The sequence below is a fragment of the Notechis scutatus genome, chromosome 1 (genome assembly GCF_049901735.1).
Source record: "Notechis scutatus isolate UNSWTSFEM ecotype Mainland chromosome 1, rNotScu1.2, whole genome shotgun sequence".
Classification (NCBI taxonomy): Eukaryota; Metazoa; Chordata; class Lepidosauria; order Squamata; family Elapidae; genus Notechis; species Notechis scutatus.
Genome location: NC_142009.1, coordinates 168,424,207 through 168,712,564, shown reverse-complemented (window position 1 = coordinate 168,712,564; position 288,358 = coordinate 168,424,207). Strand labels below are relative to the sequence as shown.

General features: G+C 38.0%; 4 protein-coding genes across 19 annotated transcripts in view; 3 read left to right on the top strand and 1 right to left on the bottom strand.

The window, feature by feature from the left end:
• Nucleotides 1-44,323, top strand: part of ZDBF2 (zinc finger DBF-type containing 2) — a 62,551-nt gene extending 18,228 nt beyond the window's left edge. For 2 of the 3 annotated variants that reach the window (XM_026673194.2, XM_026673195.2), the window contains exons 2-6: nucleotides 3,228-3,279; nucleotides 3,410-3,461; nucleotides 16,170-16,275; nucleotides 17,005-17,132; nucleotides 37,654-44,323. In XM_026673194.2, the coding sequence (XP_026528979.2) occupies nucleotides 3,228-3,279; nucleotides 3,410-3,461; nucleotides 16,170-16,275; nucleotides 17,005-17,132; nucleotides 37,654-40,330 (3,015 nt within the window). In that variant the 3' untranslated portion in view covers nucleotides 40,331-44,323. The remainder of the gene's footprint in view (nucleotides 1-3,227; nucleotides 3,280-3,409; nucleotides 3,462-16,169; nucleotides 16,276-17,004; nucleotides 17,133-37,653) is intronic. The other variant, XM_087949479.1, reaches the window with a different exon arrangement.
• Nucleotides 44,324-73,116: 28,793 nt separating this feature from the next.
• On the top strand, nucleotides 73,117-173,269 carry ADAM23 (ADAM metallopeptidase domain 23). Of its 10 annotated transcripts, none has more exons than XR_015746442.1 (26): nucleotides 73,117-73,799; nucleotides 75,118-75,344; nucleotides 93,968-94,044; nucleotides 97,580-97,643; nucleotides 100,681-100,763; nucleotides 103,487-103,550; nucleotides 107,452-107,524; nucleotides 108,583-108,650; nucleotides 113,649-113,714; nucleotides 117,343-117,414; nucleotides 118,889-119,055; nucleotides 119,917-120,001; nucleotides 122,270-122,360; nucleotides 122,847-122,898; nucleotides 124,024-124,123; nucleotides 127,703-127,774; nucleotides 129,556-129,642; nucleotides 129,956-130,036; nucleotides 130,623-130,673; nucleotides 132,661-132,724; nucleotides 133,742-133,847; nucleotides 134,463-134,582; nucleotides 135,045-135,224; nucleotides 138,381-138,492; nucleotides 149,236-149,326; nucleotides 159,377-163,216. XR_015746442.1 is itself a non-coding variant. In XM_087949470.1 (26 exons), exons 1-26 carry the CDS (start codon nucleotides 73,607-73,609, stop codon nucleotides 159,420-159,422), a joined length of 2,481 nt encoding a protein of 826 aa, XP_087805596.1. In that variant the 5' UTR covers nucleotides 73,117-73,606; the 3' UTR covers nucleotides 159,423-163,216. The 10 variants fall into 10 exon arrangements, 8 of the variants coding, with proteins under 8 accessions (XP_087805596.1, XP_087805599.1, XP_087805600.1 ...); XM_087949470.1 differs by having other exon boundaries at nucleotides 135,045-135,213; XR_015746443.1 differs by lacking the exon at nucleotides 132,661-132,724 and having other exon boundaries at nucleotides 135,045-135,213.
• An 8,946-nt stretch (nucleotides 173,270-182,215) lies between these two features.
• Nucleotides 182,216-214,230, bottom strand: MDH1B (malate dehydrogenase 1B). Of its 3 annotated transcripts, none has more exons than XM_087949468.1 (12): nucleotides 214,080-214,230; nucleotides 212,480-212,592; nucleotides 211,784-211,918; nucleotides 210,561-210,703; nucleotides 208,970-209,469; nucleotides 207,866-208,007; nucleotides 206,428-206,591; nucleotides 204,923-205,062; nucleotides 204,187-204,238; nucleotides 197,181-197,240; nucleotides 193,366-193,431; nucleotides 182,216-184,251 (listed from the first exon to the last, which is right to left on the bottom strand). In XM_087949468.1, the coding sequence occupies exons 1-12, from the start codon at nucleotides 214,099-214,101 to the stop codon at nucleotides 184,172-184,174; spliced, it is 1,617 nt and encodes a 538-aa protein (XP_087805594.1). In that variant the 5' UTR covers nucleotides 214,102-214,230; the 3' UTR covers nucleotides 182,216-184,171. The 3 variants fall into 3 exon arrangements, with proteins under 3 accessions (XP_087805594.1, XP_026528978.2, XP_087805595.1); XM_026673193.2 differs by having other exon boundaries at nucleotides 182,216-184,245; nucleotides 214,080-214,229; XM_087949469.1 differs by having other exon boundaries at nucleotides 213,658-214,145.
• Nucleotides 214,198-245,513, top strand: FASTKD2 (FASTK mitochondrial RNA regulator 2). Of its 3 annotated transcripts, none has more exons than XM_087949466.1 (12): nucleotides 214,198-214,329; nucleotides 215,683-216,403; nucleotides 218,592-218,695; nucleotides 228,846-228,954; nucleotides 229,950-230,073; nucleotides 230,813-230,952; nucleotides 232,663-232,835; nucleotides 236,969-237,132; nucleotides 240,338-240,553; nucleotides 241,914-242,001; nucleotides 242,590-242,704; nucleotides 243,726-245,513. In XM_087949466.1, the coding sequence occupies exons 2-12, from the start codon at nucleotides 215,729-215,731 to the stop codon at nucleotides 243,810-243,812; spliced, it is 1,995 nt and encodes a 664-aa protein (XP_087805592.1). In that variant the 5' UTR covers nucleotides 214,198-214,329; nucleotides 215,683-215,728; the 3' UTR covers nucleotides 243,813-245,513. The 3 variants fall into 3 exon arrangements, with proteins under 3 accessions (XP_087805592.1, XP_026528976.1, XP_026528975.1); XM_026673191.2 differs by having other exon boundaries at nucleotides 214,258-214,503; XM_026673190.2 differs by having other exon boundaries at nucleotides 214,310-214,558.
• Nucleotides 245,514-288,358: the final 42,845 nt, after the last annotated feature.

Genomic DNA, 288,358 nt, shown 5'->3' with positions numbered 1-288,358 from the left:
GGTGGAGTGCTCCTGAGCAACAGGTGTTCCAGGCCTTGAAGCAGGCCTTCATGAAAATGCCTATCCTGAAACACGCCAATCCACACTGTCCATTCGTGGTGGAAGTGGATGCATCCGATGTGGTTGGAGCGATGCTACTCCAGGCTCACGCATCCGGCGGTACCCTCTTCCCTTACGCGTATTATTCAAAGAAGCTCAATTCTTCTGAGAGCAATTATACCATCTGGGAGAAGGAGCTACTAGCCATTAAGGTGGTGTTAGAGGCCTGGAGGCATCATTTAGAGGGGGCACGATATCAAGTTAAAGTCCGGACGGATCACAAAAACTTGGAATTTTTGAAGACCGCCCAGAAACTGAATCAATGCTAGATTCGGTGGTCCCTCTTCTTTGCCCAGTTTAATTTCTGTGTCACTTATATCCCGAGTGGTCGCAACCAAAGGGCAGATGCCCAAGTACTTGTTTCCTGAGGCCCAACTCCCACTCCGGACAGTTCTGCCCATAGAGTCTTTCTCTGCAGTTCAGGACCCAGTGGACCTATGGGCTCAGATACAAGAGGCGCAGTGGCACAATGCTTGGATGGATCAATGGAAGCAAGAGGTGGGACCCAATTTTCCATGGTCGTTCACTGAAGAACTCTTGCAGTATCACAACAGAGTCTATGTACCGGTGGGGCCACTCCCGGGACTTATCTTGTCGCAGTGTCACAATAATCCTGCAGCGGGGCACTTTGGCCTTTTCAAGACGTTGCATCTCATGTCTTGGACTTTCTGGCAGCCCCGACTACGACATGACGTGCAGTCCTATCTCATGTCATGTGTGCAATGCCAGCAGGCCAAGTTGGCAACAGGGGCTCCCCCAGGACTGCTCCAGCCCTTGCTGACATCGGAGAGACCTTGGGGTGCCCTTTCAATAGACTTTTTGACAGATTTGCCTCCATCTTCGGGATTTGCCACAGTGTTCGTGGTGGTTGACATGCTGATGAAGATGGAACATTTCTTTTCGTGTCATGGCTTACCCACAGTTTGCACCACTGCCCGCATGTTTATTCAGCACATCTTCCAGCTGCATGGACTACCTGATCGGGTTGTTTCGGACCGAGGGGCTCAATTTACAGCCCAATTCTGGAAAGGGCTGATGACGGCTTTGGAATTGAAAATCTGCCTGTCATCAGCACATCATCCGGAAACTGACAGTGGGACTGAGAAAGTCACCAGGATCCTGGAGCAATACCTGCACTGCTTTGTGAACCAGCAACAAGACAACTGGTCAGACTACTCGGCTGTATCAGAATTTGCATTTAACAACTCGCAGCATACCTCCATGCAAACCACCCCTTTCCTAGCCAATGTGAGCTATCATCCTCGGTTCTTTCCCCTGATACAACTTGACTCACCGGTTCCGGATGCGAACAACTATCTGTTTGAGTTGCAGGCTGTTCACCAATTGGTGTGACGGTATCTGGAGGAAGCCAAAGAGGATTACAAACAAGTTGCGGACTGCTTTAGGCAGGCAACACTGCCATTGGCTGTGGGGCATTGGGTGTGGTTGTCCACTAGGCACCTTCCGTCAGACTGGCCGGTTAAGAAGTTCAACCACTGGTACTTTGGCCCATTCCCTGTGGAGGCGGTTGTCAATCCGGTCGCCTACCGCCTGACTTTGCCTCACTCGCTATGTGTGCATCCCATCTTTCATAGATTCCTCTTGGTTCCCAAATGGCCAGCCTGTCCACTCCACCAACCTGACCCTCTCCTTCCAGCACCACGCGATGGAGAGGGACCGCCTGAGTACGAGGTCGCCAGTATTTGGGACTCTTGGTGGCTGAAAGGGCGGTTCCAGCACCTCATCGAGTGGAAGGGTTATGGTCCAGAGGATTTCACATGGGAGAATGCAACTTCCATGTCCCTGTTTTGGTGGATGCCTTTCACACACAATTCCCATCACGGCCGCATCTGGACTGTCAGACTCGGGGGAAGGGCCCTGCGGTGAGAGATAGTTTTGTGGTTTGCCAGCAGCCGGTGCGGACAGCAGAGGAATCGGACAGTGAGGATGAAAGTCAGTCAGGGACTCTGGCGAGGACTTGGACGAGGGTCTTGCACTTGATGCAGGGATGAAGCTTTCAGAGTCTTGCAGCAGCAAAGCAGAGGACCCCGGGAAACCTGTTCCCAGTGCGCATGTGTGCAGAGCTGCTAGAAGGTGAGAGCAGCTGAAGCAGAAGGGGTGAACTGGGAGTAAGGCTGGGAGGTGATTGCCCCTCCCATAAGGGATAAAAGTCAGTCCTCAATGATGAAAAGCTTTGCAGGAAGCAAGGCAGTTCAGTAATTTCTGAGTCCATCTTGAAGCTCTGTACTCTGGTTGTTTTTTTCTGGGTTTTTGGGTTGGTTTATGTTAAGCCTTAATTGGACATCTGTTTGTTGGCAAGCATTCTACAGCACTGAGAAGCGTGCTCTTAGCTGAGGAACTGTATAATGAGTTTTGGCTGGGAATGCAAGTAATTCCCATCGACGCATTAAAATAGGTTTTACTTTTAAATTCAGTTTGTGTTTTACTAAGTTTGACAAAGCCTGAGTCAGAACAAGTTGTTATCTGCATTGCATGATGACATCTCCCTTTTAAAAAAAATCTGACATTTTGTTGCTTTCATTCCCAAACTCTTATTTAAGAATGAGATTATTCCTTTTTTTAAAATAAGTTTTTTATTTTGTTTAAAATAGATGTAATTTATCTTTCATTTAACAGTGTGTCGTCTGAGTACAAATATCTTGTGCAGTAACAGTTAAATTTTACAACCATATCCATTGCTTTGATATTAATTCTCTATTCTTACCTTATCTTATTGATATATATAATATTCCTATTAATATAACACTCCTTTTCTTAACATGTTTAATTCTATTAACATATTTTCTATATTTCACTAGTCTATTAGCTATTTCTAGATTTCATATTTTTTCTCTAGCCAATCTATTAAATAATTCCTGTATCTGGTAATATTCAGTTTGCGCCTTCTCTTTAATTGCAAGTGTTAATCTATTCATTTCTGCACATTCTAACATTTTTCTGAGTGAGATTATTCCTGAAATGGAAGCATTCTACTGAGAATGGAAACATACTGAGGCTCTTTTAATTAAATTCAGAATATTGTTCTTAGTTATATATATTTTTCTGAGCAAATATTTATTGGAGGAACTTTTGTGTCTGTTCAGTGTTTGCACTGTTTTGTTTTACAGATGTTTGATCATAATAAGCAAGGTGATGAAGCCAATGCTAGCTCAGCACAAGGTAAACCTCTTCTTCAGCAAGAAGAAACATGCAATATGAACTTCACCATCTGTTGAAATGAATTTTAGTGTTCTGAAAGATAAATGAAACTTGGGAAGTTAAGAATGTATTTCATTTTTTTTCCATTCAGGTATGGAAAGGAAAGTTAATGAAGATTCCTTATGGCAGGACAGTAATAGTAGGTAAGTTTAGTTTCATATAGAATCAACAATCCTCAGAAGACTTGATGAAAAAAAATTATGAGTAAAAAGTATAGAAAAATAAGTTTCATTTATCAGAACCAGGAATGTTAAATCATTTTAGGTTAATCTGACAAGATGTTTATCATGTTTATGGTGATTTTAAAATCATTTCATAGCAAATAGATGAATTGATTTTATTAATTAATTTGGTTATATCCTTATTTTCTGATGGAGGGCAGTGTGGCTAGCAGATCAAAAGACTAAATATTTTGTTGCATTTTCTGTTTTGTTTTCTCAGTTAAAAGTTGTTGATTTAATCTGTTTCTGGTGAGCTAAGTAGCATAAAGGAGAATGGTTGCTCTTATTGATATAATTATTTTTGTTTGTAAGCATAACGGAAGGGGAATTATGAAGGATGAATTGTTCTGGAAATTTGCCTTTAGTAAAGTTTGTTTTCTCTAGAATACTCATCCTTACACTGGTATGAAATTTTGTTGGGTTGCATGTTAGAACTACTGTCTTGGTGATTGTGTCCTAGGAGATGTTGAATTATGGCTTAGATAATTCTTTTTGTCTTGGTCCCCCACTTCAAAGATATTTGGAAATTAGTGAATGGTTTAAAAAACATGGTAAAATGGTGACCTCTCTTACACACTTGTTTTATATGTGTATCCTGCCTGTGGATTCTTCTGTAATCATGTATGTCAAACAGGAGCTGTAACAGCAAGTGTAATCTGCTTGTTTTCCAGGCTTCTGGTTGTGTCAGTAAGTTCTTATCCTAACAATGCTTTTATACATTTTCTACTTTATTATATTATTCCAAATGCTTGCCTCATTCACCTATATTTCACATATCTTCATAGTTATTATACTTTAATACTTTTAACTGTCATATTTACATATTTCATCACATATGTTTATTACATCCATTCATAAAATCCAATTTAATACAATCATTCTATATAATTAGTTTCCACCTTAAATTACCAATTTTAAGTGCCACCTCTAAAGTTTATATATTCACTAATTATCTCCCCTTTTAATCCCAATGAAATTTAACCTTTATTACCTAAAAATTGAAATTAATAATCCTTCTAAAACTACATAGCAAATATAAATCAGATTCTGTATGGATTTTCCTTCTTAAATTCATAAAAATTATTTACAATTTCAGACTAAAGAAAACATATTAATCTATTCACTTAATCCTAAACTCTGATATTAATTCCATTCCAGCTCTCCTCCTATATCATTTGAATTATTTTTAATGCACATATTCCATTAATTATTCCATTCATCTTTATATCTTTAAAAAGGCCTGCTTTCCAGAACTAAAAAATGTCTACTCCTTTACAATCCCCCTCATATTTCATTTCAATTATTTCAATATATTTAGTAAACATCTTCCATTAATTATTACATTCACCTCTATAGATATAAGAAAAGAGCTTACCTTCCAGTTCAGTTCAGAGTATCAGTTCTATTTTCCATCTTAATAACCTATATATCCCTATTTCCTACAATATTCATAACTTTAAGTATATTTAAACTACCCCTTCTCAACTTGCAGAATCCCCTTTTAAGATATTAATTAGCCATTGTCTTTATGCCTTCTAATTAAACAATTCCCTTTCATTTTTTTTACAATTCCCATATTTCTTTGTTTCCAAATCCTGCTTCTTATCCTTTCTTTTCCCTTTCATTTTATTCTGCCTCTCCAGTTTTTATCCCCCTCCCTATTTATACCCTGTTTCTCCAACAATATGGCCTCCCCCAATAAGAAGTCCCAGCATGTTTTATAGGCATGAAGTGAAATTAAGCCCCTCCCCCCAAATTAAGGCCTATATTAAAACATGCGAAATGGGGGGAATGGTGGGGGGGCTTGCCATTAGGAAGTACTTTTGTTGCACACCCGGATATGGTGCTGCCTGCGTTGACCCCAATACGAAGTGCCCCACCAATGCCGAGGTCAACATCCAAGCCATCGCTGCCCGCCCGCCCGCTTGAAGATGCAAGGGGGGGGGAAATTAAGTCACCCCAAAAAAGATGGCCTAGCCATTTTTTCGGGGCTCAAAAAAAAAAAGACCCGGCCTTATTATATGAGAAACACGGTAGCTTCCTTCCACCCTTCAATTTTCTGCTGTTTCTGTTGACCATTTTTAATTTTGCAAATATTCCCTTTTTTATTTAACTTCTTATGTCTCATATTTTTATTTCCCGCTCTTCTCCTCCCTCTTTTCAGAGTTCTTTGTTCCCAATGATAGTTAAAAATGGCCTCTTCTGTAGTCAGCTCCACCTCATCTTCCATCTTTTGTCTTTGTTGTCTGTGTTGTTAATATTCTGAGATCACGTTTTCCAATAATTTTAAAGTATAACCCAATGATTCACCTCGTTCTTGTAATATTTCTTTCATGGTTCTGAGATCCATTTTTAATTCCAGAAGAGATATCGCCATTTTACATGTTTTTGTCTAATAATTTAATCCAAATAGTGTCTATGAGGTTAGTTTCCAACAGTCAGCTTTTGTTTTATTCCTCTCAAATTTTTAGTTCATAACTAGTCCAAAACCAAGTCCAACCAAAATCAACAATTAATTCCAGGACAGAATCTTCCTGCTTCTTTCTTTGTTTCAAAGTTTCAATTTTTCAAAGATCTTGTTACATTGTATCAATGTTCCTTAAGATTTTTTAGAAACAGAATCTTTTAGTAAAAAAACAAACAAATTAACCTTAACCATTAGATGGCACTCTTTATCATAACAAATATTCACCCCTTTTTAAACCACAGTCTTCCAAAAAAAAAATCAAACCCAATTGATATTGAGTTTTCTCTTTAACAATCACAAATTCAGCCTTATTAGTGCTTATATGGTAACAGAATATATTTATCCAAATTAGTTAAATGGTTTCTTCTTCCAGCTTCTACCTTTTCCGGTTCAAAGCCCCACCGCTGTCAAAAAACAATTCACACCTTTTTTTTCTCCTTTCTCTTCGCCGCTTTAAATCCTTTTTTAAAAAAATTCTTAAAAATTAATCCTGGTGTACCTTTCATTTAGTTATAGCATCCCGTTTCTCATATTGTCTGCTTCTTTCTCTCTCCTGCACAATCTTATTCCATCTTACTCTTCCCCTTCAGAGTGGCCATTTTAGACCACCGCTTCAGACATCTTCAGGAGGGAGCTTTGCCAAGCCAGGGAGGTGATTTGCGACCCCCCTCTACCCGGCTGACAGTCTCCCCTTCTTCCACCGCCCCTATGAGGCGGCTTCTGCCCCAGATCTAGCCGATCAGGGCTCTCAGATGAAAAAGCACGGACCAAAGCCGTGGACAATCATGGTCAGCGGTCCGTCTTTGCGGAAGTCCCATCTGTTGCAATTTTAATGCAGGCAGCATTATCTTCATAGATGATTACAGCTTGATTTACCTTTATATTTAAATCCTGTAACAGCTGTACATACCTAGTTCAGACAAAGCAATAAATTCTGCCTCCGCATAGAAATGGTTACAGTTGTTTGCTTTCTGGACTTCCAACCAATTAAAGCCCTCTAAACAATATCACAATCCCAGAATTGGACTTTCTGGTTTTTACATCATTTGCATAATCACTATCAACATAGCATTTCAATTTTAATTCTCAGAGACCTGTATTTGAGGACCCAAATTCACAGTTCCCTTCAAATACCTGAGAATCCTTTTTACACCCATCCAATGCAATTGCGTTGATGCAGTAGTAAAGCGACTCAAAATGCTTACTGTGCAAGTTATGTATGATCTGGACCATTGTGACAGATATAAGAGGCTTCCTATTGCTGACCGATATCTCTTGATCACAGGCTTCATTATCGTCCTCACCCAAACTGTTATGAAAATCTGTACTCATAAGGTGTTGGAGCAGTATTACAATTTTTCATGTTATATCTCTCCAACAACTGTTCAATTTTTTTTTGACTCAGAATATAACTGCCTTTCTCAGTTTTTTGTATCTCTACACTGAGATAATTTTTTATTTCTCCCAAATTCTTTAATTCAAATTTCTTCTCCAACTTATTAGCAAATTCATTTACCTTTGATACATCCTTTGTATCCACAAATCTACAAATGCTAATAGTTGACAATCCCCACCTTTTAACTTTCCAGTGTATATGCAACCATCAGCCTTGCAACTCTTGAACCCAAGACCTTTCGATGCCTTATCTAAACAAATATTCAAATTCCCTCAGCCCATAAATGGCCTTGTTCAATTTATACACCATGTTAGGCTTTTTACTTTCATGCCCTGGTGCTTGAACCATGTAAATTTCTTCCTCTAAGTCTGCATTGAGGAATGCAGTGATTAAGTCAAAATGCCAAATGTTATGGCCATGTGCCGCTGCCAACGCTTGTGCCAGCCTGATGCTTTCACTCTTTACAGTTGACACAAATATCTCATTATAGTGCACATTTTTCATTTGTGAAAACCCTTGTGCCATTAACCTTGCTTTATATTGTACCTCGTTATTGGACAGTTCTTTCTTCTTGTATACCCACTTGCATCCTACAGCTTTGCTATCCTGTGGCAAAGTCATAGAGGTGAACACTTCATGTTCTCCCATGGATTTCATTTTTTTGCCCATGGCTTCTTTCCTCTTTATTTGTTCAATTTTAGGTAATGCCAATACTTCCTTATAGTTCTTTGTCTCATACCATACATTACACACATTAAGTTTACTAGCAGAATACCTGTCAGGTGGAATCCCTTTGTTCCATCACTCTGACCTGTGTGGCATTGACTGCTCCTGTGCTTCAACCCTCTCTTGCTTCATATCTTTTTCATCTTCTCCCTGAACACTGACACCATCACTAAGTGAGTTGCTGTCACTAAGTGGATCACCATTACTAAGTGGATCACCATCACTAAGAGAATCATTCCAAAAATTTGAATCAATTCTGTTCCAATTTTGCTCTGCAAAGTTTGCAGACCTGAAAATTACTATTGTCTTGCTCCCATCGCTAAAGCGATAGCTCTGAGCCTGGCTCATAGCCCATAAACCTGAGCTTTCTAGCCTTTGGTTGTCCCTTTCTTCTAATTGCTTTTTGGAATATGCACCCACGCATTGCTTCCAAACACCCTTAAATATGCCAGAGATGGTTTTCTCCCATATAGCACTGGATATGGAGTATCATTAATGGAGGAACTACACAGTCGATTAACTAAATAATTAGCAGTCAACATGGCTTCACCCCAATATGGTCTGTTCAGACCAGAATCCTTTAGCAGTGAGTCCTTCATGGTTTGTAAGACTCCATTCCGCCTCTCAGCAGCACCATTCTCAGCTGCTGTGTATGGATTTGTGTGTCTGTGTTTTATTCCTAACTGTCCCAACCACTGTTGAAAACTTGTTGACATAAATTCTGAACCTCTGTCAAGTTTGCAGCTGACATACCTGTTGTTTATACCTTCTTTCTACAAAGCTTACCCATTGCTTAAATTTCTGTAGCAGCTGTATTTTACTTCTCAGTCAATAGCAGAACCCAAACCTGCTATAGTCATCTACAATGACCAGCGCATACTTTGCTCCTCCCAAACTGGCTTGCATTGGCCCAACCAAATCTGCATGTACCAGATCTAGAACTCTTGCCTACCTTGTGCTACTTTTGCTTACTGGGAATCACAGGTGGTATTCTACCAGTTTGAACCTATTCGGGCAAACCAGTAGCGGTTATTTGGCGTGGGTCACTGAACCGGTGGTGACCCCTGGCTGGCCATGCCCCCAACCCAGTCACCCGGTCGCTCACTTGCCCCGATCGCTCTCCTAGCTTTCCGTTCCCCATGTCCTCTTTTTCCCCAGGGGGAAAGGAAGAAAGGCATGGACGCTGCAAGTATCACTTTCCCCCGTGTGAGTTAAAGTGCCTGAAATGAGAGGGACTGCGGGCTGACAGAGGAGGTGGGGGTGAATCGAGCCTTGGAGCACTTTTCCAATGTAAAAGAAATGCATTTTGAAGCAGGTCCTTTAAAAACTTCTCCAAGGATTCCCCATGGACGCTGCAAGTATCGCTTTCCCCTTGTGAGTTAAAGTGCCTGGAGTGAGAAGGAGTGTGGTCTGACAGAGTGGATAGGGGAATCCACTCCAGCCTTGGAGAAATTTAAAGGAGCTGCTTTAAAATGCATGTCTGTTAAGCTACAAAAGTGCTCTCTGTGTGTGTGTGAGTGTGTGTGTGTGTGTGTGAGAGAGAGAGAGAGAGAGAGAGAAAGGGAAAGAAAGAAAGAAATAGGAAGAGAGAGAGAGAGAGATAAAACTCTGTGCTATTATTTTTAATTGTTCCATTATTTATCATGTGTTAGTATTTTACACTGTCCCTATACCTAGAGTGATTTTTCTGCCTTTCTTTTGTCCAGGGCTACCACATATTTTTCACGGTTTACATGCATTCAATGTCAATAGTCCAGAGCATAAAATACACGTGTTTAACAAGAATTGAAAGGGACTTTGGAGGTCTTCTAGTCCAACCCCCAGCTCAGGCAAGAAAACTGAGGATGCCAAACTCTGAGCAGAGATCCCTGGGAAAGGTGTCAGAATAACAGAATAACACTTAAAAGGGACCCTGCGGTGAACCCTATACCATTTCAGAGAAATTTTATAAAATTCCGCCGGAAGTCCATCTGGGCCTGGTGCCTTTCCATTGTTTTGCTACTTAAGTGCTTCAGTTAACTCCATCATCATTGTATTACTTTCTAACATTTCAATCTCTTTAGGTATCTGGGGTAGGTTAGCATTCTGTAAGTACTGTTTAACTGTTTCATCATCAATATTCTCTTGTGTATATAGTTTCCTGTAATAGTCTCATATAATTTCCTTCTTCTCTTTGCTTCCATAGCAAACTTGGCCTTGATCATCTATTAATTGCAATATTTTCCTTGATTCTTTCTCCTTTCTCAGTTTATATGCTAACCATCTACCTGGTTTATTTGCATCTTCAAAGTAGTTCTGTTTCGTGCCTCTGATTTTCTGTGCTAATTCTTCTTTTTCCATTAATCTCATTTTATGTTTAATTATATCCATTTTTAACTTAATGTCCTTTTCCTGTGGCATTTTCTGTAACTCTTTTTCAAGTTCTTTATACTAATGTCTAATGTCTTAGAGGCTAGTCTTTTTGTGATATTTCTTTTCCTTGTATAGTCTATTATCAAGCCTCTGGCATATGCCTTCATTGTATCCCATACATTCTGCACTGATGTGTCTTCTTTTTTATTTTCTTTAAAGAAAAAAGGCAGTTCTTTCATCCTCTGTATGAAGTCATTTTCTTTTAATATAGTATTGTTTAACGTCCATCTAGATCTTCTTATTTGCCCTTTCCATTTAATTGTCATTGGATTATGATCTGACCAAATACTTGTTTCAATATTTATTTCTTGCATATTGGCTAACAATTCTGTTGACATCCATATCATATCTATTCTGGACCATGATGAATGTCTGTTTGAATAGAAAGCGTATTGTTTAGACTTAGCATTTCTTTGTCTCCATGCATCTTTTAGGTTTATTTCATCTGTCATTTTAAAAAAGGATTTAGGGAGAGTCTTTCTGTTTTGCTTTGTTGTTTTCTGTGTTGTATAGTCCAATTTATTGTCTACAATTCCATTGAAATCTCCCATCATAACGATATTAGTATAGTCCAGTTCAATTATTTTCATATGTAGTTTTCTATAAAATTCTTGTTGATTGTCATTCGGGTCATAGATTGCAATCAGGAGTGTTCTCATATTATTGTCCATTATTTCCACCATTAATACTCTTCCATCATCATCTGTATCAATCAATTTTGCTGGGATAATATCTTTAATGTATAAAACCACTCCTCTTTTCTTGAATTGTGTCAAAGAAGTAAATATTTTCCCTAACTTTGGCTGTATCAACATATTAAAAATGTTGCTTTTTAATATGTACTTCTTGTAGGCAGATTATATCAAATTTTAATTTCTCTGATTTATGGAAAGTTTTCCTTCTTTTAGCAGAGGAATTAAGTCCGTTTATGTTAATTGTAATCAGCCTTTTCTCTTCCATGTTTATAATTAGGTTTAGCAGCTCTTGTAGATCTTGGTTCACGTTGTTCTTTAACTTCCACCTTTCCGCCTACTGCACCTTCTTCTTTTTCAATTGCTATTTGGCAATCCTCTTGGAATTCAATTAGTGACATTTCTTTTTCTGTCTCCTCCTCTCTCCCTCCAAAGTATTCAGTATAAAACAATTTAGCTTTCTCATTTGAGTCAATTCTGTGTCTCTGTTCTTGCCATGTGAACCTTCTGGAATCAGCCATCTATAATTTACCCCATTTTTAAGTAGGATTTTAGTCAGGAATTGGTATTCTCTTCTCATTTCTCTCACTCTTCTAGGCACTTGTTTCAGGACCACAATCTCCTTATCTTTATGTTTCAATGTTTTCTCTCTTGCCACCTGTGATATTTGTGTTTTAATGGCTTTCTTTGTAAATCTGATGTGAACTTCTCTTGGTAAGCTATTTCTCATTGCATATCTTGTGAAGACTCGAAAAACCTCATCTATTCCATCCATCATCTTCTCTTTGGTTATTTCCAGAGCTTCAGCCAAGATTTCTATCATTATCTCAGCTAAGTTTTGTCCCTTTTCTTCGTCTATGTTTTGAAATCTGAGATAAAATTCTGATCTATCCATCTCCCATCTCAGCATCCCACTTTTATCTTGTTCAACCACTGTTAATCTGTCATTGATATCTTCAATCTTCTTATCTCTTTGTTTATCTTCTTCAATTTTTTTGAATTTCTCATATTTCATCATCATTTGTTGAATATTCTCCACCTTTTCATCAGTTTTTTCTATTCTCCTTTCAATATTCTCTGTTCTTGCTTCTATGCTTTGAATTCCTTGCATTATCATCTGCAATGTCACCTTTTCCTGTTCTTTTTCTTGCTGTAACATCGTCTGTATTGAGTGTTGTCCTCCAGATGGTGAAGAGGAAGAAGTAGGAATTGAAGAACCAGCCGCTGTTAATTTCCTGCTCATTTCAGACGATTCAAAATCTTCAGGTTCTTCAAGTTCTTCTAAACCTTAATCCACTCGTGAAATAGCCAATTGTAAATCCACTTAAAGATAGTGGAAAAAAAGAAGCAAGATAGAGAGAGAGAAAAGATTTCTTCAGGTTCTTATATACCTTAATCCAGTTGCTTAATTAAATAGCAGTAAAAGCTCAAAAAAGGAAGGAAAAAAAACCATAAACAGAGAAAGGAAAAAAATGTTAAATCTTGTAAAAGGCAGAAAAATAAAAAGTAAAAAACTAAAAAGAAAAGGGAATTTCTTCAGGTTCTTCAACACCTTAATCCAATTAGAAAGTCTCAGGTATGAAAAAGTATACCAAAAAAAAGGAAACCACAAAAAAAACCACAACCCAATATTGAAGGTAGGTAAAAAATGCAGGAGAGGGAGAGAGAGAGAAAGAAAAAGCCTACTCCCTTAAAAAAAAAAGAACATTAATACTAAGGCTTTTCCTTTAAGATAGAATGCAAAAGTAAAAATTAGGTTCCAAAAGCAAAAAGAAAGACAAAAGCAGGTTCCAAGAGTCCAGAGATCCAAATAACTATTACAAATAATAAGCTGATAAGGAGGGGGTGTGAGGAATAGGCATACACAAAACATCATTGAACCTTGTTTCCAGATATGGAATTTGCACACTGCCTCTTCCAATGACTTTAGTCTTTTTGCCATTTGCCAAGGCTACAGCATCTCCTGCAGCTGCATCCATCCTGTAAAACAATTTAGAATTGTTAACAATTGTTTGACTAGCTCCACTGTCAATTAACCATTGATCTCTACTGTTACAATGGCTGGTTTGTGCCACAGCAACTTGTCCATCTGCTGATTTTGTTCCTTGTAAACTGCTTTTGTCTTGCAAATAACTTCTTCCTTGCAAAAAAGTTTTTCCTTTGCAAACAGTCCTTCTTTAGGTGTGTCTGTTCTCCACAGATAAGCACCGCCTCTGTTGTTAGGCTGTAATCTGATCTCTTCTGCTGCTTTTCTCTTCTCTGCTGACAGACAGCCTATGGAATTTTCCATTCTGCTTCTCTTTCTGCTCCTTGGGCCCCCTCCTCAGGAAGTTTTCCTCTTGGCTATTTTCTTCCGCAATCAGACATGCTTTCAGTGCCTCCAAACACAATTCCTGCTCTGGTTTGCATTCAAATACTGCAGAAACAATGTCCCACAAGTCATCTAGACCAGGGATCCCCAACCTTTGACACCGCGGACCGGTACCGCATCAGCTGGAACAAGCCTTACCGGGCAGCTGGTTGCTGGGCTCTGCCATCTTTTTGATAAAAAGCGCTTCCGGTGACCTTTCGGTAGAAGCTCACGCTTTTCATCAAAAAGATGCGTTAGCGCTTCGTGAGCTTTTCCGGGTAGAAATGGCTTTCTACCGGAAAAGCTCATCGAAGCGCTACGCCCGCCATCTTTTTGATGAAACGCGCCCGTGAGCTTACCGAAAAGCTCACCGGAAGCACTTTTTCATCAAAAAGATGGCGGCGCCCAGCAAGCCAGCGGCCCGGTAGGAGTTGGCGCTGGAGCTGATCGAACCGGTCTGTGGACCGGTGGTTGGGGATCCCTGATCTAGACTGTTTAAAACCAGCAGCACTTTCTGAGATTCAGGAATCTGCATTCCACACTGTTCTAACTCCACAAACGAAGTTTGCATATTTACAAGATGCTGCTCCAGAGATTCTCCTGGTTGCAGACTGGCTCTATATAACTTTCTTGATAATTGCACAGTATTGCATGCAGACACACTCACATGAACACTTCTTAACTTCAACCAGATTTCCTTTGCAGTCTTTAAATCAGCTACATTGATAAACTGTTCATCTTCTAAACTTAAGTTTATATAAGCCATTGCTTTATCATGCTGCCTCTGATCTGCAGCAGTTAATGGCACTTGGGGTGGGTTTTCAACAATATCCCACAGTTCCTTAGCTTTCAGGAAACATTCCATCTTTGCAGTCAAAATTATATAATTCTTCTGACCCAAATGAGGCAGAGAGTTCTCCTTAATTTTCTCAGCCATCCTGCAAAGCTTTCCTCTGCTTTGTAAACACAGGCAGTCTCACTCAGTTTAATTTACAATGCAGTCCTTTCGTGTGTTCTGTGGGCTGGCTGGGCTCATAACCTGTTAGATTTTGCAGCCAAAATTCAAATCCAGAAAACACACACAGATGACTGATTCAGCAGGGTTCATTAATTTCTTTATATACATAATAACACTAGAAGTAAAGTTTACAATACCAGTAGTTTCTTCCAGCATGGTAAAGGTTACAAGCAAAAAGACAAGCAGCAGCTCAGAGCAGAGACCAGTTTCAGTTTAGAGCTGAGAGCACAGAGCTAAGCCACACCCATTTTCCTTCCACTCCCAGCCCATTCTGACCTTGTTAACCATGTCTCTGCCAGTTCATGAATATTCTGACAGATCTGGTCAAAAGAGTACAAAGAATGCCCAATGCTTCACCGAGGAAAGGAATTGTACTATCCAATTTAAAATAATGATGGGCACAACTTAAAATTGGTGATTATTCTTAAAGCTATAAAAAGACGAGATTCAGGATAATTTATGGACTGCCTCATCCCAGACCAACTTTACTAAATTCTGAAGTGTAGAGGCCTTTCTCTAGGCTGTGGCAACAGCATGATTTGGAAGGAGGGAGGTTCTCAGTGGCCTCATTTAAACTGTGAAACTCCCAGTTTATTTTGGGGGAGGCAGGTTGGTATTTCATATGGTAGGTTTCACAAACTTATTAACATGTTTTTTGTTTAAGAGAGGGGTTCCTTCAGTGGTGGGATTCAAAATTTTTACTACCAGTTCTATGGGCATGGCTTGGTGGGTATGGTATGGTTTGGTGGGTGTGGCTTGGTTGGCATGGCAGGGGAATGATACTGCAAAATCCCCATTCCCTCCCCATCCCACAAACCTGCTTTCCAGCTCCATTCTCCTGTGCAGGGCAACAAAAGAAGACTCCGCTGATCAGCTGGGACTTGGGAGGCAGAAAACAGATGGGCACGGGGCCAGTCAGAAGTGGTATTTGCCGGTTCTCTGAACTACTCAAAATTTCCTCTACCAGTTCTCCAGAACTGGTCAGAATTTGCTGAATTCCTCTGGGTGCCTTCTCTTAACTAGTGTAACATTTATTTGAATATGTTATCTATCTTTTTGTGTTTTGTCTTGTTTCCATTTTCTTTTAATTCATTTTACTGTTTTGCTGATTTTAATTTTTGCATTAGGTATAAATAATATAAGCAGACTTTAAAATAAACTTTTAATTTGAGAAGAATGTAAATACATCTGCAACTTCTTGAGATCTAATTAATTTTGTTGGGCTATTGAAAAATGTAACAAAAATACTGTTGTAACAGTACACTAACACTTTTAGTACCTGAGCATGCAACACCTCATTTCATTAAACCTTTATGTGATGGAATGTGCATGCAGTGTCATTTGAACAATGGCATCATCACACATACGTTTCAAACTGACAGAAATTATGTAATTGGCCTCATTTGCCTGGTGATGTCATCACACAACTAATGTAAATTCCCACCTTACTCTTACTCTTTAATACAGTAGATATTTCTGAATAATGGAAACTCCTTTGCTGTTAGTTTCATTTACAATGCTTTATAATTCTCTCTGAAAATAAATTATATCAAAATTTATATTTTTCAGTTTAAATAAACAAGGATTAGAGCTGTCAAAGACTGGACTACCTGTTATGCAGAACAGACAAGGTTATTGCAACTGTTGCCATGCACCCTACAGCAATCTGGAACAGGTATTTAAATAAAAATTTGACTCTGGCATATAGAAACCTTGTTCAGAGTATTGCAGCATAAATTCAGTGCCAGAAAAGTAAACACAGATGACTGAGGCTTCATTTAACTTCTTTATAAACATATTAAATAAATTTTACAATACCAGTTGTAGATTTCTCCAACATGGAACAAACTCAAACAGAAGCAGACATGTTACAGGTGCAGAGCAGAGCTCCATAAGCTCCATAGGATCCATAAGTAAGGGGGGGCTTGGATTCTTGTTGGAAGATGGCTTACAGGAAAGGCTGTTGTTAGGAGATTTTGCAACTTTACTTGCTTGTGACGTAGTTTAGTGTCGAAGAGAAAAATCTATGAAATGTGACAAAAAATGCTTATAGAATTGGGATTAGAATTACCAGTGTTACAAAAATGATTCTTTTACCATATCCTCTTTTTACTCTAACTACAAAATTTTACACCATGGTACACTGCTATTTTTTCCCCAATTATAGAGTAGGGTTGTTTTCATTTTTGTTTTTTTGGGGGGGTGTCTTGTCCTTAGTTGCTGCTGCAGTTGGTTTTTCGCCAATGTTTCTTAGTTCCATGACATCAAGTAATATCACTCTTAAAGTATTATTTTTCTTATAATCTTTTGCAATTCCAATTACTGGAATTTATTTTTGTCTCTTATAAAGGAAAAAACCAAAAGTGGATGAAAATACAAAATACCCTTTTCTCTTTATCTTCAGCATGTATATAGTTCCCAGCACAAACATTTTGTCAGTTACTGTAGGAATCGCATGGGTACAAGTAGCTTGATGGAGCGTTTCCTGCAAGATGTTCTACAACATCATCCCTACAGATACCATGATAACAGGTAAAACCATTCAATGCATTAAACTATCTGAATGTTTAATGATACAAATCCAGTATATTAAAGTAGAAATGTATCAAACTGGCAACCTGTTGGGCCAGCTAAAATACATTTGTACCTGGAAGCAACTTGAAAAAAAAGTTGTAAAAGAAGTGAGAAAACTGTAGATTGAATCTGTTGTGGCCAGGGGTGGGATTCAAATTTCTTAACAACTGGTTCTATTGGTGCAGGCAGGCAGACTGAGTTGCTCACAGAATCACAGATTCACTTAGAGATCTATCTATCTGCAATCGGCTATCTGAGTCTGTCACATAAAATTTGCTGGCAAGCAAACTCATAAAATTAACTCACAACACATCATGTATGTAAATATTGAATTTTTTATTTAAAAAAGATAAACTTTTACCCCAAAGCAGGCAGGCAGATTGAGTTGCTCACAGAATCACAAATTAATTTAGAGATCTACCGTATATACTCGAGTATAAGTCGACCCGAATATAAGCCGAGGCCCCTAATTTTACCACAAAAAACTGGGAAAACTTATTGACTCGAGTATAAGCCTAGGGTGGGAAATGCAGCAGCTACTGGTAAATTTCAAAAATAAAAATAATTAATTTGATCTCACTATCATGAAAGGTTTAATTGATTCACTAACCCAAAAGAAGATGATGATGATGACAGCGGGAGGCAGGAATCACTCTCTTCCCCTGTCCTCGGAGGCCCCCTGAGTCAGGAGTCGCTACCTCCGGCGCGGCCCCAGTCCCACGTCGCCTCGGGAAGGGAAAGGCAAAAAGGAAGAGCCGCGGCGGCGCTTTGCAACGGCAGCAGCGGTGGCGGCGGCAGCACCGGAGGCTCAGGCTCAGCGGCTCCTGGTTTTGCCCCACCCTTCCCAAGGCAACGCGGGACCGGAGCCGCACCGGCGGCAGCAACTACTGACAGCCCCAGCCGGACACCCGAACGGAGCCTGGGCAGAACTGCCTGTTGCCGCCGCGGGCGCCGCTGCGGGCGCCCGGCTGCCCAAGTAAAGAACAGGGTGGCGCCGGACAATCGGAGAAGCGGAGCAAAGCCGGAGACCAGCAGCCGCCTCCCTCGGCGCAGAAAGCCTCCCCCAACCAGCCGGCCGGTCTCCTCCTCCTTGGCCACACAGAACAAACAGGCAGAGAAGGAGGAGAGCAGCCGGCCAGCCGGGGGAGGCCTCCCGCGCTGCGAAAGAGGCGGCCAACGATCTCCAGCACTGCCCTGCTCCACCCGCTGGCTGCTCGGACTTGCCGGGCCCGGCACATAGAACAGGGCGGCGCCGGATGTTGGAGAAGCCGAGCGGAGCCGGGGATCATTAGCCGCCTCTTTCGCAGCACAAGAAGCCTCCCCAACTGGCCAGCTGCTCTCCTCCTTCTCTGCCTGCTTGTTATGTATGGCCGAGGAGGAGACGACCAGCCGGCTGGTTGGGGGAAGCTTTCTTCGCCGAAAGGCAGCTACTAATCTCCGGCTTTGCTCCGCTTCTCCAATGTTCCAGCACCACCCTGTTCTTCTTGTGCTGCGAAAGAGGCGGCTAATGATCTCCGGCGCCGCCCTGTTCTATGTGCTGGCTGCTCGGACTTGCCGGGCCCGGCACATAGAACAGGGCAGCGCCGGATGTTGGAGAAGCCGAGCGGAGCCGAAGCCACCTCGCCTCGCGTTGTTTTCTGAGCCCGCGAGCCTAGAGCCAGGGCGCTTTCATTGCACGGCGGAGCTTCTTGTCTCGGGAAACGCCGGGCGTCGTTGCTGCCCCCTGAGGGGAGGGCGATTCTGGGCTGCGCGATTGGGGGACTTCGTCGCTTTGGGTGGGTGGGTGGGTGGGAGCGAGGACGGACGGAGTCCGCGAAGTGGGGCTTGCCTGCCCTTGCTGGCTGCCTCTGCTTCCTTAGGGGCGGGGAAGGGGGCTCATCTGGACCAAGGGTGAGTCTCTCCCTCAGTTTCCCCTGAAGGATCTTCCGTCGCTTTTGGCTTCTCCCTACGTCTTCCCTCTGTTAAAATCCCCCCCACACACACACACTTATTTTCGGGCGGATAGATTTCGTGTCTGAGCATTCTCACATGACGGTGGGTCTTTCCCCCCCCCTAAAAACAGTTAAAAAAAGAAAAAACAATATATCCTCATGTTATATTGCATAAAATAATTTGGCCGTGAGAGAAAATAATTTGGCCGTATTTTGATTTGAGTTTGGCCGCAGAGCCAAGCTGCGATCTGGCAACCCTGAGCGCTGCTTATTGAGTCGGAGGTGGGGGGGGAGAGGGGACGCCTTGGAAACCATGCAAGAACTTTTCTGCTTCCGATTACCCCCATGCTTACAAGTTGCAAAGGAAACACGGAAGCAGGGAAGCGGCTGCCCAGCTCCGGAGCTCCACACCATTTTTTTTTCAGAGGGGAATCTGTCACTCGAGTATAAGCCGAGGGGGGTTTTTTCAGCACAAAAAAAAGGGCTGAAAAACTCAGCTTATACTCGAGTATATACGGTATCTATCTGCAATCGGCTACTTGAGTCTGCACTGAAAAGTTTCAGTCCTAAGAAAGGTTCAGCTCTGCTTTTAGATTAGCTAGAAAGCAAGAAATCCAAGGATTTCCTGCTTTCTAGCTAATCTTAATTTCCTGGCCTAGCAGAACAGCTAATGGTCGTGGGGGGGGAAGGAAAAATAGCAATTTACCAAACCAGGCAAGTTGGATGGCTCGCATGCCAGCTAAGGAGTGAGTGGGCGGGGAGGCCAGCCAGTGGAGCGATTTGCCAGTTCTCCGAACTGGGGACAATCGTGTGTGCAGCATTTGCAAGAAGTCATCAGCTGTGCTGCCTGGACAGTTGACAAGCGCAGCACAGTGTTTGAAAATTCTCTTGCTTCTTGCTTTTTCAACCTCAGCTGTGCCGCGCAAATCAGCTGACGAGGGAAAAGCAGGGAATAAAGGACAGCCTAGAACCCAGGCAGGCGGGTGGGCCAAACACCAAACCGGTTCGGTGTCAGCTGCTCTTCACAGCTACAGGTTCTATAGAACCGGGCCGGACTGGTAGCATCCGACCCCTGGTTGCGGCTTTGTGCTCATTAATTTTGCTTTCACTTTCAGCAAATGTATTACTCTTTTTTTTCTGTTTTGACGAAGAGGGAGAAACTATAACATCTGTTTTTAGTGTCTCTAGCCTTATGCTGAATCATTTAAATTCCTAATCGGAGAAAAGATAAGGTCTGATGTCATTATAATAAAGCTATTGCTGATGATAATGTAGCAATTTCCTGGAAAAAATCATGTACACATCATGTTAGATAAATACCATTAAACTGTGCTCAGCTCCTGGTGATTGCACAGACTAGTGCCTGCCATCTTTGTATTGGGAGTCTACAATTATAATCTTATAAACATTAATTACTGTGAATTAATAGTAATTCATATTCTGGAATGAAATGCTTCTTCAGCCTGTTCAAATGACAGTTTGTCTTATTTAACTACTGACTAAATTCCCTTGTGTAAAGACATCATCTAGATAACATTGTTTTTGTTTTTTCCTTATGCAGTTGAGCTGGGCCAAGCAAGGGAGGGGAACCAGCTAATTCAGACAATATAAGGAAGGACGTTTGAAGGGAGGATAAATGCAGTCTGTTCATTTGTTGGAAAGAGAAGATTTGTTCGGAAAGACAGAGCTTCTGGTATTTTTGCCCACCATGTCTTCTGCCCATATGTTGCTCTAGTCTAAGTAGTAGCTTCTCAACACAAAGGGTGTGCCATTTAGAAACAATTAGGTATGACAAGGTAATTGGAGAGGAATGGATAGAGTTATTGAATAAAGATATTACATGGTCTGAATTGAAGTCAGCAACGGAGAATTAAAGTAATAACAAATCTCCAGGACCAGATGGGATTCCGGCAGAACTATATAAAGCAATAATGGAACTAGTAGGACCACTGATGCTGGAAGTGTTTAATGAGGTACTTCTGGCAGCCAAGATGCCGGACTCGTGGAGGCGGGCGCTGATTTCGCTAATCCCGAAGGAGGATGCAGATCATAGATACATCAACAACTATAGACCGATTTCACTTTTAAATGCCGATTATAAATTATTTACTTCTATCATAGCTAATAGAGTAAAACAAGCTTTAAATCCACATATCCACGAAGATCAAAATGGATTTCTTCCGTCCCGACAAATAAAGAACAATTTAAGAACTGTTATTGATGTCCTAGAATATTATGAAGCCCACCCGGAGAAACAATCCGCACTCATGTTTTTAGATGCTGAGAAAGCATTTGACAACTTAAATTGGCACTTTTTAATTCAAAAAATTTACAATATGAGTCTTGGCACCAAATTTGAAAACATTATAACAACAATTTACAATAAACAACAGGCTAATATACTAATCAATGGCGAACAAACAGGTCCAATAAATATAGAAAAAGGTGTCAGACAGGGCTGCCCTCTCTCACCTCTTCTTTTCATTTTTGCCCTAGAATCACTCTTAACACGGGTTAGACAAAATTCTGAAATTAGAGGAGTGAGGGTCAAATCAGAAGAATATAAACTACAAGCGTTTGCTGACGATATGGTTTTCTTTTTGGAGGAACCCATGGAAAAAGGATATAATCTAATAAAAGAATTAGAACGATTTGGCGCAGTGGCAGGATTAAAAATTAATAGAAAAAAGACGAAATTAATGACCAAAAACTTAACAGAAAACCAGAAGGAAGAATTAGAAGCAATGATGGGGATACAGGTAACAAAAAGGGTCAAATATTTAGGAATATGGTTAACACCACAAGGTAAAACACTCAAAGAGAACAATTATGATAAACTACTTCAACAAACAAAGAAAGATTTAGAATCCTGGAATAAGCTGCAGCTCTCCTTATTGGGCAGGATTGCCTCGATTAAAATGAACATATTACCAAAATTTCTTTATTTATTCCAGACAATTCCAATTAAGTTGCCAAAATTTTTTTTTGAAGAATTAAATAAGATCACACTTAAATTTATTTGGCAGGGGAAAAACCCCAGGATCAATGTAAAGGCCTTACAAGATGCGAAAAGTAGAGGGGGTCTAGCTCTTCCAAATTGGGAATTATATTATTCGGCAGCTAGCCTATTATGGTTAAAAGACTGGGTGAACTTACTTAATAAAAGAATTTTAGCATTAGAAAGGCATGACCTCCAGAGAGGGTGGCATGCCTTCTTATGGGAAATGGGGAAACCCAAGCAGTCTTACTTTCATAGACACCTCATTAGGGACTCATTATTAATTAATTGGAAAAAAATATGCAAAAAACACTATCTAAAAATTCCGATCTGGCTATCAACAATGGAGGCAATGGTACACCCCAATAATTTGGACATAACAAAAATGATTAAATATAAAGATTTATTAGATCCGCAAGGAAAATTAAAAACTCGACAAGAATTACAGGAACAGGGATTTAAAATTGATCAGTGGTTATATATACAAATCCATAGCAGATACAAACAAGATATAAAAGACTTTGGAATTTATAACAAACTGCAGTATTTAGATAAAATTTTACTAGGATCAAACAAAAAGAACATATCCAAATTCTATAAATACTTACTGGAAGTAGAATTAGAACAAGAGATAGTCAAAGGGAACATGATAGCCTGGAGCAGGAATGTCAGAAGAAGTATTACATTATCAGAATGGGAAAAGATTTGGAACAGAAATATTAAGATTACAAAATCGGCAGCATATAAAGAAAATACATACAAATGTTTTATAGATGGCACTTGCCCCCTTCGAGGTTGGCGAAAATGAACCCAAACACGAGTCCAAAATGCTGGAAATGTAAAAGCATAGAAGGAACCTACTTTCATATGTGGTGGTCTTGCAAAGAAACCCAGAAATATTGGCAAAAAATCAGAAAATGGTTGGAGGAGATAACCAAAGAACAAATCGAATATAAACCAGAGTTCTTTCTACTAGGGATCTCTGATAAACATTTACCCAAAAAGATGAAATATGTAACAATTCATATCCTAACTGCGGCCAGATTAGCGTTCGCCCAGTGTTGGAAATCAACCTATACACCTACAGAACAAATGGTCATCCAGAAAATATGTGATTGTGCAGAAATGGATAAATTAACTATAGCACTTAAAAACAAAGAGCCTTCAACATTTTACGATAATTGGAACTCTTGGTATAATTGGTTAGTCCAGAGATATACTGCTTAATGGACAATGGGTAATTTAAGCATAGATATCAATAAGATGTGTGTATTCAAATTAAGGTAGAAGAATTAGATCTTGCAGACTGTCAAAAAGGATATTGTCTGTTTTTAAATGTATCCCTTTTTCTTTTTTCTCTTTCTCTTTCTTTGTTTCTTTCTTTCTTTTACATCTCTTCTTCTCTTCTCTTTCCGGTTCGCAAGACCGAGTGTTCTTTTTTTGTTTTTTTTTTCCCTTTTGTGTATGTAATGTCGATATGTTTTTAATTGTAAATTTAATAAAATTTATTTATTAAAAAAAGATAGAAACAATTAGGAAGAAATTTTAGGCAAAGGAAAACATATAAAGAATAATCAGGGCATGGAGAGATTGTCATAGAAATCTACCTATTGAAAGAAGACAGTATAAATGAAGCTATAGATCAATCTGAGGACCAAAGTACCTGAAAAACAGTATGAATGAGCTCGTAAATAAATTAGATATCTGCAACATTCTGCAACACAATCTGGGTCCTTTAATACTAATGTGATTAACATATGACCTCCAAAGCAATTTCCTAAAGCAGTTTAAAGGATACTGCTTTAAAAAGATTTAGTTTAGTTTTCTTTATAACTCCTTTAAATATTTGACAGGTTTTAAAATTTATTTACTAAGTGAGGGTTCTTTTAAGGGTTGACAATTGCCAGTTGTATTTTTTTGATAGTATATAATTCATGTTCCTAATTTTGGATCTTCATAACAGATCATACTTAACTTTACCAAGTGGATTTCTCCAGTGAGTTAAGAGGGAAATACTTCACAATTCTCAACTAATATGAGAGATGCAGGTAGTCCTTAGTTTACAATTGCTTGTTCAATAACTATTTGAAGTTGTAGTGACATAGAAGAAGTGTGGTACTTACAACCAGTTCTTGAAATTCATCAGCACCCTGATGGTCATGATCACAATTCACTTGGCAATTGGTTCACTCCTACAATGGCTACAGCATCCCATGGTCAGGTGATTGTGACCTTCCCTGCCATCTTTCCACAAACAAAGTTAATGGGAAGCTAGCAGGGAACGTCTCAAATCACTCCCATAAGTTACTACAGTTGCTTTTTCCCCCAAGGAGCCTGCTGTGGAGTATGAGATCTCAAAGATCTTGAACTCTGTAGCATGTACCTGCAGCACCCTTCTGTTGCCCGGTCACCTCCCTAGCACCCAAGGCTTGTAACTTCCTGCCAGGCACAAATAGCTATTTCTAATGGCCATTTTGCTTCGATTTTGCATTAGAAAGCAGATGGTTATAAATTAGATCTTCCCTATGAGAAGAGGGTTGTGTTTGAACCATTTAAACAACTGGGCAATTAATAAAAAGTCTTATCCAAAGTACTTCAAATTAGGTTGGTTGCATGAAATATATTATCAATATATCAGAGCCTACATTCATATTCTTAAAAACCAATCCAGAAAGGGTATTGTTGGTGATGCTGTGGAAACATGGATGGCATTTCAAATACTCCAAAGGAATATATGACCGAGGGGAAAAAAGTCTACTATGACCTGGACATCTCAAAAATTACTTTTTGAGTATTCCTATTGAAATAAATTTGAAGCTTGTCAGGAAACCATTTGAATACACATGATGCTGATGTTTAGAGCAAAGCCATTCCTCTAATTTGGACAAAGCACTACTCAGACACTTTCAATCAGAGATGCTTTAGTTGCTAAGCCAACACTTTACTGTGATGCATTCTTTCCAGGCTCAGAGGGAATATTTTCAATATTTGCTATCCACTCCAAGTGAACAAACCAACTGGGATTTGAAAAACCTAGGAGTATTTACATATCTGTTTCTGTCATGAATATATGAAAACTAAAATAAAAAGTGAAAAACATGAGAAAGAGAAGGGAATAAAATTTGATCTACAAAAAGAAGGTTATAAACTAAGACATTTGCAGTTGCAAATATGAAATACTGATGTGATAGTTAAGACTTAGTTCAATTAATACAGTAGTATTTTTGTAATTTAGTGTCTTTGTTCTGAATGTACTGTCATTGAGTTTGAAGTTTGTTATATATAATAAATATTATGAACTATTTTCTAAATTAATAGTAATATAAATATTAGTCAGAGATATATGGTGTGAAGTTATGTATTGAGTCCCATGTGTCAATAATTGATTTCACTTAAGAGATGTGCTAACAATTACATTAGGTATAAATAATGTAAGTAGAATTTAAAATAAACTTCTAATTTGAGAAGAATGTAAATACATCTGCAAGTGATCTAGGACAAATGTTTAATTTAACATTTGTCCTAGTATCACTTGCAGATGTATTTACATTCTTCTCAAATTAAAAGTTTATTAAATACATTATTACAATTCCTTCCATATAATTTTTCCCTTGGTCATGTTAAAAATTAAAATTTCATAGCAACTTTTAGAAGAATTGTAAACAACAGGTTGACATCCCTATTTTAAATTAGTAGAGATGTAGTCAACCAAGTTTTGGTGCAATATGAATAAGCATAACTTATTGGCCTTGCACAATTTTCCTTCCTTCATTTCCTTCCATTTTTATTTAAGTGGAATGAAACTGTAGTTTAAAATAAAGCTAATTTCAAGCTGTTTTATTTCTAAAGCTGGCTTGTTTAATGTGGCCATGTATAATAATAATTCCTAATTCCATTAACAAAAGTGGAAATGAAAGCACTAAACTCTGTTCTGATAAATGGATGGCTTTCTTTATATGGCAGAGTGCCCTAACCCTGACTTCATTTGATAAGTTATTCTAATCATAGTAAGAAATAGGCCTGATATAAATTTCATGGGTTTCCTTCAAGAGAAATTGTAAAGTTCTATTTTGCAGCAACTCGTAAATTGAACATATTGTTTAACAATATTATGGTCATTGAAGCAAATTGATTCCAAGCCTGCTTAGGTCTACACACTCTATTGCAAAATTACAAAAAATGGGGAAGAATGCTACATGGAGGGAAAGATAGGAGAGGCACTTGCTGAATGACCAAGCTAAGCTCTGGAGTCTTCTATTAGAGGTTGGTATGACAGATGAGTGGGGAAGAAGATATTGTGTTCTCTTCTGTGATGTGAGTGAGATTCCCAGGTTAATCTTTATTCTCCCCCCCCCCTCATCTCTGTCATGTTTCCATCAAACCATTATGTATCTGGCAAGTTGCAACCCTCACCTGGATTAGAGTCACTTTGTATTGAGCCTCAATCATTTTGTGGACTCTTAATTGGGAAGTGAAGATTCAGTGCTTGAAGTTGCTTTTCAAAATCTATTCATAAAATTCTGTTTGAGCATTGATTATGAGGATACTATTGGTATTTCTCACTATTTAATTCTTTAGTTTACATGAACATTGGGCTATTACTGACATGCAGCAACCAGCTACGGAATGGGTTATTTAATGACCGAAATAGTATTTTGCTCTGGTACTTGATATATTATTTATAAAAGAAGACTACAGGAAGATTTTTTTCAATCTTCGAGCTTTTATGTGGTGCACTATATTGATGGTACGGAAGATATTTCTGATGGCAGCAGTTTTATATAGCAGGTTTTTAAATTCAGTATATCGATCAGATTTCAAGAGGCAACAAAAATATGTGTGTGTTTGTGTATACATATAGTAGCCTTCTTCATAGTATCTTTAATATTTTATGTTTACTGATTTGTTTCCTGTAGAATTTTTTAAAATTTAACTGTAATAATTTATTCACCTATATAGGTTGTCCTCAGCTTGAACTACAATTTCCATTATTAAGCAATTGAAGTCACTTAGCAATGGCAATTCCCCAGTCCCAGTTGCCGTTGTTAACTAAATTCCACATTCACTAAGTGAGGCAACTTCCTGCTATGAGAGGCACTAGGAGGCTCAAGGAAAGTGCAGAAGAGGCACCATGTGGGTCAGGAGGGTCATCAAAAGTGTTGCAAGAGGTGCTGTGGCTGGCATGGAGGATGCTTAGAGGGTACATGAGAAGGGCCATGCAGCTCAGAGAGGGTGCATGGGGTTGTGCAAGTGACACTGTGCAACTCAGGAAGGGTATGTGGGATTGCACAAGAGGCTCTGTGGGTCTGGGAGAGTGCAAGAGAGTGGGGTGCATAGAGATTGGGGAGGATGTGAGGGGATGCATGAGGGTTCAAGGGAAATGTGGCAAGGGTCAGTGACCAGCACATTGCAAGCATAAGGTAGGGAGAGCTTTGACTTTCTAGGGAAGCCGGCAGGAAAGGTTGCAGATAACGATCATGTGATTGCACGATCATTGGCAGTCAGTCATGAGTACATATGGATTGCCAAGTGTCCTGGTACCAATCATCACATGGGGTGGGGGTGGGGGTGGGACTGCTGGAACAGCCAGACCCCCGAGGGCCTGTTGTAAATCTATTTTTTCATCACTGTCATAACTTTGGTCACTAAACAAATGATCGTAGGACTATCAGTGTTCCAACCAAACTCTCCATCCCAAATTCAGCAGTCAGAGACAAAGTCCATCCAAGTAAGAATTTATAAGAGAAGTCATATTGGCACACCTGGGAAAAACCCGAATCTGAATTCCTGCATTTCCCCCCTGCTACACTAAAACTCACACCCAGCCCCTATTGATGATTTTTAAGTCACATTCTCCAATCCACCTCAGTTCTGAACTCCCGCCAAATCACTCCCCTCCAAATTCCAGTTACTCGAAATTGAGCTCTGGCAAAAAAATGTTGTTGTGGCTATCCTCCCTCCTCACTACTCTCTCTCTCTTTTTTGTAAAGTGTTTTTTTTTTAAAAAAAATCCATCAGTATCCATTTCGTGGACAGTGTAGGGTCTGACTTTCATTCATTTTGATACGAAACTAATACTAATACAAGTGAAAGTTACCACGTTAATCAGATTTACATGATCTAGTGTTATTATACATATTAATATCAGCATATAATCCTTCATTTTTCAATTATTCAATATTTGCCACATCCTTCTAATAGTAATAGTATTATTTTTGAGCATATCTGATAACATCTTTTTTCAAAATCTGGTTGTATTCTTTAACATTCACTTTAAATACATTGTGTAAAAATATGTATAACAATATTCCCCCTATTTCTAATTTTTAAATCTATTCTAATGTTTAGTATAGCCAATCTTATTTTTTAATAAGAATCCTTCGTATCCATCATCTCTCATCCTCTTGGAAGTTTCACTTCTCATTTTGACTTGCCTCCCATACTCCTTCCTTGAGTCCTTATCTATATCAACTCATAAAACATTTCTATGCCTGTTTTAGAGTTACCATGAATGAGGGAGGTGGATTTGAAGGAGCAGTGCAGGAGTTTAAAACCAAAAGTGCATTCCATTCTTATCTTGCAAAACAAAGCTACCGGAATTTCTGCCACAAAAATCCCTAATTGGAGAACATGATTGATGACTCTCAGCTATGAATGTGTTTCGTTGGAGAATATGAATTATGATACACCCAGAGGGGTTGGGGGAAAGCAGGGTCATAGGTAGTGAATTACATGTCTCAGAATCGGCTTCATACAGGTCATGCCAACACGTTCACTCCTAATAAATCCTTTGAAGTTTTTGAAACTTGGCTCAAGGCTCATGATTTAATTAGGGTGACTGCCGGAATCCTGACAATCTACTTGTTTCATATTCAGCCCAACCATCATTTCTATTCCCCTTATTTTTTGCTGCCAGTCCACCCATAGGTATGCCAACTCCTCTGCCTTTTTTCCAAAAATATTTTTTAATTTATTCATTTCCATTTTTCTAACTCCTAATATATATTCTCCCGACTTTATTTCACCTAACTTTATAGTCTCCTCTTTCTTTTCTCCTTGTTCTATTTGTTGTGTCTTCTGTTCTATCTCATCTTCTAAGTTTACAGTTATCTCCCTTGTTTCCTGTATTTTATTGTCTTGCTTCATTATTCTTTGTTGCACATTTTCAGTCTTTCCAGTTATATCATGCAATAAATCCTTTATCTCTCTGAAATCCCCCATCATCATGTCATGAATGGTTTGGAGTAGCATGATAATTTCTTTTTATGTCTCCAATTCTTCCTGATGAGCCATCTTATCTTATTTTGAAGAGTCCAACTAGTATTCAATGTTCTGTCAGTAATCTGTCACTGCTCCAAAGTCTATTCTTTTTTACTTCCCAAAGCCAGCAGATTACTTAATCTTAATGTTATTCATCAGGAGATACAATAGTTATAGTTCTTTATATCCCACAATTAGTCAATAGGTTCCATTTATATAATCCAGGGAATTTTCCAAATGATTATTTAAATCCACTTTTTAATTTGCTAGTTAGTATAAGTATAGAACAGTAAATAATACAGAAGAGCTCCAGGTGTTATTCTTCCTATCAAAGTTTTCCCAGGTTGCTATCCTGCTTGAAGTATGACATAGTATATATCCATTCACTAGTAGATGGCGCCTTCAGCTTAGAAGTTAACGTTAAAAATCCACTTTCAAAGATCAGCATTAAAAATCCAGTTTAAAACTATTCTGCCAATTATTTCTTTCAAGAAGTCCAACAAAATATCCAATAAATAGTCAGATGTCCAGCACTTTAAAACATCTTTTCAGGTCTTCTGGTTTGTCGGCTTCGCTAGCGGCAGGGATTGTGTATACTGTGCGATCCCTGTGGCGCTAGCCGCTTTGGTGCCTCCGATCCGGACGGGTTTGGAGGCTAAGACCGACTGCAGGGGCGGCTGAAGATAGGGGGATCCGGAGAGGGGTTTGGGGGTGTTGCAGACCCCTCCCGGCCGGCAAAACCCCTTTCTCAAGACAGTGCAGCGGCGGTCTGTAATGGCCGCCACAAAGAAGCCGGCAGCTGGGTAAGAATGTGCAGGAGGAAGAGGAGAAAGTTTTTGAAGTGAAAGTTTTTCTTGGCTGACCCAGGACTTTAAGACACATTTAACATCCTGAAAACTATGGCTTTTTGAATGATACTTTCCAGAAGAGAATTATAAGCGGCAATTTTGAGGTGCTGAAAAGGAAAGTTTACACTCCTTCCCTATGGAATCAACAAATGGATATTGAGAAAATACAGATTGGGTTTTTCTTTTCTTTTTAATTGATATTACCCCAGGAAGAGAAAGTGAGAACTTTGTTTTGGCTTGGACTGATTGATGACTTTGGGACTGTTCTAACTCTTGAAACATCTTGGTTGTTTTAAGAAGAAAGAGGAAAAAAAGAAAAGAAAAGATTTATAATGGCTTTATCTGTTGATGAACTGAGAAAAGAATATGGAAAAAAAAAAAGAAGGCAAGGACGCTGTGAAAGAAGCTTTTCTTTTTAGAAATGGTGCTTGCTATCTATCAACAAACACAACAACAGATGGAGGCAGCAGCAGAAGAAGAAGAAGAAGAAGAAGATGCCATCTTTAATTAATCTCAAAATTTAATTAAGAAAGAAAGGAGAAAGAGAGGAAGGAAAATGAAGGACTTAAGACTTAAAAAACACCCAAGAAAGCGAAAAATAAGATGCAAAATCAATATAATGTTAGAAAACAAAATAAAAAGGAATACAACAGAGAAGGGAAGCTAACAAGGCAGAGGCTAGGAGCGGGGGTAAGAAGGCCTGGTGGGAGAAGAAAGGAAGGAAAAGGCGGAAAAAGCCACAAAGCTGTGAAACAAGATGGGAAAAGAGGAATTTTTTTAGGGACAAAGGGTAATGTATAATTTCTTTAAAAAGATTCTGCAAGGTACATAAGATGGTACTGTAGCATTTGTATTAGAAATAGAAAATTAGAATGTTATAAGAATTAATAAGAGATTAAAATATTGAAATGTTTAGTAATGATTGATTTTAAAACCTAATAAAATATTAAAGGGAATGTTTAGAATACTGAGTTTAATTAAAGAGTCTAATTGACTATGGTGTTGATGCTATTATAAACTTATTATTGTAGCATTTGTTTTTGGAAAAGATAATTGGAATGTTATAAGATTCAATATTTAGATTTATTATTTAACTATGTATTTAATCATTTTGGATTTATTATTTTTCTTTTTAAAAGTTAGTAGATAGAATGTACCAAGCAGAATCAGATTGGGTATTAGGTGTTATTTTAAATGTTAATTTAGGGGGATGATAGAAAGGCATCACACTCTGATTAGTGATTTCAGGGGAAATTCTTTTTCCTTTTACTATAGGGAATGAGACAAATGGATAATAAAGAATGGACAAAAGATACAAATATAATGACTTAAATTAAAATGAATTAAATAAGATAGAATCAAGAAGAGTGAAATGTGTGGAGAAGCTAATATAGAAGATATAGAATGGTAAATAAAATAGGTAATGGCATGTAAGATGAGCATGAACTTAATTGAAGTCCATATAGAGAGAGGTATCTGGGGCCAAGTTACTTTCCGAAAAGATGTCTTATATTTTTGTGTTTTGTGTGTTTATGTATGTGGGAGAATTAATAAAACCTTGCAGGAATGTAGGATGAGAATAATGGTAATCAAGTCAGAGAGAAATAGATGATAATTATAAATTGGATAAATATAGAGAAAAATAATAATAATAATAATAATGAAATTGAATAAGAGTAAAGAGAAATAAGGAGAAATTTGATAAGAGATATTTGTATGTTCATATGGAAATGGTCTAAAATAGAATTATGTTGTATTAAATAATGTTTTATTTGACTTGTAAAATTTATAATGGAAAGAGGTTTATGTATTTAATGGTTAATGATGGTTTGTTTGTCTTTAAAATTAATAAAATTTGTTTTAAAAAAAAAACATCTTTTCAGAGTCCTGTCAGTAGAGTTTATACATCCAGTTTTCTATACTCTATAACTTTTAGGGTGCAATTTATTTCTGTCACTCTTTGATCACCACTTAAAGGTACTCCAAAGAGTCTCTTTTCCTGGATTAATTTTATCTTAGGGAAATCCTTAGCAAAAGTTGAAAATCACCTTACCCAGCTCCAATCACCGTTCCAGCACAGTCTTGGTTTCTTCATCTGCCCCAGCTTTACGGTGGCCATTTTGGCTGCCTCGTCTTTGCTTTGGCAAAGAGAAAAACAACCCTAGGTCCAGCAGGAGAGCTGCCACTCTCCACAACCAGTAGGGTGCCCCTCCTTATATGTTACCCTTACAGGGTGACTTTAGCCCCTTGGGGGGGCCCTCTCATGAAGAGGATTTGATGGGATGCAGAGCCCCGCTCCCCTGCACCGATCATGCAGTGACATCGGACCAGAGGTCTCCTCATTACTCTCTCATTCCCACAGCTGCCTATCCCCCCGTGGCAGCCCTAAATCTGCATCTGCATCAAGATGGATCCGGGGCTGACAAGGACAAGGATTATATACCATTGAACAGTAGAAGTGCAACAACAGAATTGACTTACTAAGGATTTTAAAAATTAAAATCCCATGGTATCCCATAGTGGAATGACTATTGATGGAAATGACAAGATTTAGTTAACAGAAAGGGCAGGTCATGAGTTGAAAAAATATTTTTGTATACAAATATAAGTGAGAAAGGATTATTTTCTTTTGTTTTTTATACAGCTATAATAGATTTATCTATAACATGTTTCCCCGAAAATAAGATGCAGACTTATTTTCTTCTGGGCCCCAAAATAAGCCCATTTTCCGGGGAAACATGATTTCAAGGGGATCAGCCTGGCTGGGCGCCCTGTCCCCAGAGCACACACAAGAGCCAGCAAGTGCATGGGGACCAAGGGTGTCAGGCAGCAGTTGCAGTTCGCCGGTTCCCTTGGTTGGCACACTCTAGGGCTGTGCAAAGCGGAAGCCATGCAGTGGAAAGCAGGCGATTCTGACGCATGGAATGGAAGGCAACCTGAGACACGTGAAGATGAGCCTCCCATGGCCGCTTGCCACTCCAGTCCACGGTCGCTCAGCTTTCCCGCTGCCCGGATGCCACATCTGGATTGCCTGCCTCTGCCTCTTCTGTTACCAGTATCGCCATGAGAAGATGAGCCTCCTGAGGCTGGGGGCCGCTCTGGCCCACTGACACTTGGCTTTCCTGTGCCCGCATGGCACATCTGGATCACCTGCCTCCCACTGCCTCTGCTTCTGCCTGCTGCTTGCACAGAAACTCAACTCACCTGTGCTGCACGGGTTGTGGCTGCTGCCAGACACCGTCGGCTCACATGTTTGTGCCTCCTATATTGGCCATGCCCAACTCCTTCACTAGGTGTAGGGCTTATATTTTTGGTGTAGGGCTTATATTTAGGTGCACATGTAAAAACAGACGGGCTTATTTTGGGAGTAGGTCGTATTTTCGGGGAAACACAATAAGTAGTTCTTGACCTATTAGCATTTGGTCAGTGACTATTCCAAGTCACAGTAGCACTGAACGAATGATGGTTATGACTAGCACAGAATGAAATGTCAATGAGGAGGTCACAAGTCACACCCTCCCCCTAATCCCTCTGTGCTCATGCTGTTCCACCCACTCAAGCATCCTCCACAAACCCTCCTGCACCCTCACACACCCTGACCAACTTGTGCACATTCCCTTACACCCTTCCCTTGCCTGTACTGTGTCTCTTGCACACACTCCCCAACCCATATGGTATCCCTTGTACACCCTCCTGAACTTCCCTTGCATTCATGCACCCTCTCCATGCTGTACCTGTCTTGCATCCTCCTCAAATTTCCTCTTTCATCTGCACAACCTCCTTCCTCTCAACCCAACCCCCAGCAGTATCCAGTTCCCTTCCTGGAGGCCTGGAAATTGAAACTTCCTGGTGGCTGCCCCACTGACTTTGATTGTGGGAAGTCAGCAGGAAGATGCCTCATCTAATAACTGTGGTATTTAGTTAATGACAGTAACTGGGATTGTAGGGATTGCTGTTGCTAAGCAATGTGCTTGCGTTCTTTGACTATTACTTAATGAGAGAAATTCCAATTCCTCTTGTTAAGTTGAGGGCTACATATAACTTTTTGCTGATCAATTTTTTAAATTACTGTTTATGAGAGGGATAAAAAAGAGATTAGTGGCATTAAAATAATCCCACAATCCAAAATAATCCTGTTTAACTCATATTAATTAAAATAAACTATAATATTGTTATTACTTAGATATTTATAGATTCATCTGAGCAGATAGATAGATTCATCTGAGTAGATAGAAAGAAAGAAAGAGAAAGAAAGAAAGAAAGAAAGAAAGAAAGAAAGAAAGAAAGAAAGAAAGAAAGAAAGAAAGAAAGAATTCTTTATTGGCCAAGTGTGATTGGACACACAAGGAATTTGGTGCATATACAGTGTACATAAAAAGAAAAGATACATTCGTCAAGAATCATAAGGTACAACACTTAATGATAGTCATAGGGTACAAGTAAGTAATCAAATCATACTAGGAAACTATCAATTATAAACCATAAGGATACAAACAACAAAGTTAAGTCATACAGTCATAAGTGGGAGGAGATGGGTGATAGGAATGATGAGAAGATTAATAGTAATAGTAATGCAGACTTAGTAAATAGTTTGACAATGTTGAGGGAATTATTTGTTTAACAGAGCGATGGCGTTCAGGAAAAAACTGTCCTTGTGTGTAGTTGTTCTGGTGTGCAGTACTCTATAGTGTCGTTGTGAGGGTAGGAGTTGAAACAATTTATGTCCAGGATGTGAGGGGTCTGTAAATATTTTCACAACCCTTTTTTTTTTTACTCGTGCAGTATACAGGCCCTCAGTGGAAGGCAGTTGGTAGTAATTGTTTTTTCTGCAGTGGAAGTCCATGTTTTTGTTTTTGTGTATACAGTAATATTGAGTATAAATTATTTTCTTCATGCATTTTGCTTATTCTGGTTTTCTTTAAAAATCAATGGTACTGTATCCTACAAGTTCCAAATGTAAGATTTCTCATTTTATAATTTAGACATGGACCTTTGCTACTTTTGAACAACAGTATATTCAGCTGCATGAATATGATTACATTAAAGTTTAAGTTTAAAATTACATGATTACTATAAAGATTTTTTCTTGGTCATTTTAAAGCCCTAAAAAGGAGAAGAGTGGAGGCAAAAGGGTGGGACTTGGAATAATGGAAAAATGGAGTGCCACCTGGAAAAATAAAGAGGATTAACAGTGAAACTTTGAAAAGACTCCCAAGGATACATTGTAACTGAAATCTTATTAAAAGATACAGTAACCCACAGAAAGGAAAAGTAAAGGAAAGAAACAAGAAGGAACAGTCTGGGATCATTTGGTGATTTAAAAAAAAAGTTTTGGCATTGGCTTTTTCTTTCTTTTTCTGTTTTTACTTAAAGTCAATCGGGTGGTTGTTCAAAAGTGTTTAAAATGCCATCACTCCTGGAGGAATTGAAGATGAATCTTAAAAAACAGAAAGAAGATGCAGAAAGGGGAGGAAGATCCTTTGGCTTCGTATTTGAATTTTTTTGAAATGGAGATCCTGAACTATGAAAAGCAAAAGGAAAAGCTTCAAGAGCAAGAAGAAGGGCGGGACAAAGAAGAAGCCATTTTCAATGATCAAATAATGCAAAGTGTGGTAATAAGGGGGAAAAGGGGGAAAGGAGTTAAAAGTTTGAGATCAAAGGGAACAGCCAAAAAGAAAAATAGTCTGAAAAAGAAGTATAACAGCAAGGAGAAGCAGAAAAGAAAACTACAGAAGGGAAAATTAGAGAGAGAAGGGTATAAAAAAAGGGATGAGAAAAAAAGGGGGGGAGATAGGGAAAGAACTTATGAGGGACAAAAACAGGAAATAAAGAAAAAGGGGAAACGTACTAGGATTAAAGGTATTTGCTCAGCTAGAAAACACAGAGACAATGATTAAATTAAGTTAAAAGTGAGGATTCTGCAAAGGTACAAAAGATAGTGTTGTGACAGTAGAATACTGTAATGAATTAGAAATGAAATAAGTAAATAATCTATGAGATAAAACTTTATTGTTATGTAATGGTATGTTTATTTATAATTAATGCAATAACGAAGAGAGGGAAACATTGCAATTGTTTCTAAAGATTGTTAAAATATTGAAAATAAAGGTGAAAGATTTATAAGGAAATTTATACCAGTTATTAGAATGAATTTGAATAATTATTTTGCTTATTAATAGTAAATAATTTATAAGATAAAACTGTATGACTATCCAATGGTATGCTTATTAACAGTTAAGTAATAATGAAGAAGGGAGGAAAACATTTCAATTGTTCTCAAAGATTGATAGATATTGAAAAGAAACGTGAAAGATTTACAAGGTTCATACCAGTACTAGAACTATTTGGTTTACTAATGTTTATATATATATATATATATATAGTTTTTGCTATGTTTTTAGAATTTTTCTTTTACATTTTCAAGGGGAAGTACCAAGCAGAATCTGAATGATGAGATTTACATGATATAAAATAGATATTAGAAATTTGAATGTTATAATTTTAGAATGCACAAATTCAATGTTTAATGAGATTTCATATGATAATAACAATAAGAATTTAAAGGTGTTGCACTTCGATTGGCAATCATAGGGGGAATTTTGCTTCTTAAGAATGTTGGAAGAGAACATATGAAATTGTAAACAAGACAGACAAAAGTATAAGTACAATGAATAAAAAGATATAGAAATTTAGGTTAAAAAAATACAATTGAATAAGAAGAAAATAAGATAACCATAAAAGAAAATTAAGAGAAGTAAAGGGAGAAATAGTGAGAAGTTGGAAAAAGAGTAATAAGATATGAAGTTGAATACATAAGATGAATATGCATATGAAATTGTGTCTGTATGGAAATGTGATAACCCAGAACCATGCTGTATTCAAACAAGATGTTTTATTTGTTTTGTTAAAACTCAATAAAACTTTATTTAAAAAAATATACACGATTACATTAAAGTTTCCTGCAATTAACATAGCTAAGGCTAGCTTTTCAAACTATGGCTTGAAAATATCATTAATTAATTTGTGTTATGCCATTTCAACTAATCTGGTTTAGTTTATGGTTTGGTGTCTTATGTGAACCCAGACATGAACCATGATTCTTGTATCTCAGAACATATTAATTATTGTGACTGAAAAATCTGACACAAAAAATGATTATGGAGATCATGGTGCCATCTGCCCAATGATGCAGAATGTTGAAAGTTCCCATCATTATATAGCAGTGGGATTTAAACAACATATGAATCCATGAAATCCAGAGCTCAAACTTGTAAGTTCATGAGTGCTTTATAAGCTAGTTTGGTTTGCAGCTGTATTGCTAGTCATACTACTGTAATAAGACCATAACCGTTTTATTAAATCTCCTGGCTTTTCATCCCTTAGTTGCGCATTCTGCTTTCATGTTCAATGATTTATAATATTGATGTGTATTTTTTCCCTAGACCAACTTATGATGACATGCCATTCAACTCCCAGCTTCTTGCAAAAGACGGGGCTGCTGTTTCAATGGGAGTCAAAGAGAAGGAGAGACAGATGAGCAGGGTGGAGAAGCCAGACATTGGCAGTGGATTCACTGCTGAATCAGGCTGCCTTATTTCCCAGAACCATGAAAAGCGGAAGAAGGCTTCTGTAGAACTGCTTCCTATCCAGACTCTGGGAAGGGGGCAACAACCCAAACCAGGAGCTTCACAACGAAATCTGTGTATTTCCAGTAATATAAATAATCTTGGTCCAACAAACCTTTTGACCAAAAATAGTAATCAGAAAGTCTCATTTACAGCTAGGGATGTTTTACCCCATCCATTACCTGCTAGCCAGGTACCATCCCCACCTCATAGACGTGCAAAAAATATTAGCTATCCAGGAAAAGCAGATGGCATATGTGAACAGGCTATGCGAGATATATGCAACCAAGATGGATTTTTGAATTCAAACAAAAATCTTGCTTTACAGCCAGTCCTGTCAAAAACTGTTTCACATTTTCACAAGAGTCCTGTCTATAATACAGGCAACTCTTTAATCTCAGGTCAACTCTTTTTAAAACAAGATGACTTAGAACCTCAGGATGAAACTCAGATTAACCTTTGTCTCAGGAATTCTAGAAAACCTGTGGGCACCAGCAATTCCCTGAATTTTCAAGCAGCTCCCCAATTACCAAGACAAAAAGAACAGTTGTGCAGAAGTGCTGAAAGTTCTATAAATGAAATAATTGAACAGGTCATTTTGAAATACTGTTATGAATCTCCTCCCAAAGAGTTGCCTTGCAGAGAAGAAGATACAAATTCCTGTGTAAATATTCTGTCACTTTTGGATCACAGTAGTCTGGATGGTTCAGATATGAGTTTTGATTGTGATGCAGCTATTGATTCACAAGCAAACCTGTCCAAGTTAGCTGCTAAAAATCTAGAACTTCTCAAAGAAGTTAAAATAAATCTACAAGATGAAAACTATGGCACCCAACTCAGCTCCATTTTTAAAAATGTTTCAGTGCAACAAATAGCAGAAGCAGAAAATAATATTTCAATTCAAAACGAAGAACCAGTTCTTCCAGCTCTGCCTCATGTGCCTCCTTCCTTTGTAGGAAAAACCTGGTCTCAGATCATGTACGAAGATGATATGAAAATTGAAGCACTTGTGCAGGATTTTAGAGAAGGCCGCTTCCGCTGCCATTTTGATACTGAGCCCTTGGCTCATCGTACACCGAGAAAAAAACCTCAAAAGACTGATGACGTGATCAATGTAGTTGTACCTAGAAAAACAGGGGCTGGGCCTGCTAAAGGGCTTCCAGAATTTACTGATGTCCTAAGTGATGGTCCTGACTTCAGCAACTTATCTGTAACTTCAGTAATACATGTTCCAAAGCCCCTGAAGAATCCCCCCAAAAGAATTTTCCGCCTTGCCTCAAGATGCCAAGTAGTCAAGGTGAGCCATGGCACACAAACAAGTTTAGTACAGTATCCTGTAGTAAAGCAAAAAATAATTAGGAAGGACTATCAGCTACAAGATCAGATGGACAATCTCCTTTGGTCAGAGAATGAGAAAACACCTACCATGAAAACTAGGTTATGTGCTCTTAAGCTTCCTAAATCTTATACTAAAATCATGAGCCCTTTACAGCCACAAACACTAGTCTATGTTCTTTCATGTCCAGAGATGAAACAATTTAGGAACAAGGCTGAAGAGATTCCCAAAATTAGAAGTCACAATTTCACACATAGTAAAGATTCCGTAAGGTACAAGTACAAACAAACCTCTATTAAGTATTACGATCCTCTGACTAATCGAATTTTAAAAACACCTCCTAAATGCATAGCTGGGGGGAAAACAAAGAAGCCAGCACATGTTCGACAGCTATTCAGGAACCTCAATTTTGATGGAAACAGTAAGAAACAAGCTGATATCCAGTATATATCAAAGCCCTTCAATTCCCCAGACAACCATGCGGTATCTCTTTTGCTTGACCCTGTTAAGGAGAATGATATGAATTCAAATCATCATAAGTCAGAAAACCCTTCTATTTCATCTGAAAGATCAGAATGCTTGGTGTATAACTGTTCAGAGAAATGCTGTAAACACTTATTTATTTCACGGTTGAAGTCACATCAATCACAGCAGGAAGGTGACTTTCAATTCAATCCATTTAGGAGGAAAGGAGTCAAATGTCCCTTGAAGCCCCATACTGCTGATTGTTTAGAAAGAGACAATCCAAAGAAAATATGGCAGAGGAAAAAAATCAATAGTAGGGAATCAGGGTTTCCGAAAAAAACTTCAGAGCTAATTTTTATCAAACATGACCTTGTTAAGAAAGGCAGTACAAAACAACCACCCAGAAGTACAACTCAGCAAATAGAAGGAAAAGTTAAAAACAAATCTTGTACTCTTAAATCATCTATTCTCAGGCACCACTCAAAGAGCACTACCATAAAAAAATATCTTCAGAAAAAAAAAGCTGATATTAAAAAGTTGACAGTGTCAAGAAAGTCAAAAAGGACATTTTTGAACACTGCATCTGTAATGAGTGTTCCAGAAAAAAGGCAGAGAATCTCTGTAAGGACTTCTTCCAAAGTAAAAACATGGGAAGTGACTATAGACAAGAATCTTTTTTGCACTGTGAAATAATATTGCCCAGATCATATACACTTGCTTTGGGATTGTCTTTAAGAGGGCTGGAAAGGGAGAAAAATGTTCTGATGTATTGGCTTTTCAAGATAATACATCAGAATTAGAAACGGAACAATTTCAAAGTCAAACAGTAAGCTAATAGTTCAAGAAGTAATTCATATTGTGAGTGAGGGTTCTGTACATTACATGTTGAGTTAAAACTTTTTTTATGCAGTAAAAGCCCAATTATGCAGCTTGCTATATATTTTTCTCAAGCAGAGCATTGTTTTCCCTTGTAAAACCAGTGTCAATCATTGAAAAAAGTTTATCTTGTACATGAAGTTCGGCTTTGATATCTTGTTGGTAAACTAAGCAATGTCAAAACTCATCCCAAAGCAGTGTGGAACCAAATGGGCACTCCTGCCGTTTGTTAAGATTTTCAATTTCCCCTTAACTTCTCTGAAGAATCTTTGTGTAGAACCATTTTTTGGAAACTGCACATGGAGTTTTAGGATGCATTGTGTTTGAAGAAGTAACTTTACCTTATCTGGAATCTAAATTTGGATATCGCATAGTGATTGTATTTTAAATTCAGATCACAAATACAAAATCATCCTGCCTATATTTGTTATTTTCTCAAAAGTATTGGATGTCCTTCTAGAATGAAGCTGCTGTTGAAAATTTTTCTTTTGATTTTTTTAAACTTTCTGGAAGAACAATTGATTTTTAAGATCATACATAATGGTTAATCAAGACTGCTGTGTATAAGCAATATTTCTACACGTAAGCTGCCCTTAGAATGCATTACTATCTAGTTTCATCTTACAATATAGTTGTGAAAGCATTTTAAAGTAATTTCAATATGTAAGCAAGCTTCTGAAAAATGCTACTTGATGCTTAAAATAGATTTCCAACTTGAATTTTTAAAAAGGTAAATATTTTATTTTATTTTGGCTTGCATTAACATGTTTGTTAAAGCATTTTTCTTACAGCATATATACTAAGATATATATTACTCTTAAATACAGGTAATTCTCGACTTAGAACAGTTTGTTTAGTGACCGTTCAAAGTTACAATAGGACTGAAAATTTCTTATGACCATTTTTCACAGTTACCACCTTTGCAGCATCCCCATGGTCATGTGATCAAAATTCAGCTGCTTGGTTCATATTTATCACCATTGCTATGTCCTGAGGTCATGTGATCACCTTTTGTGACCTGATAAGCAAAGTCAATGGGGAGGCTAGATTTACTTAACAGCCAGGTTACTAACTTATCAACCGCTGGGATTCACTTAACAATGAGGCAAGAAAGGTTGTAAAATGGAGCAAAATTCACTTAACAAATCTCTCCCTTAACAACTGAAATTCTGGACTCTATTATGGCCATAAGTTGAGGACTACCTGTATAAAATAATATTATAAAAATTCTCCCTCTGGATTGGTTTAATTTCTGTTTTCTAAGAATTCCAATAGGTATTTATCTGAAAATGACTATTTTGTTCAAACATTCCAAGTGTTTGGGATGTTATACTGGATATTATTTCCAGTATACTATCACCACCAACTATTGTATCCTAGTAATTATGGGTGCCCCAATCATATACTATGCTAATACAAATATATTTAAACAAAAATTCTTTAGCTGATAATTTTATAACCAAATTACCTGATAAAAGATGTATTGCAAAAAAAAATTTCAACAGCTTTTGTTTTTATAAGCAAAATTTCACTAATGCATTGATTGATAGCAATGTCATGTTAACTAACATGCTGGTTTTTTACATTCTGTTCTGTAAGTTTTTGTGAATATTCTGACAAGAGTACATTGTCTTGTCTTCACCAATTCTAAAATTGTACATATTTCTATATATCCTGCTTTCTTAATGCTCCCATTTTTCCCAACCTCAGGATGCACAAGGCACAGGCTGTCTAATGTTAAAACATTTTTTTTATATTTGTTTGTGTTTAGTTATAAATTGGTTGCTCAATCAGAGTGCCATTTTTAAAACAGAATATTAAAAAATGGCTATATTTAAAAAAATTAGATAATTATCTTGATATATTTATATATTTTCTTTAAAATAGGAAGAAGTCTCACATCTTATTTTTTTGTATTGTAAAGAGCTTGGAATATACTTTTGGAGAAAATTGTGCAGAATTGAAAATTCTATAACTATTACTTTTGAGTATGCCTCACTTCTGGTTTTAAGATTATAGTGTATGCTTGGTAAAGTAAATGTTGGAGAGACAATATATTTTGGTTAAAACTGTATTTTATCAGTTCATTGGTTTTATGGATAGGTTTTTAACATTGCCTATACAATTACAATTTGTGGAATGCTCAACATTTTAATAAATAAATCGGGATCCAAAACGTACTGTGTAAACATTTAAATTATTTCCTGTGCCTGTGCCATGGGCATACCTGTCGTGTGTTCTAACTAAGGACTAACTCAGTTTCATATTTTTATTGGCTTTCAGATTTTGAAATGTTAGGAGGCTGGCTCCTATATCCGTCTTAAAATGTTTGTTTTGTTTTTTTGCTATTCATTCCCCACACTGTGCCTGCCCTATCCCCTCATATACTGGACAACTACTTTTCAGCATCCGGATTTGCACCTCAAAAACTTCTAAGCAGACTTAGATTACATCTCCTTATGTTGCAACAATTCTAGGATAAGCATACCTGGGGGATTTTACGACTCTTGAAGATGTAAGAAAGATACAGTTGTCATTGTGTGCACAGAAGTCCTGTTTCCTTTTCTGACAATGAATATTATATGAATGGTTCGCTTCAAAGAAGAGGAGAGAAGCCATAGAAATGTTTTAATGAATATTTCATCAATGCTGCATGAGTATGTGTTGAATTTAGGCATGGAAGAGAAATTTATTTGATTCAAATTTTATAGACTGATACTACTAACGGTATTTATTTTTCAGGGTATTGCAATGCAATTTGAAAATTAAAATGTATACAATATAGTGCATATAAAAGACAAGAGCTTTTAAATTATGCTAAGGAAAAAGTAAACATGTAACACTAAAAAAATATCAACACTAGGCATGTACAAAATTTAAAATCAATTTTGTGTTCTTTTGTTATATTTAACCAACGGTGGTAGAAAGGTGAAAGATAATTTATAATTTGGAAAATAGAAACAGAACAGACGAAAATAATAGATTCATCCATTTCTATTTAAATGTCAGAACTGAGATTTTAAACAGATATATATCTTTAGAATCCTAGCATAAAAGATACTATTTAAAAGCTCACTGAAAAACTGCCATCGGTTTTAAGACTCGTCCCCCCACTGGAAGGACTCACTTTTGACGCTACAGAGTACCCAAGGGAACCATTTCCCCAATTACATTTTTGCAGATAAATGTCATCTTACAATGCATGTAAATTCAGATTGGGAAAAGTAGGATCAAAGCTTTGAAGGTTTCACTTCACATGTCTTCTAGAGGAAAGTGGGAGTAAAATAAAACTTCTCTGTGTTATTTCCAAAATAATACAGCAAATAATAGATTTAACAAAGTTGAAATGCCATCTTTTTAATAATAACATTTTCACAAATTGTTACCATCAATATAGGTCAAAACAATTTTTCATATTTTTCACCCTTTGTGCAATTTATAAACATAGAAATCTGGATATAACTTTATTAAACCTGTGCAAATGCTGGTTTTACCAGTCTTAACTTCTTGTTCTATTATTAAAAATGAGGGGTCCAGTAGTGCGATTCAATTTTTTTTACTACCGGTTCTGTGAGCGTGGCTTGGTGGGCGTGGCAGGGGAAGGATATTGTAAAATCTCCAGTCAGAGGTGATATTTGCCGGTTCTCTGAACTATTCAAAATTTCCACTACCGGTTCTCCAGAACTGGTCAGAACCTGCTGAATACCACATCTGGAGGGGTCCCTTTTTGCAACGATTTTCCCTTCTAATTTTTCTTGATTTTTATTGTTTCTCTTTATTTACTAACTAAATAAAACATGTTTAATTTCATTTGTATTCATTAATAAAATTGTTGGTACATTTAATACTGCAGCTAATTTACAGGTACTCCTCGACTTACGATGACAATTGAACCCAAAATTTATGTTGTTAAGTGAGACATTTGTTAAATGAGTTTTGCCGCATTTTACGACATTTCTTGCCACAGTTCTTAAGTGAATTACTACAGTTGCTAAGTTAGTAATCCAGTTGTTAAGTGAATCTGGCTTCCCCATTGACTTTGCTTGTCAGAAGATGGCAAAAGATGATCACATGACTTTGCAACACAGCGATGGTACTAAGTATGAACTTGTTGCCAAGTATCCAAATTTTGATCATATGATCATGGGGATTCTGCAAAGGTACCTATGAAAAATGTTCATAAGACACTTTTTTTCATTGTCATTGTAACTTTGATCATTAAATGAACTGTTGTAAGTTTAGGACTACCTATATATTCTCCATACCAAAATACACTAAAGGCAGATTGTCAGTTACATTAAAAAAAAAAACTTCAAAAAGATACATCAGTAGTACTGTTAATAGACAATGTTTATATACTTAGGATTCTAGATTTTATTTTATATATTTATTACAAGGGAACCTAACTACTTAGCTGCAAATACACTATTTTTAGTTGTTAGCATCCTAGAGCCAGTAAAATTGAAGCATTTTTGTCCTGAGGAAAATATGCTTGAAGTTAAATTCAATTAATTTCAATTTCACTAAAATCAAAATGAAATCATCTCTGGACAAGATGGGCGGCACATAAATTTAATGAATAAAATTAAATGGATGAGAAGGATGTTTGTGAGTGTTCCATCAAGGTATATCCCAATTACTCATATTACATAACTGCTTTACACACTGAATGAAATGACACTTAATTTTGCCAGATAGTGTTAAATTCAGTTATATACTGAAGTTATCTTTAATATTTAAAGTACAGATACATTATTTCTTAGGATCAGTATCTGACTTAAACCACTCTTAACATTTGCCTTAGGTAACTTAGAATCCTATTTAGAAGAATGGGTTCAATAACAGTAGGTAGTCTAAAAGAGTAATACAGTTAAAATTAAAAATTACTTGGCTACAACATTACTGTTGTAATAACACAAGCAGCCCTCAACTTACAATAGTTCATTTAAAGTTCAAAGTTACAATGGCACTGAAAAAGTGACTTATGACCATTTTACGACAGTTACAGTATCCCCAGAGTGATGGAATTGGAATTCCAAAGTTATCTTTTTATTATGAGGCTTTCCAGTTACAAAAAAATCAAATGATTATTAGCAGAAGTGAAAATCAAAATCTGACTTGAAATCTAAGTCACTGAAGAATACCAGCAGATACTCAAAATTGCTGAATCCTACCAGATACTCTTAAAGATTTAGAGCCTTTTATGATTTATAATCAACCTTGCTGTAAAGCAAAATCAAGAATTTAATAGTGAGTGCCATACCATGTGCACTAATCAAACAGGTGGCAAGAACATAGGGGCGGTCAGGCACAACACAGGTTATGTAGACAGTAAACACACATCAGACAAAGATCTCAAATGCCTATATACAAATGCACAAAGTCTGGGGAACAAACAGAGTGAACTCAAACTATGAATACATGAAGAAAGATACGATATAGTTATAGGAATAACAGAAACTTGGTGGGATGAAACCCATGATTGGAACATACTGGTAGAAGGATACAAACTGTTCAAAAAACCAGACCCCATAAAAGAGGAGGTGGAGTTGCACTGTATGTAAAGGACCACTATATTGGTACAGAAATTCATGAAACCAAAGATGAAAACCACCTAGAATGCATATGGGTAAATATAAAAGAAAAAAAGAATGACATGGCCATAGGTGTATATTATAGGCCACCCAATCAAGCAGAAAAAATATATTTCATTTTTGCCAACCAACTAACATATGCAGGAAACACACTACAATAGTAATGCGGGACTTCAATTATCCTGATATCAATTGAAAAAGTAATTCTGCACCAAGTGAGAAATCAAATAGGTTCCCAACCAACCTAGCTGACAACTTTGTTGTCCAAAAGGTAGAGGATGGAACTAGAGGGACAGCAATACTGGACTTAATTTTTACAAACAGAGAAGAAGTGATAGAGGGAGTTGAAACTGCAGGAACCTTGGGTAAGAGTGACTATGTCATACTAGAATTCAACATAACACAAACACAAGCAATAGAACATAACACCAGAGCCTTAGATTTTAAAAGAGCTGATTTTAATAAACTCAGAACTTGGGAAAGATTCCATGGATGAAAATCGTAAAGGGGAAAAAAAACTCAAGAATTTTGGGAAACTCTGAAAAGTACAATCATAGAAGCCCAGACCAGCACAATACCACTGAGGAAAAAAAATCAAGAAATCCAAGAAGAAACCAGCATGGCTGCACAAAAATCTCTGGCAAATTGAAAGAAAAAAAGGACAAGTACAAAAAATTGAAAGAAGGACATACAACTAAGGCAGAATATCAGCAAATAGCCAGAATCTGCAAAGACAAAGTCAGGAAAGCAAAGGCTCAGACAAAAGACTTTTGCAGACTCAGACTTTTGCAACAAAAGTCAAAGATACGTGTCGGCGTATAACACGCACTTTTTTCCCCCTGAAAATAGGGGCAAATGATGTTGCGTGTTATACGCCGATAATGTTAAGAAGCCTCGGTGAATGCTGCTGGGATCGGGATCAAGGACACAAATGAAAGAAGGGGAGGAGGAAGCAACCGAAGCCTGTCCTTCTCTCTGGGTCACTTCTCAGTCGCCTCTCTCGCTCCTCCACCAGCACAGGAAGAACTGCTTCAAGAAGCGGGGGCTTCCTGTCGCCGCAGCTTCCCTGAAGCGCCCGTTTCTCCCCACCCCCCACCCCGTCCGCCCGCCTCGCCCGCGCAGTGCTCCGTTGCCTGCCTGCCTGCCTTCGTTAATGGTTGAATCGGAACAGCTTCGCTGAGTAAAGAGGCGAATAGTTATTATTCTCAGCCGAAGCTGCTCCCAAACAACCAGAAACTAAGGCAGGCAGGCAGGCAGGCAGAATGGGACACTGTGGATTGAAGCGCGCGCGTGGGAGTGGGGTGAACGGGCGCTGAATAGCTGCGGCGACAGAAAAGCCCCCGTCTTTGAAGCAGTTTCTTCCTTGGATGGTGGAGCAGCGAGAGCGAAGCCTCCTTCTCTTCTCTCCCCCCTGGTCCTTGCAAAAATTTTCTGCTTGAAACCGGTCCCCTGGTACAAAAAGGTTGGGGACCACTGATTTACCTTATAAGTGGTAATAATATTAATAAAAAAAAGTTCTGAGCTACCCTTATTTTGCTTCAAAGTTTTTATTTAGAAATTTAATTTTTTTCCTGAAATTTCCTCTTAAAATGAAGATGCGTGTTATACGCCTGTGCGTGTTATACTGATAAATACGGTAATAAAAAAGTTTCTTCCAACATATAGATAACAAGAAAAAAATCAAGGAAACAGTCGGTCCACTAAAGAGAAGAGATGGCAAGGAAGTAACAGGCAATAGAGAGAAAGCAGAGCTGCTTAACTCATTCTTTGCATCTGTCTTCACGCAAAAAGAAACTATAGCTCAACCTACCAAAAACATAACTGTAAAAGACAGAGCAGAAATAAAAGTTAAAATAAGCAAAAAAAATAGTAAGAGAACACCTGTCTGATCTTGATTAATACAAGTTACTGGAGCCTGATGGATTACACCCCAAGAGTTTTAAAAGAGCTGGCAGAGGTCATCTCAGAACCACTGCACCATATCTTTCAAAAATCCTGGAGCACTGGGGAACAACCAGAGGGCTGGAAAAGAGCTGATGTGGTTCCCATCTTCAAAAAAAAAAAGGGAAAAAAACAGACCCAGGAAACTGCAGACCAATCAGCCTAACATCAATACCCGGGAAGATACTGGAAAAGATAATTTTTAAAAAAAACAGATCTACCAACATCTAGAAACAAGTAAAGTAATAACTAGCAAACAGCATGGGTTTGTTAAAAACAGATCTTATTTCATTCTTCAATACAGTGATTAAATTAGTAGACCAGCGAAATACTGTGTACATAATATACTTAGATTTAAGCAAGGCATTTGACAAAGTTGACCACAACCTACTTCTTGGTAAGCCAGGAAAAAGTGGGATAGATAGCACCACCACCAGATGGATCCTCAGCGGCAGACAAGCCATACTCAATGAGTAGTCCTTAATGGGTCTAAATTTACATGGAGGGAAGTAAGCAGCTGGGTGCCACAAGGTTTCATCTGAGGCACAGTACTCTTCAATATCTTCATTAATGACTTAGATGAGGGAATAGAAGGGGAACTTACCAAATGTGCAGATGATACTAAGCTGGCAGGAATAGCTAATACCCAAGAAGATAGGCTCAAGATCCAGATGGATCTTGACAGACTAGAACACTGGGCCATATCTAACAAGATGAAATTCAATGTAGAGAAAAGTAAAGTCTTACACTTAGGCAAGAAAAACTAAAAGTACACATATAGACTGGGTTAAACCAGGCTCCATACTGTGAGAAGGATCTTGGAGTCTTAGTGGACAATCAATTAAATGTCAGCCAGCAGTGTGCAGCAGCAGCCAAAAAAGCTAATGCAATCCCAAGTTGCATTAACAGAGGGATACAATCAAGATCAAGTGATGTACTGATACCACTCTATAAAGCCTTAGTAAGACTACACCTAGAATACTGCATCCAGTTTTGGTCACCACACCATAAAAAAGATGTTGAGACTCTAGAAAAAGTACAGAGAAGAGCAACCAAGATGATTAGGGACTGGACACTAAAACATATGAAAAACGATTACAGGAACTGGGCATGGCTAGTCTAGTGAAGAGAAGGACCAGAGGAGACATGATAGCGGGCTTCCAATATTTAAGGGGCTGCCACAGGGAGGAAGGGGTCAAGCTATTTTCTAAAGTGCCTGTAGGCCAGACAAGGAATAATGGATGGAAACTGAATAGGGAGAGATTTAACCTGGAAATAAAGAGAAACTTTTTGACAGTGAGAACAATCAACCAATGGAATAGCTTGCCCTCGGAAGTTGTGGGAGCGCCATCACTTGAGACTTTCAAGAAGAGATTGGACTGCCATTTGTCAGAAATGGTGTAGGGTCTCCCACTTGGGCCTACAAGATGACCTACAAGGTCCCTTCCAACTGTTTTTTTAAATATTTTTTTTATTTTTTATCTTTTATAAAACATCTCATTAGGTGAACAATGTGTTTCCGGGTTTTACATTTCCATTCAAACGTGACCATAATTACATATCAACTTTTATATCCAAATTAAAATCATAATATTACCTTTTTCTTTAAATAATCTCATACATTATTTGACGATATTTTCCATATTCTTACTCAATTTCTATATTCATAGCTCTTATTTTATACAATCTCATTTCATATTGTAGCTTATTTCACTTTTCTTTAAATATTCTCCTGTCATGTTAAACAATATTATCTATATTCTTATTCAATTTTTACAATAATTATACATGTATTCTTACATCTGTCACATTTGCAATGTTTTCCACATACAATTATTCCATTCAAAGGTTTTTCCCCTTTTATTACCAATTCGAGCTTGCCACCCCTTTACTTATACATTTTCCCCATTTACTCCTTTTAACGCATTATAAAAATTTATAACAATATAACCATAATAATCTCTTAACTACTATTGGGTAAATATACATACATACATACATACATACATACATACATACATACATGTTGTCACCCCGATTCCCGAGTCTATGCTGTCAGAGAAAGAAGACCTGGAAGATGAGGAGGAGGAACTGGGAATGCCTTCCTCCCCAGGACCTTCCTCTCTGGCAATGCCTTCCTCCCTGATAATGCCTCAGGTTTCATCAGACAACCGAGAGGAACAGCCTGAGATTAATCAGGAGGAAGGCATATCAGAGCAGCCCCTGACAGGGAGTAAAGAGGAAGAGTGTTGGCTTGATCCTAAGCAGCGTCGTAGGGAGAAACGTGAGCAGCAACGTAGGAGGCGTGGGAGGGTCAGAGAGTGAGCTGAGTCATTGAGCCACACCCCACAGGGGATAAAAGTGGGTGTGTTTTCGGCTGGAACTTTGTACAGGACAAAGTTTAATCTTACTTCAGATTTTCTTCGTGAATGATTTTTGTGGACTGCCTTGTAATTTTCTGTGAGTATATTTGTATTTGTTATCAGTTCGGACTTGGCAGGCAGAGGGTGTTGGAATGCCAAGGATATTATCAGGTCCAAAGAATTAACTCTGTGAAGTCCGAGCCAGCTTGCCTGCCTGTGTTTGTGTGAGTTTGTATTTTTTCATCTTTTGGGAAAGAAGAAAAGTGAGACAGAACACATACATATATATATGTTTTCTTAAGTTTTCGCAGGTACTTACATGTATGGTATTCAGCTTTCTTTGGGTATTTTCCCACATCATTATAGTTGTGCTTTTAAAGTTGTAGCAACGTTTCGGCAGAATCTCATCTGCCATCATCAGGCTTCTGTATTGTGTTCGTCTGTGAGTCAGACTTTCACAGCCATTTCCGTTTTAAATTTGGGGCTAGCCTACTGCTGTGCCAGAATGGTTTTTTCTTCATTCTGATTGGTTGGGAGTCTTGGTCTGTGTTTATTGGTCTTGGAGTTTGCTGTGTTCTGCTTGATTGGTGTTTCTAATATCGTCTGTCTGTTTTGTAGCAGTTTTTTTGTCTTGATTGGCTGGAAACATTGTGTTTCCTGTATTGGAGGCTTTTAGTGCCGCTTGGCTCTGAGTAAATGGACGGCTATCATTTATTAGGAAGCTAGGTTTCATCTGGGTGCCTGGTTGGGGTGTGTTTGAGCTGGAGGTATCAGGGGGGATCTGTTTGTGCCCAGGTGTTTGCCTGGCCTGTGGTGTAGAGATTTTTTTGTTTGTGAGTGCAGGCTTCCAAATAATTGACAGTCTGGTGGAATCATCTCTTCTATTCATGCTTTCTGGTCTTTTTTCAATCTCTATGGCTTCTCTGATAATTCTGTAGCTGGAGTTTTCTATAGTGGCTAGGGTTTTGGTGCCATTGAAGTCGATGCTATGACCTGTTGCTTTCATGTGTTGGACTAGTGAGGAAGTGTGTTCCAGCTTTTTTACTGCATTTTTGTGTTCATCCAGGCGGGTACTTATTCTTCTATTGGTCTCTCCAATGTATGTGGCAGGGCATGATGCACAGGGGACTTCATATATGCCTTGGTTTTCCAGGTCAGTTTTATCTTTGGGGTTTCTTAGGATGGCTGCTATTTTTCTGTCTGTTTTGAAGGCAGTCTTGATGTGATGCCTGTGTAGTATCTTACTGATTTTTTCTGTAGTACCTCTTATGTAGGGCAGGACAGCTGTTCCATAGGTCTGTCCATCTTCTAGGTCTCCATTATGTCTCAATGTGTTTTTGTGGATCAAGCCAGTGATTTTGCTTTTGTGGAAGCAATTAGCTATCAGTACTTTAGTCAGGGTGCATAGTTCAGTCTTTATGTGTGTCTTGTCTGCCAGGCATTTGGTTCTGGCGATTAGTGTTTTGGCCACGGAGTTTATCTGTGCTGGGTGGGGGTGGGATTGGGCATTGAGGTAGCGGTTGGTGTGTGTTTTCTTCTGGTATAGTAGATAGTATACAGACACCACATCAAAACTGCCTTCAAAACAGACAGAAAAATAGCAGCCATCCTCAGAAACCCCAAAGACAAAATTGACCTGGAAAACCAAGGCATATACGAAGTCCCCTGTGCATCATGCCCGGCCACATACATTGGACAGACCAATAGAAGAATAAGCACCCGCCTGGATGAACACAAAAATGCAGTCAAAAAGCTGGAACACACTTCCTCACTAGTCCAACACATGGAAGCCACAGGTCATAGAATCAACTTCAATGGCACCAAAACCCTAGCCACTATAGAAAATCCCAGCCACAGAATCATCAGAGAAGCCATAGAGATTGAAAAAAGACCAGAAAGCAGGAACAGAAGAGATGATTCCACCAGGCTGTCAATCATTTGGAAGCCTGCACTCACAAACAAAAAAATCTCCACACCACAAGCCAGGCAAACACCTGGGCACAAACAGATCCCCCTGATACCTCCAGCTCAAACACACCCCAACCAGGCACCCAGATGAAACCCAGCTTCCTAACTAATGATAGCCGATTTACCCGAAGCCAAGCTGCACTAAAGGCCTCCAATAAAGTAACACAATGTTGCCAGCCAATCAAGATACAAAAAGAGCCAAAAAAACAGACAGAAGATATTAGAAGCAGAACACAGCAAACTCCAAGACCAATAAACACAGACCAAGACTCTCAACCAATCAGGATGAAGAAAAAACCATTCTGGCACAGCAATAGGCTGCCCCAAATTTAAATCTGAAACCACTGTAAAAGTCAAACTCACAGACGAACACTATACAAAAGCCTGATGATGGCAGATGAGATTCTGCTGAAACGTTGCTACAACTTTAAAAGCACCACTACTATGACGTGGGAAAATTCGTAGATTTTCACAGGAACAGGTATGTAACAAAGATTAGGAGTATCTTGGCAATGTTTCGGCGAGGTTCCCCTCGCCATCCTCAGGCTGGTGCTTTCGGCTTCGTGCCATGCAAGCAGTGTGTGATCGGAGCTGCCGTCTCTCTATAAATACTTGTGGTGGGGGCTGGTGTGCTGGGCTGGTTGGCTGCGCTCCTGCCTCTTGATTGTTTGATGGAGTTGATGTTGGTATAATGGGCTGTGTGATGGCCTTGTGAGTTTTGTTGTGGAGATATCCTGGATCTTGTGCTGTTAATCTCCTGGGCTGTTTGTTTTGTAGTGATCTTTTTTCCATTAGCCTCTCCTGTTTTAACGGCTTGGGTAATGGGTTGTGTGATGGGCTTGCGAGTTCTTTTGTTGTGGTATCCTGGGTCCTGCGTTGTAATCTCCTGGGTCGTTTGTGTTTTGATCTCTTTTCCATTAGCCTCCTGTGTAGTAACGGCTTGGGTAATGGGTTGTGTGATGACCTTGTGAGATTTATTGCTGTGGTATCCTTGGTCTTGTGCTGTGATATCCTGGGTCATTTGCTGTGTTGGAACATCTTGAGTTCTTGTGGTGTAATTTCCTGGGTTTTCTGATGTGATATCCTGAGCGGGTGGCTGTGATGTAGCATTCTGGGTTTTGGTCTGGGGAGGAAACATTCCGGCTAACCAGGACCTACAAGAAACTCGAAGTCCGAAGAGCCCCCATCTTGTGTGATCTCACATTCCTATGCAATTGCCGAGACAAAAATGTGATCCCTACATGCTTCCAACTCAAATTCCATTCCAAAACTTCAGCCACTGAAAGGATCCTGAAAAGAACGGAATTAGCCCTAATCAGAAATGAACTCCACAAGAAAAGATTCCTACTAGACCAAACCAACAGAGACCTACTCACACTCCATTTCAAACTCAGCAACAAAATCCACCCAGCACTCTGGGACAAATCCAAACAACTAGCCTTCTGGAGAGCCGAAACAGAAACCTCCCACAAGACAGACACACACACCAGGAAACTCCACAGACTAGAGGAACATCAGAAACCCAACCCTTCCCGACAACAACACATGAAACAAACAGTACACAACATATCAGACAGAACCCTCACCATAGCAGAAACCAATGTCCTTTCCAAAGGATTCAACTTTGCAGTCGCCCCCAAATGCATCCCCATTGAAAACATTATATGCAGAGTTGAAGCTAGCCTAACCAAAATCAACCCAGATGCAGCCAACAAAATCAGACTTGGTCACCAACGTTCTCTGCTCCAGCAACCCACCCAGAAGCAACCTACACAGAGAAGAACAAAAAGCACTCACCAACCTGAGGAAAGACAGCAACATAGCCATTCTCCCAGCAGACAAAGGCAACACCACAGTCGTAATGAACACATCGGACTACCACTCCAAAGTATCCCGCCTACTCCAAGACCCCGCTTACAAAACTCTGAATACTGACCCTACCACCTACCTAGAAAAAAACCACCAGATCCAAAATAAAAGTGTCTCCCATCAGTGAAGAGATCCAGCAGAGAATCATCCCCAAAGAAAAATCATCCAGATGCCCCAAGCTCTATGGCTTCCCCAAGATACACAAAGAAGGAATACCACTCAGGCCCATAGTCAGCTCCATAGGCTCACCTCTACAGAATCTTGCCAAATTTCTTGCCAAACAACTCCAGCCCTACACAGAATCCATCACTTCACACGTACAAAACTCCTTCCACTTCATAGAAACAATAAAGAAACAAAACCTACAACCCAGTGACCTACTCGTGAGCTTCGATGTTATATCCGTCTTCACCCAAGTACCCATCAAAGAAGCCTTGACAGCCATCCAAAACAAATACAACCCTCCCAAACACATCCTACATCTGACCAACCACTGCCTAACCAACACATACTTCATCCACAATGGACAAAGATACAAACAGATAGAAGGAGCACCCATGGGATCACCCCTCTCACCCGTCATTGCTAACCTATACATGGAACACTTTGAAACCAACGCTCTAGACAAATCCAAACACAAACCCAAACTCTGGCTCAGATATGTAGATGACACTTTCGTAATTTGGCCACATGGGACAGAAAAACTGGACAACTTCCTCACACATCTTAACAACCTACACCCCAAAATACAATTCACCATGGAAACAGAAACCAACAACCAGCTTCCCTTCTTGGACGTCCTAATTTACAAAAAACCCAATGGCTCCCTAGGACACACCATCTACCGGAAAAACACACACACCAACTGCTACCTAAATGCACAATCCCATCGCCACCCTGCACAGATCAACTCTGTAGCCAAGACCCTCATCTCCAGAACCAAATGCCTAGCTGACAAAGACCACCTGAGAACAGAACTACACACTTTCACTAACGTATTAATTTCTAACGGATTCCAAAGAAACACTATCACCAATCTAATCCGAAAAGAGATATCCCCCCAAAACCAAGACACAGAACAAGACAACAGTATCGCACTCCTCCCCTACATCAAAGGCACCACAGACAAAATCAGCAAAATTCTCCACAAACACAATATCAGGACAGCCTTCGGCACTGACCAAAAAATAGCCAGCATCCTAAGAAACCCCAAAGACAAGATCCAGCTAGAAAACCAAGGAGTTTATGAAATACAATGCAACAATTGCCCAGCCACATACATTGGACAAACCAACAGGAGAATAAATGCACGCATCGCAGAACACAAAAATGCAGTCAGAAGAGAAGAAAATACTTCCTCCCTCTTCCAGCACCTTAAAGCCACAGAACATGAAATTAATTTCGAAGGAACCAAATTAATATCCAACACTGAACACTCCAGCAAGAGAATAATCAGGGAAGCCATCGAGATAGAGAAACACCCCCATAACATGAATAGACAGGACGATACCTCCCGCCTACCAGACATCTGGAAGCTAGCCCTCACCAACAAACGAGTCCCAGCCACAAAAACCAACACCAGACCCAAAACAACACGGGACACCACCGCCAATCCCCCTCATCAGACCCAGGCCCAAGCCCATCCTATAAATGAAGGACAACCACCATCCAGAAAACAGACCACGGCTGCTTCGTCAGCTGTCACACCCCCTGACCCCAAAACCAAACAAGCTGACACACGCCAAGAACACAGACCCAGACCAAACTCGAAGCCAGACTAAAATCCAGAATGCTACATCACAGCCACCCGCTCAGGATATCACATCAGAAAACCCAGGAAATTACACCACAAGAACTCAAGAAGTTGCAACACAGCAAATGACCCAGGATATCACAGCACAAGACCAAGGATACCACAGCAATAAATCTCACAAGGTCATCACACAACCCATTACCCAAGCCGTTAATACACAGGAGGCTAATGGAAAAGAGATCAAAACACAAACGACCCAGGAGATTACAACGCAGGACCCAGGATACCACAACAAAAGAACTCGCAAGCCCATCACACAACCCATTACCCAAGCCGTTAAAACAGGAGAGGCTAATGGAAAAAAGATCACTACAAAACAAACAACCCAGCAGATTACAGCACAAGATCCAGGATATCTCCACAACAAAACTCACAAGGCCATCATACAGCCCATTATACCAACATCAACTCCATCAACCAATCAAGAGGCAGGAGCGCAGCCAACCAGCCCAGCACACCAGCCCCCACCACCAGTATTTATAGAGAGACGGCAGCTCCGATCACACACTGCTTGCATGGCACCAAGCCAAAAGCACCAGCCTGAGGATGGCGAGTGGGACCTTGTCAAACGCCAAGATACTCTTAATCTTACATGGGAAAAGACCCGAATACACCTAGACCTACGTGTGTGTGTGTGTGTGTGTGTGGATAGATAGATGATAGATAGATAGATAGATAGATAGATAGATAGATAGATAGATAGATAGATAGATGATAGATAGATAGATAGATAGATAGATAGATAGATAGATAGATCGATCTTTGGTTATTTGGGTTTTCTCCCACATAAGATTGGAAGTATCTAGGCAATGTTTCGATGAAGTCTCATTCATCATCTTCAGGCTTGTGTCTTCGGCTCTGTGCTTCTCAGAGTGATGTGAGCTTGCAGCTGCTTCTTCCTTTTAACTGCTAGTGGGGGTGTGACTTGATTGGGTGGGGGCTTGGCTGTGTTCTGATTGGGTGGGGGTGTGTTCTCATTGGTTGGGGGTTTGGCTGTGTCCTTATTGGTTGGGGGGTTGGTCATGTTCTGATTGGCTGGAGGTGTGTTCTGTTCAGGTGGGGGCTTGGTTGTGCTCAGGTTAGTCTTAGTTGCTGGGGGATTTGAGCTGATGAGCTGTGATCCTGCTGTTTGGCTTTGAGTTCGTGGGTCGTGCCGCATCTTCATGGTGGGTGTCAGTTCGCTTCATGTATGGCTCGGAGGGGTTTGAAGTGGGTAGTGATGCAGCTGCAGTGCGGCTTCTGGTCTGTGGTCGTGTCTCATCTTCTGTGTGGGTGTGAGTCTGCTTTCTACGTGGAAGTGTGGTGGTGGCATCTTGTGTGGCCCTCGTGGGTGTGGGTCTGGTGTCATTCTTCATGTTAGGTACTCGTCTGTTCATGAGGGTGGAAACCCCTCATTATTAATAATTTATCCATTTCTAATCTTATACTCCCTTTTACTTTTTCCATCACATTATTAAAATATTAATTAATATTTTAGTATATTCTCCTTTCCACATATATTTCAAATTAAATTTCTATCTAGTTTATCAATAATTCTTTATGTAACATCAATTCTAATATATTAATCTATATTCTTAATAACCACATTATACTTCCATGCGGAATTTTTTTTGCTAATCATCTGCTACCCACCATCTCTAATCCTCTGAGCTATATAATTTCTTCTCATTTTAGTTTGTTTTCTCTTTCCTGTCATTTTTTGGTCCGTTTCCTTCATTTCCCTTCTTTTCCCTATTATTTCCCTTAAATTACTTCTCCAACTATTTACTTTGTCACCCTCCCTTTTCTGATCCTTCCTCTGCAATTTCCTCTTCTGTTGTTTTTTTCCTTTACTTAACTTTCAAAATAGTTTCCCCTTTGTTTGTCACATCAAACCTTAATTTTTAAATTTTAACTTCTTTTTGTCCTGTCTTATCCTGCCTCGCTTCACTTGTTCTTTAAGGCTGGTTTCTTCTTTATTAAGACTCTCCCCTTCTGGTTCTCTTTGTTCTTCTTTGATTTGCGTCACCATTTCCAGTTTTTGTAACATTGTACTCCATAATTCCGAACTTTCTTTCATCATGTCCTTCGCGCTTTGCAATTCAAACCTTATTTCTGTGTATGTTCCACTAATCTTGTCAATCCAAATGTCCAATAATTTATTTCAACCAGTGTCTTTTCTTTTTTATATTTTATCAGAGCAGTATATAAATCTTATATCTCAGTTCTATTCAATTACTTCTTTTCAAATTCCTTCTCAAAACCAGTAGTCAAATCTGAGATAAAATCTTCCTTTATCTCTTTACAATAATATTTCCATGTATTTTTTTTTCTGTTATTTTCTTGTGTTACACTTTTTGGGGGTTTTGTTTATTATAATATAATTCCTCTTATTTCATTTCACATTCCAATTTTAAATAGACCAAGCACTTTTTAAAAAGTCACTGAAAATTTTCCTTTACCATTAGGTGGCACTCTCAATTCTGTTTCCAGGATCCACCCTTTATTTTCACTTTTCCCTTTTTAAAAACTTTAATTAATTTCGCTAATTCCAATTATTAGCTATTATTTCTTTTTAACATGTTCAATTCCAGCATTTAATTAATGCCTATTTAGTGCCAAAATACAAATAATTATCCAGTTCAATTTCCAAGTCTTTTATAGTCAAATATTTTCCTCTAGATTTTCCACCTCTAAATTAATTATTTTCAAAGTCCAAATCCAATTTCACAAATTTCCAATTTTCTTCTCTCTTTCTCTGGTCGCCACTTCTACAATTTTTCATAAAAAGTTCTTTAATTTTGGGGTACCTTTTACTATCCATGTATTTCATCTGGTTCCCACACTGTTCACAGCTCCACCACTCCAGCACAGTCTTACTTTCCCAGACTGCTTCCCATCTTCATGGTGGCCATTTTAGACCACTGCTGCTACTCATCTTTGGATGGGGTTTTCCATGTCAGGGAGGGGAGATGCGGCTCCCCTCAACCCTCCAGTGGATCCCCCTTTCTTCACCATCCCTCCAGGGTGGTACAGGTCCCAATTGGGACCCTCCAACAAGCGAGCGCAGAGCAAAAACATGCATGATCGCGGATTCTGGTCCAACTCGACAGGAGTACAACCGGAAGTCCAAGACCCCTTCCAACTCTGATTATCTGTTGTTTTCTGTTAATCTTTTTTTGGAATTCTAATTTTAAACTGAGTGAAATGGGTAAAAACAGTAATAACCTTTTGTTACTTCTACTTCTATTTTTAGATGTCCTAAATTCTCTGTATATTACTACAAGTTATAAACCAAGTTCAATCAGAAATTATACAGACTGAAGACTTTGATCTATTAAATTAGAAGTGATTAGTTAACTTCTTCAGAATGTGCTCAGCTATTTTAGTTATTTTAGATCCTTTCTTCTTCAGAAATAAATGCTCAAACAACAGATTATAGACAAACTTTGAAGCAGAGTTATTGACTCAGATTAAACTAAGAGTTATCTCTAAATTATATAATGTCACAGAAAAAATACTTCAGCTCTAATTCATTGGAAAATGACTTGGAGAAAACATTTCAAGAGTAGAATAAAATATGGAAATGGCTGTCATCATCCTCAGCCCAAATTAAAGAAAATTATCTTAAACTATTCAATGGATGATATATGATTACTTTTAAAATAACATGCATGGACAGGAAAAGCTCTTTGGAATGGTTGTGAAGAAAATGGAACTTATATTTCACTTGTAGTGACCATGTCTGAATTTTTCTTCTAATCTGAGGTATTTTGGGTTATTGATAGAACTAGAAATCAAAGAATTAATGATTGTCTACAATTTGATAAATATATTTTCAGGGTCTAACACTAATACTTTTTTTAAGTAGTGGTATTTTTGTTGAGTGCAACCAGAATGTCCATAGCTAAACATTAGGAAGATAAATCTGTGATGTTGGTCCTTTGATACCAAAATGTTTGGCATATCACAACAGCTGAGAAACTGACCTACATTTTTCAGCTATGCTCAGTTCAAGTTAGAGTTAAAGCTTTCTCAAATATGTGGTTTGATTTCATATCTTATGCTGTCCAAAAGAATCATAATTGTTTTATCTCAGATATATTAATGTGAGGGAAGAATATTAAGGTATAATTAATATGTGGTTCTATGAATTGTTTCCACATCTTTTAACCCTTACATGTACGGGTTGAATTTTATTGCACCGTTTATCATTTTTTTTATTTTAGAACTAAATCTAAGAAATAAGATGGAGTTCTAATTTCTCCTAAATGATTGGCTGAAGACAGCATATTCAACAGCCATTCACAATAAGTCTTAAATTATTAAACTCATCATTTTAAATCCCGGGGACCACTAATATGAATTTAGGTGGTTTGCTGACGTTGGAGAGAGGGAGAGGGAGGGAGAGGGAGGGAGAGGGAGGGAGGGAGGGAGGGAGGGAGGGAGAGAGAGAGAGAGAGAGAGAGAGAGAGAGAGAGATCTGATCTAGCCTCTCTCCCTCCCCCACTCTTTCTCACACACACAGACACACAAACACACAGAGGCAGGGGTGGGATTCAAATTTCTTAACTGGTTCTTGGGTGGGGCCTAATTTGTGGGTGTGGCTTGGTAGTCATGTGACTGGCTGGACATGGCTTGTATGTAAATATTATAAATATGTATGTAGACATTGATTTTTTTTATTTAAAAAAGAGCAGACAAAGCAGGCAGGCAGATTGAGTTGCTCACAGAATCACAGATTCAGAGATCTATCTTTCTGCCATTGGCTATCTGTGTCTGTCACATAAAATTTGCTTGCAAGCAAACTCATTTGCTAGCAAACAAACTCACAAAATTAACTCACAACACACCATGTGTGTAAATATTGATTTTTTTATAAAAAAGAGAACAACTTTTACCCAAAATCAGACAAAACAGGCAGGCAGATTGAGTTGCTCACAAAATTCAGAGATCTATCTATCTGCCATCAGCTAGCTGAGTCTGTCACATAAAATTTCCTTGCAGTGAGTCTGCACTGAATAATAGAAGCTTAAACCCTAAGGAAGGTTCTAAAGATCTAAAGACTAGCTAGAAAGCAAGAAATGCAACGATTTCCTGCTTTCTAGCTAATCTAAATCTCCCAGCACAGCAGAACAGCTGATGGTTGGGGAGAAAAAAGGGAAAAATAGCAGCTTAGCAGGCAAATTTGCCAGGTAAGGAGTGAATGGGCGGGGAGGGTTCCCGCTGGCCATGCAGGCTGTGCAGCCTTGTGTTCCCGCGCAGCCTGGATTAGTTGTTTTGGGGGTTGCTCTGGGGGTGACATTTCTCTGCGGACCACCACTGGTCTATCAGACAACATTAGAGCCCAGCAGAATTTTTTAAAATCCCAAGAGCTTTGATTTTGTTTTATTTGTTTGTTTATTTATTTATTATGCCTACAAACTATGCTATAGCCAGAAATCTCACCATAGCCTTCCTTAAATTGTTAATGCCGGCAGCAAGGTCTATCTGAAAAAGCAATGGACATAACTTGGATCAGGAGAACATGGGCAAACACAAGTAATTGGAATAATTCTGTGCTTGTCATTTTCCAAAATAATTGCAGTTCTTTCTCCTACAATATTTCTTGTGAACCATAATACATACTTACCTCAAATTACAGAGGGGCTTTTTGATGTAATAAATTGCAACCATCTCATAGAGATTTTAGATATATGCTGTTTTGACTGAAGTTTTGACACAAAGATAGGATGAGTTTGAAGCAGTTTTCTTTTGCTGTATCTTAACTCTAACGATTGATCTAGATATACTGCAGGAAACTCCAGTAAAAAAGAGCAGCACTGCAGGAAACTCCAGTAAAAAATATTTCCATTATTCATTTATACAAAACACCATGATGGAAAAGAACGTGGGGGACCATTTATTCTCATCCAAGCAATCAGACCACCTCCTGTACCAAAATGTTTTTTTAATCTATTGTTTGGCAATGGATAGAAAAGTCTGTTCCCTCACAGTATTTGAAAGCAGTATCTTTTACCGAGACCAAACCTTCTGCATGCTGTTTTCCTGTTTTCCTTACTCAGATGTTCCAACCTAGAGAACCAGAAAAATGATGACAGTATGCAGTTCTCAAACTAAGCATTTTTCTTTAATCCTCTAGCGAGAAAAATTGACAAAACAGCTGTGCTAGATCTGTTGAACCAAAATAGATTAGATACCTAGAGAACAAGATTAGATACCTAGAGAACAAGTAATATTTCACAAATAAGAATAAATACCATCTTTCTGATACTATCTGGTATTTCCAGACCTCCAGGTTGCTGAAATAGGATGAATGGTTTTTGCACACCACTAATTGCTGACAAGTCTAAAATGTCAACAGAGATCTTTGGTAGGAGAAATACCGTTCAGGAGAGGCAAGGTTTCATATGTCGCTAATAAGACATGTAGGAGACAAATGGTACATAGGAATTAATAGTGAAAATGAATGAGGTTCACTTTGATCTTTTTAAAATCTCTACCCTTTATCCATATAAAGTCACACCAAATTAGATAAAAATGATAGGCAGAATCCGAAAGGGGAGTCTTCTTTCCAATTTAGAAACTCTTCAAAAGTCTTCTTTCCAATTTAGAAACTCTTCAAAAGTTAACTTGAATGACAACACTGTGGAAAACCTGTAAGTATAAGGTGGTTGACCTTGCTATGCAAAACTTACTTAAGCAAAAGGGCTTGAAACATTTTTGAAGTCCTGAGTATCAAGATAATATCTGAAAGTGGCTCAGGCTGATACTTCTTTAATTCACTAGAATAGAAGAAAAAAGAGAGGTATGGCACAATCAGATTTACAAGATTCTGTTTTATAACCAATCTTCATAATAAGAGTACTTTCAGGCCTTTCTGTGGAGTTGATTTCCTCATCTGGGCTATCTGTTGGAATAAAGTAGCATATTTTTAATCATTTCACGATTAGACTAATGGATTCCATGTTTAGAATGATGTGAAGACAATGGTTAGAGTACAGTGTATTTTTTGCATGAAGAAATATAATTGTGAGAGTTAGTGTATTTACTTCTTTTTAAAAAATGTTAGTAACTTTTTAATGTTTGTGTCTAATTACCATTCATGTAATATTTATTTCAGATTGTGGCTGGTTTTGAAGTTTCCTTCCACAACTTCGTGGTTTCTGCAGTTAAGACAACATTAGGACAAAGCAATCACAACTCTCTTCCATTTAATTAATGAATTATTGAAAACATAAAAGGTTTCTAACAGTAAGAAATACTAGGCTTTGAAACCACATTGACAGTTTTACTTGACAAGCTCTCAATTTAAACATAACATTATATGTATATAATGATGGCACAAACATTAAATTTTGATATCCTCCTAGACTATATGATAAATTGTGTTTTTTTAAAGGTTACCCATCTTTTTTTCTAGTTTATGTTTAGTGGCTTATTTTAACTGCTAACATTCTTCCCCTTTTAAAGATAATTTGTGCAACTCTATGGGGAAGTATCCCTTGCTCCTACACTCAGACATACTTGTTCAACTGTAGGACTAAACTACTATCAACTGTATTTCCAGATAATACGTCTTAAATTGTTAGTACAATAATTACTGAGTTTTTTCTTGTTTTCTAAAGTTATTATTGTTAATAATGTTTATTTTATTTTTCTGCCCAGCACTGATATTCATAGCCAAGATTAATAAATTACTATATAAGAACATGGCAAATAGACATACTGTGGATCTTTAAATCCCCACTTTGTTGCCAGAATAGGTACATTACTTCTTAATGCTTATTGACCAGCAGCCTGTGTATAGAAAAAAAAAACATTACTAGTAACCAGGTACAAAAAGTGAGAAACAAGTGGCTTTATCACTAATGATGTTTATGTTAGATGAGCATAATGACAGTCCTTATTACTATACAGAGGAACTTCTGCAAGAGTGGTTCTGAGGATAGAAAGAATAAATATACAAAATATATGGATATTAAGCACAAGTATAAATTTCTGAATAAAGTATATGCACATAATGCATAGAATATCTGCATGTATAAATAGATAAACCATTTTTTCATGAAGTTAATTTGCTATTCTCTGTTCAAAATATTAAAAATGTCATGAAACTGTTTATATCACCTATTAAAAGTGAGTTCTTCAGCTGATGCAGGACAACAAATCAACAAAACATAAGCTACAGGGATCATATTTCACAAATGCAACCTCCTGAATGTCTTGAGATTTTCAATTAAATTATAACATCCACTGCATAGTTCATAAGCAGGGTCCCGACATAGTCCATTGTTTGTTTATAAGCAGAAGTACCTCACCTTGATCATGAACATCTATATTATTCCTTAATCAGCATAAATTCATATATTTTGGAATCTTTGGTTGTAGTTTAATCTGATAGCAATCCATTTCCCCATACAGGTACACTTTGCCTACTCAATCAATAAAATTTATTCATAAGTAATGGCCATTAGGGGATGGCTATCTTTGCAAGAGGCAATTTGCATTAGCAGTCCCTGAATAAGTAATAACAGAAAGATTAAGCCTTAATCAATGTACAACCTTAGCATCCCCCATTTTTGTGCTGAAAAGATGAAATGTATAGGAATAGAATAGAATAGAACTTTATTACAGTCTTAGACCAGCAATAGACATCACTATTTACAATATATATTTAAAAAAATACTGACACATTATAATACATTAATAGTGGATAAAAACTTCTGTTAAGAAAATACAAATTCTCAAACAGTTACGGGCACTCCCTGGTTTATATGAGCGGAGAGCCAATAAGTATGTGTGTAAATATCATTTTCCAAAGATTGTTCTATCTCCAAAATTGTCACAAATTGACAGCTATAATTCTGTAACCAATTTTTTTTCTAGTAGACATTGCAGCAACACAGAATTTTGCCACTGCACTGGGTTTGAATAGCTGGGTTTGAATCCTGGAGGAGAAAGTTTACATAAAAATTGTCTGCCCTCCCTGGCAATCTCTCTAGTAAGGGGAGAATATAGAATGACCTATAAACTCTGTATAACTCACAGTACAATAAAACATGTGAGGTATCTTCAACTTCTCCTTCACCACATATACATACCCGTTCTGCTACTGGTGTTTTCTTATACCTGCCCTGAAGGAGTGCTGATGGGAGAATATTAAATCTGGCTCTAAAGAATGCTATTCTTTGTTTTGGGAAGATCTGATCATTTAGATATCTTGCCGATTCCCACACTCCCTGTTTGATTCTGTCCCTGCTGTGGCGAACCAACCTATTTAGTTCTTCTTGGAACTCCATGTCCTTCATTGTATTGATTACTACTTGCTTGGCTTGGTCAAAGCCTAGGGACATTAAGAATACTGGTGAGAGCCCATAGGAGCCCAGCTTGTGGTCTATTGCCTGTTTCCAGGGGGAGGGGTAGTTATCAGTCAGTAGTAGCAGGGTCAGCATTTTTAGCCAATGAATGATCATTATCTTCCAGGCTATTACCTGAATTTGAGGCATGCCCGTCTCGATTCTTACCTGGGCATTTGGAGTTCCTTTGGGTGCAGCTAAGATGGCTCACAGGAATTTGGTTTGTATAGGTTCTAGCAAGTCTTTTTTGCAAGGATTCCTGTTTGTGCCCCATATAGAATTTGTGCCAATGCCTTGGCCTCAAAAAGTTTTAAGGCCGCAGGTACTAATTACCCTCCACCGGTGTAAAAAAAATGTTTAATTGCATTTGAAGAACTATAAGCTGCTTGAAATATGTGATCCAGGTGTGCCTTCCATGTCCCTTGCAAGTGGAAAACCACCCCAAGGTATCTGAATGTCCTAACCTGTTCTAAACTATGTCCTTCTATTTTCCAGGAATATTGTCTAGGTCTTTTAGCAAAAACTAAAACTTTTGATTTATCAAAGTTAAGGACCATCTTATTCTGTCTACAATATTCAAGTGTTGCCGTAATTGCTCTCTTCAGTTCTATGGGAGTTTGTGAAATTATAGCAGCATCGTCGGCATATAGGAGAATTGGAATTTTATGTTGTGGTATGTTAGGAGGATGTAAATTAAGGTTCTGTAAGAGGTTGATCAGAGGGTTCATGTAGAGAAGTTAAAAAGGGAGAGGGATAGGATGCAACCCTGCTGTACCCCTTTTTGTACCCTTACTGGGCCGGTTAAAGTGACTTTCAAGGTGGAATTAGCATACAATTTTTGTATGAGGAAAAGGAGGCGTTTATCGATGGTAGTGCATTTTCATTTCTCCCAGAGGGTGCTCCTGGATATTGAATCGAAGGCCTGCTTAAAATCAAGGAAGGCCATGAAAAGAGAGGATTTTTTTTTATTTGTGTATTTTTGAACCAGATGGTGAAGTACCAAGATATGATCCATCGTAGATCTTCCTTCTCTAAAACCAGCTTGCTCATCTTTGATTATCCCCCCAGAAATTAGCCAATCCTGAAGGTTATAGTTTAGGTGTTTGGCATACAATTTACTAATAATACTAATAATAGGCTAATAGGTCTATAACTACCTGGGTCATTTCTATTACCTTTTTTATAAATTGGTATGATAATTGCTAATACCCAATCTCTTGGCATACAGCCCGTTTTATCTATAAATGTAAACAGAGATGCTAAAAGTGGAGCCCACCAACTGGCATTCTTTTTGATTATTTCTGGCAGGACATTATTGTTGAGGTAATTCCCCGTTAGGAGAATGAGCGCATACAGGGAGACGTAGTGAGAGTAATGGTGAATAATACACAGCACACAGATACACTGTACAGTAAATGTAGGTTTTTACCTCCAATAAACATTTAAGCAAAGTTCAAACACAGTCCATGTCATTCACGGTTACATCAGTCAGTTTTCAGTCCAGGGATAATCCAATAACAAAGTCCAATATCAAAAACAGTTCAGTAACAGACTTACATCAAATCCAAGAATAACAGTCAATTAGGAGGAATGGCAATACTCTCCAACAGAAGGAAACAGAGACTCAACAACCCAGGTTTCTGGCTCCATCTTATAGCCGTTTGAGAAACCACACCCGATTACATTTTTAGCATTCCCTTAAAGATACAGTATTAAAAGGTCTATCCTGGTTTATATATTTCCAACCCAAATAACTCTTAGGTGACTTACATTCCTAACAATTATCAGCACCTGGTGCCTTATTAGCCTTGAGGGTTCCGATCAACCGGTACAACCCCCTGGTGTAACTGGGGGCCAGTAAGGAGTTTGGTCCAAAGTAATTTGGCTCTCCTTAGTTACATAGTCAGGGTCTGTATATAGCTCTCTAAAATATTCTTCCCAGGCATGAATGATATGTATAGGAATTGCTATAGGGAAGTTAAACTTGACAAGAAAGGAGTAAGAGAAGGACCATTGGCCTCACTTTTTGGTGGCATCTTTAATCTGTGCATACAAAAATGTAGATATCCCTTACCTCATTGACCATTGAAGAACTTGCAAGAAATAGAGTTTAGAGCAACTGTGGTTCAAACTTGCCATAGTCTATATACTATAGGCCAGGGGTCACCAACCTTTTGGATCTCAGGGACCACCAAACTCATAATTTTAAATCCTGCAGACAAGAGACCCTGGGAAAATCCCAAAAAAAGTCTGCAGGAAAATTCCCCACCCCGTTTTCCTACCAATCGATCATTCTTTATTTGGAATCGCAGGATACCATGTCTAGCTCCATTCTCAGGGGGAGAGAGACTTTTGGCTTCATGCAAGAAAAGCAGTAGAAGCAGCAAAAGTCTTTCTTTCTCTCCCACAAACTCTGCCAGAAATGAGTCTTTGCCAATGCAGCCTCTTGGAGCAGGAGGCCTTGCAGGGCCCCAAAGACTCATTTTAGCTGAGTTTGGGAAAGAGAAAGAAAGACTTTGGCTGCTTTCCTTGCGTGCAGCCAAAAGCAGAAGAAGAAAGAAGTGGAAAGAAGCAGCCCGGTAGCCAGATGAGGTGTGTGGGGTGCGTGGGGCAAGTTTCCCCCTCCACCCTTTCCCCCTCCCCTCACTACCTCGTGTTGTTTGCAATGCAAGTGACGCAAGCAGCCTGGATTAGTCAGTAGTTTACTTTATTGTCACTGCATCTCATACAATGAAATCAAACATCATCTTCAGTGTACATCATGACCATGAAAATAAACACAAACACACATCCTTCACACTCCACATTAATTGCTTGGGGGGGGTGCTTTGAGGGTGACATTTCTCTGCGGACCACCAAATTTTCTCACAGACCAATAGTGGTCCCCGGCCCACTGGTTGGCGACCACTGCTATAGGCCACCTAACCAAACAGAGGAAATAGATGAACTTTTTGCTAGTTAACTAACTAAGGTATGTAGGAAGCATATCACAATAGTAATGGGGGATTTCAACTACCCTGACATCAACTGGTAGACAAACTCTGCACCAAGTGAAAGATTCAACAGGTCCCTAACAAACTAGCAGACAACCTTGTTTCCCAAAAAGTAGAAAAAAGAACAAGAGGATCAGCCATATTGAGATGAAATGATAGAAGATGTTGAAGCTACAGGAACCTTGGGGGGAAGTGATCATGCAATATTGGAATTCAACATTATGCAAGCACAAATAATAGAACAAAGTCAAACTAGAGTCTTGAACTTTAAGAGAGCTAATTTCAATAAACTTAGAGAGAGCTTGGGAAGGATTCCATGGATGAGAATCCTCAAGGGGAAAACAACTCAAGATCCTTGGGAAATTTTGAAAAGTGAGATTATAAAAGCCCAGTCTAGCATAATACCAATGAAGACGAAAAATAACAGCTCTCAAAAGAAACCAGCATGGCTACATAAAGAACTCTCTGACAAATTGAAGACAAAAAGGACAAGTATAAAAAGTGGGAAAAGGGGCAAATAACTAAGGTAGAATATCAGCAAATAGCCCAAGCCTGTAAAGATGAAGTGAGGAAAGCAAAGGCTCACAATGAACAAAGGCTTGCAACAAAAGTAAAAAATAACAAAAAAAAAATCTTCCAACATGTTAAAAACAAGAAAAAAGTCAAGGAAACAATTGGTCCATTGCTGGGAGAAAGTGGCAAGGTAACAAGCAACAGGGAGGGAGCAGAACTACTTAACTCATTTTTTGCAACTGACTTTTCCCAAAGGGAAAAAAAACAGTCCAACCTATCAAAAACAGCACCACAAAAAAAAAAAAAAAAAAACCAGAATAGGAACACAAGTTAAAATAGGGAAGAAAATGGTAAGTGAACACCTGTCTACTCTAGATGAGTTCAAATTACCAGGGCCGGATGGATTACACCCCAAGGTTCTGAAGGAACTGGCAGACGAGATCTCAGAACCACTGAACTATATTTTTCAAAGATCCTGGAGCACTGTGGAACTGCCAGAGGACTGGATGCAGTTCCCATCTTCAAAAAAGGAAAAAAAATAGATCCAGGAAACTACAGACCTATCAGCCTGACCTCAATACCAGGGAAGATTCTGGAAAAGATAATCAAGCAACGAATCAGAAAATATCTAGAAGCAAACAAGGTAATAACCAAAAGCCAACATGAGATTGTTAAAAACAGATGCCAGACTATGACAAAGTGACAAAATTAGTTGACCAGAGGAATGCTGTCAATATAATTTACTTAGACTTTAGTTAAGGCATTTAATAAAGTAGACCATAACCTACTTGTCAGATCCATGCATCTGCCATTCTTCAGTGGAAGAAGGGGGGAAGGTTGATACAAGTAATCCTTTTTGATGTAACCTGAATATCTTAATTCTTGTTTTGAATCTGTATAAGTGTCAGGATTCCAGCAATTGCTCTAATTAAATCATGATTCTCTGGGCCAAATTTCAAAAAACTTCAAAGGATTCATTAGAGGTGACATACTGGCACTGCCCTGTGTGAAGCCAACTCTGGCTTATGTAATTTACAGTCACCTGTGACCCTGTTTCCCCCCTCTCCCCTGGGTGTCTCATAACCAGATTCTCCAATTGAGCACATTCACAGGCTGGATGTCATCATTCATGTTCTCCAATTAAATATATTCGTGGGCAAAAACTCTGGTATTTTAGTTACAATCTTTTAAATATAAGAGTTCGAATGTACTTTTGCTTTCAACTGCTCTTCCAGATTTCCTTCCTCCCACCCTTTTTATGGCAACTACTAAAACAGGCATAGGAATATTTTATGAGTTGACATTAACTTGCACATGATATACAACTGGGGACTGAAGCTCAGATGCCTGGAAACTTGTCACCTCTTGGAGAAGGAGCCATAAAAATTCCAGCTCCAAAAGAAACTTCATGGGAAGCTCTTCTCAACTACAGTCCCAGGAAATGGGGAAGAGGGATTAACATGTTGCTTCTTTTTATTGATGAAATCCACACCGGACTAAGGGGAGGGGTTCTAACTCCCTTTATCTAAGCTGCATGCCTGGAGGCATATTAGACCCTGCTTTGAACATCACCTGGATCTTTTCCTTTTCAATGAAGAATTCCTTTTGAAATACTCTGTTTTCAAAAGTTCATTCTTATCGTCTGGAGGGGAGAGATCTGGGCCTTACATAAAGCAGGGTCTGCAACAGTGGTCAACCTGGAGAAGATTTTTTTTCCTTTCAAAATTTTACTCTACCGAGAGGACCCTGCAAAAAATGTCTGAACACAGCAACGAGCAAGGGGAAATTGCAGACGACACCAAGCTGGCAGGAATAGCCAACACTCCAGAAGATAGGCTTAAGATACAGAAGGATCTTGAGAGACTTGAACATTGGGCGCTATCTAACAAAATGAAATTCAATGGTGAAAAATGTAAGGTTCTACAGTTAGGCAAGAAAAAGCAAATGCACAGGTACAGTATATATGGTACCTTGCTCAATAGTAGTAACTATGAGAGGGATCTCGGAGTCCTAGAGGACAACCATTTAAATATAAGCCAGAAGTGTGCACCAGCGGCCAAAAAAAGCCAACACAGTTCTAGGCTAGAGGTATAGAATCAAGATCACATGAAGTATTAATACCACTTTATAATGCCTTGGTAAGGCCACACTTGGAATACTGCATTCAGTTTTGGTCGTCATGATGTAAAAAAGATGTTGAGACTCTAGAAAGAGTGTAGAGAAGAGCAACAAAGATGATTAGGGCCCTGGAGGCTAAAACATATGAAGACGGTTGCAGGAACTGGGTATGTCTAGTCTAATGAAAAGAAGGACTAGGGGAGACATGATAGCAATGTTCCAATATCTCAGAGGCTGCCACAAAGAAGAGGGGGTCAACCTATTCTCCAAAGCACCTGAGGGCAGGACAAGAATCAGTGGGTGGAAACTAATCAAGGAGAGAAGCAATTTAGAACTAAGGAGAAATTTCCTGACAGAACAATTAATCAGTGGAACAACTTGCCTCTAGAAGTTGTGAATGCTCCAACACTGGAAGTTTTTAAAAAGATGTTGGATAACCATTTGTCTGAAGTGGTGTAGGGTTTCTTGCCTAGGCAGGGGGTTGGACTAAAAGATCTCCAAGGTCCCTTCCAACTCTGTTATTCTATTCTATTCTAAACTGGGAAAGGACAGTGTGAAGATTGTATTGTGTCACATTTATTGGCAAAATATACTGGGAGAAATAGAAACTGGAATTAAAATTGCAAGGAGAATGATCAAAAACTTTAGCTATCCTGAGGGAATCTAAGTGAGGAAGACTTGAGTTTCTTGCTGAAGATTAATTAGAGCTTAGAAACTAAATTCCTGCTCAATAAAAGTATGAAGATGTTAGCTGGGCAATGCTAACTAGCAGTGTCTGCATAAAGGACCAATACAGTAAGATGGTGGTTGAAACCCCACCTCTTTTTAAAATTTGTTTAAGGTCAAACACACAAAAAGGCCAGGGCTCTGATTACAGCTTCCATCATGCCTGTTTTGATCCCTTCTCTCCACTGAGGCTGATGATGCGAATGGAGTATCATCAATGGAGAAATTGCAGGAGTAACAAACTTTATCTTCCTAGGCTACAAGAATAGAGAGAGAGCGTGTCTGTTGCCATGAAATAGCTAGCTTGGGAGACAAGAAACTAGACAAAACATTTAAGTGCAGAAATGTCTTATGGACCAACAGGTTCTGTTGCTGTGAAATCTGGATCATCCAAAAAAAAAAAAAGCCAAATCAGGGAAGAATGGTTTTGAGTTGTGCTGGATAAATTTAATAGACTGCAAAAAGAACAAACCATTCAAAACTAGATGAAATAAAACCACTGGAAGCACTAATACTGAAGCTAAAACTTAAATAGGTGACAGGTAAATACAAAGTCATGAGAGAGAGAAAAACCCTGACACTTGGAAAAAATCAAAAACTGTCAAAAGGGCTGTCAGAAAACAAGGTAACTAGATATATCCTTTCAATGAAGACGACAGCATAAGTTTGTAAAAACTGAGAGAAGCAGTTGCTGGCAGACAATCCTCGTGAAATGATGTTCATTGGGTCTCAAGAATGCCTGAATGACCAAAGAGGAACGACAAAGTTATCAGGGAGCAAGGGAACTCGCATAAATACGTTTATACCAGAAGTAATTATGACCCAGGTGATTGCACCGTCATGATTTCTCCCTTCTATGCTCTCCATAATTTTTTGTAAGCAGCTACCTCTACAGTTCAGCCCTCTCGTTCACTAATGACATTAAGCAACGCTTGCGGTGTCTATCTGAAACTGCTGGGCAGAAAGACCCAGTGTATGGCTGGAGAGGCCGGAGCCAAACAACGGATGGTCCTGAGATGTGGCGAAAGCAACACGATAAAATATTGCAGCTCCCTTCTAGCCCTCCCCGCCCTTTTGGCTTTGCCACTGCAGCAAACCGCGAAGGGAGAGGACGTAGGGACAAGAATTGAATTGGTAGGAAGCGGGCGGAACGCCGCATGCAGGTCCGACGGCCGCCACGCTCGTCCCCTTCCCGAGCCTGAGATGCTGCATCACGACACCTGCTCGTTCCCTCCGCGCTATTCTCGCTTGCCTCTTAGGTCTCACGCCGCCCCCGCCCTGCCCCGCCCCGGTCCTCTCAAGAGCCGGAGGAAGCATCTACCCCCCCGCCACATGCGCGCGCTCTTTTAACTCTGCCCCCCCACCCTGTGACGGCGGGGCTGCAGCTGGCGCGGGAGGCAGAGTGTGGCCGGGTCTCGACGTCATCCTGTGCAGTGCGCGGGGCATTGAAAGGTGAATGGCTGAGAGGGCGAGAAGAGCGCGAGCGAGTGTCAGCCCAGCCCGCAACAGCAGCAGCAGGAGGAAGAAGGCGCCGCCGATGTTTGATTCTGCTCTTCCCAAGAGGGGCGCCCGCAGATAATGGAGCGGAGGCGGTAGGAAGGGTTCGCGGTGGAGGAGGCGGCGGCAGCAGCAGAACAAAAAGCGGAGTCACTGCGCCGTGTCTTCCCTTCGCCTCCAGCAATGTGAGGAAAGAAGTGCCGCGACCGCCGCTGCGTGACCGCTCGACCGCCGCTTTCTTCCAAGGGGCGAGGGGGCAGTGCCGCCGCCCCCCCCCGCTGGTCCTCGCAATTCCGACAAGGCAGGCGACTCCCTGCCCCACCGCCTGCCCTGCCCCCTCCCCTCGTAAAGCTATGAGCCATGAAGCCGCCTGGCAAAAGTTCTCTGCGGCAGCCCTTTTCTGGCAGCTGCCGGCACGGCCGATCCTCTAACGCTCCCTTCTCAGCCTGCCTGGCGCGGCTGCCTCTGCTCGGCTTCTTCCGCCGTTTCCTTTTGGCGTTCCTGCTGCTTTGCTGGGGACGTCCAGAGATCTCGGGGGTCATTGCGGACACCGGTGAGTGCGGGGTGAAAATGGGCTGGAATCTCCCCTTCTAACTCCGCAGGGTCTGATGTTTGGGAAGTCAGCCCTCTTCTCCTTCGCCCTGCTATTTGCTGCCTTTCGAGTTACATGCCAAATTGCCAATGCAGATCAATAGCAAATCCCGTTATCTAGTTATTTTTTCTTCCCCGGTATCTCTTTGGAGCGCCTCATTTCCTCTGTCATGCTAGTTTCTTCTGCTCGTGACAGACCTCATACAGCACCCAGTGTTTTGCTCCCTGTGGTGAGAAGCTTTCCTGACCATTCATCACTCACAAGTATGTGCATATATCTGCTTCTACAAAGATTCATTGACAGGTTTCTATCCTGAGGATAGCATTTTGTTTGATCATCTGCAGCCAAATTGTTAATCGTGACTGCAACTGAATTTTTCTTCCTTCTTTTCCTTCCTACATTTGGAAAAGCAGGAGAGGGAAAATAACCTGCCTATTCTCATGTTGAAGATTCTTTATTGGTAGGTAGGTAGGTAGGGAGGGAGGGAGGGAGGGAGGGAGAGGGGGGGGAATGCAAACTCAGTCATATGAGGATGGGCAAGATGTGATCTCAAAAGGTGCTGATGCAGCAAAATGTTCTTGGCAGGTTGTCAGAATGCTCATTTTTTGTGAATCTTATTTAAGAAGTATCTGAAGCAGAGTAAGTGGGGGTTTTGTTTAGGGAAAGATTTAGAATTAAGTTGAGAACTCATACATAATATACATATGGGAAAAGGAACTCCCTGTGAGGACAACTTTTAAGCATGAAGAAATGTGTATTTTGTTTAACAATAAATTTAACAATTTATTTTCAAAGAAATCTAACTGAATTTCTTGATGTAAATTTGTATAATAACTGAGAATTTGCATTCTTATGGTTTATGTGAGAAGTGGCCCTTATGTAAAGGGAATTGATTGATTTTCAATGGACATATGAATTCCATTTTTGAGAAGTTTGCAGATTCACAGAGTTTGATCAATATTTCTGAGGAAAACTGACAAGAGTCATGGTATTTGGGATCTCATTAAAAGAGCTTCCCTTCTGAAAAATGATTTTTTTTACATTTAGATTATTATGTAAAAATACATTGTATTAAATACCCAATACTTTTTGTAATTCTTTCTGCAATACTGTAATATTTTGTATTGCTTTCCTAAATACTAGGAAATATTTTAATAAGGCATGTTGGAGCAATTGGAATGATATTACCCTCATAAAGGAAAATTAACAGAATTTAAAGCAGCCTATATAAAGTGTTCATTTCCTCTGTGTTTAATGAAGACCTATCTCTTTCCCCTAGCTATCCATTGGAATGAAACCTTGGAAAAAACAGAAACCATACTGGCAAATGAGGACACTGCATTTCAACAGATTAACAATAGTAGTAGCAAAAATAACAATTACAGCAGTGCATTCCAAAAAGAAATCACATTGCCTTCAAGACTTATTTATTATTTGAACAAAGACTCCGAAAGTCCCTATCATATTTTGGATACTAGGACAAGATACCAGCAAAAACACAGTAAGGTAAGAATTTAAAAAAAGGAACATCCAGTACAGTAGCTCAAAATAGTCCTGTCCCTTGAGGGATTGTCTTACTTTAAGAATGTCTATTCAGCAGATTGGTAATACCTCTGTAATATTATTGCTGCATTGGGTTTAGATGCCAGGAATGGCCGTCAATTAGTTGTGAAGCTTAGTATCAGTACTGTAGATAAAACAAAGGAATATAACCTGAATTTCTATTCTGTTTAGAGGTTTAGATTTTATCCCTTCATTTTAACCAATTTACTTGAATTAGAAAAAGGGGCATGGTAAAAACTAAATAATATCTTTCATATGACAGGTATAGGAGAACTTAATGTGTTATAGATCCAAATTCTTTATCTTTAGTAGATGTGTATAGGTGTATGTGTACACACACACACACACACACACACACACTGCATGTTCATGTAACTAAACTTAGTCATGGCTAAGCCTTATTTAAAACAATGACACTTAAATAAGTTATGATTCACTTGTGTCATTGCTTCAATTGTATGTTTAAATGATTAACCTTAGCTGTATCAAGACCTGCAGAGTTCTCATACGTACATATAGCAGAAAAATAATATGAGTGAACTTACTAAGAGAGCAAGTTAGAAGATTGCTTAGAATTTAGTCTGTTGTGATTTCATGTTGTGTATTGCAGTCTTGTTTTTCTTGATCTCTTCCCAAAGTAATAATTAGGCCAAATGTGATCTGTCCCTCTTGTTATGATATGAGATCACACATTGCAGTACTTTTATAAATGTTCTATTTCCTCTCTAAAGGTAGTATTTCAGTAGTCAAATAGCCATTTCTCAATGTTGTATTATATAAATATGTAACATTGTTATTGGACATAATTATGGTTAGTTTGGGATTGAAAACCCAACCACATGCATTTTTAATAGACAGGAGACTTCTTAATTTTTAAAATAATACTATTAATGCAAATTAAAAGGCAAGGTTTTTTGGTAATCATTAATAATTTGTGTTTTTTTCATTGAATCATACTTTATATTAACTCACGATTCTTGGAATAATATGGCTTATTCCAAAATTGATCTATCCAAAGAAATGCATTACTTTGGCAAGAGGGGCAGTTACAGAAAATTGATTGATTTTATTTTATTTTACTCGTGTTTCTCATATAAGGCCGGGTCTTATTTTTTTTTGAGCCCCGAAAAAATGGCTAGGCCGTCTTTTCGGGGGTGACTTAATTCCCCCACTTGCATCTTCGGGCGGGTGGCGACAGCTTGGGTGTTGACCTCGGCATTGGTGGGGCACTTCGTATCGGGGTCAACGCAGGCAGCACCATATCCGGGTGTGCAACAAAAGTATTTCCTAATGGCAAGCCCCCCCACCATTCCCCTCATTTCGCATGTTTTAATATAGGCCTTAATTTGGGGGGAGGGGCTTAATTTCATTTCATGCCTATAAAACATGCTGGGACTTCCTATTGGGGGAGGCTGTATTGTTGGAGAAACAGGGTATTAATCAGTTCAGAAAGCAAAGGAGTGAAGTCTATGTGCCACCTGACCCATTATTTTGAAGCTCAAGAGACCTTTGGCAGCTGTTTCTGATGAAACATAAGAAACTATTGTCAGATAAAGAAAACAGGGCATTCCCAGTGGTATATGCAATATCTCTACAGGACCAACACTGGAGAACATGAAATTAATATCTATTGATCATATAAACGTTAATGACAAATCTAGAGTGACAGTATGCTTGAAGGACATTCTCAAGGGTCTGTGCTGCTTTGATCTTTCCAGATTATTTTTCTCTTCTTATTATAGATTTTTTGTGTCAGTGAATGCAGGCTTTGGAAGTAACACTTTAGGAAACAATACAGGTAGTCCTCGAATTACAGTTCATTTGCTGACCATTCAAAGTTACAACAGTACTGAAAAACTGTCATGACCATTTTTCGTAGTTACAACTTTTGCAGCATCCCCATGGTCGTGTGTTCTAAACTCAGATGCTTTTCAATTGGTTCATGTTTATGATGGTTGCTCTCTCCCAGAATTCTGTGATCATCTTTTATGACTTTCTGACAAACAAAGTCAATGGGGAAGCCAGATTCAGTTCATAGCTGCAGTGATTCACTTAACAACTGTCATGAAATGGGATAAAACGCACTTAACAGAATGTTTTTCTTGTTAAGAGAAATTTTGGGCTCAGTTGTGGTTGTAAGTTGAGAACTACCTGTATAAATAGAGGTGGTGCAAGGCTGATTTGAACCCAGTCCTTACATAACACAGTTGTATGTTCCTTTGAACTATGGGGGTTTGGCACTTACTGCTTTTATATTTATGTTCATAAGTGTAAAGCATTATCCAAAGTAAGAAAATACAGGTATTTTGTTAGCTAAAAGGTCCCATCTCTTATGAAAGATGATGATTTTGTGCAAGAACTGGCATAATTAGTAAAATACTGTAACTAAGTGCTTAGTTTTGTGGGAAAGTTATTCAGACAAGGTATAATTCATTTCTGGAATTAAACAGATACTGTTTCTCATGTTCCTTGGTATATACAGTACTTGGTAGCTATGTTAGTGCAATTGTAGCAATTTCACTTCCTTATTCTAGTATGGTCTTTGCTGTTACTGTAGTAATAAAAATAAGGGTTAATGTGGGTAGCAGTGCTCATTTCCTAAGTCCCGTGTCCTTCCTCTACCCATCAAGGGAGGGAGGCAGCTCTTTCAAGTGCTTTTATGTATTTCAGTGATTAATTACTGCACTGAGAATATAATTGTTACTAATTCTGCCTGCCTTAAGAATATAATAGTATCTAGCTGCCAATGCAGCTAAAATGCTTGAAGTTATAGTTACATCCTTAGCAAGTATTCCAAATGTTAATCCTTATATAGCCCAAAAAAGCATTATCCATTTGCACAAGTTTAAATATTTTACATTAATGATTTAGGAGAAAAACGGAGCGAGGAAAGAGCAATTCAGCAAGGATTGACCACAAGAGCCAATATAAATATAAAGGAGAAGGAAAAAAGGCATATCCAGGAAATGACTGGCTGAAAAGACATAATACTGCAATATTTTGCTGCATTTTCCATGTTTTAACTTCATAGTCTCGCTGTATAGAAACCTTGTCTTGGGAAAGTTAACTAGAATAATCTAGCTCACAGCATTGTTAATACTCATTATCTTGAGTTCTCTGGAGTGTAGCTTTCAATATGGCAACTGACAGAGTATATGGTTAATATAACTGTTAAATTAGTTATATGCCAAGACTTCTGTACATGGAAAGAGGATAGTATGATTAACTAAATCCTAAGAGCTTTTAGTTGAGGTAGGACAACAGGAGTCCGCCCAATTAATGATTCAGCAGAAAGTGCTTGACAGAGTTAAACAATGCTAAATATGTGTCAGATGAAAGTTTTCTGCTAAAGCACTATTCTGGAGGAGAGTCACCTCTAGGAGAGAAGGAAGGAAGGAAGGAAGGAAGGAAGGAAGGAAGGAAGGAAGGAAGGAAGGAAGGAAGGAAGGAGTCCCTGCAAAATTTATTCACTAGTCATTGTTGATTATAGGGGGAAGCATTCATCTCACTGTTCCTAGGCATGATGGGTGGCTTATAAATTTAATAAATAAATTTAACAAACAAACCAAAATTTAACAAACTTCAGTTGTCATCCCATTCATATGTAACAAAAGTCTCTTTGCAGGACATCCCTTGAATGCCCTTTCTAGTTCTTGGAGGGAGCAAAGACACAGGCATTTAGTACTGGATGTTTGCCCATGTATAAATATACATAGGCCAAAACTTTATTTCTCCTAACCTGGAGAAATAAGGCATATCTTTTAGTTCTTTCTTTTTTGAATATCAATATTTAAATAAACTAACACTTTGAATCACATACCTATTCTTTGTGGGCTTCTCTACTTATGTGAATGACTGTTTTAATGAGTCATGATTTCAATCCTAAAAACAATCCATTCTCTGACCTAAATGAGGAGGAGCCAGTTGAAGTTGGAAAGGAGAGATCAATGGAAGTTCTGGAATCACATTCCAACATCAAGCCTGAGGTGCAACATGCTGGATAGACCCAAAGGTGCTTTTTTCAAGAGGCAACTGGACTTTCTGGTTTTTCTTTGAAGACGTTTCACTTCTCATCCAAGAAGACTCTTCACCTCTCAGACCTTCTTTTTAAAAAAATAATAATAAGTTTTTTATTTTTCAATATAAACATACATATTTGTGGGCATTACATTGACTGGGTCAAGTCTTTTTTAAGCCACAGTAACAATAACAATACAAATGATATGTGTAATTCTAATCTTCCAACTTCCCCAACTTCAACAATGCTAATCTTTTTTCATAATCCATTTCTCATTTTCCCATTAGTTCATTTAAACGTAAATAACATTTCTTTGCGCCTTGTATTTATAGTCCCTAAATACTATTATTTAATGTTTTAAGAGTTATTCATAGTTCCACCATAACTTCAATATTCAAAATATGTAGGGTTAATAATAATGCCAAATATTAACAATATTTAATCAATCCCGGAAATGTATTTCAAAATCCCACACAATTTCTAATCCTTAATATTTTAAATTCATAATTATATATACTACTATTTTCCCTATATATATTCCCATTTTATTGATATGTTTTCCCATTATTCATCAGCTCTTAATCTTTGAAAGATTCCATCATTTATTGATTTTTTTAATCAACCTTTTATATCTCTCTCTTGGAATCTTGTATCTTTTTGATTTTTTTGTACCTACTAAACTTTCCCTTCTGAATACCTTTTGCCTCTTCTGTATTATTTGAACTTCCATCTACAAAACTTCTTTTTGGTTATTTAAAAGAATTTTTTCCTTTTCTCTCTATTCTGTTATAAACTTTTAAAGGGTTATATAGTTGTCTTCTACTTATTAATCCTTTCTCCTCTTTATTATTAACTTCTTGCATCTCATTTCAGTTTTTCTCTTCCACTTCTTAGTCTAACTTCTCACCTATTTCTTGAATATCATGTTCTTCTTTACCCCACAATTGTTGGGTAGCTTCTACAACATTTTCTGTATCTTTAAACATTCCCCTTGTCTCCTTATTGTATTTTATAGATCCATGCATACCTTTTAACATAAACAATAATTCTTTAGGGCTTCTGGTTTTGAACCTCCCCGAAGACAGACCACTGACTGTGACTGTGCGTGGCTTTGGTCTGTGATTCAGTGTCGGAGAGCCCTGATTGATCAGATTTGGGGCAGAAGCCGCCTCGTATGGGCGGCAGAGGAAGGGGAGACCGTCAGCCGGGTAGAGGAGAGTCGCAAATCCTCTCCCTGGCTTGGCAATTGCTCCCTCCCGAAGACGCCTGAAGTGGTGGTCTAAAATGGCCACCTTGAAGGGGAAGATTATGCAGGAGAGAGAGAAAGAAGCGAACAGCAGGAAGAACAAGGTGATGTAATTAAATGGAAGGTACCCCCAGGATTAACATTTCAAATAATTTTTAAGAAAGGATTTAAAGCGGCGAAGAGAAAAAGAGAAAAAAGGTGTGAATTGCTTTTGACAGCGGCAGGGCTTTGAATCGAGAAAGGTAGAAGCTGGAAGAAGGAATCATCTAATCAATTTGGATAAGTATATTCTGATTCTATATAGGCACTAATAAAGCTGAACTATAGATTGTTAAAGAGAAAATTTAATACCAGTTGGATTTGATCTTTTTGTTTGGAAGATAGTGGTTTAAAAAGCTCTGAATAATTGGAAAAAAAGAAAAGAGGGGGTGAAGATCTGTTATAACAAAGAGTGTCATCTAAATTAAATCTAACTTGTTTTTCTTTTAAATGACTCTGTTTCTTAAAAACTATAAGAAAAATTGATACAATAGAACAAGAACTTTGAAAAATTAAAACAAAGGAAGAAACAGGAAGATTCTGCCCTTGGATTAATTGTTGCTTCTGGCATGGATTTGGCATTGGATTAGCTGAGGACTAAAACTTGAGAGAAAAAAAATAAAAGCTGACTGTTGGAAATTAACTTCAAACATACTATTTGGATTAAATTGCCAATTAGAAAGTTGTAAAATGGTGATAGCTTCTGGAATTAAACATGGAACATGAAGCATGAAAGAAATATTACAAGAGCAAGGTGAATTGCTGGGCTTTGCTTTAAAATTTATGGAAAATGCGATTGCAGAATATGAACAACAAAGACAAAAGACAGAAGAGGAAGTGGAGCAAATCATGAAATTATCATCTTTAATTATCATCGAGAATTATCATCGAGAACAAAGAACTCTGGAAAGAAAGAGGAAAAGAGTTGGAAATAAATATAGGAGATTTAAGAAGTTAAATAAAGAAGGGAATATCCAGAAAATTAAAACAGGGAAAAAGAATCAGAAGAAATTCGAAGGGCGGAAGGAAGTTATAAATAGAGAGGGGGATAAAAACTGGAGTGAAAGAATAAAGGGGAAAATACAAGGGGAAAGAAGGAATAAGAAACAAGACCTGGGAACAAAGAAATATGGGAATTGTAAAAAAAATGGGAAAAATTGTTTAATTAGACATAGAGACAATGGAAGATTAATATTTAAAGAGGGGATTCTGCAAGGTGCTGGGGGTAACATTGATAAATTTATAGTTATGAAATAGGGACATATAGATTGATAAGATGGAAAACAGAATTGTTATTTCTCGATAATGAAATCTAATGCTCTTTTCCTTTATGTATAGAGATAATTGTAACAAATAATGGAATATGTTTATTAAACATATTGAAATATTTCTAGGACTGGAATGCAGGCTTTTTTGACTAAATATGAATGGAATAATTAATGGAATATGTGTATTAAATATATGGAAATAAATGAAACAATATAGGAGGAGAGCTGAAATGGAATTAACATCAGGGTTTAGGATTAAATGAGTAGATTAATATGTCTTTTTTTGAAATTGTAAAAAATCTTATGAAATTAAAAAGCGGGAAAACCATGCAGAATCTGATTTATATATACTGTGTAGTTTTAAAGGGATTATTAATTTTAATGTTTTAGGTAATATATGGGATTTAAAAGGGGAGATAATTAATGAATATGTAACTTAAGAGGTGGTGCACTTAAACTGATATTTTAGGGGGGAAACCAATTTATAGGAGAGTTTTTAATTAGAATTTAAGATGAAATATACAAATGTGACAGCTAAAAGTACTAAAGTATAATAATTATGAAGCTAACATAAGTGAATTAAATAATTAGATAAGCATTTGGAATAATACAATAAAACAGAAAATGTATAAAAGCATCATTAAGATAAGAAATTGAATACAAAAATTGAATATGTAACTATGGTCATATTTGTATGTATATGTGAAACCTGTAATCATGCTGTTCACTAAAAAGAGACGTTAAAATGTGGAAAACTGAATAAAACTTGTTTAAAAAAATTCTTTATATAACTATTGTCTCTTGAAAATCCATTTTATAAAACTCCTTGTTTTATTATTTGCAGCCTTATATTTTCCCCATTATATATCTCCCAATTGTCCAAATTTTAAAGTCTTATTTAGCTGTCTTTCTTTTCTTCTGACACTTTTGTTCTTTTGTCTCATAGAATGTTCTGTTTAATAATGTTAGTAATCCAAATCCAAGTCCAAATTAAGTCCAACAATCTAAGTCCAAATTAGTCTTACTAGATTCCTCCAACCTTTCAAATCCATAATCCAAGCCAAATTTAATAAAAATTGCAAGTTAGTTCCTTTTATAAATCTTCCAAAGAGCAGGAAAAAAAGGCTCAATAAGTGTTCTCAAGTTATCCAAGTTGTCAACAGTAAAGTCAAGGTCAGGCCATCCTCCAGATGTTATTGCTTCTATTCTGTTCTGTGTATTAGGCTTGTGTGTATTGAAAAAACATTCACTAAGTATGTTATGATTATAGTGCTGTAGTACTTCTCTTCTTCAAGTAGATGGCACCCTTATCCCAAATCCAATGTTAAATAGTCTGTCAAAAACATCTGATTATTCAACATCTGGGGGTTTAAAAATACAAATAAACAGGTAATTTCTTCCAGAGATCGCTTTTCAAATTATTTGAGCTTTTTCTAAGCTTTCTGTATTTTATTAGCTTCTCTAGCGTTTCTTTCGCCTCTTTCTTCTCAGTTTTTTTTCCTTCCATGTGTCAATTCACCAAGCTTAGGAGTTATCTTTTAATATCTTGTAGTTACTTCAAATCTTTAGAGTAAAAGTTGGTAGTTATCTCACCCAGTTCCAATGCTCTGTCCATATACCACTCCAGCACAAATCTTGTGGTCCTGGTTGTCCCACCTTCATGACTGCCCAAAAATGGCCATCCTCCTTGCTGCCATTCGGGGAGAACTTGCTTCAGGCCTAACGAGGAAATTGTGGATTCCTTGTGGTCGGTGAAGTGTGTCTCCTTCCTTCACCACCCCTCCAAGGCGGCTATGACCCTGTAGGGTCTCCCGACAGTGGTTACTGGCTGGATTTCATGGGGCTTGATAGAGCCTGCTATTTCCCAGCTGTTCTCACCCCGACATCAATTGGAAGTCCAGCTCTCAGAGCTTCTTGAAGAAGCTTCTAGGATGAGAACCTAAACATCTTCAAAAAACAAACAGACAGTCCAGTTGCCTGTTGAAAAAAGCATCTTCGGGACAACCATGACCTGGATGACTGAGAATCTCCATAGACAACATGTCAGATAGGAACATGAATGGAACATTGAGAGAATCTTAAATCAGATTTCTGAAGAACTGAACTTCCTCCTGACTTTTGAGAGATCTGTCTTATATTTACTTGGAGGCTCACATTCCCTGATTGCTGCTTGTTACTGAGGGTCGGTCATAAGGAAGGAAAGAGTAGTGCCAGTTCCAGATCAGATTTAAAACTCATTAATGACTCTTCATTTTTCAGGATGAATGTGGAAAATTGTAGTTGTAATAGTTTTACTTAAAAGAAATATATAAGGGGTCAGTTAGACTTCATACATTATTGGGCAAGTTGGCAGCTGAGAGTTGTCTGGAGACTAGTCCCTTTAATGTATCCAGTGGGTTCATCACAGTGGTTCTGCTTTCATGCATAGTGAGCCCTTGGGAACCTTAGTATTCTTTCCCTTTAAGAACCCTCTTGGCTACAATTCTGCTAATACCATATTACTTTGGCATCAAATATTATTTTAAAATAGAGGAAAGATATATGAAACTTTATCTGCATATAAGATGCTTAGGCATTACTGGGTATTTCTCTCTCTCTTTTAAACAAAGTATATTCTGTATATCATTCAGAAACTGCATAAGAATGTATTCATTTCTGCCTCCCTATTTTTTGGCTACTGATTTGCTGAATGAAGGATTTTAATAACATTAAATTCAAAAGTTTGCAATTTTGAAATGTTGAGTTGGTTTAATAAAGATATCATCTGAAATGGTCACTTTTGCTATAAAGCACATATCATAGGGTTATAAAGGGATTTATATGTTATCAAGCTAGTGTAACTTTATATGGTCAAGACTGCTTCAGAAAAGTTTAGAGGATTATTTACATGCTAAGCCATAAACTTTTGCAAACCAGACCAGCTAGATCTGTGCAATATGCCATACCCAAACCATATTTAAGGCTTAGCTGGGATGAGGAAACCTAGCCACTCTCTTAAAACAGAGTCCAAGAAAAGTTTGATACATGTTGATTAGTATTACTATCTTTAAAAAATCTTTTTCAGGTTGTATCCAGGCTTGTTGGAAGATAGAAACAATTTTGAGAGTTTTCATGTGTTTTTACATATGTTATATGCATACATATATAAAGAGGGAGGTGATGGAGTACTAAATGTCAAGCCTCATAGGCCATTTACAGTCTATGAATTAATGACTGGTTTGGAGTTGTAATTAATACCCTGGGATAGAAACTGGGACTTCATGAATTCTAGTCCCACCTTAGTCACCAAACTAGCTGGTGACCCAAGGGACAAAGAGAACATTTTGCACCAAATGAGATGTATCAAAATTTCCTATCTTTTTCTAACAATAACATCTAAGATTGACAAATTGCATCAATGCTGGAAATGTCATGAAACAGAAGGAACATTTTATCATATGTGATGGACATGTAATAAAAAACCCCGAAAATACTGAAAAAACATACATAGCGTAATGCAGAAAATCTTGTAATTTAAATTTGAAATGAAACTATAACTTCTCTTACTAGGAGATTCTTAGTCATCCAGGTCAGGGTTGTCCCAAAGGTGCTTTTTTCAACAGGAAACTGGACTTCCTTGTTTATTTTGAAGTTGTTTCCCTTCTCATTCAAGAAGCTTCTTCAGCTCTGACTGGATGGGGGGGGGAATTGAATGATTTATATTCCTTGCAGACAGCTGGTCATCTGCATTCTTTTAGAGAGTCATTGAGGCCACCTGGAGGTTTATCTGTGTCCTCGGGGTCACCTGAGTAGTGTAAATGGGTGTGGAGCCTTCTTGGAACTGAATGAAGGACTGTGTTGTAGACTGGAGATAGATGATGCAGTATCACTCCTATTCTGTTGAGAGAGGGCTGTTCAATTTTGATATAGATGGCTTCTTTGACCCTTCTTTCAAACTAGCAATCCTCTCTGTCCAAAATGTGGACTTTGCTGTCTTCAAAAGAGTGGCCTTTGTCTATTAAATGCAGAGACTGCTGAATCTAGTCCTGATGGTTTTGTTCTCCTATGTTGTGCCATGTTTATGAAATGGTTGTTTTGTTTCCCCAACGTACAGATCTGCACATGTCTTATATGTGTACTGCATATGCCACATTGCTCAATTTGTATCTGGGTGTTTTATCCTTGGAATGGACAAGCTTCTGCCTTAATGTATTCTTGCATTTAAAGTGTGCATATATGCTGTATTGGCTGAAGATCCTCCTGAGCTTTTCAGATATTCCTGCAATGTATGGAATGACGACATTGCTTTATTTATTGTTCTCTTCTTTGTCTGTTATGGATGAGCTCCTGCTGGGTTTTTTTGGGGATTTGATGAAGGCCCACTTTGGGGTAGCCACATGTTCTGAGGACTTCCTTGATGTGTTTTAGTTCTTTTTTTTCCTGTCCAGTCCAGGAAGTTAGACAATGAATTTGATTTATCTGTCCACAGAATTGATATTGATAGGTTTGGTGAATGCTTCCAATTCCAGTGTTTTGTTCTTGACCCAAGGATCATTCACATAATACCCAATGAGTGGGTGGAATTCTGGTGAAGGACTTTAGGGCTTTGGCTTCTATCTCTTCCATGTAGAGATTGGCCACAATGGGGGACGCAGGTGAACCCATGGCACACCTATATTTTTTCACCAAACATATTATCTCTGTGGAGAGATACATCAAATTCACACAGGAAGATGTTAAAGAAAATATTCTAACCTTCCTTAGAAAATATTCTAACCTTTGCAGTACACATCAAGGAAGAGAGAAGCCTTAACATTGAAGTTTACAAAAAAAAAAAAACCACACAAATCAGTATTTACATTTTGATTCTTACCATTCACTGGAGCACAAAATGGGAGTTATCAGAACTGTATACCAGCGAGCTGAAGGACTGTCTACTAGCAAAGATGGGAAGAAAAAGAACTAAAACACATCAAGGAATCCCTCAGAACATGTGACTATCCCAAGTGGGCCTTCATCAAATCTCCAAAAAGGCCCAGCAGGAGCTCTTCCATAATAGACAAGAAGAGAACAAGAAATGAAGCAATGCCATATGTTACAGAAATATCTGAAAAGCTCAGGAGGATCTTCAGCCCACAATATACAAGCACATTTTAAACCCAAGATGTTTGTCCAACCCAAGGTTAAAACACCCAGACACAAATAGAGCAACATGGTATATGTAGTACACATATGAGACATGTACATGAGAGAAACAAAACAACCACTTCATAAACAAATGACATAAATAGGAGAACATAGGAGGACTAGATTCAGTCCATCTGCATTTAAAAGACAAAGAACACTCTCTTAAAGACAGCAAAGTCCAAATTTTGGACAGAGAGGATCATTGGTTTGAAAGAGGGGTTAAAGAGGCCATCCATGTCAAAATTGAATTGCCCCCTCTCAACAGAGGGGGAGGGATACAGCATCATCTATCTCCAGTCTACAAGAAGTCCTTTCATCAGTTCCAAGAAGGCTCCACACCCATTTGCACTACTCAGGTGACCCTGAGGACACAGATTAACCTCCAGGTGGCCTCAATGACTCTCTAAAAGAATTCAAATAACCAGCTGTCTGCAAGGAATATAAATCCTTCCATTCAGTCAGAGCTGAAGAAGCTTTTTGGATGAGAAACAAAATGTCTTCAAAGAAAAACAAGAAAGTCCAGTTGCCTCTTGAAAAAAGCACCTTTGGGGTTTTATTACTAGGCATAATCTCAGAAAAAAATAGCAAGAAACATAACTAAATGAGATATGTGGGAACAAATTTTACTCAATATTGGAAGAATGATACAATTCAGACAATATCTGATTGGAACTTAGATTTGGAAAATATGCAGCAATGGCAAAACTAACAGTATATATACAAAATACAAACTGATATAAATTTAAAAAATAATGTTTCCTATATATCATGTAGTATGGCAAATATATTCATTTACTGTATGTCTTCTAAGATAGCCTAAATATCTACAAATATTTCAAATAACCAGATGTAACCCGATGTATAAAACCAATCGAAAACCAAGTTCTTTCTTTTTATTAATCTTCCTCCCTCCCTCCTTCCCTTCCATCCATCCACCCATCCATTATACATATGTATATGTATACACATACAGGTGCACACAAACATGCATATATATTCTAAGTAACAATACAAGGGAGATTTAATGAACAAGCAATTTAAGATTAAAACCTCTAGTATGTAACAATTATTTTGATATGAGCTGTAGTGATTCTTTTTCAATTATGTTCAATTTGGATGAAAAAGCCAAATAATTTTATGCTTGTAATATTGACAGTTCAAACTTTAATTAACATTGATAGAATATTTGTCTCTTTTCTAGTCTCAATATGCTAAACTATCTAAATAATAGAATGTTAATAATTGTCAAATATATTGTACAAACATTAGTGTATTAAAACAATATATTAAAATTTATGACACCATAACAAAAAATAAAAAAAGAAATTCTATTCCTAAAAATATCCCTTGACTTTTTAAAAGACATACATGAATAAAGAACTGGAAATTACCTAATAATTTAGACAGAAGCTATTTAAGTTGGCAGGCCCACTAACCCTCCTGATAGATTTAGTTCAGTGGTAGGATTCAATTTTTTTTTACTACCGGTTCTGTGGGTGTGGCTTGGTGGGCATGCCAGGGGAAAAATACTGTAAAATCTCCAGTCCGAGGTGGTATTTGCCGGTTCTCCAAACTATTCAAAATTTCTCCTACCGGTTCTCCAGAACTGGTCAGAACCTGCTGAATACCACCTCTGGTTTAGTTGTTTTCTTTGTTTATTTGTTTACCCAGTTTTGTGTAATGATCCTCTCCTATAAAATGAGTTGTGTGATGACATGGGAATAGATGTTAATACTCATCAATATTAGATCCAGATCATATAACTATGCATAAGATTTATGTTTGTGTGACTCTGTATGTGGTTTTCAAATAAAATTAAAGCTTTACTGATAAATTATTTTATTGTAATACTTATAAATATTTTAAGATATCACAAAATATATTTTCATTAGAAAAGTTTACTTTCTTTATAAAAATCTTCTGTTTGGGTTGCTACAATATAAAAAAGATGTTTGAGACTCTAGAAAGAGTGCAGTTTACAACAAAGATTATTAGGGGTCTGGAAGCTAAAACATGGAGAACGGTTACAGGAATTGGACATGTCTAGTCTAATGAAAAAAATGGGCTGGGGGTGGACAAGATACCAGTGTTCCAATATTGGAGTGGCTGCCACAAAGAAGGGGGGGGTGTTAACCTTTTCTCCGAAGTACCTGAAGGCAGGACAAGAAGCAATGGATGGAAATTAATCAAGGAGAAAAGCAGCCTAGAAGTAAGGAGAAATTTCCTAACAGAACAATAAACCATTGGAATGGCTTACCCTCAGAGGTTGTGGGTGCTCCATCACTTTTAAGAAGAGACTGGGCAGCCACTTGTCTGGAATGACATAGGGTCTCCTGACTGAGCAGGGGGTTGAACTAGAAGAACTCCCAAGGTCCCTTTCAACTATTCTGTTATTCTGCTATAATCTACGACATTTCTCAAAAACTGTCTTTATACATATATGCTTACTAAGAACTCTCAGCTGAAAAATGGTTATTTGCAAGTTGATTTTCAACATGGGGTCCATTTCAATTGCCTAATTTGATGTATTTGATTAATTTACTTTGTTACTCATTTTTTAAAAATATTTTTTTAAAATCGTGAGCATTTTACCATGTAGCACTATTTCTGCAAGTTTTACCATACAGTTTCAATGTACCAAACCTTGACTAATGCATATACAAACTATTTTGTTAGGATCAGAAGGAACACATTTGTGATATAAACTGGTATAGCACTTTGTGGATATTTTCAGATATTAAGGATTCACCGGAGAGCATTTTCAAATAAGTTTTTAAGGAACCTGTGATAAATATATATGCTGAACCTTGGAACTGCAACGAAGGGAGGTGTTTTAACTTTTTCCTTTTCATGAAGGCACTGACAAAAATGGGTTCCCTCCCCAGCAGCTGTTTGTATCAAGAGAAAAGGTTTTGTTAGAATCAACAGAAACTTTTCTTTGGTGTGTAACTTTGATCGAGGAAGGTTTTCTTAGCAGCTATGATGAAGGGGAGGGTTAAACATCCCCAAATTATACCTTTTGACCGCAAAATTTGTTTAGATTCTAGGTAATAACAGCTACTGCTCATGATAATTGAATGTCCTGTCTAGCTATGTCCATTTGGGGAGAGAATAAGTTGTTGTATTTTTAATTTGGCAAAAATCATATAGAAGTAATCCTGAGCCTGATGTCATTGCTAAAGCTGTTGCTTCCTTTCTGTGAAATGTTCACTCTTCCTCAAGAGGCATGGTGGCTCAGTGGCTTAATGACACTGGAGATGGCATTTGCTCTGTAGTTCAAGCCCTAGCACTGTATGTTGGGGTGAGCTCCTGTCACTTGCCTCAACTTCTGCCCACCTAGCAGTTTGAAGGCATGTTCCATGAGACTAGTTAAATAGGTACCACTTCAGTGGGGAGATGAGCTGCTACTTTGGGCAGGTGGTCAGATTCCTGCCAGCTCTGAACCTTCCTGATTGCGACACTCATTTGCAAGGCAGCTCTAGTGGAGAGAGGAGGACACTGCAAAAAGAGCCTCTTGTCTTTTTCTCTGGTGTGAAGCTAGCTTGCTCTCCTGTGGCGCACCTTGGGAAACTTGCAAACATGTACCGCAACAGAGCTAGTTAATTGCCAGCCAAACTACTACTCTGCATTAGCATTGTGGTCTCCTGGCTATTGAAACAATGTCATACACTAATAATACTCTTCCTCGAGTATTCAACTCTTTGCGGAGTCCTTTTTGCTTCTCGAGCTTGGATGTTTGCTTGCAGGTGTTACATCACCAGACTAGGGCAACATCTTCAGTGACTGGATAACAAAATAGCACTGAAGATGTTACCTACTCTGATAACAAAACATTTGCAAATAAATAACCAAGACACCTAGGACTCCACAGGTCTCAACCCTGAGCATTATATTATATATATTATATTCTCTTCTATTGATTTAACTTTTTTGCTGCTATCTAATGGTTACTGTAGTCCTACTTACAGTGAATGATGAACCAGAAATTGCTTCTTGAGCTGCTACTTACAGCTGCCTAGGGCATTTTTGGGGAAGTCTGCCTGGTTCCGAAGAAACTGCCTCTTAACACATTGTGGGGGTATTCTTTAACTAAAGGGGCATTGCTGTTCCCCCTTAATCCTTTCTGGGTTACTTCAAGTAATAAGATGTTTCTGAGAAATGTGAAACTGCCAGATAGTTGATTATATAGCAAGCATGTGAATGTTGTGTTACAACTGTTTTAACAGATTAAGAATTCATTTTGAGCCCAGACTCAATTAAAAATGATACTAAGTAGTTTGAAAGCAAGTTAGCTAAAATGTATTTTTCCCAATGTGCCTGCTAAACTATTGATAGGCCCATTTCTCATTCTGCCAGTTTTTGAAGTGCTTCTGGTGGGAACAAAAAGTTATTTTTAACAGCAGCATTGAGATGTAAAAATCTTATCCTTCAGAGGTTTGTTTGATTCTTTTTCTTGATACTTTCGCTACCAAAATCATTTATAATTAAGTAGCTCTTTCATGTAAAATTAATCTGCTAGCTCCAGTGCTTGTAAATTTTGTTTTAGGTATGATTTGATGGGTATGGGTTTGAATACTGTGATTTTTATAGGTATGTGTTTTTATTTTATTTTCATTGTATTTTCAAAAGACTGAAAATATGTATAGCATTAGCAGGAACCCCGGTCACAAAAGCTGGAATGGCTAGAAGTGTAAAACTATAGGAAATTGTAGAAAACAGTAACTTTTAAAAATGGTCGACTATGTAAACATTCAGAAGCAACCAGACCTGCTCTTTCATGGGGAATAATCCCATCTGTATTGTTATTGATACAATTTTAAATCCTAAATATTTCTGAAACTTTGTCCTGCTTGGATTAAATTTAAGTTTATTTCCAGACTGTCTTAGCCACCAGAATTTCTACAGCATATCTAGTATAACCTGGGGTAACAATATATTCCTGAATATCATGAATGTATTGATATCTCACCCCAAACCAGCAGCTTTGTATGGATAACAGACAGACAGACAGACAGATAGACAGATAATCAGAGTTGGAAGGGACCTTGTAGGTCATCTAGTCCAACCCCCCGCCCAAGCAGGAGACCCCACACCATTTCTGACAAATGGCAGTCCAATCTCTTCTTGAAAGTCTCAAGTGATGGCGCTCCCACAACTTCCGAGGGCAAGCTGTTCCATTGGTTGATTGTTCTCACTGTCAGAAAGTTTCTCCTTATTTCCAGGTTAAATCTCTCCTTTTTCAGTTTCCATCCATTATTCCTTGTCTGGCCTACAGGTGCTTTGGAAAAGAGCTTGACCCCTTCCTCCCTGTGGCAGCCCCTTAAATATTGGAAGTCTGCTATCATGTCTCCCCTGGTCCTTCTCTTTACTAGACTAGCCAAGCCCAGTTCCTGCAACCGTTCATTGTATGTTTTAGTCTCCAGTCCCCTAATCATCCTGGTTGCTCTTCTCTGTACTTTTTCTAGAGTCTCAACATCTTTTTTATAATGTGGTGAACAAAACTGGATGCAGTACTCTAGGTGTGGTCTTACTAAGGCTTTATAGAGTGGTATTAGTACTTCCCTTGATCTTGATTGTATCCCTCTGTTAATACAATTTAGGATTGCATTAGCTTTTTTGGCAGCTGCTGCACACTGCTGGCTCATATTTAGCTGGTTGTCCACTAAGATTCCAAGATCCCTCTTACAGTTACTGCTATTGAGCCTGGTTTCACCCAGTCCATATGTGTACTTTTGGTTTTTCTTGCCTAAGTGTAGGACTTTACTTTTCTCTACATTGAATTTCATTTTGTTAGATACGACCCAGTGTTCTAGTCTGTCAAGATCCATCTGGATCTTGAGCCTATCTTCTTGGGTATTAGCTATTCCTGCCAGCTTAGTATCATCTGCACATTTGGTAAGTTCCCCTTCTATTCCCTCATCTAAGTCGTTTAATGAAGATATTGAAGAGTACTGGGCCTAAGACGGAACTTATTTCTATGTTAAATAGAAATGGAGGAGGATCTGAATTCTTTACATAGAAATGGGAAAGGACTTAAATTCTTTACAATGCCCATAGACTTGAGCTCTTTTCCTTCCTCATAGTAAGTGTGGAACTATTGCAAAATTGTGCCTCTGGCTCTTAACTCCCATTAAACAATCCGCTAGAATACTATGATCAGTGGAGCCAAAAGCTGCGAGAGTTAAATAGATCTAGCAGTAAGGGAAAATTCCCATTCTCCATGTGACATTGTAGGACATCTACCAGAGTAAACAATGCTGATTCCATCTCATGCTTGAGCCTGAATCCAGTCAGAAAAGAATTCAGATAATCTGTTTCATTTAAGATAATGTACAGCTCAGCCACCACTAAAAAATTTTTTTCTACAAACTTCCATAAGAAGAAAAAGTTGGTTGATGACTATCATGCAAGGCTGGATCACGGTATGACTTTTTCAAGAGAGGTCACTCCACTGCTCCTTTTAAGGCCAATAGCAACACACTCTCACTTCAGAGGAGACTTAACTATCTCTGAAATCTAGCCACCAATGATGCCCCCCCCCCTTAATGTTAAAAAAAGATAGAAAAATCATGGATGCAGCTCATAGATGGTGGTGTTCATATTACAGAAAACACAATCTATTTTTGGGTGTCTACAAGCTCAACACAAAATCCCAGATAGCTTTGCAAGATGCATGTGCACACAAGATGTGTCCATATTATTTGTACTCAGCTGAGTAAGATCAAAATCAGACAAATTTATATGGGGAATTTGATAAAACAATAAAAGTTTTTCTTATGCATATTTTTGTCTCCATTTCTGCCCTCACATTCTTCTCTTCTTTTTTTAGGCTGTGCATCTAGCTCAGGCAAGTTTCCAAATTGAAGCTTTTGGTTCTGCATTTATTCTTGACCTCTCCCTGAACAAGTAAGTGTATATCTATGGTTCTGAATTATTTTGTTCAGTATAGCAGATCTTTTAATTAAAATAAATATTTTAATGAAAGGAAAATTCATAAAGCATACTAATTTCCAAGGAAAATGTTGTCAAACTGTAAACATACAGTCAGGGCTCCCATCTGACTGTAAACAAGGTTGTTAGCAGGGGTGTTCTCCCATGCAAATAGTACAAGTTGCATCCCAGTTGGATGGTAAGTCGGCATTATAAATGAGAGACAGAAGTGACCCAAAACATTACAGAACCTTACTAAAGCCTTACTGGAATTGTGGCTAAAATATTTGCCAACATTTTTGAGCAAAATAGAAGACTGAGTAATGTAAAAGAAAATCTCTTAATGAAGAAACAAACTGGATTTAGACCAGAGCACTCCACAATAGGTAATTGATTTATTTTATATCACCTTGCAACAAAACAACTGACTAGTGGCAAGAAACTGTTTACCACTTTTATAGGTCTCAATGTGAGTTTGGTTCTATGAACAGAAACATTTTGTGGAAGAAATTGGCCAAAGTAAATATGGAACTCTTGGTTACTCTTGGTTAAGGCCCTCGACTCAAAAATCCAGTTGAAATCTCTACGGATGTTAGAGGCTCTCTAAGAGTATACCTGCAGATAAGGGTGTTAGACAGAATTGTTTTCTATCCCCAATGCTTTTTAGCCTCCCTGTCCATGATGGCGAACCTATGGCACACGTGCCAGAGGTGGCACGCAGAGCACTCTCTGTGGGCAAGCAAGCCGTTGCCCCAGCTTAGCTCCTTTGCGCATGCATGCGCATGCCTCCCGCCAGCCAGCTGGTCTTCAGGTCTCTGCCACGCATGTGTGGGGGGCAGGGCACATGTGCAGGGATCATGCATGCATGCGCAGGGGCAAGGTGCATGCATGGGAGTTGTGTGTGCATGCACGAGGACACAGGGTGGGGCACATGCACGGGGGGCATGCTCGTATTGCATTTTGAGGATGTGGCGAGTGCGCTTTGACACTTGGTGCCGAAAAGGTTAGCCATCACTGCTCTATGTCAACGATGTTCCAAGATTCCTATATGCTTCAGACATTTATATGCCAAAGATCCATGATTAATAAATTTATATAGTACTAATGCCTAACTCTGAAATAGGCCCACTGTGAAAGCTAAATTCCTACTGTTTTCTTAATTCTTTAAACATCAATAATATCAAATAAAACTTGACAATATTTATCAAACAAAGTGTGAAGTTTAACTGGCAGATAATTGAGAAGCCTATTGATCAAGTGAATTTTTTTACTTGCTTAGGAGTGGTTTTTACCAACACAGGACAGGATTGTGGGTAAATCATTTTAAAAGAAGCTCAGCAAGGGCTGAGAAAAATACTAAATGATTATATAAATTATGTAATTACAATTACCCAGGGAGGGGCCCCTAAAGAGAGATTGGGAAACCAATCTTGTTCACCCCCCAGAGGGCAAAAGAGTTGTTGCAAGCCCTGTGCTAATCCTCATTGAATGGCAGAAGAGACTACTAGGGAAATGTCAGAGGAACCACTTCCTGAGTGGGCTTCTCCAGGACGTAGGCCAGCAGCAGTGGGGGTGAAGGTAGCTTTGGGCCTATGTCTAATAGCAATAGCACTTAGACTTATATACCACTTTATAGTGCTTTACAGCTGTCTCTAAGCTGTTTACAGAGTCAGCATATTGCCCCCAACAATTTGGATCTTCATTTTACCCAGCTCGGAAGGATGGAAGGCTGAGTCAACCTTGAGCCTGGTGGGATTTGAACTGCCAAATTGTAGACAGCTGGCTGCAGCAGAAGTAGCTTGCAGTACTGCACTCTAACCACTGCACCACGGAGGCTCCTAATGCTACCCTGAGTGGTCTGGTTGGGAAGTGGAATTGTAGGGGCCTGAAGAAAATGGGGTCCTGATTTGCTAAGGTCTCTGTTACCATAGGAGACCAGGTTTGGGTATAGGAGAAGGAAGAAGAGTGGACTCCCTCTTCCCTGGGCCCCACAATTTGGCCAACCTGTGCTTCCATTGGAAGGGAAGCCTGCTACAAACGTCCCCTCACTTGGTCCAAAGTTTTAGCAAACTGCCTCTCGAGCACAGCATGCCTCCTTTTTTTAGCCTTTAGTTCAGCTTGGGAAACTTTCTTTGGAGCGAAAGCTTTGGCTCTGATTTTTGCCATTGCTTCCCTTTGAGCTGACTGGCCATGCTGCCTCTTCCTTCCTTTCTTTTTTTCTTCTTCTGGGCCACGGGTGTGTGTGCCTCTAATTCAGAGGCTTCTGTCTGCTTGAAGGCCTCCATGTTCAAACCAGGGATACACAAGAGGTGCTGAAAGCAGCCCTCAATATGTGTCCCCTGATCTCACTGGGATAGTTCTTGTTGAGGTAATTCCCCGTTAGGAGAATGAGCGCACACAGCTCCCCTGATCTGGAACATACGCTTTGGTCTTAGGACAGCATTCCTAGCACTTTCTCAACAATGAGCATGAGCTCACTGAATTATTCTAAAACCAAACTTGAAGTGTTTGCCAGAAGACCAAAGAGCTATTCCTATACAGTATTAAGGTTCATTATAATTAAGCATGAGATGTCATGCCTCAAGCTGATGAAGGGCACATGGCTGTTCTGTTGCTCAGAGTGCCCAAAAGAGCTCAGTTCAGAGGTGAAAGGGAGTTGCATTCTAGCAACGCTTAAGTAATTTCAAGCTGAATCTTTGTCCCAGATCACTTATGAACAATTTTCTTGGACAATTTCTAGCTTTGCCTCCATAGAATGAGTCCAGTCCAAATTCTCCAGGGTGTCATTTTAGGTGCCATGTTGTGTTTCTAATGAATCTCTATGCCTTAAATCAGGTGTGATGAAGGTAGAGGTATCTAATGGCATGGTCCTGAATACACTGATTTTGTACTGTATTTCTCATTATATTATTTCCTTATCTTTTGTTTTTCTTTGGTCTTTGGCAGTAATAAAATTGAAGTTCAAGTTGAAATTGGGACAATTGTGCAAATGTTTAAAAGTATGCTGTTTTAAGCTATTTGTCATTTCTAAATTATTGCTTTGTTATGCAAACCATTAAAGAGGCCACCGGTTGCCAGCCTATGTATTGAATTATGTTTTATGAATTTTCTTGAGCAGTGCAAAAAAGAAATGTAAGAGATAAATGCTATGTATGTATAAAACTAAATAACATTGGTTTCAGGCCCATTTTTTGTGATGCAGGCATGCCTCTGAGGCAGTCGCAAAAATAAGTTTTTTAGGCAATTTTTGGAAGTGTTTTGCCTTTGTCTTCTTTCTAAATTGGGGGCTGGTCCAAAATCATCCAGCTGGCTTTGTGCTTACAGCGGGACTAGAACTCACAGTTTCCATGTACCTAACCACTTAAACTTAATATGCAATACTTAAGTCCAGATTTGCAGTTATAATACCTCATCAGGACTTTGCTATTCTTTGTTATTCTTTATTCACAATTAATAAAGTCAGCTTTATATAGCAGATTATACTGACACATTTTCCTTTGCTTCTTTGTAGTGACTTATTATCTGCTGATTATGTGGAAATTCATTATGAAGATGACAAACCACAATATTCAAAGGTAGTGTAGTCACTTTTCTTGTGTTTGATAATGTTAGCATATCTCATATATTTATTTTTTGTTAAATTTTTTCGAAGTGTGAAATGTGCATTTTGTCTACTAATGTCTGTGACATTTGATATGCTGTCTCTTTGCTATGATAGGGTAGTAGGACAAGTTTAATAAGTTTTTATTAAAATTAGGCTTTGAAGTCACAGCCTGCTTAGTTTAAAACACTGTATTGCTTGTTGCTGTTTGGTCACTAAGTCGTGTCTGATTCTTCATGACCCCATGGACCACATCATGTCAGCTCCCCATCCTCCATTATCTCCTGTCATCCCCGTCTCCTTTTGCCTTCAATCTTTCCCAACATCAAGATCTTTTCTAATTAATCCTCTCTTCTCATTCTGACCAGCTATACTCTGTCTGGTCAAAATTGAACAGAATCAGGTCTCTTACTGGAAGAAGTGCCTCTGCCCTGTGTCAGTGGGGATGGAAAGATCCACCTTGTTGCAATTGTGGTGCTGATATGCAAACTGTTAAACATATTATGCAAGATTGCCCATGATGTGCGTTCTCTGGTGAAGCAGCCTCAGAGGTCATTACCTGGAAGCTGAATTGGACATCCAGTTATGAGGCTACTGCCTTACCCCAAAACAAGTTTTACTATAATTACATGGATTGTGTACATATGTTTATTTCTGTTCTACATATTCTCATCATATGCTATGTAATAATAATAATAATAATAATAATTGTCCAAAGTATTTGATTTTCAGCTTCAGTATCTGTCCTTCCAAAGAACAGAGTTGATTTCCTTTAGGATTGACTGATTAAACTATTGTTTAATGTTTTTTACATATAAAATATTAAGACATTTTAAAAAACTATTTTTTTTATTTAAAAAAAAAAACAGAAAACAGAAACTATCCAAAGGATTTCATGTGGAAAACAGGCAAAATGCTGAATATTATTAGTCCCATTTTGTTGCTTTAAATTCAGCTTCAGTTTCATCATTACCAAACAGCTTATTATTCTGACAAGGAATGTAAATATTATCAACTATAAGCAATGTGCTAGGCAAATGCAAATTGCTAAATAAAAGTAACTTTTGGGGGTTTTCAAAAAGCTATATTATTACAGCTATGTCATCAGACATTAAACTGGGATACTTAAAATTAATTTTTACTGTGTTGTAGTAATGTACTGTGTTGATATATACATTTATGGAATGAGGCAAATGTTGGTCTTTAATGTCTACTTTTGGCTTCCACCTCCATAGAAAAAGCATGTCTGCACAGGCCATGTCATTGTTACCTGATACCATAGATATTCATTTAAGAGAATTCTACATTGAAGTAACCTGGATGCTATATTTTATCTGTGCTGGTGGAAGAGAGGGTAGAGAAAATAGTTTTGAATTTTGCTTCATGTAAAATGTTCATTGGTTGTGCGAAACATTAATTGATGTTTCAAATATGGATTGTGGCTTAATTGGAAGTATAATATTTGGATTGGCTTTAAAAAAACTTCCAAATAGAAATCCTGTTAAATCCTGTTTTTATTGACAACTAAGAAACTCCTGCATTATCAACAGTATTTGAGACACATTTAGAGGCTAAAGTTTCACTAGAAATAATAAATGGGACATTTTTTTTTACATATAGCAGTAACTTGACCTAGATTTCTCTAAACATTTTTCAGGATTAGTCATTTGTAAATAGTGAGGGAAGTCTTGAGATTACATACCACTTTGCTGATATAATTACTAATTATATAATTTCTCAGGAGAAATAGTGAATTCATTATCCAGGAGATTAAATATAGGACACTTCTACCATGTTTAGAAAATGGATTTTAATTTTGTTTTATGCCGTAAAAAGAGCTGCTATTTTGCTATTTTGTATTTTTTATGAATATGCTATTTGATGACTTGAAACTGAGGTGAAATTTGAATATCTTTGCAAGCATGGGATCACAAAATAGACAAAGTAATAAAGAACAAAGAAGCTAAATTTCTCTGGGGCTTCAGAATTGAAACAGAAAAGCATTTGTGTTCATGTGACTGGGTGGGCGCAGCTTGGTGGTCACGTGACTAGCTGGACATAGTTTGTATGTAAACATTGTAAATATTTATGTAAATATGTAATGTTTTATTTGTTTTAAAAAGCAACTTTTACCCAAAAGCAGGCAAAGCAGACAGGCAGATTGAGTTATTCACAGAATCACAGATTCACTCAGATTCACCTTTCTGCCATCTGCTACCTGAGTCTGCCCTGAAAAAAATAGAAGCTTCAGTCCTAAGGAAGGTTCAGTTCTGCTTTTAGATTAGCTAGAAAGCAAGAAATCCAATGGTTTCCTGCTTCCTAGCTAATCTAAATCTCCCGGCACAGCAGAACAGCAGATGGCTGGTGTGAAAAAAAGGGAAAAATAGCAACTTAGCAGGCAAGTTTGATGGCGCGCATGCCAGGTAAGGAGTGAGTGGGCGGGGTGGGGCCAGCCAGTGGTGCAATTTGCCAGTTCTCCAAACTGGGCAGAATCATAACAACCGGTTCTATAGAACCGGTCTGACCAGGTAGAATCCCACCCCTGAGGTTATATCCTGCAATGATACCAGATTCTCTGAAAGTACTTGATAGGTGGACAAAAATGCCAAAACCAATCTAAAAATAGGTCCATAATTATATTGTCCATTAAAATAATGGTAGATAACTGGGGAATTATTTAGGAGCAATTAAAAATCAGTTTAATAACAAATCTTAAATCCATCTTAACAGTTTGCATTGTAATTCTTTGTCTAGTTGATAATAGGTCTGCCCATATCCAATTGGGTAGGCTTCGCTCTTTCTTGAAAATTACACTTTTAATTTATTTAGTAAACTACTTTTTTATTTTTTGCAGTGTATACTAAAGCTGTATTAAAAACGAAATCACACAAGCTTTTCACTTATGTTTTATTGTCGTATACAGGCTTAAACTATGAATCCATTATTCTGATATGCATTGGATCACTTAAAAAGTAATTATAAAAACATAGATTTTTTTTGTATATTTTCAGGGAGGGGAACACTGCTATTATCATGGAAGCATCAGAGGCATCCCAAAATCCAAAGCTGCTGTTTCTACTTGTAATGGACTTCAGTAAGTATAATTACTAATAAATATCTCATTATATTGCTACTCTGTATCCTTCGTATTAGGCAGTTTTCCACAGTCTGTGTTTTGAACAGACATGTCCCAGCAACTGAAAATATGACTTTTTTTCATCCCTTCTTCTCCATCATGGACGCCATGGGCAGAAAGCCTTCTTCCATCATTAGTCATCATTTTTCTTATGACTGCAAGTGACCAGTAACCCAGTGTAATTGGATAACAGCTAACTATTTGCTAATATGCAAATTTTAGGGAATTTCGGGGGGACGACATTGTTGGTATAATTAAAGCATTAAGAGAAAAAGAAGATATTAGAGTGAAAGAAATGCTGATAAATAGAGAATATGTCTGGGACTTCTGGAAAGGCTTCTAGAGTGAGGTTGTTGAATGAGACTATAATTTGATACAGGAAAATATAAATCAATCGAACTCTAATAAATATGCTTACTTAGATTTTGGGTGGCTATTGGGCAGCTGTGATAGCGAGTTATTACTATCAATTTTCTTAGCTATGCAGATAATTGGACAGAAATGAAAACATACAGAATGCTCAATCTAGTGGTTTCCCCATAACAATGAGGTCTGGGAGATATTTAGAGGATATTGGCAATTTGGAATACAGTGCTCTATCATCTCTCTCTGTCCTATCTATATCTATCTAGATCTATCTACAGTCTGTCTATCTATCTATCTATCTATCTATCTATCTATCTATCTATCTATCTATCTATCTAATTCCAGTTATTCTGTGTAAATATTTTCCCATGTACTCATGTACATTTGACATTCCCTGTCACACTTTCTCAACTCTATCTGCTTCACAGGATTGTTGCTCAGTGAGTGAGTGCTATGCACCGAAAAGGTGGGCATAAGTCTACTAAATTGGGGCTGTGGTGACTCACAGGGCTAGGATGCTGAGAAGAAGTTTTAGAGGTCAACAGCTCCGCTGTTCAAAACTCGAGAGTGAGACGCTTGATGGAATGAGCTCCCATCAATTTGTCCCAGCTCCTGCCCATCTAGCAGTTTGAAAGCATGCAAATACGAGTAGATAAATAAGTACCACTTCAGTGGGAGAATAAAAGGGATATGAGTCTCCTCTGGTATCCCTTGGGAATGGTGATGTCACAGGCTTCAACCCAGAAATGCCTTGGTCTATGCGTCTTACCAAGTGTTAGAACAAACTTAGCAATGGCAAGAGTTATGCTGGCCTCCTTATCTATTAGTAAATGTTACATAATAAAATTATTCAATCTATCCCGGAAATGAAGAACTGTTAGGAGCTCTTTGCATATATTTCAATAGAAAATTACAGTATAAAGGTATATCAGCTTGTGTTTCAGTGTTACCATCTTTACATGGACGGAGCCTTCTGCATATGAAATTTCCCCTCCAGCTCTGCCGATAGTATAATACAACATAATAATGTAAATGCACACCAACATTTATTGTTTGTAAGTTGGTCTACATACAATGCTGCTTTGAAGTGTGCATTGCTATGGCCCAGTTATACTCTAGGTGAGAGTTTCCTATATTCTGTTTCTAATGGTATATCAAGGATTTTTTGCTTAAGAACCCATTGCCTGATCTTGTCAGGGCATGAATATTTACTTTGAAAATCCCAAAATAAACCTTTAACCAATTTGCTTATTTCTGTCATTTCATGTTTTCTGATTGGATATTTTAGATATTTGGTTTTTTTTCCAAGGCAACTCATAGTAAATAAAAAAAAAAACCTAAGCAGCCTCTGCTGTCAAGATTTTTGTTTTTTTTAAAAGAGACAAGACATAGAAAAGGGAAATAGAGCTAAAAGTTAGAGTAAGAACTAGAACTGAATGGAAAGTGATGGATATAATTTCAGTCCAAGCCAAGCTGCTTTTCCTTTGGTAATGTTTATTCTTATTTGAGTAGCAATTGATATATCTTCTTTCTTCATTGATGGATGGCTGATTAGTCCCTATCTATCTACTAAAAACCCAGTCTTCCTGCCCCTAGTTCTGAGTCCCTGAGCAACTGCCAAGAGGAATTGATGTGTAGGAAGTGGAAAAACAAATTCCCTTTGGCCTTCTTCTTTGGCCAGATTAATTTCCTTCATAGCCTATTGCTCTTTTTCTGAAGGAGATGACAAGAACTGCAATATTCATTCATCACCAACCAGTTGGTGCCTTTGTAATAAGGAGAACATAAAGGATTTCATAGATCAAAGAGACCCCATGATGTGTTCAGCAACACAGCAAGCAGGTTGATTCTACTTACAAACTCAGATTTATAAATAGAACATCTCATAATTTCAAGCTAGCACACAAACAAAATTCTAAATAGGATATTTGTCATATTGAACTCTTCTCTCATTATAAATCTAGGACTATGTGTGGATTTTATTCCAAAATGGTACTTTGGAGCAGACAATGATTGGACCCAGGTTGCATTCACACACACACACACACACATTGTTTTATGTGTTTTTTGGAACTATTTGAAACAATGCACAACCAATGCACATTCCAACCAATGCACAACCAATGCACATTCATGAGTCTCTCATGCACACATTCAAAAATGCTTTATCCTTCCTTTGTCATGATGTTGTCATGATGTTTTTATTTTGTGTGGAATACATGAATATATAGTCTGAAAATGTGTAGGAGTTCTTACAAATATATGCTCCCATTTATTTAATATTGAAGTATTTTAAATGTGTTCTTATATTCTAGTGGCATGTTTGAAGACGATACTCATGTCTACCTGATAGAACCTTTGGAGTTAACTCACAGCATGGTATGTTAATACTGACCCACCTAGTTCTTGCTTTGATTTGTTGTAAAGGATGCAAATCCTAACAAATATAAATTAAATAAGGCATTATTATTTAGTCTGAAATATCATCTATAATAGGGGTCGCCAACCTTTTGGACCTCAGGGACCACCAAACTCAAAATTTTAAATCCCGGGGACCACTAATATGAATTTTGACTGAGTGGCTTGCTGACTGGTGGGAGAGAGAGAGATATCTGATCTAACCTCTCCCTCTCTCCCACTCCCTCCCTCTCTCTCTCTCCCCCCCTCTCACTCTCTCACTCTCTCTCTCTCTCTCTCTCACACACACACAAACACAGAGATTTCTTAACAACCGGTTCTGTAATTTCTTAACAACCGGTTCTGTGGGCATGGCCTAATTTGTGGGTGTGGCTTGGTGGTCATGTGACTGGCTGGGCATGGCTTGTATGTAAATATTATAAATATTTATATAAATATTGAATTTTTTATTAAAAAGAGCAACTTTTACCCAAAATCAGGCAAAGCAGGCAGGCAGATTGAGTTGCTCACAGAATCACAGATTCATTCAGAGATCTGTGAGATCAGTTACCTGAGCCTGTCACATAAAATTTGCTTGCAAGCAAACCCATAAAATTTGCTAGCAAGAAAACTCACAAAATTAACTCACAACACACCATGTATGTAAATATTGATTTTTTAAATAAAAAACAGAGCAACTTTTACCCAAAATCAGGCAGACAGATTAAGTTGCTCACAGAATCATAGATTTGTTCAGAAATCTATCTTTCTGCCATTGGCTAGCTGAGTCTGTCACATAAAATTTACTTGCAAGCAAACTCACAAAATTAACTCACAATACACCATGTATGTAACTATTGAATTTTTTATAAAAAAAGAGAGCAACTTTACCCAAAATCAGGCAGAGCAGACAGGCAGATTGAGTTTCTCACAGAATCACAGATTCACTTAGAGATCTGTGTTTCTGCCATTAAAAGCAGAGCCGAAGATCTAAAGATTAGCTAGAAAGCAAGAAATCCAACGATTTCCTACTTTCTAGCTAATCTAAATCTCCCAGCATAGCAGAACAGCTGATGGTCAGAAAAAGAAAGAACAGCAACTTTGCAGGCAAGTTTGCCAGGTAAGGAGTGAGTGGGCGGGGAGGGCAGGCCATGTGGGTGGTGTAGCCTTGTGTTCTTGCGCAGCCTGGATTAATTGCTTTGGGGGGTGCTCTGGGGGGTGACATTTCTCTGCGGATCACCAACATTTTCTTGCGGACCACCAGTGGGCCGCAGCCCACCGGTTGCTGACCGCTGATCTATAACACTGAATTTGAATGAATATTTTTACTATTTTTTATACCCTTTGTTTGATATATTTTGTAATTTTTTAGAAATATAACTGTAGCTGAATATGTTACTAAAACAAGGTTAACCTGAATGTTAAATACACTCACACCACTCCTATAATAATGACATAATATTCAGGTGAGCTCAGTGCCATGTAAAGCATTTGGGTTGCGAACATGAAATCTAAGGACAAACCAGCAAAACTACGTAAATTTAATTTTATTTATTTTATCAATTGTTATGGCCATCCAACTTTGGGTAGCTAACATTTTGAAAAGCAAAAGCAAAAATAACCAACAAAAATTAAAAAAACAAACCAGTAGAACTGAGGCCAAACCAGAGTCGAGTCATATTCACATAAATCATTGGAAGGCAGGCTGATCCAATGCACAGCCTTTGGGAGGAGCCAGGTTTTCAAAGGTGTACAAAAAGACAACAAGGCCAGACCATCTTCATCTTAGGGAGGGATGTGATACTATTCCAAAGGGCAGGCAAAATTAGAGAGAAGGCACACCTCCAGGAGTCCCCCAGATGGCCTTGGGGGAACTTGAAACATGCCCACTCTTTCAGGGATAGAAAGAAGATAAGCAATTCACAAATAAAGCCATAACAAGGGAATGGATTGCATAAGAGGATATATTTAACTAGTTTATTTGTGTATAAAATATTTATGTTATATGGTTGAGTTGAATATAGCATTTCTGAAGTTTTTTTTGGGGGGGGGGGGGTTAATGGGCCACATGACCTCTTTTCATGCTTGGCTTTGGGATAGAATCCTGACTAGGATTTGAAATTCTGGTCATTGTTACATAAGCAGTAGAATCTTGAAAGGTCCCCAAACCAGTTTTTTCCCCATCCTCAGAGCCTCCAGGAATGTTTCCAAAGCCTAATTTCCCATTGTTTGCAGAAAATAATAGTGAAATGAAATGGAATATGAAATGAAAATGGCTTATTTTAGGCTTAGACATTAAAAACAAAATTAATTGAGCTTGTTCAATTAATTGTCTATTTTGGTTTGATGTTCACCAAATCATTAATATATTAATTATTAATTATTCACTCTGAAGTGAAGAGACTGTTCATTGGCAATTTTGGTGGGGCTTTTTCTGGAAAAGCATTCTAGATGTTTCTTTCTTTTTCTCCACCTGGGAAACTAATTTCTTAGTTTTTGCTTGAGATAATTTAGAAAATTGCAGAACTGTTGGGCTTTTCTGCCACAGTGAATAATCTTGACCTCCTCCTCCTAGACTTCTTTCTAGAGATGTGTTCTAGTTCCAAAAATAACAGCAGATGCTAAAAATAACATAGCCTTTAAGAGCATCAAGGTAAGCTTTCACTATGATTTTCTTTAGTTATATAGAATATAGAAGCTTATTCACTAATGGAGGATTTTCCCGTGGGGGTAGATGCATGACAGAAGCAGGGTTATTTTCTCTCTCTCATCATTATTATGCCATGTTCGTAGCCTATGGATTATTACAGGGTGCTTTGCTTATCTTTCTAGGAGACAGAAGAATAAAGACATAAAGAAGACTGCAGCAAAAACTTCCTATTAAAAGAGTGCTTCAATACATATGATGGCAAAGGATAGCATACATTGATAAGGGGTTAGGGAGTTATCATTGTATATCTAAATAACAACTTCAGTATTCCAAGTGCTGGTACATACATGACTAGAACAACTGTAGCAAAGATGTACAACATTGCTTTATAGAATTCCAAAGGTTCTCAGAACTTTTCCTTTAACAGCCCATTACAGCCATTTGTTTGTTACTGAATGCTAATATATTGTTAGAGATAAGGGGTGTTTAATTATTTGAACTAGGTAACATCATCAATGCACTGATGATGTTATGTAGTTCAGGTAATGAAATGTCTTCAAGAAAACAGCCAAGCTCAGAGAGCATCAAGACCCCTCATTTCAACTCTGAGCTACAAATATTCTCATTGACTGATTGTTAGAGAATTAAATATGGAAAACTATTTTAAAGGCATGGAATTATAGTTTTAAGTTCCAATTGGAATTGACTTAGATTCCCCTTTATATATTTTTATATAGCATTAGAAGACTGAGGACGCCTCCAAAAACAACATACAAAAACTCAGTAGAAAATATGGTCAAGGTCCACCCAAATAATAGCTAACCAGTAGGAGAGGAATTCAGTCCAGTTGCATTCCTGGTGAACATCTAAAGAGAAATATTCCACAATTTAATTTGTATCATTCAAAAATACAATTTCAGGTTTCTACGTATACAGGCTAAATTATCTAGCCCGTATTACATATATAAAGATATTGAATACACACACCCACATACACACCCACATACACACACCACATACACACACCACACATACTTATGGATAAGTCAAGAATGTTCGGTTCCAAAATACATCCCTGAAACAGAGTGCAGCTTATCCATTATATCTGTCTGTGTCTGTCTACCATCCATCTATTTATTCGTCTGTTTTCCATCTACATGATAATATCATACTTAAATTTATGTCACCAATACAATATTCTATTTGGTTTTTCTTCTTCTTTTTCTTCTTCAGAGCAATGCAGGTAGACCACATGTCATTCGGAGAACATTTGGATCAAATGCCTTCAGTCAGTTGGAAGATCTTGGTATGACATAACTGTACCTTAGTAAGATTTGTTACTATAACTCTGTTAATCTGTAAATAATTTAAATGGCACTTCTACCAGAGGAATGATTAGTATAGTGAACAGAAATTTACCTAGTAGTATGTCATGATATACCAGAAACTTTCTAAGTTTCCATGTAAAATTAGATAATCAGTGTAATTATTGTTGTGAACAGCCACTTTTCTAGATTCTTTGTGACAAGCTTATAGTTAGATATATTAGAAAGCTCTTTACTCTGCTATATCATTGAAATTGTGTGGCCAACTTATGCCATGATATGTTATTGAAGATTAACTCTCTGAGTGAGTTGTCCTCTATACAATGAAATACAATGAGCAAACTCCACATATATCAAACTGAGTCTTAAAATCTTTTTATTGAAGAACAGTAAGGAGCTAGTTCATAATCAAGACTGACGTTTTTTTCTGTAAAATTAGACTGCAAAATACTGTAAACAGCACATTTTCCAAATAAAAATGTATCTAGTAAGGTATATATAAAATTGGCCTTATTTTTTTTTGCTCAATTGCTCCCATATTTTGGAGCAACTGTAATTTGTATACAACCTTTAGAATAATCCCTGTGTTTACAATGAAATTCTTTTTACAAGAAAGGAAATAGTTAATTTATCAATCCATAATCATCATATTACATGTTGCTGGTAATTGCTTTCACTGGAATATGCAGGAGGTTTGAAATGGGAAGTGTTTTAAATTCATTTTTTCTAGAAGGATGATTTTATGCAGAACAAATACTCTCAGAAGACATCAGAGATAGGATTGACACTGTGAATAATTTGAATAACAGTTTATCATCCCATCATTATCAACTCAGGCATTTGGAGACGAACTTTCATTTATGTGAATAAAGTTGAGGACTGAATACTAAACTGGGTTTAAAGTAGCTTGAACATGTTTGGCTAAAATTAGCAGATCTAAAGTTTTACCAATATAAGGGGAAAGGGCCAATATGTTTCATTAGATAAAGGTGCAGATGCTATGTGGTAAAATAGAAAATTCTTTGCTATTAATCTCTAGATACTGATTCCACATCGGATTGGTCCTTCCTGACTGAATTGCAGTGGCTAAGAAGGAAAAGAAGGGCTGTGAGTATTACGACGTCAGTAATACTGCATCAGATCAAAAGATCTCTCTGCTTTTAAAAGACATGGGAAAACATGTGAAATGTAGCACTGTGTTAAACCTTAGCTTTCATGCTGAAGTGATTTGCACTGCAGGAGATCATTTATTTCACCTCATAATTTTTGTGATGGCACAGGGTGGGATACAAAACAAACACAGTCACAGAAAACAGGTGAAGCCCCTTTTATTCCTTCACTTTGCTTCCAAGCTCCGAACATCTTTGACGGAAGACAAAAAACTCCCACATAAGCAGTTACACGAAGAAGGAAAAAAGCAACACAAAACAGGCAAGATAAGGGCTGGAAGATGTCCACAGAAAACACACACTGGGAAGGACGCCAAACTCAGAGAGGAACTTTAAACGAGAGATATTTACAGGCTTTTTGCTGCTGTTTATGTAACATGGCTTTAAATACTAACAAAACATAAACCTTTTTGAAGAAAATTAATATTTAGAAACAAAGATTTACAGTATTGAAAATGAAATCTCTAAATACTGTCATTCAAAGAATGAATGGTTTGAATTTTTATGAATGCAAATAGATTGTTACGCACAATCCATTTCTGCAACTGATGAGAAGTTCAAGAGAATTTAGCTTTCTTTCCATCAGTAAGAATTCATATGTAGCATTTTGTGATATTCATTTGCAAATATATAGATCCTGTACTTCTGGTCAGGGATTCCAAAGTCTATATGTATTTTGAAAAAGAAAGCCAGTATCACAAAGTACAATGACAAACAAACAAACGAAGTTTACAACTTGATCATATTCCCAACCTTCTTGGGAAGGCTACAGCCAATGGATTGCATACATTTTTTTAACTTTGTGTAATATGGACTCTGAATGGCTCAGAGAGGAACAAATCAGAATTGACAGTTATAAATATTCCTGTACCAAAGAAATGGGGAAACATCATATCAAACCTGAAAATATGTTATTTATTTATTTATTTATTAACATTTATCTATATACAGTGTATAAAAGCGAAATACCACTCAGGCATCATCACAAAATCTCCAGAATTGTAAAGCCTACAAACTTGAAATTTGGCACGTATGTTCCTCTTGGCTTCTAGGTGCTCACTAAGAAAGAAATGACCATCAGAGCATTAGTATTTCCTATATTATTGTTAACACACTCTGATGCTAAGGAGTTCTACTCCCCCTCCCCACCTAAAAAGAAATCTCTTCAAAATGTAAAACACAAGCAGGGGGGAGGAGTTTCAGTTTTAGTTTCACAGCACCAAGCAGCTTTAGTACAGAACAGTTGAGCTAAGCCATGCCCAGGCTCCTTGCTGTCTTCTTCCTCACACAGCAAATACTGTTTCCGTTTCCAAACAGCCCTCAACTCTCTCACACACTGACAGGATGCAAGCCAGATGAATGTTGGTAGGCAGAGGCAGAATTCCCCCCCTTATTTTCTTCCCCAAAAACAAAACCCGACCACATAGTTTTGTAGTGAGGTATCAAGCTAGTTAATCAATATTAACTATTAGCAGAAAAAGATTCATACAACACTAAAGATGCAAAATCAGATTCTGCATAATTACAACAATATGGGTTGGTTATGCTTGTCCGAATCTTTGTTCATGTGCTGATTGTATAAGTTGTATGTTTATATAAGCTGACCTTTCTTGAACATACATGTGTAATAATGACAAAAGATATGAAGTTTCTCTGAGTCAGACCATGATTCTACAGGTGACACTCGAAAAATTAGAATATAATGCAAAAATTCATTTATTTCAGTAATGCAACTTAAAAGGTGAACCTAATATATGAGATAGACTCATTACATGCAAAGCAAGATAGTTCAAGCCATGATTTGTCATAATTGAGATTATTATGGCTGACAGCTCATGAAAACCCCAAATCCACAATCTCAGAAAATTAGAATATTGTGAAAAGGTTCAATATTCTAGGCTCAAAGTAATTACAGTATTTATCGGCGTATAACACGCACTTTTTTCCCCCTGAAAATAGGGGGCAAATGATGTATGCGTGTTATACGCCGATATAATGTTAAGAAGCCAGCGGAGGCCGGGCGGTGCGAGCGGTGCGAACGGAGGCCGGGCGGTGCGAGCGGTGCGAGCGGAGGCCGGGCGGTGCGGCGGTGCAGCGGAGGCCGGGCGGTGCGAGCGGAGGCCGGGCGGTGCGAGCAGAGGGCATTATTTTGCATTATTTACCTCAGGGTCCTCAACCACCGGGCCGCGGACGGTACCGGGCCGTGGAGCACTCTCTACCGGGCCGCAAAGAATTTTTTTAAAAATGGCGGCTTTCTTCACCTTCGGTGAATGCTGCTGGGATCGGGGATCAAGGACACAAATGAAAGAAGGGGAGGGAGGAAGCAACCGAAGCCTGTCCTTCTCTCTGGGTCAGCTCTCTCAGTCGCTCTCTCGCTCCTCCACCAGCACAGGAAGAAACTGCTTCAAAGAAGCGGGGGCTTTTCCTGTCGCCGCAGCTTCCCTGAAGCGCCCGTTTCTCCCCACCCCCACCCCGTCCGCCCGCCCGCCCGCCCGCAGTGCTCCGTTCTGCCTGCCTGCCTGCCTTCGTTAATGGTTGAATCGGAACAGCTTCGGCTGAGTAAAAGAGGCGAATAGTTATTATTCTCAGCCGAAGCTGCTCCCAAACAACCAGAAACTAAGGCAGGCAGGCAGGCAGGCAGAATGGGACACTGTGGATTGAAGCGCGTGCGGGGTGGGAGTGGGGTGAAAGCGGGCGCTCGGAATAGCTGCGGCGACAGGAAAAGCCCCCGCTTCTTTGAAGCAGTTTCTTCCTGGATGGTGGAGCAGCGAGAGAGAAGCCTCCTTCTCTTCTCTTCCCCCGGTCCTTGCAAAAATTTTCTGCTTGAAACCGGTCCCTGGTACAAAAAGGTTGGGGACCACTGATTTACCTTATAAATGGTAATAATATTAATAAAAAAAGTTCTGAGCTACCCTTATTTTGCTTCAAAGTTTTTATTTAGAAATTTAATTTTTTTCCTGAAATTTCCTCTTAAAATGAAGATGCGTGTTATACGCCTGTGCGTGTTATACGCCGATAAATACGGTAGCTCTAATCAGCTAATTAAGCCAGAACACCTGCAAAGGGTTCCTGAGCCTTTAAATGGTCTCTTAGTCTGGTTCAATGAGAATCACAATCATGGGAAAGACTGCTGACCTGACAGTTGTGCAGAAAACCATCATTGACACCCTCCATAAGGAGGGAAAGCCTCAAAAGGTAATTGCAAAAGAAGTTGGATGTTCCCAAAGTGCTGTATCAGAACACATTAATAGAAAGTTATGTGGAAGGGAAAAGTGTGGAAGAAAAAGGTGCACAAGCAGCAGGGATGACCGCAGCCTGGAGAGGATTGTCAGGAAAAGGCCATTCAAAAGTGTTGGGGACTTTCACAAGGAGTGGACTGAGGCTGGAGTCAATGCATCAAGAGCCACCACACACAGACAGAGCCTGGACATGGGCTTCAAAATCTCGTATTCCTCTTGTCAAGCCGCTCCTGAACAACAAACAATGTCAGAAGCGTCTTACCTGAGCTAAAGAAAAAGAGAACTGGCTTGTTGCTCAGTGGTCCAAAGTCCTCTTTTCTGATGAGAGCAATTTTTGCATCTCATTTGGAAACCAAGGACCCAGAATCTGGAGGAAGAATGAAGAGGCACACACTGCAAGATGCTTGAAGTCCAGTGTGAAGTTTCCACAGTCTGTGTTGATTTGGGGAGCCATGTCATCTGCTGGTGTTGGTCCACTGTACTCCATTAAGTCCAGGGTCAACGCAGCTGTCTACCAGGAGATTTTGGAGCACTTCATGCTTCCTTCTGCAGACGAGCTTTATGGGGATGCTGACTTCATTTTCCAGCAGGACTTGGCACCTGCCCACACTGCCAAAAGCACCAAAACCTGGTTCAATGACCGTGGGATTACTGTGCTTGATTGGTCAGCAAACTCGCCTGATCTGAACCCCATAGAGAATCTATGCGGCATTGCCAAGAGAAAGATGAGCGACATGAGACCGAACAATGCGAGCTGAAGGCCACTATTGAAGCATCCTGGTTTTCCATAACACCTCAGCAGTGCCACAGGCTGATAGCTTCCATGCCACGCCGCATTGAGGAAGTAATTGCTGCAAAAGGGGCCCAAACCAAGTACTGAGTACATATGCATGCTTATACTTTTCAGAGGTCCGATATTGTTCTATGTACAATCCTTGTTTTATTGATTGCATGTAATATTCTAATTTTCTGAGATTGTGGATTTGGGGTTTTCATGAACTGTAAGCCATAATCATTTCAACTATGACAAATCACGGCTTGAACTATCTTGCTTTGCATTAATGAGTCTATCTCATATATTAGTTTTACCTTTTAAGTTGCATTACTGAAATAAGTGAACTTTTGCATGATATTCTAATTTTTCGAGTTTCACCTGTATTTAGTCAGTATCCAGATAATTATTCATCCTTCACCATCTGCCCCTGTGGAGGAAATAGCTTTCATGTGTATTAGGGGTGGGGTAGGTTATACTTTTTTCTAAAGTTGAAAACCCTAGCTGTTGTATCTGATAGCAACTTGGTTTTTGAAAGCATCTTTGTCATGCTCATTGGCCTTAATGGAATTCCCATCTAACAGCATGGCAGGACTGATTTTAACCTATCATCTGAAGCAGTGGCAAACCCTTTAAAATATATATTTTTTACAATTAAAACAAGAGAAGTTGTAGAAAAAGAAGAAAAAAGCAACTATATCTGTGGCTAGAAAAATGGAGTTTTGCATCCCCAAAGAATTTCCCCCTCTTTTCATTTTGGGAAAGATTGAAAAGAGACTGAATTAGATATCCCCTAGTTAAATTAATACAACATAATTTGCTCTTAGGCTTTGGTAAAACAGACTTAAGAACACAGTGCGAGTTATCATGACAAACAGTATAGCAAGCTATTTTAAAAATAATCTATTCTTTTTATAATTTACAGGCAGTGCGTGGTGTCTTTGAAGAAATGAAATACCTAGAGCTCATGATTGTTAATGACTATAAAATGGTAAGTTGATTCTATTAGTTTTTTCTATACTTTTTCAAAAAATTTGATTGTGAAAAATGCATACATACTTAATGGTAATATAGATAATTATACTTTTGAATAAAGAATTAAGGAATGTGCACTGGGAAACTCTTGGAATAAGACTACTTTATGGGTATCATAGCAGCCAGGCTTGGATTACTTGATGCCTCTATATCCAGTGTTATTTCCAGAAATGCATCTAGGAAAGACCACAAAGTTTATTCATTTTGGTCCATTTATTTGTCTTTCTCAAGGCTTGGTTCAACATTACATCTGTCATGCAATTAAAATTATGTGAGGGGACTAGAAGGACCCCAGTCATCTTCTTTGCCTTCTCTATCCTGTCCTACATGACCTGTCTCCGTATCTCTGAGGGTTTCAGGGTTCAAAATGACTATTCTCTTCATGCAAGGGCCAGTCCTATCGTTAATCAGGATGATACCTCATGTGAAACCAATGCATATAGCAGAGATTCCCTGTCTTAATAGCTACTTCTCAAATGTCTTAAAATGCTGGTATTAAGGCAGTACTGAGTTGAGGTAATCTAAGTTGATAAGACACTGAGATATGAATCAGGAAGTGCCTGATTACATTTTGTTTGACAATTATTCTAGGCAAGAAACTCACTTTCAGCCTCAGATTTCCATCTGCAATATGGGAATAATAATACTGATAAAAAATTCTGTCAGGATTGCTGCAGTGTCTCTCTACAAGGTCAGAAATTTGATGATATTTGTACATGATGTTGGAAATGCATCATGTTTGCTTATAATCTGAGAGTACAATGTTTGGAAAGATCTGTTCTGGAATTTTTTGTCCAAAGATTAACAAAATATATTTCTAGATGAGGATCTATTCTTTTTTTTTTTTTTGTAAATTTTATTTGAGTTTTCACAAAAAAAATACAAATAAAACATCTTTTTTGAAAGTAGCGTAATTCCGGGTTACATTTCTTCGTACAGACACAAATTCAGGTTCATGCTCATTTTTATGTTCTATTCCATATCTTATTATTGTTTTACATTTTCTGCATAGCTTCTCCCCTCTTTTAATTTTCTCAATTTTATTTTAATTATCTCATCTCAATTCAAATCATTATATTTATATTTTTTGTCTGTCCTGTTTCAATTATCTATTATCTTTTCTCATTAAACAAAGTTTCTCCTGTAGTTACTGATTGGAGTATGACGCCTTTATATCTTTTAAGTTTATCCATTTAACTCTTATTTAGGCTTCAATATATACCCTAAAGTTATAACATTCAATATAATACATAACTTCCATTCGGATTCTGCTTGGTACATTCTTAAAATACACACTATATTCTTAAAAAAAGAAAAAAATATAAATATATGTAATTAAAATAACACATTCCATTCCAATTCAATTCTATCATTAATATTAATATTCATTAAAATCTTAACTTTTTTAACATTACTTTTCAATTAAATATCATACTTCTATGGGAACAATTATAAGCTTTTCATAATTAATTCCCCTCCCCTCTTCACTTATATTTTATAAAACATTAACTAATTAAAATGTTCCCATCCCTTCCTAATTCAATTTACTCATTTATTTTATTTCACTTATTTTATTAACAAACATTTCACTAAATTACACTATTTTATCCCTCATTTTAATCATACATTGTTTCCAATTTTCTAAAGTTATTTCTAAGTAATAGAAATAACTATTACTAAGTAATAGAATATAACAATACAATCTTATGTACCTTTACAGAATCCCTTTTTCAGTTAAATTTTCACCCATTATCTCTAAATAGGTCCTGTTTCTCTATATCTTGTTCCAGTCCTTGGTAACTTCTTTTCCTTTCCTTCTTTCCTCTCTTCTTCTCTCTCCCCTTTTTACCCCCTTGTCTCTCTACCTCTATTTCTGTATTCCCCTCTTCTGTTGCTTTCCAGTATTATACTTATTTTTCGAATTATTTTTTTTCCTTTGGTTTTAAAGTTTTAAAGTCTTAAATTCTCCATTCTCTTTCCCCCTTTCCTTTTTCTTCCCCACATAGAATTACTTGTTCATTAAAGATGGCTTCTTCTTTGTCCCAGTCTTCTTGTTTTGCAGACGTTTCTTGTTGTTTCTCATAGTTCCAAATCTCCATTTCTAAGAATTGAAAAATGAAGCCAAAAGAACCCCTCCCTTCTTGTGCATCTTCTTTATACTTTTTAAGTTCCATTTTCAATTCATCCAGAAGTAGTGCCATTGTATAAATTTTTAAACAACCACCCGATTAATTTTAGTCATTCAAATGCAACAACCAAGAATCCAAAGATCACTAAATAATCCAAATACATGCAAGCTGTTTCTTTTTGCTCTTTTTTTTCACTTTCTCTTCCTGGGGTTCTACTGTTTAGTTACAGAATTTCAGTTAAAATGTATCTTTTAGAAGTCTTGTTGAAGTTTTACTGTAGATTCTTTTTAATTCCAGGCAGTCTCCTCCCTCTTTCCAGATCCTGCCCTTTTATTCTTTTTCTCTCCTTTCCTGCTTATGAAAAAATTTTTAGTGTCCAGAAATCTTTATTATCCCTTTGACATTTTGTTTTATTTTCAGCTTAATTGCCTGTTGATGTCAAAGCGGATTTTTCCAATTTCTTATTTAAGTCTCTTAAGTTGTCAGTATAGGGAAAGGGAGAGAAGAAAAAAAAACCAAACCTTTCCCATTTCACTTTCCTTCGCTGCTTCCGACTCTTCTTTGGGAGCGATGTTATTTTTTTGTAAGTTTAAATTCCAGGGTACCTTAGTTGTTGCTTTTGCAATTTAACCCAGTCAGCCAAAACTTTTACTTCTTATCTTCCTCCTGCACATTCTTTTCCGGTCGAGTTCTTCTTTGGGGTGGCCATTTCTGACCACTGCTGCAACCGCTTTCGGGAAAGGGAGTAATGGCCAGCTGAGGAGGAGAGCCGCATCTCTCCTCAACCCTGCTGGCAGTCTCCCCCCTCTTCACCACCTCTACGGGGTGGCTTAGCCCTGAAACCAGCCAGCTCGGGGCGCTCCAGCGGTGAGCCCGGATCGAAACCACGCACGATCGTGGATTTCTGTCTGTCGCCGAAGGAACTCAAACCAGAAGCGCCCAGGATCTATTCTTTTCATTTGTTGTGTCCCAATGATTTTAAATGGATTGTTTAGATAGTTGCCAGGAGTCAAGACTGACCATGTATAAAAATAAGCTGGTAATAAATAATTAATGTTAACAGGCTTCATTTATAAGAAGAGTTTATTATTTTTGTGAATAAAACTTTAATAGTAAACTTTCTGCAAGATACCCAGATATCTAGTTTTCTTTCTATTATTGCAAATTTAAGGCAGCTAAGTACAGTCTTTTTCAAAGAACATTTTGCACTTGAAATAAAAAATGCATTGAGTTATGTGCCACAGAAGGCTTGCAATCAATAATTCGAATTATAAGGGGAAGCTATTGCAAATATATGTTTTATGCTATTATTTGTGCAATTGACCTTTATCAATACAGTGCAAAAATGTTCAAAGAGAAATATTACTGGGGTTGCTTCTTTTTTAGGCTTTGCCAGGAAGCAATGAAGTTTAATTAATGTTTCAATTGGATTATGACTTAACATTTTTCTCCTAGTTCAAAAAACATCGGTCATCCCATAGTAATACGAATAACTTTGCGAAATCGGTGGTAAATCTCGTGGATGCTGTAAGTATTGCTATAGTCAATAAAATTAATAATACTGTATTCAGTTCAATGGGGAATGATAAAATGAAAAGGCAACATTTGTCTCATAATTCTTTTTATATTAAGAACAAAAACTAATTTACATCAGTAGCAGACTTGCCTGTCTATATCCCAATTTTTGTATTACCCAAAAGAAATACCAAAGTTTGTAGAACTACAAAAAAACTTTGAAAAGAATCCTTACTGTAGTGTAGCAAATGGTATTGCTTAAGTCATGTTGTCACCATGCAATGGACATAAATTCCACAATTTGTATCATTTGTGTGATATCTTGACATATATGATGTAATCATGGCTTCAACCAGATGCCTGTGCTACCATTCACACATATGTACTAAAAAGAAACAAACCCTTTATCCTAGAAAGAAACATTCAGTATCCTCTGAGAATGCAGAGAAAAGAAATTCATGATTTTGAAAAATGATTTTCTTTGAGTTTTACAGAAGATATTCTTTCTTTTGTGAGGTTACAGAATCAGTTTCCTGTAATGTTATCCTGTGTAGCACCCTGCACTTGTAAGCTGCCAGTGCTAAAAATGAATAAATAAATCTTTGAAAAGGAAAAGACAGAATGCCAAGAAGAAACCCTATCAATGAACTCTTTGAAAAACTGCCTTACAATACTTCCACACAAGCTTTCTTTAGAGCTTGATAAATGCAGTGCATTGAATAAGCCATCTTACAATGCTAGATACTTTCCTTCCAGTGCAACAAACACTTCAGGTTTTTTTGTGCAGATAAAGACTTTCTAGATAAAAAAAAATAGAATAATTTTGTGCATGTCCATTGTGCCCATTCTTGTCCTATTATGAAATGAGCCTGACAGAATGAAGATAGGGACAATTCTTTGAAAAAATGAAACCAAGGATTATTTGTTTAAATAGAAAATTTATCTGTGATGTTACCTTGTTGGGCAAAATACATAACTGGATCACAGGATATACTTACCTACCTATCTAATGGAGATTATGATTGCTCAAAATGCAATTTGAAGAATGAGTGAGTTTATTGAAAAGGTATTCATGAATTCAAGCATAAAAAAGCAAGAATTCTGTTTCCAGATGTTTGGAGTTACAACAAATTGTTGTTGTTCTGCTCACTTCAGGCACCCGTGTTCAGAATTATTAAATTTGAAGTGTTTAATTAAAACAAAAACAAAATCACACAGTCTGCCCATTGTCAACTGTTTTTATGATTTCCTACCACAAACTATATAGTAAATATTACATACTCATGTACTGATAATTATGCATATTGTAGTATTGACATTACTGTAAATTTAATGGAGTATTGATTATTAGGGAAGTATATTATCTAATTATATTCCAATGTTTCTCTCCTACTTTACCCTGTTTGTCTTTCCACTGATTGATTGGCTAACTGTGCATGTTTGACCCAGTGTTCCACTCCTGTGCTTGTCCTGTCTCTCCCCACAGATATACAAGGAGCAACTAAACACCAGAGTTGTTCTAGTTGCTGTTGAAACCTGGTCAGACAGAGATCGTATTCATGTCCATGCAGACCCAAGGCAGATGCTTCATGATTTTTCCCGATATCGACAGAACTTCATCAAGCAACATGCTGATGCTGTACATCTCCTCTCGTATGTAAAAAGAGGAGAGATGGTCTGGTCCACTGTTCTTCTTAAGAGGCTTAAGGATCTGTAGTCATTCCATCCTCAGGTGTTATTAATACAGCACCTCTTGACTCACCCAATGAATTATCAGGATTAGCCAAAATACTTTTAGAGCCACTTTTTCTGTTAGATATTATATTAGCCTTTTGGGGTTTCAAAACTAGAGCTTAATTGATCAGAACATTTTCCTTATTGTTTTGTGACTTGATTAACTGTACCAAAATTAAAATGGCTTTTCACAAGATTCCAAGAATTATTTCTATATAGTACAGAGATATATCTTATTCAGAAAAATGTTATCTCAATTAGGAAGCCTTTTTTCCAGGCAAGATATTTTACTGTATATTCTCTCACTTTTACATTTTTGCTTATTTATTTCTTCCTATGATGTCTTCTAAAATTGGAAATAAGTTACTTAACCCTAGCCAGTTTGGTGTAGTTATTAAAGTGCTGGCCTAGAAACTAAGAGACTATGAGTTCTAGTCTCATCTTGAGCACAAAAACTAACTGGGTGATTTGAGGCCAATTATTCTCTCAGCCCAACCCACCTCACAGGATTGTTGTTATAAGGAAAATAGGAGGCAGGAGGAATATTGGGTATGTTCATCACCTTGAATTACTTATAAATAAAGGCAAGATTTAAAAAAAACTTCAAGGGCACTCGACATAGAATTACTATGAGTATCCAGTATATATCTATGAATATTCTACTTTAATGACATTAAAGAAACTAAATAAAACAAGCCCATGTTCTCATAATTTATATTATACTATTTCATTTGAAGAAAATGATATTAATATTCTTCTTTTATCTGTCTTGTTCTGAAGGAATGTGACATTTCATTATAAAAGAAGTAGCCTAAGCTATTTTGGAGGAATTTGTTCGGTGGCTAGAGGTGTTGGAGTAAATGAGGTAATAGTTCTGTTTTGAAGAAATGTATTTATTTATCCAATTCATAAAGTCTCATGAGTATATAAGAAGTCCTTGATTACTGACCATTCATTCAGGAACTATTCAAAGTTGCAATGATGTTGAACAAATGGTACTTGGCTGTTGCATTCCCCCATGACCCACATGATCATGTGATTGCAAAGTGGAAGCTTGGCAACCAGCTCACATGTACACATACAACTGTTGCAGTGTTCTAGGTCACGTGATTACCATTTGCAATCTTCCCTGCCACCTTTTCACAATCACGGCCAGTGCGAAATCTGGCAGGAATTCAGGAGTAACTTCCACACTAAGAAAGGATTTTTTGAAATGACCATCAGAGCATTAGTATTTCCTATATTATTATTAGCATGTTCCGATGCTAAGGAGTTCTACTCCCCCTCCCTACCTGAAAAGAAATCTCTTCCAAATGCAAAACACAAGCAGAGAAGTTTCTGTTTCTGTTTTACTTTCACAGCAGCCAACAGCTTTACTACATAACAGTTGAGCTAAGCCACACCCAGGCTCCTTGCTGTCTCCTTCTTGCTCACACAGCAAATACTGTTTGACTTTCCAAACAGTCCTCTGATGCTACTCTCCCTCCCCACCTGAAAAGAAATCTGTTCCAAATGCAAAACACAAGCAGAGAAGAGGAGTTTAGTTTCAGTTTTACAGTAGCAAACAGCTTTAGTACAGAACAGTTGAGCTAAGCCATGCCCAGGCTCCCTGCTGTTTCCTTCTTACTCACACAGCAAATACTGTTTGAGTTTCCAAACAGCCCTCAACTCTCTCACACACTGACAGGATGCTAGCCAGATGAATACCAATTGATGCTGGTAGGCAGAGGAAGATTCCCCCCCACCCTTTATTTTCTTCCTCAGTTCAGACAAATCCGTTCCTTCTACTGTAACATCAGTTAAAGGGAAACGAGGCAAAAAATGCAGAAAAAGATTTACAGATGTGATTAGGAAAACACAAGTAAGGGAAGCTACACACAAGTATTGTCAAAGTATCCCCATGTCAATAGACCGGCTGTAAAAAACTATATATCTAATAACCCCTACGTTCATCGGTTGTAAATGAGATCAATGCCTTGGACTAATAAGTATTTGTCTGGTTTTCAATATGAACCTCAGATTCATTATTCCAAAACTGAAACCTTGGTTATATTGTGCCTGGTCCCATGCTCTAAAGTGGCAGGATGAGAGTCCTGGGATGTGCTGCAGTAACAGTAAAGTCCACCTCCCTCCCCTTCAGTCCTACCCTAAACCCTTACACAGCCTTCTCACCCACCAGCATCCAATGGAAAACCACTTTCTTTCTGCTGACCGGAAGTACAACGGATGCTTCCAAATGATGTCTTTTGGAGCCAGAGAGGTGAAGGAGGGAAATTTTATGCCAACATTCAAAGTGCAGGGGCAGGTCTAACATAGGATAGGGAGTATAATGGCAGGGCATCAGCAGCAGCCTTCATTTCTCCAGATATACTTTGTTGGTGACGATGACAATTTGAGAATCATCCGTTGTGAAATCTATCGATTCTATATATATATAAAAGCGAAATACCACTCACACATTATCACAAAATCTCCAGAACCATAAAGCCTACAAACTTGAAATTTGGCACATATGTTCCCTTTGGCTTCTAGGTGCTCACTAACAAAGGATTTTTCAAAATGATCATCATTAGTATGTCCTATATTATTATTAACATGCTCTGATGCTAAGGCGTTCTACTCCCCCTCACCACCTGAAAAGAAATTTCTTCCAACTGCAGTTCAGCTAAATCAACCCAGGCTCCTTGCTGTCTCCTTCTTGCTCACACAGCAAATACTGTTTCAGTTTCCAAACAGCCCTCAACTCTCTCACACACTGACAGGACATTAGCCAGATGAATACTGATGGATACTGGTAGGCAGAGGCAGATTTCCCTCCCTTATTTTCCTCCCAAAAAACTTGCCCAATCACATAGTTTTGTAGCAAAGCACGGGTACCCTGCTAGTTAGTAAGATATTTCCAGAGAAATGTTAGGATCCAGCTTAAGTCATGTACAAAAAAATATAATGTTTATTTATGGTCACTGACCAGAATTGCAAACAGAAACACTTTAAAAATAGACATAAAGTAAAATAAAACAAGATAAAAATGTCTACAACATTTTGTGATGGAAGTTTTATGTTAAACTTATAATAATTTGGATTTGCCTCTTTTTTCACCCTAATTTAATTGAGGTTGATCTTTCCCTAATAGTATGGGCTTTCCTGGGCAATAGCACAAGAATTGTCCCAAAGCTTGGCTCAGAATCTAGGAATACAGTGGGAACCAGCATCCAGAAAACCAAGTATGTGCCAAGTCTCCTGTTATCAAACTAAATGTTTGTATAGTTTTATATTCTCCAAATAGAGCTAATTATTTTGTTGTCTAAGAATCTTTTAAGTCAATTCAAGCAACTAGATTTCTCTGCACATGCATCATTTTTGGTCATGCATGCTCATGGAGACAACTTACCTATGTAGTCACTAGAAGTCAAAAATAATTTGATGGAACATAATCACTTAATCAATCGTGCATGTCTACACAGACATACAGTAGTGTCTTAACCTTTTCTTTGTTGAGAAGAGATTAGTTCACTCATTGCAGTCTTTCAGATGTGAATGTGGAATTCCTTTATACTTATCAGATATACTATTCAAAATGCAAAGATGTGAAGAGTGAAAATACTGTACTTACTGTATTTGTTCTCTACGGTGTATTTTGTTGTATATATTGTCAACTAATTTTATTCTCTCTCTCTCTCTCCCTTCCTCTCTCGTTTATGTCTTTTAAGAAGGGTGCGATTGTACAGAATCCTGGGGTGGATGCATCATGGAGGAAACAGGGTTTGTAGTGATAATTGATTCTTATACACAGTACAATTATTGTTTAAATTTTGCTCAGGCCAAATTTAAAAAATGATGTGGTTCATAAGAAGAAACATTTATTCATCTTATTGTTTTCTGTTACCATAGAGGGAAAATTGTTTTAATCATTTTTTTAAACCTATACAAAAAAAACCTATGAATTTATTTTATAAATAATTGTTTGTAAAAAAAAGTCAAATAATTTCTGACTTTAAAGTCTTGCCTGTTTTTCTTATTTTTTCATGACAAGAAATTAGAAAGGATCATAGAAAAAGTGTATAATTTTAAAAGTAAAAAAAACAAGTTTAAATAGAAATAGTGTTAGATCAATAACTTGTTTTTTCTCACTTGCTTGTAGTAGTGCATAATGCCTTATGCGACCATTTGTCTCTGTGTGATATTAATCACACTACATGGTCAAGTGAATTCAATTGAATATTGACTTGTTGTTTGATGAAAATTTCTAAATGTTAACTTGTGTATTCTCTATTCTGATTTGTTTAAACATAATGCAAAAATAAATAATAATTAGAACTTGAAAGTGAGCTGTTTCATTTCCTGAAAAATGGAGCTTCAGTAATAGATAAAAACAATTACACTAAAAATAGGGGGGAAAGGTAAGATTACTTTTCAAATCACAGACACCAAATTTTCTGTGACTTTTTAAAAAGAGCTCAGTGAAAGAGTTTCATATAATTGGAGGAGAAAAGTCATAGGTATAGATTAAAAATATAGTCCAAAACACAGAATATTCCATTTGTGGTTTGCCAGTTTGCGCAGAAAGATGTAGACAATTTTAATTTTTTTTCAAAGTGCCAAAACAAAACTCTAAATAAAGATTACAAATATTTATGTGTGGTCAGAAAAGCATGCTTTCAGACAGGGAGTAAGATGCTTAATCCAGTTTGACTAAACATACGTCTGAAATAAAGTAGTCAAAAATCTGTGTAAAATATGAAAAGTGGTTTTAAAAGTTGAACTATTAATATCTGCCACAAAAGTATGCTACTGTACTGATCTATTTGCTTTCAAAAAAACCTAGATATTTCTTTATGGATGTGCAAAGAACCATTTCTTTAATATTTTGCTATTGTTTTATTTCAGTGTCTATCACCCCAGAAAATTCTCAAAATGCAGCATTGCTGAATACAGAGATTTTTTACTCCGTGGAGGAGGTTTTTGTCTTTTCAACAGGCCTACAAAGGTGCATTCCTTATAATCTTTTCTAAGGAAGGTAGCAAACTGGATGATGGTACATTTTGAGTGGATTGGGATGGAAATGGAGGAAAGAAAGGGGAAAATGTCATCTCTTCTTGCCTACTACAGGTAGTTCTCAACATATGGCCACAATTGGGACCAGAACTTCTGTTACTAACTTCTGGTCACGTTAAGTGAGTCATGCCTAATGTTTGCTACAGTTGTTAAGCAAACGGGACTGTTGTTAAGCAAATCACATAATCATTAAGTGAATTCGGTTGCCCCTATTGACTTTGCATGGCAAAAGCTGCCTCAGAAAGTTGCAAATGGCAATTATTTCGCCCTGGGACACTGCAACTGTCATGACTGCAAGAATGCTGCAATGGTTGTAAGTGCAAGGAAATGATCATAAGTCACTTTTTTCAGTGCCATCATAACTCCAAATAGGCATTAAATAAATGTCATAAGTCAAAGACTACCTGTATCATTCCTGCTCTAACTTACATCAAGGTTTAGCATAATAACAGAAAAAAATAATAAATAATAAATTTCATTTGTATTTCAACATACTTCAGGACCTTCTTCCTCACCTCAGGATTTTAACCTCATAACAACGCTGTGGTTTAAGTTGTAGTGAGATCCACAATTGAGTGAGAATTTGTGTGATCAATTTCATCTGTGATGATAGAATACAATAAATATCTATGATTGACAAATGTGTTAACATTGGTCAAGACCATTATGTGGCTTGTGATTTTGGCTTGCTCAATGTTTATGTATAATATAGACCAGGGGTCTGCAACCTTAAACACTCAAAGAGCCATTTGGACCCATTTCCCACAGAAAAGAAAACACCGGGAGCCACAAAACCTGGGTGGGCGTGGCCAACTCGACATTACTCACACCCACCCAGTCACATGACACCCCCAGCCATGCCTACCCAGGTTTTGTGGCTCCCGGTATTTTCTTTTCTTGGGAAACAGGTATCTCTGTATGTGTGTCTCTCTCTTTCTCTCATCTTTCTCTCTCTCCTCCTTCTCTCTCTTTCTCTCTCTCCTCTCTCTCTCTTTCTCGTTCCCTGTCTCTTTCTGTCTCTTTCTCCCTCATCTCTCTTTTTTCTCATCTCTTTTCCCCTTTCTTTCTTTTCTCTCTCTCTCTTTCTCTCTCACTCCCTCTCTCATCTCTTTCTCCCTCATCTCTCTTTTCTCTCTCTCATCTCTTTTCCCCTTTCTTTTTCTTTTTTTCTCTCTCTCTCTTTCTCTCTCACACTCCCTCTCTCATCTCTTTCTCCCTCTCCCTCCCTCTCTCTCTGTGTGTGTGTGTGCGTGTGTGTGTGTGTCTGTTCCCTCTTGAACCATTTCCAAAAACAGGCGAGGGTTGGGTGTTGTCTTTTTTGCTGATGTTGTTCTTTCTTCTTCTTTGGGTGCTTTTTACCGTATGATTTAAATCAAGAGTCATTTCAGGTTCCCAGATAAATGAAGCTCTTTTGTCCCCCTGCTGTAGCTCCCTGTCGGCTGAACCCATTGCCAACTCCATGGCCTGCTCGCTGCTCTTGCAGCGCCATGCACAGCACACTTAAATTTAGTGCATTTCACAATGGGGGAGACAGCATCCCCTCCTCCTCCTGGAGCCCATTACGATGTGGAGCATGGGCTATAGCCAGCCCAGCCAGTGTCTCGGGGTGGAGAAAGTCATGTGTCCCCCTGAGTGGCTGAGGTGCATGCAGCACCAATAAGAGCTGGAAGAAGAGGCAAGCATAAGACTGCTTTTCTCCTGCTCTGGAATACGGAGCAAGTTTCCATCCGCCGCCGTCACCCTTCCCTTCTCAGGGCAGGCGAGGAGTGAATGGGAGGGGAGGGTGAGGGGTGGTGCCAGCCACTGGTGAGATCATCTGACAGGGAGCCACAAGAGATGGCCCCAAAGAGCTGCATGCGGCTCTGGAGCCTCATGTTGTCAAGCCCCGATGTAGAAACTATAGCTTATTCAAAAGCTCTAGTTTAAAAAAGCTAAGTGTTATGCTCCCTCCTTCCTTATGCATTGTAAGGATCTAAGAGTCACATGTAAACATCATCCTTTAACCCTATAACCTAATATCGTGATGGCGAACCTATGCCATGCATGCCAGCCATCACCTGTTGCTCTTCTGGGTTTCGGTGTGCTTCACATGTGTGGGAGTACCAGAAACTGGAAGAGCAGCTCCCTAGAGTGCATGCACGCACCGGCCAGCTGGTCTTTGCGCACATGGGAGCGCCAGAAACCAGAAGAGCAACTCCCTAGAGGGAGTCTTCGTGTACATGTGCATTAGAAACTGGAAGACCAGGTCGCCAGCACACATGTGTACACTGGGAAGCTAAGCTTTCAGTTTCCGGTGCTCCCATGCGCACACATCAAGGAGCTGCTCTTCTGGTTTCCGGTGCGTGCACATGCACACGCTCCCGTTTTGGTACTCATTGCTCAAAATGTTAGCCACCACTTACCTAAAGGATGAGGAATAAGTTGCTATCTCCTGTACTGTCCAAATTCCATGCCCATATTCTCTTTTGTGTTTGACTATGTCATAATGCTCCTCCTGTCAGTGGACAAATATTTCCCCATGGGAACTATAAAGCTCTCAAAATTGCAAATTGGCCTACTGATATAGACTTTGAATTAATGTTAGTATGATAGAATCCAGTTTTTTAATATTCCTAGCTAAAAAGAACAATCGTGAGAGGGATGATTAAAATCTCAGCCTTACAAAGCTGTTATTCACCTTTGTTCTAATCTATGCATTAAGATTAGTATCATTTAATGATGAGCTGTCTCTCAATTCAGTCAAATTCACAGTCTTTCATAAGTGAGAATAATACAGGATATAGGGTAAGAATATTGCCCTGGTGGTCTTACGTGTTACATATACTCACTTATCAGAAAAATTAACTTTGTAACCTATGTAAAACTGACCCAACTTACAATTATAACTAGGAAGTAGGAGGGTTTCCAGGAGTTATGCTTTATTCCCAAAGCACAAGATATCTTTGCTTTGGGTTCAAGAGCATTCACTGAACATACTTAACATGCAATACCCTCATCTTTGAGAAACCACTTAAATCAATAACTTCGTCTTTCAGCAGGTGCTTTAAGCTTTTAGAGACATTCCTATTTTGGCATTCTTGAAAGTACTCCTGGCTTTGATGAGCTGCAGGAAAGAGAAAAAAATGGCTCTTCAGATTGGAAGTCAGTGTTATTTATTCAATAAATTAGATACAGTAAGGAAAAGAATCACAGAGGCAACTGAACCACGTTCCTAACTCCTTTTAAGATAGATATTACTATCTATACTCAACATCTAAAGAACAGAAAATGGCAGAGCCAAATAAATATGTGAGATGAACAAGTTCCAAGTCAGCAGTGCAGTTCCTCTGAAGTTTTGCTCTCTATTCAATTACTCCTGAGAAAAATCTCCAGCAGAAATCTGCTGTTCATTTTTAATGACCAGCTTCAGAACAGTATTTCATAAGCATGTATACCTTAAATATATACCTGAATCTTTTAATGGTAGTTAGATAATAACATTTTTTCTTAAATGTGTGGGTTTTTTTTCCAGTTGTTTGATGCCACTGAATGTGGAAATGGGTATGTGGAACCAGGCGAAGACTGCGACTGTGGTATCCAAACGGTATTATTTTCACCTTAAAATGAAAGCTTTAAAGTAGATAATTACTGATAAGGTGCTGTTCATTTTCATGGGGCATAAAATAATAAAGATAGTGATGGAAGAGGTTTTTGACTTCTATTCCTGCTCCCACTCCCTTTGAGATCACCTGAGCAGGAGTGGAAATCATCAGAACTCTCATTTGGTGAGTTCTCTTTTGCTTGGTATAAAGCTGGGCAGAATGTATTTCTTTCCTAATTAATCGGAGCTATGTTTCTGATCTTAACTTAAGTTATATACATAAATATTTTAGCCTAGTGGCATGTCCCAATATTAAAACAATAATCTTGCAGTCTGGGCTGAGGGGATTCTGAGCCTTCAGAAAAATAATCAGTGTTTTAAATGTTATTTATTATATTAATTATTTTGGTTTGACATTCTATAATATATTTGGCACATAACATAACTTATTCTGGGTGGTTGTTGATATGATATTACAGGTAGTCCTCAACTTACAACCACAACTGAGCCCAAAATGTCTGTTGCTAAGTGAAACATTTGTTAAGTGAGTTTTGCCCCATTTTATGACCTGTCTTGTCACAATTGTTAAATGAATCATTGCAGTTGTTAGAATAGTAACATGATTGTTAATAGAACCTGTCTTCCTTATTGACTTTGCTTGTCAGAAAGTCACAAAAGGTGATCACCTGACCCCAGGACAGTGCAACCATTATAAATTTGAGTCAATTTTCAAGCAACTGAATTTTGATCGTGGGGATGCTGCAATGATAATACGTGATAATAAGTGTGAAAAATATTTTTTGGGTGCCATTGTAACTTCAAACGGTCACTAAACGAACTGTTGGAAGTCAAGGATTATCTGTATTCAGTACAGAGATTCAGTACTATCAATTTCAATCCCTGAGAGGTATGTTAGGTTGTGGCAAGGTACAATTCTAATAAATTAATAAATCAATAAATCTTAATAGGGAAACCTGTCATTGATTTTGCAAATGTGTATTTATAAGCAAGGAATCATATATACAAATGTAAACATCTATCTATGGAGCAGTACTTTCTAGGCTCTTTTTCCACTGTAACCACTGGTGCAATGTCACACTTTGTTCTGGAGGATCTTCTATCTCTTAACAATATATTCTAAAAGTGCACTGTAAGATCCTAGAGAAAGGACTCAGTCCTTCTCCATTTTGCAATAAAGTTCAATCAGCAGAAGTCGAATCACTGAATACTTTCATTCAACTTTTATCATTATTATTTATAATTAATATGTTACTGTCCAATAAAAGTTTGGAAACATATTGGCTCTTGGATCTGCTGATCAACATTGATTTGGCAAATTAAATTCCCAATCTCCCGTCATTTGGGCCTGAAAAGGTCCATTTTTTGTTTTCATTCTCGTTGCCAGATATTTTGAAACCAGGATGATCTACCAAGTGGTCTGGCTGCCAGCAGTTGCTAATTTGTTTAATTCACACTGTGGCACTATGCAGGGTGCACCACAAGGAAGCAAACTAGCTTCACACCCCACATCAAACTGTAAATCACATCATGACTGGCTGTAAGCTGAGGACATATAATGGTTCAATCTCTGATTTTTTTAAAAAATTTAAAACCATGCTGCGTTTAAATGGTTAGAAAGCTTAGACATTAGCATTTGAACATAAAACATATATTTTATTATGTTTTACTAATCTAGGTGGAATGCTAATGTATGTTGTAGTCCATGTATGATATGCCATATGCCAAATAAATAATCATCATTAATATACTGTATACTTTTTAAGGACTGCCATGCAGAATGCTGTAAAAAGTGTTCCCTTTCTAATGGAGCTCATTGCAGTGATGGTCCATGTTGTAATGACACCTGCCTTGTAAGTTATTTTAATTGCATCTTTACTAAGTGGCACTGAATTAGAAAATGTAATTCCATAAGATAAAAAAAAACTAACTGAGCTACTATTAGGAATAAAGGCTCCTGGGCAGAGAGATACCACAACTTAACTGTTTCCCTGAAAATCATATCACCCCACCCCACCGGTTGCTTTTCTACCAATGAATGAAAATGATACTGTACTTGTATATGATTTTTTTCACCCAATTAAAAGGCTAATATTTTTTTTTTAAAGTCTTAAATGCTTGGTTGTTACTTGACTGTTTTTTAACTGAAAATATTTTGACTTTCAGTTTTTTCCACGAGGCTTTGAGTGTCGCTATGAAGTGAATGAATGTGATATTACTGAAATCTGTACTGGTGACTCCGGCCAGGTAATGACACAATGTATTTTGAATATATTAATATTGATTTATCAGTAAGGTGATCTCCTTCCCTTTCATTTGTGTAACAATACTAAACTTTCACCTAGGACCAAAATTTGAATTTGAGAAAGGTGGGGAAAAAGATACTTTCTATGTCTAAAACCTAAGCTGTGCTGATATACATATTCCCAAATGATTTAGGATCCATATTTTTTTTTTTTAATTCTTGGGATTATGAATTCTTTTTAAAAAAATTTAATTTTTACATAACGTAAAAATTCAATTTCAATCAAGCAGTGTGTTGTCTGGGTACAATTATTTTTAATAAATCATAATCAAAATGTTTACAATAATATTCATCACACAAATATTAATTCTATAATAACGTTAATATTTTACTTATCTACTTTAACAAGTCTCCTTTATAACTTTAGTCCTTTTTATATCTCCATATTTCTAACTTCTGTTTTTTTATTATCTAACCATTGGTAAAATAATTCACCACCCAGCAATACCCTACATGAACAGAAAATGCAAATAAATTCTAAGGGATAATTCCACTGTTTTTAAAGTAAAGGAATACTTTGCCTTTCAGTGCCCACCCAATCTTCATAAGCAAGATGGATTTGCTTGCGATTCAAATCAGGTAAGTTAAAACAGAGCCTGCATGAGCTTAGCCTATATCAGGACAGTGTTTTTGGAAGTTGCGACACTCTCAATTTCACTTCACAGGGTGTCACTCAGGGATGCTCACAAAGGTTATAGAAGCAGGCTAGGTGGCTATTAAGGAAGGGATTTTTCCCCCAAACTGTCAGATATGTAAGAATGAATAAACAATTGTTCAGAAATTTTGGTTTAAAAATAAGGGGGGGGGTGGCGAAATATGTAGCATATGGAGCCATAAAACCTAGTGCCATCAGGCACCTAAAATGTTATATTTCCTCCTTCTCCTCCTTCCTCTCCCACAGTTATGAGATATATGGCTTCTGGTCACTTTTTGCATATATATTTTTTAAACAAATTTTATTAATTTTCAAAGACAATACACAAACAAACAAAACATAAAACGTCTTTTCTGAAAGCTGCTTGATCCCGGGTTACATCTCTTCATACAGACACAAATTCAAATTCATGTTCATTTATATACCATTCCATATCTTATTACCATTTTCCATTTTCTATATAGCTTCTCACCTCTTTTAATTTTCTTAGTTTTATTTTATTTATCTCATCTCAATTCAGATCATTATGTTTATTATTCTTTGTCTGTTCTGTTTCCAGCTATCTATTTATCTTTTCTCTTTAAACAAAATTTCTCCTGTACACTAATTGAAGTGTGACGCCTTTAACTCTTTCCCCTAAATTTATAACAGTTAGCATAGTACATAACTTCCATTGGGATTCTGTTTGGTACATTCTAAGGTTACACATTATGTTTTGAAAAAAGAAAAATTTATAAGTATGTAATATAATTAAAACAACAATCCATGTCAATTCGAATCTAATCATTAATATTAATATTCATGTAAATCTTAAACATTTTACACATTATTTTTCAATTGAATATCATACTTTTATGGGAACACTTGTACTTTCCATAGTTATTTCCCCCCCACTTCACATCACTTATATTTTAAATCATTGTATCATTAAAATGTTCCCATTTCCTCCTACTTCAATTTCTCTCATTTATTTCATTGCCTTCCCTTTTATTCACAAAAATTTCACTAAGTTACACTGAATATTTTATCCCATTTTTTAATCACATGTTGTTTCCAATTTTCTAACATTATTTCTAAATACAAATATAACAATACACTTTTATGTACCTTTTCGCATATTATTGATGCCTGTTGCATGCTGCCATTGTTGCGCACCACTGTCAGAAAGGCTTCAGCCTAGATCCTGCTTAAGTTATTAATACTTTTTACAGGGGTTTTCCCCTTCTTGCTTGATGGGTAATAATATTCTTTGGATGTTGTTTTCTTTTTTTGTTTTGATGGCTTATGCTGTTTTAAATGTTATTTGGTTATTAGCTACTTTAAGCTTTAAAATGCTTTCTTTAAATATAGGAACTATTTAAGTAACTAGTAATGCAAATTTCATTACTCTAGTTTACTTTTGCTATTTCCTTGTGTAATTATTCTATCCAATATAATTATTCTTTTCACTGAGTACTGCATGTGTTACGTCTTCTCAGCAGTTACTAGGATAATTCTCTAAGCTCTATTTGATATCCCCTGAGTTTACTTCATTATGCTGGGAATTCTATTCTGCAACTTTTACCTTCTTTCAAATTCTACTTTGCAACTTGGGATGTATAGTTTCAGGCTCGAGATAAAAAAGCAATGTAACTGCTTTTTGTTCACATATTTTAATGTCTCTTTATTAAAGAGGGAACTCTCAAATCTCCAAACTTGCCTGGAAGCAAAATATAAAGTTATACTAACATTTTATTAGCCTGGTGGGAAAAAAAAGATTTTGAGCATCCTAGCTATCTTGAAAGCAAAGCCAAGCAGTATTATTAGAAAATTTTTGGGCTCCCTGCTAGTAAAAAGGACAAGGCTCATGGCAATATCTGGCTTTTTATGGACAAAGAAGTATGATGCTGACTACAATGTATTCCCATTTAGGGACGTTGCTATAGTGGGGAGTGTAAGACAAGAGATAATCAATGCAAATACATCTGGGGCAATAGTAAGTTAATTTATACAAAAATATTTCTTAGCATATTCTATCAGCTTTTTACTATGTTATGAATGAATTAAAAGGTAATGTTGTATAAAAATAATTTGTAAGGGCACTTTGGAATTTATATGTGCAGACTTAGTACTAATTCTCCCTACCCTATGTTGACATTTAAAAAGCTTCTCTCTCCTCTCCCTCTCCTTGTCTCTCTCCCTGTCTCTTTTGATCAATATATGTGATTTATATTATCCTCTATTGTCTGTGGGTGTTTCAGCATTTTGGGGAACAGGCCTTATTCTCAGAATCAGGATCAATGTAATTTGGTGTATCATGTTTGAAAAGAGGGGTGGGTGAATCTGAATGAAGAACTGTGTTGCTTTGCAGAAAGCTTCCACAGAGTTTTAGCAGAATCGGAGGATAAAATCTCTTCTCCTCCATAAAATATTCCCAAATAAGTCCCTCTTACCTACAAATTAAAAAAAATTAATTGCAAACATACAAGATTTACTAAGTTTTTTTTGTCCTTGACAAAAAGAAGTATCTTCCAGACCTTCTCATTGTATTAGGAAAATAACTCTATCTTTTGTTGTTGTTGTTTTTCTGCCTTCTTGTTCTTAATAGACAATATACAGTTTTTTTATAATCTTATATCCCAGACAGAAGCAGTAAATTTTTTAGGCATATGAAATTTTTTGGGGACATTCACTTTTTTAAAAAGGAAATCATATGATACATTACTACTGGTATTTGGTTCTTTGCTTTTAATTTATTTAAACATACAATAAGCAGTAAAACACTAAAAAGAAAAATAGGAAAAAAAACAAATTACAGAAAAGCAAAAACAAAATCATTTGGAAGAATATAGAAAATGTGTTGTCATCTTAGCAAGCGAGAGAAAACATTTTAAACATCCCTGTTATGTTCATAGTATATTATAGCTGTAGTAAAATTATTTATGGCATGATTAAACATTGGGAATAAAACCATTTTTAGCATTATTGGAAATGACCTTATTTTCTTCTACAGAGGCTTCAGGGTCTCACAAACACTGTTACGAGAAGCTTAATACAGAAGGTACACAGAAAGGAAACTGTGGAAAAGATGGAGACAAATGGATTCCTTGCCACAAGCAGTAAGAATGCTAGATTTAATTGTTTTTAAACTGACTTGATTGTTGGCCTAAAAGATACAGGAGCAGAATTTTTCACTTTATTACAGGGAACCTTGCTTCCCGCAGAAGGTACTACTGAACTTTTGGGAGTCTCACATAGCCTCAAAGATAACATGGGATACTGTATGATGACAACTGGGGGAACAGAGAAGCATTTTTACACTCATTCAAGGCACTTTTCAAATTCACATCATTTTCAGCTCAATAACGGCTTGAATAGTAACACATTTTCTCATTTGATATGTTATCCATATTTTTCAGGTTTCTAATGGCTTGTTTATTTATTTATTTATTTATAGTGTTTAAATGTAATCTTTCATAAAGCATAGCAATGCTTGATAATTTTTAGCATTTGGACAACTTGCGTTCTAGAAGTGAATGCGTAGCGTGACTATTTCTCACAAAGTTTAGAATTAAATTCTTGAATGAAAGAAGAATTAAAATCATTTGGATTTCTGCTATAGTGCAGTCCAATTGTATTTTTCCCTAGAGGCAAGTTTCTTAATTTGTCAAAATAGTCTTTCTCTTCCCATTCCAAAAAAATAGCTTGTTATGTATCTTGTCTTTGTCTTACAGTGACGTGTTCTGTGGATTATTGCTTTGTGCAAATCTTGATGGGGTTCCACGAATTGGTCACCTTCAGGGAGAAATTATTCCAACTTCTTTTTTCCACCAAGGTGTTGTAGTGAACTGCAGGTATGTAAAATCTGATTCAGTGTGCAAGACTGGCTTTTTCAGTTTACCTAAAAATTTGAACATTCAAACAGATTGTTTCTCAATAAATTAAGTTAAAACAAAATTTAATTAGTTGAGTTTAATTTCTTATGATTTTTTTCATTGTACTGGCTTTGAATAGGTTGTTTAATACAGATGTAAAATTATTCTATTGTTACATTGAGATAATTTGAAATTCCATTGTTTCAATGTTGCCAAATTAATTTTCATTTTTCTTTTCTTTTAGTATGTTTCTTATTTAGACACACAAAATTGTCCAAAACAGCAAACATCCTTAAATAGAGTGAAAAAAATAATCATATTATTTTGCTTCCTGGATTTTCAGGAATTGGATTTTATTTATGCATGCTATAAATATTTTACATCTATTTATTCTGATGAAGTTTAATAATGCTAGTAACAATTTAAAACTTCTTCTTGTAGTTGTGCACATGTACTTTTAGATGATGAAACAGATTTAGGATATGTAGAAGATGGAACTCCCTGTGGTCCTAATATGATGTGTATGGACCGAAGATGCCTCTCTATTCAGTCCTTGAACATAAGCAGCTGTCCTATGGATGCTAATGGAAAAGTTTGTTCGGGACATGGGGTAAGTCCCAGGTCAGCAGAATACGTGACAAACCATTTCATAGAAAAACATTTTTCTTACTTCTAATCTATACTGATATCTTTACACATGAAGACAGAAAGCATAAATTCCTGATAGGATGTACAATAACTTACCCTTTCATCTCATTAACTTTTATTAATTTAGCCATTCTTATTTTCTTCTACAACAGGACTGTCAAACTCACGGTCCACAGGCCAGATGCATCATGCACTGGCAACGCCCATGCCTGGTTTAGCGAAGGGGTGGGTAAAGTCCCAATACACCATCTTATGCCTCCATGATGATGCAAGTTTGACATCCCTGTTCTACTACTACTACTATTTACTCCTGGGGTTTTTATTACTACTGTTTATGCCTGGAATGGAACAACATTATTCTATAAAGACATAAAATAGAAATATTGTACAGAACCATAATTAACAGAGTTACATGCAGAACCCAGTTTGGCATACTTATGCAAAGGATTGTCCTCCATTGAAATACAGCTTTTTCTCTGGTAGCTATAATTCCCCCTCTTCCAGTGGTGGGATTCAAATAATTTAACAACCGGTTCTCTGCCCTAGTGACCGGCTGGGTAGGTGTGGCTGGGTGATCATGTGACTGGGTGGGTGTGGCCAGAGTGGGTGTGACATGGGACTCGTGTGGTGCTAAGGCAGGACTTCCCTGAGACCCTCACTCACTCTCATTATGCAGATAATCCTCTAGTTACAAATGTAATAGAGCCTGCCAATTACATTTGTAACTTGGGGATTTGTTTGATTGAATCACGTTAAATAAACGTGATCACTCCGTGCTTTCCCCAATGCATTTGTTAATCGAATGCATAGGTCATTAAATGCACATGAGGTATCTAAGGCTGGGGAGCCTCCCCCAATCCACTGAGATACCTCATGCTGCCCACAATTGCTTCCCCCCATCCTGCTCTGCTGGGTCTCCAAAGACTGGGCCTGCTTTGCTAGCATCCCAGATTCCACTTACTCCTCTCCATTCCATTTCCCATGGATTACTTACTTGAAGATCTCCAGAGGTCCAGAAGAGGCAGACCCACTGGCAGAGAAGCCAAAGTGTTTTATTCAGCTGATGGTAAAGCTGTAAAAATGTGAAATCTAAGGAAAACATTTTCACCATCTTCTGAGTAAAAGACTTTTGCTTAGGGCCATGTAGCCAGCAGGCCTCCTGCTTTAGGACAGCTTCAGGCATTGAGGTAGCAACAGCAGCCAATCAACGAGGAGCTTGCTTCCTTTGTCTTATTGGGCTGAACTGCAAGACCCTTGTTGATTGGCTGCCATACCCAATCCCTGAAGCTGCTCATTTGAACTAGCCAGTCAATAGCAAGCAGGTGGCTGCTACATGCTGGCCAACTGGGCTCAATCTAAGCCTGCAGACCCTCATGGCAGAGAAGCAGGTCTTCTATTCAGATGGGGAAAACTGTTTTCCTTACATCTCACTTCTTACAGTTTCACCGGCTTCTGAATAAAAGACTTTGGCTTCTCTGCCATGTGGGTCTGCCTCTTCTGCAGGTCTCTGAAAAGTAAGTACAGTAAAGCCATGGGAAATGGGGTGGGGAGGAATAAATGGATTGGGCCCGTGGAGGCTCCGTTTCGGCCTGTAACAGGCCAGGGGAGACCTCTTGAGGCCCGAACAGAGTCTCGGAGGGCTGTATCAGGCCCATGGAGGCTCCATTTTGGCCTGTAACAGGCGGAGGCAGGCCTCTGGAGGCCCAAACGGGGCCTTGGAGGGCTGGATTGGGCCCATGGAAGCTCCATTTCGGCCTATAACAATGGGTTGAGGCTTCAGCTGGTTTGGCGCACTGAGCAAACAGTTATCAACCAGTTCAAGTGAACTGGTGTGAACCAGCTGAATCCCACCACTGCCTCCTTGCCTTCTGTGGGGCATAGATTGTACCTCTTGCGTGAACCTGATAACCTCTCCCCTTTCCATTCAATCATATCTGTTTCTTGAGACTGCCTGAAACACATCATTTTTCTTGACAAAGTTTTTCAGAAGTAGTTTGCCATTTCCTTCTTCTAGGGCTGAGAGAAAATGGCTAGCCCTAGGTCACCCAGCTTACTCTGTGCCCAAGGCAGGACTAGAATTCATGGTCTTTTAGTTTCAGGCCTGATGCTTTACTACTATGCCAAACTGGCTCTTGATGTTTCCTTAGTAGCATGTAAGTGGTGCTTTTTTGTTGAAGAACTTGTTGAACTACCATCTCCTCTTCCTTTCCTAGTTAGAATATTCCCAGCTGCAGAATGGCAGCCATTCTAGTCACTTTTTGATACTCACACTGGGGTATCTAAAAGTATTGAGCCAGTGGGAAGTATATCAGTATCCTATTTCTTGAGACTGGGTCCAAATACTTGTGAAATGAGATGTTCGTGATGTTCTCTGAGCTTGGTTGTTTTCTTGCAAATGTTTTATTCCTTAAACTAGGTAACATTAATTAACTTCATTGAGCACTGATGACATTACCTGGTTTGAGTAATGAAAGATCTGCAAGAAAACGACCAAACTCAGAAAGCACCAAAGACTCCTCATTTCAATTGTGAACTATAAATATCAATATTTATGAAATATTATTGTGAGCCTTTGAGATTTGGGTGAACATATACATTTGATTTTTGTTGTTGTTATTACAATAAGATATTTTTGTTTCTTATGTGATTATCTGAATAGTTAATGGATTAATATTTCACTTAAAAACCACATTGAAATGTTACATTTTCTGATATGACAGAATGTTTTTCCTGAAATAATTTGTCTTTTTGCTTGTGAAAATATACAGTGATTCTTCAGGCTATGTACAGTCAAAAATACACAAAGCTGTGGAACAGTTTTGTTCACCTGGTTCCAGCTGTGATTTCAGAAAAATACAAATATTTTTTATTCTAGAATGAAAGCATTTTAACTTATAAGCTATTAATTGCTCATTGCTGTGTATTTCTATGCTAACTGGGCAATGTGTGCTTCTGAAGGAACACTGAGACAGATCAGATTATCCTATGTTGATGAGATGACTTTGTTCTGGTAGTTTATGGCCATCCAAAGTCATCAGTGCAGCATTTTCCAAACAGAAGCCCATCTCCTCTGTCTCCTCCAAGACACCATTTTAATGATACACTAACATATGCCAATTTTTTTTTTAGGTGTGCAGTAATGAAGCCACTTGCATTTGTAGCACTACTTGGGCAGGTACAGATTGTAGCATGTTTGATCCTAGAAGGAAAGATGACTCAGAGAAACCAAGTGGACCAAAGGGTTTGTGTGATTTCAGTTCCTTTTACCACCATATAATTATATTATTAACAGGAACATTTGTAACAAAGCATTTGAAAACTATTAAACTATTACATATATTTTATTTCTTTGTATACAAGTTTTACATCTATGGTCAGGAGGTATTTCACAAAAAGCAATGATATGAAAATATTTTGAATTTTGTTATTTTTCTAAAATATAGAAAAATATATTATTATAATTAATCCTAATAATAATTCTACCTATTAGTCTGACAAAATGTCTAACATTTTAAATAGACTTTAATAATAAAGATTATATTTTTATATTTTAACACCTAAAAACCTTTATTAAAATAATGTATATATAGAAGTAATCTAATGTTCTTGGATATTTTCAGAGGTCATTTGTAGCACAGTTCTCTGCATATAGAACTCCTGTTGAATTTAGTTGGAGTGGAAGTCTATATAGAAAATAAAGCCTTGGATTACTTAACATGAACCTAATAAAAAGTTACAGGATATTAATATATATTTGTAAAATCCAAGTTACTTATTTTTTTTATATTTGCAACTTAATAGATTTTTTTTAACTGCAGCATGACTATTGATTTAAATATTCTGAATGCAAAAAAGCCTCTTTGAACCCACTATAGGATCCCAAATACACAATTTAAAATCTTATGTATTTTAATACATTTAGAACAAATGCTCAAATATGACTGAGTAGCAGTTTGCATTTTTAAACCGGGCATCATTTGAATACTTGAATGATTTTGAATTTTATTACTGTATTTTCATGCCCATTCTTAACTATCTAAGATGATAGAATCCATTTAATTCCACCATAAATCCATAAATTAGGTGGAAAGGAATATTGACTATAAGAATACAACCTACTGATAGTGGGGGACAGGGTTTCTAAATGGTGTTATACTCTGTATTCATCATTATACAGAAATTAATTCTGATAGACATATTACTTATATGGAGTTTTAATGCATTTAATATGTGTAAATTTTAGACTACCCTAATAAAAGAATGGAATGTTAGATTGTAAACATTTGAAAATTTCAAGAGGAGCAAAGCTAATATAAATGCTAGAAATTCATGAAATTATGTAAAACATTCATAAATGGCAAAAGGACAGAACTACAGAACCCCTGGGACTAGCTCTAGAAATAGGTGTTTAAGGCTTTACTGCGCCATTTTATAACAAAAAGCAAGCCTTAGTTGTAGCTTTTCTCTTCTCTCTCCAGCCTTATCCTTTTCCTAAATGAAAGCTTCAATAATAAAAGATACATACTCCATATTATGCAATTTAGGATTTGATTATCTCAAAGATTCCCATTTCTAGTGAGAGAAGAATTTCATTCCTCAAGATATAAAATTCACTGAAAATAAGTATTACTAAGGTTGTCCTTCTGTTACAATATTTTGATGATCCTTTCTTACTTCTAAAGAAAAATGCTTTGTGGAAAATAGAATTCTAATATGGGTCTGAAGGAAAATTTGGAAAATCTTTTGAAACTCCTTTGGATAAACCCAAACTTGATAAAAATAAGGGAAATGTAAGAGAAAAGGAGACATGAAGAGTAAATGGGAACAAACTGGTATTGAAAGAACATGTCTTTGCCTCCCAATTTTTCCCGTTCCTAGTTTTAATATTTCCTAATTTTGCATTTTGTTTACATAATGCAGATTATAATTTCAATTTGAAAATGAAAATTCTGCCAACATATTTATAGGGGAGTCTATAATCCTAGCCGTAATCTAATTTTAGTCATTAAAAGTCTGCAATATTTAAGAATATTCTTTTTCTAGCCAACCAACTAGTAACTATTTTAAAAACTCCACAACTAAAAATATTTTCAGTATTATACTTTTTCCTAAAAAAAGGTTTTCCTGATGCTCTGTAACTTTTAACATTCTCAAAGTGTAAAACTATTTCAGTTGGCTTTCAAAATACTGCTTTGCTTCGGTAAACCAATACGGGTAGTTCTTAACAACCCTTCATTTAGTAACTGTTTGAAGTTACAAAGCACTGAAAAAGTGACATGACTCTTTTTCATACTTACAATTGTTTCAGCACATCCCCACAGTCACATGATCAAAATTTGGATGCTTGGCAGTTGACTCATATTTAAGACGGTTGCAGTGTCCCGAGATCATGTGTTCACCTTTTGCAACCTTCTGACAAGCAAAGTCACTGGGGAAACCAGATTCAGTTAACAATCTTGTTACTAATTTAACGTGCAGTAATTCACTTTACAACTGTGGCAAGAAGGGTCATATAATGGAAAAAACCTCTCAAGAACTGACTTGCTTAGCAACAGAAATTTTGGGTTCAATTGTGGTTATAAGTTGAGGATACCTGTAGCTCTGAGATTTTTGTAAAACTTGAAAGCTGAAGAGAATCTTCATACTTTGCAAAAGTACTTATCACAAAACCATCTTGTTTTCACTGCATTTGCGTACTTCATTTCTTTCACTCCTTTTACATATTTCAGGTTCTAAAGTTAGACTCAGAGATAAACTTTGAAATGTAATATTAAGAATTAAAACTGCAAGATATTTTCATACAATCAATATTTAAATAACTTTTCCCAATAAAATAATTTCCAGGTGGATAGGATAATAAATCTCATTGTGAGTTTGCAGCTAGAGAGATATTGGGAATTTAAAATATAGTTTGGTATTTATTTAGTAAAATACAACTGACTTAGAGAGGCTTCGGTGGAGGGTATTTTAGCATTGGTGACATTCTGTGAGATCTGGAGGAAGACATCATCTGATATTTGGGCAAGACACCCTATATTGCAGTTTATCCCACAGAGAATGAAGCACATTTCTCACATTACTTTTCTTTTCTCAAACAAGGATATTCCATACATCAAAACCCAGAGCTTTCAGGAAGATACTTTTGAACCTAATTCCTAAAGGAAATTGTAATCTCATAAAAAGTTAGGATGAACCTCAGTTGAATATTGATATGTATTTATCTATATATATATAAAAGCGAAATATCACTCACGCACCATCACAAAATCTCCAGAACCATAAAGCCTACAAATTTGAAATTTGGCACATATATTCCTCTTGGCGTCTAGGTGTTCATCAAGAAAGGATTTTTCGAAATGACCATCAGAACATTAGTATTTCCTATATTATTATTAACACGCTCTGATGCTAAGGAGTTCTACTCCTCCTCCCCACCTGAAAAGAAATCTCTTCCAAATGCAAAACACAAGCAGAGGAGAGGAGTTTCAGTTTCAGTTTCACAGCACCAAGCAGCTTTAGTACAGAACAATTGAGCTAAACCAAGCCCAGGGTCCTTTCTATCTCCTTCTTCCTCACACAGCAAATACTGTGTTTCAGTTTCCAAACAGCCCTCAACTCTCTCACACACTGACAGGACACTAGCCAGATGAGTACTGATGGATGCTGGTAGGCAGAGGCAGAATTTCTTCCCCTTATTTTCCTCCCGAAAAACTAAACCCAACCACATAGTTTCGTAGCGAAGCATGGGATTGACAACCAACAATCTTTATTATTCTGGTTAATAGATTATAAAATTTCTCTTTCTTTTTGTTAATCCTACGTAGTTGCCAGTTAGAATATAGCAGTTGTTTTATTAGAGATCGTGCATAAATGTAAGGCTAGATTGGAAAGGAAATCCATTTTTATGTGGAGTTAAAATTTTAGATATTAGAAACAGTTAAAAGTCTTTTGCGTTTATGTGTTTCTAATTGGGAAAGAAAATCCAATGTTATGGAACCTGCCAGTCTTAGTTTTGAAGAATAAGGACAGATTCAGGTTACACCAGAATAAATGAATTTTGTGTTGAACATGACACATTAATAAAAGATTTATGTCTCATCATTAATAAATGTACATAACCATTAGCAGGGACTCACTTAATGTATGAAATGTTAGGTTTGGTGAACAGGCAGCCATCCGGGATCCTCTGCTTGCCCAGCCAAACTATAGATGAACAGTTTGAATGATGTCGATTAGGAACTACCGTGTTTCTCCAACAATACAGCCTCCCCCAATAGGAAGTCCCAGCATGTTTTATAGGCATAAAATGAAATTAAGACCCTCCCCCCAAATTAAAGCCTATATTAAACAGGCGAAATGGGAATGGCAGGGGGGCTTGCCGTTAGGAAGTACTTTTGTTGCATACCTGGATATGGTGCTGCCTGCATTGACCTCGGCGTTGGTGGGGCACTTCGTATCGGGAGACCTTCCACCACCGTTGCTTTCCCTTCTCCCCATGCTGCTGCAACGTTTAGAGCAACGCCGTGGCATTTGGCGCAGCCACGTGGTGTTTGGCGCAGCCACGTGTGGCCAGCCAGGGCTCCTCCCTGCAACCGGAGCCCGGCGGCGTCACTCAGCTTCAGGCGCTTCTGTCGCCGCCGTCCCAGGCATCGTTCAAAGGCAAAGCCTATTCTTTTAAAAACGATGCCCTACTACCGGTATGATAAAGCCTCCCCTGCCCAAGAGGGCAGCCCAACCCCATGTGGGGAGGCAAATCTCCCGGGGCCGCAGCGCAGGATCAGCCCACCCCGGGAGAAGCGCCCAGCCGCCATCCCTGCCTGGCGCCATGCAGAGCGCAAAGAGCTTCACCTGGGACGCCCAGCGCAGCTGACAGGCGGGCCCCCCTGCCCGGCAGTGGAGCTCTCACCAAGGCAGCGAGCGCCTCCCCTGGGCCCAGTCCGGCCGCACCAGAGCCGTGCGGGCTGGGCAGAGCCGGGAAAGTGAGCCGCGGGTGCGCGCCCGCCTGCCAAGCGAAAGAGCCAGGCTGACCCGAGCTTGGCTTCCTTCCCAAGTCCCTCCAGCCCGAACCCGAAGGGGCCACCGGGAGAGGCTGCCCGAGGCAGTGATAGCGCCCACCCGTCCACAGACAGGGAGGCGAGGCGACGGCAGCACTGCTTCCCTGGCCAGCAGGTCCAGCGGAGAGAGCCCGAAGCTGCCCGTCCTTTCCACCCCTCGCCCAGCCCATCCCCATCTCCACACATCTCCAAACGCACCGGCAGCTCCAAACACTGCAGCGGCACAGGCATTGGGCAGAGGCGCTCACTTGGTGGGGCTCAGCTCGGAGGAGGATGCAGCACGAGCCGTCGCCTTGCCTCCCTGTCCACGGATGGGTGGGTGCTATCATTGCGTCGGGCGGCCTCTCCCGGTGGCCCCTTCGGGTTCGGGCTGGAGGGACTTGGGAAGGAAGCCAAGCTCGGGTCAGCCTGGCTCTTTCGCTTGGCAGGCGGGCGCGCACCCGCGGCTCACTTTCCCGGCTCTGCCCAGCCCGCCCGGCTCCAGCGCGGCACTGGCGGGATGAGCAGAGGGCCCAGCGGGGAGGTGCTCGCTGCCTTAGTGAGAGCTCCACTGCCAGGCAGGAGGGCCTGCCTGTAAGCTGAGCTGGGCGCCCCAGGCGAAGCTCTTTGCGCTGTGCCTGGCGCCAGGCAGGGATGGCAGCTGGGCGCTGATCCTGCGCTGCGGCCCCGGCAGATTCGCCTCCCCACGTGGATTTTGGCTGCCCTCTCAGGCAGGGGAGGCTTTGTCGTACCGGTAGTAGGGCGTCATTTTTAAAACAATAGGCTTTGCCTTCGAACAATGCCCGGGAAGGCGGCAACAGGAGCGCCTGAAGCCGAGTGTCTCCTCTGGGCTCCAGTTGCAGGGAGGAGCCCTGGCTGGCCGCGCTTGGCTGCACCAAATGCTGCGTGGCTGCGCCAACCGCCGCGTGGCTGCTCTAAACGCTGTGGCAGCACAGGGAGAAGGGAAAGAAACAGTGGCGAAGGTCTCCCGATACTAAGCGCCCCACCAACGCCGAGGTCAACATCCAAGCCGTCGCCACCCGCCCTCCTGAGGATGCAAGGGGGGGAATTAAGTCACCCCCGAAAAGAAGGCCTAGCCGTTTTTTGGGGGGTCAAAAAAAAATAAATAAGGCCCGGCCTTATTTTGTGAGAAACACGGTACTTCATCTGCTAATGGAAAGCTGGAGGAATCCTTCTGGAGAACCATTTGTAATAGTGGCCGATAGCTCAGACTTCAAACAAATTCATATTCATGTTTTTCTCCCTCTATTGTTCTATATTTCTATACATCCTGGAATGATTTGAGTAACATTTTTTCATATTTTTAAAAATCTTCAATATTTGCCATATTTAGGCAATGCTTTAAAAAAATTGAAAAGACCATAATCAAAGTTTTCTTGGCTGTTTGGCTCACTAATCATAATGCAACATACTCCCAATAGTTCAGGAGTGTGCTGTTATTTGTTCATAGAATATGTGTTTTTAAACAGTTATCAATACTGTATTCTCTAGAGCAGTGGTCCCCAACCTTTTTTGTACCAGGGACCGGTTTCAAGCAGAAACATTTTTTCAAGGACCGGGGAGAGAGAATCCGAGTTTGGTAGTTTGTTTGCATCGTTTCATTACCTGACTAGGTAACATCTGATGTTGTTACCTAGTCGGGTAATAAAACGCCTGCCAGCAAACCACCAAGTTCAGGGAGCGCCTCGGCCCTGCCTCCCTCAGCCCCATCCCTCAGGTCCCTCCCTCCCTCCCTCCCTCCCTCCCTCAGGTGTCTGCCTCGTTCCTCTCTCAGTCACTCTATCGCTCCTCCAGCAGCCCAGGAAGAAACTGCTTCAAAGAAGCCGGGGGGTGGGGTGGCTTTTCCTGTCGCCGCAGCTTCCCGAAGCGCCTGTTTACCCCCGCCCGCCCGCTCGCTCGCGGTTCAATCCACAGTGCTCCGTTCTGCCTGCCTGCCTGCCTTCTTCGTTTCGGAGCAGCTTCGGCTGATAAAAAGAGGCGAATAGTTATTATTCTCAGCCGAAGCTGCTCCCAAACAACCAGACAGGCAGGCAGGCAGGCAGAACGGAGCACTGTGGATTGAACCGCGAGCGAGCGGGCGGGCGGGGGGGTGAAACGGGTGCTTCGGGAAGCTGCGTGACAGGAAAAGCCACCCCCGGCTTCTTTGAAGCAGTTTCTTCCTGGGCTGGTGGAGGAGCGAGAGAGCGACTGAGAGAGCTGAGCCAGAGAGCAGGACCGGCTTCGGTTGCTTCCTCCCTCCCCTTCTTTCATTTGTGTCCTTGATCCCCGATCCCAGCAGCATTCACCGAAGGCGAAGAAAGCTGCCATTTTTTTATTATTTTTTTCTTTGCGACCCGGTAAAGAGTGCTCCACGGCCCGGTACCGGTCCGCGGCCCGGTGGTTGAGGACCCCTGCTCTAGAGCAGTGTTTCTCCACCTTGGAGTCCACATATCTGAAGGCTGCCAAGGTTGAGAGACACGGTTTATCATGAAGGCCTATCAAACCAATGTATCCCTCTGTGAGTACTGATGTGGGCATCACTCATTATTTTCAGCAGACAGCTGATGCATATTTTCTATGTAAAGCTAGCCATGGGTAAGGCCCTGAAAAAGGAGAATTCTAGTTGATTGCATATAGAGAAGAGAAGCACCATTTCAATGTACATCTTTTGCAGTGCATGCAAACTGCAAAGGAGCTGCAAAACTGCAGTCAATCCAGGCCTTTCATCTTCCTTGTTACAGCTCTATCCATGAATGCATTACAGAACATTGATCAATTTTTAAAATAAATTGCACTTAAATATGCAGAATTATTTCTAGAACTGCTAAAATGAATTTTCTACAAAATAAATGACAGAGAATGGTATATCATTTTGAGGTGCCATATGATTTTTCTTTTCAGATTATGTGATAACTGTCTTTTTAAAAGATCTTCCCTCTTCCCTCTATACAGTGAGCATGGCCACTAACAGGCTTATAGGTGCAGTGGCAGGGACCATTCTGGCACTGGGGGTGATATTTGGAGGCACAGGGTGGGGAATAGAGTAAGCATATTTATTAGTTTCAGAGTTTTATGTTTGGTGCCTACTGTGTGAGGTAACTGTACGCATCTGATCCCTCTGTGTACTCCAACTAGCTTTGTGTTCTGTGGTGACTGTATTTGTCATGTGATTTGAACATTTGTGTCGTGTGATATGCTCATGTAATGTTTAACTCTCTCCTGTCTGGGATAATGTGGGGCATAAAACAATAGTTTGTCAATTTTGTAGCACCATAATTAATATAATTCAATGTTTATATGTTTTCAATGCTCTAAATTATAAATAAAATTTCAAAAAAAAATTATAGCTTAAAAAAAATGTGTAATAGATAAATTAGTGCACTTGATATAGTTTGGTTTATTGCCGGAAGCATTCAGAGGAATAGTAAGTAAAAGTACATGATTTAAATAATTAAATAATTAAAAAGTAGAATTGTCCAAATCACTGTTTTTCAATCTCATCCACTTTAAGATGTCTAGACTTCAGCTCCCAGAATACCTCAGCCAGCATGTCTGAAATCCAGACACCTTAAAGTGACTAAGGTTAAGAAACTCTGACCTAGACCAATAATGTTTGGTGCTGTAGCATCTTAGCTGAGTAAGGGAGCTCTGTACATGGAAACAGCTTTCTTCATGCACAGCCAGTGAGCATCCAAATATGCATTGGATGTGCATTCCCACCAGTGCTGGGAGGACCATGAATGTTTTCTTGGCCTAGCGAGAGGCTATTTTGATGATCATAGATCTCCTCATCTGAGCTTATCTGTGGTTTATGTTACTAAAATTGGATCAAGGCTGTTATGAATATTTATATTAAATGAGATGAATTATTTTGAAATAGTTAACATGGGTATTATTTACATACATATTGATGTATCAACCATATATTTGGTTAAAAATAAGAGCAACATTTAGGAACTTTATACGAACATCATTAGTCTTTATAGCAATATCATTAGAATTAGTTGTCCTTTTTATTTGATTTCCTTTCAAAAAAAATGCATGCTCCTATGTATTCTGACTACTGTATTTATACAATCAAGAAATTATTTTGCTGTTATTTCTAGAATAGCAGATTTTTCAGATAACTGCACATTTTTCATAACACTGCATCTGTCCATCCATCAACCTGATGGTGGCATTTTGATGTTAGGAAGATCAAGCTACCAAAGAAAGCAGAGACAGCATTGGTGGCTGTAGAGAAGAGGAGAGAATCCTAATTTTCTTATTATGATTCATCTAAAATTAGATTTTCTTAAAATCTAAAGTGTTTTGTTAGTAGTAGTAGTGATACTATCATAACTAATGACTGCTTACTTTTTTTTTGCATTAGTATGTGATCTGTCTACAATTTTGTTTTAAGAATTGATAAATATGTGCATGTTACAGAAAAATCATTATTAATCCCAACTATTACAATTTTTTCAGTAAAATTTGATTAAATAACAGTAGCATTAAATTTCTGACTAACAGCAGCTGAAGCATCATTAAATGAGGAAACTATCATTCTTCATCAGGCTAGATATTAAGATGCTTGTGGAGATCCTTTATAATAAAGCCAAAAGCAATCTTTCTATATTTACATGCCACCATTTTCATAAGAAAAGATGTTTGCAAATATATATATTGCATTCATTATTAGATATTCATCCTAGTGCTTCAAAGTTGACTCAAGTGAAGTTCTTCTGTGGGTAGATGGTTGAAGTATGACCTTCAAGCCAAGAAGCACACCAGGCATACGAAATGTCTTGCCAGGAAGGAATATGGAGAATTTCCCATATTGTAAATACATAGTGCTCTTCATTTTAATAGCAGAGGGGCTACTTTCAGACACTCCATCTTTCCTATTACTTAGACTTAACAAAATTAGCCATCTCTCAAGTAAGCAGGTGAGCGAATAAAAAAAGATGGGCATGCTTCTAGGCTGGGATAAAATAAATAATTTTCCTCTATAAATAATCACAATTTCCAATAGCACTTGCACAAAATCCTGTTTTTTAAAATTTAAAAACAAATTGTTTTTAAATGTCCATATTAGTGTTAACTATGGATTTTTTTAACAGTGGTAGCACATGTTCAAAATCACCTCTAATCTGTGTCTTGCTTTTTAAAAGACTATACTGTGAATCTAAACCAAAATATTAAATCAGATATGTATCATTTTGTTGTGATTGCATTTGAGAAGTAAAATAGTGATGGTATTTGTTGTTTTAAGGATCAGCTTTGATAGAAATACTCAAGTACACAATGATTTACAATGCCACAGGAGACATTTACTTCACTCATTAAACAAAAGTCTTTTTTGGTGTACATGGAATATAAATAAAATTTGAAAGAATAGACCCAGGACTTGTCACTTGACTTCTATCACCCACAGGTGATTGGACTTACAGGTTTTGCACTTATTTTCATGTACCAATTTAGCTATTATTGTTTTTTGTTATTTTTAGTTGTCTTTTTAATTTTTCCCTGTTTCTCCTGATGCTGCTTTTTTCTTTTTTGCTCTTCAAATTCTTCCAAACTTCATCCAATAATTTAAAAAGTTAGTTGTCTATCAAGTAAACAAACATACTATCTGACTTTTTGATTTAAAAATGTTTGAATCCTGCAAAATTGTAAAATATTTGTGGCATTGTAAATGTTTAAATAAGTTTAAACTGTAATTCGAAGTTTCATTAGTAAGAAGTATTCTAGGGAAGTGTTAGTTTGTATATGGAAGCATAATAGAAAATTCATCTATCTCCAAAAAAATTCTTCATATAGTTTTTAAATAACTTTGGCCCACTTTAAAATGTTTCTTTCAAATAATTTAATAGCTCATTTATTTTAAATTGTTTTACTACCTTTCCCTGGATGTGAATGAATTAAGTGGTTGGTTCTGATCTCTTTCTTCCCATCACCCTTTGTCACAGGTCCTAGCGCCACCAATCTTATAATAGGTTCCATCGCTGGTGCCATCCTGGTAGCAGCTATTGTCCTTGGGGGGACAGGATGGGGCTTTAAGTAAGCAATGCCGCATGTCTTTTTTTCAGTGGCTATAGCACTTCTTCCTGCTTACATCACTAGATTTTGAGTTCCTGCTACAAGATCTCAAGTAATGGTTTACTTTTTAAAAAATCCATATTTTGTAAAAGACCAAGTATCTTTTATGAAATCTCAGAAATGTCACCAGAGTGCAAAGTTGTAATATAGAGTATCTAATAGAGTCATGCAACATAGGCTAAAAAGGCATTTTAGTAATGCAGCAAATTACTGCATCTGACTCTTTGGATAGTATTAAAGATCTTCAACCTAAGGAAGCTTGTGAAACTGCCGTGGACATGACCAGTGCAAAAATGTTTCCCTAAAAAAATAGTTATTTACAAAATGCTACCCTGAGGGCTTCAGTAGGGCCCAAAAAGCCTGAATTCAAAACAGTTCAATTCCCAAATGTCAAAATAAATACTGTATTACATCCCAAGAGCACAATAAAAAAATCATTTTGCAGAAGAAAAACCAACAAGGTCAATAAAAATATGTAACTCACCCAAGTAGTATGAGGCTGACATTTGAACCAAATCTTAAAACTATTTTTTTCATCTTAGGAGAGCATAGTTTAAATCAAGCAGTATTATTGATACAGCCCTCCTCTTGGCAGAAACCCCAATCTGTAAAATGTGTAAAATCTTTTACATACACAAACTCATTTCATAACCTCATCTATACCTCTGTACCTTGACTGGAATTATTTTTCAGTGAGTTCTTTCAGCACTTACATATTTTAAAAATAAGTTGAGTTGTACAGCTGATGCCTCTATACAACACTTTTGTAGCTTTATCTATGTATTCCTAACAGTAAATATATAATGATTTTGACTCTTTGAATTGACAGTGGAAAAAAAATAGAATTTTGAAAAATATGTAGCAAAATGGCAACATGATAGATATGGCCCAACATAAAATGCAGTTTTAAAAAAGACAACCTGATCTGTTCAAGTCCAAGTGACTTTTCCAAGAATCTGAATTTGAAACTAAGAAGGAAATGTTTGCAAGTTCATGGTTGTCTCATTTTTTTCTCCTTAAGCTAAATAAGGTGAGAGAAATCTAGGACTTTTGTATCTTCATATAAAATGCTACACACATAGATAGATACAGAGAGAGCACATACGTTTTTCTGTTAATAGGATGAAGCTTAAGATGTCTTTCTAGGTAGAATGCTTAATGATAATGGTTCAGCAAAAACTTAATAGTAAATCAGTTGCTTTAGTGCAATTGCCCTATGTAAGAATTAGTGAAACCTCTAGTTGTGTGCAAGCAGCTTTCACAATTTATCTGCACAGTTGGGGCATAGGGGGTGAGGGGGGTGATAGAAAAAGTCAAGATAGCAACATACCTCAAAAATTCTATTATTTAGTTACAACTGTTATCTTGAGGGTTTTAAATCTCCCCTTACCCCATGGACACACTGCATCCAGTTCCTTGACAGTTTTTGTTTGTTTGTTATGAGGGGATGAAAGAATGTATCATGGAGAAGTTAAAAGGAAGTATTTCTCTTATATCAATTGATATAAAGTACTATATAAAACAAAAATAAGGTGTATTTTTATATAAAACTAAATAAACACAGATCTTACAAATTTTGCAAGTAGTGTAGTTTATATATTATTTGGACATATGAAATATGCTTACTAATAACACGTCCTGTTTTTAATTCTGTTCAGATCGTTGAAATAATAATTTACTTCTTAATGTCTTTAAAACAAGATTCTATTCCCTTTTAGAGGGAATTGAGGTAAGGACATTGGTCCACTTCACATTATTCTCTACACATAAAAAACAAATGTTTGTGGTTAGAGACTTGTTAGGAAGGTTCTCCCATGAGGACTTGGAGCAAAATCAGTTATGAGGAGGGGCTCTAATACAGAACTTTGCCTTCTACACTTGGAAGGCAAAGAAGGAAGTGGACGTGCATTCATCCCCACTATCACACATAGAATTTTATACGAGGGCTGATATGTGATGAAAAGGGCTGTGTGAGTCTGTAGCACAAGCATAGCCTAATTAATTTCCTTTATAAGTCATGCACCAGAAACTGTCATTAACCAAAATCAATACAGAAAGTACTAATTATTAAAACTGTAATATCAAGTATGGACATTCCTACTGAAGCGAATAGTACTCATATCAATGTATTTACAAAATCCTCTTAACAAACTAATGAAAACAAAACGCAATTCTATGCAGAGATGGGAAACCAGTTTTTCAAATGTTCTTGAGCTACTGTTCTTAACATTCTTCACTACTAGCCACACTGATTGGAATTACTAGAAGTTGTTATTGATTTGATTCATAACTTGTTTAATCCACAGTTTCTTGAATAACTTGCTGGAGTCATGCAAAACCCTAAGTTATAAACGAAGGACATTGCTTTTTATGATCACAAGATTATGTCATCAAAATTCAGTAAGACATTGGGCACCTTTTAGGAGCATTTTTTGTTTTTGTCTTTGTTTTACAAATAAAACATCTGACAAGAAAGAGGAGGAAAAAGGCTCAGAAAAAAAACAGCAAAAAATTAATGTCTAAGAAAAATGCCTGTTCCTGCAGGTATTTATATGTGACTTATCTTACATTCAAAGGACTCTACTCAAATAGTACTTTGCATCTTGTGTGACATTTACATATACATTATATGATATATTATGAATATCTGTATCTGTTGTATCTGTATGGATAGTCATGCAGTGTAAACATCTTAATAGTTCTCTTGCTTTTTTATAGAAAACTATTTTACTCTGTAGCAGAACCTCAAATACGATGGCCTCGCCTAGCTCTCAGCTTGAAGTGCATGTTTCTTTGGGCTAAAGTTGGAGGGGAAAGGTAGATTTTCTCATTAGAATCTCGATAGGTCTTCTCATATTTTGCTGCTTCATTTAGTATGTATGAGAGGCTTAAGAGAACTCAGAGTATTTATGTTATCTGCTGATAATATTACTGTATGCAACAATATCCACTTCTATAATTTAAGTTTATATTTTAAATTTAAAAAGGCAAATTCAAAATGTCAAATGGGAATACTTCACGCTTAAGGAATAATTCTATAGAAACAAGTAATTTTAGTGTGGCATCTTAATACCTATCTGAGAATGTTCTTTTCTGAGTATTCTTAATTTGGATCAGGACTGAAACCCTTCACTCATCCTGGACCCTTATCCTCACTGCATCCTCTGAGGGCCAGGAGACCCTTCCAGTTTGTCAAAAAAACATCACTGTCTGCAGCGAAAGGAGAAAATGGATGAGATTTGTGAGAGTAGCTTGAGGGGGAAGAAGAGGGGGAAGGACAGTCCCTAATGAGTGGTGTGACTTTCCATTCATATGCTTCTGGATCCAACTCATTATGTTCCTATTATGATACTATATTGTCTAATGAAAATTCTTCTTAGTATTTATGTGATAGATGTTAACTTTCTTCAGATGCATGAAAAGTTGAATTCAAATTTTTTTGGCGTAAACATTTGTAAAGGTTCTTTCATGAAGATACTAAATTTCTATATGATTTGGTCTGAAATGTTTAGTTAGAATCAGCATTATAACGGGGAATAAAACAATATTAGTGTTGTTTTATAGGTATAAGGGTCTGCCTCTCCTCTCGATTCAAGAAAGGAGAATTCTTGAAACAATTAGCATTTCAAAAAGAGCCTTTTATTGAAGAAAAGAGATAGCAAGACAAAAGGAAACAGGATATGAGGATAGCAATTCATTTAGGTTAAGGCAGTTAGAGGCCCCTCCCCTCAGTCCAGTGTTGAATAAGCCAATCGACAGATGCAAAGTTGTTTTGAGAATCGCTGGCTGAAGCTGTTCTCAGGTGTCCCTTGCTGGAGGCTCCGGAGCTGAGACAAAACAGATGGCCCTCCCCCCTTATATTCCCAGGAAGATAAATCAAAATACAGGATAAATAGGCACCAGGAAGAAGGTTATAAATTAAAGAATACACCCAGGGCCCCTCCCCACCAAAATGGCAGCATCCTAATAGGGATCTATGGGACCTGACAATAGGGCTGCTGAGCTCTGAATTAAAATTTATCTTTCCCTCCTTTTTTATATCCCAACTTGTTCTGGGTTCCTATAAGGATTCTGAAATATGTATCCATGATCCAAAAGCATTGTAATTAAAATATATAATTCATAGTATACATTATTATGGTCTTTTGACTGAGATGGGTGGTTATAGAAATTGAATAAATAAATAATTGTATTGATGTGCATGATAAACTGGTACATTTTTATGCCATTTATTACTTATAAGGCACAGAGGTGAATGGATAGATGGATACAAAGCAAGTTTTTTATGTTTTGTTCAGTGATGGGATTCAAAATTTTTTACTACTGGTTCTGTGGGTGTGGTGTGGCTTGGTGGGCGTGGCTTGGTGGTGTGGCAGGGGAAAGATACTGTAAAATCTCCATTCCTACCCCACTCCTGGGGGAAGGTTACTGCAAAATCCCATTCCTTCCCCACCCTACTAACCTGCTTTTCAGCTCTGTTCATGCAGGGCAACAAAAGAAGACCCAGATGCTCCGCTGAGGTTAGGGAGGCGGAGAATAGATGGGGGCAGGGCCAGTCAGAGGTGGCATTTGCCGGTTCTCCGAATTTCTAAAAATTTCCACTACCGGTTCTCCAGAACTGATCAGAACCTGCTGAATACCTCCTCTGGTTTTGTTAAAGTTTATTGGCTTTGTTAAAGTTATATGGCTAGAATTAAATTATTTTCTTGCTTAGCATAAAAAAAGAGTTGCCTACTGTTAGGTAGGATTGCAAAATCTGTTTTTGCATTGTGCATATTGTTTCTCCATACCATAGACAGCCAATTCCATCTTATTACTCCCAGCCTATTGCCAAGGAACTAGAATGATATATTGTCATTCTTTTTTTCCATAAGGCAGTAAGCTTAAATGCATTCAGTAGACTTTTTTCTCTCATCTGCTATTACATCGTTTCTGATTTTAAAGACTTGTGAATACAATTTCATACAGCAGAGGAAAGCAGCTTTCTTTTTTTGAACTTGTCAAGGGGCAAAGACTTTAATAGGATGCAGTCACTTAATAAAAATAGCAAATTATCACTTTGAAACATGGGCTTCAGGGAGTGGTCCTCTATCATAATTCATGGCTTGGGTCGTCTCATTTCATCCAAGAGTAAAATACTATATTGATGAGCTTCCCTTTAGTGGGAATGGCCAGTTTCAATTAAACAAAAATTCTGGACAAAGTCCAAAAGTGAAAAGTAGAGCTTCTTGTAAGAATAGCCCAATTCATTAATAAGCAAGGGGAGAGCAGCATATCAACTAGAGGTTGCACATAGTCCAAAGCCACGAGATATCTTACTCCCGATTTCAGCCGATAACCAAAGAGAAGCAGATGAAAAATAGTATAAGAAGTTTATACCTTCCTTTAGTCTTAATACACCAGAAGTAAAACCGAAACAAAACAAAAATCCAGGAACCTCCTCTCCTCCAAATGCCACCCTTGTCCATTTTGGAATCCTAATTGCTTCACTATCCAATTATTGTAGGCTTAAGCTATACATTTTTGGAAGAAATAAGGCTTACAGTCAAAGATTTTCTCTCCATCCTGCATTCAAATCACGTAGCAACCAGTTTTCAAACTATTTCACCATGAAAATGTCAGTTTTCTTTTGGGAACTCCTGATCTTTTTCCAGCGTTCAGTTTTTACAGTTCTTCAGCATGTTGAAGAGTTGGCTGTTTGGTGATAGGCTGCTTTGAAATAAAATGTCAATAGGAAACAATCATGGTTGGGATGAGACATTGCCTGGAGTGCTAGTTTCTTTTCCTCCATTGTGCAGCTGAGAGCTGTTCTTTCTCTCTTTTTCCTCATTCACTAAGCTCCAGATAGCAACCACGGTGATTCTCACACAGCAGGATAATGATACTGCATGGAAGCAACTTTAGAACTATGACAAATTACTTTCTAATTTTGAAGAGCATTTGCTTCATTCCAGCATAGGCATTTTCTTTGCCTTCTTTATCGAAGGGTTGTTTTTTCATTACAATCTCAAAAGATGTATATTTTCATATTTTGATCTGGTCCAAGTATGTTTTGTATTTTGCTTTGAGTTTCCACTTCTGTCTTTTGGTGTTCATGGAATGTTTATCAAATTCTGTCTTTGAAACCACACATTATAAGATTATTCTAATAAAGTTGGTATAGCAAAATTATCTAGCAAGGCATTGTAAGTAAACATAATTCTGGTAGATTACTTCCTACAAGCATATCTAAATTAGTTGTAATAAAATGAAAATAAAAACAGTTTTTATGAGGACTGAATTCACAATAATTAACTATCCAAGAATCTTTAAAGAATTGCTGACCATATGCAAATTTCATTTATGGGTTGATATACAGGTGAAACTCGAAAAATTAGAATATCGTGCAAAAGTTCATTTATTTCAGTAATGCAACTTAAAAGGTGAAACTAATATATGAGATAGACTCATTACATGCAAAGCAAGATAGTTCAAGCCGTGATTTGTCATAATTGAGGTGATTATGGCTTACAGCTCATGAAAACCCCAAATCCACAATCTCAGAAAATTAGAATATTACATGCAATCAATAAAACAAGGATTGTACATAGAACAATATCGGACCTCTGAAACGTATAAGCGTGCATATGTACTCAGTACTTGATTTGGGCCCCTTTTGCTGCAATTACTGCCTCAATGCGGCGTGGCATGGAAGCTATTAGCCTGTGGCACTGCTGAGGTGTTATGGAAGACCAGGATGCTTCAATAGTGGCCTTCAGCTCTTCTGCATTGTTCGGTCTCATGTCTCTCATCTTTCTCTTGGCAATGCCCCATAGATTCTCTTATGGAGTTCAGGTCAGGTGAGTTTGCTGGCCAATCAAGCACAGTAATCCCACAGTCATTGGTGCTTTTGGCAGTGTGGGCAGGTGCCAAGTCCTGCTGGAAAATGAAGTCAGCATCCCCATAAAGCTCGTCTGCAGAAGGAAGCATGAAGTGCTCCAAAATCTCCTGGTAGATGGCTGTGTTGACCCTGGACTTAATGAAGCACAGTGGACCAACACCAGCAGATGACATGGCTCCCCAAATCAACACAGACTGGAAACTTCACACTGGACTTCACATCTTGCAGTGTGTGCCTCTCCATTCTTCCTCCAGACTCTGGGTCCTTGGTTTCCAAATGAGATGCAAAAGTTGCTCTCATCAGAAAAGAGGACTTTGGACCACTGAGCAACAGACCAGTTCTGTTTTTCTTTAGCCCAGGTAAGATGTTTCTGGTGTTGTTTGTTGTTCAGGAGTGGTTTGACAAGAGGAATATGACATTTGAAGCCCATGTCCAGGATCCATCTGTGTGTGGTGGCTCTTGATGCACTGACTCCAGCTTCAGTCTACTCCTTGTAAAAGGCCCCAACACTTTTGAATGGCCTTTTCCTGACAATCCTCTCCAGGCTGCGGTCATCCCTGCTGCTTGTGCACCTTTTTCTTCCACACTTTTCCCTTCCACATAACTTTCTATTAATGTGCTTTGATACAGCACTTTGGGAGCATCCAACTTCTTTTGCAATTACCTTTTGAGGCTTTCCCTCCTTATGGAGGGTGTCAATGATGGTTGTCAGGTCAGCACTCTTTCCCATGATTGTGATTCCTACTGAACCAGACTGAGAGGCCATTTAAAGGCTCAGGAACCCTTTGCAGGTGTTATGGCTTAATTAGCTGATTAGAGTGGGACACTTTGAGCCTAGAATACTGAACCTTTTCACAATATTCTAATTTTCTGAGATTGTGGATTTGGGGTTTTTATGAGCTGTAAGCCATAATCACCTGAATTATGACAAATCATGGCTTGAACTATCTTGTTTGTATGTAATGAGTTATCTCATATATTAGCTTCACCTTTTAAGTTGCATTACTGAAATTAATGAACTTTTGCACAATATTCTATTGTTATTGTATTGGTAAAACATAAACTGTAAAACTATAAAAATGAGTATTGTAAGCTTTGTCTATATTTTATGAGATCTGAACTCATGCAGTATATTTCTCTTCTTCCAACATGCACGACTTTGTCTGGCATTTTTTCCTATTTGGGAAAAGAGATTTATTTCATGCGAGATCAGTTACAAACTATTTAAAAAACTGCTAGATAAGGTAGACGATACTGGGGTTTTCAGTAGTGGTGGCAAGAATAATGTCTTAAAAAGTAAAGACACCTGCATGAACATAGAGATAGAAATTCATGTTAATGGTATACTTCATAGTGTTATTTCCTAGAGAGGGATTTTATCAGATCAATAGTTGAAGTAGACTATAGCCCTATGTATACTTAATTGAGGGAAAAAACTGTTGGAAATAAACAAGATTTAATTCTGATTAAATATGGAAGAATTGTGAGTAGGAATAGCCTTGTTTATTATATTTACTGCACAAAGTATAGAATTCACAAATTCAACACTTAATTGGCAAATTAAATATGGTAATTTCCATAAGGCTATTTCACATGAAAATAGTAGATGAAAGATGAGGCTATGGTTGGAAAAGAGCCCACAATATGGCCAATTTTTCCATGTATTGTTTCATATTATATACACTGCCAAATGCATAACTTTTTAAATTGTTTTGTTGTTTTTAAGATACACTGTCATTCTAACTGACATTAAAATGTAAGATTACTGTACTATATAATTGTAAATCTATAAAAAATTGTAGGTTTGGGCATTATTTTTAATACATTTTTCATACATCATTAAAACATTTTGGGGTATGAAAACATAGCAAAGGCGTAGTGTTCAAATCTTCATTTTCATAAAGTCCACAGAGAGAACCATTTTAGCTTGTTTTAGTAAAAGCAGTGTTCTGTGATGTCTTTGAGGACAAAAAAAATCATTGTTGCTTAAAATTTTGTAAACAAGATTCAAGAAATATCCTGAGTTGTAACATGAGAATAGAAGAAAAATAACTGACAATAGGACGAATATTGTATACTATGAAAAGTAGCAAATTTGTAGAGTTGAAACAGTCACTTACTTCTGAGAGCAGCAATTGTAATAATTAATGTCTTAGGATAGTTATATCAAATCTGCCAATGGCATGAGTATTACTGTATTACACTGGAATATTCATTCATTGTGATGCAGTATATATTTGGAGATGTATGGCATATACAAAAGCATATATAAAAGCCAATTGAAATATTGTTATAACAGAGCTGTAGCTATAAACTGCATGTTTCAAATATATAGTACAGAAGTATATAGTACAAAAGTGAATGTTAAAGTTTGTTCTTTTGGCAATCATCTATACTTTACTAGCAAAGCAAGTACTAGCAATAAAAACAGCAAAATCTCTTTAATTTGAGCATGCAGTGGAAGAACTAAAGGCTTTTATGTTTCTTAAAGTTAGGGAAATTGTGAAATTCTGTTCTATGTGTTACTGCATGATAAGGTGGTGGTGGAGCAGTGCACACGCACATTGTTAAGACTAAATGCATGACTCCCTTGCTTGATGCCCCACATAAAGCCAGATTATGGGGAAGTTGCATCCAATTTTTGTGTTGCTTTGTAATGCCTTGCTGTTTAGTTATATAGCATATTTATATAAGGCAAGAGAATGGACCTTTATACTAAAAGCTTTTTCTGTGCTAATGACATCAACACAATTTCAATAATGCAATTAACACCTCCATTCTGCTTTAAGAGCCGTATCTGTCTGGAGAAAGAAAGTATATATTGCACATTGCAGTTATGGGCTGACACAAAAGACATCATACATTACAGTCCATTGGATATGTCAGCAGAGTTCTTCTCTATTGTGTGTCCTTAATACTGTACAAAATGCTATGTAGGATTACATTTTCATTTTCATTTAAATATTGCTCTCAGAACTCTGCTTTGAAATCTTTTAAATATGAAACTTTTTCAAGGTTACATGTAGGAAGTCTGAATGTGAGCCCATACTCTAATGTGATGAATATGACTTGTGGTTCCCATATGCCTCACTAGTCTATTTCTTATTTCCTATCTCTCCTTTAATTGGAAGAAATGTAAAAAAGAGAAGATACGATCCAAGTCAACAAGGCATCTAAGAAATTCCCTGGAAGAATGTGGCTGTGCTTGAATGTGGACTCTGGCTATGGAGGCTATTTGAAGCAGCTGGCTCTTCCTGCGGCAGAAGCATACCAGCCATTGTCTACCAGTGGCAAGCGGAGGCATTTGTGAAAGGGCTAAAGGAAAACTGTCCTTTACGGGAGATTTAAATTCAAGGACTTCCTCCACTCATTTCTCTCTTTTTCGGGGGATGTTAGGGACAAAACAAACTTTGGGAAGGAACTATTTCGCCTATTTTTTGTTCTAAACAAAAATGGAACAAACAAACCAAGCGCAATAAGTAAACACTTTCAAACTATTTAAATAGGTAAAGAATTTCTTAATAATTTGATTTCGCATGATGTTTTAATATTAATGGCAGACTCCAGTGGCATGATAATTTCTGAAATGGTGAACTGCATGGCATAAACACAGCAAACGAGCTAGCAAGAGGGTCCCAAATAAAATCTATTTACCAAGAACATGATAGAACAAAACACAGAAGAGCTGATTCTAGGTTTTACCTATGAAACAGAGGATAATTCCTTAATTCTACCTAATATAGGTATTCTTTATTTTGTTTATTTATTGCTTTGGGGCAAACCTCTTTGAGGAATGGCAAATCATACCACATTGAAATATATTTTTTAAAAAGGCTTAGGGGGAAGTCTTATCAAACTCCATTATTACACATTTTTTAAATGTTTCATTCCATAGTAATCTTAAGCTGTACACATTCTTAAAATGTTGCTCCTATTTAATTTTGGGGTAGCACTTTATATTTTAGAGGTTGGGGCATAGTGCAGGGAAATTCCACAAATAAGAGGTATGCTTTTTAAATATGTATGCTTGAAACCAAAAAAAAAAAAAAAAAAAAGGTCCATCCAAAACCAATGTGTATACAATGATTTTTTCTCTCTCTTCAAATGCATTATTTGCATCCATGCAGATATTTTGTATATATTGTAAGAAGCTGACACCCTCTCAAATTAATCACAGAAGTGCCAAGCTTATGTCTTTTTCATTTTGCCGTGTTGTTTTCCTTTCTCAGCCTCATATTGTATGACAGGAAAGAAGCCTAAATAAGCCTTAAGTACTTGTAAAATACTGAGAGCTTTTAACAGGTTAAGGTGTTCTGTGTATTGTTTTATAAAGGCCAGTCTCTCCTCACCCTCAGGACTCCTTTCAGTTTTTAAAAGTGCATATACAGCATCCAGATATCCATATCTTTTTGAATTTATTTCTGTAGTAATTATTTTTCAAAGCATAGCTTTGAACGTTACTTCCTACCAAGCTACATGTGGTTACTGTCATGGAGGATAGGATTAGAAAAAATGACGAGAATATTGCCATGTGCATAACCAGATAACATTGAATCCTGTTTAAACAGAGAAGTGGCATTCATGAAACAATAATTTAGCCTCTTCCCTTCTTCCAAGCATCCAAGCTCTGCCATAATCAAGTTTTTCATCACTTCTCTAATTAGCAAATGTGAAAAGCCATAATGGCAAATTCCAGCAACTAACTAAAGTGTAGTAGAAACAAAGCTTGCTTGTATGGATGCACTTCTGCTGGCCAACCAAAAGTTATTTATTCCAATATACAAGGCAGCATCCCACTCTGGTTTTGTTAGCGCTGGTGCTTGCACCTGCAGTTGTGCTTAGGGGTTTTCTATGCTGGGATGCAGTGTCCATGCTAATTAAGCAATGATGGTCATTAAAGCAGCCATAAGATAACAAACACATTGTTATTACAGTTGCTATGACATCAGAGCAGTGTAAACTCAACCTGCAATCATATCCAAAACTCCAAATTCTTGATTATTCATTGCTATAGAAGACTGCTTTGGAATAAGCTTTAAGTGCATAACGAAAAGCAACTTACTTAAAAGCTTTTTTCCCAGTCACAGGTATTTGGGCATGAGCTATTTATAATTTGGTTAATCATATAGAAATCATTTCAATCTGTATATAAATGTTTTATTCCTTTAAGATATATTACCCATTGTGTATTAGCATTAAAAAACAAAGCAAAGCAAAATCTGATACTTTTCAAGTTATGTTTGAATTTATTTTTAGATTTCCCTGGGTCAGTTAATACTATACCAATGTTTTGGGATGCCTTTCTCCAAGCTTTATTGACAATTGTGTGAATCAAGTGGTTTGGCATGACAATCATTTTTAAATCCATTTGAGTTAACTCATGAGTGAGCAACTTGTGGTCCTTGGGCCAACTGTAGCACCTGAACTTTTATTTATTTGCTTTATTTGCTTGTTTATTTAGACTCAGAACTATTAGAGATTGTGCTGTTGAAATTCAGTGGAACTAAGAAAAATAGCTCCTCATTTTTTTAAATGGGGAATATAAGAAATAAGGGGCACATACCATTTACCATACCTAAATAAGAAAAATACTCTTCCTGAAACTCCAGCTCCCATTACTAATGTGATTTATTGTGCTTATAGTGCAGCATTAGCCACAAAAATGGTAGGCGCTTCCATTGAGCAGGTTGCGGTCATTACATAATCCTTGCAATGTATTGACGTTACTGTTCTACAGTAAATGAAAAAAGCAGTGGAAAGTCTGGAATGCAATTACTGATATTTAAGGTTAATACTCTCCAAAGTCAGCAATGAATTTTACCTTTTCTCCCTGACCTGAAAAACAAATTGGAATAGATTCTATATGTAATGTGCTCAAATCCTCTTTTCCAATATAAAATGGCCCTATAAAATATTTTATGTAATGCCACTTTGTGTTTAAGTATATTGGAGACTAAAATAAATAGGTGTTAAATTTAGGTTTTGTTTTGGGAGAAATGGTAACCACAGTAGACAATGCCATTCAATATGGCTACAAAGGTCAGTCTGTTATATTAAGTAAAATCTTTATGTAATTCACAAAACATTGTAATGTGCGATGTGATTTTTTTTAAAAAATCAGACCACACTGGTCCCCAATTATGTACATATGATAAAGAGTTGGGGTAACATTTTGTTACACTAACAATTTCATAAGAAATACAATTTCTTTTCTAAATTTCTCCTCTGCTGTTCAGTTCTGTATAGATATATTTAAATACACAGATTATGTATAGACTATAAATGATCACACAACCACAAAGCTCACAGAAATGAATTGTCATGTTTTCAGTGGTCCTAGCCTTACATAATCAACCCTGCTAAGATCTATATTTATTTTATAAACATTCATTTACAATATTTTGTAAAGAACATATGCAACTTAATTTTTTCCCCACACGATATTATTGTAATGGTGTTCAACATAATAAAAAAAATCATTTCAGTTGTTATATTTTTGCTTCATTGATAGGATTCAACTCGACAGGAAATGTATGGAAATTTTATATTGCTTATATTGATATGCTGCATGATCCCACTGAATTCAACCAATTCTCAGAGAGGAAAACTCCACTACGCAAATTAACAATATATTCTAGGTGCATGTTAAAATAAATTACATAGAACTGGAGTTGTACAAGATTTTCTTTACTATGCAATGATAGATATTGCACAAACTTAAAATTCAAAGACAACTGTCTGAGGAACTTTACAAAATACTTGAATTATTTTTGATCTAAAAAGCTATCAGTCATTTTCTATTCATTGTTGCTTTCATTAATATTCATATAAAATCGTGATTATTTTTAAGGTGCACAATTTAACATATTTATTTTGTCTGAAGCTAATATTCATATCTTGTTGGCTGCAGATGAATGGGAATTCAGTTATTGTTTTGCATCTTAGTAAATTAGTATTAAAGACTTCATAAACATGGAAATCGGCTTCTGTGTTTTTCTTTCCTGTGCTGTTATTAAATTAAATTTTATATCAGACCTAAATTTCAAGAAAAGGAAAGCTGTTTGATATTTTTTAAATAAAACCATTGGGAAAACAGTTTCCAAATTCACTTGGAATTCACTAATCTCTCCTGTTAGCAAATGTGTAATGTTGGATGTCCTTGTAGTTGAAAGAAGTAAATATTTATGAATATGTAGTTCAGCATATTGTACATGGACCATTATGCATCAAATGAATGTCTTATGGGTTAATAACACCTTTTGGGAGAATCTTAGGACTCATAATGATTCAGCCCTTTCTGAAACTGTAATCCTACAATGGGATTACCTGGAAGTAGCCCCATTGAAAGCAATAGTTCTTTAAACTTGAAATATATAGATTGAAGTATGTTTTTAGAAACCAAAAAGACCCATCCATTCTGGTAAAAATGGGAAATATTTACATACAAGCCATGCCCAGCCAGTCACATGACCACCAAGCCACACCCACAAATTAGGCCACACCCACAGAACCAGTTAGTGGTCCCTGGGATCTAAAATTATGAGTTTGGTGGACCCTGAGGACCAAAAGGTTGGCGACCCCTGAATTAGAGTGCAGATAGTGCATAATATTCTTGAGGCAATTGGAATGTTATCAAATTGTTTTCTTTAAGAATGTAATATAGAAAATGATACATTATTCCTTCCCTTCAGAATTCTCTGATTAGTCATGGTATACATGCAATGACCTGTCTTGATCAAAAACATAATAGCAATAGCACTCAGATTTATATACTGCTTCACAGTGCTTTACAGCCCTCTCTAAGTGGTTTACAGCAGGAGTCTCCAACCTTTTGGACCGCAGGGACCACCAAACTCATAATTTTAGATCCCAGGGTTCTGTGGGTGTGGCCTAATTTGTGGGTGTGGCTTGGTGGTCATGTGACTGGCTGGGCATGGCTTGTATGTAAATATTATATTTATATAAATATTGAATTTTTTTATAAAAAAAGCATCTTTTACCCAAAATCAGGCAAAGCAGGCAGATTAAGTTGCTCACAGAATCACAGATTCATTCAGAGATCTATCTATCTGCCATTGGCTAGCTCAGTCTGTCACATAAAATTTGCTTGCAAGCAAACTCACAAAATTAACTCACAACACACCATGCATGTAAATATTGAATTTTTTATTTAAAAAAAGAGCAACTTTTACCCAAAATCAGGCAAAGCAGGCAGGCAGATTGAGTTGCTCACAGAATTATTCAGTGATCTATCTGCCATCGGCTAGCTCAGTCTCTCAAATTTGCTTGCTGTGAGTCTGCACTGAATTTGCTTGCAAGCAAACCTTCAGTCCTAAGGGTGTGCTGAGCCAAAGATCTAAAGACTAGCTAGAAAGCAAGAAATCCAACCATTTCCTGCTTCCTAGCTAATGTAAATCTCTCACCACAGCAGAACAGATGATGGTTGGAAAAAGGAAAAATAGCAATTTAGCAGGCAAGTTTACCGGGTAAGGAGTGAGTGGGCAGGGAGGGTTCCTGCGGGCCATGTATTTCGGCGCAGCCTGGATTAATTGCTTTAGGAGGGTGCTCTGGGGGTGAGATTTCTCTGCAGCCCACCAAAATTTTCTCGTGGCCCACCAGTGGGCCGCAGCCCACCGGTTGGCAAACGCTGTTCTACAGTATGCTCCCTGACATCCTGGACCTGGGTGTTCAAGACTAGTTTCATAAGGTGGGCATAGGTATATGCACTTCCTTGTCTGTCCTAGACCCCAGTTTATAGGGATCTGGAGAAAATGTGTTTTGGTACTTAAGGTGGCACTGGAGACACTAAATTCAGCTGTGTGGTGGGGGATATCTTCCTTGGGGTTATAATTTCACTTTCCGCTCAAGGGAGGATCCTGAGACCCCTCTGCTGGCTTTGTGAGTGCAAGACCTGGACTTGAGTCTAATGATCCATTAAGAGCTTCTCTGGAAAAGAGCAAAGGTTTGCCAATAGAAGGAAAGTTTAGAGCTGTTTACTATGCTGCTGTAGTTTCTCTCTGAATAAATTCAGCCAGAGCTGGGAAGATCTCGCTTTTTTTTCCTTAAAATTTTATTCATTTTATTCCTTTCTGATCTGTTGGCAAAACAAAACAAAACAAAAAACCCTACCCAGGGTGTTGTTTTTCTTAGAAGGGCTGCTGAATCATCCCTTCAAGCAGAAGCAAATACATAAGGCATGCCTGCAGTTTCCTTCAATAGATGTCACATAACGAATATTTTTCCTCTTGTATACAGTGCTTTACAACCCTCTCTAAGCGGTTTATAGAGTCAGCATATTACTCCCAACAATCTGGGTCCTCATTTTATTGACCTTGGAAAGATGGAAGGCTGAGTCAACCTTGAGCCAGTGAGAATTGAATTGCCATGCCAAACTGCTGGCAGCCAGTAATCAGAAGTAGCCTGCAGTACTGCATTCTAACCACTGTGTCTCCTAGATTTAAAAGGTGAAGTAATAAGATTTCAGGGATGAAACAATCTCAGGACAAGCTAGAGCAGGTGCTTAAATCTGGCCCATGGGCTGGCCTGGAAATATCAAAGGACCGCCTCTGCCTGCCAAACCGGACCACAAGGGACTGCATGTTCCTCTCCCTGTGGCCTGTTTTCAGCCTCCCTAGCCTCCTGCAGCACTCTGCTGGTCAAAAATGGACCAGGCAGCTTGTTTTTGGCCTACAGAGAGCTGTAGGAGGCCGTGGATGCCAAAACGAGGGACAGAAGGGGTGCACCCCACACCCCATTTTGGCCAGCAGGATGCTGCAGGAGGCCGTCCATCCCATTTCCCTCCCTCCCAGAACTATAATGCTTATTTGGCCTTCAACGAAATCCAGTTTGACACCCCTGATCTAGAAGATATTTTGATCCAATAGGCTTCATTACACACTGAAAGCAGAGGAGCATTATCAAGGCCATTAGAGTTTCATGCACTCCTGGCCTTTGGCCCAGATATGGTTACCACATTATAATGTTCAGGATGATAGAGGGAGAATGCTATTAAGAACATAAATGAAGCATAGAAAGAGCATTGTAGAAGCGATCTTTCCCGCTCCCCACTTTACTTCCTCAGCTACTAATTACTACTTGCATATTTTAATCCTACTTTAGACATTATTAACTCATCTCTGTTTAGATCATTTTAATTGTTATTATTACTAGTGGAACAAGTTCCCCTGTGTTGGGACTCTCTCTTTTTTCTAAACATCCCCTTATATTGCGATACACTGTATAAAGGGGTGGGATTCTACCGGTTTGCACCTATTCACTAGAACTGGTTGTTAACATTCTAAGCAGTTTGGAGAATCGGTTGTTAGAAGAAATTACTGGCCTAATCCTGTAAGAAAGGCAGGAAGGAAACATTCTGGTGTTGCTTACAGAAACTGCCTCTCTGTTAACTCTTACTACATTCTTGGCAGGACTAGACTTCCTGTCTCTGGAATTTCTCTGCAGTTTTTTTTTTTCCTTCTTTGCTGGTACTTTGCTTGTGTGGAATTACCATTCAAAGTTACAATGGCACTGAAAAAAGTGACTTATGACTGTTTTTCACACTTATGACTGTTGCAGCATCCCCACAGTCATAAGAGGCCAGGCGAGGAGATGCATGGCTCCATGTGAGTGATATTGAGTTGGCCATGCCAGCCAATAACATGACCACCAAGCCGTGTCCACCCAGTCACATGACCACCAAGCCACGCCCACCAACTAAGCCACATCCACAGAACCGGTTGTTAAAAAATTTGAATCCCAACCCTGAATGTATGTAAGGCAACCCTTCCTGCCCGATGTTGGGTCAACCTCTGATGTAATAAGAGATCCTCGGTTTTTCAGTTCCTGCACATCCTTCAATTCTCGTCTCCTCACCTTGGATGGAGGGAAGAATTCCTCTTTTCCCTGCTGAGCCTGAACTGCCGACTAGCAGCCACTCTGGATGCAGAAACTTTGAGACAGAAAATCCGACTCAGAGAGTCCTGCAGGCTGAGTGAGGTGGGTGGAGACAGCCAGCGGACCTGAGCAGACTCTCTTTCCGATCGCAGAGCACAGAGAACGGGTGAAATTCAACCATCTCAGCCCACCTTGGGAGAGGTGGTAGGGACTATTTGAATCAGTTAAAAAAAATCACGCCAATCACCCCTGGTTGCTATTACTATTATACCAAGCCACGCCCACAGCCACACCCACAGAGCCAGTAGGGAAAAATTTTGAATTTCACCCCTGACACAGAGCAGCTCCTTCCAGCCTCTCCGGCTCAAAAAACCTGAGTCACATTTTCCCCCTACACATTTTCACCTTGAGAACCGGGACCTCTGCCCAGATCCGGGAAATGGCATGGCACAAGGACTGTCCAAAGCTGCCGCTGCAGCCAACGCAGCTTTCCGTAGGAAGGACTGGTGGACGGCACACTGCTATGGGGCGGGAGGGAGGCAGAGAAAGATCCAAAGCGTAGATCTTCAAATTTGGGAGACAGAGCTGTCCTCCTGCATCTGAACAGATTAAGGAGTTGATATGCAAGTGGAAAAGCCGTGGAAAGCCATACAGAGCTTCCTTGCAAGTGGGTTTGCACCTACCGTAGCAAGCGGGAAGGGGCATTTATTTACAGCAGAAGCCATAAGCTTTTCACGTGAGATTTTGTTTTAAAAAGGATCCAATCACATTCAAAACCAACAAATTCTGTGTATAGATCCACTTGGGGTTTATTGGAATTTCTTTCAGGCATACATTGTAAACAGTATTTCTGAAGTTCTGAATATAGTATCTAGGATTTTCCCTAGGAGTGAAACCACTGGTGTACCACAGACCTCTTGTAGCTGCTATTGCACCCGGAGCCAGTCAGATTTAAAAAGAGTCCCAGTGGCTGGATCAAGGTGTCACCAAGTACTCAGTCCCCGATTGATCCATCAAGCATGATCATGCACAGATCATATTCTAATTCAGATCATCCCACAAATCACAATTTATAATGTTAAATAGGTGTGCCATTAGGGATTGAAATGGTATTGTATGCAAAATATGCATTTCTTAACATATTCTCTTGTGCATTCTGTTCAGAGCAAGCACAGAAAACCATGTTCTTTTACTATGCCCTGAAACTAATTTTTTTTCCATAATAAGGCTATATTTAAATATGTAAGCTACAATATGCATTTTAGATCAATTTATAAGTGTATGATGCTCCCACTCCCCCTTTGGCAAAATTGCTGGTGGTGTTTCTCTGCAAAAGCTTAGATTCTCGATGAATCCTCGTCATTTTGATCCCTGTTGAGTCTTTGTGAAAAGACCTTCAAGGTAGTCTTTTTTTCTCCCCATGTTAAATGAATCATTTAAATAGGTTTCTATTTGAAGAAGCCTGTGAGTCAGACATCCTGCTAAACTTGATCTTTTGGCTGCAGATTAGGAGTGTCGTTCACCAGAAGAAGCTAGATTTCACATACTGTCCAAAACAGTGATAGGGACGTTTTGGAGAATCAGCCAGGACTTTTACACTTTTCATAGCAACACAAAGAATTACATCTTTTGCTTAGAAAAGAAGGCAGCAGAAGGGAAAGGTGAGGATGGGGAGAGGAAAAGAAAGGAGAAAAATAGTACACAATAGATGTCACATTTGCTCAGGGGAAATACTGTAGAGCAACAAAAAAGAGTAGACAATGTAACCAAGCATTATGACTTTTAATAAGTATGGATGGAAACAAAAAGACTTACAGAATACAGAATAACAGAGTTGGAAGGGACCTTGGAGGTCTTCTAGTCCAGCCCCGCTTGAGCAGGAGACTCTATACCATTCCAGACAAAAACGGCTGTCCAGTCCCTTCTTCAAAACTTCCAGTGATAGAGCACCCACAACTTCCAGAGGCAAAGTTTGAGTTCATGGTATAAGTTCTTGTTCTTCAGCAAACTCTACTAGTGTGTCACCTCTATTATGGTTGTTTACCACTTCTATATGGGCCAGCCACTTTTTCTCCAGGTTCTTCCTATTCTTGAATAAAAGTCACTCATTAATATTTTGCATTGGCATTTTTGTCTTGAAGGCAGGCAACATTGTTGTAAAACTCTTCAACCTCATCATCACTACAGCTTATTATTGGTGTGTAAACTTGAATGATTTGAAGCTTGTATTGGATGTTCAGGTGAATGATGCATTTGGCTATTCTGTCTGACATACTTTGAAATTTTACTACAGAGTCTTCCAGCTTTTGGTTGATGAGAAAACCAAGTCTGCCACATTGTCCATTCTCCGTACTTCTAGTGCAGAGTCCTATCATCTAAATTTTCACCTTTTCGTCATAATCTCAATGCATATTGTTGAGTTCAATCAGCAGTTGCTCTAGTCGAGTGTCCATTTTCATTGTCGAATGGTGACTGTTCCTATGTCCAAAGTCCAAAGGCAGCCTGATTTAGCCTGGTGATTCTTAGCACCTCTGCCTTCAGGCAGGTCTTCCTACTGCCATGGGTAGTTGCCCTAGGGCCGTGATGGTGAACCTATGACATTTCTGGCGTGCCAGAAGTGACACACAGAGCCATTTCTGCCGGCACGCTAGCCGTCACCCCAGATCAAGTGCACTGTGCATGCGCGCATGCCTCCCAACAGCCAGCTGATTGTAGGGTATCTGCCACGCATGCACAGGGGAGGGCACCCATGTGAGATGCACGTGCATGCGCAGAGGTACATAGTGCATGGGGTTGTGCACTCATGCACAGAGGTGCACGGCATATGTGCAGGGTTCACATGTGCATGCGCAGGAGGGTGGAGGTTGCACAGGCAGTGCATTATGGGTGCACTTTCGGCATGTGAAGATGAAAAGGTTTGCCATCACTGCCCTAGGGCCTCTGGGGAATAAGGGCCATTTTTGAGGTTGTATTGGCATGTGGAAGGAATAGACCATAATCTGCCACGCTGGTCTAGTACGGGTTGGCAGATGAGATCGGTGTTAATCTGGGATATCCATCATGGCCTATTTACCTTGGGTGACCCTTCTGGACAGCTATACGTCTGCTGACATGGCCTACAATTCCATTTACCCCACATGAGCCCCTTCGCCTCATCAAGAAGGAGCTTTCAGATTTGTTTTGAGGAAGAAAAGAAGGGATTTCTGGAAAGTTACATTCCAAGGCTTTTCTTCAGATCTTGCATTGAAGCATCTCTGGTACAGATGTTTTTCAGAATTTGTAATCTCAGCAAAAGAAAAGCTGGAAAAAATCGGAGAAAGAACATTTCTTTATTATTATTATTATTTGCATGTTTCCTATGTAAATATATGAAACAGCAGCTGGTGAGTGGGATTATTCCACGTTCATCCAATAAAGGTGGCATCTCATCTTTCTCTATGTTGGTTAAACATTCCAGAGAGGTATACCTTGGAGCACATCTCTTCGACTTCCCCCTCCAATTCTTCTAGCTGGTGTTGCCTCCTCCTATCTTCTATGGAGTCTGTGACATCTGTATTCAGCTGGGCAAGCCCTGGCAAAAAATAACAAAATAATTATCACTCGCTTTCATTTTTAAAACAAAAATAATTAAAATGTATTAAGTTAAAATAATACTCACTTCCTTCAGTTTCCTGAAGTTTCTTCTGAAGTTTCTCCTTTAGTTTGCGGTTTTCCTGAACAGCGTTTGCCATATTGCTGACTAGCTTTTTATTTTCTTCTTCCAACTAAGATACAGACATTATAAGAAGCACCCATCAGTCACAGAATCAAAATAAACAGACAGAAAGAGAAGCTTAACAAAAAGAGATTGTAAGGGAAATGAATTACTTACAGCTGTAATTCTTGCATTTTTTTCCTCCAGCTCCTCCTGGTGTCTTGCCAGAAGCTCTTTGTGTTGTTTTTGATTCTTGTTGTATTTACGGAGACAGACCTAAAAAGTTAGATTTTTAGCAGCAACATTAAACAGTATAAATCAACTAGTTGATCCTCATGTTGCTCTAACATAATAATATAATATAAATAATATTATAATAATATAATAATAATAGCATGAAGACCCTCACTAACCATTGTTAAGCAACAATCCTTATGACATCACTGCAGGATGAGCTAAAGCTGCCTTTACTTGCTCTGCTGTTAAAGTGATGTTTTAATAGCACTCTTCTTCCAATATAAACCTTGAATTCAATCTTATCTTGTTCATTTAGAGGCTAATAGCCCCCAAATATTAAAAAATGAGCCCCATATATAAAATTTAGAAGAGGCAAGCAATGTTACAAATTAATTAGGAAGAGGGATTTGAGGGCTCCAACCAACCCCACAGCTACATGCACCCCAAGCAAGGCCACAGATCCATGTTTCCCAGCCTTTCTGGATGTGGATCCTGAGGAAATGTTTAAATTGAAGATATTAACACAATTCACCAAGAAAGGGCCTGAAAGAAGATGTACAGATTTTTTTTTTAAATATTCAAGTTCAAAACTAATTCTAAAACTTATTCTAAAGCAATTTTTGCTTCTTCCTAGATTCCATGGTAGGATATGGTGGCTCAGTAGCTAAGATGCTGAGCTTGTCAGTCAGAAGGTCAGCAGTTTGGCAATTTGAATCCCTAGCGCTGCATAACGGAGTGAGCTCCCATTACTTGTCCCAATCTAGCAGTTTGAAAGTATGTAAAAATGCAAGTAGAAAAATAGAGACCACTTTGGTGGGAAAGTAACAGCGTTCCGTGCGCCTTCGGTGTTTAGTCATGCCGGACACATGACCACGGAGACGTCTTCAGACAGTGCTGGCTCTTCACCTTTGTAACAGAGATGAGCACTGCCCCCTAGAACCAGAAATGACTAGCATGTCTGTGTGAGGGGAACCTTTACTTTTACCTAGATTCTGTTGATTCCTGTTTTATGTCATTATTTATGTCACGTTACCTATCATGTTACTTCTTTGAATCCTAAACTAATCCTAGACTCACACAAGCAAGTTGACAAATAAATTAATAAATAATATAGAGGTTCTCTTACCTCAAACAGCAGTTTCCCTGCATAATACAAGAATGTTTCCATCATCAATTCAATATACTATACTTAACTAAACTAAACTAATCCTAAATAAGTAAATACATTAAATATGATAAATGAACAGTATGTATAAACTAAAATAAGAGGAGTAAATAAGAATGATATTAAATAAGATAAATAAACCAATACTGTAAACCTAAGCTACTACAATAAAAACAAAACCAAATTTAAGGAGAGGTACAGTAAGCACGCTCACAGAGCAAAAAATCCAGTGAATAGCTTTCCTTCAGCCAACCAACCAGTTTTATCTACTTCTGCTTTGTGAGCTCATGTACCTGCCACACTATTACAAAGCATGAACAAACAAGGAAAAGCAAAGCAAACCTGCTACTTAACAACTGGTCATTCCTGGGCATAATGCCAACAGATGTCAATGTATGCAGCTCAAAGTTGAGCTGTAGAGTCCTTGGTGCTCCCTGAACTTGTTATTTGCTTACAGATGGTTCCTTACCTGACTTCTTCTTTGCTAGAAGGGAGTGGGGTTTGCTCCCTGTTTGCATATAGAAGCTTACCTTGCCAATGTTGGCGGGAATGAAGTTTTACCTCTGGTAGTTCCTTGGTTAGGGTATTTCTTTTCTACTTGATGTTTGTCAACCAAGGGCATATAGTTAATAAACACTACTAATTTGAAACTCTGTTCTCCCATAAAAAGGGTTTCCTTTAAGAAAAGAACACTAGAACATAATTCTTCTCATTTATAGTCTTGAAAAGGGACGATACAAGTCCTCTTTCAAGGTCGTATATTGGAAAAGAACTGGGGCTCAGGTTATGATGCGTAACCACATGACATCCCTGAAGTCAAGCAACCACTACAGACTTTAAAACTAAAGATGGTGGGGAGTTTCCTCCTAGAGTTTTGACACCAAACAAAGAAAGGCCACTCACTCCCATATCTTTATTAAAGGGAAAGAAATGGAGGGTCCAGTACAGTCTTCTGATTCTTAGAAGAAAGAAAATTGCATAAAAGTACCATTCATTGCTGGAGCAATTCATTTCAGCTTTCCAAAAGGACTTCACTCAGTTGAGAGAGGTAAGTTTTTTTCCCTATAGAGTTTGGAGAGTGAAGTGGGATATAGCAAGTAACCCAGGTGCTCTTGCCAGCAGCAGCACCATGGACAGTTCAGCACATGCTCACACAGACAGACAGACAGACAGACAGATATAGACACAGACAGACACCTACCTTCTGAGCTGGATGGTCTTTATACTGCTTGCAGTTGGCTGTTCTTTTAGTAATTGCCAAGTTTACTGGTTGTTTCCAAATGCCCAAGGCAACAGATGAAATAAAGTCCTGTTGAAATATGGCTCACATTTCTGTCTCCAAACAAAACTTAAAATATTTGAAAAAGCTAGGCCCTTTTCTAAAACAGCAACTTTCTGGGGAAAGCTACCTGTTACATTAATCAGTACTTTCAATTGTCTCAACCATCTGGTCAAGATGAGGAGAGAATAGAGAGAATAAGTTGTGAAGTAAGAAGGCAAAGGGGAGACTACAGATATTTCAGTGATTTATATAGATGAATCCTCCCCCTTCCCCCCAGAAATTCTTTGCTGAGTTTTAGATGTTTAATAAGGGTGACACTTTTTAATGTTGTCTTATTAGTGATACTATTCAATTGTTGCTCCAAAGAGCTAATATAAGATCCATTGTTTCTCTTCTGTTTATATTATCACAATAATTGTACAAGACAGGCAACATGGGATGCAGGCAGAACCTAAAATCACAATTTATTAACAGTTGTGCTAATTCATCTCTGTTGGTTCTTCCTTTGAGCAGCACAGCTAAGAAGCTACCACCTACAATTTGTTTTAGGATTTCCAAGTTCTCTGCAAGATACCTCTGGGAGCAGCTAATTTCTGAATAGTTTATACTCTGTAATTAATTGATAATAGATGGTCTTCCTAATCTAGTTCTCAGAATAAATGAACAAATAAGAAAGGAGTCCTATACATCCCAGAAAATACAGTGGCGATAACAAGAAGAGAGTAAATCTAGAGATAAGAGCCCATTCTTTCCATGGCTTATTTCAGTTTATTGTTTTAATTGCATGAATGTAATTTCTTATGTATAGATGCTTGTCCACTAGTAAGACTTCACTGTTAATTAGGGTATGGAATTTTTTTCCAGCTACCTCTCATTTCATTACTTTCAGAAAAGCTGATTTGCCACTCACTTTTGCTGGACTCTGACTTATTTTCAACTGGACATCAGTCGGCAAAAGACAACTTAATTATGTTTGTTTTAAGAAATTCTGGTTCTAGGGGCCAGGAGTTATAAATGCATAATATATATAAGTCCACTATTCTGATTCTGCCTATGAAAGACAGATGAAGAAGGGAACATCTTCTGGTTCTATAATGTCATCATCTTATCTTCAGTAAAACTACAATAATCAAGCCATTGGACTCTTCTCCTCAATGAATATTAACATGCATGTTAAATTCCCAAAAGATTTCTTTTTATGACTGAATGCAAAAGACACAAAAGATGTGTCTTTTCCCTTTGAAGTTATTTTTTTTGAGATGAGTATTCGATAAAACCATCTTAAAACTGGGTTAAAGCTTCTGTGTTGTAAATCGTGAGTTTCTCTAGAAATGTGTACATGTCTTAAAGTATAAAGAAATCTGCTTTGTTCCTTGCTTCACATTTTCTTTTACACTGAACACATGAATTCAAACAAAACCACTATACACATTCTAATGTTATGATGAGTTCTCATATTTCATTTCTATAGATCTGCTACTGCAGTGGTTCTCAACTTTTCTTCAACATGGACCCCCTTTAAATACCTTTTGTGGCCATGGACCAGGACTACGGCCCCCTCAAGATTTGAATCATAACGTTTCTTCAAGCCCCTGTGACAACATGCAGACACTCAGGGAGAACCACTGGGCAACAGTATTATATGTACCAAATTTCATGCGCTTAATATAAGTGCTTTTTAAAAGATATACGGGCAATAGAATATTTTTTTATTTTAAGAGAAACCAGAGTATGTATACCCAGAGAAAAAGCAGAATAGTGGAATGTAAAAGTTTATGCCAGTTTCAATTTATGGATATTTTTTTAAAAAAACAGCTATAATATTCATGGTTATCTTGTTTTAACTTGGAAGATCAGACAGTCCAGAAAGGCTACTACCACCAACTTCAGTTTTCCTGGCTAGTGAGGCCACTTGAATAATGAGATTAGAGAAAGACTTGCAAAGATGCTCAGCACTCAGCAGCAACTCTTCAGAGGGATAATCTGGAAGAACAAAAACAAAAATTGTTATGCAGAATCAATATAGGTTTGAACAGATACAGTAAATGTCCTGCAAGCTTGGCTCACAGAAAGCAAAATATTTTCAGTCCAGTAAAAAGTTGCATACAAGCTGCTCAAACATAAAAGATTACTAGATACAAGAAAGCAGAGACTTGTAAACACTATTGCCTCCTGTCTGTCTCCTATTGTCTCTGTGTTGTGTCTGTGCATGTATGCGTGTGCATGTGTGTACGTGTTCATTGAGAAAGTAGATAAAGCAGTTTACCTACTTCTTCAAAATGTCATTCATTAGGGCCTTTCTAAAATCTTTTAGAAGATTTTATTCACTAGGGTCATAAGGACACAAAATAGGCCTAGACATTCTCTGCACTTTGGCCCAATTACAATTGCCTGGATTTTGAAGGGAGAATCCATCATAAGAAATTGATAATAGCAACAAGTCCAGCTGAGCCATCATGCTGCAATTAGTTCTTATAATTTCAGTGATTTTAAGCATTTAGCAGGTTCTAATCCAGCTACTCTACTTACTCCTGTTTTTACGGTCTTTCTAACAATAAGCAGCAATGCATATCTGCTGAGTAGTTGTCATAGGAAGGGCAGAATCCTATTTAATTTTTCTAAGTTGAACCTGCAAATTCAGGGTGCCCATAAACCTTCTTACATCACCACTTGGACTATTTTGCATGCATGAAAATCCAAATGCCACGGGTCTAGACTCTATAGCAAGAGATGTGTATCCTTTCCATTCCTTTTTATGCAGCCCCTCCATAAATTCATGTTTCACTGGGAAAAGACAAAAATACATATATGAAGCCTCTGGTAATTCTAACTTTGACCATTTCAAGGAATCTCATTGCATTACTTCCGTACCTACTATTGGTGGGTTAAAATACTTTTACAAAGGGATGGCCCACATTTGTGCTGCAGCTGCCAAAATATTCAATGCAGTCCTAGGCTGCATCAACAAGGGGATCAAGATCACATGAAGTGTTATCAAGATCACATGAAGTGTTAGAACCACTTTATACTGCACTGGTAACACCACACTTGGTATACTGCATCTAGTTTTGGTCACCATAATACGAAAAAGATATTGAGATTCTAGATAGAAAGAGTTCAGCAAAGAGCAGTGGAGATGATTAGACTAAACTGTATTATGAATGGTTGCGGGAACTGAGTCTAACGAAGAGAGGGACTAGGGATGACATGAAACCAGTCTTCCAATATTTGAGGGGCTCTCACAGAGAGGAGCGAGCCAACATATTCTTCAAAGCACCTGAGGGCAGGATAAGAAGTAATGGATAGAAGCTTATCAAGGAGAGATTCAATATCCTGACAGTGACAACAATTAATCAGTAGAAAGGCTTTCCTTCAGAAAGTGTGGGTGCTCCATCAGTGGAGGTTTCAAGAAGACAGTGGACAGCTCTTTGTCTGGAATGTTATAGAGTCTCCTGCTTGAGCAGAGAACTGGACTAGAACACCTTTAAGGGTCCTTCCAACTTTGTTATTCTGTATTCTATTCTGTTTTCTGTATATATAAAGGTAGAGGTTTCCTTGTCCAATCATTTCTGACTCCAGAGGATGGTGCTCATCTCTATTTCTTAGCCAAGGTAGCCAGCATTGTCTGAAGAAAATCCCGTGGTCATGTGACCAGCATGATTATATGCTGGGGTGCATGGAATATTGATACCTTCCCACTGAAGTGCTACCTATTTCTCTATTCGCATTTGTATGCTAGCAAGAGTTGGGGCAAGTAACAGGAGGTCACCCCATCATGCAGTGGAAACTGGACTGCCAGCTTTCTAGCTGACAAGCTCAGAATTTTGTTGAGCCATCATGTTCCCATTTTGTATATATAGGATAATATTGTCAATATGGCTTAGAACAGAGTTGTCAAACTCGATTTCATTGAGGGCTGCATCAGGCTTGTGTTTGACCTCGGGGGAATGGGGGTGTGGCTAGGGTGGATGTGGCCAACTCAACATCCCTCATGCTGGGGTGCCTGTAGTGGCCTGAGCGCTCTGCCAGTGAAAATGGGCTTCCAAGCTTGGTTTTCAGCTGCGACAGCTTCCTGCAATCCTCTGCCAGTGTGGCCTTCCTGAACTGTTTTCGCTAGTAGAAGCACCACCGGCTGATACTTCGTGGTTTCCAAGTTGGCCCCGTGGGCCATATCTAAGCACCCCATGGGCCGGATCTGATCCGTGGGCCTTGAGTTTGACACCTCTGGCTTAGAAGATACAAATATGTTGCAAAGTAGCTCCCTAATCCAACAATTTGGGGACTTGGATGTGAGCATACAAGGGGCTACTCTTTCCTTCATTATTACTTCCTGAATCATGGAACTCATTAGCACCAGCAGTGAAAATTAATAACCCCCATGTTTTTTTTACCTGGCTGCACTTGGAGACTTAGTTTTTTCTTCAGTTCTATTATCAACTGTTGCAGCTTCTTGTTCTCCTCTACCCACTTAAGATGTAGCTCTGATGGCGTAGAAGAGTGGCTGCTTCTGATCTTAATCCCCTTGCTGAAGTGGTCCCTGTTAGTTTCAGGTTTTATATTTCCAGAGTTGCTTGTTAAAGGTACAATTCCCTCCCTAGGGGTTTCATTATGTGTAATTTCAGGATTGATGTTTTGGAAGAAATCTGACTTTGACATGATTTCTGATGATCCTGAATTCCTGTTGAAGAAATAAGCCTGTGGCTCCATCAGCTATTTTCTTTCAGCACAAAATGAGTGCACATTGTTGAGCTCTGATGATGGGTAGCCAGTTCATTTTCAGAATATTTCTTTTCTTCAAGGTTTGTTGGGACTTGTAGTGATATTCTAAACGCAATACATGAATAAAGTGTTAAATTAAAATTAAAATGTTGCTTAAAACTTCATGTATATAGATATGTAAATATACATATTCAAACAAAGATTCAGATAAAGAAATAATATGGTTGCTGATTGCTACTGGATCTTCATTCCCTGTTTCTAACTTGTATGAAAATTTGGCCAATTTTGAAGATTTGAAGGTCAATTTATTAAGGGTTTCTGTTCATTTCTGCACAGAACATTATCAAGCATGGTACCTACATGCTAGTAAGAGCCAAAATATCAGAAAACACTTAGGAACTAGGAGTGATTATTGATCTAATTATTTGATCAAGTATTGATGCACATTAATGAATATTATTAAAACATTTTAATGTTTTAATTTTAATCCTATCTTAAAACATTCCTGATAGGCTGCTAATTAGCTTCTGCCTGAATACACATAGGGCAGGGGAATCCACCACCTCTGAGTCTCTTCATTCTAATAGATTTTCGATCTTTACCACATTGTCCCTTGGTGTTGCAATGACTTCCACAGTTGCAGCAATCTATGTTTAGACAGGTGTTATTGATTTGTTATTTGAAAACCATGCAAACATCAGTAAATTTCATATACTGAGTCATGAATTTAACTTGATATATAAAAAGTTCCATGTGCATGAATGTCCGTACGTTGACAAAACACCGTAATAGAAATGCTCACATGTATTTTATTTGAAAGCTTGAGCTGCTATCTTTGCTTGCGAGGCTTTTATTGTTTTATGCTGTTAGCTGCCCTGAAATTGCATGGTGTATCATACAACTATTTTAAAAATACATAGGTAGATTGATGAATAAAATAAATATATGTGAGCATTTCTATTATGGTGGGCTTCTGGGCTTGTGTTTTGTCAATGTATGGACATTCATGCACATGGAACCTTTTATATATCATGTTAAATTCATGACTCAGTAAGATAAGATTTTGTTACGAAATTTGCTGGTGTTTGCATGGCTGTATGAATGTATAGCAATTCACAACAATTGTATGCTGCACTTATATGGTTATGCTGGGGCAGGGAACAGGAAGTATGCATAAGCATGCATTTTCTGATGTGTTTGTTGCTCTCTCTAAACTAATTGCAGCTCTCCTAATAGGATGATATTTCAAGATCCATTTAATAATTAGATAATAATTTTAATAATATCAGTTAATAATTTCATTGTAATGTTTTAAAATTAGGGCAAGCAGACTTATTGTAATCTATAAACTAATAACTCCTAAGCAATAGCAACAAAATGTAAAGTAGAACAGCTTGATACAGATTGCATAATAATTGCATGCATAATTTACTCCCAGTATTGATAAATACTATTAGGAAAGCTTAGTAATCAATTATATGAGATTCTTAACTATAAATCTTTATACACTTATTTCTAGTGCAAGGCACACTCTTTTCCAAAAATCGCTCATTCAGTATATTTCAGTTCCTTTAAGATGTTTAGGTCAGGGACTAGGGAAGACAGCATTGCTATTGTGCCTAAGACAAATCACATATCAAAAATGAAAAACTGCATTATGCCATTTCAAGCATATACTTTTCTTTTACTGGCACAAGCCTTAATACATATATTTTTCTTAAATGAAAGCCTTTATCTCTATGCTAAGAAGCTATTGAAGATCTCCAGAACTGGGAAGGGAATCAAATTATATTAGGGCATCTCAAGAAAAGCTCTCTGTTTCAAAATAGTACATCATAATAATACCCTATTTAACTCTAGCCATTAGGCCCTCCTCACTACCATAAAAAACCCAAGTACATTAATTTATAATAACTATTCTGAATAATTGAAGAGTGCCTTTGATCTGGCACTCTTTATTTCCAGCAAATTCACCTTCTGCTTTTCTAGAATGTGAGAATAAGCATTTACTGGTTGCTGAGAAACACAGCGCTACTATGGTGACAGAAAGCAAGAGAAAGCGTGTGTCATTAATGTCTTAAAAGGAAAATTACATGGTTTGCTTCATTACAATCTCTTTTTTTTTAAAAAAAAAAGCTGGATCTGAATTTTATTTTTAAAGCTCTCAAGGTTATGTTACAAGCACTCAGCAAGGATTTTCTAATATTATTACAAAACTGAATATTTCATATATCAACTCGTGCCTTGGGCAGAGGTTGGACTAGAAGACCTCCAAAATCCCTTCCAACTCTGTTTTTTATTTCTAGCAGATATGGTTTAAAATGCAGCCTTCCTACTGAGTTATATGTAGCCATTAAATGTTTACACACATACACACACACGCAACATTATAGAAATGGTTTCAAATACAGATGTTGTAATACCTATTTCCTCACTCTCCTTTCTCCAAACCTCATAAATATATTCGGAAGATAGCTCAGTGGAAAAGGTCTGGTATGAGGATGCTTGGCTTGGCTAGTGGGAAACAATCCATAAAGCTAGTGTGTATTCTTTCATCCATAAACATACAGATTTTCTTTTCTTTTTTTAAGAAATATTTTACAGTATTTTAATTCATTCCAAACTGGATTAAGTTAAAGCAGTTAAAGTCAAAATATAAAATACTGATATTTATAGAACAGTAAATACATATAAAGCAATGGCACCAGTAAGTAACTGATAAACACCATCCCATAAATGTCTATGAAGATTTTCAATCATCCAGGTATTGGTTTTTCAAAAGATGCTTTTCAAAAAGGCAACTGGACTTTCTTGGGTTTTTTTTTTCTTTGAAGATATTTTGCTTTTCATCCAAGAAGCTTCTTCAGTTTAGTTTTTCAGCTGAATAGAAGAAACTTCTTGGATGAGAAGCAAAATATTTCGGGGGCAGGGATCAAGAAAATTCAGTTATCTCTTGGAAAAACACCTTTGGGACAACCATCCCATAAACTACTTTGCAATTACATTGAGAAGGAGAAACTGAATGGCAGAGATGACAAAGAATATAACAGCTGAAAATGGTAAAGAATTTTCAGTTTTACAGATTTTTGCAACTTAATTTTGCAAATTAATTATGTAGACTTCAGTATTTTTCTGTCCGTTACTTTGATCCTCCAACTTCTAGAGTATCAGACACGTTCTAATCATATGGTATCCTGACGTTTTTGCCCAGCAACTGTGGCTGGCATCTTCAGAGGTAAAAGCTTTGTAATATGGTTAGAGCAACCTGAAAAGCCCAAAGTAACTGAACACTGCTACATAATGGGCACAAAATCAGTTTAAAGACAGACAAGTACTAGCAATCATATCAAATCAGCATGCACAACTCCAAACAAAAGCTATTGAGATTTATAAACTAACAAGAAGAAATACAGTCTGAACATTAACAAATGTTTTGTGTTCAACTTCATGTCATGCTAAAATAAAACAGCCCTTAATTAACAAACACCATATAGCAATCTCACTTGAATCATTGTCATTCAGCAGTCACTGAAAAATAATAGACATCAGCAAGATTCAAAGACAGAAACTAAAAAATTAGCCTTTGGAATTTCTTCCAAATTCACCTGGATGAAGAACCAGTCAGAAACTAGCTTTCCAGAATTCCAATGATGCGGGCTAATTAGAAATTAATTCAGTTAGAAACACAACAGGTCAGTCCGTTCTGGCTCAGTTGCCTGTGAACTGCTAAGTAGTACACTACAGAGCAGATCACTTTCACGTCTGTAGGTCTCAGCCACGGTTGCTGACAAAACAACATGATATCAAATAATTAGAATGTGCCCTATTAGCCTGGAAAGCCTTCATTGATACATTGCTTGCACTGTAATAATTATCTCCAACCACATAATGTTTCTATGTTCACTGAATTACAGCATATTAAGACATTTCAAATATAGGAAATAGCTAATTACTGTTATGGAAAAAAAATCCCAAAGCCATAGTATCTTAGTATTTTATTAGGTTTAAATACAACATTATAGAACAGAGGCTGACAGTCAGATTGGAAAAGTCTGCAGTCTTCACTTGGAATGCTGAAGAGGTACAGGCTAGATTGGAGGTGAAATTGATTTTAGATAGCATTGCAGATGGAATAGAAGCCTGCCCATAGCAGGGTAGTTTTGAAATTAACACACCTTCAAACACTTTTAACACACCTTGAATTTATAAGCCTTTTCCAGCTTAGAACATTACTTTTCACTTTATGTTATTACAATAAAATAGGCCTAAGCTTGTTAATCCAAATATTCTGACTCCTTTACCACATGAATTTGGATAAAGCTAATATATTTAACACACATAATAAAAGAAAAAAGGCTTATATTTTTATATAGCTACATACTCCATTACATACAGAATGAAAAAGCAGTATTTCCGGCACTAAATCTATTATTGTTAAGTTGTAGGAATCAATTCATTCAGGAATGCTTTCAATTGTATACAGGATAAATTATTAATTTTATTCACTCTGCACACATTGAATCTCTACTTAAAATAAACCATTACTGATGAAGTATCACAAGCTGTAGAATAAAAATAAATAAGAAGCTAACGTGTTTTGCTGTTCTTGCTTTTTCAGTAAGATACTTGATTTAGTACTATTCCAACTGAAGAGTTATCTTATTTTATGGATCCCTGTGCAACCATGCACAAGTGTACATTTTCTCTATGTACAAAATGCCTTCTAAAAAAAGAAAAATTATAGTCCATATCAAAGAAAAGAAAACCAAATATACATCTGAACTGTATATCTTCGGCCACATTTTCTCACAATTTATCTTGCATCACTATCCTACTCACTTAAATAACCATGGACAAAAGGATGCTTTTCAATTTGTGTGGTAACACACCAAAATTACATGCACACAGGAATGTTAGTTACGACTTTATAGATATTGTAGTACTATAAATCCCAGGAGTCTCATTTACTATATCTACTGTCCATCAACATCTGGATGGCCACAGATTCCATAGTGTTGTTCTAATGTCTGCAGGAATATATTGAGAAACATTCCAAGGAGAAGTATTTCAGCATAAGCCCATAAATGCATACATAAGTGCTGCCATCTTTACTTTATTTAACAGAACGAACACAAATTGCATTCACACATCAAACAAATCCATAAGGTTAGCTTAGTGAGAAATAGAGGTGCAGATATTGGATTATCCAAAGCAATAAAATCACAGAATACTTGAATTGGAAGGGACCTTACAGAATATCTAAACCAAATTCTATTCTACGCAGGAAACAATTAAATCATCCCTAGTTTAGGCAGCCAATGTTAATGTGATATGCACTCCCAGGACTCAGGCTCCATTCACTTAAGAAGAAACCAGAGAACAAAATCATAATTTGTTCTTATCTTTCTTATTCTAGGAGAAAAAAACCAGATAGATAAAGCCTAAATCTTGTTTGCAAATTAAGCTAGGCCACTGGTGTTTGATTGTTACGACTGGTCATGGTTTGCCTTAAAATCAAATTCAGTTGTGTCCTCCTCATATCTCAATTCATATCAAATATATTTTACACAGTTCATTCAAGTCGTATAATTTAAGATGTTTATGTTAGGCACATTTTCTTTTATTTTTGCATATTCACATTTTGCCAGCTTTATAGTTTTGTTTGATATAAAAATTGGAAATACAATTCAGTAAAAATTAGGACTAACATTCTAATTGAATGCTTAACTCAATGGAAGTCAAAATTCAAAAGTTTTGAGGAGATGCATCAGTAAATATCAAAATAACTTTAAATTGCAAATGAAATTTGATAAAGTAAAACAGTATTTCTTCTTTACATTATATTTCTTGAAGTACAACATACAGTTTTTCTACACTCACTAATGAAGCAATATAACTTTCATTACACATTAAAGAATCATTTTGCATTTAGCTTCTTAATCATCTTCAACTTCAGTGTTTTCTTCTTCAATATTTTTGGACTCATTTAATTCATCAGGATCTTCCATTTCTGAAACTGACAGAACTGCTAGTTATACATGCTCATCTATAAGGTGTTCATCTTATTTTTACTTCAAGAAAAGAATGTGCGTGTTTGTATGTGTGTGTGTGTGTATGTGTTTTAATACTGTTTCTAATGCTACTTTACTAATGCTAATGATCAAGGGGCCTCACATGAGTGTACTTGGAACTCATTTGTGTGAGTAACTGTAATAAATGAACATTGAATGAACTGGAGACAGTATAGTTTAATAAAGCTACACAAAAGATGAGGCTCTCCTAGAGAACTTCTGGTTGACGTCACAGCAGTATCAGTGGCAGGAATCACAGCTCCGTGATCCTGCGCTGAATACTCCCATCGGAGGGCTCTGAACAGGGCTGAAACCATCCTGGAGGGGAGGTGAAGGAAAGAGGGTTGCTCTGGAGGTTGCGGAGAGCAGCAATTTTCCTGCGTGATGCAGAAAAAACCCTCTAACCCGAAGGCATGGAGCAGTGGCGGCCATCATGGCAGCCACCCAGCTGGGAGAGCCGAAGCAACGAAGATAGAGCAGGAGTGAGTAGAAGAACAGTGTGTGACTAGGTGAGATTAAGCTTGATTTCTACCTAAAAGTTATCCCCAAAGTAATGATCTTGGGGGAAAAAGGACGGTCAAAAGAGTAACTTTTGTGACTTCTGGTTTGGGTTTTTTCAGTGACGGACCAAAAATCCGAAATCATGCGCGGTTTTGATCCGTGCTCACCACTGGAGCGCCCCGATCCTTTGGATCTGGGGCTGATGCACCCCGTAGAGGTGGTGAAGAGAGGGGAGATTGCTAGCCGAGTGGAGGGGAGCCGCATCTCTCCTCCTTGGCTGGTCTAAACTCCCTTTCCCGAAGGCGGTTGCAGCAGTGGTCAGAAATGGCCATCTCAAAGAAGAACCCGACTGGATAAGATTGTGCAGGAGGAATACAAAGAGGAAAGCAGGACAGACCGGGCTAAACAATGGAGAACATCTAAGCAAGGTACCCTGAATCTTAGAGGGATACTTCTGAAAGAAGCTTTTTAAGCGGCAAAGGAGAAAGAAAAGGAGGTTAAAAATCCCTTTTCCTACTTTTATATTGACAATTATGGCATGGAATGTTAAAAAGAAGATTTAAATAAGAAATTTGTGCTACTCTACTTTGACATTAATAGACAACTTTAAGCTGGAATCTAAGTGTTAAAAGGAGAATAAAGATTTTTTTTTTTTTGGTCATTTTAAAGCCCAAAAAAGGAGAAGAGTGGAGGGAAAAGGGTGGAACTTGGAATAATGAAATAACAGAGTGCTACCTGGAAAAAAAAGGGGGATTAACAGTGAAACTTTGAAAAGACTCCCAAGGATACATTGTAATTGAAACCTTACTTAAAGATACAGTAACTCACGGAAAGGAAAAGTAAAAGAAAGAAACAAGAAGGAACAGTCTGGGATTATTTGGTGATTTTTTAAAAAAAAGTTTTTGGCATTGGCTTTTTTTTTTTTTTTTTTTACTTAAAGTCAATCGGGTGGTTGTTTAAAAGTGTTTAAAATGGTATCACTCCTGGAGGAATTAAAAATGAGTTTTAAAAAACAGAAAGAAGATGCAGAAGAGGGAAGAGGATCCTTTGGCTTCATATTTCAATTTTTGGAAATGGAGATCCTGAACTATGAAAAGCAAAAGGAGCAAGAAGAAGGGCGGGACAAAGAAGAAGCCATTTTCAATGATCAAACAATGCAATGTGAGGGAAAAAGGGGAAAAAGGGGGAAATGGAGTTAAAAGTTTGAGATTAAAAAGAACAGACAAAAAGAAAAATAGTTTGACTAAGAAGCATAACAGTAAGGAGAAGCAGAAAAGAAAATTACAGAAGGGAAAATTAGAGAGAGAAGGGGTCGGCTTCGCTAGCGGCAGGGATTCGCGATACTGCGCGATCCCTGCGGCGCTAGCGCTTTTGGTGCCTCCAATCCGGACGGGTTTGGAGGCTAAGGATACCCTGCAGGGGCGGCTGAAGATAGGGGGGATCCGGAGAGGGGTTTGGGGTGTTGCAGACCCCTCCCGGCCGGCAAAACCCCTTTTCTCAAGACAGTGCAGCGGCGGTCCGTAATGGCCGCCACAAAGAAGCCGGCAGCTGGGTAAGAATGTGCAGGAGGAAGAGGAGAAAGTTTTTTAAAGTGAAAGTTTTTCTTGGCTGACCCAGGACTTTAAGACATATTTAACATCCTGAAAATTATGGCTTTCTGAATGATACTTTCCAGAAGAGAATTATAACCGGCAATTTTGAGGTGCTGAAAGGAAAGTTTACTCTCCTTCCCTATGGAATCAACAAATGGATATTGAGAAACCTGTCTTTTTATTTGAAGACTGAAATTTATTGCAATAAGGCTTTAAAATACAGATTTGGTTTTTCTTTTTTTGATTGATATTACCCCAGGAAGAGAAAGTGAGAACTTTGTTTTGGCTTGGACTGATTGATGACTTTGGGATTTTGGGACTGTTCTAACTTTTGAAACATCTTGGTTGTTGTAAGAAGAAAGAGGAAAAAAAGAAAAGAAAAGATTTATAATGGCTTTTTCCATTGAGGAACTGAGAAAAGAATATGAACAAACAAAAAGAGATGGCAAGGACGCTGTAAAGGAAGCTTTTCTCTTTTTAGAAATGGCGCTTGCTATCTATCAACAAACACAACAACAGATGGAGGCAGCAGCAGCAGCAGAAGAAGAAGCCATCTTTAATGAATCTCAAAATTTAATTAAGAAAGAAAGGAGAAAGAGAGGAAGGAAAATGAAGGGCTTAAGATTTAAGAAAACACCCAAGAAAGAGAAAAATAAGATGCAAAATCAATATAATGCTAGAAAACAAAAGAAAAAAGGAACACAACAGAGAAGGGAAGCTAACAAGGCAGAGGCTAGGAGAAGGGGGGGTAGAAAGGCCTGGTGGGAGAAGAAAGAAAGGGAAAAGGTGGAGAAAAGCCACAAAGCTTTGAAACCAGATGGGAAAAGAGGAATCTTTTTTAGGGACAAAGGGTAATGTATAATTTGTTTAAAAAAGATTCTGCAAGGTACATAAGATGGTACTGTAGCATTTGTATTAGAAATAGAAAATTAGAATGGTTTAAGAGTTAATAAGAGATTAAAATATTGAAATGTTTAGTAATGTATTTAATCATTTTGGATTTATTATTTTTCTTTTTAAAAATTAGTAGATAGAATGTACCAAGCAGAATCAGATTGGGTATTGGGTGTTATTTTAAATGTTAATTTAGGGGGATGATAGAAAGGCATCATACTCTGATTAGTGATTTCAGGAGAAATTCTTTTTTCTTTTTACTATAGGGAATGAGACAAATGGATAATAAAGAATGGACAAAAGATACAAATATAATGACTTAAATTAAAATGAATTAAATAAGATAGAATTAAGAAGAGTGAAATGTGTGGAGAAGCTAATTTAGAAGATATAGAATGGTAAATAAAATAGGTAATGGCATGTAAGATGAGCATGAATATAATTGAAGTCCATGTAGAGAGAGGTTTCTGGGGCCAAGTTACTTTTCTAAAAGATCTCTTATATTTTTGTGTTCTGTGTGTTTATGTATGTGGGAGAATTAATAAAACCTTGCAGGAATATAGAATGAGAATAATGGTAATCAAGTCAGAGAGAAATAGATGATAATTATAAATTGGATAAATATAGAGAAAAATAATAATAGTGAAATTGAATAAGAGTAAAGAGAAATAAAGAGAAATTGGATAAGAGATATTTGTATGCTCATATGGAACTGGTCTAAAATAGAATTATATTGTATAAAATAATGTTTTATTTGACTTGTAAAATTTATAATGGAAAGAGGTTCATGCATTTAATGGTTAATGATGGTTTGTTTGTCTTTAAAATTAATAAAATTTGTTAAAAAAAAAGAAGAAGAAGAAAATATTTTAGAGAGAGAAGGGTATTAAAAAAAGGGATGAGAAAAGGGGAGGAAGACAGAAAGAGAAAGAACTTATGAGGGACAAAAGCAGGAAATAAAGAAAAAAGAGAAATGTACTAGGATTAAAGGTATTGGTTCATCTAGAAAACATAGAGATAACGGTTAAACTAAGTTAAAAGTGAGAATTCTGCAAAGGTACAAAAGATAGTGTTGTGACAGTAGAATATAGTAATGAGCTAGAAATTAAATAAGTAAATAATGTATGAGATAAAATTGTATTGTTATGTAATGGTATGCTTATTTATAATTAATGTAATAATAAAGAAGGGAGGGAAGCGTAATTGTTTCTAAAGATTGATAAAATATTGAAAAGAAATGTGAAAGATTTATAAGGGAATTTATACCAGTTATTAGAATGAATTTGAATAATTATTTTGCTTATTAAGTAAATAATTTATAAGATAAAACTGTGTAATTATGTAATGGTATGCTTATTAACAATTAACATAATAATGAAGAAGGGAGGGAAACATTTTAATTGTTTCCAAAGATTGATAAATATTGAAAAGAAATGTGAAAGATTTACAAGGGAATCCATACCAGTACTAGAATGAATTTGAATAATTATCTTGCTTATTAATTTTATATATATATATATATATATATATATATATATATATATATATATATATATATATATATATATGTTTTCTTAAGTTTTCCGGTACTTACATGTATGGTGTTCGGCTTGGTTCGGGTATTTTCCCACGTCATTGTAGTTGTTCTTTTAAAGTTGTAGCAACGTTTCAGCAGAATCTCATCTGCCATCATCAGGCTTCTGTATTGTGTCCGTCTGTGAGTCAGACTTTTACAGTGGTTTCAGATTTGAATTTGGGGCAGCCTATTGCTGTGCCAGAATGGTTTTTTCTTCATCCTGATTGGTTGGGAGTCTTGGTCTGTGTTTATTGGTCTCGGAGTTTGCTGTGTTCTGCTTGATTGGTGTCTCTAATATCTTCTGTCTGTTTTTTGGCTCTTTTGTATCTTGATTGGCTGGCAGCATTGTGTTGCTTTAATGGAGGCCTTTAGTGCAGCTTGGCCGGGTAAATGGACGGCTATCATTAGTTAGGAAGCTGGGTTTCATCTGGGTGCCTGGTTGGGATGTGTTTGAGCTGGAGGTATCAGGGGATCTGTTTGTGCCCAGGTGTTTGCCTGGCTTGTGGTGTGGAGATTTTTTGTTTGTGAGTGCAGGCTTCCAAATGATTGACAGCCTGGTGGAATCATCTCTTCTATTCATGCTTTCTGGTCTTTTTTCAATCTCTATGGCTTCTCTGATGATTCTGTGATTAGGGTTTTCTATAGTGGCCAGGGTTTTGGTGCCATTGAAGTTGATGCTATGACCTGTGGCTTCCATGTGTTGGACTAGTGAGGAAGTGTGTTCCAGCTTTTTGACTGCATTTTTGTGTTCATCCAGGCGGGTGCTTATTCTTCTATTGGTCTGTCCAATGTATGTGGCCGGGCATGATGCACAGGGGACTTCGTATATGCCTTGGTTTTCCAGGTCAATTTTATCTTTGGGGTTGCTAAGGATGGCTGCTATTTTTTCTGTCTGTTTTGAAGGCAGTCCTGATGTGATGTCTGTGTAGTACCTTACTAATTTTGTCTGTAGTACCTCTTATGTAGGGCAGGACAGCTGTTCCATAGGTCTGTTCATCTTCTGGGTCTCTATTATGTTTCAGTGTGTTTTTTGTGGATCAAGCTGGTGATTTTGCTTTTGTGGAAGCCGTTGGCTATCAGTACTTTAGTCAGGGTGCATAGTTCAGTCTTAATGTGTGTCTTGTCTGCCAGGCGTTTGGTTCTGGTAATTAGTGTTTTAGCCACGGAGATTATCTGTGCTGGGTGGTGGTGGGATTGGGCGTTGAGGTAGCGGTTGGTGTGGGTTTTCTTCTGGTATATGGTGTGTCCTAGTGTGCCATCTGTTTTTTTGTAGATTAGTACATCTAGGAATGGTAGTTGTTTGTTTGTTTCTGTTTCCATGGTGAACTTGATTTTGGGTGTGCGCTGTTTAGGTGTGTTAGGAAATTGTTTAGGTTTTCTTGTCCATGGGGCCAAATCACGAATGTGTCATCGATGTATCTTAACCATAGTTTGGGTTTGAGGATGGCATTGGCCAGGGCTCTGGATTCGAATTCTTCCATGAACAGGTTTGCAATGACAGGTGACAGTGGTGATCCCATGGGAGCTCCTTCTATTTGTTTGTATCTTTGTCCTTTGTATATGAAATATGTGTTGGTTAAGCAGTGTTCTGTTAGTTCCATGAGGTGTTTAGCTGGTTGGTATTTATTTTTGATGATTTCAAGGTACTACAGACAAAATTAGTAAGGTACTACACAGACATCACATCAGGACTGCCTTCAAAACAGACAGAAAAATAGCAGCCATCCTTAGCAACCCCAAAGATAAAATTGACCTGGAAAACCAAGGCATATACGAAGTCCCCTGTGCATCATGCCCGCCACATACATTGGACAGACCAATAGAAGAATAAGCACCCGCCTGGATGAACACAAAAATGCAGTCAAAAAGCTGGAACACACTTCCTCACTAGTCCAACACATGGAAGCCACAGGTCATAGCATCAACTTCAATGGCACCAAAACCCTGGCCACTATAGAAAACCCTAATCACAGAATCATCAGAGAAGCCATAGAGATTGAAAAAGACCAGAAAGCATGAATAGAAGAGATGATTCCACCAGGCTGTCAATCATTTGGAAGCCTGCACTCACAAAAAAAAATCTCCACACCACAAGCCAGGCAAACACCTGGGCACAAACAGATCCCCTGATACCTCCAGCTCAAACACATCCCAACCAGGCACCCAGATGAAACCCAGCTTCCTAACTAATGATAGCCGTCCATTTACCCGAAGCCAAGCTGCACTAAAGGCCTCCATTAAAGCAACACAATGCTGCCAGCCAATCAAGATACAAAAGAGCCAAAAACAGACAGAAGATATAGAGACACCAATCAAGCAGAACACAGCAAACTCCGAGACCAATAAACACAGACCAAGACTCCCAACCAATCAGGATGAAGAAAAAACCATTCTGGCACAGCAATAGGCTGCCCCAAATTCAAATCTGAAACCACTGTAAAAGTCTGACTCACAGACGGACACAATACAGAAGCCTGATGATGGCAGATGAGATTCTGCTGAAACGTTGCTACAACTTTAAAAGAACAACTACAATGACGTGGGAAAATACCCGAACCAAGCCGAACACTATATATATATATATATATATATATATATATATATATATATATATATATATATATATATATATATATATATATATATATATATATATATATATATATAGTTTTGCTATTTTCTTATAATTTTTTTGTATTTTCAAGGGGAAGTACCAAGCAGAATCTGAATGATGGGAATTACATGATATAAAATAGATATTAGAAATTTGAATGTTATAACTTTAGAATGCACAAATTTAATGTTTAATGAGATTTCATATGATAATAATTATAAGATTCAAAGGTGTTGCACTCTAATTGGCAATCATCGGAGGAACTTTGCTTTTCAATAATGTTGGAAGAGAATATATGAAATTGTAAACAAGACAGACGAAAGTATAAGTATAATGAATAAAACGATATAGAAATTTAGGCAAAAGAAATACCAATTGAATAAGAAAATGAGATAACTATAAAAGAAAATTAAGAGAAGTAAAGGGAGAAATAGTGAGAAGTTGGAAAAAGAGTGATAAGATATGAAGTTGAATACATAAGATGAATATGCGTATGAAATTGTGTCTGTATGGAAATGTGATAACCTGGAATCTTGCTGTACTCAAATAAGATGTTTTATTTGTTATGTTTTGTTAAAACCCAATAAAACTTTATTTTTTTTTTTTAAAAAAAGAGTAACTTTTGTGACTATTGGGCACTTTGAACTATTGATTCAGCCCTGGAAAAAACTGGAATAAGGAAGAAATAAGAGGGTTTTTTTTAAAAAAAGCACTGAATATTGGATTTTGGATTGGCTTTAAGAATGTAATGGGATAAATCTTTAGATTATATAAAAAAGATATAGATGAAGATAAAGATAAAGATGACGAGTGTAGAAAATGGGTAAAAAACAGATAAGAATTGAAGCAATAATAAGAGCAAGAGATGATGGATAGAAACAACTGCTTTCTAAATATTAAGGAAGCTTGATTGTAAGTTGGACAAGCAGAAATAAACTAGATAGGGGAAATTCCTTTTTTTTTTAATGGAACAAAAAAAATAGAAAGATTAAAGGTTAATAGAGGTTAGGCATCTTTTTCTTAATGTAGGTTTATTCGATTTTCTTTTCCTTTATGGAACAAAAAAAATATAGAAAAATTAAAGCTTTAAAAATGTTAGGCATTTTTTTCTTAATGTAGGTTTATTCGATTTTCTTTTCCTTTATGGAACAAAAAAAAAAAGAAAGATTAAAGCTTTATAGATGTTAGGCATCTTTTTCTTAATGTAGGTTTAAATAATATAAAAAGGATCACTTACATCTAATTGTGATAAAGAATATTAATATTGTGATAAATTGGATTAATAAATAATAGAAAGATTAAGGGTTAGGCATCTTTTTTATGTAAGGTTTAAATAATATAAAGAGGATTACATTTGATTGTGATAAAGAATACTAATATTGTGGTAAATTGGATTAATATGAATGATCTCAGAATCAACACTGTTCACACATAATATGGATGTATACTAAAAATAAAATAATATTAAAAAAGAATTAAGAGGCCCTCCTGGCAGCTTCTTAATGTTCAACATTAGAGTTAATTTATTTTACCTTTACAATTTCATCCTTGCAAACTAAGTAATAGATCATTTATTACATTATACATACAGTATATCTCAACTACCTAGAAGGAAATGCTTTTCTATAGGGTCAGTTCTCTAGATTAGCCACAGTTAGCAAACCTGACTTAAACTCACTGCTTTTTTCCAGTTATAATAGTCAGCCAACTACTAACTCTCCCAACCAAAAGGGACGAAAAGTGGTGTGATAGTGTAATTATTTGCCTGGAATTCAGCCACAGAGAAATGAATTCCTTTTTCCTACTTGTTATTTATCTGCCTTGACTAGCACAAACTAATTTTTTTGGGGGGGGAGGGGAAAGCATGTAGAAACAGATTTACCTTCAGCAACAGTTTGATCTTCACTTTCCAATGCTCTGTCTTGGTCAATTAAGGAAGCTCTGGGTTCTAAAAGAACCAAAATCAAAGATCAACAAATCTCACAAGTGTTTTTCAGCAATGCAATTCCAAGAGTGAAAGATGGATATAAAAAAATCTATCAAGCACTATACAGGTTTTCCCCCTTCATCTATGTATACCAATTTGTAATGATTATAAAATAAAAATGTAAGGCATTACTATTAACATTACTTAAAAAGATCTTAGACACATTTTAAAAACATCAATTTTGGAAATCTATAATGAAGTATTATTAGAAGCTATCAAATACTTGGATGGAAGCAAATATCACTGATAGCAAAAGAAGACTCAAATTTAACGCAGATTAAAAACTATAGCCTCATATCACTGCTAAATGTAGACTATAAATATATATGCCTCAATAATAGCAGAGAGACTAAAATATTATTGAATTTATACACTCAAATCAGAATGAATTTTTATCTAAGAGACAAATCAAAAATAACACAAGAATCATCCTGAATATGCTAGAACAGGGGTTGCCAACCTTTTGGACCTCAGGGACCACCAAACTCATAATTTTAAATCCCACTAACTGGTTCTGTGGGCGTGGCCTAATTTGTGGGTGGGGCTTGGTGGTCATGTGACTGGCTGGGCATGGGTTGCATGTAAATATTATAAATATTTATATAAATGTTGAATATTTTTATTAAAAAAAGAGCAACTTTTACCCAAAATCACGCAAAGTAGGCAGACAGATTGAGTTGCTCACAGAATCACAGATTCACTTAGAGATCTGTGTTTCTGCCATCGGCTATCTGAGTCTGTCACATAAAATTTGCTTGCAAGCAAACTCACAAAATTAACTCACAACACACCATATATATAAATATTGAATTTATATATATATATATATATATATATATATATATATATATATATATATATATATATATATATAAAAAGAGCAACTTTTACCCAAAATCAGGCAAAGCAGGCAGGAAGATTGAGTTGCTTACAGAATCAGATTCACTTAGAGATCTGTGTTTCTGCCATCAGCTAGCTGAACCTGCACAGTTTCAGTCCTAAGGAAAAACTGAAAAATCAGAGCCGAAGGAAGTCCTAAGGAAGGCTTAAAAGCAGAGGCAAAGATCTAAAATTTAGCTAGGAAGCAAGAAATCCAATGATTTCTTGCTTTCTAGCTAACCTAAATCTCCTGGCACAGCAGAACAGCTGATGGTCGGGAAAAAAAGGAAAAATAACAACTTAGCAGGCAAGTTTGCTAGGTAAGGAGTGAGTGGGCGGGGAGGGTTCCTGTGGGTCATGTGGGTGGCACAACCTTGTGTTCCTGTGCAGCCTGGATCAATTGCTTTGGGGGGTGCTCTGAGGGTGCTATTTTTCAAGATTAATTATACCCAGACAACATACTGTTTATGTAGATATTGAATTTTTTATGTTTAATAAAAAAAGATCTTAGTATTGGTTAGGTAATTTTATATATAAGCTAAAAAGCAACATAACTATATAACTAAATTATTAAATCACTAGTTTTTACACTATACATTTACAAAAAAGAAACAAAACCTATTTTATAAAAAAAATAGTGAGACAAGAAAAAAAAAGAAGAAAAAAATCCAATGCTGATGGTCCTCAGTGATGGTGACCGGGGATTGCTGTAAACTGCTGTTGCTAAGCAGCATGGTCACGTGATCTGGGCCTTTATGAACACATTGCTTAGCCATGGAGATTCCACTCTCAATCACCATAGTTAAACAAGGTACATCCAAGACCCCTGGATTTCAGAGGGAAATGAGGGAAATGGAGCCAAACAATGTACCAAACAAGTATTTCATCAGTACAATATGCACTGCCATCTAGTGTTTAAGGTAATTTTGTAAAATCTTAGAAGTTTCGAAAATATCATTGTTACTGATCATTGACTACAATACATTTATAGAAAAGTATAACTTTGCTCTCAATAGTGAGATGGGCAGCGTATAAATTTAATAATTACATAGTTAATAAGGGAACAATTATATTATGAGCCCAGGTTTTCAACAACAAAAGCAGGAAAGTTTATTAGTCATTTTAACATATGAATTGCTTCAATGTCAGCCCTGGTGTGTCTGGCGGCCCAGGGCTGCCATTCCGGCAGGGAACAGACAAGCTGGGATTGCCTTTTCCGCGGGGACCTGAGAACGACACAGCCACAGTGACGCTAAACGCACTGGACTGCTGAGCCCACACCAGACCTGCTGACATCAACACCGAACAGCTGTTGGGTGGCCACGCAGCTGAAACAAAAGCGGACGCTTGCGCGCATGTGCACTGAGTTTGGCTGGCGATGGAACTCTGCTGGGCTCACTGCTTAATGTCTACTGACTCTGCTTGGGGAAGAATGGAGGGTGGGGCACGCGCATGGGTGGATGGGCAGGGTTAGGGAACAATTTAAAAGGGTGGGACAGTTACTGGATGGTTAGTCCTGACTTTGAATTTCCAATTGATGGATGTCAGTTCGTGCCGGTGTTTATGAGGGAGATAAAAAATTACAATTCAGAACTGTGTTTTGGGGTTTTTTTCCCTCACATTACATCAGAACCTAACAGTGTCAATTTCTAATGAGAGGAAAAATCACTTAATTTTTAAGGCCAAAATATACCCAACTTCTTTTCTGCTAAAATAGGAACTAAATCCCTTCTCCAATTAGAACCAATAACCTGCCAGGATTGCAAGAGTACTAAATAGGAACACAATGGTAGGTATTCAGTGTTTCCATTTCAATACATGATTAACAAGCCTAATGATGTTTAAAAATCACAACAATTGAAGCTATTGTCAACATAAGACATATCTTTAACAAGGAGTTCCTTGATATTTTGTTAAAAGTTTCATCACTAACTTATCAATCATTTTAAACCATTTAAGTGGAACCAGTATAAGCACTCCTATATATCTGGAAAATACATTTTGAAATATTCTGATCCACAGAACTGGAAATTTCCTGAAGATATTACTGTATAAATTTATAGAAAGTCATAATATGTGTGATGTCATTTATTCTCTAGCTTATTTTTGACAGTTTTTATGAAAAACGTATCAAATAAATATAATAATATTAGTGATACTGCTGTTATGCACCATATGCATGCTCCCAAATTAATACAATAAAAAGTCCTGAAAAATCTCTTACAATTTAATCAAATTTGACAATCATTTATCAACTGCCTAACTGAATCTGCTGATTAAAAAAACACTAAGCAAGTTCAAACCTAGTTATTAGTAGACAAGATCATGAGGAAATCCCAGGTTTGTAGGTTAGACTGGGGAACAAGGAAAAAAAAAAAACTTCCGGGAAGAAGATAATGGCAAATCATTTCCTAATGCCGAGAATAAAATTATATGTCTGGTCCATGAAATCATCAGGAGTGTGATTTGAAGACTTTGTATTCACATTGTCTCCTAATACGTTCTGTACGTTTGCCTATCCAAAATTTAGTGTGGACAAAAATACTGAATAAGGCGATGGGGGAGTCAATTCTCCAGTTCAGGACTTGGTCGTTTGCTACAGGCCAGGAAATACACATACAAACTCCATGTACATGTTCCAAATTAACATTTAACATTCTCCCTCTTTTAAAAAATGATCTTGGTTTAGTCTGAGGTATTTTATATATTATTGTACTATTAGTATTTTTGCTATTTAAAAAAAATCTGTAAAAATAAAGGAATGTTTCGGGAATGATAATAAGTATTTTAATTGCCATTTTTAATTATATTAAAACATTTCTTTGCCTTACCGTTGTTTACTTCAAATTCTTCCTCTTCTTCTGCTACATCACGATATATTGCATGGATATCTGTAAGAAACAATATTTGTGTTATCCATTAAACTATACATATTCTATAAATAGAAAAATAAAACACATTGTTGATTGGCCATAACAAACTGAGTTGTCATGTCTATATTTTGAAGTCTGGCATGATACTAAGAAAATAATAAGCTAGTTAAAATGTTATTGTTATTACTGTTTGAAGTTATATATTGTTATATATTCCATATATATATTCCAAGTGTCTGGAAGTTAGCTCCATGAAATTTGATTTGTATTGACATCTATAGATTTATATTGTAAATTAGGGATGTATAAATTCAAAATGTCAAGGGCTAAATCCAAAGGTAGCAGAGCTATTTTATTTATTTCTATTTTTTTTCCCACAGAAACAAATTGTCAAACTCTCCAATTCAGGAACATAGCTGCAAAAAGAATAAAGCTGAGACTTCCGGTTTGTCGGCTTCGGCAGCGGCAGGGATTTGCGATATTGCGCGATCCCTGCGGCGCTAGCCGTCTTGGTGCCTCCGATCCCGACGGTCTGGAGGCTAAGGCTGCCCCGTAGAGGCAGCCAAAGACATGGGGGATCCAGAGAGGGGTTTGGGGGTGTTGCAGACCCCCTCCCCAGCCGGCTAAACCCCCTTTTCTCAAGGCGGTGGAGCGGCGGTCTGTAATGGCCGCCACAAAGAAGCCGGCAGCTGGGTAAGACTGTGCAAGAGGAAGAGGGAGAAAGTTTTGAAGAGAAAGTTTTTTCTTGGCTGACCCAGGACTTTAAGATACACCTAACATCCCAAAAACTATGACTTTTTGAATGATACTTTGTTTCCAGAGGAGAATTTCAAGCGGCAAATTCGAGGTGCTGAAAAGGAAAGTTTACTCTCCTTCCCTATGGAATCAACAAATGGATATTGAGAAACCTGTCTTTTTATAGAAGGTAAAAATTTGGCTCCTTGTTATAAGTGGGAAGGGAGAGGACAAAAAAAAATATTAAGATCTTGTTGGAGGAGATGCCTTGAAGATTTTGATTAATTGCAACAAGGCTTTAAAATATAGATTGGGCTTTTCTTTTCTTTTTATTGATATTACCCCAGGAAGAGAAAGTGAGAACTTTGTGCTTTGTTTGGACTGATTGATGACTCTGGGACTTTGGGGAACTGTTCTAACTTTTGAAGCATCTTGGTTGTTTTAAGAAGAAGAAAAAAAGAAAAGATTTACAATGGCTTTACCTGTTGATGAACTTAGAAAGGAATATGGAAAAATAAAGAAAGAAGGCAAGGACGCTGTGAAAGAAGCCTTTCATTTTTTAGAAATGGCGCTTGCTATTTATCAGCAAACACAACAACAGATGGAGAAAGCAGAAGCAGAAGCAGAAGCAGAAGCAGAAGCAGAAGCAGAAGAAGAAGAAGAAGAAGAAGAAGAAGAAGAAGAAGAAGAAGAAGAAGAAGAAGAAGAAGCCATCTTTAATGAATCCAAAAATTTAATTAAGAAAGAAAGGAGAAAGAGAGGAAGGAAAATGAAGGACTTAAGACTTAAAAAAACACCCAAGAAAGAGAAAAAATAAGATGCAAAATCAACACAATGTTAGAAAGCAAAAGAAAAAAGGAATACAACAGAGAGGGGAAGCTAACAAGGCAGAGGTTAGGAGAGGGGGGGTGGGGTAAAAAGGTCAGGTGGGATAAGAAAGGAAGGGAAAAGGGGGGAAAAAGCCACAAAGGTATGAAACAAGATGGGAAAAAAGGAATTTTTTTTAAGGACAAAGGGTAATGTATAATTTCTTTAAAAAAGAAGATTCTGCAAGGTACATAAGATGGTATTGTAGTATTTGTATTAGAAATAGAAAACTAGAATGTTATAAGAATTAATAAAAGATTAAAATATTGAAATGTTTAGTAATGATAGACTTTAAAATTTAACAAAATATTAAAGGGAATGTTTAAAATATTGAGTTTAATTAAAGAGTTTAATTGACTATTGTGTTGATGTTATTATAAACTTATTACTGTAGCATTTGTTTTTGAAATAGATAATTGGAATATTACAAGATTTAATATTTAGATTTATTATCTAATTATGTATTTAATCATTTTGGATTTATTATTTTTTCTTCTTTTTAAAAGTTAGTAGGTAGAATGTACTAAGCAGAATCAGATTGGGTACTAGGCGTTATTTTAAATGTTAATTTAGGGGGACGATAGAAAGGCATCATACTCTGATTAGTGATTCCAGGAGAAATCCTTTGTTTTTTTACTATAGAGAATGAGATAAATGGATAATTTGGAAAGAATGGACAAAAGATACAAGCACAATGATTTAAATTAAAATGAATTAAATAAAATAGAATTAAGAAGAGTGAAAAGCGGGGAGAAGCTATATAGAAGATATAGAATGGTAAATAAGATAGGTAATGGTATATAAGATGAGCACGAATTTAATTGAAGTCCATATAGAGAGAGGTAATCTGGGGCCAAGTTACTTTCTAAAAAGAAGTTTTATGTTTTTGTGTTTTGTGTGTTTATGTCTGTTTGAGAATTAATAAAACCTTGGAGGAATGTTGGATGAGAATAACGGTAACCAAGTCAGAGAGAAATGAAGTTGATAACTATAAATTGGATAAATATAGGAAAAAATAATAATAATAATGAAATTGAATAAGAGTAAAGAGAAATAATGAGAAATTTGCTAAGAGATATTTATATGTTCATATGGAAATGGTGTAAAATAGAATTATGTTGTATAAAATAATGTTTTATTCGACTTGTAAAATTTATAATGGAAAGAGGTTTTATGTATTCAATGGTTAATGATGGTTTGTTTGTCTTTAAAATTAATAAAATTTGTTTAAAAAAAAAAAAGAATAAACACAAAGCTAAGGAACAAACTCTTATTTCAAGCAGGACAATATCAGATGAACCAGCTGGCATAACATTCTTGATCAGTGCTGCATTTCAAATATTTTTACCACCGGTTCGGTGGGCGTGGCTTGGTGGGCATGCTTTGTGCGCACGCACACACTTTGCACAGGCGCAGAGGCTTTTTGACTCACCTGCTGCAAGCCTGCACTCTCCCTATCACTTCAGCAGCTGCCGCGTGACAAACTGCTTGCCGTGCAAAGCAGCTGCGCTCCAAAAGCAGGGCATAAAGGTTAGTATGGGAGCCTGGGCGGACAGGTGGGCCCAACAGCAGAGCATCGGAGAGAACTGGTTCGGTCTCCGCTGCTCATCGGCGCTAATTGCTCGGCAGAACCGGTAGAATATCACCACTGCTCTTGATATTTAAAAATATTAAAATTAATGATGGTTGAATGGAATTAATCCCTCCTCCAATGCTCTATGTCCCCAACAGAAGGCATATGGACATGCTAGAAGCTCTGACATGTTCTTTAGCATCTTTCTCTCACTTCAAATGGCTGTCAGAAAACATCATGTTGCTATTGTTCATGAAATGGAAGCCTGAAGTGACTACTTGTTAGTGTACCTTAAGCAACATTGAATTGTTCGCTGCTGAAGGAATCCTTCCAACTGAAATTCACTACTGAATGCAAATTATGATAACTATATTGATTGATGTATGTACTGTGCATCATTGGGCAAAAAATGTTAAGACTGTGAACTGGAAAAGCTGATTTATGTGAACAAGAATAAACTGCATGATAACCCATAATATCAATCAGCAAATTCTATGTGACAAAGACTAATGAATTAAGGACAATTCAATGATCAAGTTTGAAATTTCACTGGAACATTTGAATCATATTATTGACATTCTTCAGTATTGGAAGGTTTCTACAACATGGGTTTGTTGCATGTCATGATAGAAATGAAATCTTCAAGAGCTGAAATGTACAAGCAACTATTGCCAGGCTATGCAAATGAAGGTAAGGACATTCTTTATAGTTTGGTGATAGTTGACAAAACATGGAATCATTTTTATGAGCCAAAAATGAAGTGTCTGCCCATGTAATATCATCAAAAGGTTTCACCTACTGTACAACAAAAAGTCAAAGGCCAGACTTGGGCAAGTAAATTTATTGTTATAAATTTGGGGATGCAGATGTTTTTTTTAATTTATGAAATTTATTTGCCACTTATTTCATATCCAATGATTCTGCATGACTTGGATTTTTTTGAACCTAACACTACTTCATGGCACTAGATTGCAACACTCAGCATTTTGGAACAATGATTAAGCACAGTTCAGGAGCACAAAAGGGTTGTTATGTCGTAACACAACAATACATTACAAGCAACCCAAGAAGTGATTGCACAGTCTTACAACATCCCCATACAATACAGGCTTAGTATCATATGAATTCCACTTTTCCCCAAAATTGAACGAATGTTTATAGGGACATCCGTTTTACTTAAATGAAGAGGTGGAAAATACTGTCAGTGCATAGCTGTAGAGACAATGAAGTTTAAAGTTTTTTCATGATGACTTTGAGAAGTTTGTTATTGTTGGTAGAATTTTCTGACAGTTAAATGAATTAACCAGTAGAACAGCTAGTTTTCAGAAGTGGCTAGTGCTCCATCACTAGAGGTTTTTAAGAAGAGATTTTAAGAAAAGACCCTATGCCATTTGTTTAAATGCTTGAGCAGGGGAGTGGACTAGAAGACCTCTCTTCCAACTCTGTTATTCTGTTAACTACATGACTATGTGGAGAAGCATATACAGGTATTCCGTTTCACTTATTAAAATATTTCTATTTAAATTAAAGTTAAGTGAAGACATTATTTTTCATTTAACCATTGTATGTTTCCCCTTTCCTTGCCCTGCCATCTGACCAATCTGAATTTAGTTTTTCAATTCTCTACCAAAGGCAATGAAGTCTGTGGCCTTTTTCGCAATAAACTAAGACAACACCTTGTGTTGACAACACCTGTGAGAATTTTTTTTCTTTCCCACAGCCCTGACATGGCTGTGTATATTTTATATCTTAGTTTATCTCAATCATGTAGCGATCCCACTTATGTAACAAAAAGAAAAACAGAAAACTGTAGCAAATTATTTCTTTACCGGAAAATATGCTCCAGCACAGTGCTATGACAAGGCATCAACACTAAGAATTTGCACTGTTTTTGTTTTGTTATGAGAAAAGGAAGGATGATGTTTTCCTATTATTCTGAAAGAAATTAAAATGTAGCCTTTTCTGCTTTTTCTTCTTTGTAAAAGTAGTGGTCAGTGAGAACATTTTCTATTAATGCCCAAAATGACTGTCCATCTTTTAGAACTGAGAAAAAACAGGTAGCATGGAGAAAATGGAGGAGAATGAGTGAATTAGGAAATGGGCAAGAGTTGAAGAAAGGCATTACGGGGAGGCTGTGAAGAACTAGAACATAGAGAAGCATGAGGAAGAAAGAGTAGAGAGATGGAAGAAAATATGGTTGAGAATAGGTAGGTAGGAAATATAGCAGCAAGTGAGCATAAGAAGAAGAAAAACTGCTGGGGGAAGGATGGGGTGGAGTGGGGAAGGTACCGTATTTGCCGGCGCGTATAAGACGACTTTTTGCCCTGAAAAAGATGCCTCCAATTGGGGGTCGCCTTATATGCCGGGTCGCCTTATACGCCGGCAAATAGTAATTGGGAAGCACTGCGGCTGCCCGCGGCTGAGGCACTTTTGCGCACGTGGAAACGAATCCCGTGAAGCCGAAGGAGCAGCCAGCCTTCTCCCAGCTCCCAAGGAAACGAGGCTCGCACCGCCCGGGCTCCGCTGAGGTATCCGGCTGGGGCTGTCAGGAGTTGTTACCGCTGGCGCGGCTCGCTGCCCAGTCCCGCGTTGCCTCGGGAAGGAAAGGCAAAAGCCGCGGCTCTTCCTTTTTGCCTTTCCCTTCCCGAGGCAACGGGACTGGAGCCGCGGAGCCGCGCCAGCGGTAACAACTCCTGACAGCCCCAGCCGGATACCTCAGCGGAGCCCGGGTGGTGCGAGCCTCGCTTTCCTTGGGAGCTGGGAGAAGGCTGGCTGCTCCTTTCGGCTTCACGGGATTCGTTTCCACGGTAGACAAAAGTGCCTCAAAAAAAAAAAAAGTGCAAAAGTGGAAGGCGTGGCGGAAGAGGGGGCGAGTATATAACAAACTATATTTTGAGTGGAAATGTTGGGGGTCGCCTTATACGCCGGGTCGTCTTATACGCCGGCATATACGGTATGTAGAGTGCCTCGCTCAGTCCGGATTTATGAAGCTCAAAGGCGGCATGTTTTGTACTATGGTAGTCAGTAGTGATAACTACTGATAACCAATTGTATGTGGGAAGGTCTTGAGGCCTTAACTATGAGTCTAAATAAACTCCTACACCACTAGTCTGAGAGGAAGCAGCAAAAAAAGGAAGGTTCATTTCTAACATCTTCTCCTCTGTAGTGAATAACTTTCTGATTTCATTCAAATATTTGGAGCACGGAAACTGCCAAACTGGTAAACAATGTCAATCAATGGATACAATAAATACAAAGTATTTATCAGCAAGGACACTAAATTTTCAGTATTTTTTAAATAATTGTTTTGAAAACTCCACCAGAAATAATTTTTAACTCTTCCTTCCCTCATATTCCATCAACTTCATAACTTTAAGCAAACTACCACTGAGAAAATAGTAGTAATAATAACAGCAACAATGAAAAAAAGGTTAAGTCCACAGGGCACTTCACTATATAAGCAGATTGTTTACATTCCATACCCCACAACAATTGGACTCTCCAGTAATCTAGTAATAGATGCTTTATTCTACCATAGCTAAAATGTAAACATGTTTATTTCATCACTTTTATTCAGTTTAAAAATTTGGTAATAGAATATTTATTTTTAAATTTGTTTTATATGTACACTGTGATTTAGAGGCACTAGAGACAAATTCCTTGACATCCAATCACACTTGGCCAATGAAGAATTCTATTCTATACTAGTCTGTTCTGTTCTATATTCTATTCCATTCTATTCCATTCCATGTATTGTTTGAGTACTAATAACTTGCTACTGATATTTACCTCTTCTCTGTGGATTCAGTTCTGCTACTTCACCTAAAGCAACTTGTTTTTCCTGAATAGAAAAAAACTGTATCAATTGGAGGCAATTTATAATAACACTTATAATGACTTTATTAAGAAGATTTTTTTATTAATAAAAACTTTTCTTTTATTGTGTCCTTTTTATTGTTTCCAGCTGCTTCATGTCACACATAACAATAATGTGTTTCTCCTAAGAACCTATTAATCTCATAGGAGTGGATTTGATTTTAAGGGAAATTATAATTTCCACAGAATAATGTAATCATTATTTTTCTAATCATTTTTGCAAATGTATACGTTCACAGAAATATTTTACAGATATACCATGTTGCCATTGACCAAAGATGATTTGAAAACCTTCAGCTTGTCTTTCTGAATTCACATAATAAATTTATAAGCTCTGTCAATTATTTCATGCATCGTGTCCTATTATGTATATATTCTTGTTTCTGTTGTCCACAATAAGCAACTAAAAACCATCTAGAAAATAATTTTAATATAATTTAATAATTTTCAAATTAATTTTAATGCTTTAATTTCAATTTTAATAATATAAAAGAACTGGACACTAGACTCTAAACGACTGTGTCTTAGTCGATTTGAGATAAGGTTCACTTTGTAGACAAACTAAAGTATCTAGATTATCCACACTAAAAGGACAACTTATATGAATAATTTGATAAAATGAATATATATATAAACCATATGATTTTACCCGAATGAGATCACAGGCCAGGATCAGAAGATATGATTGAGTTTTTTCATTAATTTCTATTTCTGTATAGATCTCCCAGCTGCCATTCTCAAACCTTACTGGCATCGAATAGACAATCCCCTCAGGAAGACCAAATTGACCTATATAAAATACACAAATAACAAATCCATAATTAATAGATACTTTTTCTATGCCATTTGAGCATCACAAAAATATGATGCACATCCCTCCATTCTGATTCTAAGAAAATAAAACAGAATGACTAGAATTGGCTTTTAGCTATAAATACTCCTCTCTGGTCTAAGAATTACTCTCAGTACTATGATAGAGAGAGTAGAGAACTGTTCTAATCACTATAACCTAGGTTTAATCTATGTTTTCTAGACATGGCCACTAGTAGATATATAATCTACAACATGGATATCAAACTCGATCGCATCATGTGATGTATCTTGATGTATTGCAACATTTTTTGCCTTTGTGGAGCTGGGATGGGCATGGCCTGTGCATAATGCATCTGCCCCATGGGCCACCAGTTTGACATGACTGATCTAGAAGGTATTGTATTTTACAGATCAAAAGAAATGTTATTAATTCAGTAATAAAACTTTGTATTAAATCTTACTAATGCATGAATTGTTAGAAATTCGTCTATAGAATTGGAAAAAAACCAAGAGAGCATCATTATGATTGTTAAAAAGAATAACAACAATAATAAGTTAATTATTATTATTTCTGACTGTACCAAGTTGTTGTTCATTAAAAAAACCCTCTTAAATTATTTCAAGTTCTCGTTTTGCTTGAGGAAAGCAAATTGCAAAGCAAAATCCTTTGCTTGAGTATTGCTCGCACAATACTCCTCCAAAATAACGACTGATTATAAGTGTTGGGAACAGACTGATTGTTGTAATAAATATTATAAATAAGTTATATATAATTGAACAAATATGAAATATGCATGTAGGCCAGATGCATATGTCTACTTTTATCTAAAATAAGGTGAACAATGTATAAAGACAGAAACATTCATGTAGATTACACCTAATATTCCTATTTCAGTTAGATTTCTAAATTGAGATTCAGAGAATTGGCTCATGCTTAAAGTAGATCCTGTAAAATCACAGGATAAAACCAGTTTAGTGTTACAGAGGTTGTGACTCCTAGTTCTGCCTTGGACACAAAGCCAGTTGGATGCTCAGCCCTAAGGAAACAGGCAATGGCAAATCACTTTTGAAAACCCTTGGTAGGAAAACTGCAGGAACTAGACTAGGTAGCTTCCAGGAGTCATAACTGACTCGAAGGCACAAAATCATCACTATCATAATATTATCAAAAATGGCTGTGCATTTTACAGGTGCAGGGCTTTAAAAACACAGTCATATCTGCCATCTTGACTTTTTTGATTCCCCCTATAGGCATCCATTGTTGAAAATATTCAGCTTTCATGAAAAAGGCTTTAGTGACACCAAAAGAAGTGGGTCAGAAAAGCTTTTCAGGACATTTACCTTCACTAATTACTCCCAAGGAGATCATTTCTCCAGGAGGGGATCCTTGGTACCAGTATCTCAGCACAGTAGCGATTGTATGTGCAGATGCCATTCCTAAACCACGAGCTCCCCAAGAAGTTAGTGAACTCAGTGAAGCCACAAATTCAATTTGCATCCATTCACTGTTATCAAGAAATTACAGCTTTTTAAAAACATAATATAGAAAACAAATGTAAAAATCTCCTGACAAGATGACTGTCAATCAGGAAATTTAAATGAGCAGGAGGGGTCCTGGAGATAAGCTTCTGTGCTGGAGCACTCCTCCTGTAGAAACAGCTATCTTTAAACAAAATGCACCTTGTTATTATATTTAGAAAGCTGTTAAAACATTATTATTCAGGCAGTCATGTTGGTATCAGAGACACAATAATTGTGGTATTATGGAGTTAAATAAATATTATGACTTTAGAAACTTTATTGTCATGTATTTTATTATACTTCTAAGCTACTTGGATACAGATATCTGTATCTGTACAATATAGATATCTGTAAGAGATAAAAATTCAGGGAAACAGTATTCAGAAACAATTTTGGTGGCAAAATGTGTCTTAAAACCCATGAAGTAGAACTTTAAAAGAACATTAGATTAAAGCTGGACAAGTATTTGTCTGAAATATTATAGGGTTTCCTGCTTGAGCACGGGGTTGGACTAAAAGACCTCCAAGGCTCCTTCCAACTTTGTTATTCCGTATCCTATGAAACTGCTAATTACCAGAGTAGGCCATTTATTTACTTTTTAATGCAATAACCTTATTTATTTTAAAGGAAAATACCAAGTTTTCAGTCAGGACATTTTTTAATAATACAACATTACATCTAGGAAAAGAAATATATCACAGAAATTTTAATTTGTCCCAGAGTTCTAGAACTCTGTTGGTAGAAATAAAGATATAGGAAGATGCCTAATATTAAAAAATGTTTCCATACTTTTACTGCTAATCATGTTGGGTGTTGAACATAAACAAAAATATTGATTTTTACAATGCAATTTTAAATTTAGACAGACAGCAATCTTAACACTTTAATGTTAGTCACAAAATGTTGGAAAATTAAATGTAGGAAATCTAAAGATAATTCTGAAAAGACTCAGACATATACAGTATTTCTTAAAGACAATAGTGCATAGGCAGATATACTTTATTACAGCCAAAGGCTGGCAGTTCCACAGCACATAATTCTTTATTATCTCATTTTTCAAATCCTTCAATTAAATGCTGCTTTTCTTTTCAGACTGCAACAAAGAGCCAAAAAAAATTTTTTTAAAGAGACTAAAGGAATGTGAAATAGGTTAAGGACTGAAGCAATTATATGGCACAAACATTTTATATATTTTCTGTTTCTATGATGTTTCAAGAACTGCATAATACCAATTTTAAAACAAAATCAGAAAGAATACCGATCAAATAGCACATCCAACAAAGGACGAAAAAAACTTGGTGGGCCCCAGATGGCACTGTCATATCTATATAGCTCTGTTTTACTCAGATCAACGAAGCTATTGCCACTGATGTTCCCCCAAACAATGAGGTTTTTTATTCCTGTTGAAGACAACAATGGAAAATTTAAAGAACAAACTAACAAGACAAAAGATTAACCTATTCCAGCACCCTATTTGGCACTAAAATGCCTCAAACCCATAAGCAGTCAATAATGGTCCTAGTAATTGTTCCCCACCATATAGTTCTTCTAATTTGGAGGTGCCACGTAATCAACAGGGTCACCAGCATAAATAACAGCTATCAGTTGTGTGGCTTTTATTTGACTCCTTCACATTCTCTTCCCTAATGCACCAGAATTCCTTTACATTCATGCACAATATTGAACAACTTGTCTTCTGTGTATATTCAATCCCTCAAAATGTATAGCCTTGTGAAATCATACTATTAGTACCTAGAATCCATTTATCACCTTATGAATTAGGATCCTTCCATATGCCTTTAGAGAGAATAAAGGATGACCTAGGAGGAGAGCAACAAATCTGCACTTCATTCCCATGGCCCTGACTCCAATTTTCCTGGGAATATGAAGAGGGGTTTTACAAACAAACTCAGACTAGCTTTTTCTCATCCCCCTAGAGTGTAAGAGGAAGAGACATGGACCGATTATCAAGATTTTGTTATAGACTATCTCAATGAAGTATGACTCTAATCTTCTTGTGGAATCTCTTTCCTGATCTGTCTGTCCAGGAAGGGTGACATTAACATTGCAAGTCTTCCCAATTTTCCCTTTCTCCCTCTTATACCCAGAGAGTCAACAGGAGAGGACCAGGTGAAAATAGTTTAGGTCTCTTCCTAACACTCTTCTGGCTCTCCAGATTTAACATGTTTCTTTTGCCCCTAGTGTTTACCTAATGGCCTCTAGGCTCTTTCTCCCAGGTCATCTCTCTGGACTTCTACATACGCTTTAATTTTCATTTATAGTTTGTCTTTGTTACACTTTTAAACATGAGACAAAAACAGTCCCAACTAATTCAATGATTAAGCATCAATCTGTTACATACCTGCTGGGTGCATTTGTATTTTTCTTGCTACCATAGTTTTGGCTTCACTTTCCAATAGCATGGCTAGAGTGATAATATTTCTAGGATTTATAGAGGGCGCATATGTCATAAGCATTAATGACTTAAGGTTGGTAAAGGTTTTTCCCATCACAATAATTTTGACATTGCTTTTGGCATTCTGCTCTATCAAAGGGCCATATGTTTTACATTGATTAGTCACTTGGTGGATACAGTGTTCGAGTGTTGGGATTGTTTCCTGTAGGATGTCATCGAACAAAATGATAATATCAGCATCAAGGAAAATGTCCTCCAGTTCAGTATGTAAAGTGACACTACGAAGGACTGAGGATGCTAAATCTTGAGTCTCCATAACAATACCCCAAAGAATGTCTTTGAAAATACTTCTGTCAAACAAATGAAGGCTTATCTCAGTTTCCATTCCAAATATTTCTCCATTAATTAATAATGGGATCAGATGATAACAGGCAGGACTGCATGCTCTGATTAAGAAAAAAGCAATAAGGAAAACCATTAGTTCTGAAGCATTTGGTATCCACAGAATTTATTTTTCAGTTCATTGTGGGCAGGTTGATGGTAGTGGTGAAATTTTGCAAAGCAAGTGACAAGAAAGGGAGACCAAAGCCTCCTTAATCAATCAAATCCCTCACAATATGCAAGCATGCCTGCATGTCTATGTATATATTGAAAGGATAACTGCATATTATACAGCTAATACCCCATGTGCTGCTGCTCTTCTGGTTTAGTCCATATTACCATAAGCATCTGGAATGGAGGTGAACTAATTCTGAGGAAAACAACTACACTGGCACTGGCAGAGACTTCCCTCCCTTTTTAAAGAGAAATTTTGAAAGATAACTGGGGAGATTTTTATCCAATCTTTCAAATAAAACCAAGCTTTCATGTAGTTTTCTTGATAACAATATGGAAATGGCTAGCATTGCCTTCTTCCAGCAATTTTTTTGAATTTGCCATTCTAATCCATAGCCTAAAATCTAGATTTCCTGGTTATTTTCCATCCAAATGCAAACCAAGCTTAGCTTTTTGATAGTAACCAAATCCAATTATATGATCTGACAAAAATTAACCCCTCCACCAAACATTTGCATATATGGGTTTAGCATAGCATAGTTGAATGTATATTTGCCTTAGCAGGGTATATATAAACATGTAAGAAACATAATGATAAATATCTAGGAATTTCCCCATTTTCTTTAATTACAGAAAAATAATGGAACAAAAGAAAATCAATTCAATAGCAATAACACATCCTGGAGTTAGCAAAAATTTACAGATTCCTATTTTGAGCCAACTAAGCATCATGGTCAGATAGATGGCAACAACCATTCTGCTGTTTTCCCATAGCTAACGGACAGTCACAATCTGCAGTTGGACACTAAAGAGGAATTATCCAAATTCTTGAATGCCAATTTGGCAGTCTTAAAATCACAACAAAAGAATGCTCTCACTGGTATAAGTGCTTCCAGTTCAGCAAATATGACTCAGTAACTGCTATATTAAAAAAATGAATTAAAGTTTTTCAGACTCTGCTGTTTCTTTTTCATCTTCTCACCTATTAAGCCAAATGTGCAAGGGGTTGATAAGACTTTTTAGTTCTTTCTCTTCTGCTTCAATTTCTATGCAAGTCTGCAAGTTCTCATTAGCTATTAGTAACATCTCTTCAGTCATCATATCTGATGTGATGTTATAATATTGCTGAAGATCAAAAAGGTTCATCAATAAATATAATTTATCTCAAATTCTGAAGACTAAAACACATTTGATTACAAAAATATAGAAATAGTAATAATAACAGAATAGGAAGAACAATTTAAATTATGACATTAGGTGTCCAAGAAGAACAGTTTATACGTTAATAGTAAAATAACATGACATGGGAAGCATATTTTGTCAGATTTTATTTTTGCCAGATCCTTACAGAGTCAAGAGCAAAGACATATTCTTGGAGTTTAACAAGCATTTCTTGATCTATGGATTTGTTTTAAACCCAGATTTGAACTCACTTCAGAGTTCCCACAAAAAATCTAGTGACTCCATCAACATGCATACAGTTTTACCAAGGGAAATACAGACGTGTTTTGTTTTCTTCCCAGTTTAATCTACAGCTCTTGGATTTTCTGATGGTTTTCCTTTCAAGTCCTAATTCTGCATAGCTTTTCAAGATTGATCAAGGTTAGCTGCTACCACCAACCATATTGGCAGTTTACTTCCTCAAAATCCAGTCATCATTGTACTCAATTTTCTTCATTTCAACATCTTTATATTCTTTTATTCCTATTTTTAAGTAAATGGGAAACAAAAACTCTTGCTAATCTACTACATATCACCCATTAGTTTAGATTAACAGTATATAGGGTTCCACCACCAATTATCTTTGTGAATGGTAAGTTTCTTTAGAATTATTTTATCTAGTGAATAAAGTTTTACAATTATATACTTGCTACAAATATTTTGCTGATTACCAAAATTGATTCATTAATCTTCAAATAACTTCCTGTTTACTATCCTTTTCCATTTACTTTAACAATTCTATCCCTTTTTTATATTATGTTTCAAATGTCCTTCAATGAGATTCAGATATTTTACTGATATATTTAAATTCCCATTCACTAATTCCCTAACAGTTTTAATTAAACTGACTGAAGCATTGTGTGGTTAAACATACCATATACTGAAATTTGGTCAGTCTGAAAACAAATAGAAACAGATTGATGAGAAAGGAAAAGAAGCTAGCAAAAAAATCAATATGCAACAAATCAAAATGCAAATTTTTACCTGAGCATGTTCTAGAAATTCATTGAATCCTCCTAGAAGAAGGCCCTTTCCACCACGGTCCAACAGTTCTCTCCAAATAATTGGGGAGCGTTTGTGTTTCCAGCCATTCTCATTACAGATCTCCTGAAGCCACTTCTAAAGATAAATGCCCTCAAATTAAGCATAACATGCAATGCTAATATGTACAAATCCATAAATGGCTTTAACAGCCTTGTTGAAATAATCATCTTTACATTTCCTACAATTATCCATTTTCTATTCATACAGAACAAGAGGCTAGAGTTAAGAATATATTTCTGAACAGAATCTATGAATATGGATTCTGCCATTTTTTCTAAAGAAACAACAATCTTAATTTATCTCAGTTTAAACTGAAGCAAAATAGATGAAGCTTTGGTGTATCATCAACGTCACTTTTATCCATCAATTATTAAAGCCATAAAAAGCTATTGTAGATTTCCCAAACTTTATTTATGCTCCTAAACCATCATATATTTGATATGTTACAAATAATCAAACTCAAAGGTTAGCAGAGTTCATTAGCTTTCTTCATCATTGTTTCCATATAACTATTTTTATGTACTGTACATTTATCCAATTTCTCTCTTCTGCTACCTGTAAAGATACTTCCAATGATTAATAGATTTAAAAAGTAGATAATCTCTTCACTAGCAAACCAGACTGAAATAATGTTACCTCCCAGTTGTCAGGATGTTGAACAATCTTGTGTATCCTGAAGTTCGGCAAATTTTTCCACAGATAGTCAGCTAGGAGTTCTGCCTTAGCATAGTAGGGGCAATCTGCTCTACCTGGAAATTAAGTAGTTAATAAGAATTGTACACATTTATAAACATGTGATTTTTTAATTGGATTTACTGTATATACCAGCTTTCATTCAAGAGCCCAAGGCAGTATGTAGCTTCTTCCTTTTTTTCCTTGCTTCTTCCTATTTTTCCCCATAGTAACCACCCAATGGGAGATGTTAGGCTGAAGGAGAAGGACTGATCCAAAGTCATGAGAAACTTCTAGCTGAGGGTAGATCAGAACTTGGGTCTTCCTCATCCTAATCCGAAACCTTGACCAAAGTAGAGCCATGGTAATGTTGAAGTAATTTGATATTAAAAATTAAAGAACATCAGAGTGTAATGATGATCAAACTACATCAACAACACATTATTTCACAGACACAATATTCATACATAACTTTATTGTAGATTTTATTGAAATAATTTGTAAAATAGCACTCAGTCAATTGATAGAATTAGTTTGATTTTGCAGCCCTTGGTTGATTAGAAGACACTGAAAACAAGCCAGAAAACAGGCTAAAGTTAGTTTATGTAATTGCTCCTACTGTATTTAAGCAGCAAAAAATTCAGAAGATTGGAAACAAATATTTAAAAGTTTATGTCTCCTTTTGCTACTATCTACCCGTAGCAGTTGAATGGATTGTGCTGCCCAGGTTTAGCAGGCCTAAATATTGTACAATGTTTCTGACCCAGCAGATATCGCTGGGTCCATACTGTTAAGCCATGATTTGTTTAATCAAGATTTACTGAATAATCTGCAACAGACTGAATCATTTCAATAGCTGGTTCATACAACCTGGAATGCTACCACCAAAACCCAAAGTAGATTTTAACCTGAACCCCTGAATTTGGTTTGCTTAAATTACATTCTCTTGGTAAATTACTTTATCTTAGGTAGAACCCCAAGTCAATTACTTTTGCTTTGCATTATTTATGGATTTGGGTTTTACCTTTGCAATTTGACAAGCCTATTGGAGGCTTATAAATACAGTGAAAAATAAAAGAGTCAGTTTGGTACAGTGATTAAGGCATCAATATAGAAACCAGGAGACTGAGTTCTAGTACCACCTTAGGCAAAAACCAACTGGATGACTTTGGGCCAGTCGCTCTCTCTCTCTCTCTCTCTCAGCCCTAGAAAGGAGGCAATGGCAAACCACTTCCGAAATCTTGCCAAGAAAGCTGCAGGGACTCTAGGCAGTCTCTGAGAGTCGAACACGACTGAATGGAAGGGGGGGGGGGGATTACTTTGTCCTAGATAACAATTACTCGAATTACTTTTTCGCCTTGCACTGTCTGTGTTGCAGATACTTATTTATAGTATCCGCAAGCCGCCCCATCAGTCTGGGCGATCTACAAAGAAACATGAAATCAACAGGAATTCAAGGAAGAAAAGGCGACGTCAGTTTAGCCCAAAAGTATTTAATCATCCCCAACCAACGGCGGGGGGGTGGGGTGACTAAGAGTCGCCATGTAGGAGATCTCCTCTTCACCTGCCAGCACGAACTTCGCCATCGACCAAGAGCCGCGGCCAGAAACCCGCTAATCTGAGGCGCTGCGGAGGGTCGCTTAGCAACTAGGCGCGCACAGTCCGACGCAAGACGAAGCCGTGGGGCCTCGGAAACTGACTTATTTTGTCCACTTCAGGGAACCGTACCTCAAGAAAGGAATCTTCCAGTCGCGTCGCGTGTGAATTTACGTCACCCGGCTTCTTGGTTTCGACAGTCTCGCGCGGTGAGGCAAGTAAGTGGAATTGGGCGCTGGACAGTCTGGCACGGTGAAGCTCAAACAACGAGAGTCAAGCGGGAAACAAAGAGCGAGGAGGAACAAGGGGTTTGAGAACAAGGAAGGCGGCGGCGTGGCAAAGGCGCCTTGTCCTTTTCTCTGTCCTTAGTGCAAATTCTCAGCCCTGGAAAAGTTGCGTGTATTTCACAGTGGTTTCTATATATTTGAACAGACAGCTGAGAATTCAGTAAGTAGAGAGTGACGTTGCTTCTGTTGGTCCCTTAGCTTATATTCCTCGATCTTCATAGCCTTATTTTCTGGCTATGAACTCTGAAGCTTAGTCTTGGAGACCAGGGGTCGCCAACCTTTTGGACCTGAGGGACCACCAAACTCATAATTTTAAATCCCACGGACCAGAGACCCTGGGAAAACCCCAAAAAAAGTCTGCAGGAAAATTCCCCACCCCGTTTTCCTACCAATCGATCATTCTTTATTTGGAATCACAGGATACCATGTCCAGTTCCATTCTCAGGGGGAGAGAGACTTTTGGCTTCATGCAAGAAAAGCAGCAGGAGCAGCAAAAGTCTTTCTTTCTCTCCCCCAAACTCCACCAGAAATGAGTCTTTGTGAGACTTGTGCTGGCGCAGCCTCTTGGTGCAGGATGCCTTGCAGGGTCCCAAAGACTGATTTCTGGCAGAGTTTGGGGGAAAGAAAGAAAGACTTTTGCTGCTTTCCTTGCGTGCAGCCAAAAGCAGAAGAAAGAAGTGGAATGCCTCTTGGGAAGCTTCCAGTTTTCGAAGAAATGAACACATTTACTTGCTAGTGTAATTCTTACATGGGCCTGTAAATGTACAAAACTAGAGGAGTTAATTAAAATGTGATTTTTTTTAAAAAAGACTACTAACCTTTATTTTAAAATTAACTTATGAGATCTAGTAGATTAAAAAAAAAAATATCCGAGCAAGAAAACAGCTTCATTTTCTTTATTTCTACAACAGTTTATTCAAGAAATTTCCCAACTGAGACAAAACTCAACATTTAGAGGCCAAGCCATGAATAGCTTTCAGAGTTTGCAGTCGCATTTACTTAGGTGAAAGTACAAATTCTGAAAGCCAGCCTGAATACTGTACTAAATTTAAGGGTTCACAGTTTTGTCTCATTTGGTTGGCTCAGTCTTGCAGTACTCAGCCCTCTCATTATTATTTTAAATTTAGTTAGGTTAGCACTTCATTTGGAAAACAGATGACTGTATTACTTGCAGCAAAACAAAACAAAACACCACCTTAAACTGATTGCAATTGACTTCATGTACTGGTTAATGAATTCACTTAATGTTATGTTAAACAGCTGCATTCTGATTTTCTTCTTTAGGGTCAAATAAGTTTTTCCAGACAAGATATTGTAAAGAAACAGCAAGATGAACAGGAAACTGGAATATTTTATAAGATCAATAAGAAGGCTACAGGCATGTCACAATGCTGGGAGATCTTTTTCTAGAAAAGAAATCAAAGCAACTGCATTTGGGATTAGTGGACATAAAAATTCTGCACAAAGTATTCAGTGTCCATTGTACGTTCCTTCTTGCTGGCTTCATTCTTCTATTTCAATTAATTCTCAAAAAACTTTTGTTTATGTTGGGAGCAGTGATTCAAGTGAGCAGAAAATAACTAATGATCTTGACCATGAGCAGAACTTGAAACCAGTTCAGTTGAACTCCTCAGAGGAAGTTAGAAATACCATTGAAGAAAGGGATGAATTTGACATTTCCCAGCAATTTTTCAGTGACCTTCAAAAATGTGTATCTCCTTGTGATGTACTAGACATTGCTGCAAGAAGTCAAGTCTCTTCAAAGTATATCAGTAACTGTTTTTCAACTATGTGGATGCTTAAAAAAAATACACTTAAGAATCAGAAATATGATGAGACAAAGATGATGCTTGAACATCCTCAGTTTCGACAGCTCTGTCAGTATACGATGGATAATGCAAAGTACATAGATAGCAATGATTTGGCACACACACTACTTTCTGTGGTAAAATTAGGAGTTCCACAAAATACCTTGTTAGTTCAGACATTACTGAGGACTTGCCAGGTAAGCAAAAAACAATCTAGACAAAATTTAAGGATGTTTTAAAATAAGGAACACTTCTGGCTTAAAAAGTTAAAATTTATTATTTAGTATGTCTCTAGACTTCATATATAATCTTTTGTCTTTAAAAAAACTAACCTAAGACATTCAGTTTCATTATCTATGCATTGAAAAAGCTACTATTGATTTACGATTTAGTCTATACTCCTTTATTTGAAAATAGAACTGAATTTAGGACTTATTTCCAAACTGATATGCATCACTGGCCAGATGCAACACTTAGTCAATCAGAATTGGGCCTAGTTTGTACCCAGGAGTCTTCCAGAAACTATTAGGTCTGGCATCTAAACTAAATCTAGACTAGAAATGGTATTTTTAAAGAATGTCCCAGAAAAAGGTTGAATTTTAGGGCAGCCCTAGAACAAAAACACCATGTATGTGGATGGATAAAAAGATATGAAAGAGTTGAAGGAGCTTTCTTTTGTTTTGATGTCTTTATGGCAGCTAATAGACAACAAAAATGGCAGAACCCTTTTACTTGGACTCTAGCAATCATTCATTGCAGGTGCCCAAGAGTTTTTATGTGGAAGAACAGCTGATTTGGTTAGCTGGGACATGTAAGCATGGGTGATAATTTAGCATGTTTGAACTTCTCTGTAGCACATGAGTGGGCAATTTGTTAACTGAAGATAATTGGGAATAACATGCCTTCTTTAGACCAGTTTCAAAATGAGCTGTATGCAAGAGATTTGTTTAGACTGGAAAGAATTCTCTGTCCTATTCCTTACTTCTTGTTTGGCTCCGGCCTTATCTATTACTTGTTTCAGCCTGCCTACAATGCAACCCAAAACAGATTATCACTGAGGAAATAGGGACCTTAACAAAAGTTGGCTTACCCTATTACTCTGGGGTTAAATTTCCTGGACTGGCTATGTATTTCTTCTGTATCTGATTCACAAGTGTGGACGGTTACTACTTTATAACTGTTATGACTAATACTAATTAGGCCATATTTGACTGACTATCCAGAAACAAAATATTTAGGATAATGTTTACATGTTCTAATTGTTAAGACAAAGAGAAAAGAAAAAAGTATTGGCAATCTTATTTTTAAAGTAGTCTCATTGACATTAATAGAATTCAAATGAACTATGTAAAGTCATTTAAATTGATCTACAGTGTGATTATTATCCCAACCCTCCCTCTTAGGTTCTCAATAATTTACGGTATTGCTTTAAGTCATTTCTGTTATTTGTAGTGAGTAATGGTTTCATTTGGGTTCAAAGAGTCAGGGAAAATGGGAACTGATTTATTGAAGTATAGCCAGGTTGGAATGGTTAGCAGCAATGAGAACACAGTTGGAATTGCCACTTTTATTAGCTCCATTGACATTATCCCTTTCCCTGTATGGCTTTTCTGCAGAACAGCCCGAACCCTGATTCCACTCCCAGCTCTCTGGTTTATAGCTAGAAAAGAAATGGAAACGCCTTTATGCTAGCAGCATACTGCATGGAGCCCTATATTGAGCAGGGTTATGCGGTAGAACATGTGTTCTTTTTTAACGTTAGAAAAACTGAGAATGCTCACTGTACAATTAATAAAGCACTTACAAATGTGGTACTGTACATTGTGGCTCTTTGGACAAGCCCATCTTACGTGTACATTGTGGCTCATTAGGACAAGCCCATCTTACGTGTGCTAGCAGAGAGGGGCTACTTCAGATCCCGTTGGACAAAGAACTCTGTTGGGATCCAGATGAAGAGCCCTCTGTGCTGCAGGGCCTGCCCTTTGAAACATTTTACCCACTAAGATCTGCTCCCCCCCTCCTATCATTCCACAGAGAGCCTGAAGCCTGGTGCCAGTTGGCCTGGGCACCATACAGAAGAGTTCCACGTTGGAGGTGGATTGCTGGATTGATGGCAGAATTCACTTCCCCCCCTTACTCTCTGCTCTCTGCCCATCCATCCTTTTGTTATCATATTGATGTAGTCTTGTGTTCTGTTTCATTTTTTTTTTATTTTCTTCCTTTTTATTATTTTAAACTGCCTAGAGTAGTCCCATGGCGAGATAGGCAGCAGATGAATTTAATAATTAAATAAATAGTAGAATTTGCTTTGTTAATTTTTCCTTGGGCCTATAATTTTATCTTTCCATTTATTCATTCTAAAATGAATTTTGAATTTTTTAATAGGAACGTGTCAATGAATTCAATGATCGATCTGTCTCAATTATTGCAAATACTTTGAAAGTCATGGAAAAATCCAAGAATGTGGAAGCTCTTCAACTTGGACTACAGTAAGAAAAGACTTTAGTTAAGTTGGTACATTGGTATTCATCAGTTATTGGGCACACTTGTGGGACAAGTTTCTTCCTAGTTAAATAGTTGTAACTTATTGCAGGGTATATCTGAATTGAGACATCTTGAGCTTAGTCTTAATTCCAGTTCAAATTATAGGTTTCTTTAGTAAACTAAAGATTAAGATTAATCATAGTTTAGCATTCAGATGAAATACTCATTAGATTTTCACTGAAACTGGGAACTTTTTTCTCCTTGTGATAGTGCAAGGAGAAAGGGAATTGGTGGCAGAGGTAGTATATGAGGTTGAATTTAGTGATGCATCCAAAATGTGGCCATAATTAAAAGGAATGAGAGTTTAGAACTGTAAATTTAAATTGATTAAATATTCAATAGGATACTTGAAAATTAAAGAGGTTGAATATGAATTGAAACTTTGTATAAAATTGGTTCAGAATGTAAAATGGAATTTATATAGAAACAAGCCACATTGAGCTCATGGAGAATTACTGACAAATATACATAAGATCAATTTTTATTTTCCTGCACCAAATTCAACATACCATGATTCAGATTAAGATATAACAGAAAAAAATTAACAGGATACTTTTTCCATTTATCTTATATTAACTTCTGGTGTAATTCCTGGGAAATTTTAGTGTCCATATCCAGGCTGTCCATTTATATTTGTTTCAGGATATTTGTTTATCCAACTTTAATTTTTTCCCCAATAATAAAGGTATCTTACACTATTAGAGAACATATCTATATTTGTCTGGCTGTCAATCATCTATTACATACAACTAAAATCAGAATTGAAAATGAATAATTAAGTTTGGTGTAAAAAGCTGTAATTTTAATGTTCCTAAGTATTGGCTGAGTGGAGACCAAATACATCTCCTTAGGGTGCCCATTCCAGATCCTGGGGCCCATGCAAAGCAAGGCATTTCCGGCCTACTAGATAATTAAATTTTATTAAAACGTGATACTGGTCAAAGAAGGCATGTTCATAGTGGGATGTATAGTTCCCACTATAGACTGGCACTAACTAAGGTGTTTAGAACTTTGAAGGTCAATTCCAACCAATTAGATAAGAAAACCAACTATTAGACAGTGCAGTTCTTTCAGTATGGATCTTATAGATCAGTGGTCCCCAACCTTTTTGTACCAGGGACCAGTTTCAAGCACAAACACTTTTTCAAGGGGGGAATCGAGTTTGGTGGTTTGCTTGCAGACGTTTCATTACCTGACTGGTAACATCTGATGTTGTTACCTAGTCGGGTAATAAAGCGTCTGCCAGCAAACCACCGGAATCAAGGAAGCGCCTTGGCCCTGCCTCCCTCAGCCCCATCCCTCAGGTGTCTCCCTCCCTCCCCCAGGTGTCTCCTCCCTCCCTCAGGTGTCTGCCTCGTTCCTCTCTCAGTCGCTCTCTCGCTGCTCCACCAGCCCAGGAAGAAACTGCTTCAAGAAGCGGGAGTGGGGGGTGGCTTTTCCTGTCGCCGCAGCTCCTCCGAAGCGCCCGTTTACCCCCCACCCCGCCCGCCCGCGCATTCAATCCACAGTGCTCCGTTCTGCCTGCCTGCCTGCCTTCTTCGTTTCAGAGCAGCTTCGGCTGATAAAAGAGGCGAATAGTTATTATTCTCCCTCAAGCCACTCGGGACATCCAGAGAGTGGGATGTGCTTCCTGAGTCCTCTTCTTGCAGGCTGAGCTTTAGCTGAGGAAACGCTCCGCCCCTCACATGACTCCACGCAGCGTTCCCCAGTCTTTTGCTCAGCCTCGAAGAGTCAGGCTGCTGTTAGAAAGAGCTCCTTGGCTGATTCAAACATTGGTTATTCTGGCTAATTTATTCCTCTCAGGTTTGGTTTTTTTCTTCCTTCTTCCTCCTGCGCAAAGGGTTGGGACTTAGGGAAGTCTCCCCTCGCCCCTAGGGGCCAAGCGGGCGGGTTCGCAGCGTTTTTTGCGCCCCCATTGGTATATCGCATCGCTGCCTCCGCGCTGCCTTGTCGCGCGCAATTTCGCTGGATTCCCACCCACCCAAAACGCCGACCGGGAAGGGCTAGCCGCTCCTTAAGGACACCAGGCGCGCTGAGCTAACCGGACAAGCCCTCCCTGCGTCCCGAAGGCGCCCGAGCATAGCTCAGCTCGCAGCCGCCATCTTGGAGCCGCATCGTGGTGGGCGCCATTTTTTTATTTCTGACTGTTGCTGCTGCGGTGGATGTAAACGTCTCAGACCTCTGGTCAGAGCTTAACTTCCTCCAGCGATCTTCCTGGCTTCGCTCTCATTTATTGTTGGCCTCCGCAGCCTTCATCGAGGCGGTTGCAGCCCCCCTCCGGTTTGTTGTCTGGAGGCAGGCTGCCAGAGGCCTCTCTCTCTCTAGGCCTCAGGCGTTATTTGGTCAATCCGGCCTGTACCGTGATACCCTCCTAGTTCATTTACTGTTATTGTTTATATATATATAAAATAAAAATTAAAAAATTAAAAAAGTATTCAAAAAATCAAAGTTTATATATAAAATTGTATATATTTATATCTATATACAAAATAACAAAATGGCAGCGACAATCTCTCTAAACAACCTTCCTTGAAGGCTAAGGCAAAGTCCCACTACTTGCGCAGGCAGGCCAAGGAACCTTCCAAGGCCTCCCAACGAGACGCCTTAAGGCGCCATAAGGCATTGGAAAAGGAGTTTGATAGGCGATCAAGGGAGTCCGCTCGGGGCCTTCAGCCCTTCCTCCTCCCCTCCCTCCACCTCTACTCAACCTCTTCCCCCTCCAGACCCGTCTTCCCTATCTAGGCGCAGTCCAATTCAGGGTCACTTGACCCCTGGACCACCGACCAGACGGACGCCTGAAGCCACCTTTACACCTACGGGCGCTGGTCTGCGCCAGGAAGAACCCTCTACATCCGAGGTTCCAGCCCACATCAAGGCTTGGATGGAATCGGCTATCTGCCAGGACATCGCGGAGGGCCTGCAGCACATGTCCAGATCAGGCTTATCTCCACGGGCTCCGAGCACGACTCTTTATCCATCAGATCCCTTCCACAGCCGGATCCCCGGTTGGTCAGGTACTCTATCAAAGGGATAGCCCTCCCCCGGTGGGGCACAGGAGGAGGAGGAAGGGGATTTTGGTGACTTCAGGGAAGAGGAAGAGGATTCCCGGATGGGATCCTCCCATTATAGTGAACCCCTCTTAGGCGGACATCATGGAGGGGAGATGTCGGAGGGCGAGGGGGCCTCTCGACCAACCCGTTTGGGGGCTGTTCAAGCCACACGTGTTTAAATCCCTCCTCTTTAAAGCCAAGAACGTCTCTGGTCTTCTTCCCCAGTCTCCCTCTGCCCTCCCCCCCGCCTCCTAGGAACCAGAGGACTCCATTTTCACACAACCAGTGGTGGAGGCTGAGGTCATCCCGACCCCACCCATCTTCGTAGACCTAGTAGCTAAACAACTTGCTTCCCACGGGGCCCCCTACACCCTCTAGCCAAGACAAGAGATTCTTTAATCTCGATTGGCAATCATCTAGCCTTTTGAACATCCCGGAGGTTGGCGATCCCATTGTGGGCCTTGCTTCCTCCTCTACCCCAGTGAGGCCTTAGAGGCCTTGAAACCTGAGGACAAGCGGACGGAACTGGCATTGCGCCGGGCCCATCTATCCGGCGGCTTGGGCCATTAGATCGGCTACGGCCGCTTCATTCTTCACAAGGTCCTCTATCCGCTGCCCCTTCGACAGCTGAGAAGCACGTCCCGCGTCCAATGTGAGGCGCACCAAGAACATAGCGAAACTGGTGGCGCAGCTGAGTTCTCAGCTGACGCCACCTACCAATCGGTAAAGTTCTCTTCCAGGGCCATCCGTCACATGTCACAGCTCGCCGCCTGCTGTGGCTCAAGCACTGGCAGGCGGATGTTAAAAACAAGGTTAAGCTGGCCACTGCTCCCATCAAGGAGACAAACTGTTTGGCCGGCCTTGGAACCCCCTGTTGGTCGAGGGCGCAGCAAGAGGAGAGTATCTGCCCTCCCTTTTTCGGAGGTCAGAGACAAGAGAGCCCGCAGCCCTTTCGGGAGGGCTTCCCCGCCCCTTCTACCAACCCCTTCCCGCCCAGATACCCCAGACCCCCTTCCTTCCGATCCCAGGACCGTTCGGACTCAGGCGACAGAAGCAGGCGGGCGGCACCTATAAAAGGCCCTTTAGGGGATCGGGAGGAGGCCCTACCGCCGAACCAGATAGAACTTCCTCCTCCCTCCCCATCGGCGCCTCAGTCACTTTGCCGCCCAATGGGACAAATCCACATCCGATGCATGGGTTAGGGACACCGTCAGGTTTGGTCTCGCCCTTGAGTTCAGTCCGCCCGCTGATTGCTTCATCCCATCCCCCACCTCAAGGGATCCCACCAAGCGTGCACTAATGGATGCAGCCATCCAACATCTGCTTGACATTCAGGCCATTCAACCCGTCCCACCGGCTTAGAGGGACGAGTTCTCTCCCACCTCTTTGTGGTGCCCAAGCATTCTGGGGATGAGAGCTATATTAGACTTAAAAGCGGCTAAACCGCCACCTTATCCAGCGCAAATTCAAAATGCACACCTTGCAATCGATTCTCTTGGGTACCAGGCGGGGAGATTGGTTATCCTCCATAGATCTTTCGGAGGCATACCTCCATATTCCAATCGGCCCTCTCACCACAAATTCCTCAGGTTCTGTTATAATAACCTTGACTATCATCACGTGGCCCTACCCTTTGGTCTGGCCTCGGCCCAGGACCTTCACCAAGGTCCTTGCGGCCCTGGCGGCTCACCTCAGGAGCGTTCCCGTCCGCCTCCACTGCTATTTGGACGATATCCTTATTCTCTCCCGTCCAAGTCCCAGGCAGTCAGGGATATCAGGGTCACCCTCTCCGCTCTACAGGCACACGGGTTCCTCGTCAATTGGCAAAAGAGCCAACTGACTCCATCCACCCGAATCACCCACTTGGGAGCTATAATCGATTGGTTTCACAAAGGTCTTTCTCTCCTCGGAGAGGTTCCTCAACATTCAAGCTCTGGTCAAACAGATTAGGCGATCAAGGAGGGTGGCGTTACTTGACCTTTCTAAATTATTGGGTAGATGGTGTCATGCATCTCAATTATTCCCTGGGCCCGTTTACACAGCAGATCCCTTCAGTGGTTCCTGTTCCCATTCCAAAGATCCGGAAGAAGCAACTTCGAAGTCAGAGTCAGAGGTACCTCCAAGGGTCCTCACGTCTCTCCTCTGGTGGACCAACCCGCCATCAACAGGGGCCACCTTCACGGAACCTCAGCGGCTTACCCTCACCACGGACGCCAGCCTATCCGGTTGGGCGCTCACGTCAACTCGCTCTCGGCACAGGGCAAGTGGTGCCCGATCGAGCAAAGATGCAGCATCAACTGGCTGGAGCTTCATGCCGTCCACCTGGCCCTGCGCAGCTTTCCTTCCCCTGGTCGCGGACGCCACATCCTTATTCTCACGGACAACGTCACGGCCAAGGCCCATATCAACAGGCAAGGGGCACCCAGTCTATTCAGTTGATGAGGAGGCCGACCGTCTCTGCCATTGGGCAGAATCAACCTCCTCTCACTAAAAAGCCGAACACATCTCCGGAATCTCCAATATCCAGGCGGACTGGCTGAGCAGGGCCACGGTGGACCAAGCAGAATGGCGCCTCCATCCATCCTATTCAAGGAGCGTACGGTGGTGGATCTCTTCGCTTCCCGTCCAACGGACAGCTTCCACCAGTTCTTCTCCAGGTACCCGTCTCACGGGTCGGAGAACCACAATGCACTACGCTGCCCATGGCCCCCAGGGCTCCTATATGCCTTCCCTCCGCTGCCGTTAGTTCCCAGAGTCATACAGAAACTCATACACGAGAGGGCAGACCTGCTCCTGGTGGCTCCTTATTGCCCAGGCGACCGTGGTTAGCGGACCTCCGCAATTTATCGGTAGTGCCCCCATGGAGGATCCCCCGGACAGGGTCTCCCTCTCTCAGGGGCCCCTTCTGCATCCGGAGCCTCAATGGCTCCAGTTAGCCGTCTGGAGGTTGAACGGATCCGTTTGACTAGTGAGAAATTCTCCAGTCAAGTCATCGACACTATTTTGGCGCTAGGCGACCCTCCCACCACACAATTTATGATGCCACTTGGAAGGGTTTTGCAAGTGGTGTAGTGGGTCCCAAGTTGACCCCCTCTCTCCCTCTATTGCGCAGGTCCTGGAATTCCTTCAAGAAGGCCTACGTAAAGGGCTTGCACCTAACACCCTGAGGCGGCAGGTCGCTGCCTTCTAAACCGTTGTCTCCTGTGATAACTACGGTTCCCTTTCTCATCACCCCGGGTTAGGGCTTTCCTCAGGCGCCACTAACTTGTGCCCTCCGACCATTCACAGGTTCCCCACATGGGACCTCAACAAGGTCCTCATTTCGCTTACAGACACCCGTTTGAACCTCTGAGAGTCCTCCTTCAATTTCTAACTTTTAAGGTAGTTTTTCTAGTGGCTATTACTTCTGCTCGTCAGTATCGGAAATAGCGGCATTGTCAGTCAGGAGGCGATCTGTGCGTGTTCCACGCTGATCGGGTGGTCCTTCGCCCGACCCCTCCTTCTTACCCAAGGTTAACTCACCCTTCCACAGGTCACAGGAACTGGTCCTACCATACTTTTGCCCCAGGCCCTCGGGGACAGGGAAATCCTTTGGCACACCCTAGATGTTAGAAGGGCCTTGCGCATATACATTAGCGCACTCAATCCCTGCGAAGATCAGAATCCCTCTTCCTCTCCTTTCAGCCCAAGACACTGGGGCTCAAAGCCTCTCCTCCACCATCAGTCGCTGGATCAGAGCGACCATCGCCAGATGCTACCTATCTCAATCTCTGCCCGCACCTGGTGGAATAACCGCTCATTCCACCAGGAGTGCAGCTGCTTCCGGACTTGGGCCCGCAAGCCCCCATCGCTGACATTTGTCGGGCAGCCACCTGGGCCTCTCTGTCCCGTTCATCAGACATTACAAAATAGACATGTATGCCTCAGCGGAGGCCTCTTTTGGCCCGGCGAGTCCTACAGAGGTCATCAGTGACCGGAGGGGGCTTCCGGCCCAGACGGAGTCCCACCCGTGGGACAAGCTTTGGTATGTCCCACTCTCTGGATGCTCCGGCGGCTCGAGGAGAATGGGCGTTGGTTCTTACCACAATCGCCCCTTCTCGAGCCGCGGCATCCAACCCACCTAGTTCCTCCGTCTGGTGGGGACTCTTGTTTCAGCCAAGGAGCCAATAGTTGATTAGAAGGAATTCATAACCTTTCTTCTCGTTATCGCAAAAACTGGGGGATGCTGCGTGGAGTCACGTGAGGGGCGGAGCGTTCCTCAGCTAAAGCTCAGCCTGCAAGAAGAGAACTCAGAAGCACATCCCACTCTCTGGATGCTCCTCGCGGCTCGCCGAAGGGCGTATCAGGTAGAACCAACGCCCATTCTCAGCGAAGCTGCTCCCAAACAACCAAACAGGCAGGCAGGCAGAATGGGGCACTGAATTGAACACCGCAGCGAGCGGGCGAGGTGGGAGGTAAGCGGGCCGGAGCGCTGCGGAGACAGGAAAAGCCAACCCCCGGCTTCTTTGAAGCAGTTTCTTCCTGGGCTGGTGGAGCAGCGAGAGCGACTGAGAGGAGCGAGGCAGGAGGAAGCGAGCTGCTGAGCCAGAGAGCAGGACAGGCTTCGGTTGTTTCCTCCCTCCCCTTCTCTCATTTGTGTCCTTGATCCCGATCCCAGCAGCATTCACGAAGGCGAAGAAAGCCGCCATTTTTTTTCTTTTTTTTCTTTGCGGCCTGGTACAGAGTGCTCCACAGACCGGTACCTGTTATAGATAATATGATCCATGTAACAGGTAGCATCCTGGCCCCTGCATTTTGCATCAGTTGCAGATTCTGGCAGTTTTTGAGAGTAACCCCATGTACACTGGGTTGCAGTATAAATAGTCCTTAATTGGGACTGGAATTGTTGAGTGAAGCAGTTGTTAAGCAAGATGTCCATGTTATCATTTCGCTCAACAACCTGGTACTCCCAGTTGTGGTTCTTAAGTGATCACAGGGCTCATTAGGTGGACAGTGTCCCAGGTAAGTGTGGGATGCCTTGCGGAGTGTGGGGGGGGGACCCTGGGAGGCTCTATGTAGGAGCTGAAAATCCTATCTGGCAAAATCCAAGCAGAATTTTCAGTTCCTGAGTGGAGAGACAGTCACATACAGCCTGCACTGGGCCTCTCCAACCTCCCTTGGAGCACCTCACACTTCTTTCACCCTACCTCTCCACTCAGGAGAGTTTGCACCCAATACGGTTTGCACCCAATACGGTGCAAACTGGCTGAATACCATCACTGATCAAAATGCACAATCTTATCTGCTAATACTATCCAGCTCATGCTTTCGGATCAGCTTCAAGGACTTCCTTGTGGATCCAACAGTGGATTTTGTTTATAATTCATTGGCAAGCAGTAAATCCTTCTCAATGACAACTGATCGTCCTGATGTCTTCATAAAATAATTAGAGATCTGCAGTTCATCCAGACCTTTAAAATACTTAGTATTTTATACCTCTGTTTAAAAAGAATGAACCTTATTTTAATTTTGGAATTTATTTATTTTTAACATTCTTGATTTTACTATAAAGTACTATGGGCTCCTCTGAAAGAAGATTAGGATATAAATTGGTGTGGTTTTTTGTCCCATGTCTTCATTTTTTGCTCAGGTAGAGCTTAATGGAAAAGTTTCAGGTTTCAAAATACCTTAGCATAACTTCTGACTTGGGAAGAATTAAGGAAACAAGAAGGTGGCAATTCCAGTGATTTAATTTAGATTTGAAACAGTTCTTGGATTTTCCTTGACCCAAATAATTTCAAAAGCTCAATTAAAAAAAAGATTAGGAATTTAAAATATATAGACAGTATATGCAATTTTGTGAAAATGTACTTACTGCTGTTCAGATTTCTTAAACTTGTGCATATCTCTACAAGTAAATATTATCAATGATTGATTTGGGACAAAGTAACATCAGACTGAAAACTAATACCATAATTGGTATTTATTTCATAATGTTTAGTGACTATATTTTTAAAATCAAAACATCAATACTTTCTCCCAAACTCTAGACAGATGTATTAACTCTATAGAACTTTCATGGAATGAAAAATGAAATCATGCTTGTGTAAACCAGGTATATGACACAAAAGTACCGTATTTTTCACACTATAAGACACGCTCCCCCCCTCCCACTAAAGTGGGAGGAAATGTCTGTGTGGCTTATAGAGTGAATATTGCGGTGGGGGAGGGAGGTTGGTGTGGCGATGCCAGCAGGGAACGCTGGTGCCTTTGCTGTCAAGCTGCTGATTGGTAGTTGGATCGGCCTCCTGGAATACCGCCGATCAGCTATTCTAGGCGGCGAAGATCACCACCGCCCATTCGCTGCTGCCCATTTGCCTCCGCCGATCTCCACCACCCGATCATCGCCAATGGGCAGTGACAGCAAGCGGACGGCGATAGGCGGTGATGGTCATCCCCACTGCCTTTAACAGTTTATCAGCAGTATTCTGAGAGGCCCATCCAACCTAATCAGCTGCTTGGCAGCGAAGGCTCCAGCATTTCCTGGTGGCAGCGGCAGCTTAGCTCAGTTGACTGGTGGTGGGCGCAACAGAGTGGAGCCCTGACAAGCCATGTGCTGGGGCTACAATAACGTGCTGAACTGACCAGGCTGTTTGCTCTTTGCTGCAAGGATGCTAGCCAGATGAATACCAGATAGATGCTGGGAGGCAGAGACAGATTTTTCCCCCCTTGTTTTCTTCCTCCAAAGCTAATTTGCATCTTATAGTGCGAAAAATACGGTAATTGAAGGAAATATACAACACTGGCAACTTATCCAAGTGTGACAAACAGACAGGTTTAGGAGATGCTGTAGAAATTTCCAATCCACAATTGTGTATAGTAAATCTAGCAAATTAGCTGTAGTTTTAATTTAATCTTCCTAATGCTTAAATGCATTTTGTTTCAATTGGAAGATGTATAGTATCAGTCTTTGTGTATGTGTGTAAAGCACATGCATACAATGATACCTGCTCCATTAGTTTATGTCCATTATATATTGTTTTTCTAAGTTTTTTTATCTTAATAGGTTACTTTTACAAGACAAAGTCCACAAAATATCAAACGTGTTTGTATTGCAAACCATAATGCGTAGTATCGGGAAGGATGTACCACTGACACTTAAGAAAAATTTGGAGGTAAAAAATACTATTCTTTCATCTGTAAATTCAATTATTGCATTAATTTGTATAAATATACATGCAGGTATCATTGCTTTTATCATCACAGAGTAAAAAATCATTTTAAGAGCTATGAATGTCGCTATGAATCATGAAATATAGTAAAGAGCCTGATTAACTTACCTATCTTTGATTATTTCTGCCTTTCCAGAAAAATCAGCTATGCAAGAGGTATGACAGGTCTCTGGGTACTGCTCTACCAAGAAGTCTGTTTTTGTCATAGCACCTGCTCTCTAGAACAGCATCCCCCCCCCCCCAAAAAAAAAGAAAATGTAGTAGCTCCCACACAGATAATTTTCCAGAAGTCTTTCAACGTTTAGCTATTCTCACAGGCCTTAGAACAGGGTGTTTGTTGAATCCTGTTTTACTTAATATTTATAGTATTTTTTGGGGTGACCATGATCTGTTTTTCTATTTTATTTCCTGCTTTTTTATGTGAGCTGCCCAGACTGAGTTTGGAGTAAGTTGAACTCTATAAAATAAATAAATAAATAAATATTACATATTAATCCTTACAGCTGTGATGCAACAGAAGTGATTTCATTATTTCCGTGTTCATTTTTTTACAAGAACTTTGATAGAAGAAACATATTTTTATTTATTTGATTTATATGGCTGTCCATCTCATCACAGCAATTCCAGACGGCTAACCATATATATATAAATATAATACAAATAAATATCAAAATAACAGCACAAGTAAGTTTAAAGACTAAAAAAACATAATTATGAAATCATCATAACTATATAGAAAATCAAAAATAGGTATTCAGGTGTAAATGGCATTTTAAATAACAAAAATGAAGTTGTTGATTACTTTTTCAAAACTTGAAATCTTCAAATCAAAAGTAGGAGAAAGATATTTATTAACTCTGTGATAACAAACAATTTTATAATGTTTCTCTTGTAAGCCAATGATACTTCTGGCTAATTTGAAATTTATTTCAATTTAGAACAAGATGTTGAATCTGATGGGTCACTTTACAGTTCCAAATGCTTTTCAAATGTTCAGGGTATTGGGTGAAATGGACTATCTCTCTGTTCCAATCCTGAATAATTGTAGTAAGACTATAATAGGTAAGTCATGACAAATTTGCCATAAGACTTTACAGAGAAATATCTGCTTGTGAAGAGCAGAACAATAAAATAGGGAGTATATGTGGATTATGGTTGAACTGTTGAGTTCTTGGGGTTCTCTGAGCTTGATTGTTTTTCTGCAGATGTCCATAGCATCCTGTGATCAAGTGCCTGCAATTTGTAACATATTTTTTTGCCAAGAATGGGCATTTACTCCTGGTTTCTGGCAAAAAAAGGTCTGTTGCAGACATTGGGTTCACTTAACAACCAGCACAATTAAAACCATAATTTTGGGCTCAATTATGGTTGAAGACCACTTATATCTGGAAATTTCAGCCTTGGCTTATAGTTCATAAAACTAGACTTGTTCATAAAACTAGACTTTATAGTGAAAATTATAAGCTCAGAAAGATAATGCTTATACTACTTTAAAGCAGCAGAAGGGGCCTTTTGATTTTATTTAACAATAAGTAGTGGACATAGTAATGGCAATAGCACTTAGACTTATATACCTCTTCACAGTGCTTTACAGCCATCTCTGAGCGGTTTATAGAGTCAGCATATTGCCTCCAACAAACTGGGTCCTCATTTTACTGACCTCGGAAGGATGGAAGGCTGAATCATCCTCTGCTTCAGGATTGATCATGTCATTTCTTTTTAAAAACTCAAAGCACAAATGTTTTTACAAATGTTATCAACCAAGTGAATTTCAAATGTTAGTTTTCTTTGTATGCATTAGAAAACATTGAAGGAACTCAATTTTCGAACCTGCTAAATGTTTTGAAAACTGGCAAACAATTAAGATATCAAAATAGGACACTTTATTCTGCATTAGCTGATTATGCTGCATCAGTCTTCTATACATGGAACAGAAATGAGGTAAATATGTAGGATGTCACTATTTGTATTACTGGCATTCTCAGTAGTACATGAATAGTAGCACGGAATGTTAATATTAAATTTTATTTTAGATTCATGGTATTATTTAGGATAGTCCCTGTAACTGCAAATAAGAATGGAGAAAGGTGTTGCAATGTGGACAATATACTTAATCTGTCTATAATTTCACACAAATTATGCTGGACTATGAATAATGTGAATAAAAGGTTTTTGTTTCATCTACTTGATAAATAATACTAAGCTCTAAAAAGTTTAGAAATGTAGAATTGGTTTATTTGAAGAAGTTATCAGGAAAGTGACAATAGTTAGGAAAGATATAAATAAAAATTTAAATATAATAGGATTTCTTAACTGGATGGCTGGATTTAAATATGTTCAGTGGAATATGATGTTTTGTGGTCTAGTTATTTGGGACAGATTTCATTCTTCCATGTGTTTAGAAATACACTTGTCAGCGTTCCAGAAAAAACCACTCCAATTAAAAACTCCAAGACAGGCATTTTCTCAAAGTTTCCTTTTATTAGAGTAGTTATACTGGCACATCTGGGAAAACCTGAATCTGAAAAATCTGGGTTTTCCTCCAATAAGTAAAAATTTACAAATCCACCCCCTGCACCCATCATTTCATCACATGCCCCAATCACCATCCGTTCCAACTTGAGACATCCCCTCTACTTCTCCTCAGCCAGGTGCAGGAATAACATGACCTTGACTTTAAAGAAGAATGCTATTATGTCTAACCACATACACTCCATGAAATTCCCCCTCCCAACTTCCCACACAAGAATGTGGCAGCGTGGAAGCTTCTGGTGCTAATATGGCTTCCAAAGCTGACAACACTGGTACTTTGCCATCCAATTAAAAAAGGTCTCCAATGCAGCTCATGATTAGAAAATATAGTGACAATGAAATAATAAGTCCTTATAAAATTTCACCCCTCCACTAGTGATAAAACCAGAAAATATAACCAAATAGAAATAGATACATCTATTTCATTGTATACATGTTGAAATAATACTTATTAAGTTCTAAATAGAAGATAAATTTAGACTGTTTAATCTGACTCCCCAAGACAATTCTCTTCCATGTTACAATTGAGTTTCCAGTGAGGCTGGCAGTCAGTTGAAAAAGAAAAAAAAAGAGGGGGGGGGGAGAAGAGACACTGGATTGGCACTATATGTTCTGAACAGCAAATTGTAGGCACAATTCTTTCACATTCTCTAGGGGTATTTTCCCCAGCCATTTTGCTTTAAATTGGAAATCAATTTAAAGTAAATTAATGGTTATGCGGGCCAGGAATGCTTTATGAGTTGACAGGTTAGCTTGATGCATATCATAACTTCTTTCTGTATTATGAAAAATTACAATTTGGAAAGTCTTTAAGAAGTTTAAGAAGTTGGGCTTTAGAGAATGCAACCAGGCTATGCAACTTTGGTTTTAAATGATTTGTAGCAGATTAGTTTCATATTATTTCACAAAAGACAGAGTGGGGGAAATTTGCTCAAAAAGCTTAGAATAGAAAAAAGGATTGTGGAACAGGGATGCAGGAAAGCAAACAGTAATTTGTTTCTCTTTTCAGTTGTATATTCTCAGGCCCAACAACATTTTTGACTATTTTTTTAAAAAAATCCAATTAATACAGTTGTCTCAATATATACGTGTTACTTTAACTTCTCCTTTTGATTTCAGGTAATTCTGTTACTTTCAGCTTTTGGAAATCTTAGTATTCATCCAGTCCTACTAATGGATAAATTTCTGGAGGAAGTAATGCTTCACCCAGAATCTTTGAACCTGAAAGATGTTATAATTATTCTGCGAGCCTACTCTAATCTCAATCACTTCTCCAGCGTCCAAAACCAAGAGTAAGTTATTCTTTAGTAAATACTCATTTCAGAAATAATTTCTGATACATTTCTGGTCATTTGTGAATAATCTCAAATTTGCCACCAAATTAATATATAGAATTATTTAATGGTGTGAGTAGGTTCTCAAATTTTGGATTATCACAATCCAGTAAAGGATGTATATGATGATGCATTACGCCCCCGCCCCCCCAGGTAAAACAAAAAACAACATAAACATTTTAATTTTAATTTTCTTTTTGTTTGATTTTAACAAATGTTTGAAAGGGGAACCAAGTCAAAAGAGTAAAAAAGAAGCGAAAGGACAAAAATGAAGAGGAAAATAGAAAATAGATTTACAGGCTGTATAAAATTGAATAATGTTCATAATAACATTAGATATATGATGCATATAAATATGACCTTCCTTCATTCCCTCCCTTCTTCCTTCCCTTCCTTCCTTGAGATTTACAGGGTGCCTCAATGTGTTACAACTCTTGGTAGCTTACAAAATACAATATGAAATCTGATGGAATATATAATTAAAAGAGAGTCCAAGAAAAGTCAAAGTTACTTAACAAAGCAAAACATCTCTTAGGGGTCCACCACCCCTTCAAACCAGGAGCCAGGGTGTTACAACCAAATCAAATCCATATTTGGTAACTAATAGAGGTAGTTGATATAATAAGAATGGTCCATCAAAATAAACAATAGGAGTTTCTATCTAATAAGGAAAGTCTGTCATTATAACAAATCAGGCAAAATTTAATATTAGAAAAAGCCTTAAACCCCATTTTTTTGGACTTAGTCCTAGTAGTAGAAACAATATTTTTAATGTGAAGGGGGACCTGGCTTGGTCTGCATAATTCCTGAATCTGGGTTTCCCTTTCAGGGTAGCCTTCAGAGTAGCCTCTCATTCATCAGGAGAAAAGAGGAAAAGGCTCTTTCCTTGCCTGGGCTGCTCTAAGTATCCAGGTACTGTTGTTAAACTGCTGCTTACAGGGCATTGGCAGACTAAAACAAGTGGTAATGAACCTATGGCACGTGTGCAAGAGGTGGCACTCAGAGCCCTCTCTGTGGGCGGGCACACTGTCGCCCCGGCATAGCTCCAGCTCTGTCAGGCTCTTCTCTCCCCTCCCTCTCACTTTCTGCCAGGACAAGGACCCCACCCGCTAGGCTGCCCCACAAGATGCCTGATCCCACCGGGGCTGCACCAAATCCCTTCTCAAGCCCTTCACTTTCAGAGGAAAAGAACACCAAGGTCACAGGCCCGTCAGGCAGTGTCATAAACAGCCCTTGCTCAGCCAGGTCCTGAAGGCGAAGAGAGAGCAAGAGAGAGCTGGGCAACCTCATGCTTTGGTTACCAGGGGAGGTGGAAGTGCCTGAGGGGCATGGCCTTCTTCCAAAAGGGGCAGGGTCATGCCTCCAAGCTGCAGCTTTTTAAAGCCAATTTTTCCAATTTGCTGCCCATCTGAAAATAATATTAGGAAGGGGGAAAAAACATTGTTAGAATTAAATCCCTGCTCAGTTCTTTCAGGAAAGGGCCAAGGCATGGCTCTGTATTAAGCTCTGAGCCCTGAAGCTGCTGCTTGTGTTTTGCTTGTAACTACTTACCACGTTGGAAGACTCTACTATTGGTATTGTACAGTTTACTCATATTATTATGTATATAAAGAAGTTAATGAATCCTGCTGAATCAGTCATTTGTGTGTGCTTTTTGGATTTGATTTCTGCAATAAACTCTAACAAGATATGGTAATTATTTGGGGCTGGAATATTTTTTTGCAGAAACTGGAAAACTGGATATGCAAAACTCCCTGGGAACATTGCCTTAAAATGCTGAATTAAATGGGATATTTTGTCAATTAATGGGCTCAGCTCTTTTTTTAAAAATAAACTTTATTAATTTTACTATTAAAACAGATAAATAACACGTACATAAATGTGAAAGAGAAAAAAGAAATAAAGAAGAAAAAGTGAAAAAGAAAATTCAGAGACAATTAAAAAATGTTTCATCCTAGACAGTTTGTGGGACCTTCTTTTCAACCTTATTTTGTACCCTCAACTCTTTATAGTGTTCAATTTAATGAGCAATCAGTGATCTCACTGCCACTTGCAATTCATGCTCTATAGTAATCCTAACAGAAATGCAAACTAAATCATGTGTTAATTTGGGATATCAAGAAATTAATGGATTTTTTTTTCCAATTAATGGTGTGTTGTGTTAAGTTTTGATGTGGTTTTTCTGAGGCTCTCTCGTGTCTTAATTTGGCTACTGTGGTAAAGTCACCCCCGAATCTTGATTTAATTTGTAAATACGTACAACTACAAGCCTCATCCATATAGCACTCCTAAGTCATAAAGGGATTTTTTGGCTTGGCAAAGTCAACAAACTTGACTATTTTGAGCAAATCAGTTATGCAAACTATGACATGTTGCATGAACATGACATTAAACATATTCATTGGTGCAAGTTCTAGATTGGGATCATACTTCATATTAAGGCACAATAGAATTTGTAGTAGGTTGTGTTTCTTCAGACAGATTTGATGAAGCTGTTAACACAACCTGCCTAATAAGGTCTTCTATGTGCCCAGCATGTTGTACAAACTAAGCATTTTGGTCATTGCCAAGTGAGAATCTCAACAAAGTATATTAGAATCATAATTTACTCTCTGAAACAAAAGGAGGATGGATGGATTACTTCAGTTATCATCAATGACTCTGTGTAAAATGAATGGGAAGGCTGTGTTTGGTTTTGGGGTTCAAATCCTCTATTAATGTTGTCCAAATGTATTTGGGTACAGAGCTGACATAAGCAAGATTCCCTCTTTGAGGGAGATGGACAGTTCAGAATGCAAAAACATAATTAAATAAATTTATGGTTGAGGTGGGCTTGAAATTGTAAATATCAAAAGTTGTTTGTATCATTGAAAGCTCTGTTATTGTGTTTCTCTTTTAAGATGTTAATGTATGAGTTGTTTTTTCTAAACTAAAATCTCAATATACAGGCACTTTGTGATAAATAAATGGGTTGGGGGTTGCAGTTTGGGCACTCGATCTCTAAAAGGTTTGCCATCTTTGGGCTAAAGCCTGGAGGAAACTTCCCCAGCACTGCCCATAAGGGAACATATGCATCTGTCATTCAGAGATAGTTGCATAGGCATTCTTTTTATATGTCAGCAAATGTTAACGTTTCCTGCTTGAATGTGTCTTGCATTCTTCCTCCTCCCAGCAGGAAGTAGGAACCAATCAAAATGCAGGGTGCATATCTCCGCACAATGTGCAATTGGGATTCAGGAGGTGTTTGCGTTGGTCCATCTGTAGCCCTTTGCAACCTCTGCTTACCGATCAAGCCCTTTGCGGTATGCAATGATGGCTACAGGTGGTTGCGGTTAAGTGGTTGCAGTTAACTATAAATCAGTCTTAAGTGGCTTTTGGCTCCCTCTCTCACAGAGTCTCCATAAGCCTGGCTTTCTTTTAGTACCGGCCTTATGCTTGAATAACCTGTAAATCCCTTCCCCTCTGTAGATATTCTTTTTGCGGCATAAGTGTTGGGTCAAGTAGTCTATGCCCTTAAGGCATCATCATTCCTTCTTTGAAAATTAAATGTGTCTTTTTAAAAAGGATCGACATCACTCAGGCTTCATTCATCTTGCTCAAATATGCCAGGTTGGTTGGTTTACATTCACCACACATTTGCATCAGTGCATCAATGTGATAAATGTCCTATAAAAATCATGGGCAGTGCTGATGCTATTATAGTTTGCTTAACAACTGACTACCTGGATAAAAACAGATCATAGTCAAGTGCATTCCCTTTGAAAAATAATATTAAAAATTGAGATATAATTATTATTTATAAAACTACTATAATACAAGTATTCTTAATTTGAAAGGTAATTACAAATACATAATTTGTTCTAGAAGAGATGCTAATACTAAACAAATCTGAACATGATGGATGAGCTATGCATTTGCTTTTGCTTGTGGAAGAAAGTTCCTATTGCAAAATAGCGATATGTAGACATTTTCCTAATTTATTTCATGAATATTCAGCTGTGAGTATATATGTATGTATATAAACCCCAAGTATTTGTAGATTTATTTGGCCTATTGGGAATTTATATATTTGTTTACCTCCATTTTTAAAGGTTTCTTGACTCTCTGAATAGTATATTGAATAAACATCTACATGAGATTGATAATATGGATTTACTAAGAGCTGTATATTCATTCTGTCTTGCTGGATATCTCCCCAAACTTGCTCTTAATCAACTGCTTCAAGAGGAAATTATCAGTGATCTAGTAAAATCAGGTTAGAGATTAATTTTTTTATTTTTTATTTTTAATCTGTGTTGATCATATCTATTTAATTTTCTGTGAAGATAAGCTAACATATATAAATTTGTTGTATAATAAAAGGTAAATGAAATACCCACTTTCGGTTTTATACTATTACCCATATTTCTTTCAAAATGATCAGTTTAGTATTGCACTGTTCATTAGTATACTAAAATCTGTATCATGGTGATGTCTTTATTGGAACTTCTTAAAGACCACAGAAATTCAATGAACCTAGCAAGGAAGTGTAGCATATAGCAGAGAATCAGGTATGGCCTTGAGAAACAGGGCAGAAGTGTACCCTAGTGGGAGAAGCCTGAAGCCATTGGCTGGAGGCTTTCCTGGGAGAAGAGAAGACTAAGATAAATGAATGTCCTTTACCCCAAAACCCAAGGCAAACAGGATCAGAGAGAGACAGCTGTTAGATCCTAGGAGCCCTTGAGGAAGCCTTAGACTGGAAGGGGCTGATCATGCAGTGTCAATGCAGAGCGATGCCAATTGAGGCCCAAAACTCCATGAATTAGGGCTTTAAGTACACACAAAATAATTCAGTCAATTCCCTTCTTATCCTTCTCTCAGTGAAAAACAAAGGGGGAAGGATGAGAAAGATGGAGCAAAATGTTTGAGCAACCAGGGGGTTTTCTATTAGCAAATATCTCTGGGAGACAGGTAGAAAAAGTAAGATATTGGGAAATTTGGACCCTCTGGTATAAATAGTTGTGATTTTCCCCTAACTGTTATAAAAATACCTATACAAAATAAAAGATCTCTCCCCCCAAAAAGCCACCTCAATTTTTCTGAAGTGATCATCCTGCTTAAAGATAGACTCATCCCACTGTATAAAAAAAAAAAAAAGTCACACCATGACAGAGAAGCAGGATGATGAGAGGAAAAACTGCGAGATTTCAGGGAAACATGAAGGGACATTAACTGCTGACTGTTTCCTCTTGTTCCACGACTCTTGAAAAATATAATTTAACCGTTCGTTAAAACATAATTGATAAGCAAGAAATTTTATGTATCCCTTCTATACATTTTGAACCTAGGGGAAGAAATATTCTTCTCTTGAGGCATTGTCCCTAACTGGAAGAAAGATCCCTGGATTCCTGCTTAATCTAAAGAGGTTGGCTGCTCAACTGACAGTCTGATTAATTATAAGTCAATCTGAAATTGAACCAAAAGAAGCATTAAACTTTGAGCTACTCATTTTAATTCAATCTATAAGCTTTGTAGCCAAGTATACTTAAAGTTGAAACACTTGGACACACTGTGGATCCGAGGCAAGAGGAAATTAAAGAGCATGATGTTTGAATCTCATGAGAACAGTCCAAGCTCTTGAAAAGAAGAAATAACGTCTCAAGCTGAGATAATTCAGATCCAAAGCCAAAGCAGGAAAAATAGTTTTGAATCTTTCTTCAAGTACAAGATCCACTAGTGTCCCTTATGAGGAAGGAAAAGTGGCCAGGCTGATGTACGTAGAATTTAAATTGAGGAGAGGTCTGGTGGGCAAATAGGTTGTTTGTGCAAATTAAGTTTGCATGAGACAGATTACTATTTTATCAGTTAATGGTTATAATTGTGTCTGGTGAGATGTTCCGGGATTTTCTGAAACTTTGATGTATGTGAGTTCAACAATTTCTGGTCAACAGTGCTGCTAAAGACCTCCTTTTTCAAAACAGTCTTGAGATAGATGTCTTAGCATGTATGTATGTATGAAAGTTTGTAACATCCTGCATAATGTGATGTTTGTGTGTCTATTGTATACTTTTGCAGCAACAACTTGTTCTGTGGATAGTATAGGCTGTGGTTGATGGTGGGACTAGTCCTGCAGTTTTCTTGGCAAGAATGCCTGGTAGAAGAACAGCTGGAACCTGTTTCCGATGTGTGCATGCGCAAAGCTGCCAGGAGAAGGAAACATTACGGAACAAGGGTCAACTCAGGAGTAAAGGCACAGTGGATGGTGAATGGCCCCTCCCATAGGCAATAAAGAGGAGCGAAAGGAGAGGGTTTTGCAGGAGACAGTTAGTTCATTTAATTAGTATGAAGATCTGTTTGTGACTCTCAGAGACTCTTTTGCCAAGTATTTTCTTGTAAAGCATTGCGCTTGGAAGATGTCGGCCTGGCAGCTCTCCAAGCCTGATAAGGTCTGTGATTGTAAATTCACTCTTGAAAGACTTTGCTGGATATGAATGATAGGAAATCACATTAGCCTAATAAAAAGGGGTTTTGTCGGGACAAAGAGTCTGCTTTGTGATTTTGTGAAGCCTAGGTCAAAACAACTATATACAGGTTGTCCTTGATTTATGACCACAGTAGAGCCCAAAATTTCTGTTGCTAAGCAAAATATTTGTTAAGTGAATTTTGCCCCATTTTACGACCTTTCTTGTCACAGTTGTTAAGTGAGTCTCTGCAGTTGATATGTAAGTAACCTGGTTGTTAAGTGAATCTGGTTTCCCCATTGACTTTGCAAAAGTTGATCAAATGACCTTGGGATACTGCAATGGTCATATATATGAACCAAATGCCAAACATCTGAATTTTGATCACATGATTATGGGCAAAGGTCATAACTGTCATAAGTCACTTTTTCTAGTGCTGTTGTAATTTTGAACAGTCACTAAATGAACTGTTGTACATCTAGGACTACCCATACTAGTATATAAGAGGAATACACGGTACCTTAAACAAATGAATAAGTAGATGTTAACATTTTATTAAGCAGTCAAGTTCAAATATGTATTCTCTTTCTCCCTCAACAGCAGTTTCCTTATGAATGTGGGGAGTTTAAATTTCAGCTTTTCAACTATGCCATTGGCCAAGCACATTTACTTCTGTTATGTTTTGTTCTATTCTGTGTTTTGGAAACAAAATTAAGTATGTATTTAAAAAAGAAATTAGAGAGGATTCCTGGCAAGTTTGTCTTTGTAATTATAGTAAGGATTTAGTTGTATTCAAGGCATTGAAAACCACTAAGCATACTTGAAAGTTATTAGGGAAGAAACTGAGGATGCAGTTTGGAAGTTTCCCAAAGGCTTACAGAATTGAACAAATCTCCAGCATTTCATTCCTAAATCTGAAAACCTTTTTTTTTTCTTTCTTAGGCAAAATATGCATGTTTTTATTCAAGCAGATACAGAGTTCATTGGCTAACAGTTTTCCTTTTAATTTTTTTTATATAGAAATCAGTTTAAGTATGTTGTCTGCAATAAATGTTTGTCTAGAACTTGATGGAAATTCTTCCACAACATCAACAATTTTATCAGAGAAATTGTCATCGTTACCAAAGAAAATACTTGATCTTAGTTATCCTGAAATACAGGAAGCCCTGCTTACGCTTTTGGAAAATGAAAATTTGTTCCAGACAAATGTACAATTGACTCAAGGTTATTGCTTAGGTATGAAATGTCACAGTGTTGTTATTGTTCAATATGGAGCATTTGCTTTGAAGCTTGAACCAGATGCTTACCTATTGCTATTCAAAGCATTTACTGATTTTTTCCACATATAAAACCCTGCTGCGACTAAAATCCAGGTTACTTGCCTACTGCCCTATACCTATCAGTACTGTGATCATATGTACTTTATTTTTAAGGACAATTCTTTATTTCAGAAAGTTGTCCTTTACATTTATTCATTTTTCAACTGCTACTTTTGTCCTTTTTGATCATTTAACTTTTACTATACAAATGGTCCCACTTAATGCACAGCCTTTCACACATGAAAAATATGAAAATTGAATTGTCTTTTTAAAAATAAATTTACATTTATTTATTTAAAAATAAATAATTTTAAAGAAATTTTTATTAGAATATGTGCTTTTGTAGAGTTTTCTTGGTTTTACAAAGCAAAACAATAAACACAAAACATTTAAAAATACCCAGCTGAATCTTTCAGGTTTGCCCTTTATTTTTTGCAAGAAAATATGTTCACTATAGAGATAACTAACCATTTAAGACATAAAAATAAAATACATATAAACAGAAATGGCTAAAGTACACGTTACTTGCCTACTGCCCTGTGTCTATGAGGGGAAGCGTCTGGCTATCTCTTCTTCCTCACTTTAAAGGGAGATGAACCCAGAAGCTGGCCTTTTCTATGGTTATTCCATTTAAATGCACTTTTCATTTGGCAAAGCAACTAAAAGCTTGTGAGAGAGCATTGGGATTAAGTGATTCACTTTCAGTCATTATTTTTGTGATGCTAGCTTTGAGCTGTTGTTTATTATTGCCTTGATCTAGCCCTACCCTCACAAATACAAAATATCAAGCATAATATTATAAAATATAATGAAATAAAAACAGCAGTTAATAGGGCAATCATGCTTATATATAGATTTTAAAAGAAATCTAAAATTCCTTTTAAGAGAAAATTTGTTTACAGTTTTAAAAAATTGATTTAAAGTTTTCATGTTAATAAAAATACAATTGTATCACCTGTCCTTTCTCACTGATAGTATGTATTCTGTTTCCATGCTTACATAGCCTCATTGCTTCAACATGCGGAATAATTCACTGCTGAAACCTTACTAATTGGGAAAAAATTTTGTCCAAACTTCAATTGTTTATAATCAATTGTGATTTTTTTTCTCCATAAATACAGAATGGTATTTCTCTTTATTGATGTTAGTAATACAAATGTAACTTTAATAATTTGCATTTAGTATGTTATTCAAATACATTTTTTCTTGTATTATTTTGAGAAATTGTGAATGTATACCTTTATAAAAACATAATGTTTGATTTTTTTTTTTTTTAGATTTTGAAATTTTAATGGATACAAACCGAAAAATAGCATTGAGAAGCACAGAAGCAGATCAGCTGAAAGGGGATCCCAACCTCAAAAGGTTTTTTTTATCTGAGTGCATGTTTTACTTAGTTGTTGTTCAATAGGCTGAATTTCCAGGCATAATTGTTTAGATGTCATGATCTGCAGAGAAATAAACTTCATTTATTTCTCTGTGCAGACATCCCTATTTGAAGGGCAAAATGTACATGTGGGCACACTTAAAGAATCCATGTTATTTCCTGGGATTGAGCAGGTGCCCTCTGTACCTGCTGTATGATCTTTGGAAAATAGAGGTACATTTAATGTGTACATGCAAGAGTTCATTAGAACGATCTCTCTTTATCTTTTTAAACTATCATTCTAAAGGCAGTAGGTTTATAGCAGGGCTATGGGCATTCAGCCTTTAAATGACAGCAGTGTAAAGCAGAAGGTACTACACAGAAAGAGATGGAGACATGTTTAACTGAAACACACACATGCATAAATCACACAATGTACATATGCAGGTAGAACAGGCTTTGGTTACAATTATTCAAATGAAGAGCCTTTTGAATTTTCACCCTTATTTTGCTGTATTGATATTTCTGCAGACTGCTATAATTAACTATGTTATTATTATAGGCATTTATCTTGTCATTTTTTGCAGGATAGCAGTGCTGTGCCCACCTGCAAGTGCTTTCTCAAATCCCTCACGACACCCAAAAGGCAGGTTGGCAATGAAAATAAGACATTTAAATCGACTGGGATACCAAGTTATATTGGTAAGAAAACATACTGTTGAAATTATTAAGGGAGAATAATATTAGAACTTGTTCTTCCTTTTAAAGAGCAAAAGGGATACATCAGGAGCAACGAGTTCAAAAATTAATGACTTCTGCAGTTTACTCATCTATGTCACTAAGCAGAAAAAAATTAAAATTTTTGAGATCTTTTATTCAAAGTCTTTGTATAAATTTTAATCAAAAGGCTTAGTGGGTATAAGTATCTTATTTTATATTAATGTGTATGTTGACTCTTTTAGCTCAATATTACAGTATATATACATCTGCTACAGTGCTGCAAGTTGCTGCATGGGTCAATTTCTGGATCCACAGAGTGATCCTAGAATTTTTTTCTTCTTCTTCATGCAGAGTATGTTCTGTATCATCAACTTAGAGCCCATTTTCAAGTCCAAAGTATTGATATTGCTTGGTAACATAAAATATCACTTTAGAACGTAGCTTGAAAGTATTATTCCTTGAACTTTGTGTTAAAACAATTGCAGTGAAAGCAGAGTCTTCTGGCACCTTAGAGATTAAACAATGCCAATGTTCATCTCTTGGGGTGAACATCTGGTGCATATAGTGTGAATTGAATTTGGCAGGTACTTCCATTACTTCTGCTTTTAGTATTTCTGTGCAACCAGTCAACATCAAAGGAGAATCTAATGTAGAATCTACAGAGTAATAATTAGATTAAATTGTATATATTTTGTATAAATTGTATATATTAAATTGTATATATTAAATTGTGAATATTTACAGTGATCCCTCACAAAGCCATGACTATTCTTACACATCTTGGCAATAATTAATTAACACTTATACTGTTCCTTGATAAACTAAAACCCCTCTGGTAGGTTCTTTGGTTCAGCAATGGCCCCTTTAAGGTTAGTGGTAGAATGTACTCACAAGCTCCAATATTCCCCATCTTGGTTCATTATGATTATCTTTAATATAAGCTTTGTGCTAATTTACAGTTAATTCTTTTCTATTCTTTTTTGTTGTTGTCGTCATCATCAAGGTTTCCTACAAGGAATTCCAAAAGCTGGAGAAAGACGAGGCAGTTTTGTTCTTCAAAAGACAAATATTTTTGGCAGAAAACATTTAGCATCTGAATGAAGTACTCAAGATGACTGTATTTAGAGCATATTTGTGAAATGAGTTTCTGGAAGCAAGTCCAGCTGAGTTCAATGAGATTTGGGTTTTGAATATTAAATCATAGTAATTGTTGCTACTTTTGTAGTTCAAGAAAAAATATCTGAATAAGATTCCTTAATAATCCTGTCTCTCAAATTCATATTTCTCCTGAAAATGAAGAAGGACATATGTATATGACTGCAAGTATATTTACCATACCCAGTGGATGCTAACTATTGAGTAGGAATAAAAAATCATATTGTTTTCATTCTCAATAAGAACTTGATTGCATAATAATTTAATGGCTTGCATATGAATATAAGTATTTTGTTCCTCTAGCTTCATATTTATTTATCAGGTGCCATTTTGAAGATCAACTGTAAAATAATCAGGAATATTTGTGTTTTTAAAATGTTTTGGAAGAAATTATTTGGACCTGTTAGATTACAGTTTCTAATACCCCCAGTCAAGCTGACTAGTGAAGACAGCCTAGGCCCATGATGGCGAACCTATGCCATGCGTGTCAGAAGTGGCACACAGAGCCATCTCCAGGCATGCCAGCCGTCACCCATTGCTCTTCTAGCTGGTTTTCACATGCGCGGGAATGCCGGAAACTGGAAGAGCAACTCCCCTGGTGCGCATGTGTGCGTCAGCCAGCTGCTCTTCATGCTCACTAGCCAGCTGCTCTTCGTGCATGCATGCACATTAGAAACCGGAAGAGCAGGTGGCTGGTGTGCATGTGCGCGCTGGAAAGCTAAGCTTCCGGTTTCCGGTGCTCCCACCAGCGTGTCAGGGAGCTGCTCTCCCAGGTTCCGGCACGCATGCTCCCGTTTCAGCACTAAGTCTGAAAAGGTTAACCGCCTAGGCTCTATTAAAGCTGAATCTGATAGTTTATGCCAGTGCATTTGTTTGTCCTACAGATGGTGCTATTTGCCTGGTCATAACTCATATTTAGGAAGAGTTCTGTATTGCTTTTGATTTAGCTTTACATAACTTTTGCTCCCACTAAGAAAAGTGCTAGATAACATTTGTTTTTCCATTTCTGCCTTAATAGAACTAAATTACTCAAAAATGTGTTTCTTGGGGAAAATTCAAATCTCTTATTTATTCTGAGTTAGGGCTGACCAACATGATTACAAATAATGTAAGTCTTACTCTGATTGCATCTAGAAAGACCAAGATGGATATAAAAAGATTAAAACATTCTTTCCACAGTGTTCAGATGACTTTTTGCACTGTTAAAAGTGCAATATTAGAGTGATCTAAATATAAAATATCCAAATAGTTTATTGAAACAAATAACAAAGCCCAGATGCAGGCACTAGAGTTTAATATATCACCAGCGAGATGGGCATACGTGTGTGTGTGTGTGTGTGTGTACATACATACATATATATGCATATGCATGCAGAAATAATGTTTCAAAAGCAATTCATATTCTACCCTGAACTTGCAGCAACAGATTAACCAAGGGATAATTAAAACTCTCATGGAAACTTAGTATTTGGATAAATTCCTTACTATTTCTGCTCTCCTTCATTTACCAATCTATCTTGCAGTATACTTATTTCAAAATAATCCATGTGAAATGTTTTGAGCACTCATAGGACTGTAATCCTTACAGGAATGCATCATATTGTATCCTGAATAAATATGTGTTGTTAAAAACTAATGTAGAACACTACACACATTTTTTCACTTGGGCAGCAAGGTTCAAACATCGATTTTCAGATGTGAACTCGTATTTTTACATTTCTAACTATTTTTTTTTTTGTTTATGAATACTCTTTAAAATGCAAACAGGCCTAACGTGGAAAAGTAGCCCAGATATTGTAGGTCTTATTTTTATTTTAAGAATATTTTGAGAAAAGTTATGTAAAATAATAAAATGATATCCAGAATATTCACTAAAAGAGTTTACATCTTTTCACCAGGCTAAGCAGAAGTAGTCCTTATCTTAGGACCACAAAATTGAACCCATTGAGCCCAAAATTTATGTTGCTAAGCGAGAAATTGGTTAAATGACTTTTGCCCCATTTTATGACTTTTCTTGCCATGTTTGTTAAGTGAATCATTGCAGCTGATAAATTAGTAACACAGTTGTGAAGTGAATCTGGATTCCCCATTGAATTTGCTTGTCAGAAGTTTGCAAAAGGTAATTACATGACTCCAGGACATTGCAAAACCATCATAAATGTGAGTCCGTTGTCAAGCAACCGAATGTAAATCATGTGACCATGGGAATGCTGCAATGGTCATAAGTGTGAAAAATGGTCACTTTTTCAGTGCTGTTGTAACTTTAAATGATCACTAAGTGAACTGTTGTAAATCAAGGACTGTAGTTACGGAAGAGGCTTTTTATACACTGTACTTTCTGGGGTTGTTGGATTAAATAATGAAACAACAAGAAAACCATGGTCATATGATTTGCATAATTTATATAGATAGCATTAAATTGGGCTTGATATTGTACTGCTTATTATGTTTCCATTAATTCATTTTAAGGCTAGGATATAATGTTCATATTAATTTCAATCCAGACTATTTTTAAAATTGATATATTGAACAAGTTAATTATTTATCCAAAATTCTCAGTCTGGGAAAAGAGAAAAGGCAGAATAGTTTTCCTGCAAGTATGAATGACCACACCCCATATTTCTGGAATTTGAAATTTTTGTTTAGGTTTTTTTTTTTTTTTAGGCAAATTAGGCCTCTCTACTTGGGGATTGGTGTAGCATGGGCAAGTATGTGCTATCCTGAAGATCTGTGAGGGTTTGGACAGATGTGAACCCAGTCACTACCCCAGATATAGACCCGCATGTATGGAAGACTAGCAAAATGAAAGAGCAGTGAGAGAGACAGACGTTTCACACACATGCACAGACTTGTACACTCCTCACTGTGAAAGATGGAAAATAGTTTGCTGAGTAAGATCTGGCTAATCAGGATATCAAAACATCCAGAAACTTGAACATGCAAGTATCTTAAAGTGTTAAAATCAATATTTTGCCTATAGTAACAGTTTATGATTTATATTGAGAATAAGTACTTTGCTTTGGTCTTTTTCTAATATTCTAATTTTTCAATTCATATTGTTTATTCAGTGCTTAAGACAGTTTTATATTGCTTGCTATTAAAAAAACTGAAAATGTAAGTAGCTCGGTATCTCTCAGTGCATTAGAGTAATCTTTTTAGCTTGGTTGAGACTTGTATTGGGTTTCTTTTACAGATAAGCTGAGTGTAATCAAATTCTGTATCTGCAAGATTTTTATTTTGTTATAAGCAAAACGTTGATTATAAATGGGTCAAACATTTGGGAGGAACTTCCAAAAGATTACAGGAATTATCTTGATGTTCTACCATTTCTGTTCTGTTCTGTGATAGCCCATTTATTTAGAAGAAACACTAACAATCACTATAGCACTTAGACATGCAGAGAGCCGATTTGGTATAGTGTGTAAGGCACCAGAATAGAAACGGAGACATTTTGAGTTCTAGTTCCACCCTTAGGCACAAAGCAAGCTTGGTGATCTTGGTCCAGTCACTTTCTCCGGGAAGAGCGGCAAGCATTGCCAAGAAAACTGCAGGGACTTGTCCAAGCAATCTCCAAGAATTGGACACAATTGAACAGACGAAAAGGCACAGTTAGGATTATCTGAATACAGCCTTTACGTAGATGAAAATAAGGCTGTTTGGAATTCTTATTGTAGACAAGAAAGGTATAATATGGTGTGTTCCTGTTATAACATGAGGAAGGTTATAATGCAGAATCTTGATAAAAAGCTATCAAGGCTGCCTTGAGAATAAAGTAGAAAACTTACTCTAAAGTAGTCCAGATGTTACAATCATGACGTGGATTTTTAGATTTTTATGCTTACTCTTCCATGTCACTTGACACTGTACTGTTATGTCACTTGAGCTCAATGTAAACCAGCCCTCCAGCCGGCAGGGAGGCAAAGATTCTGTGCTTTTCCACTTCTGAGAAATGTTACATGACTCAGCCAAAGGGCATAAACAGTCTAATAATCACAGATTCATATGGGTATATTTAGAGGAAGATGAAAACATTAAAGCTGAACCATTAAATCAGAACATTGAAATCTGGATTAACAACTTTCCCCCACCTCCATTTTACACGGTTACTATTAACTGGAGAAAGTACAAATCATGTCTCAAAGGTGGCCAGCTTGTTTAGGCCTGAAATGTGTTATAAACCACAAAATAGTATCTAATTTACATGTTTTCATTAACACAATTAACAGTTTGCATCACATTTGCTTGCACATCAAGGATGCGACCAATGCCAAATATGTTTCCTCCTCATAAATTTTATTATTATGTGCCCTAAGAGGCCATTGAATTTTAGATGTGTTTGTTTGTTTAAGCCAGGCAATCCTTTCTTACCAGCTGAGTTTGGCCAACTGGTTGCACCAACTGAGACTTCAGTCTTTATTAAAAATGTTCCTACTGTTTGCATAAGTCTCCCTCTAACAATTTGTCATAAAATATAAACAAAATCAACCAAGTCCTTGGGATTTTGTTTTTTAAAACTTTCTTTAAATTTTGGGAACATTTTATTTTTATAACTCTTCAGTAAATTAGTCTTAGACAATGACCATTTCAGATTTTGCTTAGAGAAAATAACAGTTATCATGTGGCTCAGTTCTTATAATGAAATATGAAGGTTTCAGAAGAACCCACAGATTGCAAATATTTCATTCAGGGACATGGTTTGACATTTTTCTTAACCTATGTTCCCATATCCAAATTTTCTGTTCCTAGATGAAATTGGAGCCTCTAGTACCCACACCCAGATAGCCCAGGCTGAACAAAGTATCAGATTGCTAGATACATTAAATGACATTAAGACATAGGCTGGAATGGACAGAGGGGAGGCACCTTTTGTTTTAATCCTAAATAGTGATCATGATTTGGTATGTGTATTGTAGAACTCATAGAAAATGGTGACCATTTTATTACTAAATTTAGCATACATGGAAGTGGGAAATTGGGGTCCCACATAGTCCTACTCGAATACGTGCTTCTAAAAAGCTTCTCTGGGGGGTCATCCAGTAGTCTAGGGTCCAGTACCACCAATATGCTAAGGACAACACCCTGGGCTGCTCTGGAGAACTGTTGAAGTTTTGTCCCACTATCTGGAAGCTGTAAAGACTGGATGGGATAGAACAGGCTTAAATTGAACCCTATCAAGACAGCTACTATTCTTAGGGTTCCCTTCTCTTGGCTCAGGATGAGCTGCAGTGCCCCTGAGAGAGCAGAAATATGATTGGAGACCCTTTCTGGCTTTGCAACTCCTGTAACAGCAAGTGGAGCTCATAGAGGAAGGGGATCTTCGCCCAGCTTCAGGCAAAGTAGAAGTGTTCCAGTGAGTATTTGGCCCTTAAGTTAAGCATGTAGTGGCTTGAAAAAAGATACAGAGGAGTGTGGAATTATAGGGTGATCAATTTAATATCTCTACCTAGCAAATATATAGAAAAGGGAGGGGAGGGAGAGATACTTAAAATACATAATGTTCATAGAGGATAGATTTGTCAAGGTAGTAAATATATCTAATATTCCTTCACCTCTTCCTATTTTTCACACAACAACCGTGTGAGGTGGATTGGATTTAACTGGCATTGAAGTTTCGGTTTCCAGTTTGTTTTTCATAGCATAAGAAGTTTGGTACCCACAGAGTTAGGTTTATGATTTTTAGCATGCAAGATACAGGCTCTTTGACCTGTAGCCCAACTCTTTGTCCTTACTAATAAAAATATAGCTTATGTTTTACACTCAAATATCCCTGTCTCAATGTACATGTGGCAGATCTAGTCTTTAATCCACGTAAGTTCATAACATTACATTTTATTATATATTTTTAAAGAAATAAAAATTAAATGGAAGAAGAATAATGTACAGTTAGTGAAATACAGCAGTTAAACAACAAATCTGAGATATACTAATACATGCCAGTATATTCTTAAGTGACATATATAATATCCATTAACCCATGCCCCTGTTGAACATTAAACTACAGGTGAAACTCAAAAAATTAGAATATCGTTCAAAAGTTCATTTATTTCAGTAATGCAACTTAAAAGATGAAACTAATATACTGTATGAGATAGACTCATTACATGCAAGGAAAGATAGTTCAAGCCATGATTTGTCATAATTGTTATGATGATGGCTTACAGCTCATGAAAACCCCAAATCCACAATCTCAGAAAATTAGAATATTACATGCAATCAATAAAACAAGGATTGTACATAGAACAATATCGGACCTCTGAAAAGTATAAGCATGCATATGTACTCAGTACTTGGTTTGGGCCCCTTTTGCAGCAATTACTGCCTCAATGCGGCATGGCATGGAAGCTATCAGCCTGTGGCGCTGCTGAGGTGTTATGGAAGACCAGGATGCTTCAATAGCGGCCTTTAGCTCTTCTGCATTGTTCGGTCTCATGTCTCTCATCTTTCTCTTGGCAATGCCCCATAGATTCTCTATGGGGTTCAAGTCTGGTGAGTTTGCTGGCCAATCAAGCACAGTAATCCCACGGTCATTGAACCAGGGTTTGGTGCTTTTGGCAGTGTGGGCAGGTGCCAGGTTCTGCTGGAAAATGAAGTCAGCATCCCCATAAAGCTCGTCTGTGGAAGGAAGCATGAAGTGCTCCAAAATCTCCTGGTAGACGGCTGCGTTGACCCTAGACTTAATGAAGCACAGTGGACCAACACCAGCAGATGACATAGCTCCCCAAATCAACACAGACTATGGAAACTTCACACTGAACTTCAAGCATCTTGCAGTGTGTGCCTCTCCATTCTTCCTCCAGATTCTGGGTCCTTGGTTTCCAAATGAGTTGCAAAAGTTGCTCTCATCAGAAAAGAGGACTTTGGACCACTAAGCAACAGACTAGTTCTGTTTTTCTTTAGCCCAGGTAAGACGCTTGTGATGTTTGTTGTTCAGGAGCGGCTTGACAAGAGGAATACGACATTTGAAGCCCATGTCCAGGATCCGTCGGTGTGTGGTAGCTCTTGATGCACTGACTCCAGCCTCAGTCCACTCCTTGTGAGAGTCCCCAACACTTTTGAATGGCCTTTTCCTGACAATCCTCTCCAGGCTGCGGTCATCCCTGCTGCTTGTGCACCTTTTTCTTCCATACTTTTCCCTTCCACATAGCTTTCTATTAATGTGCTTTGATACAGCACTTTGGGACATCCAATTTCTTTTGCAATTACCTTTTGAGGCTTTCCCTCCTTATGGAGGGTGTCAATGATGGTTGTCTGTACAACTGTTAGGTCAGCAGTCTTTCCCACGATTGTGATTCCTGCTGAACCAGACTGAGAGACCATTTAAAGGCTCAGGAACCCTTTGCAGATGTTATGGCTTAATTAGCTGATTAGAGTGGGACACTTTGAGCCTAAAATATTGAACCTTTTCACAATATTCTAATTTTCTGAGATTGTGGATTTGGGGTTTTCATGAGCTATAAGCCATAATCATCTCAATTATGACCCATCACAGCTTGAACTATCTTGCTTTGCATGTAATGAGTCTATCTCATATATTAGGTTCACCTTTTAAGTTGCATTACTGAAATAAATGAACTTTTGCACAATATTCGAATTTTTCGAGTTTCACCTGTAAATATTCTTGGTTAATATACTATAGTGCAAATCAATTTAAAAGAGTGTAGATAGTAAACATTAAATCAGTATTGTAAATTATATGTCAAATCAAGATATGAACTCTAGAACTCAAATCTTGGGTGTGCTATAATTCCATGTATAAAATTGTAATCCAAGAATGGTTTTCAATTAGAATTAAAGTCTATGCTGGATTTACTTTTTAAATAAAAAACATTGAAGCATACTCCCCAAAAAGCAAATAAAACTGACTTGCTCAGGGAGACTTTGTGGCTTGACATGGTTGATGTTTATATTTCTGGAGGGGGAATGTCCTAACTGGTTGGCTTCAGTAGTTGAGATAAATTATTATATTGCTATTATTTTGTAAATTATGTTTTCATCTTATTATATTCTAAGACAGATATGAACGGTGCTGCATTTAAACCTGGTATTTTTAAAAAAACATAAAAGTCAATTCCTGTTCTGTTTAAGAATCCCAGACAACAGTCAACTTATTCAGGAAGAAAGTAGAAGAAACTCATCACCTATCATTGGTCATTGATTCCAATTGTTTAATTTTATATATGGATTTCTTAAATTTGTAGGTTGCTTCATATTTATTATTACATTTTATGCATGAATATATATGATCAAATAAAGTATTTGTCCTATAGAGCAATGTCAATGTCTTTATCTTATCCATTGAACAAAAAGAGAAAAATAACTTTTTTCTTTTAACCCCTGTATTTGATGACATCCTTTTTCTTTTTTAAAAAAAGTGGCCAATATTTTCTTTTCAAGTCCTAAATGATATGTTAAGGGCCTAAGAAAGATATTATCAGAGAGAATTCCAAAAGTGTCAATAAAAGATAATTGGATAATGTTTCTTTACAAAAAATGTTAAGTAGATACAAAATGAAAGAAGAGAAGGAAATGGACAATATTTATATGGAACCAATGGATATATAGAAGAACTCTATATAGATAGTCCTCTTTAAACAATCTCAATTAGGACAGTAACTCAGTGGTTAAATGAAGCAATCACTAAGCAAAACTACAACTGCTTATGATCTTATTTTAGTTTTCCTTTGCCTTATAGATCTGCAAAGGTCATAAATTACAGGATTTGTTGCAACATTACTTTTTTTTCACCATCATTTAAACAGTCTCTAAACAAGGCAGTTGCTAAACAAGGATTACCTGTACACAGGAACTGATGGATCTAAGTATTTTGTCATAGAAATATACAGGTAGCCCTCGATTTACAACCACAATTGAGCCTAAAATTTCTGTTGTTAAGCAAGACATTTGTTAAGTGAGTTTTGCCCCATTTTATGACATTTCTTGCTAAGTGAATCACTGCAGTTGTTAAATTAGTAACCCGATTGTTAAGTGAATCTGGTTTCCCCATTGACTTTGCTTGTCAGAAGATTGCAAAAGGAGATCATATGATCCCGGAACACTGCAACCATAATAAATATGAACCAGTTGCTAAGCATCTGAATTTTGATCACATGATCATGGGTACTGAAAGATTGTAATTGTGAAAAATGACCATAAATCACTTTATTCAGTGTCATTGAATGGTCACTAAATGAACTGTTGCAGCTCAAGGACTACTTGTATAGGCAGAAGACTGGTTGCCTACAGGAATGAAAGTATTAATTCCTTATGATCAAACATTTTTTCTTAGCCAGTATATTTTGAAAGATGTGGTTGTAGCATCCTTGTCTGCTGAAAATTGGCTGCAGGTTGATAATTTAGTTTAGAACTCAATTCATCATTTGCTTTTAAAATGTGTGTAATTTCTTTGTGATTACAAGGGAAGAACTTTTGAAATACATATGTATGCCTTTCTACTTGCTGAAGGAACCAGACTCAACCAGTGCAGTGGTGGGATTCAAATAATTTAACAACTGGTTCTTCTCTAATGATTTCTTCCAATAACCAGTTCACCAAACTGCTCAGAAAGTTAACAACTGGTTCTCTTGAACTGGTGCGAACTGGTTGAATCCCACCGCTGAACCAGTCTACCCTTTATCATTTTAAAAACTTCAAAAAAGGAAAGAGCAAAATGCAAAGTAACAATTGCTACAGTAATTAATATAAACATGCATGCACACTCCATCACTTTTGTACTAATTAATCTAGATATGATACAGAGAAATTTATATAAGTGGATGAAAAACAGTCACCAAGATCAGTTCTTTTGGGGGAATATTCTACCAATTAAATAGCAAAAGCAATTTGAAACCAATTAATTAAAGAATGAAGATCACACATTTTGGTTAGATTTACAGGTAGCTTTCAGATTAGTAAACATCCTTCAGTCTTACTAGGTTAAATGATATGTCACTATAGTATGGGAATAGGTGGGGTGTCAAAATACTTAAGAATATTGCAATTACATTTGTTGTTATACAAATCTAACTCTCCCTCTGCCAAAGCCAAGCAGAATAATGGAACACCTCTATCCCACTTTGGAAAATTTATTAGGTAATATCAACCAATGACAAATTAACCACTATTATTTTGTTCTTCTTCCCGTCCCCATTTCTCTAATTAACAAGACTGAGTATTCAGTTCAGAGATTCAATTTGAAAGTGTTCTAGTTGACTTTCAGAATGAAGCTGGTATTTTTAATTACCCAATAATTTGATCTGAATCATTTTGTTCAATGAGCCGCTATCAAACTGGATAGATTTGGATGAACTGGCTTAACAATATATACATTATATATAGCTCAGAGGCCCTGGTGCTCTCTGATCTTAGTTGTCTTTCTGCAGATATTTTGTTACTCAGGTAGAGAACTGAAGATGTTACCTTGTTGGGTAAAGAACTGTCTACAAGAAAACAACCAAGCTCAGAGAGCACCAAAGAATCCACATACACTTTTAGCATGTGAATCACTTTAAATCAAGGGATCAAACTGAGTTCAATTCAAATCTATTCAGTTCAAATCAATTTGATTCTAATTAGTTGTCAAGTGGGATAAATTTGATTCAAATTTACAGTATGAATCAGATCAGATAGGAATTGCACAAGTCTGATAATTTCAGGATATATTTTCAAAGAAGATGCTGAGAGAACTCCAAACAAGCAGTTAAACCATAAAGGGCCCTCTGTGTTGAAATGAGCCCTAAATTGAGATTGGAGAACAGACATTCTCTGCCATTCTCTCCTTGATTAATTTCCATCCATTGTTTTCTGTCTTGCTTTCAGGTGCTTTGGCAAATAGGTTGGGCGGCTTTTCTTTGTGGCAGCCCCTTAGATTTTGAAACACTGCTATCATGTCACCCCAGTCTTTCTTTTTACTGGACTAGATACATCCAATTCCTGCAACCATTCTTCATATGTTTTAGCCTCCAGTCCCCTAATCGACTTTGTTGCTTTTTTCTGCACTCTTTACAGAGCCTGTGTATGTTTTTTATAATATGGTGACCAAATCTGGATGCGGTATTGCAGGTATAGTCTTACCAAGATACTAAAAAGCGGTCCTAACACTTCGCGTGTTCTTGATTCTATCCCTCAGTTAATGCAGCCTAGGATTGCATTGACTTTTTGGTGGTTGCAGATCACTGCTGCCTCTTATTAAAGTGAACTTTAAGATCCCTCTCACAGTTACACAGTTGAGCCAGGTTTCACCTGTATATTTGATTTTTCTTGCCTAGGTGTAAAACCTTAATTTTCTTGACACTGGATTTCATTTTGTTGGATAGGGCCCAGTGAACAAATCTATTGAGATCCATCTGGATGTTGAACCTATCTTCTGGGGTGTTGTCTATTCTTGCTAGTTTAGTGTCATCTGCCAATTGGATAAGTTCCCCTTCTATTCTATCATCTAAATTGTTTATGAAGATGTTGAAGAGTACTGGGCCTAAAACAGAACCTTCAGGTACCCCACTGCTTCCTTTCTTCTATGTAGATGTAGTTCCATTGAGAATGATTTGTCAGCCAGTTACAAATCCATCTGGTGATAATGCTATCTATCCCACATTTTTTAGCTTACCAAGAAGGCTGTGATCTACTTTGTCAAATGCTTTACTGAAATCCAAATATATTATGCCTTGTGTCATATTTTAATGTCATGCTGCATTAAAAAAGAATAATTCAGAAATCAGTTAAAAGCATTAGCTCTTGTCTGACCATTCCCCTGACTGTGACTCCTCCTCCTTCCTCTCAAGGTCAATTTTACATACCATTGCAAATTGCATATTTGGAGAAATTTCCTACCAGTGGGTATAGCTTGACCTTAAAAGTGGCGGACTCTTCTGAGTTATATTTAAAGAGCATGCGGCTGGCCACCTGTCAGGAATGATTCTGCATTCTGGACACAGCAAAACATTGCATTAAATAGTTGCCATTATATCTTCAAACTCCTTGAGATGCTTCAGAGTGGTTCTGGTCAAGCTCCAGCAAGACTATGGATACCTTGAAGAGCTTGGATGGATGGAGACAGCTCTTCTACATGTAGCCAAATGCCATAAGCACCCTTAATAACTGTAAACCTAGTTCATAATCATAAAGAGGAGGCAATCTCTAATTTCAGCATACTGTTAACATAAAATTTTAAAAAATTATGTGCCCATATTGGTTACTATAAACACTTTATCAGTCCATAAGTGTTGGCCATCTGGCAGCAATCTGACTCACTGGAATTTGTTTCTTTTGGATAATTAAGATATAATGTTGGTTGGGAAGGCAGAAACATTATACAGGATATTGTCTTCAGTTATTGAGGAAAGCAAACTGGAACATTTATGAACATAAAATTGATGTATTTATATTCAGGCAGTGAAACATTTATCCTGTATCTACAAGCTCTCTTGTGCTTCTATCACATCAGCTGTTATACAAACCTGTTCACAAAATAGGCAGAATAGCTGTTGCTTAATGGAGAAGGCTGCAACCAAATGACACTGCCCCATTTGCCAATAAAGAATGCCAGCAATCCTCAGAACAGACATTTTTCTGTCAATCAATTAGTAACAGACATCTCATTTGTGAGAAGGATGGAAATGTGTTCCACAAATTTTCATTGCATTACCTAGCTAGATGATAGCTGTATAGTGATTTCTCCTCTAGCTGGGTGTAGACATTTGGAAGATAGACTTTCCCTTAAATGAACAGGTGCTCTAGCACTGGCAACTGACTCAAGAAACTGCAGCTCCATAGATGGACTGAACTCATGGGTCTTGGCTAGTGGATAGATTGGCTTGTCTGTGATCCAGATTTTAACCAATTGAAAGTTCCAACTATGAGAAAATATGATTTAATTTGCAGTGGTTGGAAGAATATGATTCAAAGACTTTCTTCTATGAAGTAAATTGATAAGTGAACATTAGGCAGGAGTGATTGATTTTTCTTTGTTACAGTTGTCAAGAAATATTTATGTTATTGATGGTGCATATCTGAAAATGCAATGAATAGGAATTGAATCCAGTTTGACTGACTTTGACTATGCTTAGATAAAAAGGGACTCCTACTAAGTTTTTGGTGTATGTGATTTTAGCAATGCAACAAATCACTTTGCAGAGTGGAAACTTTGATCTGAAAGGAATGTGTTTGTTGAGGTAATTCCCTGTTAGGAGAATGAGTGCATACAGGGAGACGTATTGAGAGTAGTGTTTGAATAATACACACACAGCACACAGATACACTGTACAGTAAATGTCGGTTTTTACTTCCAGAAATGTTTAAGCAAAGTTCAAACACAGTCCAAAGTCATTCACAGGTTAAATCAGTCAGTTTTCAGTCCAGGGGTAATCCAAGATCAAAGTCCAGTATCAAAAATAGTTCAGTATCAGACTTACATCAAATCCAAAACAGCAGTTAATTATGAGGAACAGAAATACTCTCCAACAGAAGGAAACAGAGACTCACACTCTCTTCTGAGACTAAGACTAAGACAACCCAGGTTTCTGGGTCCATCTTATGGCCATTTGAGAAACCACACCTAATTACACTTTTGCATTTTCTTAAAGATACAGTACTAAAATGTCTATCCTGGTTTATATATTTCCAGCCAAATAGCTGTTAGGTGACTTATATTCCCCTTTTGGGTAAGATAATATATACAACCTTACATTCTAAGTCCATAATCCTCACAGCAAGCCTTATGCTTTATAGAGCCTTGGGCCTTTGTAAAATGATCTGCTATGTTGTTTTCTGACATACAGTATTCTAGCTTAATCATTTTACTTTGCACACATTGTCTCACATTTAAATATCTTAAATCTGTGTGTTTCGTTCTTGTCTTAACAGCAATATTTGAAGCCATCTGTATTGCTGATTGGTTGTCTTCATAAACAACAATAGAATCTGTTACATTAATTCCCATATCAATTAATAATTGCTTATACAAAACTAAATCTGTACATAATAAAGACAAACATGATAATTCAGCCTCCATTGTTGACAAACTTAGATGTTTCTGTCTAATAGATCTCCATCCAATCAATGCTTTCCCCAATAATACTGCAGTTCCCGATGTAGATTTTCGTGTATTTATGTCTGTAGCAAAACTTGCATCAGCATCTGCAGTTAAATTCAGTTCATCTTTTTTTTTTGAACAAATTTTATTAATTTTTAAAGACATACAAAACATAAATACACAGAAACACAAAACATAAAAGCATAAAAAATCTCTTTTCTGAAAGTTGCTTAGTCCCGGGTTAAAACTCTTGATACAGACACAAATTCAAATTCATATTCATTTTATATACCATTCCATATCTTGTTAGCATTTTCAATTTTCTATATAACTTCTCCTCTCTTTTAAATTTTCTCAATTTTATTTTATTTATCTCCTCTCAATTTGAATCATAATATTTATTATTCTTTGTCTGTTCTATTTCCAGCTATCCATTTATCTTTCTTCTTTGAAAAAAACTTCTCCTGTACACTAAATGGAGTATGATGCCTTTATCTCTTTCCCCTATATTTATCATACTTAATATAAAACACATAACTTACATTGGGATTCTGTCTGGTACGTTCTAAAATTATACAGTATTATCAAAACCAATACAAATCTATTCATTAATATTGATATTCATTGATATCTTAAACATTTAGCACATTACTTTTCAGTTAAATCACATACTTTTATGGGAGCACCTATTTTCCATAGTTATTCCCCCTCCCCACATCACATATTATAGATCATTATTTCATTACGATGTTCCCCCTTCTCCTACTTCAAATCTCTCATTTCACAAAAAGTTTCACTAGGATAACATAGTCTAATCATTAATATTAACAATCATTTATATCTTAAACATTTTACCCATTTCAATTAAATATCATGCCTTTGTGGGAACACTTATGCTTTCCAAAATTATCCCCCCCCCCCCACATCACATATCTTAAATCATTGTTTCATTACAGTACTCCCCTTTTCTTAACAAAAAATTCACTAGATTATACTAAATATTTTATCGCTTTTTAAATTACATATTATTTCCAATTTTCTATGGTTATTTCTAAATACAAATATAGAAATGCAATCTTATGTACCTTTCTAGAATCCCTTTTTCAATAAAATTTATCCATTATCTCTAAAAAACTTTTGCTTCTTTACATCTTGCTCCCCACCATTAAGGCTTCTCATCCCTTCCTTTCTCCCTTGCTTCTTCTTCTCCTTGTCCTCTTTACCCCCTTGTCTCTCCACCTCCCTTTTATTCTGCTTTCCCCCTTTCTGTTGTTTCCTAACATAATATCCCCTTTTCACCTTATTCTTCTCTTTTTGGATTGTTTTTCCAAGTCTTAAAGTCTTCTTTTCCTTTTTCTCTTTCTTTTTTCCTTCTCCGACCAAAGTTATTTGTTCATCAAAGATGGCTTCTTCTTTGTCCCAGTCATCCTGTTGCTCATTCAGCTTTACATAAGTACAAACCACCATTTTTAAAAATTGAAAAAGAGTGCCAAGGACATCTTTCCCTTCTTGCTTTTCTTTTTCATATTTTTGGTATACAAGTTTCAGTCCATCCACAAGTGATGCCATTGTACAGAGAAAAAGGTTTTCCAAACAACCACCAAAGTGCTTTTAATCAGAAATAGTTCTCAGAAGTTCCAAAATCACCAAACAATCCAAACAAGCTGTTTCTTTTAAATACTTTCTTCTTCTTCACTTTCTCTTTCTGGGGATAAAGTTTAGTCACAAAGTTCCCTTTAAAATATATCTTTTAGAAGTCTTATTGATGTTTAGTGACTCTTTAGAATTCTAGGCAATCTTCTCCTTATTTTCAAATTTTGCTCCAATTTTTTTTTCTCTCCCTTCCCACTCACAGCCAAAAAAAATTTTTTTCCCTTTAAATGTTCAGAAATCCTTATCCCTTCAGCATTCAATTACCTCCAATGCAGGTTTTCAGATTTCTCTTATGATTCCATCCGCTGTTACGTTAGGAAGGAGAGTGAAACGGAAAAAAAAACTTTCCCTTTTAGAATATTCACAGCTTGTAACTCTCACTGGAAACAATGTATCCTTAGCAGCCTTCAAAATTCCAGGGCACTTTCTCTTGCCTTGTTCCAGTTTAAAGCAACTTTCATAATTCTTCCAACTTTCTCCCTCCTGCACCTGCTTGTCCGGCTGCAGATTTCTTCATGGCGGCCATTGCTGACCGCCGCTCCTCCCCCTTGGGAAAAGGGGGTTCTGCTGGCTGGGGAGGGGGTCTGCGACACCCCCAAGCCCCTGTCAGGATCCCCCCTGTCTTCAGCTGCCTCTACGGGGCAGCTATATCCCCCAGATCCAAACGGATCGGGGGAACCTTGGCGGCGAACGCAGAAGGGATCGCGCAGTATCGCGAATCCCTGCCGCTGCCGAAACCTTGCAAACCGGAAGTCCCAAATTCAGTTCATCTTTAGGCTCCAAATACAATGCATAGTGCATTGTTTGTTTCAGATATCTTAACACACATTATTAATCAGTTGTATTATCATCTTTGATACCTAAAGGTTTCTTTAACTATATAGTGTGTTGCAACGGTGCATGCAGATAAGCTGTCTCTACATCCAAATGATTTATAATGTATTTCTCCTTAGCTGCCCACACTAATGCCACTCTTAATGTAGTAGCCTTCAGACTAGGTGCAAACACCTCATCATAGTCATTTGCTGTCTGATTGAACCCTTGTGCTACTAACCTGGCTTTATGGGTAACAGTCCCATCTACACCTGTCTTCAGTTTATATATCCATTTACATCCTATGGCATGTTTACCTGGTGGTAATTTAACATTTTCGTATACCTCCAACTTTTTAACGATTCCAGTTCCTTATCCATTGCTTTCTGCCAAGCAGCCTGATCCTTAACAGGATACAGTTTCAGTTCACTGTAATTACTTGGAACTGTATTCACTTGGCATACAACACTAGCCTGATATCTATCAGGTGGTCGTGTTACTCGGGTTGAACGTCTTGGTAATACTGGGCTTACTGGTGGACTCTCCTGTGCCACCTGCTCCTGTTCTTCTACCTCCTCCTGTGCCTGTTTTACTATTTCCTCCTGTTCTTCCTCTTTAATGGCTATTCGTGGTTTACTGATTTTATCTTTAGGGACTATTTGGGTGTCAATAATAATATCATTGCTGGATTCCTGTTCCAGTTTATCCCACCCAATGTGCTTGAGAAATTTTGCACTAGCACTACAATAAACATGAGCTGTGCCTTGATCCCAGAATCTAAACGATCTATGGTTGGCCTTGTAACCCACAAAAAATAACTTCTTAGCTCTATGTTGCCCTTTCAGTCTTACTTGTGAGAGAATATGCACCCATGCTGGAGCTCCAAATGTGTGTAGGTAACTTAAATTTGGTTTTCTGCCATGCCAACGAGTGAATGGTAATTCTCCAGTTGTTGTGTCAACTACATTGTTTAACACATGATAACTACACATTATGGCTTCACCCCACAGTGCTTCAGGTAAAGCTGAATCAGATAACATAGTGCGAGCCATGGCTTGCAATGTTTGCCCTCTCTGTTCTACAAACGAGTTATGTTGTGGTCTGTAAGGTGCAGAACGTTTATGCTCAACACCAGCCAATTTCAACATAGTTTGGAATCTTTTGTAAACAAACTCAGTCCCATTATCAGTAACTAATGTAATTACTTTACTTTTCATTTTTCTCTCAGCAAACCTTAGCCAGTTAAAGAAATGTTGGAATGTTTCTGTTTTGTTCTTCATAAGATAGCAGAAACCATATTGTGAGTAATGGTTCATAATACTCAAAATATAACAGGCACTTCCTAAACTTGGTTTTTTAGGACCAATTATGTCAGCAAACACAACCTCTAAAGGTTCTTTGGTCTTAAACCCATTTAGTCTGTTTGCAGGAGTAACCTTACTCTTCTCTTGGCTACAAGCATTACAGTTTAAATACTTGCTACAGGGTTTCAATTTTACTCCCTCTAACAATTCAACAGTTTGTTTGAGCATTTTGAAATTAATATGCCCTAGACGTCTAAGCAGTAAATGTACACATTCATCATGTGGCTTAACATTGTTATAAACTGAGTTAGCCATCTTCAACTTGTCATCATGTATTACATATAAATCATTCTTTAAAGTAGCAGTAATACTTTTACCCTCTTTCTCTATTATACAGTTATCTCCCCTAAAGGTTACTACATAACCAAGATTAACTAAAGCCCTTACTGATAATAAATTAAATTTCAGTTTAGGTACACATAACATAGTTAAATGTTCATTTATACAAGAACAATATGCAGTACCTTCACCTGATGCGTTCATCTTCCATCCATTTGCCAATGATACATATTGTTTACTCATGGACATCGTTACAAAACTTTTTCTATCTTTAGTAATGCATTGTGATGCTCCACTATCAACAACCCACAAATCATGGTTTACAGTTGAATTGCTAGACATAGTTAAACTAAAATTCTTCTTGGCCTTCTGGTGTTTACCAGTATTCTGTTGTCTTCTTTTCTTACAGAATTTAGCTATATGTCCCATAGTCCCACAAGAAAAACATTTCCTAACAGTATAGGCAGTTGAAGACAAATCCTCTTCTTGTGGTTGTTCCTTTCTCAGTTGGTCCCTATCCAGCTGTCTTCTTGCCTCTTCTAAACAACCTTCCAGTTATGTCAGTCAATGTCAGTTTATCTCTGGGCAGGACTTCCAGTGAAGATACATAATCATCATAACTTTCATCCAATGGGGAAAGAATGATGTAAACTTGATGCAGCTCTGAAAATATCAGTACTTTTTTCATGTAGCTCTTGAAAAGTTCTTTTCATGAAATTAAAATGAGCTAACATATCTCCACCTTCCAGAAGACGTGCTCTAAACAGTTTACGTGTAAGATGTATGTGTGCACCTACACTGTCACGAACATAAATCCTCTTCAAGTTCTCCCAACACCTAGCAGCAGACTCTTCTCCATGAATATGGACTAGCTGCTGGTCACTCAGTGTTAGTCCAATTATACAAAGAGCTCATTCACTGATCTGTTTAAAGTCAGCAAGCTTCTTGACATCGTCTTCATTTTCTGGATCCCAAGCATTTACATCCGGTGGGTCTTGAACTACATTCCATAAACCTTCTCTATGCAGAAGTAGACTGCACTTCATAGACAAGGAAACATAGTTTGTTCCATCCAACTGGGTTATCAGTGATAGACTTGTTGAAGTGACTTCTGCCACCTTTACCAGGATAGTAACCCACAATTAAACAGTAAACAGTTGTCTGTATACAGTACTGTGTATTCACACCAACTCTCAGTTATCTGAGCCTGGTATGGCCTGGGCCCATAACCAGTGTTGAGGTAATTCCCCATTAGGAGAATCAGTGCATAAAGGGAGAGGTATTGAGAGTAGTGTTTGAATAATACACACACAGCACACAGATACACTGTACAGTAAATGTCGGTTTTTACTTCCAGAAATGTTTAAGCAAAGTTCAAACACAGTCCAAAGTCATTCACAGGTTAAATCAGTCAGTTTTCAGTCCAGGGGTAATCCAAGATCAAAATCCAGTATCAAAAACAGTTCAGTATCAGACTTACATCAAATCCAAAATAGCAGTCAATTATGAGGAACAGAAATACTCTCCAACAGAAGGAAACAGAGACTCACACTCTCTTCTGAGACTAAGACTAAGACAACCCAGGTTTCTGGGTCCATCTTATGGCCATTTGAGAAACCACACCTAATTACACTTTTGCATTTTCTTAAAGATACAGTACTAAAATGTCTATCCTGGTTTATATATTGTCCACCCAAATAGCTGTTAGGTGACTTATATTCCTAACAGTGTTTATTGTCTTTACCTCTATGTCAGAAGATGAAGTGAGCTCTTATGCAAAGGAATCTACTTTCCTTGCATAATATGTATACCATTGCTTGCTTCTTGGATAGGGAAGTTGTGTTGTCCAATGCTTAGAACCATGTAATCAATGTAGAACCATGTAAATTAATTCATAATTTACTTAATACTATGAGTGGATTGCAGTTTGTTAATTAGTTCTTTATTGTTTTCTACTTTTATGAATGAATTGCTGTAATTCTACAGAATCAAATTTCTATCTTTAACAACATTTACAGACACAGAATAGATTCTTTTTCCCTGGTCTAACATAATTCAACTGCAAATAATAACCTAAGCACTTCCATGAAGTAATCTCTCTACTGGAATTCTTACTTCCAGGAGATTTATACTGTATATTAACATCAATTTCTTCAGGGGAACAAACAGTAACAAAGGAATGTTTCAGTCATTAAGTTCTATGCTGTAAACAATGGCATCCAGTTCACCTCATCACTGTGTTGTAAAGAAGGCAACCTAATTTACCACCTATGGGACCATTATCTATGTCACTTGTGATGCTGCTACCTTGTTTTCTCTGTGGCTCTGGGGTGGCCTCAGCTGCTCATAAGGTCAAAGTGACTGGCACTGTTTTTTGCAGTAATTTTTGGATTTATCTTAGTGATTATTCTGTGCATGTGCAGCTTTATTACGAGTCTCTAATAGACAACTGATTCAGTTGGCTCAGCTACAAATTTTCACAGTTTCAGACACAAATTGACTCCCGTGGACCTTACATCATACTTAAGTGGTTAGTAGAGGGGGTGTGCATAAATACACTAACGTGTCTATCGTCCCTGTCATCGTATTTTTATTCTCTTATTCTTGTTTTTGTTTGACAAATTCTAATAAATAAATAAATACATACATACATACATACATACAAACATACATACAAACATACATACATACATACATACATACATAAATTCCTTTGTGTTCTGGGGAAGAAATGCACTGAAGCCACTCAGTGAAAGTTGGTGCTAATAATTGCAGCAGAATAAAGAGCTGGCAAGAAGACAGACTGTTTGTAATTCCTGTCTGGACAAGAGGGAACTTGAGATTACCCACAAGGGCTCCAAACAATTCCTCCTCATGGGGAGACCACAATATAGCAGTCTTTGGTAGGTTCAGAGCTTTAGGAGATGAGGGAATAGCCATCTTGCCAACAATTGGTGCCTTTGAAAGTATACTGGGTTCACATACTTTTTCTAATCAATTTCTGAAATTGCTTAAGAACCTTTGGACTGACAAGTGTTGTAGTATTGGGTGAGTTTCCTTCAATTCTTACTGAAAGAAAATTTAAATGCAAGTTTAAGGACTTTAAAATTTAAATTGTTTTTGAATAAACAGCAAAAGGGCATTGATTTTAGAAAGTTTGATTTTAGAAAGTTACTGTCAGCCTCAAGATATCTTCCTAATAAGTATATTCTGTCTTCTAACTATTTCATATCTGCTGCTATGCTAATTTACTTCTTTCGGCTGTCATGAAACGGTGGGAGGGGGGAATCTTGGAGTGAAAGAAGGCAGGAGATGTTTTGCATTCCTTTGCTGGGTTAGCAAGGGGAGGGGGGATTCTTTTCTTTAACTTTCCATTTCTTCGCTAGCCTCTGTCCCTTTTTGCGCAACTGCGAACTTTTATCAAAATATGTCAAGGTCAACTGACAATAGCCTCATCACCACCTGGAGATGACCACATGATCATATTCAGAACTTTTTATTGGAAGAATCTTTTGAACTTTGGGGGGTGGGAGCAATTCTATTCCTTTGTATATGTGCTCTACCCGCCAATTTCTTAGTTTCGGAATTGGCTCTGTCGTTTCCACTTTATTTCCCAGTAAAAGGATGACTTTGCTCTACACCATGGAGTCTGAGTATTTCTTTCTTGGGATTTAGAGGGAGCACAGACTGACATTATTCCGAAACTCCCACATCAACCCACCCGGAGAAAACAGCAACTTTTCTTCCGAGGGGGTTTCATCTCATGTCGTCTCCAGCCAGCGATGAAGATGACCAGGGAGCTGCGGGGGGGGGGGCAGCCAATGCTCCTACCAGAGATGCCGGCTGCTGACCTACTGGCCGACCTAACTCTGGAAGAAACCCCAGCTGAGATGCCCAGATGGTCGTTGGGGGTTGGTTGGAGAGACCTTGAAGACCCCCCTCCTCCCAGGATCACTGTAAGACGAAGAGGTGCGAGGGAACGGTTGTGGCAAGAGGGGGAGGAGATGGAATACAGGCTGGATCAAGCCGGGAAATTCCTTATGGACGTTTCTGAGAAGCCCGGCACGGCTCCAAGGTATGAGGGGGAAGAGGGAGCGAGGTCAGCCCAGGGAAGTCGAGCTACCCCCACCCCCCTAGCCCAGCCTACGCCGGCGCAGCCGCCCGCCACCACCCGGGGAGCCCCAGCAATAGGTGTGGTTCCTGGAAGACGCCACCTGCCTCCTTTAGATGTGAAATTTGGAGGAAATCCCAGAGACTTGGGGTTTTTCCTGGTACAAGTTGGAAGTTATATGGCAGAATTTGAAAGGGAGTTCATTTCTGAAGCAGCCAAAGTGAGATGTGTTACCAGAACCCTGGAAGGGTTGGCAGCAGACTGGGTGGTGACTTTGTTCAATGATAACTCCCCCCAACTGCAAAGCCTCGATGTTTTCATGACTGCATTGAGGAGAAGGTTTGAGGACCCCCTGGCAGAGAGAAGGGCTAGGATCAGAATGAAGACTCTAACCCAAGGGGGAAGATCGGTTGCAGACTACACCCAAGAGTTCAGGCAGCTGGCATACCACATCCGAGGTTGGTCCCAAGGGGCCCTAGTAGAAGCCTACAAAAATGGCTTAAATGAAGATGTATACCACACGTGCATCTCCCGAAGGGACCCACGTGATTTGCAGTCGTGGTACTTGCTGGCGGAAGAGGTGGATATTGATCTAACTCGAAGCAGACGCAGAGGAGGTCCAATCTGGAGAAAACCACTCCCCCCACGTTTCCGAGAGACCTCCACCCCCCAAAGGGGAGGGATGGCGGCAAGAGCCAAGACCACAGCCTGTTTCCGTTGCGGGAAGGAGGGCCACCGGATGGCGGATTGCCGGGTCAAGTCGGACCCACTGAAAACACAGGGCCCAGGGAGGAAGCCCGAAAACCCCTCAACCAAGCCTCGCAAAACCGGGCTGAAAACGAGAGAGGTTGTAGATGTCGCCCTTCAGGTGGGAGAGGAACTGGGACCTCCAACCCCACTTGACGAGAGCGAGACCGACTCGGAAGATGACGTCCCGGTAAGTCCTAACCAAGGGCCCATGACCATCCCCATAAAGTTAAGGGAGCCTACCTCTGGGGCCGAGGGAGAGATGTTGGCCTATTTGGACTCGGGGTGCACGAGGTGCGTAATTAACATGAAAGTAGTTAAGGGTCTGGGCATTGGACTGAGAACTTTAAGAACGCCCATAGCTTTCTGTCAACTGGATGGATCTGTGGCGGGAGGTTGCCCAGCACGTTTTATAACGGAACCCTTAGAGATGACCATGGGAACTCACCACGAGATCCTATGTTTTATTGTGGCCCCTGGGATGGAACAGCCTCTAATATTGGGATTACCCTGGCTTCGGAAGTGGAATCCCCAGGTGAACTGGAGAGAGGGGTGGATACGCATCCGCACCGATCGGCCACCGGAAGGGGAGGAGCAACACTATCCGGAAGGGGAGGAGAAATCCCATCCGAAGCCGCAAGTTCTGGCCGAGGCAGCTTCCGCAGGTGTCGAACGCGTGGAGGGGGAGGAGAAAATCCCGAAGGAGTACTGGGACTTAAGAGAGGTGTTTAGTGAAGAGGCTTCCGATGAGCTCCCTCCCCATCGGTCAACCGATTGCAGTATTGAATTTCTACCGGGGGTGACGCTCCCGAAACCGAAGCTGTATTTGATGACACCGGGGGAGCTGGAAGAACTGAGAGCGTTTATCGACAAGAACCTGAAGCGTGGTTTCATCACACCTGCCAGACCTCGAGTGGCGGCCCCTGTGATGTTCCGCGAGAAGAAAGATGGCTCCAAACATCTGGTGGTTGATTACAGAAACCTGAACGCAGTGTCTGTGGAGAACGTGTACCCCCTCCCTCTGATGAAGGACATGTTAGCCCACTTGGCAAAGGGGAAGATTTTCACAAAGTTGGACTTGCGGGAGGCGTACTACCGAATCCGGATTAAAGAGGGGGACGAGTGGAAGACTGCGTTCAACTGCCCGATGGGTTGTTTCCAGTTCAATGTTCTTCCTTTCGGCCTAAAGGGGGCGCCTGCTGTTTTCATGCAAATGATCAATCAAGTGCTTCACGAACATTTATACAAGGGGGTTCTAGTCTACCTTGATGATATTCTCATCTACACGGAGAATAGAGACGAACATGTGAAATTGGTACACTCTGTGTTGCACAAGCTGAGGGCAGCCAAATTGTACGCCAAACTGTCCAAGTGTGAGTTCCATCAAGAAAAAATCGACTATTTGGGATATTGTATCTCCCCCGAGGGCATTGAGATGGACCCAGAGAAAGTGCGAGCTGTATTGGACTGGGCCCCACCGAGAACCCGTAAACAACTTCAAAGTTTTCTTGGATTTGCCAACTTCTATCGGCAATTCATCCCGTCTTTTACTAAAATAGCCATGCCCATCACCAACCTCCTGAAAACAAAGGGGGAATTAAAACCAAAGCCCAGCCAACCGTTGAATTGGACCATGGAGTGCCAAGCTGCATTTGAAAAGCTTAAAAGACTTTTTGCTGCAGAACCAGTACTGAAACACCCAGACATGGACGCCCCGTTCGTGATCCAGGCTGATGCGAGCGATGTGGCGGTGGGGGCGGTCTTACTTCAGTTAAACGAGAAAGGGACACTACAACCGTGCGCCTACACCTCTCGTAAATTGACTGACACTGAAAGGAGATGGGCCGTTTGGGAGAAGGAAGTGTTTGCAGTCCGCTGGGCTTTACTAGCGTGGAGGCATTTTCTGGAAGGAGTGAAGCACCCATTCGAGGTATGGACTGACCATAAAAATCTGGAAGCTTTAAAAACTCCTCGGAAGCTATCTCCTAAGCAAGTTAGGTGGGCTCAGTTTTTCAAGCGATTCAATTTCTCCTTGAAATATATTCCAGGGGGAAAAAATTTTTATGGCAGATGCTTTGTCTAGAATGCCTCAATACAACAGTATTCATAAAGAAGAGATAAGGCCAATCATGTCCACTACACAGCTGGCTGCCCCCGTAGTTACCCGCGCGCAAAAGAGAAAACAGGAGAGAGATTTGTCCACTGACCTGATGGAACAATTTAAGGAGGCCTTGAAAATGGATGAGTGGTTCCTGGCAAATTCGAATAACTGCACCGTTCGAGATGGTCTAGCCTGGATAGGTGCGAAATTGTATGTACCTCAAAACCTGAGAAGCCAAGTGTTACAACAAACTCATGATTCCAAAGTGGCTGGTCATTTTGGGTTTGTAAAGACTCTACATTTGGTCAAACGGCAGTTCTGGTGGCCTTCGTCGAAAAAGGACATTGAGACTTATGTGGCGACTTGTCCAGTTTGCGATTCAGCAAAAAGACCTCCTGGTAAACCACCAGGTTTGCTGCAAAATGTGGCTCGGCCAACTGCTCCTTGGAAGGAAATTTCCATGGACTTTATAGTAGACCTACCCGAAAGCAGTGGACACAAAGTCATTTGGGTAGTGACTGACTTGTTCTCCAAACAAGCCCACTTCATCCCTTGCTCAAAAATCCCTTCGGCGAAGACATTGGCCAGACTGTTCATTATTCATGTCTACAGGTTGCATGGTGTACCCGAGCGTGTAGTTTCTGACCGAGGAGTCCAATTTACCTCGAATTTCTGGAGGGAATTTTTGAAGTTAATAGGCTCCACCCAGAGTTTAAGCTCCGCCCACCATCCTCAAACTAATGGGGCTTGCGAGAGGACTAACAGGGTGCTAGAGCAATACCTCAGATGTTACATAAATTATCAGCAAGACAACTGGGTGGAGTTACTGCCTTTTGCGGAGGTGGCATACAACAACTCTGTTCATAGCAGTACGGGGTTTACTCCTTTCAAAATAGCAACAGGGCAAGATATTGTGCCCATACCTGAATTGCCTGGCGAAAACCCCAGTGTTCAATCGTTGAGCGACTGGATATCTCAACTTCAACTTAATTGGCCGGTTGCACGTAAAGCTTTAGACGAAGCGCATCAGTCTCATAAAAAATTTGCTGACAGAAAGCGAGCCCCGCAGATGTTGTATCAGGTGGGGGATAAAGTATTCCTCTCGACCAAATATTTGCAGACTACCCAGAAATCGAAGAAGTTGGGGCCTAAGTATGTGGGGCCTTTTCCCATTGAGAGGATTGTAAATCCGGTGACTGTTCAACTGACTTTACCAAAGACTCTTCATCGTATTCATCCGGTTTTCCACGTCAGTTTGTTGAAACCCGAACATACCTGTACCTTGAGACCGACCCAGTCTGATTCCCCCGTACCACTGTTGATTGAGGGTGAACAACATTTCGAGGTTAAAGAAATTCTAGACTCTAGGAAATGGAGGGGTCGTATTCAATATCTTGTAGCTTGGAAACATTTTCCTCTGTCCTATGCTGAGTGGGTTAATGAGAAAGACATTAGGGCTCCTGAACTGCTTAAGAATTTTTATGCCAAATACCCTGATAAACCATAGAGATGTATGCCAATGGTAACATATGATTATTTTTTCTTACAGGGACTAATGTCCTCCTTCTAGGGGGTCCGAATGTCAGCCTCAAGATATCTTCTTAATAAGTATATTCTGTCTTCTAACTATTTCATATCTGCTGCTATGCTAATTTACTTCTTTCGGCTGTCATGAAACGGTGGGAGGGGGGAATCTTGGAGGGGAAGAAGGCAGGAGGTGTTTTGCATTCCTTTGCTGGGTTAGCAAGGGGAGGGGGGATTCTTTTCTTTAACTTTCCATTTCTTCGCTAGCCTCTGTCCCTTTTTGCGCAACTGCGAACTTTTATCAAAATATGTCAAGGTCAACTGACAATAGCCTCATCACCACCTGGAGATGACCACATGATCATATTCAGAAGTTTTAATTGGAAGAATCATTTGAACTTTGGGAGGTGGAAGCAATTCTATTCCTTTGTATATGTGTTCTACCCGCCAATTTCTTAGTTTCGGAATTGGCTCTGTCGTTTCCACTTTATTTCCCAGTAAAAGGATGACTTTGCTCTACACCATGGAGTCTGAGTATTTCTTTCTTGGGATTTAGAGGGAGCACAGACTGACAGTTACATAGATTCAGATAAATTTGAAATATTTTAACTAATTATAAAAATCTTTCCTACATGAAAATGCTTTTGTTTTAAATGTCTATGGAGATTCTCAATCCAGGTTGTTCCAAAGGTGCTTTTTCAAAAGCACCTTTGGTACGCTTTTGTTTTAAATTCTTCCCCCCAAAAAGTAAAATAAGGCTTTACAAAATAGGCACTAGAGGGGGCTAGAAGAAATTAAAGAATGCAATTAAAAGCGGGGGAACACAGCTAAATTATAAATACAAAAGGAAACAAAATATTTTAACACTGAACATATTAAAGGATAGTTGTGAACAATAGACCTAGAAGTTAATTGTAATAGGAATTACAATTAGGAGTCTTTAGGAAGACTCCTGGCCCTTTTTTTCTGAATATGCCAGACTCCAATTCCCAGCAGCATGAAAGCTGCAGATGATTAATCTAGAGGATTGAATGGTTTTCAAAAATGCAGAGGAATGGCAAATGCATCAATCACCCTGGGATGCTCTATGAGACATTCACTTTCCAAACTATGAACAAGATTGGTGGTGATATCACCATGTTACAATTAAAGAATGAAAAAGATGATTATTTGAAGCCTTGCTCGAACAGCCAACTTCTTTTCCTGTTTTATGCAAATCTGCATGTTACAATTTGGCCATGCACAATGACTTTGTATCTATGTAACCTCATATATAATTGTGTGGTGTTTCAAAAATTACGTCTTCAAAATGGTTATTGTAAAAGGTTTATCAGTAAATAAGGGCTGGCTATCTGGTAGCAATCTGATTAGCTGCCACTGTTGTTGTTTTTGGATAGCAATTAAAATGCAGTGTCAGTAGGGAAAGACAATTATTCATCTTGATTATTTCTCTCCCAATATTATTAATTCCAGCATGGCAAATTTATCAACCTACTTCTATTCTCTTCTGTGAGCAAGATTACTTTGTGCTATATTTCTCAATGAGAAACAAACAGCTTGATCAGAACAGGTAGACTTTCTGCAAGGATGTATGCTGTAGCTTTTAATATTTAGTGCTATGGGAGAAGGCTACAAATGCTCTGGATATGACAAGGATAACTGTAATAGATCTATCAAGGAAAGTAGTCCTAATAATTTAATGAAAGAACCCTTCACAGTTGCTTCACATTGTAAATATAGAGAAGTCTGCTTTGTACCCTGTAAAAATGCCTTGTGTTTACAATTATAAAGTAATTTTTACATGGGATACTAATCAATAACATTATGAGAAGACAGAATTTGATCTTACACATTAAATTGAACATCTTGGGAGACTGGTTGACGTTGCTACAAGAACGGTTGGAAAATAGCGAGCTCTGCTGAGTCCCCTGAAATCCAGCCGGTAACTGCTGTCAGGAAACCCTTCAGGGTCATAGCTGCTTTGGAGGGGCGGTGAAGGAAGGAGAGACACTTTGTTGACCATGAGGAAAACTGCAATTCCCTCGCTAAGTCCGAAGCAAGATCTCCCCAAATGACAGCAGGGATGATGGCTATTTTCAGGCTGCCATGAAGCAGGGACAATCTGGACCATAAGAATTGTGCTGGAGCAGTGAATGGACAGAGCATTTAAACTGGGGTGAGAAATTTACCAACTTTTGCCCTAAAGATTGGAAGTAACAACAAGATAAACGTTTAATGTTATTAAAAGATAACGCCTAAGCTTAAAATAGTGGCGGATAGATACATGGAGAAAAAGAACATTGAAAACAAAGAGGTGAAAGTCGCCTAAGATAAGCTAATAAAACACAGAAAGCTGGGGAAAAGCCTGAAAAACTATTTTCAGGAGAATTTATCTAGACTATTTATATTTTTAAACCATTTGGATTTGATTGGCAATTCAGCTGTTTTTGATAGATTTAACATTGGATTTGGGCTAAGAGAGCCATCTGCTGGAGGAAGAGAAGTACTACAGCACTTAGCTGAGTCTTAGAGAAAGTTATCTCAATACACACAAAGCTGAATACACAAAATAGAAGTAACAACATCTGGAGGGCGGCCTGAGCTTGACTTCATTGTTGATGACTTGGACAAATTGGGAAATATGCTGGGCTATTTTTTCTTTCTTGCTTGCTCTTTGGAAGATTTATAAAAGGAACTAACCTGCAAATAACTAAACTCAATTAAATTTGGCTATTGGATTAATAGAGTAGTTTAATTTGGACTTAATTTGGAATTGGACTTGGACTTTTAATGTTATTTAATAGAACAGCCTATGAGATAAAAGAAGAAAAGTGTTGGAAGAAAGGAGAAAAGAAGGACAAATAAATAAGACTTTAAAAATTGGATAATTGGAATATATATAACTGGGGAAATATAAATTGTAAATCATAAAATAAGGGGTTTTATAAAATGGATTTCCAGGAAACAATAGTTTTATGGAGAAATATTGATTATGTTAAAAGATATGCGTGAATTTTGGAAAAGCAATAAGGAGATAAAGGAAGTGTTGAAAGATATAGAAATAAAGGTAGAAGCTACTCAACAATTGGAGGAAAAAGAAAAATATGACACTCAAGAAACTGGTGAGAAGTTAGAAAAGATAGTGGGAGGGGAAAAGCAAAAAGAGACTCGAAGTTAAAAATAAAGAGGAGAAACGATCAATAAATAGAAGACATAACCTCATAAAAATGTATAATAGAACAGAAAGAAAAATAAAAAATTTCTTTAAGAAAAATCCAAAAGAAGCTTTGATGATGTTCAAATAGAACAGAAGAGATAAAAGGTACTCAGAAGGAGAAGGTTAGTAGATACAAAAAAACAAAAAACATATATAAGATGCTAAGAGAGAGAGATACAAGGTTGATTTAAAAAATCAATAAATGATGGAATTTTAAGAAGAACAAGAGATGATGGATAATGAGCAAATATTTTAATAAAATGGGAAAATATATGCAGGGAAAATAGTAGTATATATATTAAGAGAAAATATAATTTAATAACATAGGCCAAATAAGTCAAAACAGTAGATGGGAATTTAGGACTAGGTAATTAAAATGTATTATTATTAATAGTGTGTCACAGCATATAATGAATTGAAAATAATTATGGATTAGAGCTGTGTGGGAGTTTGAGATACACTCCTGGGATTGAGTAAACATTGTTAATACTTAGTGTTATTATTAACCCTACATATTTGAAATATTGAAGTGATGGTGGAACTATGAATAATTCTTAGAAAATATCAAATAACAGTATTTAGGGACTATAAATACAAGGCGCAAAGAAATGTTATGTTTAAAGGAATTAATGGGAAAATGAGAAATGAATTATGGGGAAAAAAGATTAGCATTGTCAAAGTTGTGGAAGTTGGAAGATTAGAATCACATATATTTTTTATAAAATTAATATAAGCATTATTACTGTTTTTGTTGTTTAAAAAAGAATTGACCCTGGTAATGCAATGTTCATAAAATATGTATGTTCACATTGAAAATAAAAAACCTTATTAAAATAAATAAATAAACTGAACTTCTCAGCTAGAAATAAGAAAGAGTAAAAACTGCAATAATAAAGAACTACACATTATTCTAATTAAAGTCCTAGTTCATTTGCACAAGTAAACCCAGGAATGTTATCAAAGAGCAACTAATTCGATTAATCACTTAATCACAACAAAATATAGATAAAGTTGCCTTACAACATGATGTTAGGCCATCAAGAATGCTGCTGTATATTCTGATTTTCCGGTTTGTCGGCTTTGCGAGCGGTAGGGATTCGCTGAAGCTGCGCGATCCTGCCGCGCTAGCCGTTTTGGGGCTCGATCCGAAAGGGTGCGGAGCAAGGCTGCCTGCAGGGGCAGCTGAAGGTAGGGGGATCTGGGAAAGGGTTTGGGGGTGCTGCAGACCCCCTCCCAGCCGGCAGAACCTCCTTTTACCAAGACGGTGCAGCGGCGGTCCGTAATGTCCGCCACAAAGAAGCCGGCAGCTGGGCAAGTATGTGCTGGAGGAAGAGGAGAAAGTTTTTAAAGTGAAAGTCTTCTTGGTCGACCCAGGACTCTAAGATATATTTAATTTAATTCCTGAAAATGATGGCTTTTTGGATGATTCTTTCCACAAGAGAAAATAAGCGGCAATTCTGAGGTGCTGAAAGGAAAGTTTACTCTCCCCCAACGGAATTAATAAATGGATATTGAGAAACCTTTTTTTTTCAGGTAAAACTAGCTTTTGGGATAAGTCGGAAGGAGAGGACAAAAAATATATTTATCTGGTTGGATTTTGTTGGAGGAGATGCCTTAAGGATTTGAAAATAGAAATAAAATCTTAATAAGGCTTCAAAACACAGATTTGAATTTTCTTTTTCCTTTGTCTGATACTACCCCTGGAAGAGAAAGGGGGAATTTTGGCTTGGCTTGGATTGATTGAGGATTGTGGACTTTGGGGTTGTCTTATTTTTCTTTTGGAATATTTTGGTTGGTGTGAGAAGAAAGAGGAAAAAGAAAAGAAAAGATCTATAATGGCTTTTTCTTTTGAGGAACTGAAGGATGAATATGAGCAAACAAAAGCAGCCTGTAAGGATGGTATGGAAAAGCTTTTTTTTTTTTAGAAATGGCGTTGGTTAACTATGAACAGACAATACAGATGGAAGCTGAAGAACAACAAGAAGAAGATGAAGACGCCATCTTCAATGAATCCCAAAATTCATCTAAGAAAGAAGGAAGGAAGAAAGCGAGGAAAATGAAGGATTTAAGATCTAAAAAACATTTAAGAAAGAGAAAAATATGATGCAAAATAAATACAATGATAGCAAACAAGAGAAAAAGGAATACAACAGAGAAGGGATGCGGCAAGACAGAGGTTAGAAGAAGGGGGTAGGAAGATTTGGTGGGGGAAGAAAGAAAGGGGAAAGGCGGAGAAAAGCCACAAAGTTTTAAAATTAGATGGGAAAAGAGGAATCCTTTTAGGGATAATGGGTAAAGCATAAATTTTTAAAAAAAGATTCTGCAAGGTACACAAGATGGTATTGTAACATTTGTATTAGAAATAGAAAATTAGAATGGCTTAAGAGTTAATAAGAAATTAAAATGTTGAAATGTTTAATAATGATTGATTTTTAAAATGTAATAAAATATTGAAGGGAAAGGCAATGAGAATGCTATAAGATTTATTATTTAGATTTATTATTTAACTACGTATTTAGGAGGATATTATGTATTTAAACATTTTTGATTTTTACTCTGTTTTTATTGTTACTAAAAGTAAAAATTAGTAGATAGAATGTACCAAGCAGAATCAAATTGGGTATTAGGTGTTATATTAAATGTTAATTTAATTAATTTAGGGAGAGGATAGAAAGGCATCATACTCTGATTAGTGATTTCAGGAGAAATTCTTTTTTTTTTTTTTTTCATTATAAGGAATGAGATAGAGGGATAATAAAGGATGGGCAAAAGATACAAATATAATGATTTAAATTAAGATGGATTGAATAAGATAGAATTATGAAGAGTGAAATGTGTGGAGAAGTTTATATAGAAGATACAGAATGGTACATAAAATAAGTAATGATCTGTAAGATGAGCATGAATATAATTAAAGCCCATATAAAGAGAGGTACCTGGGGCCAAGTTACTTTACTAAAATATTTTTATATGTATGTTTGTGTCTGTTTATGTTTTTGAGAGTATTGGTGAAACCTTGTAGAAACATAGAAAGAGAGTGATGATAATCAAGTCAGAAAGAAATAGATGAAATAATATAGAAATGTATTGTATAAGATAAGGTTTTATCTGACTTGTTAAATCTATAATGGAAAAAGGTTCAAATATGTAATGGTTGATGATGATTTGTTTGTTTTTTGAAATTAATAAAACTTGCTTAAAAAAAAAAAAAAAAGAATGCTGCTGTATATTCTGACTGACTATCACAGCACTCCAAAATCTCAAGCAGAATTGCATCAGGTGAATTGAGTGCAAGAAGTTTCAAACTAAAGTTCAGAATCTGTGAACGAGGAAGTATGAATGGTATTACAAAAAAAACACCAAAACCCTCTCAACAGAATGAATGGAAAGTAAATTTATGGGAAAAAGTATGTGGAAGCTACTTGGAAAAATTTATGGGACTCAAGACATTACTAAGCAAAATTAAGTTAATGAGGTATGAAAAAGATGCTAGTGTTAATGATGAAGAGCAAGAGACTGTGGATGAGGAAAAATGCCCCTAAGTGAATTATTACTACAAAACCAAGGGTGGGAGAAAGCTACTGTATAATATGCATATAAAGAAAGTGACAGATACAAAGAATCTAGCAAACAAAAGGACAGTGGCACAACATGCAGAGAAGATAGTCATTTTCTCAAACAGGTTGAAACTATCCCCCTTTTTTAAAAATTAGAATATCGTGCAAAAGTTCATTTATTTCAGTAATGCAACTTAAAAGGTGAACCTAATATATGAGATAGACTCATTACATGCAAAGCAAGATAGTTCAAGCTGTGATGGGTCATAATTGAGATGATTATGGCTTATAGCTCATGAAAACCCCAAATCCACAATCTCAGAAAATTAGAATATCGTGAAAAGGTGCAATATTCTAGGCTCAAAGTGTCCCACTCTAATCAGCTAATTAAGCCATAACATCTGCAAAGGGTTCCTGAGCCTTTAAATGGTTCCTCAGTCTGGTTCAGTAGGAATCACAATCGTGGGAAAGACTGCTGACCTGACAGTTGTACAGACAACCATCATTGACAACCTCCATAAGGAGGGAAAGCCTCAAAAGGTAATTGCAAAAGAAATTGGAAGTCCCAAAGTGCTGTATCAAAGCACATTAATAGAAAGCTATGTGGAAGGGAAAAGTATGGAAGAAAAAGGTGCACAAGCAGCAGGGATGACCGCAGCCTGGAGAGGATTGTCAGGAAAAGGCCATTCAAAAGTGTTGGGGACTTTCACAAGGAGTGGACTGAGGCTGGAGTCAGTGCATCAAGAGCCACCACACACAGACGGATCCTGGACATGGGCTTCAAATGTCGTATTCCTCTTGTCAAGCCGCTCCTGAACAACAAACGTCACAAGTGTCTTACCTGGGCTAAAGAAAAACAAAACTGGTCTGTTGCTTAGTGGTCCAAAGTCCTCTTTTCTGATGAGAGCAACTTTTGCATCTCATTTGGAAACCAAGGACCCAGAATCTGGAGGAAGAATGGAGAGGCATACACTGCAAGATGCTTGAAGTCCAGTGTGAAGTTTCCACAGTCTGTGTTGATTTGGGGAGCCATGTCATCTGCTGGTGTTGGTCCACTGTGCTTCATTAACTCCAGGGTCAACACAGCCATCTACCAGGAGATTTTGGAACACTTCATGCTTCCTTCCGCAGACGAGCTTTATGGGAATGCTGACTTCATTTTCCAGCAGAACTTGGCACCTGCCCACACTGCCAAAAGCACCAAACCCTGGTTCAATGACCGTGGGATTACTGTGCTTGATTGGCCTGAAAACTCACCTGACCTGAACCCCATAGAGAATCTATGGGGCATTGCCAAGAGAAAGATGAGAGACATGAGACTGAACAATGCAGAAGAGCTGAAGGCCGCTATTGAAGCATCCTGGTCTTCCACAACACCTCAGCAGTGCCACAGGCTGATAGCTTCCATGCCATGCCGCATTGAGGCAGTAATTGCTGCAAAAGGGGCCCAAACCAAGTACTTAGTACATATGCATGCTTATACTTTTCAGAGGTCCGATATTGTTCTATGTACAATCCTTGTTCTATTGATTGCATGTAATATTCTAATTGTCTGAGATTGTGGATTTGGGGTTTTCATGAGCTGTAAGCCATCATCATCTCAATTATGACCCATCACAGCTTGAACTATCTTGCTTTGCATGTAATGAGTCTATCTCATATATTACTTTCACCTTTTCAGTTGCATTACTGAAATAAATGAACTTTTGCACGATATTCTAATTTTTCAAGTTTCACCTGTAGATGCCTGGTCATTTTAAGTCTCTTTTCTATCTTTGGATTATTTTATGATCAGAACTGTACTCAGCATTCCATATTTTAATTCTCATATGTGAATGAACATCAGCAGACAGCAGCATTGAGCTGCCAGCAGAACACCCAATCTACTGCCATGTTTCAGGACGTAAAGAAAATAAGTCTTTTTAAAATTTTGTATACTTGATAAATTACTGAGAACTTCATGGGATGGTTGTTTTTATGGGAGGGACTCTTCCCCAATCCTATGCTTCTTGGCATTTCTGCTCAACTTCAGTTACAACTGACCTTCTTTGTCTCCTTCCCTTTCCAGATGGGCTTCTTTGTGATAGCAAATGTGGAGCCATTTGAAAGAATTTCAGTATATTGGCTTGGCCAGCATATCATCCTGTTTGTAAGTCACTCAGAAAAACTTACACAAGCTTCCTGGCACACTACCATAATCATGGAATATCCTTTCAAGGTGCCATCATATCTTTTTTCTTCAAACCCTCTCCCCTAATTGCCACTCCTTTCATGGAGGAGGAAGGCTGCAGATGACTACTCAAATGGAAAGAAATGTTAGTTTACAGTTAAGAAAACATAAACATTATCAAAATCAATATAAAGAATACAATATCTGTGCATCATTACTGATAATCAAAATTTAACTCCAAATATGACTGCAGCTTATTCTTTTTTTTATAATATCACTGAAAACCATAAGAATGAATTCTGGATGATGCTCCCAGATTGCCTGAGAATGCCATGATCATGCCATGGCATGCCATGAATAATGAGAAACAAAGATGGATGCCTTTCCCTGTAATCTCTTCAAGGTAGACTAGGGGATGCCAGAGATATGAATGCTAATACCAATTTTGTCATAAGGTTACAGTAACATAATGTAATACTTGCAATTCAGGAGATGTCCCCCCACATATTGTCATGAGAACTAGAGAGGATGAGAAGCTTTCTCAAATTATATTTCTATTTCTACTCAGATTTCTTTTATTTGATTATTGCCTGGGTTATGGCTCTTCCTCCCAACTTTGTTCCTGAGAGTTGTTCTATTGTCCATTTCAGGTCTTCAACAATCAATGGGTGAATGTGATACAGATCTGCTTGGAAAATTCATCTGGAAGCTCTCCTTGTAAGTTTGATCTATATCCATGATGGTGAACCTATGGCATGCATGCCACAGGTGGCATGCAGAGCCACTTTTGCGGGCATGCGAACCCCAGGCAAACTTACTTCACTGTGCATGCACGTGCTTCCCAGCTGTTTTTTGGCCCATTTGAGGCCTTTTTTGGCCTCCCAGAGGCTCAAGGAAAGCCTCTGTAGCCTGAAAAAAGGCCCGTTTCATCACTTCCTGTATTTCTGGAAATACCGGAAGTGATGAAACGGACCCATTTTTTGACTTCCAAAGGCTGCAGAGCCTTCCCTCAAGCCTCTGGGAGGCCGAAAAAGGCCTCAAACAGGCTGAAAATCAGCTGGGAAGTGCGGTGCAGGTAAGGGGGTGGCAGGGGGATTGCACATTTTTGGCACAGGGGCCCAAAAAGGTTATCCACCACTGATCTATATAGATAGGTGGGCATCGTTTTTGCTCTCCGTTTTCCAGAATCTCCACTTGTAGTTTGTGTTTTGAAGTTTGACTGAAATGTGTCCAAAGGATATGGTAGAAGGAAAATGTATTGGTTGACCTCTCCAGGAGGCAACTGCTGGCTGAAAATAGCTTGTTGCTTATCTGATAAAGCAAGGCATTTCCTATCTTCTTAATGTGATGTAAGTTTAGAATTACTGAAGAACAAGAATGCCTATTAAAATAGTGAAGGCTCCCTGAAGGTATTTTGGGGGATGGGAGTGATGGAAATAAATCAAAGATGAAATGTACAAAAAGAGGGTTAAAATAAAAAATCCCCTTGCATTTTTTTTATTTTGCATTTTGGAAATCCTCCCAAGATGAACTGATCCCTACATCAATTACTACAATTAATTTTACCATTCTTCCTATATTGAATACAGCAAAGTCCATTCCCTTGAAGTCCTTTAACAGTTGTCTCCTATGTAATGTTTTATTTCATTGTAATTTTTTACGAACAGTAGATGGGGCTGTATCACAATGACAGGGACACTACCTATGAAATGGCAGTTTCCTGAGTTAAATGGATCCATAAATTGTGTGGAAAACAAAATCCTAGATAAGATGCTGTCTCTGCATGTTTCTTACCAGATCTTAAGCAAATGTTGCTAGCTCATGGAAACTATATTGGAAAGGAGCAACTATCCTCTCTAAGATATTGTGTGTTGTTCATCAGTAAAACATACCCTAGGGAGGGGGAGGGGAGAGTTCATCATCTGATTCCTTAATTTAGATTCACTAGAAATTACCTGAAGCAAGACAAAGGAAGCTAAATCTATAGAGCATTGTTGGGTACGAGCTTCATCAAGACACCTGGCAACGGAGCAGCTTTTTGAAAGAAACATGATAGAAGATTGACCAAAATGCGCACAGAATTTTTGCTGTCACTGCATTCTGTCACTATGGACATCGTCTCTCTGCCAGGAGAGTTCCCAGGATTTGACAGTAATGTCTTGCACATATCCTGTGTAGTAAAGACACCCCGGGGAGGAAGCAATCTCCTGATTGCCAAGTACTCAGGCAGCGTGGGTACTTCGTCTGTGGCTTTGCAACAGAGTCTGCTGGGCAAAGAGTTAAAGCTGCAGAGCTGTGCTTACAGTCAGCGAGGGCAGATACAAACTTTGTGCCCTATTTAGACTCTAATGTGTACTGACACCAGCTTCCAATAAGGTCTATCTTAAGGATCAGCCACTGGGTCAAGCATAGTTGAGAAGAAGAATGCAGCAAAGGGAAACAGCAGATCAGAACATCTTGCAGCCTCCCCCCCACCACCCTTTGTGACCTTCCTGGCAGCATCTCGACTACCTTCACATTGACTGGGATTTCAGTTCAATGGGTCATGATTGACCAACTTCCCAAATTTGAGCTGCCAGAAGCACTGTTCTGATCAAGGCTTCTTGAGACAGTAACAATCACATGCTGTTCCCAAAAACCTTTTTTTTTTTTATTTCAATGGCTGTGAATTATATGCATTCACAGCCCGTAATGAGTCCCAAACAGTTTATGAATAGTCCAACAGAAGTCTGCCACAGTCTTTCAGGAAAGGCTGATAAGCACCCACCTTTATCTCCCTTGAAATGCTGCCAACAACTAAATTGCCAATTAGCTGTACAAGGCCAAATGGAGCACAAAGTCAACATGGACCTTGAGATTTTAAACTGACCAGAATGAACAATGTTGCTTCCTGCAAAGGCTCATGTCCCTTTGCTCCTCCTTTATGTCTTATGGGAGGGGCCAATCATTTCCATCGCCTTACTCCTGAGTCGCCCCTTTTGTCTTAATTGTTCTTGGCTTCTGGCAGCTTTGCGCAAGCGCACACTGGGAACAGGCTCTCCCTGTTCCTCTATCTCACTAATATCAGATTCTGGAGGCTCCGGAGACAGCACATAACTCTCAGATGGCCCTGGCCCCATCTCTGTGTTGGATGGAGATCCCTCATCTGAGCCCTCCCCAGATTCCAGAACTGGCCCATGTTCCTCCCCACTGTCCGACTCTTTTGCCAGCTCCCCAGGCCACTGGTGGACCACAACAAGCACTGAATTTAAATCCTCAAAAATTTGCTATATATAGTGTGGCTCCTAGCCTTCTGACTGGGATTTCTAGAAGTGCCATCCTCTAGAGGGCACATACAGAAGGCCATACCGAAATGAACTCACTGAAAGGGAGTTTTGCCTGTAGCACATAAAACATAAAAAGGTACCCAATTGCGGATGAGTGTCTCCCCCCCGGCTCCTTATAGATTGGCGGTGAATTTTTCAGTGGGAGGAAGGAGTGGGTAAACGGCTTGAAGATTTACTGTGGACCCAAGTCAGAAACAATTTAAAAAGCAAAGACTCCAGAGCGGAAGAGGTGAGTGTGGAGATTAAGCGGCAGCAGCTTAATTTATGTTTTTACCTTCTAATTCTGGAAGTTAAATGGCAGCTTGAGAAAAGAGTGATTAAAGGAGGGAAAAAAAGGGGGGCACTAGATGAGAAGAAGAGGTGTGACGAAGGTTTTTATTCAGGAAAACTGCCTTTTAAAACTGAGATTGATTGTGAATTCCGATAATGGAAGAACTGGAATGATGTCCACAGTCTCCATTTAAATCAAATCACCAAAAATAATTCTACACGGCCACCAATTGGGGAGAACAAAGGAGACTCAAGGAGAATTGATCGTCTCCATATAAAACACCCAGCTCCATTTGAACAACCCAGCTGACTAGTCAGCCTGAATTTAAATTCCCACTCAGCTGATTGGACAACCTCCACTAAACCCCCCACCCAAACCTCATCCTTTCCAAACTCCAAAGTAGATGATTGGTGAGCTCATTCAAATCTTCTCCATTCAAATCTATCAAACAGCAACGCTTCCTCTTTAAAACAAAAACAAAACAAACCAAAACCAAAACCAAAACCAAAACCAAAACCAAAACCAAACCAAACCAAAACAAAACAAAAAAAAAAAAACAAAAACAAAAACAAAACAAAACAAAAAAACAAAAAAAAAAAACAAAAACAAAAAAAAAACAAAACAAAACAAAACAAAACAAAAACAAAAACAAAAACAAAAAAACAAAAACAAAACAAAAACCAAAAAAGTGGCTTTAAGGAAAAACAAAGGAACTTTACACCCCAAACCTCCAATACTATACTACCTCCACTATTTCAGTACCGCAAGACCAAACATTTATAGATAATGCTTTGTCTATAATAATTGATTTATCATATAATAGTATAATAATTAATTGTTAAATGACCACTAATTTACTGATTCATTGAACTGATAGAGATTTAATACTGTATCATTGATTATCTAGTCTATTGATTGAATGATTGATTCTTAGTAATAAGTTGATTGATTGATTTTTAGTAATAAGTAACCTTACTTTTGATTTGTTCTCTAACTTATCAATTAACATTTATTAATTACCAACATTCATTAAGTAACTGTCTACCTATCACACTAATTAGCTATTGTAATTGTTTAGTGTACTATTGTCATTGACTATGCCAGCCAGAAACTCCCAAAACTCCAAATCCTCCACTACCAAACAACAACAAAAAATAATGACCTCCCAGACTCCTGCACATGCTTCAGATGTCTTAAAACCATCAATGAAAGCAAAAATAACATCAAATGCTACCTATGTGACAATCAAGCCCACCTTGCCTGCTTAAACTTAAACAAAGACCTAGATGATCTCCTAAAAGCATCAGATACTTTCCCTTGTCTATGTCCATCATGTTTTCCTAAGCTAAACAAACCAAGTACCCTTCCTGACAGAGCTGATAGCATAGAATCACTCATGCACTCAATAGAAAAACGCTTAGCAACACGTTTTGAAACAATTATACAAGAAAGCCTAATTTCTCTTGGAAAAAAAAATACAGCACTGATAAGCAACTACCTATCAGCTCAAAATCAAATCCTAACCCAACAACCACTACCACAAATACTACCTCAACTGCAATCACAACTACAACCAAAAATAACCACCAAACCACAACCACAAATAGTTACTATCCCATCAAATAATTCCACAAATGATATCTCCTTACTCATCAGAGACACCATTGAATGTGATCAGAAATGTCCAAATGCCATCTTATTTGGTCTTGAAGACACCAATGAATCAGATGACATCACCAAAGTTTGTAATATCATAAGCAACGCAAATACAACAAACATCTCTCCTGAAGATATCATTGAAGTAACCAGAGATGGCCCTGAGTCCAAATACAATGATGGCTCGGTGGCCCCAAAATTTTGTAGAGTTGTTTGCAAAAATGAGTCCAGCAAACGCATATTCATTCATACAATAAATGCCATTGCAAAAACCAATCCCAACCACAAAAAACTTCGCTCAAGACCAGACTTATCCATACTTCAAAGAATCCGCTCCCGTGAACTCCACAAGGAACTCAAAAGACGTCTAGATAATGGAGAGAAGGATCTCTACATTGACCACCGCGCTGAATGTATCAAAAGTAAGTCACACAACCCACAACTCCACATCCAACCCTACCTCATCCAACCCACCATCACTCAAAACTAGACACGCACGCCCTAACTACCTCAATTCCAACTACTGCTGGCCTTAAATGCAAGCTACTCAATGCAAGAAGCCTTGTGAATAAAATACCTGAATTTCTCCTCTTACTAAATATGGCCAAATTCGACATCATATTTGTCTGTGAAACATGGCTCAATGCATTTCTCCCTGACTCCATTACCACAGTAAGAGACTATCATGTTTACCGATCAGATCATGAAATCGTAGAGGAGGTGGTGTTGCTATCTTCTATAAAAAGTCCTTACATCTAAAAAACATCCAAGTTACCCAAGAGCTTGTTCTTCCTGAGACCATCGTCTGTGAACTGTCCTTAAATATCACATTTCGATTCTTACTATGTTACAGAGCCCCTGATTATGACATTGAACACGTAAACAAGCTAAATTCACTACTAACATGGGCAACATTCTGCTCACACACTTTTATCTTTCTTGGTGACTTCAATCTACCTCACATTAACTGGACCCTAAATGAATGTAAAACTGAACCCATTCATGCAACCTTCTACAATGCTGTAACAAACCTGGGACTGGAACAACTAGTAACCAACAATACTAGACTTAACAACTGCCTCGATCTCATCTTCTGTAATAGTTTGAATTCAATTTACGGAATACAAATTAAAGAACCCTTTTCCAACAGTGACCACAGCATGATTGACTTTTGTCTCAACATACATCCACACAAAAATCAACACAATGATGTGATCCCCAATTATAACTTCAAAAAAGGCAACTATCATCTTATAGACAACGATCTCTCATCCCTTGATTGGCAATTTCTATTCACTGGATGCAATACTGTTGAAGATCATTACAACATATTTTTACTTGAAGTCAAAAGAGTAATCAAACTATATGTACCAATAACAACTCCAAAAACCAGAAAAAACAGATTACCCATAACAATAAGGAAGCTTCAATCCAAAAAGAGATGACTTTGGTGGAAAAAACAAATCTGGTCACGTTGCCAACTTCAAAAGCTGATACAAAAATTTATGCCACCAGATAAAGACTGAATGCACCAATTATCACATTAAACAAGAGGAAAACCTTCTAAGCACCAATTCCACCCGCGCTTTCTACAATTTTGTAAACAACAAACTAAAAGACTCAAGGTCCACCCCACCCCTGAAAGAACCTAATGATAAAGACTGCAACAACAACACTATTAAAGCCAACCTCTTTAACACATTCTTTGGCTCAGTATTTGTAAACAGCAATGGATCATGCCCAGTATTTCTTAGTCGAACCACAGACAACTACAATGATCTAATACATATCGATTTTACAGTAGACAATGTTGAAAAAGCACTACGCAATCTAAAACCATACCTATCTATTGGACCGGATGGAATATGTGCCTACTTCTTAAAAAAGCTATCCACTGCCATAGCCGAACCTCTAAGCATAATCTTCGAAAAATCTTTCAGGACCAGCTCCTTGCCAAAACTATGGTCACAAGCCACAGTCATCCCCATCTTCAAAAAGACAGACCCCAGCCTAGTTGAAAATTACAGACCAATCTCTTTATGCTGCGTCATCTGTAAAGTCATGGAATCAATTATTAACCAATCCATTATGGAATCAATTATTAACCAATCCATCATCCTCCACTTAGAAACAAACAACCTACTCTCTAATAAACAATTTGGTTTCAGGAAAAAACTATCATGTAATCTGCAACTCTTACACTGCAAAAACATATGGACTACACAACTCTATCAGGGCAAAGCAATAGACGCAATCTACATAGACTTCTGTAAAGCCTTTGATTCAGTGGTACACGACAAACTACTCCTAAAACTAAAATCTTATGGTATCTCTGGAACCTGCCTGCATAACTGGATAGAAGCATTCCTGTCAAACAGACAACAAATGGTCAAAATTGGGAGCGTCCTATCAAATTCTGTACCTGTCAACAGTGGTGTCCCCCAAGGAAGTATTCTAGGACCAACATACTCTACATAAATGACCTCTGTGATCATATTAAGAGCAACTGCATTCTCTTCGCTGACGATGTAAAGCTATTCAACACCACAGACAATACTGCTATCCTTCAAAAAGACCTCAACTATGTATCAGAATGGTCAAACAAATGGCAACTTCAAATCTCATCAAATAAATGCTCTGTCTTATATATTGGCAAAAAAAAAATCAGAAAATAAAATACAGGCTGAATAGTCAAGACCTTGTTGATGATCCAAACTCTGTCAAGGATCTTGGAGCACTCATCTCTAATGATCTAAGTGCTAGAGCCCACTGTAACTACACAGCCAAAAAGGCAGTAAGAGTTGTTAACCTAATCTTAGGTAGCTTTTTCTCTGGTAATATTACACTGCTAACTAGAGCATACAAAACATTTGCTAGACCAATACTCGAATACAGCTCATCAGTCTGGAACCCACATTACATATCTGATATTAACACAGTTGAGAAAGTCCAGAAATATTTCACAAGAAGAGTTCTCCACTCCTCTACTCGTTGCAGAATACCTTATGCCACCAGACTTGAAATTCTAGACCAAGAAAACCTAGAACTACGCCGCTTTCGGTCCGATCTAAGTATAGTATATAAAATCATACATTGCAATGTCCTACCTGTCAATGAATACTTCAGCTTCAATCATAACAATACAAGAGCAAACAATAGATACAAACTCAAGGTTAATCGCACCAAACTTGATTGCAGGAAATACAACTTCAGCAACAGATTGGTCAATGTCTGGAATACTCTACCTGACTCTGTGGTTTCTTCCCCAAACCCCAAAAACTTTAACCTTAGACTGTCTACTATTGACCTCACCCCTTTCCTAAGAGGTCTGTAGGGGGCGTGCATAAGCGCACCAACGTGCCTACCGCCCCTGTCCTATTGTTTCTTTTATTTTTCTTATATGTATCCATGTATTCATAACTATGTTTTTACTTATACCTATTATCTTGTAAATGATTGACAAACCAGATAAAAAATAAACAAATAAATGTTTCTTGTTTGAAACCTGGGCTGTGGAAAGAATACTTCAAATAAAGTACACACTTGCCCCCTTTCAACATTGTTTTGTGAAACTCCTTACTTCTAGAAGAGAATGTTCTTCAATGTTGCTAGCCACTCAAGTCACTCTGTGGTTGAAGAGCCATATAAATTTGTCTAATTAATAAA

What these genes read in the sequence shown, in the direction of transcription:
- ADAM23 (XM_087949470.1), top strand. Translation starts at nt 73,607, where the DNA reads ATGAAGCCGCCTGGCAAAAGTTCTCTGCGGCAGCCCTTTTCTGGCAGC. An exon ending in ACCAGCAAAAACACAGTAAG is followed by an intron (nt 75,345 to 93,967) that starts GTAAGAATTTAA and finishes TTCTTTTTTTAG; the next exon opens with GCTGTGCATCTAGCTCAGGC. An exon ending in TGGATTCCTTGCCACAAGCA is followed by an intron (nt 133,848 to 134,462) that starts GTAAGAATGCTA and finishes TTTGTCTTACAG; the next exon opens with TGACGTGTTCTGTGGATTAT.
- MDH1B (XM_087949468.1), bottom strand. Translation starts at nt 214,101, where the DNA reads ATGGCGAAGTTCGTGCTGGCAG. An exon ending in AATTTCTAGAACATGCTCAG is followed by an intron (nt 210,704 to 211,783) that starts GTAAAAATTTGC and finishes TTTGATCTTCAG; the next exon opens with CAATATTATAACATCACATC. An exon ending in TTGGATGTGCTATTTGATCG is followed by an intron (nt 206,592 to 207,865) that starts GTATTCTTTCTG and finishes TCTTGATAACAG; the next exon opens with TGAATGGATGCAAATTGAAT.
- FASTKD2 (XM_087949466.1), top strand. Translation starts at nt 215,729, where the DNA reads ATGAACAGGAAACTGGAATATTTTATAAGATCAATAAGAAGGCTACAG. An exon ending in GCTCTTCAACTTGGACTACA is followed by an intron (nt 218,696 to 228,845) that starts GTAAGAAAAGAC and finishes TTATCTTAATAG; the next exon opens with GTTACTTTTACAAGACAAAG. An exon ending in TGGGATACCAAGTTATATTG is followed by an intron (nt 242,705 to 243,725) that starts GTAAGAAAACAT and finishes GTCATCATCAAG; the next exon opens with GTTTCCTACAAGGAATTCCA.